The sequence below is a fragment of the Narcine bancroftii genome, chromosome 13 (genome assembly GCF_036971445.1).
Source record: "Narcine bancroftii isolate sNarBan1 chromosome 13, sNarBan1.hap1, whole genome shotgun sequence".
NCBI lineage: Eukaryota > Metazoa > Chordata > Chondrichthyes > Torpediniformes > Narcinidae > Narcine > Narcine bancroftii.
In genome coordinates this window covers 25,237,112-25,525,469 of record NC_091481.1, presented here as the reverse complement: position 1 = coordinate 25,525,469, position 288,358 = coordinate 25,237,112, and the positions used below count along the sequence as shown (strand labels likewise).

The following is a 288,358-nucleotide window of genomic DNA, read 5'->3' as shown; positions in this document are numbered from 1 at the left end:
AACTGATATCAGAGTGGAAGATGGCATCTTCCTGCTCAAATAGATGTTTCCTGTTTTCGTCTCCCTACATCATATTCCAAAAATTAACAAATCTCCACATGCATTCATTTTCAAACATATACACGTGAAATACAATGTTGTTTCCTCCAAAACCATTGTGACAGTTTGCACTTTGGAAGCTCATCATTTCCAAATAACACATAGAAAATGGGGAGATGACAGTGTTACAGACAGAGGATACAACTCCTGATATTTCCTACTATAACCTGATTCTGGATGCAAAATATTTTAATTCGCATGGTTCAAATTCGACTTTTGCATTGATCATCATTTCTGTCCCATTTTCATTTGCTCCACATTTCATTGCATTGAAAGCAGCATGGAGTGGTTGTTAACACTTACTTTCTCTTTCATAAGAAATAACTGGAACGAGCACCACGCCGACAACAGCCACTTCCACCACAGGTGGGTGAGAATGTCTTTCAATGGCCTTAGTCGAGATTTTCAAAATCACGTCTAATTTAGTTTCATGTCCATCACAATTCTGTAAAGAGGGATGCTTTAATTTTCTCCTGTAACAAGTCCAAATGCAATGGCTCCTTGTTAAATTCAAATTAAGTCGATAATGATCTTCATCAAGGAAGGCATGGTGTGCGTAGCATTTAGTGCAACGTAGTGATGGCGTCAGCGACCAGTGTTAGAGTGGGGCACTCCTTGTAAGGGGTTTATAACATGTGCCCAATTCTGTGTAGTTTCCATCTGGATGCTCCATTTCCATCTCACTCTTACAATCATTCTAGTTCAATTGGGTGTAATTCAGCTGCACGGACCCATGGCCCGAAATGTCCTGTCCCCATGCCGTTCCTCTAACGTTCTCCTTTCTTTCATGACTAGTAACCAGCTCAGCAAAGAGCATTGCTGAATCACATATCTAATCATGATTGGCAGGTTTCAGTCCAGCAATCAAAAATTAATTTAGGAGTCAGATTCTTTGACAATGGAAGACCCATTCTTTCATTTCACCAGCTCTTGAAAGAAATAACCTTGTGATCTATGTACAATTACTACCATTTCAGTTACACATTTGATAGTTTTTCTTCTATGTTTACATCACACTGATGGAATTTGGGACACTTTTCTGAACAGAGGCAATGAATTATGGATCCGATGAGCTGACTTTTATCAAGATCAGCATGAGGCTTGTCATCTTTCACATAACGTGGATTTCAATGCATTCAACTAGTGCTTTTTAGGAAATTCACTGAACTTTATCGTCCAGACCCTTTCACCTAATCTATTGCTGATTGGTACTTTCTGTAATGTTAATCCTTCAGTCTACCTAAACCCAATTGCATTTGTATCTGTAACAAAAAAAGTGAACACAGCAGATTTGGACAAAAACGTACCCTGAAAAATTGAGTAATATCATGCATAATATGATTTGTCAACCATATGTCAATGTTGAGCTGAAGTAGAAATCCAGCAAATTCTAAATATGCTCTGGTTTGCATGATGTTCAATTATTTGAAACATTTCCTTAAAATTCATGTTGCATTTTCCCACTAATAATGTATTTGCCTTCTCTCTCTCTCTCTCTCTCTCCCGCTCTGCCCACAAATAGAAACAACATCCTTGACAACTCCTTCAACCACAAGTTCCACAACAGGTGAGTGCATATACATTTCAATGTTCCTTTACTGCACATTTCATAATTTTGTTTGTCCAACAACATGCTCCTTTCCTGTGGCCATGTAAATCTAAACAAATTCACATTTGAACACTAGTTAAATCTTCACTCACCTCAATATAAATGCCAGAGAAATAAATATCACTGAATAACAGTCTGATCACCCACTTAAGAAAATTTAATAACATTGGGAGTTGCATCAAATCATTCTCTCAGCACATAGGATTCAATCACGTCCAGGATACTGATACTGACACGTCAAAACTGATATCAGAGTGGAAGATGGCATCTTCCTGCTCAAATAGATGTTTCCTGTTTTCGTCTCACTACATCATATTCCAAAAATTAACAAATCTCCACATGCATTCATTTTCAAACATATACACGTGAAATACAATGTTGTTTCCTCCAAAACCATTCTGACATTTTGCACGATGGAAGCTCATCATTTCCAAATAACATGGAGAAGATGGGGAGATGACAGTATTACAAACAGAGGATACAACTCCTGACATTTCCAAATGCAACCAGATTCTGTATTCCAAACACTTTTAATTAGCATGAATCAAAATCTATTTTTCCAATGATCATAATTTCTGTTCCAATTTCACTGGCTCTCAGTTGAATAGCATTGAAAGGAGCATGGGGTGGTTTTTAAAACATTTTCTTTTTCTTTCACAAGAAACTACTGGAACGAGCACAGCTAGCACCACCTACACAACAACCAGTTCCACGACAGGTATGTGATCACGTCTTTGAATGGCTGTAGACGAGATATACAAAAACTCCTCTATTGCAGTTTCCTGTACGTTTCATTTCTGTCAAAAAGGGTTGCATTAATTTTCACCTCGAACAAGTCCGCATGCAATTGCTCCTTGTTAAATTCAAAATATGTTCATGATGATCTTCGACAAGGAGTCATGGCTTGCAGAGCAGTTACTGTAACGTTGTTATGTGCCAGGGAACCGTGATCGATTAAGACAACTCTGCAAGGAGTTAGAACCATTTTCCCACATCTGTTTGGTTTTCATTTCCTTCTCACTCTTACAATCATTCCGGCGTTCTAGGTCTATTGGCTGTCATTCAGCTTGACTGATTCGTGAGCCGAATTGTCCTGTTACCATACTGCATGTCTAAATTTAAATTTAGAAGTTTAAAATTTATGCAAAGTGAGAGGTTGTCCTCTGATCTTCACTGTTCTCCTTACTTTCATGAGGAGTAATCTCAGCAGAGAGCATTGTTCAATCACACATCTAATCAGGATCGGCTGATTTCAATCCAGCAATCAAACATTAATTTAGAAGTCAGTTTTTTTTGCCAAGGGAAGACCCATTCTTTCATTTCACCAGCTCATGAAAAAAGTAACCTTTTGACAAATGTTCAGTTACTACCCTCTTCAGTGGCATAGTTGATTGTTTGACTCAAAAATTTACATCACACTCTCGGAAAGTCGGACACTTACTGAATAGAGGCAATGAATTAGCGATCCGATTGTGCCGAATTTTATCAAAATCGGCATGAGGCTTGTCATCTTTCACATCACATGGATTTCAAAGCATTAAACTAGTGCTTTTTAGGAAATGCTCTGAACTTTAACGTCCCGACCCTTTCACCTAATCTGTTGCTGATTGGTACTTTCTGTAATGTTAATCCTTCAGTCTACCTATTCTCCTTCGCAATTGCATCTGTAAAATAAAAAGTGATCACTGCAGATTCAGACAAAAATGTATCCTGAAAATTTGAAAAGTATCATGCAAAATATACTTTCCAATGATATGCAGGTGATTAAAAAGTCAAAGTTTTTGCTGATTCACAACAAATTTGATTACCAAGTCATGCTATTCAAGTTGCATTTTCCCACTAATAATGCATTGCTTTCTCTCTCTCTCTCTCACTCGCGCTCTCTCTCCACAAATAGAAACAACATCTTTGACAACTCCCTCAACCACAAGTTCCACAACAGGTGAGTGCATATCCCTTCAATATGTTGACACAAATATTGCTTTACTTCAAAAACATATTACATTCACAGTTCATCCTTTTTTTCTCCAACAAAATGCTCCTTTACTGTAGCTCGGCAACACCAATCAAATTCACATTTGAACATCAATTAAAACTTCTCTCACCCCAATATATATGCCAGACAAATCAATTTTCATTGAATAACAGCCTGATAACCAGTTTAATAAAATAAAATAAAATGGGGAGCTGGATTCAATCATTCTGCCAACACCCAGGATTCACACAAGTCCAGGTCAAGAGTCAGAATTCATTTGATACAGGAAGATGTCATCTTTCACCTGCTCAGTAACAGATTGCAGGTACAGGAGGACACTTGCTTCTTTTCGTTTGTCTCCATTGAATTCTAAAAAATTCTCAATTCTCCACATGCATTTATTTTCACACACAAACGTGAATTTCAATTTTAAATTCGATTAAACCATTGTGACAGTTTGCACTTTGGAAGCTCATCATTCCCAAATAACACATAGAAAATGGGGAGATGACAGTGTTACAGACAGAGGATACAACTCCTGATATTTCCTACAATAACCTGATTCTGGATGCCAAATATTTTTAATTCGCATGGTTCAAATTCGACTTTTGCATTGATCATCATTTCTGTCCCATTTTCATTTGCTCCACATTTCATTGCATTGAAAGCAGCATGGAGTGGTTGTTAACACTTACTTTCTCTTTCATAAGAAATAACTGGAACGAGCACCACGCCGACAACAGCCACTTCCACCACAGGTGGGTGAGAATGTCTTTCAATGGCCTTAGTCGAGATTTTCAAAATCACGTCTAATTTAGTTTCATGTCCATCACAATTCTGTAAAGAGGGATGCTTTAATTTTCTCCTGTAACAAGTCCAAATGCAATTGCTCCTTGTTAAATTCAAATTAAGTTGATAATGATCTTCATCAAGGAAGGCATGGTGTGCGTAGCATTTAGTGCAACGTAGTGATGGCGTCAGCGACCAGTGTTAGAGTGGGGCACTCCTTGTAAGGGGTTTATAACATGTGCCCAATTCTGTGTAGTTTCCATCTGGATGCTCCATTTCCATCTCACTCTTACAATCATTCTAGTTCAATTGGGTGTAATTCAGCTGCACGGATCCATGGCCCGAAATGTCCTGTCCCCATGCCGTTCCTCTAACGTTCTCACTTCTTTCATGACTCGTAACCAGCTCAGCAAAGAGCATTGCTGAATCACATATCTAATCATGATTGGCAGGTTTCAGTCCAGCAATCAAAAATTAATTTAGGAGTCAGATTCTTTGACAATGGAAGACCCATTCTTTCATTTCACCAGCTCTTGAAAGAAATAACCTTGTGATCTATGTACAATTACTACCATTTCAGTTACACATTTGATAGTTTTTCTTCTATGTTTACATCACACTGATGGAATTTGGGACACTTTTCTGAACAGAGGCAATGAATTATGGATCCGATGAGCTGACTTTTATCAAGATCAGCATGAGGCTTGTCATCTTTCACATAACGTGGATTTCAATGCATTCAACTAGTGCTTTTTAGGAAATTCACTGAACTTTATCGTCCAGACCCTTTCACCTAATCTATTGCTGATTGGTACTTTCTGTAATGTTAATCCTTCAGTCTACCTAAACCCAATTGCATTTATATCTGTAACAAAAAAAGTGAACACAGCAGATTTGGACAAAAACGTACCCTGAAAAATTGAGTAATATCATGCATAATATGATTTGTCAACCATATGTCAATGTTGAGCTGAAGTAGAAATCCAGCAAATTCTAAATATGCTCTGGTTTGCATGATGTTCAATTATTTGAAACATTTCCTTAAAATTCATGTTGCATTTTCCCACTAATAATGTATTTGCCTCTCTCTCTCTCTCTCTCTCTCTCTCTCTCTCTCCCGCTCTGCCCACAAATAGAAACAACATCCTTGACAACTCCTTCAACCACAAGTTCCACAACAGGTGAGTGCATATACATTTCAATGTTCCTTTACTGCACATTTCATAATTTTGTTTGTCCAACAACATGCTCCTTTCCTGTGGCCATGTAAATCTAAACAAATTCACATTTGAACACTAGTTAAATCTTCACTCACCTCAATATAAATGCCAGAGAAATAAATATCACTGAATAACAGTCTGATCACCCACTTAAGAAAATTTAATAACATTGGGAGTTGCATCAAATCATTCTCTCAGCACATAGGATTCAATCACGTCCAGGATACTGATACTGACACGTCAAAACTGATATCAGAGTGGAAGATGGCATCTTCCTGCTCAAATAGATGTTTCCTGTTTTCGTCTCCCTACATCATATTCCAAAAATTAACAAATCTCCACATGCATTCATTTTCAAACATATACACGTGAAATACAATGTTGTTTCCTCCAAAACCATTGTGACAGTTTGCACTTTGGAAGCTCATCATTTCCAAATAACACATAGAAAATGGGGAGATGACAGTGTTACAGACAGAGGATACAACTCCTGATATTTCCTACTATAACCTGATTCTGGATGCAAAATATTTTAATTCGCATGGTTCAAATTCGACTTTTGCATTGATCATCATTTCTGTCCCATTTTCATTTGCTCCACATTTCATTGCATTGAAAGCAGCATGGAGTGGTTGTTAACACTTACTTTCTCTTTCATAAGAAATAACTGGAACGAGCACCACGCCGACAACAGCCACTTCCACCACAGGTGGGTGAGAATGTCTTTCAATGGCCTTAGTCGAGATTTTCAAAATCACGTCTAATTTAGTTTCATGTCCATCACAATTCTGTAAAGAGGGATGCTTTAATTTTCTCCTGTAACAAGTCCAAATGCAATGGCTCCTTGTTAAATTCAAATTAAGTCGATAATGATCTTCATCAAGGAAGGCATGGTGTGCGTAGCATTTAGTGCAACGTAGTGATGGCGTCAGCGACCAGTGTTAGAGTGGGGCACTCCTTGTAAGGGGTTTATAACATGTGCCCAATTCTGTGTAGTTTCCATCTGGATGCTCCATTTCCATCTCACTCTTACAATCATTCTAGTTCAATTGGGTGTAATTCAGCTGCACGGACCCATGGCCCGAAATGTCCTGTCCCCATGCCGTTCCTCTAACGTTCTCCTTTCTTTCATGACTAGTAACCAGCTCAGCAAAGAGCATTGCTGAATCACATATCTAATCATGATTGGCAGGTTTCAGTCCAGCAATCAAAAATTAATTTAGGAGTCAGATTCTTTGACAATGGAAGACCCATTCTTTCATTTCACCAGCTCTTGAAAGAAATAACCTTGTGATCTATGTACAATTACTACCATTTCAGTTACACATTTGATAGTTTTTCTTCTATGTTTACATCACACTGATGGAATTTGGGACACTTTTCTGAACAGAGGCAATGAATTATGGATCCGATGAGCTGACTTTTATCAAGATCAGCATGAGGCTTGTCATCTTTCACATAACGTGGATTTCAATGCATTCAACTAGTGCTTTTTAGGAAATTCACTGAACTTTATCGTCCAGACCCTTTCACCTAATCTATTGCTGATTGGTACTTTCTGTAATGTTAATCCTTCAGTCTACCTAAACCCAATTGCATTTGTATCTGTAACAAAAAAAGTGAACACAGCAGATTTGGACAAAAACGTACCCTGAAAAATTGAGTAATATCATGCATAATATGATTTGTCAACCATATGTCAATGTTGAGCTGAAGTAGAAATCCAGCAAATTCTAAATATGCTCTGGTTTGCATGATGTTCAATTATTTGAAACATTTCCTTAAAATTCATGTTGCATTTTCCCACTAATAATGTATTTGCCTTCTCTCTCTCTCTCTCTCTCTCCCGCTCTGCCCACAAATAGAAACAACATCCTTGACAACTCCTTCAACCACAAGTTCCACAACAGGTGAGTGCATATACATTTCAATGTTCCTTTACTGCACATTTCATAATTTTGTTTGTCCAACAACATGCTCCTTTCCTGTGGCCATGTAAATCTAAACAAATTCACATTTGAACACTAGTTAAATCTTCACTCACCTCAATATAAATGCCAGAGAAATAAATATCACTGAATAACAGTCTGATCACCCACTTAAGAAAATTTAATAACATTGGGAGTTGCATCAAATCATTCTCTCAGCACATAGGATTCAATCACGTCCAGGATACTGATACTGACACGTCAAAACTGATATCAGAGTGGAAGATGGCATCTTCCTGCTCAAATAGATGTTTCCTGTTTTCGTCTCACTACATCATATTCCAAAAATTAACAAATCTCCACATGCATTCATTTTCAAACATATACACGTGAAATACAATGTTGTTTCCTCCAAAACCATTCTGACATTTTGCACGATGGAAGCTCATCATTTCCAAATAACATGGAGAAGATGGGGAGATGACAGTATTACAAACAGAGGATACAACTCCTGACATTTCCAAATGCAACCAGATTCTGTATTCCAAACACTTTTAATTAGCATGAATCAAAATCTATTTTTCCAATGATCATAATTTCTGTTCCAATTTCACTGGCTCTCAGTTGAATAGCATTGAAAGGAGCATGGGGTGGTTTTTAAAACATTTTCTTTTTCTTTCACAAGAAACTACTGGAACGAGCACAGCTAGCACCACCTACACAACAACCAGTTCCACGACAGGTATGTGATCACGTCTTTGAATGGCTGTAGACGAGATATACAAAAACTCCTCTATTGCAGTTTCCTGTACGTTTCATTTCTGTCAAAAAGGGTTGCATTAATTTTCACCTCGAACAAGTCCGCATGCAATTGCTCCTTGTTAAATTCAAAATATGTTCATGATGATCTTCGACAAGGAGTCATGGCTTGCAGAGCAGTTACTGTAACGTTGTTATGTGCCAGGGAACCGTGATCGATTAAGACAACTCTGCAAGGAGTTAGAACCATTTTCCCACATCTGTTTGGTTTTCATTTCCTTCTCACTCTTACAATCATTCCGGCGTTCTAGGTCTATTGGCTGTCATTCAGCTTGACTGATTCGTGAGCCGAATTGTCCTGTTACCATACTGCATGTCTAAATTTAAATTTAGAAGTTTAAAATTTATGCAAAGTGAGAGGTTGTCCTCTGATCTTCACTGTTCTCCTTACTTTCATGAGGAGTAATCTCAGCAGAGAGCATTGTTCAATCACACATCTAATCAGGATCGGCTGATTTCAATCCAGCAATCAAACATTAATTTAGAAGTCAGTTTTTTTTGCCAAGGGAAGACCCATTCTTTCATTTCACCAGCTCATGAAAAAAGTAACCTTTTGACAAATGTTCAGTTACTACCCTCTTCAGTGGCATAGTTGATTGTTTGACTCAAAAATTTACATCACACTCTCGGAAAGTGGGACACTTACTGAATAGAGGCAATGAATTAGCGATCCGATTGTGCCGAATTTTATCAAAATCAGCATGAGGCTTGTCATCTTTCACATCACATGGATTTCAAAGCATTAAACTAGTGCTTTTTAGGAAATGCTCTGAACTTTAACGTCCCGACCCTTTCACCTAATCTGTTGCTGATTGGTACTTTCTGTAATGTTAATCCTTCAGTCTACCTATTCTCCTTCGCAATTGCATCTGTAAAATAAAAAGTGATCACTGCAGATTCAGACAAAAATGTATCCTGAAAATTTGAAAAGTATCATGCAAAATATACTTTCCAATGATATGCAGGTGATTAAAAAGTCAAAGTTTTTGCTGATTCACAACAAATTTGATTACCAAGTCATGCTATTCAAGTTGCATTTTCCCACTAATAATGCATTGCTTTCTCTCTCTCTCTCTCACTCGCGCTCTCTCTCCACAAATAGAAACAACATCTTTGACAACTCCCTCAACCACAAGTTCCACAACAGGTGAGTGCATATCCCTTCAATATGTTGACACAAATATTGCTTTACTTCAAAAACATATTACATTCACAGTTCATCCTTTTTTTCTCCAACAAAATGCTCCTTTACTGTAGCTCGGCAACACCAATCAAATTCACATTTGAACATCAATTAAAACTTCTCTCACCCCAATATATATGCCAGACAAATCAATTTTCATTGAATAACAGCCTGATAACCAGTTTAATAAAATAAAATAAAATGGGGAGCTGGATTCAATCATTCTGCCAACACCCAGGATTCACACAAGTCCAGGTCAAGAGTCAGAATTCATTTGATACAGGAAGATGTCATCTTTCACCTGCTCAGTAACAGATTGCAGGTACAGGAGGACACTTGCTTCTTTTCGTTTGTCTCCATTGAATTCTAAAAAATTCTCAATTCTCCACATGCATTTATTTTCACACACAAACGTGAATTTCAATTTTAAATTCGATTAAACCATTGTGACAGTTTGCACTTTGGAAGCTCATCATTCCCAAATAACACATAGAAAATGGGGAGATGACAGTGTTACAGACAGAGGATACAACTCCTGATATTTCCTACAATAACCTGATTCTGGATGCCAAATATTTTTAATTCGCATGGTTCAAATTCGACTTTTGCATTGATCATCATTTCTGTCCCATTATCATTTGCTCCACATTTCATTGCATTGAAAGCAGCATGGAGTGGTTGTTAACACTTACTTTCTCTTTCATAAGAAATAACTGGAACGAGCACCACGCCGACAACAGCCACTTCCACCACAGGTGGGTGAGAATGTCTTTCAATGGCCTTAGTCGAGATTTTCAAAATCACGTCTAATTTAGTTTCATGTCCATCACAATTCTGTGAAGAGGGATGCTTTAATTTTCTCCTGTAACAAGTCCAAATGCAATTGCTCCTTGTTAAATTCAAATTAAGTTGATAATGATCTTCATCAAGGAAGGCATGGTGTGCGTAGCATTTAGTGCAACGTAGTGATGGCGTCAGCGACCAGTGTTAGAGTGGGGCACTCCTTGTAAGGGGTTTATAACATGTGCCCAATTCTGTGTAGTTTCCATCTGGATGCTCCATTTCCATCTCACTCTTACAATCATTCTAGTTCAATTGGGTGTAATTCAGCTGCACGGACCCATGGCCCGAAATGTCCTGTCCCCATGCCGTTCCTCTAACGTTCTCCTTTCTTTCATGACTAGTAACCAGCTCAGCAAAGAGCATTGCTGAATCACATATCTAATCATGATTGGCAGGTTTCAGTCCAGCAATCAAAAATTAATTTAGGAGTCAGATTCTTTGACAATGGAAGACCCATTCTTTCATTTCACCAGCTCTTGAAAGAAATAACCTTGTGATCTATGTACAATTACTACCATTTCAGTTACACATTTGATAGTTTTTCTTCTATGTTTACATCACACTGATGGAATTTGGGACACTTTTCTGAACAGAGGCAATGAATTATGGATCCGATGAGCTGACTTTTATCAAGATCAGCATGAGGCTTGTCATCTTTCACATAACGTGGATTTCAATGCATTCAACTAGTGCTTTTTAGGAAATTCACTGAACTTTATCGTCCAGACCCTTTCACCTAATCTATTGCTGATTGGTACTTTCTGTAATGTTAATCCTTCAGTCTACCTAAACCCAATTGCATTTGTATCTGTAACAAAAAAAGTGAACACAGCAGATTTGGACAAAAACGTACCCTGAAAAATTGAGTAATATCATGCATAATATGATTTGTCAACCATATGTCAATGTTGAGCTGAAGTAGAAATCCAGCAAATTCTAAATATGCTCTGGTTTGCATGATGTTCAATTATTTGAAACATTTCCTTAAAATTCATGTTGCATTTTCCCACTAATAATGTATTTGCCTCTCTCTCTCTCTCTCTCTCTCTCCCGCTCTGCCCACAAATAGAAACAACATCCTTGACAACTCCTTCAACCACAAGTTCCACAACAGGTGAGTGCATATACATTTCAATGTTCCTTTACTGCACATTTCATAATTTTGTTTGTCCAACAACATGCTCCTTTCCTGTGGCCATGTAAATCTAAACAAATTCACATTTGAACACTAGTTAAATCTTCACTCACCTCAATATAAATGCCAGAGAAATAAATATCACTGAATAACAGTCTGATCACCCACTTAAGAAAATTTAATAACATTGGGAGTTGCATCAAATCATTCTCTCAGCACATAGGATTCAATCACGTCCAGGATACTGATACTGACACGTCAAAACTGATATCAGAGTGGAAGATGGCATCTTCCTGCTCAAATAGATGTTTCCTGTTTTCGTCTCCCTACATCATATTCCAAAAATTAACAAATCTCCACATGCATTCATTTTCAAACATATACACGTGAAATACAATGTTGTTTCCTCCAAAACCATTGTGACAGTTTGCACTTTGGAAGCTCATCATTTCCAAATAACACATAGAAAATGGGGAGATGACAGTGTTACAGACAGAGGATACAACTCCTGATATTTCCTACTATAACCTGATTCTGGATGCAAAATATTTTAATTCGCATGGTTCAAATTCGACTTTTGCATTGATCATCATTTCTGTCCCATTTTCATTTGCTCCACATTTCATTGCATTGAAAGCAGCATGGAGTGGTTGTTAACACTTACTTTCTCTTTCATAAGAAATAACTGGAACGAGCACCACGCCGACAACAGCCACTTCCACCACAGGTGGGTGAGAATGTCTTTCAATGACCTTAGTCGAGATTTTCAAAATCACATCTAATTTAGTTTCATGTCCATCACAATTCTGTAAAGAGGGATGATTTAATTTTCTCCTGTAACAAGTCCAAATGCAATGGCTCCTTGTTAAATTCAAATTAAGTCGATAATGATCTTCATCAAGGAAGGCATGGTGTGCGTAGTATTTAGTGCAACGTAGTGATGGCGTCAGCGACCAGTGTTAGAGTGGGGCACTCCTTGTAAGGGGTTTATAACATGTGCCCAATTCTGTGTAGTTTCCATCTGGATGCTCCATTTCCATCTCACTCTTACAATCATTCTAGTTCAATTGGGTGTAATTCAGCTGCACGGACCCATGGCCCGAAATGTCCTGTCCCCATGCCGTTCCTCTAACGTTCTCCTTTCTTTCATGACTAGTAACCAGCTCAGCAAAGAGCATTGCTGAATCACATATCTAATCATGATTGGCAGGTTTCAGTCCAGCAATCAAAAATTAATTTAGGAGTCAGATTCTTTGACAATGGAAGACCCATTCTTTCATTTCACCAGCTCTTGAAAGAAATAACCTTGTGATCTATGTACAATTACTACCATTTCAGTTACACATTTGATAGTTTTTCTTCTATGTTTACATCACACTGATGGAATTTGGGACACTTTTCTGAACAGAGGCAATGAATTATGGATCCGATGAGCTGACTTTTATCAAGATCAGCATGAGGCTTGTCATCTTTCACATAACGTGGATTTCAATGCATTCAACTAGTGCTTTTTAGGAAATTCACTGAACTTTATCGTCAAGACCCTTTCACCTAATCTATTGCTGATTGGTACTTTCTGTAATGTTAATCCTTCAGTCTACCTAAACCCAATTGCATTTGTATCTGTAACAAAAAAAGTGAACACAGCAGATTTGGACAAAAACATACCCTGAAAAATTGAGTAATATCATGCATAATATGATTTGTCAACCATATGTCAATGTTGAGCTGAAGGAGAAATCCAGCAAATTCTAAATATGCTCTGGTTTGCATGATGTTCAATTATTTGAAGCATTTCCTTAAAATTCATGTTGCATTTTCCCACTAATAATGTATTTGCCTTCTCTCTCTCTCTCTCTCTCTCCCGCTCTGCCCACAAATAGAAACAACATCCTTGACAACTCCTTCAACCACAAGTTCCACAACAGGTGAGTGCATATACATTTCAATGTTCCTTTACTGCACATTTCATAATTTTGTTTGTCCAACAACATGCTCCTTTCCTGTGGCCATGTAAATCTAAACAAATTCACATTTGAACACTAGTTAAATCTTCACTCACCTCAATATAAATGCCAGAGAAATAAATATCACTGAATAACAGTCTGATCACCCACTTAAGAAAATTTAATAACATTGGGAGTTGCATCAAATCATTCTCTCAGCACATAGGATTCAATCACGTCCAGGATACTGATACTGACACGTCAAAACTGATATCAGAGTGGAAGATGGCATCTTCCTGCTCAAATAGATGTTTCCTGTTTTCGTCTCCCTACATCATATTCCAAAAATTAACAAATCTCCACATGCATTCATTTTCAAACATATACACGTGAAATACAATGTTGTTTCCTCCAAAACCATTCTGACATTTTGCACGATGGAAGCTCATCATTTCCAAATAACATGGAGAAGATGGGGAGATGACAGTATTACAAACAGAGGATACAACTCCTGACATTTCCAAATGCAACCAGATTCTGTATTCCAAACACTTTTAATTGGCATGAATCAAAATCTATTTTTCCAATGATCATAATTTCTGTTCCAATTTCACTGGCTCTCAGTTGAATAGCATTGAAAGGAGCATGGGGTGGTTTTTAAAACATTTTCTTTTTCTTTCACAAGAAACTACTGGAACGAGCACAGCTAGCACCACCTACACAACAACCAGTTCCACGACAGGTATGTGATCACGTCTTTGAATGGCTGTAGACGAGATATACAAAAACTCCTCTATTGCAGTTTCCTGTACGTTTCATTTCCGTAAAAAAGGGTTGCATTAATTTTCACCTCGAACAAGTCCGCATGCAATTGCTCCTTGTTAAATTCAAAATATGTTCATGATGATCTTCGACAAGGATTCATGGCTTGCAGAGCAGTTACTGTAACGTTGTTATGTGCCAGGGAACCGTGATCGATTAAGACAACTCTGCAAGGAGTTAGAACCATTTTCCCACATCTGTTTGGTTTTCATTTCCTTCTCACTCTTACAATCATTCCGGCGTTCTAGGTCTATTGGCTGTCATTCAGCTTGACTGATTCGTGAGCCGAATTGCCCTGTTACCATACTGCATGTCTAAATTTAAATTTAGAAGTTTAAAATTTATGCAAAGTGAGAGGTTGTCCTCTGATCTTCACTGTTCTCCTTACTTTCATGAGGAGTAATCTCAGCAGAGAGCATTGTTCAATCACACATCTAATCAGGATCGGCTGATTTCAATCCAGCAATCAAACATTAATTTAGAAGTCAGTTTTTTTTGCCAAGGGAAGACCCATTCTTTCATTTCACCAGCTCATGAAAAAAGTAACCTTTTGACAAATGTTCAGTTACTACCCTCTTCAGTGGCATAGTTGATTGTTTGACTCAAAAATTTACATCACACTCTCGGAAAGTGGGACACTTACTGAATAGAGGCAATGAATTAGCGATCCGATTGTGCCGAATTTTATCAAAATCAGCATGAGGCTTGTCATCTTTCACATCACATGGATTTCAAAGCATTAAACTAGTGCTTTTTAGGAAATGCTCTGAACTTTAACGTCCCGACCCTTTCACCTAATCTGTTGCTGATTGGTACTTTCTGTAATGTTAATCCTTCAGTCTACCTATTCTCCTTCGCAATTGCATCTGTAAAATAAAAAGTGATCACTGCAGATTCAGACAAAAATGTATCCTGAAAATTTGAAAAGTATCATGCAAAATATACTTTCCAATGATATGCAGGTGATTAAAAAGTCAAAGTTTTTGCTGATTCACAACAAATTTGATTACCAAGTCATGCTATTCAAGTTGCATTTTCCCACTAATAATGCATTGCTTTCTCTCTCTCTCTCTCACTCGCGCTCTCTCTCCACAAATAGAAACAACATCTTTGACAACTCCCTCAACCACAAGTTCCACAACAGGTGAGTGCATATCCCTTCAATATGTTGACACAAATATTGCTTTACTTCAAAAACATATTACATTAACAGTTCATCCTTTTTTTCTCCAACAAAATGCTCCTTTACTGTAGCTAGGCAACACCAATCAAATTCACATTTGAACATCAATTAAAACTTCTCTCACCCCAGTATATATGCCAGACAAATCAATTTTCATTGAATAACAGCCTGATAACCAGTTTAATAAAATAAAATAAAATGGGGAGCTGGATTCAATCATTCTGCCAACACCCAGGATTCACACAAGTCCAGGTCAAGAGTCAGAATTCATTTGATACAGGAAGATGTCATCTTTCACCTGCTCAGTAACAGATTGCAGGTACAGGAGCACACTTGCTTCTTTTCGTTTGTCTCCATTGAATTCTAAAAAATTCTCAATTCTCCACATGCATTTATTTTCACACACAAACGTGAATTTCAATTTTAAATTCGATTAAACCATTGTGACAGTTTGCACTTTGGAAGCTCATCATTCCCAAATAACACATAGAAAATGGGGAGATGACAGTGTTACAGACAGAGGATACAACTCCTGATATTTCCTACTATAACCTGATTCTGGATGCCAAATATTTTTAATTCGCATGGTTCAAATTCGACTTTTGCATTGATCATCATTTCTGTCCCATTTTCATTTGCTCCACATTTCATTGCATTGAAAGCAGCATGGAGTGGTTGTTAACACTTACTTTCTCTTTCATAAGAAATAACTGGAACGAGCACCACGCCGACAACAGCCACTTCCACCACAGGTGTGTGAGAATGTCTTTCAATGGCCTTAGTCGAGATTTTCAAAATCACGTCTAATTTAGTTTCATGTCCATCACAATTCTGTAAAGAGGGATGCTTTAATTTTCTCCTGTAACAAGTCCAAATGCAATTGCTCCTTGTTAAATTCAAATTAAGTCGATAATGATCTTCATCAAGGAAGGCATGGTGTGCGTAGCATTTAGTGCAACGTAGTGATGGCGTCAGCGACCAGTGTTAGAGTGGGGCACTCCTTGTAAGGGGTTTATAACATGTGCCCAATTCTGTGTAGTTTCCATCTGGATGCTCCATTTCCATCTCACTCTTACAATCATTCTAGTTCAATTGGGTGTAATTCAGCTGCACGGATCCATGGCCCGAAATGTCCTGTCCCCATGCCGTTCCTCTAACGTTCTCCTTTCTTTCATGACTAGTAACAAGCTCAGCAAAGAGCATTGCTGAATCACATATCTAATCATGATTGGCAGGTTTCAGTCCAGCAATCAAAAATTAATTTAGGAGTCAGATTCTTTGACAATGGAAGACCCATTCTTTCATTTCACCAGCTCTTGAAAGAAATAACCTTGTGATCTATGTACAATTACTACCATTTCAGTTACACATTTGATAGTTTTTCTTCTATGTTTACATCACACTGATGGAATTTGGGACACGTTTCTGAACAGAGGCAATGAATTATGGATCCGATGAGCTGACTTTTATCAAGATCAGCATGAGGCTTGTCATCTTTCACATAACGTGGATTTCAATGCATTCAACTAGTGCTTTTTAGGAAATTCACTGAACTTTATCGTCCAGACCCTTTCACCTAATCTATTGCTGATTGGTACTTTCTGTAATGTTAATCCTTCAGTCTACCTAAACCCAATTGCATTTATATCTGTAACAAAAAAAGTGAACACAGCAGATTTGGACAAAAACGTACCCTGAAAAATTGAGTAATATCATGCATAATATGATTTGTCAACCATATGTCAATGTTGAGCTGAAGTAGAAATCCAGCAAATTCTAAATATGCTCTGGTTTGCATGATGTTCAATTATTTGAAACATTTCCTTAAAATTCATGTTGCATTTTCCCACTAATAATGTATTTGCCTCTCTCTCTCTCTCTCTCTCTCTCCCGCTCTGCCCACAAATAGAAACAACATCCTTGACAACTCCTTCAACCACAAGTTCCACGACAGGTGAGTGCATATACATTTCAATGTTCCTTTACTGCACATTTCATAATTTTGTTTGTCCAACAACATGCTCCTTTCCTGTGGCCATGTAAATCTAAACAAATTCACATTTGAACACTAGTTAAATCTTCACTCACCTCAATATAAATGCCAGAGAAATAAATATCACTGAATAACAGTCTGATCACCCACTTAAGAAAATTTAATAACATTGGGAGTTGCATCAAATCATTCTCTCAGCACATAGGATTCAATCACGTCCAGGATACTGATACTGACACGTCAAAACTGATATCAGAGTGGAAGATGGCATCTTCCTGCTCAAATAGATGTTTCCTGTTTTCGTCTCCCTACATCATATTCCAAAAATTAACAAATCTCCACATGCATTCATTTTCAAACATATACACGTGAAATACAATGTTGTTTCCTCCAAAACCATTCTGACATTTTGCACGATGGAAGCTCATCATTTCCAAATAACATGGAGAAGATGGGGAGATGACAGTATTACAAACAGAGGATACAACTCCTGACATTTCCAAATGCAACCAGATTCTGTATTCCAAACACTTTTAATTAGCATGAATCAAAATCTATTTTTCCAATGATCATAATTTCTGTTCCAATTTCACTGGCTCTCAGTTGAATAGCATTGAAAGGAGCATGGGGTGGTTTTTAAAACATTTTCTTTTTCTTTCACAAGAAACTACTGGAACGAGCACAGCTAGCACCACCTACACAACAACCAGTTCCACGACAGGTATGTGATCACGTCTTTGAATGGCTGTAGACGAGATATACAAAAACTCCTCTATTGCAGTTTCGTGTACGTTTCATTTCCGTAAAAAAGGGTTGCATTAATTTTCACCTCGAACAAGTCCGCATGCAATTGCTCCTTGTTAAATTCAAAATATGTTCATGATGATCTTCGACAAGGAGTCATGGCTTGCAGAGCAGTTACTGTAACGTTGTTATGTGCCAGGGAACCGTGATCGATTAAGACAACTCTGCAAGGAGTTAGAACCATTTTCCCACATCTGTTTGGTTTTCATTTCCTTCTCACTCTTACAATCATTCCGGCGTTCTAGGTCTATTGGCTGTTATTCAGCTTGACTGATTCGTGAGCCGAATTGCCCTGTTACCATACTGCATGTCTAAATTTAAATTTAGAAGTTTAAAATTTATGCAAAGTGAGAGGTTGTCCTCTGATCTTCACTGTTCTCCTTACTTTCATGAGGAGTAATCTCAGCAGAGAGCATTGTTCAATCACACATCTAATCAGGATCGGCTGATTTCAATCCAGCAATCAAACATTAATTTAGAAGTCAGTTTTTTTTGCCAAGGGAAGACCCATTCTTTCATTTCACCAGCTCATGAAAAAAGTAACCTTTTGACAAATGTTCAGTTACTACCCTCTTCAGTGGCACAGTTGATTGTTTGACTCAAAAATTTACATCACACTCTCGGAAAGTGGGACACTTACTGAATAGAGGCAATGAATTAGCGATCCGATTGTGCCGAATTTTATCAAAATCAGCATGAGGCTTGTCATCTTTCACATAACGTGGATTTCAATGCATTCAACTAGTGCTTTTTAGGAAATTCACTGAACTTTATCGTCCAGATCCTTTCACCTAATCTATTGCTGATTGGTACTTTCTGTAATGTTAATCCTTCAGTCTACCTAAACACAATTGCATTTATATCTGTAACAAAAAAAGTGAACACAGCAGATTTGGACAAAAACGTACCCTGAAAAATTGAGTAATATCATGCATAATATGATTTGTCAACCATATGTCAATGTTGAGCTGAAGTAGAAATCCAGCAAATTCTAAATATGCTCTGGTTTGCATGATGTTCAATTATTTGAAACATTTCCTTAAAATTCATGTTGCATTTTCCCACTAATAATGTATTTGCCTCTCTCTCTCTCTCTCTCTCCCGCTCTGCCCACAAATAGAAACAACATCCTTGACAACTCCTTCAACCACAAGTTCCACAACAGGTGAGTGCATATACATTTCAATGTTCCTTTACTGCACATTTCATAATTTTGTTTGTCCAACAACATGCTCCTTTCCTGTGGCCATGTAAATCTAAACAAATTCACATTTGAACACTAGTTAAATCTTCACTCACCTCAATATAAATGCCAGAGAAATAAATATCACTGAATAACAGTCTGATCACCCACTTAAGAAAATTTAATAACATTGGGAGTTGCATCAAATCATTCTCTCAGCACATAGGATTCAATCACGTCCAGAATACTGATACTGACACGTCAAAACTGATATCAGAGTGGAAGATGGCATCTTCCTGCTCAAATAGATGTTTCCTGTTTTCGTCTCCCTACATCATATTCCAAAAATTAACAAATCTCCACATGCATTCATTTTCAAACATATACACGTGAAATACAATGTTGTTTCCTCCAAAACCATTCTGACATTTTGCACGATGGAAGCTCATCATTTCCAAATAACATGGAGAAGATGGGGAGATGACAGTATTACAAACAGAGGATACAACTCCTGACATTTCCAAATGCAACCAGATTCTGTATTCCAAACACTTTTAATTAGCATGAATCAAAATCTATTTTTCCAATGATCATAATTTCTGTTCCAATTTCACTGGCTCTCAGTTGAATAGCATTGAAAGGAGCATGGGGTGGTTTTTAAAACATTTTCTTTTTCTTTCACAAGAAACTACTGGAACGAGCACAGCTAGCACCACCTACACAACAACCAGTTCCACGACAGGTATGTGATCACGTCTTTGAATGGCTGTAGACGAGATATACAAAAACTCCTCTATTGCAGTTTCGTATACGTTTCATTTCCGTAAAAAAGGGTTGCATTAATTTTCACCTCGAACAAGTCCGCATGCAATTGCTCCTTGTTAAATTCAAAATATGTTCATGATGATCTTCGACAAGGAGTCATGGCTTGCAGAGCAGTTACTGTAACGTTGATATGTGCCAGGGAACCATGATCGATTAAGACAACTCTGCAAGGAGTTAGAACCATTTTCCCACATCTGTTTGGTTTTCATTTCCTTCTCACTCTTACAATCATTCCGGCGTTCTAGGTCTATTGGCTGTCATTCAGCTTGACTGATTCGTGAGCCGAATTGTCCTCTTACCATACTGCATGTCTAAATTTAAATTTAGAAGTTTAAAATTTATGCAAAGTGAGAGGTTGTCCTCTGATCTTCACTGTTCTCCTTACTTTCATGAGGACTAATCTCAGCAGAGAGCATTGTTCAATCACACATCTAATCAGGATCGGCTGATTTCAATCCAGCAATCAAACATTAATTTAGAAGTCAGTTTTTTTTGCCAAGGGAAGACCCATTCTTTCATTTCACCAGCTCATGAAACAAGTAACCTTTTGACAAATGTTCAGTTACTACCCTCTTCAGTTGCATAGTTGATTGTTTGACTCAAAAATTTACATCACACTCTCGGAAAGTGGGACACTTACTGAATAGAAGCAATGAATTAGCGATCCGATTGTGCCAAATTTTATCAAAATCAGCATGAGGCTTGTCATCTTTCACATCACATGGATTTCAAAGCATTAAACTAGTGCTTTTTAGGAAATGCTCTGAACTTTAACGTCCCGACCCTTTCACCTAATCTGTTGCTGATTGGTACTTTCTGTAATGTTAATCCTTCAGTCTACCTATTCTCCTTCGCAATTGCATCTGTAAAATAAAAAGTGATCACTGCAGATTCAGACAAAAATGTATCCTGAAAATTTGAAAAGTATCATGCAAAATATTTTTTCCAATGATATGCAGGTGATTAAAAAGTCAAAGTTTTTTCTGATTCACAACAAATTTGATTACCAAGTCATGCTATTCAAGTTGCATTTTCCCACTAATAATGCATGGTTTTCTCTCTCTCTCTCTCTCTCTCTCTCTCTCTCGCGCTCTCGCGCTCTCTCTCCACAAATAGAAACAACATCTTTGACAACTCCCTCAACCACAAGTTCCACAACAGGTGAGTGCATATCCCTTCAATATGTTGACACAAATATTGCTTTACTTCAAAAACATATTACATTCACAGTTCATCCTTTTTTTCTCCAACAAAATGCTCCTTTACTGTAGCTAGGCAACCCCAATCAAATTCACATTTGAACATCAATTAAATCTTCTCTCACCCCAATATATATGCCAGACAAATCAATTTTCATTGAATAACAGCCTGATAACCAGTTTAATAAAATAAAATAAAATGGGGAGCTGGATTCAATCATTCTGCCAACACCCAGGATTCACACAAGTCCAGGTCAAGAGTCAGAATTCATTTGATACAGGAAGATGTCATCTTTCACCTGCTCAGTAACAGATTGCAGGTACAGGAGCACACTTGCTTCTTTTCGTTTGTCTCCATTGAATTCCAAAAAATTCTCAATTCTCCACATGCATTTATTTTCACACACAAACGTGAATTTCAATTTTAAATTCGATTAAACCATTGTGACAGTTTGCACTTTGGAAGCTCATCATTCCCAAATAACACATAGAAAATGGGGAGATGACAGTGTTACAGACAGAGGATACAACTCCTGATATTTCCTACAATAACCTGATTCTGGATGCAAAATATGTTTAATTCGCATGGTTCAAATTCGACTTTTGGATTGATCATCATTTCTGTCCCATTTTCATTTGCTCCACATTTCATTGCATTGAAAGCAGCATGGAGTGGTTGTTAACACTTACTTTCTCTTTCATAAGAAATAACTGGAACGAGCACCACGCCGACAACAGCCACTTCCACCACAGGTGGGTGAGAATGTCTTTCAATGGCCTTAGTCGAGATTTTCAAAATCACGTCTAATTTAGTTTCATGTCCATCACAATTCTGTAAAGAGGGATGCTTTAATTTTCTCCTGTAACAAGTCCAAATGCAATTGCTCCTTGTTAAATTCAAATTAAGTCGATAATGATCTTCATCAAGGAAGGCATGGTGTGCGTAGCATTTAGTGCAACGTAGTGATGGCGTCAGCGACCAGTGTTAGAGTGGGGCACTCCTTGTAAGGGGTTTATAACATGTGCCCAATTCTGTGTAGTTTCCATCTGGATGCTCCATTTCCATCTCACTCTTACAATCATTCTAGTTCAATTGGGTGTAATTCAGCTGCACGGACCCATGGCCCGAAATGTCCTGTCCCCATGCCGTTCCTCTAACGTTCTCCTTTCTTTCATGACTAGTAACCAGCTCAGCAAAGAGCATTGCTGAATCACATATCTAATCATGATTGGCAGGTTTCAGTCCAGCAATCAAAAATTAATTTAGGAGTCAGATTCTTTGACAATGGAAGACCCATTCTTTCATTTCACCAGCTCTTGAAAGAAATAACCTTGTGATCTATGTACAATTACTACCATTTCAGTTACACATTTGATAGTTTTTCTTCTATGTTTACATCACACTGATGGAATTTGGGACACTTTTCTGAACAGAGGCAATGAATTATGGATCCGATGAGCTGACTTTTATTAAGATCAGCATGAGGCTTGTCATCTTTCACATAACGTGGATTTCAATGCATTCAACTAGTGCTTTTTAGGAAATTCACTGAACTTTATCGTCCAGACCCTTTCACCTCATCTATTGCTGATTGGTACTTTCTGTAATGTTAATCCTTCAGTCTACCTAAACCCAATTGCATTTGTATCTGTAACAAAAAAAGTGAACACAGCAGATTTGGACAAAAACGTACCCTGAAAAATTGAGTAATATCATGCATAATATGATTTGTCAACCATATGTCAATGTTGAGCTGAAGTAGAAATCCAGCAAATTCTAAATATGCTCTGGTTTGCATGATGTTCAATTATTTGAAACATTTCCTTAAAATTCATGTTGCATTTTCCCACTAATATTGTATTTGCCTTCTCTCTCTCTCTCTCTCCCGCTCTGCCCACAAATAGAAACAACATCCTTGACAACTCCTTCAACCACAAGTTCCACAACAGGTGAGTGCATATCATTTCAATGTTCCTTTACTGCACATTTCATAATTTTGTTTGTCCAACAACATGCTCCTTTCCTGTGGCCATGTAAATCTAAACAAATTCACATTTGAACACTAGTTAAATCTTCACTCACCTCAATATAAATGCCAGAGAAATAAATATCACTGAATAACAGTCTGATCACCCACTTAAGAAAATTTAATAACATTGGGAGTTGCATCAAATCATTCTCTCAGCACATAGGATTCAATCACGTCCAGGATACTGATACTGACACGTCAAAACTGATATCAGAGTGGAAGATGGCATCTTCCTGCTCAAATAGATGTTTCCTGTTTTCGTCTCCCTACATCATATTCCAAAAATTAACAAATCTCCACATGCATTCATTTTCAAACATATACACGTGAAATACAATGTTGTTTCCTCCAAAACCATTCTGACATTTTGCACGATGGAAGCTCATCATTTCCAAATAACATGGAGAAGATGGGGAGATGACAGTATTACAAACAGAGGATACAACTCCTGACATTTCCAAATGCAACCAGATTCTGTATTCCAAACACTTTTAATTAGCATGAATCAAAATCTATTTTTCCAATGATCATAATTTCTGTTCCAATTTCACTGGCTCTCAGTTGAATAGCATTGAAAGGAGCATGGAGTGGTTTTTAAAACATTTTCTTTTTCTTTCACAAGAAACTACTGGAACGAGCACAGCTAGCACCACCTACACAACAACCAGTTCCACGACAGGTATGTGATCACGTCTTTGAATGGCTGTAGACGAGATATACAAAAACTTCTCTATTGCAGTTTCGTGTACGTTTCATTTCCGTAAAAAAGGGTTGCATTAATTTTCACCTCGAACAAGTCCGCATGCAATTGCTCCTTGTTAAATTCAAAATATGTTCATGATGATCTTCGACAAGGAGTCATGGCTTGCAGAGCAGTTACTGTAACGTTGGTATGTGCCAGGGAACCGTGATCGATTAAGACAACTCTGCAAGGAGTTAGAACCATTTTCCCACATCTGTTTGGTTTTCATTTCCTTCTCACTCTTACAATCATTCCGACGTTCTAGGTCTATTGGCTGTCATTCAGCTTGACTGATTCGTGAGCCGAATTGTCCTGTTACCATACTGCATGTCTAAATTTAAATTTAGAAGTTTAAAATTTATGCAAAATGAGAGGTTGTCCTCTGATCTTCACTGTTCTCCTTACTTTCATGAGGAGTAATCTCAGCAGAGAGCATTGTTCAATCACACATCTAATCAGGATCGGCTGATTTCAATCCAGCAATCAAACATTAATTTAGAAGTCAGTTTTTTTTGCCAAGGGAAGACCCATTCTTTCATTTCACCAGCTCATGAAACAAGTAACCTTTTGACAAATGTTCAGTTACTACCCTCTTCAGTTGCATAGTTGATTGTTTGACTCAAAGATTTACATCACACTCTCGGAAAGTCGGACACTTACTGAATAGAGGCAATGAATTAGCGATCCGATTGTGCCGAATTTTATCAAAATCAGCATGAGGCTTGTCATCTTTCACATCACATGGATTTCAAAGCATTAAACTAGTGCTTTTTAGGAAATGCTCTGAACTTTAACGTCCCGACCCTTTCACCTAATCTGTTGCTGATTGGTACTTTCTGTAATGTTAATCCTTCAGTCTACCTATTCTCCTTCGCAATTGCATCTGTAAAATAAAAAGTGATCACTGCAGATTCAGACAAGAATGTATCCTGAAAATTTGAAAAGTATCATGCAAAATATACTTTCCAATGATATGCAGGTGATTAAAAAGTCAAAGTTTTTGCTGATTAACAACAAATTTGATTACCAAGTCATGCTATTCAAGTTGCATTTTCCCACTAATAATGCATTGCTTTCTCTCTCTCTCTCGCGCTCTCTCTCCACAAATAGAAACAACATCTTTGACAAGTCCCTCAACCACAAGTTCCACAACAGGTGAGTGCATATCCCTTCAATATGTTGACACAAATATTGCTTTACTTCAAAAACATATTACATTCACAGTTCATCCTTTTTTTCTCCAACAAAATGCTCCTTTACTGTAGCTAGGCAACACCAATCAAATTCACATTTGAACATCAATTAAATCTTCTCTCACCCCAATATATATGCCAGACAAATCAATTTTCATTGAATAACAGCCTGATAACCAGTTTAATAAAATAAAATAAAATGGGGAGCTGGATTCAATCATTCTGCCAACACCCAGGATTCACACAAGTCCAGGTCAAGAGTCAGAATTCATTTGATACAGGAAGATGTCATCTTTCACCTGCTCAGTAACAGATTGCAGGTACAGGAGCACACTTGCTTCTTTTCGTTTGTCTCCATTGAATTCCAAAAAATTCTCAATTCTCCACATGCATTTATTTTCACACACAAACGTGAATTTCAATTTTAAATTCGATTAAACCATTGTGACAGTTTGCACTTTGGAAGCTCATTATTTCCAAATAACACATAGAAAATGGGGAGATGACAGTGTTACAGACAGAGGATACAACTCTTGATATTTCCTACTATAACCTGATTCTGGATGCCAAATATGTTTAATTCGCATGGTTCAAATTCGACTTTTGCATTGATCATCATTTCTGTCCCATTTTCATTTGCTCCACATTTCATTGCATTGAAAGCAGCATGGAGTGGTTGTTAACACTTACTTTCTCTTTCATAAGAAATAACTGGAACGAGCACCACGCCGACAACAGCCACTTCCACCACAGGTGGGTGAGAATGTCTTTCAATGGCCTTAGTTGAGATTTTCAAAATCACGTCTAATTTAGTTTCATGTCCATCACAATTCTGTAAAGAGGGATGCTTTAATTTTCTCCTGTAACAAGTCCAAATGCAATTGCTCCTTGTTAAATTCAAATTAATCGATAATGATCTTCATCAAGGAAGGCATGGTGTGCGTAGCATTTAGTGCAACGTAGTGATGGCGTCAGCGACCAGTGTTAGAGTGGGGCACTCCTTGTAAGGGGTTTATAACATGTGCCCAATTCTGTGTAGTTTCCATCTGGATGCTCCATTTCCATCTCACTCTTACAATCATTCTAGTTCAATTGGGTGTAATTCAGCTGCACGGACCCATGGCCCGAAATGTCCTGTCCCCATGCCGTTCCTCTAACGTTCTCCTTTCTTTCATGACTAGTAACCAGCTCAGCAAAGAGCATTGCTGAATCACATATCTAATCATGATTGGCAGGTTTCAGTCCAGCAATCAAAAATTAATTTAGGAGTCAGATTCTTTGACAATTGAAGACCCATTCTTTCATTTCACCAGCTCTTGAAAGAAATAACCTTGTGATCTATGTACAATTACTACCATTTCAGTTACACATTTGATAGTTTTTCTTCTATGTTTATATCACACTGATGGAATTTGGGACACTTTTCTGAACAGAGGCAATGAATTATGGATCCGATGAGCTGACTTTTATCAAGATCAGCATGAGGCTTGTCATCTTTCACATAACGTGGATTTCAATGCATTCAACTAGTGCTTTTTAGGAAATTCACTGAACTTTATCGTCAAGACCCTTTCACCTCATCTATTGCTGATTGGTACTTTCTGTAATGTTAATCCTTCAGTCTACCTAAACCCAATTGCATTTGTATCTGTAACAAAAAAAGTGAACACAGCAGATTTGGACAAAAACGTACCCTGAAAAATTGAGTAATATCATGCATAATATGATTTGTCAACCATATGTCAATGTTGAGCTGAAGTAGAAATCCAGCAAATTCTAAATATGCTCTGGTGTGCATGATGTTCAATTATTTGAAACATTTCCTTAAAATTCATGTTGCATTTTTCCACTAATAATGTATTTGCCTTCTCTCTCTCTCTCTCCCGCTCTGCCCACAAATAGAAACAACATCCTTGACAACTCCTTCAACCACAAGTTCCACAACAGGTGAGTGCATATACATTTCAATGTTCCTTTACTGCACATTTCATAATTTTGTTTGTCCAACAACATGCTCCTTTCCTGTGGCCATGTAAATCTAAACAAATTCACATTTGAACACTAGTTAAATCTTCACTTACCTCAATATAAATGCCAGAGAAATAAATATCACTGAATAACAGTCTCATCACGCACTTAAGAAAATTTAATAACATTGGGAGTTGCATCAAATCATTCTCTCAGCACATAGGATTCAATCACGTCCAGGATACTGATACTGACACGTCAAAACTGATATCAGAGTGGAAGATGGCATCTTCCTGCTCAAATAGATGTTTCCTGTTTTCGTCTCACTACATCATACACCAAAAATTAACAAATCTCCACATGCATTCATTTTCAAACATATACACGTGAAATACAATGTTGTTTCCTCCAAAACCATTCTGACATTTTGCACGATGGAAGCTCATCATTTCCAAATAACATGGAGAAGATGGGGAGATGACAGTATTACAAACAGAGGATACAACTCCTGACATTTCCAAATGCAACCAGATTCTGTATTCCAAACACTTTTAATTAGCATGAATCAAAATCTATTTTTCCAATGATCATAATTTCTGTTCCAATTTCACTGGCTCTCAGTTGAATAGCATTGAAAGGAGCATGGGGTGGTTTTTAAAACATTTTCTTTTTCTTTCACAAGAAACTACTGGAACGAGCACAGCTAGCACCACCTACACAACAACCAGTTCCACGACAGGTATGTGATCACGTCTTTGAATGGCTGTAGACGAGATATACAAAAACTCCTCTATTGCAGTTTTGTGTACGTTTCATTTCCGTAAAAAAGGGTTGCATTAATTTTCACCTCGAACAAGTCCGCATGCAATTGCTCCTTGTTAAATTCAAAATACGTTCATGATGATCTTCGACAAGGAGTCATGGCTTGCAGAGCAGTTACTGTAACGTTGGTATGTGCCAGGGAACCGTGATCGATTAAGACAACTCTGCAAGGAGTTAGAACCATTTTCCCACATCTGTTTGGTTTTCATTTCCTTCTCACTCTTACAATCATTCCGGCGTTCTAGGTCTATTGGCTGTCATTCAGCTTGACTGATTCGTGAGCCGAATTGTCCTGTTACCATACTGCATGTCTAAATTTAAATTTAGAAGTTTAAAATTTATGCAAAGTGAGAGTTTGTCCTCTCATCTTCACTGTTCTCCTTACTTTCATGAGGAGTAATCTCAGCAGAGAGCATTGTTCAATCACACATCTAATCAGGATCGGCTGATTTCAATCCAGCAATCAAACATTAATTTAGAAGTCAGTTTTTTTTGCCAAGGGAAGACCCATTCTTTCATTTCACCAGCTCATGAAACAAGTAACCTTTTGACAAATGTTCAGTTACTACCCTCTTCAGTTGCATAGTTGATTGTTTGACTCAAAAATTTACATCACACTCTCGGAAAGTGGGACACTTACTGAATAGAGGCAATGAATTAGCGATCCGATTGTGCCGAATTTTATCAAAATCAGCATGAGGCTTGTCATCTTTCACATCACATGGATTTCAAAGCATTAAACTAGTGCTTTTTAGGAAATGCTCTGAACTTTAACGTCCCGACCCTTTCACCTAATCTGTTGCTGATTGGTACTTTCTGTAATGTTAATCCTTCAGTCTACCTATTCTCCTTCGCAATTGCATCTGTAAAATAAAAAGTGATCACTGCAGATTCAGACAAAAATGTATCCTGAAAATTTGAAAAGTATCATGCAAAATATACTTTCCAATGATATGCAGGTGATTAAAAAGTCAAAGTTTTTGCTGATTCACAACAAATTTGATTACCAAGTCATGCTATTCAAGTTGCATTTTCCCACTAATAATGCATGGTTTTCTCTCTCTCTCTCTCTCTCTCTCTCTCTCTCTCGCGCTCTCTCTCCACAAATAGAAACAACATCTTTGACAACTCCCTCAACCACAAGTTCCACAACAGGTGAGTGCATATCCATTCAATATGTTGACACAAATATTGCTTTACTTCAAAAACATATTACATTCACAGTTCATCCTTTTTTTCTCCAACAAAATGCTCCTTTAGTGTAGCTAGGCAACCCCAATCAAATTCACATTTGAACATCAATTAAATCTTCTCTCACCCCAATATATATGCCAGACAAATCAATTTTCATTGAATAACAGCCTGATAACCAGTTTAATAAAATAAAATAAAATGGGGAGCTGGATTCAATCATTCTGCCAACACCCAGGATTCACACAAGTCCAGGTCAAGAGTCAGAATTCATTTGATACAGGAAGATGTCATCTTTCACCTGCTCAGTAACAGATTGCAGGTACAGGAGCACACTTGCTTCTTTTCGTTTGTCTCCATTGAATTCCAAAAAATTCTCAATTCTCCACATGCATTTATTTTCACACACAAACGTGAATTTCAATTTTAAATTCGATTAAACCATTGTGACAGTTTGCACTTTGGAAGCTCATCATTCCCAAATAACACATAGAAAATGGGGAGATGACAGTGTTACAGACAGAGGATACAACTCCTGATATTTCCTACTATAACCTGATTCTGGATGCCAAATATGTTTAATTCGCATGGTTCAAATTCGACTTTTGCATTGATCATCATTTCTGTCCCATTTTCATTTGCTCCACATTTCATTGCATTGAAAGCAGCATGGAGTGGTTGTTAACACTTACTTTCTCTTTCATAAGAAATAACTGGAACGAGCACCACGCCGACAACAGCCACTTCCACCACAGGTGGGTGAGAATGTCTTTCAATGGCCTTAGTCGAGATTTTCAAAATCACGTCTAATTTAGTTTCATGTCCATCACAATTCTGTAAAGAGGGATGCTTTAATTTTCTCCTGTAACAAGTCCAAATGCAATTGCTCCTTCTTAAATTCAAATTAAGTCGATAATGATCTTCATCAAGGAAGGCATGGTGTGCGTAGCATTTAGTGCAACGTAGTGATGGCGTCAGCGACCAGTGTTAGAGTGGGGCACTCCTTGTAAGGGGTTGAAAACATGTGCCCAATTCTGTGTAGTTTCCATCTGGATGCTCCATTTCCATCTCACTCTTACAATCATTCTAGTTCAATTGGGTGTAATTCAGCTGCACGGACCCATGGCCCGAAATGTCCTGTCCCCATGCCGTTCCTCTAACGTTCTCCTTTCTTTCATGACTAGTAACCAGCTCAGCAAAGAGCATTGCTGAATCACATATCTAATCATGATTGGCAGGTTTCAGTCCAGCAATCAAAAATTAATTTAGGAGTCAGATTCTTTGACAATGGAAGACCCATTCTTTCATTTCACCAGCTCTTGAAAGAAATAACCTTGTGATCTATGTACAATTACTACCATTTCAGTTACACATTTGATAGTTTTTCTTCTATGTTTACATCACACTGATGGAATTTGGGACACTTTTCTGAACAGAGGCAATGAATTATGGATCCGATGAGCTGACTTTTATCAAGATCAGCATGAGGCTTGTCATCTTTCACATAACGTGGATTTCAATGCATTCAACTAGTGCTTTTTAGGAAATTCACTGAACTTTATCGTCCAGACCCTTTCACCTAATCTATTGCTGATTGGTACTTTCTGTAATGTTAATCCTTCAGTCTACCTAAACCCAATTGCATTTGTATCTGTAACAAAAAAAGTGAACACAGCAGATTTGGACAAAAACGTACCCTGAAAAATTGAGTAATATCATGCATAATATGATTTGTCAACCATATGTCAATGTTGAGCTGAAGTAGAAATCCAGCAAATTCTAAATATGCTCTGGTTTGCATGATGTTCAATTATTTGAAACATTTCCTTAAAATTCATGTTGCATTTTCCCACTAATAATGTATTTGCCTTCTCTCTCTCTCTCTCTCCCGCTCTGCCCACAAATAGAAACAACATCCTTGACAACTCCTTCAACCACAAGTTCCACAACAGGTGAGTGCATATACATTTCAATGTTCCTTTACTGCACATTTCATAATTTTGTTTGTCCAACAACATGCTCCTTTCCTGTGGCCATGTAAATCTAAACAAATTCACATTTGAACACTAGTTAAATCTTCACTCACCTCAATATAAATGCCAGAGAAATAAATATCACTGAATAACAGTCTGATCACCCACTTAAGAAAATTTAATAACATTGGGAGTTGCATCAAATCATTCTCTCAGCACATAGGATTCAATCACGTCCAGGATACTGATACTGACACGTCAAAACTGATATCAGAGTGGAAGATGGCATCTTCCTGCTCAAATAGATGTTTCCTGTTTTCGTCTCCCTACATCATATTCCAAAAATTAACAAATCTCCACATGCATTCATTTTCAAACATATACACGTGAAATACAATGTTGTTTCCTCCAAAACCATTCTGACATTTTGCACGATGGAAGCTCATCATTTCCAAATAACATGGAGAAGATGGGGAGATGACAGTATTACAAACAGAGGATACAACTCCTGACATTTCCAAATGCAACCAGATTCTGTATTCCAAACACTTTTAATTAGCATGAATCAAAATCTATTTTTCCAATGATCATAATTTCTGTTCCAATTTCACTGGCTCTCAGTTGAATAGCATTGAAAGGAGCATGGGGTGGTTTTTAAAACATTTTCTTTTTCTTTCACAAGAAACTACTGGAACGAGCACAGCTAGCACCACCTACACAACAACCAGTTCCACGACAGGTATGTGATCACGTCTTTGAATGGCTGTAGACGAGATATACAAAAACTCCTCTATTGCAGTTTCGTGTACGTTTCATTTCCGTAAAAAAGGGTTGCATTAATTTTCACCTCGAACAACTCCGCATGCAATTGCTCCTTGTTAAATTCAAAATATGTTCATGATGATCTTCGACAAGGAGTCATGGCTTGCAGAGCAGTTACTGTAACGTTGTTATGTGCCAGGGAACCGTGATCGATTAAGACAACTCTGCAAGGAGTTAGAACCATTTTCCCACATCTGTTTGGTTTTCATTTCCTTCTCACTCTTACAATCATTCCGGCGTTCTAGGTCTATTGGCTGTCATTCAGCTTGACTGATTCGTGAGCCGAATTGTCCTGTTACCATACTGCATGTCTAAATTTAAATTTAGAAGTTTAAAATTTATGCAAAGTGAGAGTTTGTCCTCTGATCTTCACTGTTCTCCTTACTTTCATGAGGAGTAATCTCAGCAGAGAGCATTGTTCAATCACACATCTAATCAGGATCGGCTGATTTCAATCCAGCAATCAAACATTAATTTGGAAGTCAGTTTATTTTGCCAAGGGAAGACCCATTCTTTCATTTCACCAGCTCATGAAAAAAGTAACCTTTTGACAAATGTTCAGTTACTACCCTCTTCAGTGGCATAGTTGATTGTTTGACTCAAAAATTTACATCACACTCTCGGAAAGTGGGACACTTACTGAATAGAGGCAATGAATTAGCGATCCGATTGTGCCGAATTTTATCAAAATCAGCATGAGGCTTGTCATCTTTAACATCACATGGATTTCAAAGCATTAAACTAGTGCTTTTTAGGAAATGCTCTGAACTTTAACGTCCCGACCCTTTCACCTAATCTGTTGCTGATTGGTACTTTCTGTAATGTTAATCCTTCAGTCTACCTATTCTCCTTCGCAATTGCATCTGTAAAATAAAAAGTGATCACTGCAGATTCAGACAAAAATGTATCCTGAAAATTTGAAAAGTATCATGCAAAATATACTTTCCAATGATATGCAGGTGATTAAAAAGTCAAAGTTTTTGCTGATTAACAACAAATTTGATTACCAAGTCATGCTATTCAAGTTGCATTTTCCCACTAATAATGCATTGCTTTCTCTCTCTCTCTCCCTCTCGCGCTCTCTCTCCACAAATAGAAACAACATCTTTGACAAGTCCCTCAACCACAAGTTCCACAACAGGTGAGTGCATATCCCTTCAATATGTTGACACAAATATTGCTTTACTTCAAAAACATATTACATTCACAGTTCATCCTTTTTTTCTCCAACAAAATGTTCCTTTACTGTAGCTAGGCAACACCAATCAAATTCACATTTGAACATCAATTAAATCTTCTCTCACCCCAATATATATGCCAGACAAATCAATTTTCATTGAATAACAGCCTGATAACCAGTTTAATAAAATAAAATAAAATGGGGAGCTGGATTCAATCATTCTGCCAACACCCAGGATTCACACAAGTCCAGGTCAAGAGTCAGAATTCATTTGATACAGGAAGATGTCATCTTTCACCTGCTCAGTAACAGATTGCAGGTACAGGAGCACACTTGCTTCTTTTCGTTTGTCTCCATTGAATTCCAAAAAATTCTCAATTCTCCACATGCATTTATTTTCACACACAAACGTGAATTTCAATTTTAAATTCGATTAAACCATTGTGACAGTTTGCACTTTGGAAGCTCATCATTTCCAAATAACACATAGAAAATGGGGAGATGACAGTGTTACAGACAGAGGATACAACTCCTGATATTTCCTACTATAACCTGATTCTGGATGCCAAATATTTTTAATTCGCATGGTTCAAATTCGACTTTTGCTTTGATCATCATTTCTGTCCCATTTTCATTTGCTCCACATTTCATTGCATTGAAAGCAGCGTGGAGTGGTTGTTAACACTTACTTTCTCTTTCATAAAAAATAACTGGAACGAGCACCACGCCGACAACAGCCACTTCCACCACAGGTGGGTGAGAATGTCTTTCAATGGCCTTAGTCGAGATTTTCAAAATCACGTCTAATTTAGTTTCATGTCCATCACAATTCTGTAAAGAGGGATGCTTTAATTTTCTCCTGTAACAAGTCCAAATGCAATGGCTCCTTGTTAAATTCAAATTAAGTCGATAATGATCTTCATCAAGGAAGGCATGGTGTGCGTAGCATTTAGTGCAACGTAGTGATGGCGTCAGCGACCAGTGTTAGAGTGGGGCACTCCTTGTAAGGGGTTTATAACATGTGCCCAATTCTGTGTAGTTTCCATCTGGATGCTCCATTTCCATCTCACTCTTACAATCATTCTAGTTCAATTGGGTGTAATTCAGCTGCACGGACCCATGGCCCGAAATGTCCTGTCCCCATGCCGTTCCTCTAACGTTCTCCTTTCTTTCATGACTAGTAACCAGCTCAGCAAAGAGCATTGCTGAATCACATATCTAATCATGATTGGCAGGTTTCAGTCCAGCAATCAAAAATTAATTTAGGAGTCAGATTCTTTGACAATGGAAGACCCATTCTTTCATTTCACCAGCTCTTGAAAGAAATAACCTTGTGATCTATGTACAATTACTACCATTTCAGTTACACATTTGATAGTTTTTCTTCTATGTTTACATCACACTGATGGAATTTGGGACACTTTTCTGAACAGAGGCAATGAATTATGGATCCGATGAGCTGACTTTTATCAAGATCAGCATGAGGCTTGTCATCTTTCACATAACGTGGATTTCAATGCATTCAACTAGTGCTTTTTAGGAAATTCACTGAACTTTATCGTCCAGACCCTTTCACCTAATCTATTGCTGATTGGTACTTTCTGTAATGTTAATCCTTCAGTCTACCTAAACCCAATTGCATTTGTATCTGTAACAAAAAAAGTGAACACAGCAGATTTGGACAAAAACGTACCCTGAAAAATTGAGTAATATCATGCATAATATGATTTGTCAACCATATGTCAATGTTGAGCTGAAGTAGAAATCCAGCAAATTCTAAATATGCTCTGGTTTGCATGATGTTCAATTATTTGAAACATTTCCTTAAAATTCATGTTGCATTTTCCCACTAATAATGTATTTGCCTTCTCTCTCTCTCTCTCTCCCGCTCTGCCCACAAATAGAAACAACATCCTTGACAACTCCTTCAACCACAAGTTCCACAACAGGTGAGTGCATATACATTTCAATGTTCCTTTACTGCACATTTCATAATTTTGTTTGTCCAACAACATGCTCCTTTCCTGTGGCCATGTAAATCTAAACAAATTCACATTTGAACACAAGTTAAATCTTCACTCACCTCAATATAAATGCCAGAGAAATAAATATCACTGAATAACAGTCTGATCACCCACTTAAGAAAATTTAATAACATTGGGAGTTGCATCAAATCATTCTCTCAGCACATAGGATTCAATCACGTCCAGGATACTGATACTGACACGTCAAAACTGATATCAGAGTGGAAGATGGCATCTTCCTGCTCAAATAGATGTTTCCTGTTTTCGTCTCACTACATCATATTCCAAAAATTAACAAATCTCCACATGCATTCATTTTCAAACATATACACGTGAAATACAATGTTGTTTCCTCCAAAACCATTCTGACATTTTGCACGATGGAAGCTCATCATTTCCAAATAACATGGAGAAGATGGGGAGATGACAGTATTACAAACAGAGGATACAACTCCTGACATTTCCAAATGCAACCAGATTCTGTATTCCAAACACTTTTAATTAGCATGAATCAAAATCTATTTTTCCAATGATCATAATTTCTGTTCCAATTTCACTGGCTCTCAGTTGAATAGCATTGAAAGGAGCATGGGGTGGTTTTTAAAACATTTTCTTTTTCTTTCACAAGAAACTACTGGAACGAGCACAGCTAGCACCACCTACACAACAACCAGTTCCACGACAGGTATGTGATCACGTCTTTGAATGGCTGTAGACGAGATATACAAAAACTCCTCTATTGCAGTTTTGTGTACGTTTCATTTCCGTAAAAAAGGGTTGCATTAATTTTCACCTCGAACAAGTCCGCATGCAATTGCTCCTTGTTAAATTCAAAATATGTTCATGATGATCTTCGACAAGGAGTCATGGCTTACAGAGCAGTTACTGTAACGTTGTTATGTGCCAGAGAACCGTGATCGATTAAGACAACTCTGCAAGGAGTTAGAACCATTTTCCCACATCTGTTTGGTTTTCATTTCCTTCTCACTCTTACAATCATTCCGGCGTTCTAGGTCTATTGGCTGTCATTCAGCTTGACTGATTCGTGAGCCGAATTGTCCTGTTACCATACTGCATGTCTAAATTTAAATTTAGAAGTTTAAAATTTATGCAAAGTGAGAGGTTGTCCTCTGATCTTCACTGTTCTCCTTACTTTCATGAGGAGTAATCTCAGCAGAGAGCATTGTTCAATCACACATCTAATCAGGATCGGCTGATTTCAATCCAGCAATCAAACATTAATTTAGAAGTCAGTTTTTTTTGCCAAGGGAAGACCCATTCTTTCATTTCACCAGCTCATGAAAAAAGTAACCTTTTGACAAATGTTCAGTTACTACCCTCTTCAGTGGCATAGTTGATTGTTTGACTCAAAAATTTACATCACACTCTCGGAAAGTGGGACACTTACTGAATAGAGGCAATGAATTAGCGATCCGATTGTGCCGAATTTTATCAAAATCAGCATGAGGCTTGTCATCTTTCACATCACATGGATTTCAAAGCATTAAACTAGTGCTTTTTAGGAAATGCTCTGAACTTTAACGTCCCGACCCTTTCACCTAATCTGTTGCTGATTGGTACTTTCTGTAATGTTAATCCTTCAGTCTACCTATTCTCCTTCGCAATTGCATCTGTAAAATAAAAAGTGATCACTGCAGATTCAGACAAAAATGTATCCTGAAAATTTGAAAAGTATCATGCAAAATATACTTTCCAATGATATGCAGGTGATTAAAAAGTCAAAGTTTTTGCTGATTAACAACAAATTTGATTACCAAGTCATGCTATTCAAGTTGCATTTTCCCACTAATAATGCATTGCTTTCTCTCTCTCTCTCTCTCTCGCGCTCTCTCTCCACAAATAGAAACAACATCTTTGACAAGTCCCTCAACCACAAGTTCCACAACAGGTGAGTGCATATCCCTTCAATATGTTGACACAAATATTGCTTTACTTCAAAAACATATTACATTCACAGTTCATCCTTTTTTTCTCCAACAAAATGTTCCTTTACTGTAGCTAGGCAACACCAATCAAATTCACATTTGAACATCAATTAAATCTTCTCTCACCCCAATATATATGCTTGACAAATCAATTTTCATTGAATAACAGCCTGATAACCAGTTTAATAAAATAAAATAAAATGGGGAGCTGGATTCAATCATTCTGCCAACACCCAGGATTCACACAAGTCCAGGTCAAGAGTCAGAATTCATTTGATACAGGAAGATGTCATCTTTCACCTGCTCAGTAACAGATTGCAGGTACAGGAGCACACTTGCTTCTTTTCGTTTGTCTCCATTGAATTCCAAAAAATTCTCAATTCTCCACATGCATTTATTTTCACACACAAACGTGAATTTCAATTTTAAATTCGATTAAACCATTGTGACAGTTTGCACTTTGGAAGCTCATCATTTCCAAATAACACATAGAAAATGGGGAGATGACAGTGTTACAGACAGAGGATACAACTCCTGATATTTCCTACTATAACCTGATTCTGGATGCCAAATATTTTTAATTCGCATGGTTCAAATTCGACTTTTGCTTTGATCATCATTTCTGTCCCATTTTCATTTGCTCCAAATTTCATTGCATTGAAAGCAGCATGGAGCGGTTGTTAACACTTACTTTCTCTTTCATAAGAAATAACTGGAACGAGCACCACGCCGACAACAGCCACTTCCACCACAGGTGGGTGAGAATGTCTTTCAATGGCCTTAGTCGAGATTTTCAAAATCACGTCTAATTTAGTTTCATGTCCATCACAATTCTGTAAAGAGGGATGCTTTAATTTTCTCCTGTAACAAGTCCAAATGCAATTGCTCCTTGTTAAATTCAAATTAAGTCGATAATGATCTTCATCAAGGAAGGCATGGTGTGCGTAGCATTTAGTGCAACGTAGTGATGGCGTCAGCGACCAGTGTTAGAGTGGGGCACTCCTTGTAAGGGGTTTATAACATGTGCCCAATTCTGTGTAGTTTCCATCTGGATGCTCCATTTCCATCTCACTCTTACAATCATTCTAGTTCAATTGGGTGTAATTCAGCTGCACGGACCCATGGCCCGAAATGTCCTGTCCCCATGCCGTTCCTCTAACGTTCTCCTTTCTTTCATGACTAGTAACCAGCTCAGCAAAGAGCATTGCTGAATCACATATCTAATCATGATTGGCAGGTTTCAGTCCAGCAATCAAAAATTAATTTAGGAGTCAGATTCTTTGACAATGGAAGACCCATTCTTTCATTTCACCAGCTCTTGAAAGAAATAACCTTGTGATCTATGTACAATTACTACCATTTCAGTTACACATTTGATAGTTTTTCTTCTATGTTTACATCACACTGATGGAATTTGGGACACTTTTCTGAACAGAGGCAATGAATTATGGATCCGATGAGCTGACTTTTATTAAGATCAGCATGAGGCTTGTCATCTTTCACATAACGTGGATTTCAATGCATTCAACTAGTGCTTTTTAGGAAATTCACTGAACTTTATCGTCCAGACCCTTTCACCTCATCTATTGCTGATTGGTACTTTCTGTAATGTTAATCCTTCAGTCTACCTAAACCCAATTGCATTTGTATCTGTAACAAAAAAAGTGAACACAGCAGATTTGGACAAAAACGTACCCTGAAAAATTGAGTAATATCATGCATAATATGATTTGTCAACCATATGTCAATGTTGAGCTGAAGTAGAAATCCAGCAAATTCTAAATATGCTCTGGTTTGCATGATGTTCAATTATTTGAAACATTTCCTTAAAATTCATGTTGCATTTTCCCACTAATATTGTATTTGCCTTCTCTCTCTCTATCTCTCCCGCTCTGCCCACAAATAGAAACAACATCCTTGACAACTCCTTCAACCACAAGTTCCACAACAGGTGAGTGCATATCATTTCAATGTTCCTTTACTGCACATTTCATAATTTTGTTTGTCCAACAACATGCTCCTTTCCTGTGGCCATGTAAATCTAAACAAATTCACATTTGAACACTAGTTAAATCTTCACTCACCTCAATATAAATGCCAGAGAAATAAATATCACTGAATAACAGTCTGATCACCCACTTAAGAAAATTTAATAACATTGGGAGTTGCATCAAATCATTCTCTCAGCACATAGGATTCAATCACGTCCAGGATACTGATACTGACACGTCAAAACTGATATCAGAGTGGAAGATGGCATCTTCCTGCTCAAATAGATGTTTCCTGTTTTCGTCTCCCTACATCATATTCCAAAAATTAACAAATCTCCACATGCATTCATTTTCAAACATATACACGTGAAATACAATGTTGTTTCCTCCAAAACCATTCTGACATTTTGCACGATGGAAGCTCATCATTTCCAAATAACATGGAGAAGATGGGGAGATGACAGTATTACAAACAGAGGATACAACTCCTGACATTTCCAAATGCAACCAGATTCTGTATTCCAAACACTTTTAATTAGCATGAATCAAAATCTATTTTTCCAATGATCATAATTTCTGTTCCAATTTCACTGGCTCTCAGTTGAATAGCATTGAAAGGAGCATGGAGTGGTTTTTAAAACATTTTCTTTTTCTTTCACAAGAAACTACTGGAACGAGCACAGCTAGCACCACCTACACAACAACCAGTTCCACGACAGGTATGTGATCACGTCTTTGAATGGCTGTAGACGAGATATACAAAAACTTCTCTATTGCAGTTTCGTGTACGTTTCATTTCCGTAAAAAAGGGTTGCATTAATTTTCACCTCGAACAAGTCCGCATGCAATTGCTCCTTGTTAAATTCAAAATATGTTCATGATGATCTTCGACAAGGAGTCATGGCTTGCAGAGCAGTTACTGTAACGTTGGTATGTGCCAGGGAACCGTGATCGATTAAGACAACTCTGCAAGGAGTTAGAACCATTTTCCCACATCTGTTTGGTTTTCATTTCCTTCTCACTCTTACAATCATTCCGACGTTCTAGGTCTATTGGCTGTCATTCAGCTTGACTGATTCGTGAGCCGAATTGTCCTGTTACCATACTGCATGTCTAAATTTAAATTTAGAAGTTTAAAATTTATGCAAAATGAGAGGTTGTCCTCTGATCTTCACTGTTCTCCTTACTTTCATGAGGAGTAATCTCAGCAGAGAGCATTGTTCAATCACACATCTAATCAGGATCGGCTGATTTCAATCCAGCAATCAAACATTAATTTAGAAGTCAGTTTTTTTTGCCAAGGGAAGACCCATTCTTTCATTTCACCAGCTCATGAAACAAGTAACCTTTTGACAAATGTTCAGTTACTACCCTCTTCAGTTGCATAGTTGATTGTTTGACTCAAAGATTTACATCACACTCTCGGAAAGTCGGACACTTACTGAATAGAGGCAATGAATTAGCGATCCGATTGTGCCGAATTTTATCAAAATCAGCATGAGGCTTGTCATCTTTCACATCACATGGATTTCAAAGCATTAAACTAGTGCTTTTTAGGAAATGCTCTGAACTTTAACGTCCCGACCCTTTCACCTAATCTGTTGCTGATTGGTACTTTCTGTAATGTTAATCCTTCAGTCTACCTATTCTCCTTCGCAATTGCATCTGTAAAATAAAAAGTGATCACTGCAGATTCAGACAAGAATGTATCCTGAAAATTTGAAAAGTATCATGCAAAATATACTTTCCAATGATATGCAGGTGATTAAAAAGTCAAAGTTTTTGCTGATTAACAACAAATTTGATTACCAAGTCATGCTATTCAAGTTGCATTTTCCCACTAATAATGCATTGCTTTCTCTCTCTCTCTCGCGCTCTCTCTCCACAAATAGAAACAACATCTTTGACAAGTCCCTCAACCACAAGTTCCACAACAGGTGAGTGCATATCCCTTCAATATGTTGACACAAATATTGCTTTACTTCAAAAACATATTACATTCACAGTTCATCCTTTTTTTCTCCAACAAAATGCTCCTTTACTGTAGCTAGGCAACACCAATCAAATTCACATTTGAACATCAATTAAATCTTCTCTCACCCCAATATATATGCCAGACAAATCAATTTTCATTGAATAACAGCCTGATAACCAGTTTAATAAAATAAAATAAAATGGGGAGCTGGATTCAATCATTCTGCCAACACCCTGGATTCACACAAGTCCAGGTCAAGAGTCAGAATTCATTTGATACAGGAAGATGTCATCTTTCACCTGCTCAGTAACAGATTGCAGGTACAGGAGCACACTTGCTTCTTTTCGTTTGTCTCCATTGAATTCCAAAAAATTCTCAATTCTCCACATGCATTTATTTTCACACACAAACGTGAATTTCAATTTTAAATTCGATTAAACCATTGTGACAGTTTGCACTTTGGAAGCTCATTATTTCCAAATAACACATAGAAAATGGGGAGATGACAGTGTTACAGACAGAGGATACAACTCTTGATATTTCCTACTATAACCTGATTCTGGATGCCAAATATGTTTAATTCGCATGGTTCAAATTCGACTTTTGCATTGATCATCATTTCTGTCCCATTTTCATTTGCTCCACATTTCATTGCATTGAAAGCAGCATGGAGTGGTTGTTAACACTTACTTTCTCTTTCATAAGAAATAACTGGAACGAGCACCACGCCGACAACAGCCACTTCCACCACAGGTGGGTGAGAATGTCTTTCAATGGCCTTAGTTGAGATTTTCAAAATCACGTCTAATTTAGTTTCATGTCCATCACAATTCTGTAAAGAGGGATGCTTTAATTTTCTCCTGTAACAAGTCCAAATGCAATTGCTCCTTGTTAAATTCAAATTAATCGATAATGATCTTCATCAAGGAAGGCATGGTGTGCGTAGCATTTAGTGCAACGTAGTGATGGCGTCAGCGACCAGTGTTAGAGTGGGGCACTCCTTGTAAGGGGTTTATAACATGTGCCCAATTCTGTGTAGTTTCCATCTGGATGCTCCATTTCCATCTCACTCTTACAATCATTCTAGTTCAATTGGGTGTAATTCAGCTGCACGGACCCATGGCCCGAAATGTCCTGTCCCCATGCCGTTCCTCTAACGTTCTCCTTTCTTTCATGACTAGTAACCAGCTCAGCAAAGAGCATTGCTGAATCACATATCTAATCATGATTGGCAGGTTTCAGTCCAGCAATCAAAAATTAATTTAGGAGTCAGATTCTTTGACAATTGAAGACCCATTCTTTCATTTCACCAGCTCTTGAAAGAAATAACCTTGTGATCTATGTACAATTACTACCATTTCAGTTACACATTTGATAGTTTTTCTTCTATGTTTATATCACACTGATGGAATTTGGGACACTTTTCTGAACAGAGGCAATGAATTATGGATCCGATGAGCTGACTTTTATCAAGATCAGCATGAGGCTTGTCATCTTTCACATAACGTGGATTTCAATGCATTCAACTAGTGCTTTTTAGGAAATTCACTGAACTTTATCGTCAAGACCCTTTCACCTCATCTATTGCTGATTGGTACTTTCTGTAATGTTAATCCTTCAGTCTACCTAAACCCAATTGCATTTGTATCTGTAACAAAAAAAGTGAACACAGCAGATTTGGACAAAAACGTACCCTGAAAAATTGAGTAATATCATGCATAATATGATTTGTCAACCATATGTCAATGTTGAGCTGAAGTAGAAATCCAGCAAATTCTAAATATGCTCTGGTGTGCATGATGTTCAATTATTTGAAACATTTCCTTAAAATTCATGTTGCATTTTCCCACTAATAATGTATTTGCCTTCTCTCTCTCTCTCTCCCGCTCTGCCCACAAATAGAAACAACATCCTTGACAACTCCTTCAACCACAAGTTCCACAACAGGTGAGTGCATATACATTTCAATGTTCCTTTACTGCACATTTCATAATTTTGTTTGTCCAACAACATGCTCCTTTCCTGTGGCCATGTAAATCTAAACAAATTCACATTTGAACACTAGTTAAATCTTCACTTACCTCAATATAAATGCCAGAGAAATAAATATCACTGAATAACAGTCTCATCACGCACTTAAGAAAATTTAATAACATTGGGAGTTGCATCAAATCATTCTCTCAGCACATAGGATTCAATCACGTCCAGGATACTGATACTGACACGTCAAAACTGATATCAGAGTGGAAGATGGCATCTTCCTGCTCAAATAGATGTTTCCTGTTTTCGTCTCACTACATCATACACCAAAAATTAACAAATCTCCACATGCATTCATTTTCAAACATATACACGTGAAATACAATGTTGTTTCCTCCAAAACCATTCTGACATTTTGCACGATGGAAGCTCATCATTTCCAAATAACATGGAGAAGATGGGGAGATGACAGTATTACAAACAGAGGATACAACTCCTGACATTTCCAAATGCAACCAGATTCTGTATTCCAAACACTTTTAATTAGCATGAATCAAAATCTATTTTTCCAATGATCATAATTTCTGTTCCAATTTCACTGGCTCTCAGTTGAATAGCATTGAAAGGAGCATGGGGTGGTTTTTAAAACATTTTCTTTTTCTTTCACAAGAAACTACTGGAACGAGCACAGCTAGCACCACCTACACAACAACCAGTTCCACGACAGGTATGTGATCACGTCTTTGAATGGCTGTAGACGAGATATACAAAAACTCCTCTATTGCAGTTTTGTGTACGTTTCATTTCCGTAAAAAAGGGTTGCATTAATTTTCACCTCGAACAAGTCCGCATGCAATTGCTCCTTGTTAAATTCAAAATACGTTCATGATGATCTTCGACAAGGAGTCATGGCTTGCAGAGCAGTTACTGTAACGTTGGTATGTGCCAGGGAACCGTGATCGATTAAGACAACTCTGCAAGGAGTTAGAACCATTTTCCCACATCTGTTTGGTTTTCATTTCCTTCTCACTCTTACAATCATTCCGGCGTTCTAGGTCTATTGGCTGTCATTCAGCTTGACTGATTCGTGAGCCGAATTGTCCTGTTACCATACTGCATGTCTAAATTTAAATTTAGAAGTTTAAAATTTATGCAAAGTGAGAGTTTGTCCTCTCATCTTCACTGTTCTCCTTACTTTCATGAGGAGTAATCTCAGCAGAGAGCATTGTTCAATCACACATCTAATCAGGATCGGCTGATTTCAATCCAGCAATCAAACATTAATTTAGAAGTCAGTTTTTTTTTGCCAAGGGAAGACCCATTCTTTCATTTCACCAGCTCATGAAACAAGTAACCTTTTGACAAATGTTCAGTTACTACCCTCTTCAGTTGCATAGTTGATTGTTTGACTCAAAAATTTACATCACACTCTCGGAAAGTGGGACACTTACTGAATAGAGGCAATGAATTAGCGATCCGATTGTGCCGAATTTTATCAAAATCAGCATGAGGCTTGTCATCTTTCACATCACATGGATTTCAAAGCATTAAACTAGTGCTTTTTAGGAAATGCTCTGAACTTTAACGTCCCGACCCTTTCACCTAATCTGTTGCTGATTGGTACTTTCTGTAATGTTAATCCTTCAGTCTACCTATTCTCCTTCGCAATTGCATCTGTAAAATAAAAAGTGATCACTGCAGATTCAGACAAAAATGTATCCTGAAAATTTGAAAAGTATCATGCAAAATATACTTTCCAATGATATGCAGGTGATTAAAAAGTCAAAGTTTTTGCTGATTCACAACAAATTTGATTACCAAGTCATGCTATTCAAGTTGCATTTTCCCACTAATAATGCATGGTTTTCTCTCTCTCTCTCTCTCTCTCTCTCTCTCTCTCTCGCGCTCTCTCTCCACAAATAGAAACAACATCTTTGACAACTCCCTCAACCACAAGTTCCACAACAGGTGAGTGCATATCCATTCAATATGTTGACACAAATATTGCTTTACTTCAAAAACATATTACATTCACAGTTCATCCTTTTTTTCTCCAACAAAATGCTCCTTTAGTGTAGCTAGGCAACCCCAATCAAATTCACATTTGAACATCAATTAAATCTTCTCTCACCCCAATATATATGCCAGACAAATCAATTTTCATTGAATAACAGCCTGATAACCAGTTTAATAAAATAAAATAAAATGGGGAGCTGGATTCAATCATTCTGCCAACACCCAGGATTCACACAAGTCCAGGTCAAGAGTCAGAATTCATTTGATACAGGAAGATGTCATCTTTCACCTGCTCAGTAACAGATTGCAGGTACAGGAGCACACTTGCTTCTTTTCGTTTGTCTCCATTGAATTCCAAAAAATTCTCAATTCTCCACATGCATTTATTTTCACACACAAACGTGAATTTCAATTTTAAATTCGATTAAACCATTGTGACAGTTTGCACTTTGGAAGCTCATCATTCCCAAATAACACATAGAAAATGGGGAGATGACAGTGTTACAGACAGAGGATACAACTCCTGATATTTCCTACTATAACCTGATTCTGGATGCCAAATATGTTTAATTCGCATGGTTCAAATTCGACTTTTGCATTGATCATCATTTCTGTCCCATTTTCATTTGCTCCACATTTCATTGCATTGAAAGCAGCATGGAGTGGTTGTTAACACTTACTTTCTCTTTCATAAGAAATAACTGGAACGAGCACCACGCCGACAACAGCCACTTCCACCACAGGTGGGTGAGAATGTCTTTCAATGGCCTTAGTCGAGATTTTCAAAATCACGTCTAATTTAGTTTCATGTCCATCACAATTCTGTAAAGAGGGATGCTTTAATTTTCTCCTGTAACAAGTCCAAATGCAATTGCTCCTTCTTAAATTCAAATTAAGTCGATAATGATCTTCATCAAGGAAGGCATGGTGTGCGTAGCATTTAGTGCAACGTAGTGATGGCGTCAGCGACCAGTGTTAGAGTGGGGCACTCCTTGTAAGGGGTTGAAAACATGTGCCCAATTCTGTGTAGTTTCCATCTGGATGCTCCATTTCCATCTCACTCTTACAATCATTCTAGTTCAATTGGGTGTAATTCAGCTGCACGGACCCATGGCCCGAAATGTCCTGTCCCCATGCCGTTCCTCTAACGTTCTCCTTTCTTTCATGACTAGTAACCAGCTCAGCAAAGAGCATTGCTGAATCACATATCTAATCATGATTGGCAGGTTTCAGTCCAGCAATCAAAAATTAATTTAGGAGTCAGATTCTTTGACAATGGAAGACCCATTCTTTCATTTCACCAGCTCTTGAAAGAAATAACCTTGTGATCTATGTACAATTACTACCATTTCAGTTACACATTTGATAGTTTTTCTTCTATGTTTACATCACACTGATGGAATTTGGGACACTTTTCTGAACAGAGGCAATGAATTATGGATCCGATGAGCTGACTTTTATCAAGATCAGCATGAGGCTTGTCATCTTTCACATAACGTGGATTTCAATGCATTCAACTAGTGCTTTTTAGGAAATTCACTGAACTTTATCGTCCAGACCCTTTCACCTAATCTATTGCTGATTGGTACTTTCTGTAATGTTAATCCTTCAGTCTACCTAAACCCAATTGCATTTGTATCTGTAACAAAAAAAGTGAACACAGCAGATTTGGACAAAAACGTACCCTGAAAAATTGAGTAATATCATGCATAATATGATTTGTCAACCATATGTCAATGTTGAGCTGAAGTAGAAATCCAGCAAATTCTAAATATGCTCTGGTTTGCATGATGTTCAATTATTTGAAACATTTCCTTAAAATTCATGTTGCATTTTCCCACTAATAATGTATTTGCCTTCTCTCTCTCTCTCTCTCCCGCTTTGCCCACAAATAGAAACAACATCCTTGACAACTCCTTCAACCACAAGTTCCACAACAGGTGAGTGCATATACATTTCAATGTTCCTTTACTGCACATTTCATAATTTTGTTTGTCCAACAACATGCTCCTTTCCTGTGGCCATGTAAATCTAAACAAATTCACATTTGAACACTAGTTAAATCTTCACTCACCTCAATATAAATGCCAGAGAAATAAATATCACTGAATAACAGTCTGATCACCCACTTAAGAAAATTTAATAACATTGGGAGTTGCATCAAATCATTCTCTCAGCACATAGGATTCAATCACGTCCAGGATACTGATACTGACACGTCAAAACTGATATCAGAGTGGAAGATGGCATCTTCCTGCTCAAATAGATGTTTCCTGTTTTCGTCTCCCTACATCATATTCCAAAAATTAACAAATCTCCACATGCATTCATTTTCAAACATATACACGTGAAATACAATGTTGTTTCCTCCAAAACCATTCTGACATTTTGCACGATGGAAGCTCATCATTTCCAAATAACATGGAGAAGATGGGGAGATGACAGTATTACAAACAGAGGATACAACTCCTGACATTTCCAAATGCAACCAGATTCTGTATTCCAAACACTTTTAATTAGCATGAATCAAAATCTATTTTTCCAATGATCATAATTTCTGTTCCAATTTCACTGGCTCTCAGTTGAATAGCATTGAAAGGAGCATGGGGTGGTTTTTAAAACATTTTCTTTTTCTTTCACAAGAAACTACTGGAACGAGCACAGCTAGCACCACCTACACAACAACCAGTTCCACGACAGGTATGTGATCACGTCTTTGAATGGCTGTAGACGAGATATACAAAAACTCCTCTATTGCAGTTTCGTGTACGTTTCATTTCCGTAAAAAAGGGTTGCATTAATTTTCACCTCGAACAACTCCGCATGCAATTGCTCCTTGTTAAATTCAAAATATGTTCATGATGATCTTCGACAAGGAGTCATGGCTTGCAGAGCAGTTACTGTAACGTTGTTATGTGCCAGGGAACCGTGATCGATTAAGACAACTCTGCAAGGAGTTAGAACCATTTTCCCACATCTGTTTGGTTTTCATTTCCTTCTCACTCTTACAATCATTCCGGCGTTCTAGGTCTATTGGCTGTCATTCAGCTTGACTGATTCGTGAGCCGAATTGTCCTGTTACCATACTGCATGTCTAAATTTAAATTTAGAAGATTAAAATTTATGCAAAGTGAGAGTTTGTCCTCTGATCTTCACTGTTCTCCTTACTTTCATGAGGAGTAATCTCAGCAGAGAGCATTGTTCAATCACACATCTAATCAGGATCGGCTGATTTCAATCCAGCAATCAAACATTAATTTAGAAGTCAGTTTATTTTGCCAAGGGAAGACCCATTCTTTCATTTCACCAGCTCATGAAAAAAGTAACCTTTTGACAAATGTTCAGTTACTACCCTCTTCAGTGGCATAGTTGATTGTTTGACTCAAAAATTTACATCACACTCTCGGAAAGTGGGACACTTACTGAATAGAGGCAATGAATTAGCGATCCGATTGTGCCGAATTTTATCAAAATCAGCATGAGGCTTGTCATCTTTCACATCACATGGATTTCAAAGCATTAAACTAGTGCTTTTTAGGAAATGCTCTGAACTTTAACGTCCCGACCCTTTCACCTAATCTGTTGCTGATTGGTACTTTCTGTAATGTTAATCCTTCAGTCTACCTATTCTCCTTCGCAATTGCATCTGTAAAATAAAAAGTGATCACTGCAGATTCAGACAAAAATGTATCCTGAAAATTTGAAAAGTATCATGCAAAATATACTTTCCAATGATATGCAGGTGATTAAAAAGTCAAAGTTTTTGCTGATTAACAACAAATTTGATTACCAAGTCATGCTATTCAAGTTGCATTTTCCCACTAATAATGCATTGCTTTCTCTCTCTCTCTCCCTCTCGCGCTCTCTCTCCACAAATAGAAACAACATCTTTGACAAGTCCCTCAACCACAAGTTCCACAACAGGTGAGTGCATATCCCTTCAATATGTTGACACAAATATTGCTTTACTTCAAAAACATATTACATTCACAGTTCATCCTTTTTTTCTCCAACAAAATGTTCCTTTACTGTAGCTAGGCAACACCAATCAAATTCACATTTGAACATCAATTAAATCTTCTCTCACCCCAATATATATGCCAGACAAATCAATTTTCATTGAATAACAGCCTGATAACCAGTTTAATAAAATAAAATAAAATGGGGAGCTGGATTCAATCATTCTGCCAACACCCAGGATTCACACAAGTCCAGGTCAAGAGTCAGAATTCATTTGATACAGGAAGATGTCATCTTTCACCTGCTCAGTAACAGATTGCAGGTACAGGAGCACACTTGCTTCTTTTCGTTTGTCTCCATTGAATTCCAAAAAATTCTCAATTCTCCACATGCATTTATTTTCACACACAAACGTGAATTTCAATTTTAAATTCGATTAAACCATTGTGACAGTTTGCACTTTGGAAGCTCATCATTTCCAAATAACACATAGAAAATGGGGAGATGACAGTGTTACAGACAGAGGATACAACTCCTGATATTTCCTACTATAACCTGATTCTGGATGCCAAATATTTTTAATTCGCATGGTTCAAATTCGACTTTTGCTTTGATCATCATTTCTGTCCCATTTTCATTTGCTCCACATTTCATTGCATTGAAAGCAGCGTGGAGTGGTTGTTAACACTTACTTTCTCTTTCATAAAAAATAACTGGAACGAGCACCACGCCGACAACAGCCACTTCCACCACAGGTGGGTGAGAATGTCTTTCAATGGCCTTAGTCGAGATTTTCAAAATCACGTCTAATTTAGTTTCATGTCCATCACAATTCTGTAAAGAGGGATGCTTTAATTTTCTCCTGTAACAAGTCCAAATGCAATGGCTCCTTGTTAAATTCAAATTAAGTCGATAATGATCTTCATCAAGGAAGGCATGGTGTGCGTAGCATTTAGTGCAACGTAGTGATGGCGTCAGCGACCAGTGTTAGAGTGGGGCACTCCTTGTAAGGGGTTTATAACATGTGCCCAATTCTGTGTAGTTTCCATCTGGATGCTCCATTTCCATCTCACTCTTACAATCATTCTAGTTCAATTGGGTGTAATTCAGCTGCACGGACCCATGGCCCGAAATGTCCTGTCCCCATGCCGTTCCTCTAACGTTCTCCTTTCTTTCATGACTAGTAACCAGCTCAGCAAAGAGCATTGCTGAATCACATATCTAATCATGATTGGCAGGTTTCAGTCCAGCAATCAAAAATTAATTTAGGAGTCAGATTCTTTGACAATGGAAGACCCATTCTTTCATTTCACCAGCTCTTGAAAGAAATAACCTTGTGATCTATGTACAATTACTACCATTTCAGTTACACATTTGATAGTTTTTCTTCTATGTTTACATCACACTGATGGAATTTGGGACACTTTTCTGAACAGAGGCAATGAATTATGGATCCGATGAGCTGACTTTTATCAAGATCAGCATGAGGCTTGTCATCTTTCACATAACGTGGATTTCAATGCATTCAACTAGTGCTTTTTAGGAAATTCACTGAACTTTATCGTCCAGACCCTTTCACCTAATCTATTGCTGATTGGTACTTTCTGTAATGTTAATCCTTCAGTCTACCTAAACCCAATTGCATTTGTATCTGTAACAAAAAAAGTGAACACCGCAGATTTGGACAAAAACGTACCCTGAAAAATTGAGTAATATCATGCATAATATGATTTGTCAACCATATGTCAATGTTGAGCTGAAGTAGAAATCCAGCAAATTCTAAATATGCTCTGGTTTGCATGATGTTCAATTATTTGAAACATTTCCTTAAAATTCATGTTGCATTTTCCCACTAATAATGTATTTGCCTTCTCTCTCTCTCTCTCTCCCGCTCTGCCCACAAATAGAAACAACATCCTTGACAACTCCTTCAACCACAAGTTCCACAACAGGTGAGTGCATATACATTTCAATGTTCCTTTACTGCACATTTCATAATTTTGTTTGTCCAACAACATGCTCCTTTCCTGTGGCCATGTAAATCTAAACAAATTCACATTTGAACACTAGTTAAATCTTCACTCACCTCAATATAAATGCCAGAGAAATAAATATCACTGAATAACAGTCTGATCACCCACTTAAGAAAATTTAATAACATTGGGAGTTGCATCAAATCATTCTCTCAGCACATAGGATTCAATCACGTCCAGGATACTGATACTGACACGTCAAAACTGATATCAGAGTGGAAGATGGCATCTTCCTGCTCAAATAGATGTTTCCTGTTTTCGTCTCACTACATCATATTCCAAAAATTAACAAATCTCCACATGCATTCATTTTCAAACATATACACGTGAAATACAATGTTGTTTCCTCCAAAACCATTCTGACATTTTGCACGATGGAAGCTCATCATTTCCAAATAACATGGAGAAGATGGGGAGATGACAGTATTACAAACAGAGGATACAACTCCTGACATTTCCAAATGCAACCAGATTCTGTATTCCAAACACTTTTAATTAGCATGAATCAAAATCTATTTTTCCAATGATCATAATTTCTGTTCCAATTTCACTGGCTCTCAGTTGAATAGCATTGAAAGGAGCATGGGGTGGTTTTTAAAACATTTTCTTTTTCTTTCACAAGAAACTACTGGAACGAGCACAGCTAGCACCACCTACACAACAACCAGTTCCACGACAGGTATGTGATCACGTCTTTGAATGGCTGTAGACGAGATATACAAAAACTCCTCTATTGCAGTTTCCTGTACGTTTCATTTCCGTCAAAAAGGGTTGCATTAATTTTCACCTCGAACAAGTCCGCATGCAATTGCTCCTTGTTAAATTCAAAATATGTTCATGATGATCTTCGACAAGGAGTCATGGCTTGCAGAGCAGTTACTGTAACGTTGTTATGTGCCAGGGAACCGTGATCGATTAAGACAACTCTGCAAGGAGTTAGAACCATTTTCCCACATCTGTTTGGTTTTCATTTCCTTCTCACTCTTACAATCATTCCGGCGTTCTAGGTCTATTGGCTGTCATTCAGCTTGACTGATTCGTGAGCCGAATTGTCCTGTTACCATACTGCATGTCTAAATTTAAATTTAGAAGTTTAAAATTTATGCAAAGTGAGAGGTTGTCCTCTGATCTTCACTGTTCTCCTTACTTTCATGAGGAGTAATCTCAGCAGAGAGCATTGTTCAATCACACATCTAATCAGGATCGGCTGATTTCAATCCAGCAATCAAACATTAATTTAGAAGTCAGTTTTTTTTGCCAAGGGAAGACCCATTCTTTCATTTCACCAGCTCATGAAAAAAGTAACCTTTTGACAAATGTTCAGTTACTACCCTCTTCAGTGGCATAGTTGATTGTTTGACTCAAAAATTTACATCACACTCTCGGAAAGTGGGACACTTACTGAATAGAGGCAATGAATTAGCGATCCGATTGTGCCGAATTTTATCAAAATCAGCATGAGGCTTGTCATCTTTCACATCACATGGATTTCAAAGCATTAAACTAGTGCTTTTTAGGAAATGCTCTGAACTTTAACGTCCCGACCCTTTCACCTAATCTGTTGCTGATTGGTACTTTCTGTAATGTTAATCCTTCAGTCTACCTATTCTCCTTCGCAATTGCATCTGTAAAATAAAAAGTGATCACTGCAGATTCAGACAAAAATGTATCCTGAAAATTTGAAAAGTATCATGCAAAATATACTTTCCAATGATATGCAGGTGATTAAAAAGTCAAAGTTTTTGCTGATTAACAACAAATTTGATTACCAAGTCATGCTATTCAAGTTGCATTTTCCCACTAATAATGCATTGCTTTCTCTCTCTCTCTCTCTCTCGCGCTCTCTCTCCACAAATAGAAACAACATCTTTGACAAGTCCCTCAACCACAAGTTCCACAACAGGTGAGTGCATATCCCTTCAATATGTTGACACAAATATTGCTTTACTTCAAAAACATATTACATTCACAGTTCATCCTTTTTTTCTCCAACAAAATGTTCCTTTACTGTAGCTAGGCAACACCAATCAAATTCACATTTGAACATCAATTAAATCTTCTCTCACCCCAATATATATGCTTGACAAATCAATTTTCATTGAATAACAGCCTGATAACCAGTTTAATAAAATAAAATAAAATGGGGAGCTGGATTCAATCATTCTGCCAACACCCAGGATTCACACAAGTCCAGGTCAAGAGTCAGAATTCATTTGATACAGGAAGATGTCATCTTTCACCTGCTCAGTAACAGATTGCAGGTACAGGAGCACACTTGCTTCTTTTCGTTTGTCTCCATTGAATTCCAAAAAATTCTCAATTCTCCACATGCATTTATTTTCACACACAAACGTGAATTTCAATTTTAAATTCGATTAAACCATTGTGACAGTTTGCACTTTGGAAGCTCATCATTTCCAAATAACACATAGAAAATGGGGAGATGACAGTGTTACAGACAGAGGATACAACTCCTGATATTTCCTACTATAACCTGATTCTGGATGCCAAATATTTTTAATTCGCATGGTTCAAATTCGACTTTTGCTTTGATCATCATTTCTGTCCCATTTTCATTTGCTCCAAATTTCATTGCATTGAAAGCAGCATGGAGTGGTTGTTAACACTTACTTTCTCTTTCATAAGAAATAACTGGAACGAGCACCACGCCGACAACAGCCACTTCCACCACAGGTGGGTGAGAATGTCTTTCAATGGCCTTAGTCGAGATTTTCAAAATCACGTCTAATTTAGTTTCATGTCCATCACAATTCTGTAAAGAGGGATGCTTTAATTTTCTCCTGTAACAAGTCCAAATGCAATTGCTCCTTGTTAAATTCAAATTAAGTCGATAATGATCTTCATCAAGGAAGGCATGGTGTGCGTAGCATTTAGTGCAACGTAGTGATGGCGTCAGCGACCAGTGTTAGAGTGGGGCACTCCTTGTAAGGGGTTTATAACATGTGCCCAATTCTGTGTAGTTTCCATCTGGATGCTCCATTTCCATCTCACTCTTACAATCATTCTAGTTCAATTGGGTGTAATTCAGCTGCACGGACCCATGGCCCGAAATGTCCTGTCCCCATGCCGTTCCTCTAACGTTCTCCTTTCTTTCATGACTAGTAACCAGCTCAGCAAAGAGCATTGCTGAATCACATATCTAATCATGATTGGCAGGTTTCAGTCCAGCAATCAAAAATTAATTTAGGAGTCAGATTCTTTGACAATGGAAGACCCATTCTTTCATTTCACCAGCTCTTGAAAGAAATAACCTTGTGATCTATGTACAATTACTACCATTTCAGTTACACATTTGATAGTTTTTCTTCTATGTTTACATCACACTGATGGAATTTGGGACACTTTTCTGAACAGAGGCAATGAATTATGGATCCGATGAGCTGACTTTTATCAAGATCAGCATGAGGCTTGTCATCTTTCACATAACGTGGATTTCAATGCATTCAACTAGTGCTTTTTAGGAAATTCACTGAACTTTATCGTCAAGACCCTTTCACCTCATCTATTGCTGATTGGTACTTTCTGTAATGTTAATCCTTCAGTCTACCTAAACCCAATTGCATTTGTATCTGTAACAAAAAAAGTGAACACAGCAGATTTGGACAAAAACGTACCCTGAAAAATTGAGTAATATCATGCATAATATGATTTGTCAACCATATGTCAATGTTGAGCTGAAGTAGAAATCCAGCAAATTCTAAATATGCTCTGGTTTGCATGATGTTCAATTATTTGAAACATTTCCTTAAAATTCATGTTGCATTTTCCCACTAATAATGTATTTGCCTTCTCTCTCTCTCTCTCCCGCTCTGCCCACAAATAGAAACAACATCCTTGACAACTCCTTCAACCACAAGTTCCACAACAGGTGAGTGCATATACATTTCAATGTTCCTTTACTGCACATTTCATAATTTTGTTTGTCCAACAACATGCTCCTTTCCTGTGGCCATGTAAATCTAAACAAATTCACATTTGAACACTAGTTAAATCTTCACTCACCTCAATATAAATGCCAGAGAAATAAATATCACTGAATAACAGTATGATCACCCACTTAAGAAAATTTAATAACATTGGGAGTTGCATCAAATCATTCTCTCAGCACATAGGATTCAATCACGTCCAGGATACTGATACTGACACGTCAAAACTGATATCAGAGTGGAAGATGGCATCTTCCTGCTCAAATAGATGTTTCCTGTTTTCGTCTCCCTACATCATATTCCAAAAATTAACAAATCTCCACATGCATTCATTTTCAAACATATACCCGTGAAATACAATGTTGTTTCCTCCAAAACCATTGTGACAGTTTGCACTTTGGAAGCTCATCATTTCCAAATAACACATAGAAAATGGGGAGATGACAGTGTTACAGACAGAGGATACAACTCCTGATATTTCCTACTATAACCTGATTCTGGATGCCAAATATGTTTAATTCGCATGGTTCAAATTCGACTTTTGCATTGATCATCATTTCTGTCCCATTTTCATTTGCTCCACATTTCATTGCATTGAAAGCAGCGTGGAGTGGTTGTTAACACTTACTTTCTCTTTCATAAGAAATAACTGGAACGAGCACCACGCCGACAACAGCCACTTCCACCACAGGTGGGTGAGAATGTCTTTCAATGGCCTTAGTCGAGATTTTCAAAATCACGTCTAATTTAGTTTCATGTCCATCACAATTCTGTAAAGAGGGATGCTTTAATTTTCTCCTGTAATAAGTCCAAATGCAATGGCTCCTTGTTAAATTCAAATTAAGTCGATAATGATCTTCATCAAGGAAGGCATGGTGTGCGTAGCATTTAGTGCAACGTAGTGATGGCGTCAGCGACCAGTGTTAGAGTGGGGCACTCCTTGTAAGGGGTTTATAACATGTGCCCAATTCTGTGTAGTTTCCATCTGGATGCTCCATTTCCATCTCACTCTTACAATCATTCTAGTTCAATTGGGTGTAATTCAGCTGCACGGACCCATGGCCCGAAATGTCCTGTCCCCATGCCGTTCCTCTAACGTTCTCCTTTCTTTCATGACTAGTAACCAGCTCAGCAAAGAGCATTGCTGAATCACATATCTAATCATGATTGGCAGGTTTCAGTCCAGCAATCAAAAATTAATTTAGGAGTCAGATTCTTTGACAATGGAAGACCCATTCTTTCATTTCACCAGCTCTTGAAAGAAATAACCTTGTGATCTATGTACAATTACTACCATTTCAGTTACACATTTGATAGTTTTTCTTCTATGTTTACATCACACTGATGGAATTTAGGACACTTTTCTGAACAGAGGCAATGAATTATGGATCCGATGAGCTGACTTTTATCAAGATCAGCATGAGGCTTGTCATCTTTCACATAACGTGGATTTCAATGCATTCAACTAGTGCTTTTTAGGAAATTCACTGAACTTTATCGTCCAGACCCTTTCACCTAATCTATTGCTGATTGGTACTTTCTGTAATGTTAATCCTTCAGTCTACCTAAACCCAATTGCATTTGTATCTGTAACAAAAAAAGTGAACACAGCAGATTTGGACAAAAACGTACCCTGAAAAATTGAGTAATATCATGCATAATATGATTTGTCAACCATATGTCAATGTTGAGCTGAAGTAGAAATCCAGCAAATTCTAAATATGCTCTGGTTTGCATGATGTTCAATTATTTGAAACATTTCCTTAAAATTCATGTTGCATTTTCCCACTAATAATGTATTTGCCTTCTCTCTCTCTCTCTCTCCCGCTCTGCCCACAAATAGAAACAACATCCTTGACAACTCCTTCAACCACAAGTTCCACAACAGGTGAGTGCATATACATTTCAATGTTCCTTTACTGCACATTTCATAATTTTGTTTGTCCAACAACATGCTCCTTTCCTGTGGCCATGTAAATCTAAACAAATTCACATTTGAACACTAGTTAAATCTTCACTCACCTCAATATAAATGCCAGAGAAATAAATATCACTGAATAACAGTCTGATCACCCACTTAAGAAAATTTAATAACATTGGGAGTTGCATCAAATCATTCTCTCAGCACATAGGATTCAATCACGTCCAGGATACTGATACTGACACGTCAAAACTGATATCAGAGTGGAAGATGGCATCTTCCTGCTCAAATAGATGTTTCCTGTTTTCGTCTCACTACATCATATTCCAAAAATTAACAAATCTCCACATGCATTCATTTTCAAACATATACACGTGAAATACAATGTTGTTTCCTCCAAAACCATTCTGACATTTTGCACGATGGAAGCTCATCATTTCCAAATAACATGGAGAAGATGGGGAGATGACAGTATTACAAACAGAGGATACAACTCCTGACATTTCCAAATGCAACCAGATTCTGTATTCCAAACACTTTTAATTAGCATGAATCAAAATCTATTTTTCCAATGATCATAATTTCTGTTCCAATTTCACTGGCTCTCAGTTGAATAGCATTGAAAGGAGCATGGGGTGGTTTTTAAAACATTTTCTTTTTCTTTCACAAGAAACTACTGGAACGAGCACAGCTAGCACCACCTACACAACAACCAGTTCCACGACAGGTATGTGATCACGTCTTTGAATGGCTGTAGACGAGATATACAAAAACTCCTCTATTGCAGTTTCCTGTACGTTTCATTTCTGTCAAAAAGGGTTGCATTAATTTTCACCTCGAACAAGTCCGCATGCAATTGCTCCTTGTTAAATTCAAAATATGTTCATGATGATCTTCGACAAGGAGTCATGGCTTGCAGAGCAGTTACTGTAACGTTGTTATGTGCCAGGGAACCGTGATCGATTAAGACAACTCTGCAAGGAGTTAGAACCATTTTCCCACATCTGTTTGGTTTTCATTTCCTTCTCACTCTTACAATCATTCCGGCGTTCTAGGTCTATTGGCTGTCATTCAGCTTGACTGATTCGTGAGCCGAATTGTCCTGTTACCATACTGCATGTCTAAATTTAAATTTAGAAGTTTAAAATTTATGCAAAGTGAGAGGTTGTCCTCTGATCTTCACTGTTCTCCTTACTTTCATGAGGAGTAATCTCAGCAGAGAGCATTGTTCAATCACACATCTAATCAGGATCGGCTGATTTCAATCCAGCAATCAAACATTAATTTAGAAGTCAGTTTTTTTTGCCAAGGGAAGACCCATTCTTTCATTTCACCAGCTCATGAAAAAAGTAACCTTTTGACAAATGTTCAGTTACTACCCTCTTCAGTGGCATAGTTGATTGTTTGACTCAAAAATTTACATCACACTCTCGGAAAGTGGGACACTTACTGAATAGAGGCAATGAATTAGCGATCCGATTGTGCCGAATTTTATCAAAATCAGCATGAGGCTTGTCATCTTTCACATCACATGGATTTCAAAGCATTAAACTAGTGCTTTTTAGGAAATGCTCTGAACTTTAACGTCCCGACCCTTTCACCTAATCTGTTGCTGATTGGTACTTTCTGTAATGTTAATCCTTCAGTCTACCTATTCTCCTTCGCAATTGCATCTGTAAAATAAAAAGTGATCACTGCAGATTCAGACAAAAATGTATCCTGAAAATTTGAAAAGTATCATGCAAAATATACTTTCCAATGATATGCAGGTGATTAAAAAGTCAAAGTTTTTGCTGATTAACAACAAATTTGATTACCAAGTCATGCTATTCAAGTTGCATTTTCCCACTAATAATGCATTGCTTTCTCTCTCTCTCTCTCTCTCGCGCTCTCTCTCCACAAATAGAAACAACATCTTTGACAAGTCCCTCAACCACAAGTTCCACAACAGGTGAGTGCATATCCCTTCAATATGTTGACACAAATATTGCTTTACTTCAAAAACATATTACATTCACAGTTCATCCTTTTTTTCTCCAACAAAATGTTCCTTTACTGTAGCTAGGCAACACCAATCAAATTCACATTTGAACATCAATTAAATCTTCTCTCACCCCAATATATATGCTTGACAAATCAATTTTCATTGAATAACAGCCTGATAACCAGTTTAATAAAATAAAATAAAATGGGGAGCTGGATTCAATCATTCTGCCAACACCCAGGATTCACACAAGTCCAGGTCAAGAGTCAGAATTCATTTGATACAGGAAGATGTCATCTTTCACCTGCTCAGTAACAGATTGCAGGTACAGGAGCACACTTGCTTCTTTTCGTTTGTCTCCATTGAATTCCAAAAAATTCTCAATTCTCCACATGCATTTATTTTCACACACAAACGTGAATTTCAATTTTAAATTCGATTAAACCATTGTGACAGTTTGCACTTTGGAAGCTCATCATTTCCAAATAACACATAGAAAATGGGGAGATGACAGTGTTACAGACAGAGGATACAACTCCTGATATTTCCTACTATAACCTGATTCTGGATGCCAAATATTTTTAATTCGCATGGTTCAAATTCGACTTTTGCTTTGATCATCATTTCTGTCCCATTTTCATTTGCTCCAAATTTCATTGCATTGAAAGCAGCATGGAGTGGTTGTTAACACTTACTTTCTCTTTCATAAGAAATAACTGGAACGAGCACCACGCCGACAACAGCCACTTCCACCACAGGTGGGTGAGAATGTCTTTCAATGGCCTTAGTCGAGATTTTCAAAATCACGTCTAATTTAGTTTCATGTCCATCACAATTCTGTAAAGAGGGATGCTTTAATTTTCTCCTGTAACAAGTCCAAATGCAATGGCTCCTTGTTAAATTCAAATTAAGTCGATAATGATCTTCATCAAGGAAGGCATGGTGTGCGTAGCATTTAGTGCAACGTAGTGATGGCGTCAGCGACCAGTGTTAGAGTGGGGCACTCCTTGTAAGGGGTTTATAACATGTGCCCAATTCTGTGTAGTTTCCATCTGGATGCTCCATTTCCATCTCACTCTTACAATCATTCTAGTTCAATTGGGTGTAATTCAGCTGCACGGACCCATGGCCCGAAATGTCCTGTCCCCATGCCGTTCCTCTAACGTTCTCCTTTCTTTCATGACTAGTAACCAGCTCAGCAAAGAGCATTGCTGAATCACATATCTAATCATGATTGGCAGGTTTCAGTCCAGCAATCAAAAATTAATTTAGGAGTCAGATTCTTTGACAATGGAAGACCCATTCTTTCATTTCACCAGCTCTTGAAAGAAATAACCTTGTGATCTATGTACAATTACTACCATTTCAGTTACACATTTGATAGTTTTTCTTCTATGTTTACATCACACTGATGGAATTTGGGACACTTTTCTGAACAGAGGCAATGAATTATGGATCCGATGAGCTGACTTTTATCAAGATCAGCATGAGGCTTGTCATCTTTCACATAACGTGGATTTCAATGCATTCAACTAGTGCTTTTTAGGAAATTCACTGAACTTTATCGTCAAGACCCTTTCACCTCATCTATTGCTGATTGGTACTTTCTGTAATGTTAATCCTTCAGTCTACCTAAACCCAATTGCATTTGTATCTGTAACAAAAAAAGTGAACACAGCAGATTTGGACAAAAACGTACCCTGAAAAATTGAGTAATATCATGCATAATATGATTTGTCAACCATATGTCAATGTTGAGCTGAAGTAGAAATCCAGCAAATTCTAAATATGCTCTGGTTTGCATGATGTTCAATTATTTGAAACATTTCCTTAAAATTCATGTTGCATTTTCCCACTAATAATGTATTTGCCTTCTCTCTCTCTCTCTCCCGCTCTGCCCACAAATAGAAACAACATCCTTGACAACTCCTTCAACCACAAGTTCCACAACAGGTGAGTGCATATACATTTCAATGTTCCTTTACTGCACATTTCATAATTTTGTTTGTCCAACAACATGCTCCTTTCCTGTGGCCATGTAAATCTAAACAAATTCACATTTGAACACTAGTTAAATCTTCACTCACCTCAATATAAATGCCAGAGAAATAAATATCACTGAATAACAGTATGATCACCCACTTAAGAAAATTTAATAACATTGGGAGTTGCATCAAATCATTCTCTCAGCACATAGGATTCAATCACGTCCAGGATACTGATACTGACACGTCAAAACTGATATCAGAGTGGAAGATGGCATCTTCCTGCTCAAATAGATGTTTCCTGTTTTCGTCTCCCTACATCATATTCCAAAAATTAACAAATCTCCACATGCATTCATTTTCAAACATATACCCGTGAAATACAATGTTGTTTCCTCCAAAACCATTGTGACAGTTTGCACTTTGGAAGCTCATCATTTCCAAATAACACATAGAAAATGGGGAGATGACAGTGTTACAGACAGAGGATACAACTCCTGATATTTCCTACTATAACCTGATTCTGGATGCCAAATATGTTTAATTCGCATGGTTCAAATTCGACTTTTGCATTGATCATCATTTCTGTCCCATTTTCATTTGCTCCACATTTCATTGCATTGAAAGCAGCGTGGAGTGGTTGTTAACACTTACTTTCTCTTTCATAAGAAATAACTGGAACGAGCACCACGCCGACAACAGCCACTTCCACCACAGGTGGGTGAGAATGTCTTTCAATGGCCTTAGTCGAGATTTTCAAAATCACGTCTAATTTAGTTTCATGTCCATCACAATTCTGTAAAGAGGGATGCTTTAATTTTCTCCTGTAATAAGTCCAAATGCAATGGCTCCTTGTTAAATTCAAATTAAGTCGATAATGATCTTCATCAAGGAAGGCATGGTGTGCGTAGCATTTAGTGCAACGTAGTGATGGCGTCAGCGACCAGTGTTAGAGTGGGGCACTCCTTGTAAGGGGTTTATAACATGTGCCCAATTCTGTGTAGTTTCCATCTGGATGCTCCATTTCCATCTCACTCTTACAATCATTCTAGTTCAATTGGGTGTAATTCAGCTGCACGGACCCATGGCCCGAAATGTCCTGTCCCCATGCCGTTCCTCTAACGTTCTCCTTTCTTTCATGACTAGTAACCAGCTCAGCAAAGAGCATTGCTGAATCACATATCTAATCATGATTGGCAGGTTTCAGTCCAGCAATCAAAAATTAATTTAGGAGTCAGATTCTTTGACAATGGAAGACCCATTCTTTCATTTCACCAGCTCTTGAAAGAAATAACCTTGTGATCTATGTACAATTACTACCATTTCAGTTACACATTTGATAGTTTTTCTTCTATGTTTACATCACACTGATGGAATTTAGGACACTTTTCTGAACAGAGGCAATGAATTATGGATCCGATGAGCTGACTTTTATCAAGATCAGCATGAGGCTTGTCATCTTTCACATAACGTGGATTTCAATGCATTCAACTAGTGCTTTTTAGGAAATTCACTGAACTTTATCGTCCAGACCCTTTCACCTAATCTATTGCTGATTGGTACTTTCTGTAATGTTAATCCTTCAGTCTACCTAAACCCAATTGCATTTGTATCTGTAACAAAAAAAGTGAACACCACAGATTTGGACAAAAACGTACCCTGAAAAATTGAGTAATATCATGGATAATATGATTTGTCAACCATATGTCAATGTTGAGCTGAAGTAGAAATCCAGCAAATTCTAAATATGCTCTGGTTTGCATGATGTTCAATTATTTGAAACATTTCCTTAAAATTCATGTTGCATTTTCCCACTAATAATGTATTTGCCTTCTCTCTCTCTCTCTCTCTCCCGCTCTGCCCACAAATAGAAACAACATCCTTGACAACTCCTTCAACCACAAGTTCCACAACAGGTGAGTGCATATACATTTCAATGTTCCTTTACTGCACATTTCATAATTTTGTTTGTCCAACAACATGCTCCTTTCCTGTGGCCATGTAAATCTAAACAAATTCACATTTGAACACTAGTTAAATCTTCACTCACCTCAATATAAATGCCAGAGAAATAAATATCACTGAATAACAGTCTGATCACCCACTTAAGAAAATTTAATAACATTGGGAGTTGCATCAAATCATTCTCTCAGCACATAGGATTCAATCACGTCCAGGATACTGATACTGACACGTCAAAACTGATATCAGAGTGGAAGATGGCATCTTCCTGCTCAAATAGATGTTTCCTGTTTTCGTCTCACTACATCATATTCCAAAAATTAACAAATCTCCACATGCATTCATTTTCAAACATATACACGTGAAATACAATGTTGTTTCCTCCAAAACCATTCTGACATTTTGCACGATGGAAGCTCATCATTTCCAAATAACATGGAGAAGATGGGGAGATGACAGTATTACAAACAGAGGATACAACTCCTGACATTTCCAAATGCAACCAGATTCTGTATTCCAAACACTTTTAATTAGCATGAATCAAAATCTATTTTTCCAATGATCATAATTTCTGTTCCAATTTCACTGGCTCTCAGTTGAATAGCATTGAAAGGAGCATGGGGTGGTTTTTAAAACATTTTCTTTTTCTTTCACAAGAAACTACTGGAACGAGCACAGCTAGCACCACCTACACAACAACCAGTTCCACGACAGGTATGTGATCACGTCTTTGAATGGCTGTAGACGAGATATACAAAAACTCCTCTATTGCAGTTTCCTGTACGTTTCATTTCCGTCAAAAAGGGTTGCATTAATTTTCACCTCGAACAAGTCCGCATGCAATTGCTCCTTGTTAAATTCAAAATATGTTCATGATGATCTTCGACAAGGAGTCATGGCTTGCAGAGCAGTTACTGTAACGTTGTTATGTGCCAGGGAACCGTGATCGATTAAGACAACTCTGCAAGGAGTTAGAACCATTTTCCCACATCTGTTTGGTTTTCATTTCCTTCTCACTCTTACAATCATTCCGGCGTTCTAGGTCTATTGGCTGTCATTCAGCTTGACTGATTCGTGAGCCGAATTGTCCTGTTACCATACTGCATGTCTAAATTTAAATTTAGAAGTTTAAAATTTATGCAAAGTGAGAGGTTGTCCTCTGATCTTCACTGTTCTCCTTACTTTCATGAGGAGTAATCTCAGCAGAGAGCATTGTTCAATCACACATCTAATCAGGATCGGCTGATTTCAATCCAGCAATCAAACATTAATTTAGAAGTCAGTTTTTTTTGCCAAGGGAAGACCCATTCTTTCATTTCACCAGCTCATGAAAAAAGTAACCTTTTGACAAATGTTCAGTTACTACCCTCTTCAGTGGCATAGTTGATTGTTTGACTCAAAAATTTACATCACACTCTCGGAAAGTGGGACACTTACTGAATAGAGGCAATGAATTAGCGATCCGATTGTGCCGAATTTTATCAAAATCAGCATGAGGCTTGTCATCTTTCACATCACATGGATTTCAAAGCATTAAACTAGTGCTTTTTAGGAAATGCTCTGAACTTTAACGTCCCGACCCTTTCACCTAATCTGTTGCTGATTGGTACTTTCTGTAATGTTAATCCTTCAGTCTACCTATTCTCCTTCGCAATTGCATCTGTAAAATAAAAAGTGATCACTGCAGATTCAGACAAAAATGTATCCTGAAAATTTGAAAAGTATCATGCAAAATATACTTTCCAATGATATGCAGGTGATTAAAAAGTCAAAGTTTTTGCTGATTAACAACAAATTTGATTACCAAGTCATGCTATTCAAGTTGCATTTTCCCACTAATAATGCATTGCTTTCTCTCTCTCTCTCTCTCTCGCGCTCTCTCTCCACAAATAGAAACAACATCTTTGACAAGTCCCTCAACCACAAGTTCCACAACAGGTGAGTGCATATCCCTTCAATATGTTGACACAAATATTGCTTTACTTCAAAAACATATTACATTCACAGTTCATCCTTTTTTTCTCCAACAAAATGTTCCTTTACTGTAGCTAGGCAACACCAATCAAATTCACATTTGAACATCAATTAAATCTTCTCTCACCCCAATATATATGCTTGACAAATCAATTTTCATTGAATAACAGCCTGATAACCAGTTTAATAAAATAAAATAAAATGGGGAGCTGGATTCAATCATTCTGCCAACACCCAGGATTCACACAAGTCCAGGTCAAGAGTCAGAATTCATTTGATACAGGAAGATGTCATCTTTCACCTGATCAGTAACAGATTGCAGGTACAGGAGCACACTTGCTTCTTTTCGTTTGTCTCCATTGAATTCCAAAAAATTCTCAATTCTCCACATGCATTTATTTTCACACACAAACGTGAATTTCAATTTTAAATTCGATTAAACCATTGTGACAGTTTGCACTTTGGAAGCTCATCATTTCCAAATAACACATAGAAAATGGGGAGATGACAGTGTTACAGACAGAGGATACAACTCCTGATATTTCCTACTATAACCTGATTCTGGATGCCAAATATTTTTAATTCGCATGGTTCAAATTCGACTTTTGCTTTGATCATCATTTCTGTCCCATTTTCATTTGCTCCAAATTTCATTGCATTGAAAGCAGCATGGAGTGGTTGTTAACACTTACTTTCTCTTTCATAAGAAATAACTGGAACGAGCACCACGCCGACAACAGCCACTTCCACCACAGGTGGGTGAGAATGTCTTTCAATGGCCTTAGTCGAGATTTTCAAAATCACGTCTAATTTAGTTTCATGTCCATCACAATTCTGTAAAGAGGGATGCTTTAATTTTCTCCTGTAACAAGTCCAAATGCAATTGCTCCTTGTTAAATTCAAATTAAGTCGATAATGATCTTCATCAAGGAAGGCATGGTGTGCGTAGCATTTAGTGCAACGTAGTGATGGCGTCAGCGACCAGTGTTAGAGTGGGGCACTCCTTGTAAGGGGTTTATAACATGTGCCCAATTCTGTGTAGTTTCCATCTGGATGCTCCATTTCCATCTCACTCTTACAATCATTCTAGTTCAATTGGGTGTAATTCAGCTGCACGGACCCATGGCCCGAAATGTCCTGTCCCCATGCCGTTCCTCTAACGTTCTCCTTTCTTTCATGACTAGTAACCAGCTCAGCAAAGAGCATTGCTGAATCACATATCTAATCATGATTGGCAGGTTTCAGTCCAGCAATCAAAAATTAATTTAGGAGTCAGATTCTTTGACAATGGAAGACCCATTCTTTCATTTCACCAGCTCTTGAAAGAAATAACCTTGTGATCTATGTACAATTACTACCATTTCAGTTACACATTTGATAGTTTTTCTTCTATGTTTACATCACACTGATGGAATTTGGGACACTTTTCTGAACAGAGGCAATGAATTATGGATCCGATGAGCTGACTTTTATCAAGATCAGCATGAGGCTTGTCATCTTTCACATAACGTGGATTTCAATGCATTCAACTAGTGCTTTTTAGGAAATTCACTGAACTTTATCGTCAAGACCCTTTCACCTCATCTATTGCTGATTGGTACTTTCTGTAATGTTAATCCTTCAGTCTACCTAAACCCAATTGCATTTGTATCTGTAACAAAAAAAGTGAACACAGCAGATTTGGACAAAAACGTACCCTGAAAAATTGAGTAATATCATGCATAATATGATTTGTCAACCATATGTCAATGTTGAGCTGAAGTAGAAATCCAGCAAATTCTAAATATGCTCTGGTTTGCATGATGTTCAATTATTTGAAACATTTCCTTAAAATTCATGTTGCATTTTCCCACTAATAATGTATTTGCCTTCTCTCTCTCTCTCTCCCGCTCTGCCCACAAATAGAAACAACATCCTTGACAACTCCTTCAACCACAAGTTCCACAACAGGTGAGTGCATATACATTTCAATGTTCCTTTACTGCACATTTCATAATTTTGTTTGTCCAACAACATGCTCCTTTCCTGTGGCCATGTAAATCTAAACAAATTCACATTTGAACACTAGTTAAATCTTCACTCACCTCAATATAAATGCCAGAGAAATAAATATCACTGAATAACAGTATGATCACCCACTTAAGAAAATTTAATAACATTGGGAGTTGCATCAAATCATTCTCTCAGCACATAGGATTCAATCACGTCCAGGATACTGATACTGACACGTCAAAACTGATATCAGAGTGGAAGATGGCATCTTCCTGCTCAAATAGATGTTTCCTGTTTTCGTCTCCCTACATCATATTCCAAAAATTAACAAATCTCCACATGCATTCATTTTCAAACATATACCCGTGAAATACAATGTTGTTTCCTCCAAAACCATTGTGACAGTTTGCACTTTGGAAGCTCATCATTTCCAAATAACACATAGAAAATGGGGAGATGACAGTGTTACAGACAGAGGATACAACTCCTGATATTTCCTACTATAACCTGATTCTGGATGCCAAATATGTTTAATTCGCATGGTTCAAATTCGACTTTTGCATTGATCATCATTTCTGTCCCATTTTCATTTGCTCCACATTTCATTGCATTGAAAGCAGCGTGGAGTGGTTGTTAACACTTACTTTCTCTTTCATAAGAAATAACTGGAACGAGCACCACGCCGACAACAGCCACTTCCACCACAGGTGGGTGAGAATGTCTTTCAATGGCCTTAGTCGAGATTTTCAAAATCACGTCTAATTTAGTTTCATGTCCATCACAATTCTGTAAAGAGGGATGCTTTAATTTTCTCCTGTAATAAGTCCAAATGCAATGGCTCCTTGTTAAATTCAAATTAAGTCGATAATGATCTTCATCAAGGAAGGCATGGTGTGCGTAGCATTTAGTGCAACGTAGTGATGGCGTCAGCGACCAGTGTTAGAGTGGGGCACTCCTTGTAAGGGGTTTATAACATGTGCCCAATTCTGTGTAGTTTCCATCTGGATGCTCCATTTCCATCTCACTCTTACAATCATTCTAGTTCAATTGGGTGTAATTCAGCTGCACGGACCCATGGCCCGAAATGTCCTGTCCCCATGCCGTTCCTCTTACGTTCTCCTTTCTTTCATGACTAGTAACCAGCTCAGCAAAGAGCATTGCTGAATCACATATCTAATCATGATTGGCAGGTTTCAGTCCAGCAATCAAAAATTAATTTAGGAGTCAGATTCTTTGACAATGGAAGACCCATTCTTTCATTTCACCAGCTCTTGAAAGAAATAACCTTGTGATCTATGTACAATTACTACCATTTCAGTTACACATTTGATAGTTTTTCTTCTATGTTTACATCACACTGATGGAATTTAGGACACTTTTCTGAACAGAGGCAATGAATTATGGATCCGATGAGCTGACTTTTATCAAGATCAGCATGAGGCTTGTCATCTTTCACATAACGTGGATTTCAATGCATTCAACTAGTGCTTTTTAGGAAATTCACTGAACTTTATCGTCCAGACCCTTTCACCTAATCTATTGCTGATTGGTACTTTCTGTAATGTTAATCCTTCAGTCTACCTAAACCCAATTGCATTTGTATCTGTAACAAAAAAAGTGAACACAGCAGATTTGGACAAAAACGTACCCTGAAAAATTGAGTAATATCATGCATAATATGATTTGTCAACCATATGTCAATGTTGAGCTGAAGTAGAAATCCAGCAAATTCTAAATATGCTCTGGTTTGCATGATGTTCAATTATTTGAAACATTTCCTTAAAATTCATGTTGCATTTTCCCACTAATAATGTATTTGCCTTCTCTCTCTCTCTCTCTCCCGCTCTGCCCACAAATAGAAACAACATCCTTGACAACTCCTTCAACCACAAGTTCCACAACAGGTGAGTGCATATACATTTCAATGTTCCTTTACTGCACATTTCATAATTTTGTTTGTCCAACAACATGCTCCTTTCCTGTGGCCATGTAAATCTAAACAAATTCACATTTGAACACTAGTTAAATCTTCACTCACCTCAATATAAATGCCAGAGAAATAAATATCACTGAATAACAGTCTGATCACCCACTTAAGAAAATTTAATAACATTGGGAGTTGCATCAAATCATTCTCTCAGCACATAGGATTCAATCACGTCCAGGATACTGATACTGACACGTCAAAACTGATATCAGAGTGGAAGATGGCATCTTCCTGCTCAAATAGATGTTTCCTGTTTTCGTCTCACTACATCATATTCCAAAAATTAACAAATCTCCACATGCATTCATTTTCAAACATATACACGTGAAATACAATGTTGTTTCCTCCAAAACCATTCTGACATTTTGCACGATGGAAGCTCATCATTTCCAAATAACATGGAGAAGATGGGGAGATGACAGTATTACAAACAGAGGATACAACTCCTGACATTTCCAAATGCAACCAGATTCTGTATTCCAAACACTTTTAATTAGCATGAATCAAAATCTATTTTTCCAATGATCATAATTTCTGTTCCAATTTCACTGGCTCTCAGTTGAATAGCATTGAAAGGAGCATGGGGTGGTTTTTAAAACATTTTCTTTTTCTTTCACAAGAAACTACTGGAACGAGCACAGCTAGCACCACCTACACAACAACCAGTTCCACGACAGGTATGTGATCACGTCTTTGAATGGCTGTAGACGAGATATACAAAAACTCCTCTATTGCAGTTTCCTGTACGTTTCATTTCTGTCAAAAAGGGTTGCATTAATTTTCACCTCGAACAAGTCCGCATGCAATTGCTCCTTGTTAAATTCAAAATATGTTCATGATGATCTTCGACAAGGAGTCATGGCTTGCAGAGCAGTTACTGTAACGTTGTTATGTGCCAGGGAACCGTGATCGATTAAGACAACTCTGCAAGGAGTTAGAACCATTTTCCCACATCTGTTTGGTTTTCATTTCCTTCTCACTCTTACAATCATTCCGGCGTTCTAGGTCTATTGGCTGTCATTCAGCTTGACTGATTCGTGAGCCGAATTGTCCTGTTACCATACTGCATGTCTAAATTTAAATTTAGAAGTTTAAAATTTATGCAAAGTGAGAGGTTGTCCTCTGATCTTCACTGTTCTCCTTACTTTCATGAGGAGTAATCTCAGCAGAGAGCATTGTTCAATCACACATCTAATCAGGATCGGCTGATTTCAATCCAGCAATCAAACATTAATTTAGAAGTCAGTTTTTTTTGCCAAGGGAAGACCCATTCTTTCATTTCACCAGCTCATGAAAAAAGTAACCTTTTGACAAATGTTCAGTTACTACCCTCTTCAGTGGCATAGTTGATTGTTTGACTCAAAAATTTACATCACACTCTCGGAAAGTGGGACACTTACTGAATAGAGGCAATGAATTAGCGATCCGATTGTGCCGAATTTTATCAAAATCAGCATGAGGCTTGTCATCTTTCACATCACATGGATTTCAAAGCATTAAACTAGTGCTTTTTAGGAAATGCTCTGAACTTTAACGTCCCGACCCTTTCACCTAATCTGTTGCTGATTGGTACTTTCTGTAATGTTAATCCTTCAGTCTACCTATTCTCCTTCGCAATTGCATCTGTAAAATAAAAAGTGATCACTGCAGATTCAGACAAAAATGTATCCTGAAAATTTGAAAAGTATCATGCAAAATATACTTTCCAATGATATGCAGGTGATTAAAAAGTCAAAGTTTTTGCTGATTAACAACAAATTTGATTACCAAGTCATGCTATTCAAGTTGCATTTTCCCACTAATAATGCATTGCTTTCTCTCTCTCTCTCTCTCTCGCGCTCTCTCTCCACAAATAGAAACAACATCTTTGACAAGTCCCTCAACCACAAGTTCCACAACAGGTGAGTGCATATCCCTTTAATATGTTGACACAAATATTGCTTTACTTCAAAAACATATTACATTCACAGTTCATCCTTTTTTTCTCCAACAAAATGTTCCTTTACTGTAGCTAGGCAACACCAATCAAATTCACATTTGAACATCAATTAAATCTTCTCTCACCCCAATATATATGCCAGACAAATCAATTTTCATTGAATAACAGCCTGATAACCAGTTTAATAAAATAAAATAAAATGGGGAGCTGGATTCAATCATTCTGCCAACACCCAGGATTCACACAAGTCCAGGTCAAGAGTCAGAATTCATTTGATACAGGAAGATGTCATCTTTCACCTGATCAGTAACAGATTGCAGGTACAGGAGCACACTTGCTTCTTTTCGTTTGTCTCCATTGAATTCCAAAAAATTCTCAATTCTCCACATGCATTTATTTTCACACACAAACGTGAATTTCAATTTTAAATTCGATTAAACCATTGTGACAGTTTGCACTTTGGAAGCTCATCATTTCCAAATAACACATAGAAAATGGGGAGATGACAGTGTTACAGACAGAGGATACAACTCCTGATATTTCCTACTATAACCTGATTCTGGATGCCAAATATGTTTAATTCGCATGGTTCAAATTCGACTTTTGCATTGATCATCATTTCTGTCCCATTTTCATTTGCTCCACATTTCATTGCATTGAAAGCAGCGTGGAGTGGTTGTTAACACTTACTTTCTCTTTCATAAGAAATAACTGGAACGAGCACCACGCCGACAACAGCCACTTCCACCACAGGTGGGTGAGAATGTCTTTCAATGGCCTTAGTCAAGATTTTCAAAATCACGTCTAATTTAGTTTCATGTCCATCACAATTCTGTAAAGAGGGATGCTTTAATTTTCTCCTGTAACAAGTCCAAATGCAATGGCTCCTTGTTAAATTCAAATTAAGTCGATAATGATCTTCATCAAGGAAGGCATGGTGTGCGTAGCATTTAGTGCAACGTAGTGATGGCGTCAGCGACCAGTGTTAGAGTGGGGCACTCCTTGTAAGGGGTTTATAACATGTGCCCAATTCTGTGTAGTTTCCATCTGGATGCTCCATTTCCATCTCACTCTTACAATCATTCTAGTTCAATTGGGTGTAATTCAGCTGCACGGACCCATGGCCCGAAATGTCCTGTCCCCATGCCGTTCCTCTAACGTTCTCCTTTCTTTCATGACTAGTAACCAGCTCAGCAAAGAGCATTGCTGAATCACATATCTAATCATGATTGGCAGGTTTCAGTCCAGCAATCAAAAATTAATTTAGGAGTCAGATTCTTTGACAATGGAAGACCCATTCTTTCATTTCACCGGCTCTTGAAAGAAATAACCTTGTGATCTATGTACAATTACTACCATTTCAGTTACACATTTGATAGTTTTTCTTCTATGTTTACATCACACTGATGGAATTTGGGACACTTTTCTGAACAGAGGCAATGAATTATGGATCCGATGAGCTGACTTTTATCAAGATCAGCATGAGGCTTGTCATCTTTCACATAACGTGGATTTCAATGCATTCAACTAGTGCTTTTTAGGAAATTCACTGAACTTTATCGTCAAGACCCTTTCACCTCATCTATTGCTGATTGGTACTTTCTGTAATGTTAATCCTTCAGTCTACCTAAACCCAATTGCATTTGTATCTGTAACAAAAAAAGTGAACACAGCAGATTTGGACAAAAACGTACCCTGAAAAATTGAGTAATATCATGCATAATATGATTTGTCAACCATATGTCAATGTTGAGCTGAAGTAGAAATCCAGCAAATTCTAAATATGCTCTGGTTTGCATGATGTTCAATTATTTGAAACATTTCCTTAAAATTCATGTTGCATTTTCCCACTAATAATGTATTTGCCTTCTCTCTCTCTCTCTCCCGCTCTGCCCACAAATAGAAACAACATCCTTGACAACTCCTTCAACCACAAGTTCCACAACAGGTGAGTGCATATACATTTCAATGTTCATTTACTGCACATTTCATAATTTTGTTTGTCCAACAACATGCTCCTTTCCTGTGGCCATGTAAATCTAAACAAATTCACATTTGAACACTAGTTAAATCTTCACTCACCTCAATATAAATGCCAGAGAAATAAATATCACTGAATAACAGTATGATCACCCACTTAAGAAAATTTAATAACATTGGGAGTTGCATCAAATCATTCTCTCAGCACATAGGATTCAATCACGTCCAGGATACTGATACTGACACGTCAAAACTGATATCAGAGTGGAAGATGGCATCTTCCTGCTCAAATAGATGTTTCCTGTTTTCGTCTCCCTACATCATATTCCAAAAATTAACAAATCTCCACATGCATTCATTTTCAAACATATACCCGTGAAATACAATGTTGTTTCCTCCAAAACCATTGTGACAGTTTGCACTTTGGAAGCTCATCATTTCCAAATAACACATAGAAAATGGGGAGATGACAGTGTTACAGACAGAGGATACAACTCCTGATATTTCCTACTATAACCTGATTCTGGATGCCAAATATGTTTAATTCGCATGGTTCAAATTCGACTTTTGCATTGATCATCATTTCTGTCCCATTTTCATTTGCTCCACATTTCATTGCATTGAAAGCAGCGTGGAGTGGTTGTTAACACTTACTTTCTCTTTCATAAGAAATAACTGGAACGAGCACCACGCCGACAACAGCCACTTCCACCACAGGTGGGTGAGAATGTCTTTCAATGGCCTTAGTCGAGATTTTCAAAATCACGTCTAATTTAGTTTCATGTCCATCACAATTCTGTAAAGAGGGATGCTTTAATTTTCTCCTGTAATAAGTCCAAATGCAATGGCTCCTTGTTAAATTCAAATTAAGTCGATAATGATCTTCATCAAGGAAGGCATGGTGTGCGTAGCATTTAGTGCAACGTAGTGATGGCGTCAGCGACCAGTGTTAGAGTGGGGCACTCCTTGTAAGGGGTTTATAACATGTGCCCAATTCTGTGTAGTTTCCATCTGGATGCTCCATTTCCATCTCACTCTTACAATCATTCTAGTTCAATTGGGTGTAATTCAGCTGCACGGACCCATGGCCCGAAATGTCCTGTCCCCATGCCGTTCCTCTAACGTTCTCCTTTCTTTCATGACTAGTAACCAGCTCAGCAAAGAGCATTGCTGAATCACATATCTAATCATGATTGGCAGGTTTCAGTCCAGCAATCAAAAATTAATTTAGGAGTCAGATTCTTTGACAATGGAAGACCCATTCTTTCATTTCACCAGCTCTTGAAAGAAATAACCTTGTGATCTATGTACAATTACTACCATTTCAGTTACACATTTGATAGTTTTTCTTCTATGTTTACATCACACTGATGGAATTTAGGACACTTTTCTGAACAGAGGCAATGAATTATGGATCCGATGAGCTGACTTTTATCAAGATCAGCATGAGGCTTGTCATCTTTCACATAACGTGGATTTCAATGCATTCAACTAGTGCTTTTTAGGAAATTCACTGAACTTTATCGTCCAGACCCTTTCACCTAATCTATTGCTGATTGGTACTTTCTGTAATGTTAATCCTTCAGTCTACCTAAACCCAATTGCATTTGTATCTGTAACAAAAAAAGTGAACACCACAGATTTGGACAAAAACGTACCCTGAAAAATTGAGTAATATCATGGATAATATGATTTGTCAACCATATGTCAATGTTGAGCTGAAGTAGAAATCCAGCAAATTCTAAATATGCTCTGGTTTGCATGATGTTCAATTATTTGAAACATTTCCTTAAAATTCATGTTGCATTTTCCCACTAATAATGTATTTGCCTTCTCTCTCTCTCTCTCTCCCGCTCTGCCCACAAATAGAAACAACATCCTTGACAACTCCTTCAACCACAAGTTCCACAACAGGTGAGTGCATATACATTTCAATGTTCCTTTACTGCACATTTCATAATTTTGTTTGTCCAACAACATGCTCCTTTCCTGTGGCCATGTAAATCTAAACAAATTCACATTTGAACACTAGTTAAATCTTCACTCACCTCAATATAAATGCCAGAGAAATAAATATCACTGAATAACAGTCTGATCACCCACTTAAGAAAATTTAATAACATTGGGAGTTGCATCAAATCATTCTCTCAGCACATAGGATTCAATCACGTCCAGGATACTGATACTGACACGTCAAAACTGATATCAGAGTGGAAGATGGCATCTTCCTGCTCAAATAGATGTTTCCTGTTTTCGTCTCACTACATCATATTCCAAAAATTAACAAATCTCCACATGCATTCATTTTCAAACATATACACGTGAAATACAATGTTGTTTCCTCCAAAACCATTCTGACATTTTGCACGATGGAAGCTCATCATTTCCAAATAACATGGAGAAGATGGGGAGATGACAGTATTACAAACAGAGGATACAACTCCTGACATTTCCAAATGCAACCAGATTCTGTATTCCAAACACTTTTAATTAGCATGAATCAAAATCTATTTTTCCAATGATCATAATTTCTGTTCCAATTTCACTGGCTCTCAGTTGAATAGCATTGAAAGGAGCATGGGGTGGTTTTTAAAACATTTTCTTTTTCTTTCACAAGAAACTACTGGAACGAGCACAGCTAGCACCACCTACACAACAACCAGTTCCACGACAGGTATGTGATCACGTCTTTGAATGGCTGTAGACGAGATATACAAAAACTCCTCTATTGCAGTTTCCTGTACGTTTCATTTCTGTCAAAAAGGGTTGCATTAATTTTCACCTCGAACAAGTCCGCATGCAATTGCTCCTTGTTAAATTCAAAATATGTTCATGATGATCTTCGACAAGGAGTCATGGCTTGCAGAGCAGTTACTGTAACGTTGTTATGTGCCAGGGAACCGTGATCGATTAAGACAACTCTGCAAGGAGTTAGAACCATTTTCCCACATCTGTTTGGTTTTCATTTCCTTCTCACTCTTACAATCATTCCGGCATTCTAGGTCTATTGGCTGTCATTCAGCTTGACTGATTCGTGAGCCGAATTGTCCTGTTACCATACTGCATGTCTAAATTTAAATTTAGAAGTTTAAAATTTATGCAAAGTGAGAGGTTGTCCTCTGATCTTCACTGTTCTCCTTACTTTCATGAGGAGTAATCTCAGCAGAGAGCATTGTTCAATCACACATCTAATCAGGATCGGCTGATTTCAATCCAGCAATCAAACATTAATTTAGAAGTCAGTTTTTTTTGCCAAGGGAAGACCCATTCTTTCATTTCACCAGCTCATGAAAAAAGTAACCTTTTGACAAATGTTCAGTTACTACCCTCTTCAGTGGCATAGTTGATTGTTTGACTCAAAAATTTACATCACACTCTCGGAAAGTGGGACACTTACTGAATAGAGGCAATGAATTAGCGATCCGATTGTGCCGAATTTTATCAAAATCAGCATGAGGCTTGTCATCTTTCACATCACATGGATTTCAAAGCATTAAACTAGTGCTTTTTAGGAAATGCTCTGAACTTTAACGTCCCGACCCTTTCACCTAATCTGTTGCTGATTGGTACTTTCTGTAATGTTAATCCTTCAGTCTACCTATTCTCCTTCGCAATTGCATCTGTAAAATAAAAAGTGATCACTGCAGATTCAGACAAAAATGTATCCTGAAAATTTGAAAAGTATCATGCAAAATATACTTTCCAATGATATGCAGGTGATTAAAAAGTCAAAGTTTTTGCTGATTAACAACAAATTTGATTACCAAGTCATGCTATTCAAGTTGCATTTTCCCACTAATAATGCATTGCTTTCTCTCTCTCTCTCTCTCTCGCGCTCTCTCTCCACAAATAGAAACAACATCTTTGACAAGTCCCTCAACCACAAGTTCCACAACAGGTGAGTGCATATCCCTTCAATATGTTGACACAAATATTGCTTTACTTCAAAAACATATTACATTCACAGTTCATCCTTTTTTTCTCCAACAAAATGTTCCTTTACTGTAGCTAGGCAACACCAATCAAATTCACATTTGAACATCAATTAAATCTTCTCTCACCCCAATATATATGCTTGACAAATCAATTTTCATTGAATAACAGCCTGATAACCAGTTTAATAAAATAAAATAAAATGGGGAGCTGGATTCAATCATTCTGCCAACACCCAGGATTCACACAAGTCCAGGTCAAGAGTCAGAATTCATTTGATACAGGAAGATGTCATCTTTCACCTGCTCAGTAACAGATTGCAGGTACAGGAGCACACTTGCTTCTTTTCGTTTGTCTCCATTGAATTCCAAAAAATTCTCAATTCTCCACATGCATTTATTTTCACACACAAACGTGAATTTCAATTTTAAATTCGATTAAACCATTGTGACAGTTTGCACTTTGGAAGCTCATCATTTCCAAATAACACATAGAAAATGGGGAGATGACAGTGTTACAGACAGAGGATACAACTCCTGATATTTCCTACTATAACCTGATTCTGGATGCCAAATATTTTTAATTCGCATGGTTCAAATTCGACTTTTGCTTTGATCATCATTTCTGTCCCATTTTCATTTGCTCCAAATTTCATTGCATTGAAAGCAGCATGGAGTGGTTGTTAACACTTACTTTCTCTTTCATAAGAAATAACTGGAACGAGCACCACGCCGACAACAGCCACTTCCACCACAGGTGGGTGAGAATGTCTTTCAATGGCCTTAGTCGAGATTTTCAAAATCACGTCTAATTTAGTTTCATGTCCATCACAATTCTGTAAAGAGGGATGCTTTAATTTTCTCCTGTAACAAGTCCAAATGCAATTGCTCCTTGTTAAATTCAAATTAAGTCGATAATGATCTTCATCAAGGAAGGCATGGTGTGCGTAGCATTTAGTGCAACGTAGTGATGGCGTCAGCGACCAGTGTTAGAGTGGGGCACTCCTTGTAAGGGGTTTATAACATGTGCCCAATTCTGTGTAGTTTCCATCTGGATGCTCCATTTCCATCTCACTCTTACAATCATTCTAGTTCAATTGGGTGTAATTCAGCTGCACGGACCCATGGCCCGAAATGTCCTGTCCCCATGCCGTTCCTCTAACGTTCTCCTTTCTTTCATGACTAGTAACCAGCTCAGCAAAGAGCATTGCTGAATCACATATCTAATCATGATTGGCAGGTTTCAGTCCAGCAATCAAAAATTAATTTAGGAGTCAGATTCTTTGACAATGGAAGACCCATTCTTTCATTTCACCAGCTCTTGAAAGAAATAACCTTGTGATCTATGTACAATTACTACCATTTCAGTTACACATTTGATAGTTTTTCTTCTATGTTTACATCACACTGATGGAATTTGGGACACTTTTCTGAACAGAGGCAATGAATTATGGATCCGATGAGCTGACTTTTATCAAGATCAGCATGAGGCTTGTCATCTTTCACATAACGTGGATTTCAATGCATTCAACTAGTGCTTTTTAGGAAATTCACTGAACTTTATCGTCAAGACCCTTTCACCTCATCTATTGCTGATTGGTACTTTCTGTAATGTTAATCCTTCAGTCTACCTAAACCCAATTGCATTTGTATCTGTAACAAAAAAAGTGAACACAGCAGATTTGGACAAAAACGTACCCTGAAAAATTGAGTAATATCATGCATAATATGATTTGTCAACCATATGTCAATGTTGAGCTGAAGTAGAAATCCAGCAAATTCTAAATATGCTCTGGTTTGCATGATGTTCAATTATTTGAAACATTTCCTTAAAATTCATGTTGCATTTTCCCACTAATAATGTATTTGCCTTCTCTCTCTCTCTCTCCCGCTCTGCCCACAAATAGAAACAACATCCTTGACAACTCCTTCAACCACAAGTTCCACAACAGGTGAGTGCATATACATTTCAATGTTCCTTTACTGCACATTTCATAATTTTGTTTGTCCAACAACATGCTCCTTTCCTGTGGCCATGTAAATCTAAACAAATTCACATTTGAACACTAGTTAAATCTTCACTCACCTCAATATAAATGCCAGAGAAATAAATATCACTGAATAACAGTATGATCACCCACTTAAGAAAATTTAATAACATTGGGAGTTGCATCAAATCATTCTCTCAGCACATAGGATTCAATCACGTCCAGGATACTGATACTGACACGTCAAAACTGATATCAGAGTGGAAGATGGCATCTTCCTGCTCAAATAGATGTTTCCTGTTTTCGTCTCCCTACATCATATTCCAAAAATTAACAAATCTCCACATGCATTCATTTTCAAACATATACCCGTGAAATACAATGTTGTTTCCTCCAAAACCATTGTGACAGTTTGCACTTTGGAAGCTCATCATTTCCAAATAACACATAGAAAATGGGGAGATGACAGTGTTACAGACAGAGGATACAACTCCTGATATTTCCTACTATAACCTGATTCTGGATGCCAAATATGTTTAATTCGCATGGTTCAAATTCGACTTTTGCATTGATCATCATTTCTGTCCCATTTTCATTTGCTCCACATTTCATTGCATTGAAAGCAGCGTGGAGTGGTTGTTAACACTTACTTTCTCTTTCATAAGAAATAACTGGAACGAGCACCACGCCGACAACAGCCACTTCCACCACAGGTGGGTGAGAATGTCTTTCAATGGCCTTAGTCGAGATTTTCAAAATCACGTCTAATTTAGTTTCATGTCCATCACAATTCTGTAAAGAGGGATGCTTTAATTTTCTCCTGTAATAAGTCCAAATGCAATGGCTCCTTGTTAAATTCAAATTAAGTCGATAATGATCTTCATCAAGGAAGGCATGGTGTGCGTAGCATTTAGTGCAACGTAGTGATGGCGTCAGCGACCAGTGTTAGAGTGGGGCACTCCTTGTAAGGGGTTTATAACATGTGCCCAATTCTGTGTAGTTTCCATCTGGATGCTCCATTTCCATCTCACTCTTACAATCATTCTAGTTCAATTGGGTGTAATTCAGCTGCACGGACCCATGGCCCGAAATGTCCTGTCCCCATGCCGTTCCTCTAACGTTCTCCTTTCTTTCATGACTAGTAACCAGCTCAGCAAAGAGCATTGCTGAATCACATATCTAATCATGATTGGCAGGTTTCAGTCCAGCAATCAAAAATTAATTTAGGAGTCAGATTCTTTGACAATGGAAGACCCATTCTTTCATTTCACCAGCTCTTGAAAGAAATAACCTTGTGATCTATGTACAATTACTACCATTTCAGTTACACATTTGATAGTTTTTCTTCTATGTTTACATCACACTGATGGAATTTAGGACACTTTTCTGAACAGAGGCAATGAATTATGGATCCGATGAGCTGACTTTTATCAAGATCAGCATGAGGCTTGTCATCTTTCACATAACGTGGATTTCAATGCATTCAACTAGTGCTTTTTAGGAAATTCACTGAACTTTATCGTCCAGACCCTTTCACCTAATCTATTGCTGATTGGTACTTTCTGTAATGTTAATCCTTCAGTCTACCTAAACCCAATTGCATTTGTATCTGTAACAAAAAAAGTGAACACCACAGATTTGGACAAAAACGTACCCTGAAAAATTGAGTAATATCATGGATAATATGATTTGTCAACCATATGTCAATGTTGAGCTGAAGTAGAAATCCAGCAAATTCTAAATATGCTCTGGTTTGCATGATGTTCAATTATTTGAAACATTTCCTTAAAATTCATGTTGCATTTTCCCACTAATAATGTATTTGCCTTCTCTCTCTCTCTCTCTCCCGCTCTGCCCACAAATAGAAACAACATCCTTGACAACTCCTTCAACCACAAGTTCCACAACAGGTGAGTGCATATACATTTCAATGTTCCTTTACTGCACATTTCATAATTTTGTTTGTCCAACAACATGCTCCTTTCCTGTGGCCATGTAAATCTAAACAAATTCACATTTGAACACTAGTTAAATCTTCACTCACCTCAATATAAATGCCAGAGAAATAAATATCACTGAATAACAGTCTGATCACCCACTTAAGAAAATTTAATAACATTGGGAGTTGCATCAAATCATTCTCTCAGCACATAGGATTCAATCACGTCCAGGATACTGATACTGACACGTCAAAACTGATATCAGAGTGGAAGATGGCATCTTCCTGCTCAAATAGATGTTTCCTGTTTTCGTCTCACTACATCATATTCCAAAAATTAACAAATCTCCACATGCATTCATTTTCAAACATATACACGTGAAATACAATGTTGTTTCCTCCAAAACCATTCTGACATTTTGCACGATGGAAGCTCATCATTTCCAAATAACATGGAGAAGATGGGGAGATGACAGTATTACAAACAGAGGATACAACTCCTGACATTTCCAAATGCAACCAGATTCTGTATTCCAAACACTTTTAATTAGCATGAATCAAAATCTATTTTTCCAATGATCATAATTTCTGTTCCAATTTCACTGGCTCTCAGTTGAATAGCATTGAAAGGAGCATGGGGTGGTTTTTAAAACATTTTCTTTTTCTTTCACAAGAAACTACTGGAACGAGCACAGCTAGCACCACCTACACAACAACCAGTTCCACGACAGGTATGTGATCACGTCTTTGAATGGCTGTAGACGAGATATACAAAAACTCCTCTATTGCAGTTTCCTGTACGTTTCATTTCTGTCAAAAAGGGTTGCATTAATTTTCACCTCGAACAAGTCCGCATGCAATTGCTCCTTGTTAAATTCAAAATATGTTCATGATGATCTTCGACAAGGAGTCATGGCTTGCAGAGCAGTTACTGTAACGTTGTTATGTGCCAGGGAACCGTGATCGATTAAGACAACTCTGCAAGGAGTTAGAACCATTTTCCCACATCTGTTTGGTTTTCATTTCCTTCTCACTCTTACAATCATTCCGGCGTTCTAGGTCTATTGGCTGTCATTCAGCTTGACTGATTCGTGAGCCGAATTGTCCTGTTACCATACTGCATGTCTAAATTTAAATTTAGAAGTTTAAAATTTATGCAAAGTGAGAGGTTGTCCTCTGATCTTCACTGTTCTCCTTACTTTCATGAGGAGTAATCTCAGCAGAGAGCATTGTTCAATCACACATCTAATCAGGATCGGCTGATTTCAATCCAGCAATCAAACATTAATTTAGAAGTCAGTTTTTTTTGCCAAGGGAAGACCCATTCTTTCATTTCACCAGCTCATGAAAAAAGTAACCTTTTGACAAATGTTCAGTTACTACCCTCTTCAGTGGCATAGTTGATTGTTTGACTCAAAAATTTACATCACACTCTCGGAAAGTGGGACACTTACTGAATAGAGGCAATGAATTAGCGATCCGATTGTGCCGAATTTTATCAAAATCAGCATGAGGCTTGTCATCTTTCACATCACATGGATTTCAAAGCATTAAACTAGTGCTTTTTAGGAAATGCTCTGAACTTTAACGTCCCGACCCTTTCACCTAATCTGTTGCTGATTGGTACTTTCTGTAATGTTAATCCTTCAGTCTACCTATTCTCCTTCGCAATTGCATCTGTAAAATAAAAAGTGATCACTGCAGATTCAGACAAAAATGTATCCTGAAAATTTGAAAAGTATCATGCAAAATATACTTTCCAATGATATGCAGGTGATTAAAAAGTCAAAGTTTTTGCTGATTAACAACAAATTTGATTACCAAGTCATGCTATTCAAGTTGCATTTTCCCACTAATAATGCATTGCTTTCTCTCTCTCTCTCTCTCTCGCGCTCTCTCTCCACAAATAGAAACAACATCTTTGACAAGTCCCTCAACCACAAGTTCCACAACAGGTGAGTGCATATCCCTTCAATATGTTGACACAAATATTGCTTTACTTCAAAAACATATTACATTCACAGTTCATCCTTTTTTTCTCCAACAAAATGTTCCTTTACTGTAGCTAGGCAACACCAATCAAATTCACATTTGAACATCAATTAAATCTTCTCTCACCCCAATATATATGCTTGACAAATCAATTTTCATTGAATAACAGCCTGATAACCAGTTTAATAAAATAAAATAAAATGGGGAGCTGGATTCAATCATTCTGCCAACACCCAGGATTCACACAAGTCCAGGTCAAGAGTCAGAATTCATTTGATACAGGAAGATGTCATCTTTCACCTGCTCAGTAACAGATTGCAGGTACAGGAGCACACTTGCTTCTTTTCGTTTGTCTCCATTGAATTCCAAAAAATTCTCAATTCTCCACATGCATTTATTTTCACACACAAACGTGAATTTCAATTTTAAATTCGATTAAACCATTGTGACAGTTTGCACTTTGGAAGCTCATCATTTCCAAATAACACATAGAAAATGGGGAGATGACAGTGTTACAGACAGAGGATACAACTCCTGATATTTCCTACTATAACCTGATTCTGGATGCCAAATATTTTTAATTCGCATGGTTCAAATTCGACTTTTGCTTTGATCATCATTTCTGTCCCATTTTCATTTGCTCCAAATTTCATTGCATTGAAAGCAGCATGGAGTGGTTGTTAACACTTACTTTCTCTTTCATAAGAAATAACTGGAACGAGCACCACGCCGACAACAGCCACTTCCACCACAGGTGGGTGAGAATGTCTTTCAATGGCCTTAGTCGAGATTTTCAAAATCACGTCTAATTTAGTTTCATGTCCATCACAATTCTGTAAAGAGGGATGCTTTAATTTTCTCCTGTAACAAGTCCAAATGCAATTGCTCCTTGTTAAATTCAAATTAAGTCGATAATGATCTTCATCAAGGAAGGCATGGTGTGCGTAGCATTTAGTGCAACGTAGTGATGGCGTCAGCGACCAGTGTTAGAGTGGGGCACTCCTTGTAAGGGGTTTATAACATGTGCCCAATTCTGTGTAGTTTCCATCTGGATGCTCCATTTCCATCTCACTCTTACAATCATTCTAGTTCAATTGGGTGTAATTCAGCTGCACGGACCCATGGCCCGAAATGTCCTGTCCCCATGCCGTTCCTCTAACGTTCTCCTTTCTTTCATGACTAGTAACCAGCTCAGCAAAGAGCATTGCTGAATCACATATCTAATCATGATTGGCAGGTTTCAGTCCAGCAATCAAAAATTAATTTAGGAGTCAGATTCTTTGACAATGGAAGACCCATTCTTTCATTTCACCAGCTCTTGAAAGAAATAACCTTGTGATCTATGTACAATTACTACCATTTCAGTTACACATTTGATAGTTTTTCTTCTATGTTTACATCACACTGATGGAATTTGGGACACTTTTCTGAACAGAGGCAATGAATTATGGATCCGATGAGCTGACTTTTATCAAGATCAGCATGAGGCTTGTCATCTTTCACATAACGTGGATTTCAATGCATTCAACTAGTGCTTTTTAGGAAATTCACTGAACTTTATCGTCAAGACCCTTTCACCTCATCTATTGCTGATTGGTACTTTCTGTAATGTTAATCCTTCAGTCTACCTAAACCCAATTGCATTTGTATCTGTAACAAAAAAAGTGAACACAGCAGATTTGGACAAAAACGTACCCTGAAAAATTGAGTAATATCATGCATAATATGATTTGTCAACCATATGTCAATGTTGAGCTGAAGTAGAAATCCAGCAAATTCTAAATATGCTCTGGTTTGCATGATGTTCAATTATTTGAAACATTTCCTTAAAATTCATGTTGCATTTTCCCACTAATAATGTATTTGCCTTCTCTCTCTCTCTCTCCCGCTCTGCCCACAAATAGAAACAACATCCTTGACAACTCCTTCAACCACAAGTTCCACAACAGGTGAGTGCATATACATTTCAATGTTCCTTTACTGCACATTTCATAATTTTGTTTGTCCAACAACATGCTCCTTTCCTGTGGCCATGTAAATCTAAACAAATTCACATTTGAACACTAGTTAAATCTTCACTCACCTCAATATAAATGCCAGAGAAATAAATATCACTGAATAACAGTATGATCACCCACTTAAGAAAATTTAATAACATTGGGAGTTGCATCAAATCATTCTCTCAGCACATAGGATTCAATCACGTCCAGGATACTGATACTGACACGTCAAAACTGATATCAGAGTGGAAGATGGCATCTTCCTGCTCAAATAGATGTTTCCTGTTTTCGTCTCCCTACATCATATTCCAAAAATTAACAAATCTCCACATGCATTCATTTTCAAACATATACCCGTGAAATACAATGTTGTTTCCTCCAAAACCATTGTGACAGTTTGCACTTTGGAAGCTCATCATTTCCAAATAACACATAGAAAATGGGGAGATGACAGTGTTACAGACAGAGGATACAACTCCTGATATTTCCTACTATAACCTGATTCTGGATGCCAAATATGTTTAATTCGCATGGTTCAAATTCGACTTTTGCATTGATCATCATTTCTGTCCCATTTTCATTTGCTCCACATTTCATTGCATTGAAAGCAGCGTGGAGTGGTTGTTAACACTTACTTTCTCTTTCATAAGAAATAACTGGAACGAGCACCACGCCGACAACAGCCACTTCCACCACAGGTGGGTGAGAATGTCTTTCAATGGCCTTAGTCGAGATTTTCAAAATCACGTCTAATTTAGTTTCATGTCCATCACAATTCTGTAAAGAGGGATGCTTTAATTTTCTCCTGTAATAAGTCCAAATGCAATGGCTCCTTGTTAAATTCAAATTAAGTCGATAATGATCTTCATCAAGGAAGGCATGGTGTGCGTAGCATTTAGTGCAACGTAGTGATGGCGTCAGCGACCAGTGTTAGAGTGGGGCACTCCTTGTAAGGGGTTTATAACATGTGCCCAATTCTGTGTAGTTTCCATCTGGATGCTCCATTTCCATCTCACTCTTACAATCATTCTAGTTCAATTGGGTGTAATTCAGCTGCACGGACCCATGGCCCGAAATGTCCTGTCCCCATGCCGTTCCTCTAACGTTCTCCTTTCTTTCATGACTAGTAACCAGCTCAGCAAAGAGCATTGCTGAATCACATATCTAATCATGATTGGCAGGTTTCAGTCCAGCAATCAAAAATTAATTTAGGAGTCAGATTCTTTGACAATGGAAGACCCATTCTTTCATTTCACCAGCTCTTGAAAGAAATAACCTTGTGATCTATGTACAATTACTACCATTTCAGTTACACATTTGATAGTTTTTCTTCTATGTTTACATCACACTGATGGAATTTAGGACACTTTTCTGAACAGAGGCAATGAATTATGGATCCGATGAGCTGACTTTTATCAAGATCAGCATGAGGCTTGTCATCTTTCACATAACGTGGATTTCAATGCATTCAACTAGTGCTTTTTAGGAAATTCACTGAACTTTATCGTCCAGACCCTTTCACCTAATCTATTGCTGATTGGTACTTTCTGTAATGTTAATCCTTCAGTCTACCTAAACCCAATTGCATTTGTATCTGTAACAAAAAAAGTGAACACAGCAGATTTGGACAAAAACGTACCCTGAAAAATTGAGTAATATCATGCATAATATGATTTGTCAACCATATGTCAATGTTGAGCTGAAGTAGAAATCCAGCAAATTCTAAATATGCTCTGGTTTGCATGATGTTCAATTATTTGAAACATTTCCTTAAAATTCATGTTGCATTTTCCCACTAATAATGTATTTGCCTTCTCTCTCTCTCTCTCTCCCGCTCTGCCCACAAATAGAAACAACATCCTTGACAACTCCTTCAACCACAAGTTCCACAACAGGTGAGTGCATATACATTTCAATGTTCCTTTACTGCACATTTCATAATTTTGTTTGTCCAACAACATGCTCCTTTCCTGTGGCCATGTAAATCTAAACAAATTCACATTTGAACACTAGTTAAATCTTCACTCACCTCAATATAAATGCCAGAGAAATAAATATCACTGAATAACAGTCTGATCACCCACTTAAGAAAATTTAATAACATTGGGAGTTGCATCAAATCATTCTCTCAGCACATAGGATTCAATCACGTCCAGGATACTGATACTGACACGTCAAAACTGATATCAGAGTGGAAGATGGCATCTTCCTGCTCAAATAGATGTTTCCTGTTTTCGTCTCACTACATCATATTCCAAAAATTAACAAATCTCCACATGCATTCATTTTCAAACATATACACGTGAAATACAATGTTGTTTCCTCCAAAACCATTCTGACATTTTGCACGATGGAAGCTCATCATTTCCAAATAACATGGAGAAGATGGGGAGATGACAGTATTACAAACAGAGGATACAACTCCTGACATTTCCAAATGCAACCAGATTCTGTATTCCAAACACTTTTAATTAGCATGAATCAAAATCTATTTTTCCAATGATCATAATTTCTGTTCCAATTTCACTGGCTCTCAGTTGAATAGCATTGAAAGGAGCATGGGGTGGTTTTTAAAACATTTTCTTTTTCTTTCACAAGAAACTACTGGAACGAGCACAGCTAGCACCACCTACACAACAACCAGTTCCACGACAGGTATGTGATCACGTCTTTGAATGGCTGTAGACGAGATATACAAAAACTCCTCTATTGCAGTTTCCTGTACGTTTCATTTCTGTCAAAAAGGGTTGCATTAATTTTCACCTCGAACAAGTCCGCATGCAATTGCTCCTTGTTAAATTCAAAATATGTTCATGATGATCTTCGACAAGGAGTCATGGCTTGCAGAGCAGTTACTGTAACGTTGTTATGTGCCAGGGAACCGTGATCGATTAAGACAACTCTGCAAGGAGTTAGAACCATTTTCCCACATCTGTTTGGTTTTCATTTCCTTCTCACTCTTACAATCATTCCGGCGTTCTAGGTCTATTGGCTGTCATTCAGCTTGACTGATTCGTGAGCCGAATTGTCCTGTTACCATACTGCATGTCTAAATTTAAATTTAGAAGTTTAAAATTTATGCAAAGTGAGAGGTTGTCCTCTGATCTTCACTGTTCTCCTTACTTTCATGAGGAGTAATCTCAGCAGAGAGCATTGTTCAATCACACATCTAATCAGGATCGGCTGATTTCAATCCAGCAATCAAACATTAATTTAGAAGTCAGTTTTTTTTGCCAAGGGAAGACCCATTCTTTCATTTCACCAGCTCATGAAAAAAGTAACCTTTTGACAAATGTTCAGTTACTACCCTCTTCAGTGGCATAGTTGATTGTTTGACTCAAAAATTTACATCACACTCTCGGAAAGTGGGACACTTACTGAATAGAGGCAATGAATTAGCGATCCGATTGTGCCGAATTTTATCAAAATCAGCATGAGGCTTGTCATCTTTCACATCACATGGATTTCAAAGCATTAAACTAGTGCTTTTTAGGAAATGCTCTGAACTTTAACGTCCCGACCCTTTCACCTAATCTGTTGCTGATTGGTACTTTCTGTAATGTTAATCCTTCAGTCTACCTATTCTCCTTCGCAATTGCATCTGTAAAATAAAAAGTGATCACTGCAGATTCAGACAAAAATGTATCCTGAAAATTTGAAAAGTATCATGCAAAATATACTTTCCAATGATATGCAGGTGATTAAAAAGTCAAAGTTTTTGCTGATTAACAACAAATTTGATTACCAAGTCATGCTATTCAAGTTGCATTTTCCCACTAATAATGCATTGCTTTCTCTCTCTCTCTCTCTCTCGCGCTCTCTCTCCACAAATAGAAACAACATCTTTGACAAGTCCCTCAACCACAAGTTCCACAACAGGTGAGTGCATATCCCTTTAATATGTTGACACAAATATTGCTTTACTTCAAAAACATATTACATTCACAGTTCATCCTTTTTTTCTCCAACAAAATGTTCCTTTACTGTAGCTAGGCAACACCAATCAAATTCACATTTGAACATCAATTAAATCTTCTCTCACCCCAATATATATGCCAGACAAATCAATTTTCATTGAATAACAGCCTGATAACCAGTTTAATAAAATAAAATAAAATGGGGAGCTGGATTCAATCATTCTGCCAACACCCAGGATTCACACAAGTCCAGGTCAAGAGTCAGAATTCATTTGATACAGGAAGATGTCATCTTTCACCTGATCAGTAACAGATTGCAGGTACAGGAGCACACTTGCTTCTTTTCGTTTGTCTCCATTGAATTCCAAAAAATTCTCAATTCTCCACATGCATTTATTTTCACACACAAACGTGAATTTCAATTTTAAATTCGATTAAACCATTGTGACAGTTTGCACTTTGGAAGCTCATCATTTCCAAATAACACATAGAAAATGGGGAGATGACAGTGTTACAGACAGAGGATACAACTCCTGATATTTCCTACTATAACCTGATTCTGGATGCCAAATATGTTTAATTCGCATGGTTCAAATTCGACTTTTGCATTGATCATCATTTCTGTCCCATTTTCATTTGCTCCACATTTCATTGCATTGAAAGCAGCGTGGAGTGGTTGTTAACACTTACTTTCTCTTTCATAAGAAATAACTGGAACGAGCACCACGCCGACAACAGCCACTTCCACCACAGGTGGGTGAGAATGTCTTTCAATGGCCTTAGTCAAGATTTTCAAAATCACGTCTAATTTAGTTTCATGTCCATCACAATTCTGTAAAGAGGGATGCTTTAATTTTCTCCTGTAACAAGTCCAAATGCAATGGCTCCTTGTTAAATTCAAATTAAGTCGATAATGATCTTCATCAAGGAAGGCATGGTGTGCGTAGCATTTAGTGCAACGTAGTGATGGCGTCAGCGACCAGTGTTAGAGTGGGGCACTCCTTGTAAGGGGTTTATAACATGTGCCCAATTCTGTGTAGTTTCCATCTGGATGCTCCATTTCCATCTCACTCTTACAATCATTCTAGTTCAATTGGGTGTAATTCAGCTGCACGGACCCATGGCCCGAAATGTCCTGTCCCCATGCCGTTCCTCTAACGTTCTCCTTTCTTTCATGACTAGTAACCAGCTCAGCAAAGAGCATTGCTGAATCACATATCTAATCATGATTGGCAGGTTTCAGTCCAGCAATCAAAAATTAATTTAGGAGTCAGATTCTTTGACAATGGAAGACCCATTCTTTCATTTCACCAGCTCTTGAAAGAAATAACCTTGTGATCTATGTACAATTACTACCATTTCAGTTACACATTTGATAGTTTTTCTTCTATGTTTACATCACACTGATGGAATTTGGGACACTTTTCTGAACAGAGGCAATGAATTATGGATCCGATGAGCTGACTTTTATCAAGATCAGCATGAGGCTTGTCATCTTTCACATAACGTGGATTTCAATGCATTCAACTAGTGCTTTTTAGGAAATTCACTGAACTTTATCGTCCAGACCCTTTCACCTAATCTATTGCTGATTGGTACTTTCTGTAATGTTAATCCTTCAGTCTACCTAAACCCAATTGCATTTGTATCTGTAACAAAAAAAGTGAACACAGCAGATTTGGACAAAAACGTACCCTGAAAAATTGAGTAATATCATGCATAATATGATTTGTCAACCATATGTCAATGTTGAGCTGAAGTAGAAATCCAGCAAATTCTAAATATGCTCTGGTTTGCATGATGTTCAATTATTTGAAACATTTCCTTAAAATTCATGTTGCATTTTCCCACTAATAATGTATTTGCCTTCTCTCTCTCTCTCTCTCTCCCGCTCTGCCCACAAATAGAAACAACACCCTTGACAACTCCTTCAACCACAAGTTCCACAACAGGTGAGTGCATATACATTTCAATGTTCCTTTACTGCACATTTCATAATTTTGTTTGTCCAACAACATGCTCCTTTCCTGTGGCCATGTAAATCTAAACAAATTCACATTTGAACACTAGTTAAATCTTCACTCACCTCAATATAAATGCCAGAGAAATAAATATCACTGAATAACAGTCTGATCACCCACTTAAGAAAATTTAATAACATTGGGAGTTGCATCAAATCATTCTCTCAGCACATAGGATTCAATCACGTCCAGGATACTGATACTGACACGTCAAAACTGATATCAGAGTGGAAGATGGCATCTTCCTGCTCAAATAGATGTTTCCTGTTTTCGTCTCACTACATCATATTCCAAAAATTAACAAATCTCCACATGCATTCATTTTCAAACATATACACGTGAAATACAATGTTGTTTCCTCCAAAACCATTCTGACATTTTGCACGATGGAAGCTCATCATTTCCAAATAACATGGAGAAGATGGGGAGATGACAGTATTACAAACAGAGGATACAACTCCTGACATTTCCAAATGCAACCAGATTCTGTATTCCAAACACTTTTAATTAGCATGAATCAAAATCTATTTTTCCAATGATCATAATTTCTGTTCCAATTTCACTGGCTCTCAGTTGAATAGCATTGAAAGGAGCATGGGGTGGTTTTTAAAACATTTTCTTTTTCTTTCACAAGAAACTACTGGAACGAGCACAGCTAGCACCACCTACACAACAACCAGTTCCACGACAGGTATGTGATCACGTCTTTGAATGGCTGTAGACGAGATATACAAAAACTCCTCTATTGCAGTTTTGTGTACGTTTCATTTCCGTAAAAAAGGGTTGCATTAATTTTCACCTCGAACAAGTCCGCATGCAATTGCTCCTTGTTAAATTCAAAATACGTTCATGATGATCTTCGACAAGGAGTCATGGCTTGCAGAGCAGTTACTGTAACGTTGTTATGTGCCAGGGAACCGTGATCGATTAAGACAACTCTGCAAGGAGTTAGAACCATTTTCCCACATCTGTTTGGTTTTCATTTCCTTCTCACTCTTACAATCATTCCGGCGTTCTAGGTCTATTGGCTGTCATTCAGCTTGACTGATTCGTGAGCCGAATTGTCCTGTTACCATACTGCATGTCTAAATTTAAATTTAGAAGTTTAAAATTTATGCAAAGTGAGAGTTTGTCCTCTGATCTTCACTGTTCTTCTTACTTTCATGAGGAGTAATCTCAGCAGAGAGCGTTGTTCAATCACACATCTAATCAGGATCGGCTGATTTCAATCCAGCAATCAAACATTAATTTAGAAGTCAGTTTTTTTTGCCAAGGGAAGACCCATTCTTTCATTTCACCAGCTCATGAAACAAGTAACCTTTTGACAAATGTTCAGTTACTACCCTCTTCAGTTGCATAGTTGATTGTTTGACTCAAAAATTTACATCACACTCTCGGAAAGTGGGACACTTACTGAATAGAGGCAATGAATTAGCGATCCGATTGTGCCGAATTTTATCAAAATCAGCATGAGGCTTGTCATCTTTCACATCACATGGATTTCAAAGCATTAAACTAGTGCTTTTTAGGAAATGCTCTGAACTTTAACGTCCCGACCCTTTCACCTAATCTGTTGCTGATTGGTACTTTCTGTAATGTTAATCCTTCAGTCTACCTATTCTCCTTCGCAATTGCATCTGTAAAATAAAAAGTGATCACTGCAGATTCAGACAAAAATGTATCCTGAAAATTTGAAAAGTATCATGCAAAATATACTTTCCAATGATATGCAGGTGATTAAAAAGTCAAAGTTTTTGCTGATTCACAACAAATTTGATTACCAAGTCATGCTATTCAAGTTGCATTTTCCCACTAATAATGCATGGCTTTCTCTCTCTCTCTCTCTCTCGTGCTCTCTCTCCACAAATAGAAACAACATCTTTGACAACTCCCTCAACCACAAGTTCCACAACAGGTGAGTGCATATCCCTTCAATATGTTGACACAAATGTTGCTTTACTTCAAAAACATATTACATTCACAGTTCATCCTTTTTTCTCCAACAAAATGCTCCTTTACTGTAGCTAGGCAACACCAATCAAATTCACATTTGAACATCAATTAAATCTTCTCTCACCCCAATATATATGCCAGACAAATCAATTTTCATTGAATAACAGCCTGATAACCAGTTTAATAAAATAAAATAAAATGGGGAGCTGGATTCAATCATTCTGCCAACACCCAGGATTCACACAAGTCCAGGTCAAGAGTCAGAATTCATTTGATACAGGAAGATGTCATCTTTCACCTGCTCAGTAACAGATTGCAGGTACAGGAGCACACTTGCTTCTTTTCGTTTGTCTCCATTGAATTCCAAAAAATTCTCAATTCTCCACATGCATTTATTTTCACACACAAACGTGAATTTCAATTTTAAATTCGATTAAACCATTGTGACAGTTTGCACTTTGGAAGCTCATCATTCCCAAATAACACATAGAAAATGGGGAGATGACAGTGTTACAGACAGAGGATACAACTCCTGATATTTCCTACTATAACCTGATTCTGGATGCCAAATATGTTTAATTCGCATGGTTCAAATTCGACTTTTGCATTGATCATCATTTCTGTCCCATTTTCATTTGCTCCACATTTCATTGCATTGAAAGCAGCATGGAGTGGTTGTTAACACTTACTTTCTCTTTCATAAGAAATAACTGGAACGAGCACCACGCCGACAACAGCCACTTCCACCACAGGTGGGTGAGAATGTCTTTCAATGGCCTTAGTCGAGATTTTCAAAATCACGTCTAATTTAGTTTCATGTCCATCACAATTCTGTAAAGAGGGATGCTTTAATTTTCTCCTGTAACAAGTCCAAATGCAATTGCTCCTTCTTAAATTCAAATTAAGTCGATAATGATCTTCATCAAGGAAGGCATGGTGTGCGTAGCATTTAGTGCAACGTAGTGATGGCGTCAGCGACCAGTGTTAGAGTGGGGCACTCCTTGTAAGGGGTTGAAAACATGTGCCCAATTCTGTGTAGTTTCCATCTGGATGCTCCATTTCCATCTCACTCTTACAATCATTCTAGTTCAATTGGGTGTAATTCAGCTGCACGGACCCATGGCCCGAAATGTCCTGTCCCCATGCCGTTCCTCTAACGTTCTCCTTTCTTTCATGACTAGTAACCAGCTCAGCAAAGAGCATTGCTGAATCACATATCTAATCATGATTGGCAGGTTTCAGTCCAGCAATCAAAAATTAATTTAGGAGTCAGATTCTTTGACAATGGAAGACCCATTCTTTCATTTCACCAGCTCTTGAAAGAAATAACCTTGTGATCTATGTACAATTACTACCATTTCAGTTACACATTTGATAGTTTTTCTTCTATGTTTACATCACACTGATGGAATTTGGGACACTTTTCTGAACAGAGGCAATGAATTATGGATCCGATGAGCTGACTTTTATCAAGATCAGCATGAGGCTTGTCATCTTTCACATAACGTGGATTTCAATGCATTCAACTAGTGCTTTTTAGGAAATTCACTGAACTTTATCGTCCAGACCCTTTCACCTAATCTATTGCTGATTGGTACTTTCTGTAATGTTAATCCTTCAGTCTACCTAAACCCAATTGCATTTGTATCTGTAACAAAAAAAGTGAACACAGCAGATTTGGACAAAAACGTACCCTGAAAAATTGAGTAATATCATGCATAATATGATTTGTCAACCATATGTCAATGTTGAGCTGAAGTAGAAATCCAGCAAATTCTAAATATGCTCTGGTTTGCATGATGTTCAATTATTTGAAACATTTCCTTAAAATTCATGTTGCATTTTCCCACTAATAATGTATTTGCCTTCTCTCTCTCTCTCTCTCCCGCTCTGCCCACAAATAGAAACAACATCCTTGACAACTCCTTCAACCACAAGTTCCACAACAGGTGAGTGCATATACATTTCAATGTTCCTTTACTGCACATTTCATAATTTTGTTTGTCCAACAACATGCTCCTTTCCTGTGGCCATGTAAATCTAAACAAATTCACATTTGAACACTAGTTAAATCTTCACTCACCTCAATATAAATGCCAGAGAAATAAATATCACTGAATAACAGTCTGATCACCCACTTAAGAAAATTTAATAACATTGGGAGTTGCATCAAATCATTCTCTCAGCACATAGGATTCAATCACGTCCAGGATACTGATACTGACACGTCAAAACTGATATCAGAGTGGAAGATGGCATCTTCCTGCTCAAATAGATGTTTCCTGTTTTCGTCTCACTACATCATATTCCAAAAATTAACAAATCTCCACATGCATTCATTTTCAAACATATACACGTGAAATACAATGTTGTTTCCTCCAAAACCATTCTGACATTTTGCACGATGGAAGCTCATCATTTCCAAATAACATGGAGAAGATGGGGAGATGACAGTATTACAAACAGAGGATACAACTCCTGACATTTCCAAATGCAACCAGATTCTGTATTCCAAACACTTTTAATTAGCATGAATCAAAATCTATTTTTCCAATGATCATAATTTCTGTTCCAATTTCACTGGCTCTCAGTTGAATAGCATTGAAAGGAGCATGGGGTGGTTTTTAAAACATTTTCTTTTTCTTTCACAAGAAACTACTGGAACGAGCACAGCTAGCACCACCTACACAACAACCAGTTCCACGACAGGTATGTGATCACGTCTTTGAATGGCTGTAGACGAGATATACAAAAACTCCTCTATTGCAGTTTCGTGTACGTTTCATTTCCGTAAAAAAGGGTTGCATTAATTTTCACCTCGAACAAGTCCGCATGCAATTGCTCCTTGTTAAATTCAAAATATGTTCATGATGATCTTCGACAAGGAGTCATGGCTTGCAGAGCAGTTACTGTAACGTTGTTATGTGCCAGGGAACCGTGATCGATTAAGACAACTCTGCAAGGAGTTAGAACCATTTTCCCACATCTGTTTGGTTTTCATTTCCTTCTCACTCTTACAATCATTCCGGCGTTCTAGGTCTATTGGCTGTCATTCAGCTTGACTGATTCGTGAGCCGAATTGTCCTGTTACCATACTGCATGTCTAAATTTAAATTTAGAAGTTTAAAATTTATGCAAAGTGAGAGGTTGTCCTCTGATCTTCACTGTTCTCCTTACTTTCATGAGGAGTAATCTCAGCAGAGAGCATTGTTCAATCACACATCTAATCAGGATCGGCTGATTTCAATCCAGCAATCAAACATTAATTTAGAAGTCAGTTTATTTTGCCAAGGGAAGACTCATTCTTTCATTTCACCAGCTCATGAAAAAAGTAACCTTTTGACAAATGTTCAGTTACTACCCTCTTCAGTGGCATAGTTGATTGTTTGACTCAAAAATTTACATCACACTCTCGGAAAGTGGGACACTTACTGAATAGAGGCAATGAATTAGCGATCAGATTGTGCCGAATTTTATCAAAATCAGCATGAGGCTTGTCATCTTTCACATCACATGGATTTCAAAGCATTAAACTAGTGCTTTTTAGGAAATGCTCTGAACTTTAACGTCCCGACCCTTTCACCTAATCTGTTGCTGATTGGTACTTTCTGTAATGTTAATCCTTCAGTCTACCTATTCTCCTTCGCAATTGCATCTGTAAAATAAAAAGTGATCACTGCAGATTCAGACAAAAATGTATCCTGAAAATTTGAAAAGTATCATGCAAAATATATTTTCCAATGATATGCAGGTGATTAAAAAGTCAAAGTTTTTGCTGATTCACAACAAATTTGATTACCAAGTCATGCTATTCAAGATGCATTTATCCACTAATAATGCATGGTTTTCTCTCTCTCTCTCTCTCTCTCTCTCTCTCTCTCTCGCGCTCTCTCTCCACAAATAGAAACAACATCTTTGACAACTCCCTCAACCACAAGTTCCACAACAGGTGAGTGCATATCCCTTCAATATGTTGACACAAATATTGCTTTACTTCAAAAACATATTACATTCACAGTTCATCCTTTTTTTCTCCAACAAAATGCTCCTTTACTGTACCTAGGCAACCCCAATCAAATTCACATTTGAACATCAATTAAATCTTCTCTCACCCCAATATATATGCCAGACAAATCAATTTTCATTGAATAACAGCCTGATAACCAGTTTAATAAAATAAAATAAAATGGGGAGCTGGATTCAATCATTCTGCCAACACCCAGGATTCACACAAGTCCAGGTCAAGAGTCAGAATTCATTTGATACAGGAAGATGTCATCTTTCACCTGCTCAGTAACAGATTGCAGGTACAGGAGCACACTTGCTTCTTTTCGTTTGTCTCCATTGAATTCCAAAAAATTCTCAATTCTCCACATGCATTTATTTTCACACACAAACGTGAATTTCAATTTTAAATTCGATTAAACCATTGTGACAGTTTGCACTTTGGAAGCTCATCATTCCCAAATAACACATAGAAAATGGGGAGATGACAGTGTTACAGACAGAGGATACAACTCCTGATATTTCCTACTATAACCTGATTCTGGATGCCAAATATGTTTAATTCGCATGGTTCAAATTCGACTTTTGCATTGATCATCATTTCTGTCCCATTTTCATTTGCTCCACATTTCATTGCATTGAAAGCAGCATGGAGTGGTTGTTAACACTTACTTTCTCTTTCATAAGAAATAACTGGAACGAGCACCACGCCGACAACAGCCACTTCCACCACAGGTGGGTGAGAATGTCTTTCAATGGCCTTAGTCGAGATTTTCAAAATCACGTCTAATTTAGTTTCATGTCCATCACAATTCTGTAAAGAGGGATGCTTTAATTTTCTCCTGTAACAAGTCCAAATGCAATTGCTCCTTGTTAAATTCAAATTAAGTCGATAATGATCTTCATCAAGGAAGGCATGGTGTGCGTAGCATTTAGTGCAACGTAGTGATGGCGTCAGCGACCAGTGTTAGAGTGGGGCACTCCTTGTAAGGGGTTGAAAACATGTGCCCAATTCTGTGTAGTTTCCATCTGGATGCTCCATTTCCATCTCACTCTTACAATCATTCTAGTTCAATTGGGTGTAATTCAGCTGCACGGACCCATGGCCCGAAATGTCCTGTCCCCATGCCGTTCCTCTAACGTTCTCCTTTCTTTCATGACTAGTAACCAGCTCAGCAAAGAGCATTGCTGAATCACATATCTAATCATGATTGGCAGGTTTCAGTCCAGCAATCAAAAATTAATTTAGGAGTCAGATTCTTTGACAATGGAAGACCCATTCTTTCATTTCACCAGCTCTTGAAAGAAATAACCTTGTGATCTATGTACAATTACTACCATTTCAGTTACACATTTGATAGTTTTTCTTCTATGTTTACATCACACTGATGGAATTTGGGACACTTTTCTGAACAGAGGCAATGAATTATGGATCCGATGAGCTGACTTTTATCAAGATCAGCATGAGGCTTGTCATCTTTCACATAACGTGGATTTCAATGCATTCAACTAGTGCTTTTTAGGAAATTCACTGAACTTTATCGTCCAGACCCTTTCACCTAATCTATTGCTGATTGGTACTTTCTGTAATGTTAATCCTTCAGTCTACCTAAACCCAATTGCATTTGTATCTGTAACAAAAAAAGTGAACACAGCAGATTTGGACAAAAACGTACCCTGAAAAATTGAGTAATATCATGCATAATATGATTTGTCAACCATATGTCAATGTTGAGCTGAAGTAGAAATCCAGCAAATTCTTAATATGCTCTGGTTTGCATGATGTTCAATTATTTGAAACATTTCCTTAAAATTCATGTTGCATTTTCCCACTAATAATGTATTTGCCTTCTCTCTCTCTCTCTCTCTCTCCCGCTCTGCCCACAAATAGAAACAACACCCTTGACAACTCCTTCAACCACAAGTTCCACAACAGGTGAGTGCATATACATTTCAATGTTCCTTTACTGCACATTTCATAATTTTGTTTGTCCAACAACATGCTCCTTTCCTGTGGCCATGTAAATCTAAACAAATTCACATTTGAACACTAGTTAAATCTTCACTCACCTCAATATAAATGCCAGAGAAATAAATATCACTGAATAACAGTCTGATCACCCACTTAAGAAAATTTAATAACATTGGGAGTTGCATCAAATCATTCTCTCAGCACATAGGATTCAATCACGTCCAGGATACTGATACTGACACGTCAAAACTGATATCAGAGTGGAAGATGGCATCTTCCTGCTCAAATAGATGTTTCCTGTTTTCGTCTCACTACATCATATTCCAAAAATTAACAAATCTCCACATGCATTCATTTTCAAACATATACACGTGAAATACAATGTTGTTTCCTCCAAAACCATTCTGACATTTTGCACGATGGAAGCTCATCATTTCCAAATAACATGGAGAAGATGGGGAGATGACAGTATTACAAACAGAGGATACAACTCCTGACATTTCCAAATGCAACCAGATTCTGTATTCCAAACACTTTTAATTAGCATGAATCAAAATCTATTTTTCCAATGATCATAATTTCTGTTCCAATTTCACTGGCTCTCAGTTGAATAGCATTGAAAGGAGCATGGGGTGGTTTTTAAAACATTTTCTTTTTCTTTCACAAGAAACTACTGGAACGAGCACAGCTAGCACCACCTACACAACAACCAGTTCCACGACAGGTATGTGATCACGTCTTTGAATGGCTGTAGACGAGATATACAAAAACTCCTCTATTGCAGTTTTGTGTACGTTTCATTTCCGTAAAAAAGGGTTGCATTAATTTTCACCTCGAACAAGTCCGCATGCAATTGCTCCTTGTTAAATTCAAAATACGTTCATGATGATCTTCGACAAGGAGTCATGGCTTGCAGAGCAGTTACTGTAACGTTGTTATGTGCCAGGGAACCGTGATCGATTAAGACAACTCTGCAAGGAGTTAGAACCATTTTCCCACATCTGTTTGGTTTTCATTTCCTTCTCACTCTTACAATCATTCCGGCGTTCTAGGTCTATTGGCTGTCATTCAGCTTGACTGATTCGTGAGCCGAATTGTCCTGTTACCATACTGCATGTCTAAATTTAAATTTAGAAGTTTAAAATTTATGCAAAGTGAGAGTTTGTCCTCTGATCTTCACTGTTCTTCTTACTTTCATGAGGAGTAATCTCAGCAGAGAGCATTGTTCAATCACACATCTAATCAGGATCGGCTGATTTCAATCCAGCAATCAAACATTAATTTAGAAGTCAGTTTTTTTTGCCAAGGGAAGACCCATTCTTTCATTTCACCAGCTCATGAAACAAGTAACCTTTTGACAAATGTTCAGTTACTACCCTCTTCAGTTGCATAGTTGATTGTTTGACTCAAAAATTTACATCACACTCTCGGAAAGTGGGACACTTACTGAATAGAGGCAATGAATTAGCGATCCGATTGTGCCGAATTTTATCAAAATCAGCATGAGGCTTGTCATCTTTCACATCACATGGATTTCAAAGCATTAAACTAGTGCTTTTTAGGAAATGCTCTGAACTTTAACGTCCCGACCCTTTCACCTAATCTGTTGCTGATTGGTACTTTCTGTAATGTTAATCCTTCAGTCTACCTATTCTCCTTCGCAATTGCATCTGTAAAATAAAAAGTGATCACTGCAGATTCAGACAAAAATGTATCCTGAAAATTTGAAAAGTATCATGCAAAATATACTTTCCAATGATATGCAGGTGATTAAAAAGTCAAAGTTTTTGCTGATTCACAACAAATTTGATTACCAAGTCATGCTATTCAAGTTGCATTTTCCCACTAATAATGCATGGCTTTCTCTCTCTCTCTCTCTCTCTCTCTCGCGCTCTCTCTCCACAAATAGAAACAACATCTTTGACAACTCCCTCAACCACAAGTTCCACAACAGGTGAGTGCATATCCCTTCAATATGTTGACACAAATGTTGCTTTACTTCAAAAACATATTACATTCACAGTTCATCCTTTTTTCTCCAACAAAATGCTCCTTTACTGTAGCTAGGCAACACCAATCAAATTCACATTTGAACATCAATTAAATCTTCTCTCACCCCAATATATATGCCAGACAAATCAATTTTCATTGAATAACAGCCTGATAACCAGTTTAATAAAATAAAATAAAATGGGGAGCTGGATTCAATCATTCTGCCAACACCCAGGATTCACACAAGTCCAGGTCAAGAGTCAGAATTCATTTGATACAGGAAGATGTCATCTTTCACCTGCTCAGTAACAGATTGCAGGTACAGGAGCACACTTGCTTCTTTTCGTTTGTCTCCATTGAATTCCAAAAAATTCTCAATTCTCCACATGCATTTATTTTCACACACAAACGTGAATTTCAATTTTAAATTCGATTAAACCATTGTGACAGTTTGCACTTTGGAAGCTCATCATTCCCAAATAACACATAGAAAATGGGGAGATGACAGTGTTACAGACAGAGGATACAACTCCTGATATTTCCTACTATAACCTGATTCTGGATGCCAAATATGTTTAATTCGCATGGTTCAAATTCGACTTTTGCATTGATCATCATTTCTGTCCCATTTTCATTTGCTCCACATTTCATTGCATTGAAAGCAGCATGGAGTGGTTGTTAACACTTACTTTCTCTTTCATAAGAAATAACTGGAACGAGCACCACGCCGACAACAGCCACTTCCACCACAGGTGGGTGAGAATGTCTTTCAATGGCCTTAGTCGAGATTTACAAAATCACGTCTAATTTAGTTTCATGTCCATCACAATTCTGTAAAGAGGGATGCTTTAATTTTCTCCTGTAACAAGTCCAAATGCAATTGCTCCTTGTTAAATTCAAATTAAGTCGATAATGATCTTCATCAAGGAAGGCATGGTGTGCGTAGCATTTAGTGCAACGTAGTGATGGCGTCAGCGACCAGTGTTAGAGTGGGGCACTCCTTGTAAGGGGTTTATAACATGTGCCCAATTCTGTGTAGTTTCCATCTGGATGCTCCATTTCCATCTCACTCTTACAATCATTCTAGTTCAATTGGGTGTAATTCAGCTGCACGGACCCATGGCCCGAAATGTCCTGTCCCCATGCCGTTCCTCTAACGTTCTCCTTTCTTTCATGACTAGTAACCAGCTCAGCAAAGAGCATTGCTGAATCACATATCTAATCATGATTGGCAGGTTTCAGTCCAGCAATCAAAAATTAATTTAGGAGTCAGATTCTTTGACAATGGAAGACCCATTCTTTCATTTCACCAGCTCTTGAAAGAAATAACCTTGTGATCTATGTACAATTACTACCATTTCAGTTACACATTTGATAGTTTTTCTTCTATGTTTACATCACACTGATGGAATTTGGGACACTTTTCTGAACAGAGGCAATGAATTATGGATCCGATGAGCTGACTTTTATCAAGATCAGCATGAGGCTTGTCATCTTTCACATAACATGGATTTCAATGCATTCAACTAGTGCTTTTTAGGAAATTCACTGAACTTTATCGTCCAGACCCTTTCACCTAATCTATTGCTGATTGGTACTTTCTGTAATGTTAATCCTTCAGTCTACCTAAACCCAATTGCATTTGTATCTGTAACAAAAAAAGTGAACACAGCAGATTTGGACAAAAACGTACCCTGAAAAATTGAGTAATATCATGCATAATATGATTTGTCAACCATATGTCAATGTTGAGCTGAAGTAGAAATCCAGCAAATTCTAAATATGCTCTGGTTTGCATGATGTTCAATTATTTGAAACATTTCCTTAAAATTCATGTTGCATTTTCCCACTAATAATGTATTTGCCTTCTCTCTCTCTCTCTCTCCCGCTCTGCCCACAAATAGAAACAACATCCTTGACAACTCCTTCAACCACAAGTTCCACAACAGGTGAGTGCATATACATTTCAATGTTCCTTTACTGCACATTTCATAATTTTGTTTGTCCAACAACATGCTCCTTTCCTGTGGCCATGTAAATCTAAACAAATTCACATTTGAACACTAGTTAAATCTTCACTCACCTCAATATAAATGCCAGAGAAATAAATATCACTGAATAACAGTCTGATCACCCACTTAAGAAAATTTAATAACATTGGGAGTTGCATCAAATCATTCTCTCAGCATATAGGATTCAATCACGTCCAGGATACTGATACTGACACGTCAAAACTGATATCAGAGTGGAAGAAGGCATCTTCCTGCTCAAATAGATGTTTCCTGTTTTCGTCTCCCTACATCATATTCCAAAAATTAACAAATCTCCACATGCATTCATTTTCAAACATATACACGTGAAATACAATGTTGTTTCCTCCAAAACCATTCTGACATTTTGCACGATGGAAGCTCATCATTTCCAAATAACATGGAGAAGATGGGGAGATGACAGTATTACAAACAGAGGATACAACTCCTGACATTTCCAAATGCAACCAGATTCTGTATTCCAAACACTTTTAATTAGCATGAATCAAAATCTATTTTTCCAATGATCATAATTTCTGTTCCAATTTCACTGGCTCTCAGTTGAATAGCATTGAAAGGAGCATGGGGTGGTTTTTAAAACATTTTCTTTTTCTTTCACAAGAAACTACTGGAACGAGCACAGCTAGCACCACCTACACAACAACCAGTTCCACGACAGGTATGTGATCACGTCTTTGAATGGCTGTAGACGAGATATACAAAAACTCCTCTATTGCAGTTTCCTGTACGTTTCATTTCCGTAAAAAAGGGTTGCATTAATTTTCACCTCGAACAAGTCCGCATGCAATTGCTCCTTGTTAAATTCAAAATATGTTCATGATGATCTTCGACAAGGAGTCATGGCTTGCAGAGCAGTTACTGTAACGTTGTTATGTGCCAGGGAACCGTGATCGATTAAGACAACTCTGCAAGGAGTTAGAACCATTTTCCCACATCTGTTTGGTTTTCATTTCCTTCTCACTCTTACAATCATTCCGGCGTTCTAGGTCTATTGGCTGTCATTCAGCTTGACTGATTCGTGAGCCGAATTGTCCTGTTACCATACTGCATGTCTAAATTTAGATTTAGAAGTTTAAAATTTATGCAAAGTGAGAGGTTGTCCTCTGATCTTCACTGTTCTCCTTACTTTCATGAGGAGTAATCTCAGCAGAGAGCATTGTTCAATCACACATCTAATCAGGATCGGCTGATTTCAATCCAGCAATCAAACATTAATTTAGAAGTCAGTTTATTTTGCCAAGGGAAGACCCATTCTTTCATTTCATCAGCTCATGAAAAAAGTAACCTTTTGACAAATGTTCAGTTACTACCCTCTTCAGTGGCATAGTTGATTGTTTGACTCAAAAATTTACATCACACTCTCGGAAAGTGGGACACTTACTGAATAGAGGCAATGAATTAGCGATCCGATTTTGCCGAATTTTATCAAAATCAGCATGAGGCTTGTCATCTTTCACATCACATGGATTTCAAAGCATTAAACTAGTGCTTTTTAGGAAATGCTCTGAACTTTAACGTCCCGACCCTTTCACCTAATCTGTTGCTGATTGGTACTTTCTGTAATGTTAATCCTTCAGTCTACCTATTCTCCTTCGCAATTGCATCTGTAAAATAAAAAGTGATCACTGCAGATTCAGACAAAAATGTATCCTGAAAATTTGAAAAGTATCATGCAAAATATACTTTCCAATGATATGCAGGTGATTAAAAAGTCAAAGTTTTTGCTGATTAACAACAAATTTGATTACCAAGTCATGCTATTCAAGTTGCATTTTCCCACTAATAATGCATTGCTTTCTCTCTCTCTCTCTCTCTCGCGCTCTCTCTCCACAAATAGAAACAACATCTTTGACAAGTCCCTCAACCACAAGTTCCACAACAGGTGAGTGCATATCCCTTTAATATGTTGACACAAATATTGCTTTACTTCAAAAACATATTACATTCACAGTTCATCCTTTTTTTCTCCAACAAAATGTTCCTTTACTGTAGCTAGGCAACACCAATCAAATTCACATTTGAACATCAATTAAATCTTCTCTCACCCCAATATATATGCCAGACAAATCAATTTTCATTGAATAACAGCCTGATAACCAGTTTAATAAAATAAAATAAAATGGGGAGCTGGATTCAATCATTCTGCCAACACCCAGGATTCACACAAGTCCAGGTCAAGAGTCAGAATTCATTTGATACAGGAAGATGTCATCTTTCACCTGATCAGTAACAGATTGCAGGTACAGGAGCACACTTGCTTCTTTTCGTTTGTCTCCATTGAATTCCAAAAAATTCTCAATTCTCCACATGCATTTATTTTCACACACAAACGTGAATTTCAATTTTAAATTCGATTAAACCATTGTGACAGTTTGCACTTTGGAAGCTCATCATTTCCAAATAACACATAGAAAATGGGGAGATGACAGTGTTACAGACAGAGGATACAACTCCTGATATTTCCTACTATAACCTGATTCTGGATGCCAAATATTTTTAATTCGCATGGTTCAAATTCGACTTTTGCTTTGATCATCATTTCTGTCCCATTTTCATTTGCTCCACATTTCATTGCATTGAAAGCAGCATGGAGTGGTTGTTAACACTTACTTTCTCTTTCATAAGAAATAACTGGAACGAGCACCACGCCGACAACAGCCACTTCCACCACAGGTGGGTGAGAATGTCTTTCAATGGCCTTAGTCGAGATTTTCAAAATCACGTCTAATTTAGTTTCATGTCCATCACAATTCTGTAAAGAGGGATGCTTTAATTTTCTCCTGTAACAAGTCCAAATGCAATTGCTCCTTGTTAAATTCAAATTAAGTCGATAATGATCTTCATCAAGGAAGGCATGGTGTGCGTAGCATTTAGTGCAACGTAGTGATGGCGTCAGCGACCAGTGTTAGAGTGGGGCACTCCTTGTAAGGGGTTTATAACATGTGCCCAATTCTGTGTAGTTTCCATCTGGATGCTCCATTTCCATCTCACTCTTACAATCATTCTAGTTCAATTGGGTGTAATTCAGCTGCACGGACCCATGGCCCGAAATGTCCTGTCCCCATGCCGTTCCTCTAACGTTCTCCTTTCTTTCATGACTAGTAACCAGCTCAGCAAAGAGCATTGCTGAATCACATATCTAATCATGATTGGCAGGTTTCAGTCCAGCAATCAAAAATTAATTTAGGAGTCAGATTCTTTGACAATGGAAGACCCATTCTTTCATTTCACCAGCTCTTGAAAGAAATAACCTTGTGATCTATGTACAATTACTACCATTTCAGTTACACATTTGATAGTTTTTCTTCTATGTTTACATCACACTGATGGAATTTGGGACACTTTTCTGAACAGAGGCAATGAATTATGGATCCGATGAGCTGACTTTTATCAAGATCAGCATGAGGCTTGTCATCTTTCACATAACGTGGATTTCAATGCATTCAACTAGTGCTTTTTAGGAAATTCACTGAACTTTATCGTCAAGACCCTTTCACCTCATCTATTGCTGATTGGTACTTTCTGTAATGTTAATCCTTCAGTCTACCTAAACCCAATTGCATTTGTATCTGTAACAAAAAAAGTGAACACAGCAGATTTGGACAAAAACGTACCCTGAAAAATTGAGTAATATCATGCATAATATGATTTGTCAACCATATGTCAATGTTGAGCTGAAGTAGAAATCCAGCAAATTCTAAATATGCTCTGGTTTGCATGATGTTCAATTATTTGAAACATTTCCTTAAAATTCATGTTGCATTTTCCCACTAATAATGTATTTGCCTTCTCTCTCTCTCTCTCTCCCGCTCTGCCCACAAATAGAAACAACATCCTTGACAACTCCTTCAACCACAAGTTCCACAACAGGTGAGTGCATATACATTTCAATGTTCCTTTACTGCACATTTCATAATTTTGTTTGTCCAACAACATGCTCCTTTCCTGTGGCCATGTAAATCTAAACAAATTCACATTTGAACACTAGTTAAATCTTCACTCACCTCAATATAAATGCCAGAGAAATAAATATCACTGAATAACAGTCTGATCACCCACTTAAGAAAATTTAATAACATTGGGAGTTGCATCAAATCATTCTCTCAGCATATAGGATTCAATCACGTCCAGGATACTGATACTGACACGTCAAAACTGATATCAGAGTGGAAGAAGGCATCTTCCTGCTCAAATAGATGTTTCCTGTTTTCGTCTCCCTACATCATGTTCCAAAAATTAACAAATCTCCACATGCATTCATTTTCAAACATATACACGTGAAATACAATGTTGTTTCCTCCAAAACCATTCTGACATTTTGCACGATGGAAGCTCATCATTTCCAAATAACATGGAGAAGATGGGGAGATGACAGTATTACAAACAGAGGATACAACTCCTGACATTTCCAAATGCAACCAGATTCTGTATTCCAAACACTTTTAATTAGCATGAATCAAAATCTATTTTTCCAATGATCATAATTTCTGTTCCAATTTCACTGGCTCTCAGTTGAATAGCATTGAAAGGAGCATGGGGTGGTTTTTAAAACATTTTCTTTTTCTTTCACAAGAAACTACTGGAACGAGCACAGCTAGCACCACCTACACAACAACCAGTTCCACGACAGGTATGTGATCACGTCTTTGAATGGCTGTAGACGAGATATACAAAAACTCCTCTATTGCAGTTTCCTGTACGTTTCATTTCCGTAAAAAAGGGTTGCATTAATTTTCACCTCGAACAAGTCCGCATGCAATTGCTCCTTGTTAAATTCAAAATATGTTCATGATGATCTTCGACAAGGAGTCATGGCTTGCAGAGCAGTTACTGTAACGTTGTTATGTGCCAGGGAACCGTGATCGATTAAGACAACTCTGCAAGGAGTTAGAACCATTTTCCCACATCTGTTTGGTTTTCATTTCCTTCTCACTCTTACAATCATTCCGGCGTTCTAGGTCTATTGGCTGTCATTCAGCTTGACTGATTCGTGAGCCGAATTGTCCTGTTACCATACTGCATGTCTAAATTTAGATTTAGAAGTTTAAAATTTATGCAAAGTGAGAGGTTGTCCTCTGATCTTCACTGTTCTCCTTACTTTCATGAGGAGTAATCTCAGCAGAGAGCATTGTTCAATCACACATCTAATCAGGATCGGCTGATTTCAATCCAGCAATCAAACATTAATTTAGAAGTCAGTTTATTTTGCCAAGGGAAGACCCATTCTTTCATTTCATCAGCTCATGAAAAAAGTAACCTTTTGACAAATGTTCAGTTACTACCCTCTTCAGTGGCATAGTTGATTGTTTGACTCAAAAATTTACATCACACTCTCGGAAAGTGGGACACTTACTGAATAGAGGCAATGAATTAGCGATCCGATTGTGCCGAATTTTATCAAAATCAGCATGAGGCTTGTCATCTTTCACATCACATGGATTTCAAAGCATTAAACTAGTGCTTTTTAGGAAATGCTCTGAACTTTAACGTCCCGACCCTTTCACCTAATCTGTTGCTGATTGGTACTTTCTGTAATGTTAATCCTTCAGTCTACCTATTCTCCTTCGCAATTGCATCTGTAAAATAAAAAGTGATCACTGCAGATTCAGACAAAAATGTATCCTGAAAATTTGAAAAGTATCATGCAAAATATACTTTCCAATGATATGCAGGTGATTAAAAAGTCAAAGTTTTTGCTGATTAACAACAAATTTGATTACCAAGTCATGCTATTCAAGTTGCATTTTCCCACTAATAATGCATTGCTTTCTCTCTCTCTCTCTCTCTCGCGCTCTCTCTCCACAAATAGAAACAACATCTTTGACAAGTCCCTCAACCACAAGTTCCACAACAGGTGAGTGCATATCCCTTTAATATGTTGACACAAATATTGCTTTACTTCAAAAACATATTACATTCACAGTTCATCCTTTTTTTCTCCAACAAAATGTTCCTTTACTGTAGCTAGGCAACACCAATCAAATTCACATTTGAACATCAATTAAATCTTCTCTCACCCCAATATATATGCCAGACAAATCAATTTTCATTGAATAACAGCCTGATAACCAGTTTAATAAAATAAAATAAAATGGGGAGCTGGATTCAATCATTCTGCCAACACCCAGGATTCACACAAGTCCAGGTCAAGAGTCAGAATTCATTTGATACAGGAAGATGTCATCTTTCACCTGATCAGTAACAGATTGCAGGTACAGGAGCACACTTGCTTCTTTTCGTTTGTCTCCATTGAATTCCAAAAAATTCTCAATTCTCCACATGCATTTATTTTCACACACAAACGTGAATTTCAATTTTAAATTCGATTAAACCATTGTGACAGTTTGCACTTTGGAAGCTCATCATTTCCAAATAACACATAGAAAATGGGGAGATGACAGTGTTACAGACAGAGGATACAACTCCTGATATTTCCTACTATAACCTGATTCTGGATGCCAAATATTTTTAATTCGCATGGTTCAAATTCGACTTTTGCTTTGATCATCATTTCTGTCCCATTTTCATTTGCTCCACATTTCATTGCATTGAAAGCAGCATGGAGTGGTTGTTAACACTTACTTTCTCTTTCATAAGAAATAACTGGAACGAGCACCACGCCGACAACAGCCACTTCCACCACAGGTGGGTGAGAATGTCTTTCAATGGCCTTAGTCGAGATTTTCAAAATCACGTCTAATTTAGTTTCATGTCCATCACAATTCTGTAAAGAGGGATGCTTTAATTTTCTCCTGTAACAAGTCCAAATGCAATTGCTCCTTGTTAAATTCAAATTAAGTCGATAATGATCTTCATCAAGGAAGGCATGGTGTGCGTAGCATTTAGTGCAACGTAGTGATGGCGTCAGCGACCAGTGTTAGAGTGGGGCACTCCTTGTAAGGGGTTTATAACATGTGCCCAATTCTGTGTAGTTTCCATCTGGATGCTCCATTTCCATCTCACTCTTACAATCATTCTAGTTCAATTGGGTGTAATTCAGCTGCACGGACCCATGGCCCGAAATGTCCTGTCCCCATGCCGTTCCTCTAACGTTCTCCTTTCTTTCATGACTAGTAACCAGCTCAGCAAAGAGCATTGCTGAATCACATATCTAATCATGATTGGCAGGTTTCAGTCCAGCAATCAAAAATTAATTTAGGAGTCAGATTCTTTGACAATGGAAGACCCATTCTTTCATTTCACCAGCTCTTGAAAGAAATAACCTTGTGATCTATGTACAATTACTACCATTTCAGTTACACATTTGATAGTTTTTCTTCTATGTTTACATCACACTGATGGAATTTGGGACACTTTTCTGAACAGAGGCAATGAATTATGGATCCGATGAGCTGACTTTTATCAAGATCAGCATGAGGCTTGTCATCTTTCACATAACGTGGATTTCAATGCATTCAACTAGTGCTTTTTAGGAAATTCACTGAACTTTATCGTCAAGACCCTTTCACCTCATCTATTGCTGATTGGTACTTTCTGTAATGTTAATCCTTCAGTCTACCTAAACCCAATTGCATTTGTATCTGTAACAAAAAAAGTGAACACAGCAGATTTGGACAAAAACGTACCCTGAAAAATTGAGTAATATCATGCATAATATGATTTGTCAACCATATGTCAATGTTGAGCTGAAGTAGAAATCCAGCAAATTCTAAATATGCTCTGGTTTGCATGATGTTCAATTATTTGAAACATTTCCTTAAAATTCATGTTGCATTTTCCCACTAATAATGTATTTGCCTTCTCTCTCTCTCTCTCTCTCTCTCTCCCGCTCTGCCCACAAATAGAAACAACATCCTTGACAACTCCTTCAACCACAAGTTCCACAACAGGTGAGTGCATATACATTTCAATGTTCCTTTACTGCACATTTCATAATTTTGTTTGTCCAACAACATGCTCCTTTCCTGTGGCCATGTAAATCTAAACAAATTCACATTTGAACACTAGTTAAATCTTCACTCACCTCAATATAAATGCCAGAGAAATAAATATCACTGAATAACAGTCTGATCACCCACTTAAGAAAATTTAATAACATTGGGAGTTGCATCAAATCATTCTCTCAGCACATAGGATTCAATCACGTCCAGGATACTGATACTGACACGTCAAAACTGATATCAGAGTGGAAGATGGCATCTTCCTGCTCAAATAGATGTTTCCTGTTTTCGTCTCCCTACATCATATTCCAAAAATTAACAAATCTCCACATGCATTCATTTTCAAACATATACACGTGAAATACAATGTTGTTTCCTCCAAAACCATTCTGACATTTTGCACGATGGAAGCTCATCATTTCCAAATAACATGGAGAAGATGGGGAGATGACAGTATTACAAACAGAGGATACAACTCCTGACATTTCCAAATGCAACCAGATTCTGTATTCCAAACACTTTTAATTAGCATGAATCAAAATCTATTTTTCCAATGATCATAATTTCTGTTCCAATTTCACTGGCTCTCAGTTGAATAGCATTGAAAGGAGCATGGAGTGGTTTTTAAAACATTTTCTTTTTCTTTCACAAGAAACTACTGGAACGAGCACAGCTAGCACCACCTACACAACAACCAGTTCCACGACAGGTATGTGATCACGTCTTTGAATGGCTGTAGACGAGATATACAAAAACTTCTCTATTGCAGTTTCGTGTACGTTTCATTTCCGTAAAAAAGGGTTGCATTAATTTTCACCTCGAACAAGTCCGCATGCAATTGCTCCTTGTTAAATTCAAAATATGTTCATGATGATCTTCGACAAGGAGTCATGGCTTGCAGAGCAGTTACTGTAACGTTGGTATGTGCCAGGGAACCGTGATCGATTAAGACAACTCTGCAAGGAGTTAGAACCATTTTCCCACATCTGTTTGGTTTTCATTTCCTTCTCACTCTTACAATCATTCCGACGTTCTAGGTCTATTGGCTGTCATTCAGCTTGACTGATTCGTGAGCCGAATTGTCCTGTTACCATACTGCATGTCTAAATTTAAATTTAGAAGTTTAAAATTTATGCAAAATGACAGGTTGTCCTCTGATCTTCACTGTTCTCCTTACTTTCATGAGGAGTAATCTCAGCAGAGAGCATTGTTCAATCACACATCTAATCAGGATCGGCTGATTTCAATCCAGCAATCAAACATTAATTTAGAAGTCAGTTTTTTTTGCCAAGGGAAGACCCATTCTTTCATTTCACCAGCTCATGAAACAAGTAACCTTTTGACAAATGTTCAGTTACTACCCTCTTCAGTTGCATAGTTGATTGTTTGACTCAAAGATTTACATCAGACTCTCGGAAAGTGGGACACTTACTGAATAGAGGCAATGAATTAGCGATCCGATTGTGCCGAATTTTATCAAAATCAGCATGAGGCTTGTCATCTTTCACATCACATGGATTTCAAAGCATTAAACTAGTGCTTTTTAGGAAATGCTCTGAACTTTAACGTCCCGACCCTTTCACCTAATCTGTTGCTGATTGGTACTTTCTGTAATGTTAATCCTTCAGTCTACCTATTCTCCTTCGCAATTGCATCTGTAAAATAAAAAGTGATCACTGCAGATTCAGACAAGAATGTATCCTGAAAATTTGAAAAGTATCATGCAAAATATACTTTCCAATGATATGCAGGTGATTAAAAAGTCAAAATTTTTGCTGATTCACAACAAATTTGATTACCAAGTCATGCTATTCAAGTTGCATTTTCCCACTAATAATGCATTGCTTTCTCTCTCTCTCTCGCGCTCTCTCTCCACAAATAGAAACAACATCTTTGACAAGTCCCTCAACCACAAGTTCCACAACAGGTGAGTGCATATCCCTTCAATATGTTGACACAAATATTGCTTTACTTCAAAAACATATTACATTCACAGTTCATCCTTTTTTTCTCCAACAAAATGCTCCTTTACTGTAGCTAGGCAACACCAATCAAATTCACATTTGAACATCAATTAAATCTTCTCTCACCCCAATATATATGCCAGACAAATCAATTTTCATTGAATAACAGCCTGATAACCAGTTTAATAAAATAAAATAAAATGGGGAGCTGGATTCAATCATTCTGCCAACACCCAGGATTCACACAAGTCCAGGTCAAGAGTCAGAATTCATTTGATACAGGAAGATGTCATCTTTCACCTGCTCAGTAACAGATTGCAGGTACAGGAGCACACTTGCTTCTTTTCGTTTGTCTCCATTGAATTCCAAAAAATTCTCAATTCTCCACATGCATTTATTTTCACACACAAACGTGAATTTCAATTTTAAATTCGATTAAACCATTGTGACAGTTTGCACTTTGGAAGCTCATTATTTCCAAATAACACATAGAAAATGGGGAGATGACAGTGTTACAGACAGAGGATACAACTCTTGATATTTCCTACTATAACCTGATTCTGGATGCCAAATATGTTTAATTCGCATGGTTCAAATTCGACTTTTGCATTGATCATCATTTCTGTCCCATTTTCATTTGCTCCACATTTCATTGCATTGAAAGCAGCATGGAGTGGTTGTTAACACTTACTTTCTCTTTCATAAGAAATAACTGGAACGAGCACCACGCCGACAACAGCCACTTCCACCACAGGTGGGTGAGAATGTCTTTCAATGGCCTTAGTTGAGATTTTCAAAATCTCGTCTAATTTAGTTTCATGTCCATCACAATTCTGTAAAGAGGGATGCTTTAATTTTCTCCTGTAACAAGTCCAAATGCAATTGCTCCTTGTTAAATTCAAATTAATCGATAATGATCTTCATCAAGGAAGGCATGGTGTGCGTAGCATTTAGTGCAACGTAGTGATGGCGTCAGCGACCAGTGTTAGAGTGGGGCACTCCTTGTAAGGGGTTTATAACATGTGCCCAATTCTGTGTAGTTTCCATCTGGATGCTCCATTTCCATCTCACTCTTACAATCATTCTAGTTCAATTGGGTGTAATTCAGCTGCACGGACCCATGGCCCGAAATGTCCTGTCCCCATGCCGTTCCTCTAACGTTCTCCTTTCTTTCATGACTAGTAACCAGCTCAGCAAAGAGCATTGCTGAATCACATATCTAATCATGATTGGCAGGTTTCAGTCCAGCAATCAAAAATTAATTTAGGAGTCAGATTCTTTGACAATTGAAGACCCATTCTTTCATTTCACCAGCTCTTGAAAGAAATAACCTTGTGATCTATGTACAATTACTACCATTTCAGTTACACATTTGATAGTTTTTCTTCTATGTTTACATCACACTGATGGAATTTGGGACACTTTTCTGAACAGAGGCAATGAATTATGGATCCGATGAGCTGACTTTTATCAAGATCAGCATGAGGCTTGTCATCTTTCACATAACGTGGATTTCAATGCATTCAACTAGTGCTTTTTAGGAAATTCACTGAACTTTATCGTCAAGACCCTTTCACCTCATCTATTGCTGATTGGTACTTTCTGTAATGTTAATCCTTCAGTCTACCTAAACCCAATTGCATTTGTATCTGTAACAAAAAAAGTGAACACAGCAGATTTGGACAAAAACGTACCCTGAAAAATTGAGTAATATCATGCATAATATGATTTGTCAACCATATGTCAATGTTGAGCTGAAGTAGAAATCCAGCAAATTCTAAATATGCTCTGGTTTGCATGATGTTCAATTATTTGAAACATTTCCTTAAAATTCATGTTGCATTTTCCCACTAATAATGTATTTGCCTTCTCTCTCTCTCTGTCCCGCTCTGCCCACAAATAGAAACAACATCCTTGACAACTCCTTCAACCACAAGTTCCACAACAGGTGAGTGCATATACATTTCAATGTTCCTTTACTGCACATTTCATAATTTTGTTTGTCCAACAACATGCTCCTTTCCTGTGGCCATGTAAATCTAAACAAATTCACATTTGAACACTAGTTAAATCTTCACTTACCTCAATATAAATGCCAGAGAAATAAATATCACTGAATAACAGTCTGATCACCCACTTAAGAAAATTTAATAACATTGGGAGTTGCATCAAATCATTCTCTCAGCACATAGGATTCAATCACGTCCAGGATACTGATACTGACACGTCAAAACTGATATCAGAGTGGAAGATGGCATCTTCCTGCTCAAATAGATGTTTCCTGTTTTCGTCTCACTACATCATACACCAAAAATTAACAAATCTCCACATGCATTCATTTTCAAACATATACACGTGAAATACAATGTTGTGTCCACCAAAACCATTCTGACATTTTGCACGATGGAAGCTCATCATTTCCAAATAACATGGAGAAGATGGGGAGATGACAGTATTACAAACAGAGGATACAACTCCTGACATTTCCAAATGCAACCAGATTCTGTATTCCAAACACTTTTAATTAGCATGAATCAAAATCTATTTTTCCAATGATCATAATTTCTGTTCCAATTTCACTGGCTCTCAGTTGAATAGCATTGAAAGGAGCATGGGGTGGTTTTTAAAACATTTTCTTTTTCTTTCACAAGAAACTACTGGAACGAGCACAGCTAGCACCACCTACACAACAACCAGTTCCACGACAGGTATGTGATCACGTCTTTGAATGGCTGTAGACGAGATATACAAAAACTCCTCTATTGCAGTTTTGTGTACGTTTCATTTCCGTAAAAAAGGGTTGCATTAATTTTCACCTCGAACAAGTCCGCATGCAATTGCTCCTTGTTAAATTCAAAATACGTTCATGATGATCTTCGACAAGGAGTCATGGCTTGCAGAGCAGTTACTGTAACGTTGTTATGTGCCAGGGAACCGTGATCGATTAAGACAACTCTGCAAGGAGTTAGAACCATTTTCCCACATCTGTTTGGTTTTCATTTCCTTCTCACTCTTACAATCATTCCGGCGTTCTAGGTCTATTGGCTGTCATTCAGCTTGACTGATTCGTGAGCCGAATTGTCCTGTTACCATACTGCATGTCTAAATTTAAATTTAGAAGTTTAAAATTTATGCAAAGTGAGAGTTTGTCCTCTGATCTTCACTGTTCTTCTTACTTTCATGAGGAGTAATCTCAGCAGAGAGCATTGTTCAATCACACATCTAATCAGGATCGGCTGATTTCAATCCAGCAATCAAACATTAATTTAGAAGTCAGTTTTTTTTGCCAAGGGAAGACCCATTCTTTCATTTCACCAGCTCATGAAACAAGTAACCTTTTGACAAATGTTCAGTTACTACCCTCTTCAGTTGCATAGTTGATTGTTTGACTCAAAAATTTACATCACACTCTCGGAAAGTGGGACACTTACTGAATAGAGGCAATGAATTAGCGATCCGATTGTGCCGAATTTTATCAAAATCAGCATGAGGCTTGTCATCTTTCACATCACATGGATTTCAAAGCATTAAACTAGTGCTTTTTAGGAAATGCTCTGAACTTTAACGTCCCGACCCTTTCACCTAATCTGTTGCTGATTGGTACTTTCTGTAATGTTAATCCTTCAGTCTACCTATTCTCCTTCGCAATTGCATCTGTAAAATAAAAAGTGATCACTGCAGATTCAGACAAGAATGTATCCTGAAAATTTGAAAAGTATCATGCAAAATATACTTTCCAATGATATGCAGGTGATTAAAAAGTCAAAGTTTTTGCTGATTCACAACAAATTTGATTACCAAGTCATGCTATTCAAGATGCATTTTCCCACTAATAATGCATGGTTTTCTCTCTCTCTCTCTCTCTCTCTCGCGCTCTCTCTCCACAAATAGAAACAACATCTTTGACAACTCCCTCAACCACAAGTTCCACAACAGGTGAGTGCATATCCCTTCAATATGTTGACACAAATATTGCTTTACTTCAAAAACATATTACATTCACAGTTCATCCTTTTTTTCTCCAACAAAATGCTCCTTTACTGTACCTAGGCAACCCCAATCAAATTCACATTTGAACATCAATTAAATCTTCTCTCACCCCAATATATATGCCAGACAAATCAATTTTCATTGAATAACAGCCTGATAACCAGTTTAATAAAATAAAATAAAATGGGGAGCTGGATTCAATCATTCTGCCAACACCCAGGATTCACACAAGTCCAGGTCAAGAGTCAGAATTCATTTGATACAGGAAGATGTCATCTTTCACCTGCTCAGTAACAGATTGCAGGTACAGGAGCACACTTGCTTCTTTTCGTTTGTCTCCATTGAATTCCAAAAAATTCTCAATTCTCCACATGCATTTATTTTCACACACAAACGTGAATTTCAATTTTAAATTCGATTAAACCATTGTGACAGTTTGCACTTTGGAAGCTCATCATTCCCAAATAACACATAGAAAATGGGGAGATGACAGTGTTACAGACAGAGGATACAACTCCTGATATTTCCTACTATAACCTGATTCTGGATGCCAAATATGTTTAATTCGCATGGTTCAAATTCGACTTTTGCATTGATCATCATTTCTGTCCCATTTTCATTTGCTCCACATTTCATTGCATTGAAAGCAGCATGGAGTGGTTGTTAACACTTACTTTCTCTTTCATAAGGAATAACTGGAACGAGCACCACGCCGACAACAGCCACTTCCACCACAGGTGGGTGAGAATGTCTTTCAATGGCCTTAGTCGAGATTTTCAAAATCACGTCTAATTTAGTTTCATGTCCATCACAATTCTGTAAAGAGGGATGCTTTAATTTTCTCCTGTAACAAGTCCAAATGCAATTGCTCCTTCTTAAATTCAAATTAAGTCGATAATGATCTTCATCAAGGAAGGCATGGTGTGCGTAGCATTTAGTGCAACGTAGTGATGGCGTCAGCGACCAGTGTTAGAGTGGGGCACTCCTTGTAAGGGGTTGAAAACATGTGCCCAATTCTGTGTAGTTTCCATCTGGATGCTCCATTTCCATCTCACTCTTACAATCATTCTAGTTCAATTGGGTGTAATTCAGCTGCACGGACCCATGGCCCGAAATGTCCTGTCCCCATGCCGTTCCTCTAACGTTCTCCTTTCTTTCATGACTAGTAACCAGCTCAGCAAAGAGCATTGCTGAATCACATATCTAATCATGATTGGCAGGTTTCAGTCCAGCAATCAAAAATTAATTTAGGAGTCAGATTCTTTGACAATGGAAGACCCATTCTTTCATTTCACCAGCTCTTGAAAGAAATAACCTTGTGATCTATGTACAATTACTACCATTTCAGTTACACATTTGATAGTTTTTCTTCTATGTTTACATCACACTGATGGAATTTGGGACACTTTTCTGAACAGAGGCAATGAATTATGGATCCGATGAGCTGACTTTTATCAAGATCAGCATGAGGCTTGTCATCTTTCACATAACGTGGATTTCAATGCATTCAACTAGTGCTTTTTAGGAAATTCACTGAACTTTATCGTCCAGACCCTTTCACCTCATCTATTGCTGATTGGTACTCTCTGTAATGTTAATCCTTCAGTCTACCTAAACCCAATTGCATTTGTATCTGTAACAAAAGAAGTGAACACAGCAGATTTGGACAAAAACGTACCCTGAAAAATTGAGTAATATCATGCATAATATGATTTGTCAACCATATGTCAATGTTGAGCTGAAGTAGAAATCCAGCAAATTCTAAATATGCTCTGGTTTGCATGATGTTCAATTATTTGAAACATTTACTTAAAATTCATGTTGCATTTTCCCACTAATAATGTATTTGCCTTCTCTCTCTCTCTCTCTCTCTCTCCCGCTCTGCCCACAAATAGAAACAACATCCTTGACAACTCCTTCAACCACAAGTTCCACAACAGGTGAGTGCATATACATTTCAATGTTCCTTTACTGCACATTTCATAATTTTGTTTGTCCAACAACATGCTCCTTTCCTGTGGCCATGTAAATCTAAACAAATTCACATTTGAACACTAGTTAAATCTTCACTCACCTCAATATAAATGCCAGAGAAATAAATATCACTGAATAACAGTCTGATCACCCACTTAAGAAAATTTAATAACATTGGGAGTTGCATCAAATCATTCTCTCAGCACATAGGATTCAATCACGTCCAGGATACTGATACTGACACGTCAAAACTGATATCAGAGTGGAAGATGGCATCTTCCTGCTCAAACAGATGTTTCCTGTTTTCGTCTCCCTACATCATATTCCAAAAATTAACAAATCTCCACATGCATTCATTTTCAAACATATACACGTGAAATACAATGTTGTTTCCTCCAAAACCATTGTGACAGTTTGCACTTTGGAAGCTCATCATTTCCAAATAACACATAGAAAATGGGGAGATGACAGTGTTACAGACAGAGGATACAACTCCTGATATTTCCTACTATAACCTGATTCTGGATGCAAAATATTTTAATTCGCATGGTTCAAATTCGACTTTTGCATTGATCATCATTTCTGTCCCATTTTCATTTGCTCCACATTTCATTGCATTGAAAGCAGCATGGAGTGGTTGTTAACACTTACTTTCTCTTTCATAAGAAATAACTGGAACGAGCACCACGCCGACAACAGCCACTTCCACCACAGGTGGGTGAGAATGTCTTTCAATGGCCTTAGTCGAGATTTTCAAAATCACGTCTAATTTAGTTTCATGTCCATCACAATTCTGTAAAGAGGGATGCTTTAATTTTCTCCTGTAACAAGTCCAAATGCAATGGCTCCTTGTTAAATTCAAATTAAGTCGATAATGATCTTCATCAAGGAAGGCATGGTGTGCGCAGTATTTAGTGCAACGTAGTGATGGCGTCAGCGACCAGTGTTAGAGTGGGGCACTCCTTGTAAGGGGTTTATAACATGTGCCCAATTCTGTGTAGTTTCCATCTGGATGCTCCATTTCCATCTCACTCTTACAATCATTCTAGTTCAATTGGGTGTAATTCAGCTGCATGGATCCATGGCCCGAAATGTCCTGTCCCCATGCCGTTCCTCTAACGTTCTCCTTTCTTTCATGACTAGTAACCAGCTCAGCAAAGAGCATTGCTGAATCACATATCTAATCATGATTGGCAGGTTTCAGTCCAGCAATCAAAAATTAATTTAGGAGTCAGATTCTTTGACAATGGAAGACCCATTCTTTCATTTCACCAGCTCTTGAAAGAAATAACCTTGTGATCTATGTACAATTACTACCATTTCAGTTACACATTTGATAGTTTTTCTTCTATGTTTACATCACACTGATGGAATTTGGGACGTTTTTCTGAACAGAGGCAATGAATTATGGATCCGATGAGCTGACTTTTATCAAGATCAGCATGAGGCTTGTCATCTTTCACATAACGTGGATTTCAATGCATTCAACTAGTGCTTTTTAGGAAATTCACTGAACTTTATCGTCCAGACCCTTTCACCTAATCTATTGCTGATTGGTACTTTCTGTAATGTTAATCCTTCAGTCTACCTAAACCCAATTGCATTTGTATCTGTAACAAAAAAAGTGAACACAGCAGATTTGGACAAAAACGTACCCTGAAAAATTGAGTAATATCATGCATAATATGATTTGTCAACCATATGTCAATGTTGAGCTGAAGTAGAAATCCAGCAAATTCTAAATATGCTCTGGTTTGCATGATGTTCAATTATTTGAAACATTTCCTTAAAATTCATGTTGCATTTTCCCACTAATAATGTATTTGCCTTCTCTCTCTCTCTCTCTCCCGCTCTGCCCACAAATAGAAACAACATCCTTGACAACTCCTTCAACCACAAGTTCCACAACAGGTGAGTGCATATACATTTCAATGTTCCTTTACTGCACATTTCATAATTTTGTTTGTCCAACAACATGCTCCTTTCCTGTGGCCATGTAAATCTAAACAAATTCACATTTGAACACTAGTTAAATCTTCACTCACCTCAATATAAATGCCAGAGAAATAAATATCACTGAATAACAGTCTGATCACCCACTTAAGAAAATTTAATAACATTGGGAGTTGCATCAAATCATTCTCTCAGCACATAGGATTCAATCACGTCCAGGATACTGATACTGACACGTCAAAACTGATATCAGAGTGGAAGATGGCATCTTCCTGCTCAAACAGATGTTTCCTGTTTTCGTCTCACTACATCATATTCCAAAAATTAACAAATCTCCACATGCATTCATTTTCAAACATATACACGTGAAATACAATGTTGTTTCCTCCAAAACCATTCTGACATTTTGCACGATGGAAGCTCATCATTTCCAAATAACATGGAGAAGATGGGGAGATGACAGTATTACAAACAGAGGATACAACTCCTGACATTTCCAAATGCAACCAGATTCTGTATTCCAAACACTTTTAATTAGCATGAATCAAAATCTATTTTTCCAATGATCATAATTTCTGTTCCAATTTCACTGGCTCTCAGTTGAATAGCATTGAAAGGAGCATGGGGTGGTTTTTAAAACATTTTCTTTTTCTTTCACAAGAAACTACTGGAACGAGCACAGCTAGCACCACCTACACAACAACCAGTTCCACGACAGGTATGTGATCACGTCTTTGAATGGCTGTAGACGAGATATACAAAAACTCCTCTATTGCAGTTTTGTGTACGTTTCATTTCCGTAAAAAAGGGTTGCATTAATTTTCACCTCGAACAAGTCCGCATGCAATTGCTCCTTGTTAAATTCAAAATATGTTCATGATGATCTTCGACAAGGAGTCATGGCTTGCAGTGCAGTTACTGTAACGTTGGTATGTGCCAGGGAACCGTGATCGATTAAGACAACTCTGCAAGGAGTTAGAACCATTTTCCCACATCTGTTTGGTTTTCATTTCCTTCTCACTCTTACAATCATTCCGGCGTTCTAGGTCTATTGGCTGTCATTCAGCTTGACTGATTCGTGAGCCGAATTGTCCTGTTACCATACTGCATGTCTAAATTTAAATTTAGAAGTTTAAAATTTATGCAAAGTGAGAGGTTGTCCTCTGATCTTCACTGTTCTCCTTACTTTCATGAGGAGTAATCTCAGCAGAGAGCATTGTTCAATCACACATCTAATCAGGATCGGCTGATTTCAATCCAGCAATCAAACATTAATTTAGAAGTCAGTTTTTTTGCCAAGTGAAGACCCATTCTTTCATTTCACCAGCTCATGAAACAAGTAACCTTTTGACAAATGTTCAGTTACTACCCTCTTCAGTTGCATAGTTGATTGTTTGACTCAAAAATTTACATCAGACTCTCGGAAAGTGGGACACTTACTGAATAGAGGCAATGAATTAGCGATCCGATTGTGCCAAATTTTATCAAAATCAGCATGAGGCTTGTCATCTTTCACATCACATGGATTTCAAAGCATTAAACTAGTGCTTTTTAGGAAATGCTCTGAACTTTAACGTCCCGACCCTTTCACCTAATCTGTTGCTGATTGGTACTTTCTGTAATGTTAATCCTTCAGTCTACCTATTCTCCTTCGCAATTGCATCTGTAAAATAAAAAGTGATCACTGCAGATTCAGACAAAAATGTATCCTGAAAATTTGAAAAGTATCATGCAAAATATAATTTCCAATGATATGCAGGTGATTAAAAAGTCAAAGTTTTTGCTGATTCACAACAAATTTGATTACCAAGTCATGCTATTCAAGTTGCATTTTCCCACTAATAATGCATTGCTTTCTCTCTCTCTCTCGCGCTCTCTCTCCACAAATAGAAACAACATCTTTGACAACTCCCTCAACCACAAGTTCCACAACAGGTGAGTGCATATCCCTTCAATATGTTGACACAAATATTGCTTTACTTCAAAAACATATTACATTCACAGTTCATCCTTTTTTTCTCCAACAAAATGCTCCTTTACTGTAGCTAGGCAACACCAATCAAATTCACATTTGAACATCAATTAAATCTTCTCTCACCCCAATATATATGCCAGACAAATCAATTTTCATTGAATAACAGCCTGATAACCAGTTTAATAAAATAAAATAAAATGGGGAGCTGGATTCAATCATTCTGCCAACACCCAGGATTCACACAAGTCCAGGTCAAGAGTCAGAATTCATTTGATACAGGAAGATGTCATCTTTCACCTGCTCAGTAACAGATTGCAGGTACAGGAGCACACTTGCTTCTTTTCGTTTGTCTCCATTGAATTCCAAAAAATTCTCAATTCTCCACATGCATTTATTTTCACACACAAACGTGAATTTCAATTTTAAATTCGATTAAACCATTGTGACAGTTTGCACTTTGGAAGCTCATCATTTCCAAATAACATAGAAAATGGGGAGATGACAGTGTTACAGACAGAGGATACAACTCCTGATATTTCCTACTTTCACCTGATTCTGGATGCCAAATATTTTTAATTCGCATGGTTCAAATTCGACTTTTGCATTGATCATCATTTCTGTCCCATTTTCATTTGCTCCACATTTCATTGCATTGAAAGCAGCATGGAGTGGTTGTTAATACTTACTTTCTCTTTCATAAGAAACAACTGGAACGAGCACCACGCCGACAACAGCCACTTCCACCACAGGTGGGTGAGAATGTCTTTCAATGGCCTTAGTCGAGATTTTCAAAATCACGTCTAATTTAGTTTCATGTCCATCACAATTCTGTAAAGAGGGATGCTTTAATTTTCTCTTGTAACAAGTCCAAATGCAATTGCTCCTTGTTAAATTCAAATTAAGTCGATAATGATCTTCATCAAGGAAGGCATGGTGTGCGTAGCATTTAGTGCAACGTAGTGATGGCGTCAGCGACCAGTGTTAGAGTGGGGCACTCCTTGTAAGGGGTTTATAACATGTGCCCAATTCTGTGTAGTTTCCATCTGGATGCTCCATTTCCATCTCACTCTTACAATCATTCTAGTTCAATTGGGTGTAATTCAGCTGCACGGACCCATGGCCCGAAATGTCCTGTCCCCATGCCGTTCCTCTAACGTTCTCCTTTCTTTCATGACTAGTAACCAGCTCAGCAAAGAGCATTGCTGAATCACATATCTAATCATGATTGGCAGGTTTCAGTCCAGCAATCAAAAATTAATTTAGGAGTCAGATTCTTTGACAATGGAAGACCCATTCTTTCATTTCACCAGCTCTTGAAAGAAATAACCTTGTGATCTATGTACAATTACTACCATTTCAGTTACACATTTGATAGTTTTTCTTCTATATTTACATCACACTGATGGAATTTGGGACGCTTTTCTGAACAGAGGCAATGAATTATGGATCCGATGAGCTGACTTTTATCAAGATCAGCATGAGGCTTGTCATCTTTCACATAACGTGGATTTCAATGCATTCAACTAGTGCTTTTTAGGAAATTCACTGAACTTTATCGTCCAGACCCTTTCACCTCATCTATTGCTGATTGGTACTTTCTGTTCTGTTAATCCTTCAGTCTACCTAAACCCAATTGCATTTGTATCTGTAACAAAAAAAGTGAACACAGCAGATTTGGACAAAAACGTACCCTGAAAAATTGAGTAATATCATGCATAATATGATTTGTCAACCATATGTCAATGTTGAGCTGAAGTAGAAATCCAGCAAATTCTAAATATGCTCTGGTTTGCATGATGTTCAATTATTTGAAACATTTCCTTAAAATTCATGTTGCATTTTCCCACTAATAATGTATTTGCCTTCTCTCTCTCTCTCTCTCTCCCGCTCTGCCCACAAATAGAAACAACATCCTTGACAACTCCTTCAACCACAAGTTCCACAACAGGTGAGTGCATATACATTTCAATGTTCCTTTACTGCACATTTCATAATTTTGTTTGTCCAACAACATGCTCCTTTCCTGTGGCCATGTAAATCTAAACAAATTCACATTTGAACACTAGTTAAATCTTCACTCACCTCAATATAAATGCCAGAGAAATAAATATCACTGAATAACAGTCTGATCACCCACTTAAGAAAATTTAATAACATTGGGAGTTGCATCAAATCATTCTCTCAGCACATAGGATTCAATCACGTCCAGGATACTGATACTGACACGTCAAAACTGATATCAGAGTGGAAGATGGCATCTTCCTGCTTAAATAGATGTTTCCTGTTTTCGTCTCCCTACATCATATTCCAAAAATTAACAAATCTCCACATGCATTCATTTTCAAACATATACACGTGAAATACAATGTTGTTTCCTCCAAAACCATTCTGACAATTTTGCACGATGGAAGCTCATCATTTCCAAATAACATGGAGAAGATGGGGAGATGACAGTATTACAGACAGAGGATACAACTCCTGACATTTCCAAATGCAACCAGATTCTGTATTCCAAACACTTTTAACTAGCATGAATTAAAATCTATTTTTCCAATGTTCATAATTTCTGTTCCAATTTCACTGGCTCTCAGTTGAATAGCATTGAAAGGAGCATGGGGTGCTTTTTAAAACATTTTCTTTTTCTTTCACAAGAAACTACCGGAACGAGCACAGCTAGCACCACCTACACAACAACCAGTTCCACGACAGGTATGTGATCACGTCTTTGAATGGCTGTAGTCGAAATATACAAAAACTTGTCTACTGCAGTTTCATGTACGTTTCATTTCCGTAAAAAAGGGTTGCTTTAATTTTCTTCTCGAACAAGTCCGCATGCAATTGCTCCTTGTTAAATTCAAAATATGTTCATGACGATGTTCGACAAGGGGTCATGGCTTGCAGAGCAGTTACTGTAACGTTGTTATGTGCCAGTGAACCGTGATCGATTAAGACAACTCTGCAAGGACTTAGAACCATTTTCCCACATCTGTTTGGTTTTCATTTCCTTCTCACTCTTACAATCATTCCAGCGTTCTAGGTCTATTGGCTGTCATTCAGTTTGACTGATTCGTGAGCCGAATTGTCCTGTTACCATACTGCATGTCTAAATTTAAATTTAGAAGTTTAAAATTTATGCAAAATGAGAGGTTGTCCTCTGATCTTCACTGTTCTCCTTACTTTCATGGGGAGTAATCTCAGCAGAGAGCATTGTTCAATCACACATCTAATCAGGATCGGCTGATTTCAATCCAGCAATCAAACATTAATTTAGAAGTCAGTTTTTTTTGCCAAGGGAAGACCCATTCTTTCATTTCACCAGCTCATGAAAAAAGTAACCTTTTGACAAATGTTCAGTTACTACCCTCTTCAGTTGCATAGATGATTGTTTGACTCAAAAATTTACATCACACTCTTGGAAAGTGGGACACTTACTGAATAGAGGCAATGAATTAGCGATCCGATTGTGCCGAATTTTATCAAAATCAGCATGAGGCTTGTCATCTTTCACATCACATGGATTTCAAAGCATTAAACTAGTGCTTTTTAGGAAATGCTCTGAACTTTAACGTCCCGACCCTTTCACCTAATCTGTTGCTGATTGGTACTTTCTGTAATGTTAATCCTTCAATCTACCTATTCTCCTTCGCAATTGCATCTGTAAAATAAAAAGTGATTGTCACATTTGTGGCCCGAAATGTGAAGTTAATAAAACATAAAACACAAGTTTTATCAGGTAAACTTCTCAGGGTCTTTATTCTCCCGTTTCCTTTGTTCTCCTGCTTGTGCTCTTATCTCTCTCTCATACCACGTGATTTCCGGTACATCTCATACATATTCATTCTCATGACATCCCTCCTTTAATCAGAAATAAAGTTTACCTTCACTTACGAATATCCCTCGGAAACTTACAAACATCGTAACTAATAGTAATACTATAACTCAACTACATAAAATTTACTTCCTACAGCACTCATACATGCACTTTATGATATAAGATTAAAATACTGTCCCAAAGTTCTTTTTAAAACTATGGCACAAAGTCTTCGTATCATTTGGGCGCTCTAGTCACTTCATCAGGGGTGCTGGTAACTGCCTCTGGAACATCATCAGGTCTCTCAGTTTCAGCATCTCGTATTGGCCTTTCAACCTCTTTGCTCGATGTATCTCTGGACTGGTACCTTTTTACACTTGATACATTTCTCTTATACAGGACTCCAGTCGGAGACTTGACTGTCACCATACTGCCACTTCTGGATACAACAGTATAGGGTTGATGGTAATAAGGTGTGTCTAGCTTACCACTAGTTTCATGCCTTGTGAGTACACTTGTCCCATTGTCCACTCTGTATGCATTCTCTTACTTCCATGAGTTCTGGATCACGTTCGGATTCTCTCTCGACTTCCTTCGTAGTCACAGCTTTCGGTGTCGACTGAATAGCTACGAAGCGTACAAAGCTCTCTGTTTCTGTTCCCAATTCTGACTTGGATTGTGGACCTCCTTCCTTCCCCAATCTGGACAGCGGATCTGCAATGTTTGCTTTCCCTGCAATGTGGATTACTTTATATTTGTAGGGTTGTAGTCTGAGTACCCATCTCTCTATTCTGGCACATGGTTTGGATTGAGGTGCATAGATCACCTCTAATGGCTTATGATCTGTAATGAGTTCAAATTCAAATGCCGTATAAATATGCATGGAACCTCTCACAGGCCCATACAAGTCCGAGTGCTTCTTTCTCTGTCTGAGAGTATCTTCTTTCCACATCTGATAACGATCTGCTGGCATAGGCAATGATTCTTGGTCCTCCATCATGCATCTGGACCAACACGGCTCCTAAACCAACCGGGCTGGCATCCGCTATGACTTTGGTTGATGCCACCGGATCGTAATATCCAAGAGTTTTTGCATCTGTCAGGCTTTGCTTCAGCGCTGTGAACGCTTTCTTCTGCTCAGATCCAAAATGAAATGGTACACCTTTCCTGGTTAGTTTCCTTAGTGGTTCTGCCACTGTAGCGAAATTAGGAATGAACTTGGCACAAAAATTGACCAATCCCAGGAAACTCCTCACCTCTGTTGCGTTCTGAGGTGCACGTGCCTCTGTAATAGCTTTCACCTTGGCCTCTGCAGGGTTTAATCCTTCCCGTGTAAGTCTGTGTCCCATGAAGTCCATTTCTGACACACCGAACTGGCACTTGTTTCCATTCACGGTAAGGCCTGCCTCCTGTAGTCTAGATAGTACACGCCTCAACCGTTTGTCATGCTCTTCCTTCATTGGTGCATGGACTATGATGTCGTCAGAAATGTTGGCAACTCCAGGAATGCCTTGAATCACTCGATGGATTTCATACTGGTAGATCTCCGAAGCTGCATTAATTCCAAATGATAGTCTCTTGTATCGATACAATCCACAGTGAGTCACAAATGTAGTTACATCTCGGGAACTTGGATCCAGCTCTAATTGATGATAGCCCCATTTCAGATCAATTTTTGAGAATACCTTGCTGGTAGTTAGTTCTTGAGGTATTTCCTCCACTGTTGGTATAGGGTGTCGTTCTCTAATTATAGCTTCATTGGCCATTCTCATGTCAACACATAGTCTTATGTCACCCTTTGGTTTGGGCACAATCACTAAGAGACTGACCCATTGTGTCAAATGTTCCACCGGTTCAATAATGTCTTGTTCGATCAATTCTTTAATTTTGGCTTCGACTTTCCCACGAAGTCCAAACGGAGTTCGGCGCATTGGTTGTGCCTTGGATTTGATCGTTTCATCTACCGCTAGCTTCAATTGTCGACCTTTCAGCTTTCCTACTCCTTGGAAGACTGCGGGGAATTCTTGCTTCATATCCTCGTATGACTGAATTGAATTGACACAAGCTCAAATATGAAGTATTGCCAGGTCTTGCGCTGTGCTTCTACTCAGCAATGGTTCTCTCCTCTCTTCTATGACCATAAACTCTGCTTCGGTGTACTTTTCTCCAGCTTCAACAGTTGCAGTAAAACATCCAATGGTCTGCAATGGCTTGGTTGCTGTGTATGGATACAGTTTCTTGGAACACTTCTTTGAGGTACAGATGATCTTTTTCCTTTTCAACTTCTCCCATAAATGTCGATCAATCACATTACTGTCACTGCCTGAGTCTACAATGACCTGCACTGTCACTCCACCAATGATCACTGGGACCTTCTCATGACGTACTTCATTCAATGTAAATTGGTAACAACTCTGTTCCTCCTGGGTATCATCATCGTCACCGTCTATCTGGCGAATGGTATCTTTCTTTCTGGGATACTTTCCTTTCCCCCAGGCTTTGCCTTTGGAAGTTGTACTCTTCCTCTTCTGGTCTGCTTTGGACTTGCTTTTGCACTTCTTTGCAAAGTGGTCCTTACCTCCACACTTTCTGCAAACTTTACCTTTGGCCGGGCAATATGGGTCTTTTCCAAAGTGACCTCGGTATCCACATCGATAACACTCCACGTCCTGTGTCGACGTATATCTTGGCTGGTTATGGCGATGTGAGAGCCTCTTAATTTGCTGGCTTGAGTTGTCTTTCAGGGTCATGGTATGAAATTGCCCTTCAACAGCCTCTAATGCAGCAGCAATAGTTAAAGCATCGGTGAGTTCCAACTCACTCCCTCTTTCCAGTAGACGTCTTCTGAGTTTATCTGATCTGCAATGCTGTACAACTTGATCCAGTAATTGGTTGTCCAAATCAGCTGGCATGTAATTGCATCCAACAGCAAGCTGGCATAGTCTCATCACGTACTGAGCAATTGTCTGGCCATCTTCTTGTCTCGTTCTCCGAAACAAATGGCGTTGAAATGTAGCATTCGGTGTCACTACATAGTGTGCATTTAATGCATCTACCGCTTTCTTCCAGTATTCAAAAGTGTCTTAAATGTTTCCCGAACTGTGGGTCCTGCGGTGAAAAGAAGTAACGCCCTTCTCTGCGCTTTTTGTTCAACTGTACCGGTATCTAGAAATAGGCCACGACTGTCGGCGTAGGATTCAAATTCTTCCAGCCATGCCTTCCACTTCACACTTACAGTGCTTGCATCACCCGTTGGGTCAAAATGAGCAATTCCACTATGTGTTAGAAAGTCACCGTCTGCCCCAGCCATGAGGAAATATTCCAGCCCCAAAAGTACTGAGCAAAGAGAAAATTCTTATCACCTTGAAGTTGTCTGTAAACCTCTGTAATCTTGTTTAGTCTTTAATTTTCTTCAAGCTTATCCCATCCTCATCGCCAATGTCACATTTGGAGCCCGAAATGTGAAGTTAATAAAACATTAAACACAAGTTTTATCAGGTAAACTTCTCAGGGTCTTTATTCTCCCGTTTCCTTTGTTCTCCTGCTTGTGCTATTATCTCTCTCTCATACCACGTGACATCCGGTACATCTCATACATATTCATTATCATGACAGTGATCACTGCAGATTTAGACAAAAACGTATCCTGAAAATTTGAAAAGTATCATGCAAAATATACTTTCCAATGATATGCAGGTGATTAAAAAGTCAAAGTTTTTGCTGATTCACAACAAATTTGATTACCAAGTCATGCTATTCAAGTTGCATTATCCCACTAATAATGCATTGCTTTCTCTCTCTCTCTCTCTCTCACGCTCTCTCTCCACGAATAGAAACAACATCTTTGACAACTCCCTCAACCACAAGTTCCACAACAGGTGAGTGCATATCCCTTCAATATGTTGACACAAATATTGCTTTACTTCAAAAACATATTACATTCACAGTTCATCCTCTTTTTCTCCAACAAAATGCTCCTTTACTATAGTGAGGCAACACCAATCAAATTCACATTTGAACATCAATTAAATCTTCTCTCACCCCAATATATATGCCAGACAAATCAATTTTCATTGAATAACAGCCTGATAACCAGTTTAATAAAATAAAATAAAATGGGGAGCTGGATTCAATCATTCTGCCAACACCCAGGATTCACATAAGTCCAGGTCAAGAGTCAGAATTCATTTGATACATGAAGATGTCATCTTTCACCTGCTCAGTAACAGATTGCAGGTACAGGAGCACACTTGCCTCTTTTCGTTTGTCTCCATGGAATTCCAAAAATTCTCAATTCTCCACATGCATTTATTTTCACACACAAACGTGAATTTCAATTTTAATTTCGATTAAACCATTGTGACAGTTTGCACTTTGGAAGCTCATCATTTCCAAATAACATGTAAAAATAGGGAGATGACAGTGTTACAGACAGAGGATATAATGCTTGATATTTCCTACTATAACCTGATTCTGGATGCCAAATATTTTTAATTCGCATGGTTCAAATTCGACTTTTGCATTGATCATCATTTCTGTCCCATTTTCATTTGCTCCACATTTCATTGCATTGAAAGCAGCATGGAGTGGTTGTTAATACTTACTTTCTCTTTCATAAGAAACAACTGGAACGAGCACCACGCCGACAACAGCCACTTCCACCACAGGTGGGTGAGAATGTCTTTCAATGGCCTTAATCGAGATTTTCAAAATCACGTCTAATTTAGTTTCATGTCCATCACAATTCTGTAAAGAGGGATGCTTTAATTTTCTCCTGTAACAAGTCCAAATGCAATTGCTCCTTGTTAAATTCAAATTAAGTCGATAATGATCTTCATCAAGGAAGGCATGGTGTGCGTAGCATTTAGTGCAACGTAGTGATGGCGTCAGCGACCAGTGTTAGAGTGGGGCACTCCTTGTAAGGGGTTTATAACATGTGCCCAATTCTGTGTAGTTTCCATCTGGATGCTCCATTTCCATCTCACTCTTACAATCATTCTAGTTCAATTGGGTGTAATTCAGCTGCACGGATCCATGGGCCGAAATGTCCTGTCCCCATGCCGTTCCTCTAACGTTCTCCTTTCTTTCATGACTAGTAACCAGCTCAGCAAAGAGCATTGCTGAATCACATATCTAATCATGATTGGCAGGTTTCAGTCCAGCAATCAAAAATTAATTTAGGAGTCAGATCCTTTGACAACGGAAGACCCATACTTTCATTTCACCAGCTCTTGAAAGAAATAACCTTGTGATCTATGTACAATTACTACCATTTCAGTTAAAAATTTGATAGTTTTTCTTCTAAGTTTACATCACACTTATGGAATTTGGGACACTTTCTGAACAGAGGCAATGAATTATGGATCCGATGAGCTGACTTTTACCAAAATCAGCATGAGGCTTGTCATCTTTCACCTAACATGGATTTCAATGCATTAAACTAGTGCTTTTTAGGAAATTCACTGAACTTTATCGTCCAGACCCCTTCACCTAATCTATTGTTGATTGGTACTTTCTGTAATGTTAATCCTTCAGTCTACCTAAACCCAATTGCATTTGTGTCTATAATAAAAAAAGTGAACACAGCAGATTTGGACAAAAACGTACCCTGAAAAATTGAGTAATATCATGCATAATATGATTTGTCAACCATATGTCAATGTTGAGCTGAAGTAGAAATCCAGCAAATTCTAAATATGAATGATGGTTTGCATGATGTTCAATTATTTGAAACATTTCCATAAAATTCATGTTGCATTTTCCCACTAATAATGTATTTGCCTTCTCTCTCTCTCTCTCTCTCCCGCTCTGCCCACAAATAGAAACAACATCCTTGACAACTCCTTCAACCACAAGTTCCACAACAGGTGAGTGCATATACATTTCAATGTTCCTTTACTGCACATTTCATAATTTTGTTTGTCCAACAACATGCTCCTTTCCTGTGGCCATGTAAATCTAAACAAATTCACATTTGAACACCAGTTAAATCTTCACTCACCCCAATTTAATGCCAGAGAAATAAATATCACTGAATAACAGTCTCATCACCCACAAGAAAATTTAATAACATTGGGAGTTGCAACAAATCATTCTCTCAGCACACAGGATTCAAACACGTCCAGGATACTGATACTGACATGTCAAAACTGATTTCAGAGTAGAAGATGGCATCTTCCTGCTCAAATAGAGGTTTCCTGTTTTCTTCTCTCTACATCATATTCCAAAAATTAACAAATCTACACATGCATTCATTTTCAGACATATACACATGAAATACAATGTTTTTTCTTCCAAAACCATTCTGACATTTTGCACGATGGAAGCTCATCATTTCCAAATAACATGGAGAAGATGGGGAGATGACAGTATTACAGACAGAGGATACAACTCCTGACATTTCCAAATGCAACCAGATTCTGTATTCCAGACACTTTTAATTAGCATGGATCAAAATCTATTTTTCCAATGATCATAATTTCTGATCCAATTTCACTGGCTCTCAGTTGAATAACATTGAAAGGAGCATGGGGTGCTTTTTAAAACATTTTCTTTTTCTTTCACAAGAAACTACTGGAACGAGCACAGCTAGCACCACCTACACAACAACCAGTTCCACGACAGGTATGTGATCACGTCTTTGAATGGCTGTAGTCGAGATATACAAAAACTCGTCTACTGCAGTTTCGCGTACGTTTCATTTCCGTAAAAAAGGGTTGCTTTAATTTTCTTCTCGAACAAGTCCGCATGCAATTGCTCCTTGTTAAATTCAAAATATGTTCATGACGATGTTCGACAAGGGGTCATGGCTTGCAGAGCAGTTACTGTAACGTTGTTATGTGCCAGTGAATCGTGATCTATTAACACAACTCTGAAAGGACTTAGAACCATTTTCCCACATCTGTTTGGTTTTCATCTGTTTGCTTCATTTCCTTCTCACTCTTACAATCATTCCGGCATTCTAGGTCTATTGGCTGTCATTCAGCTTGACTGATTCGTGAGCCGAATTGTCCTGTTACCATACTGCTTGTCTAAATTTAAATTTAGAAGTTTAAAATTTATGCAAAGTGAGAGGTTGTCCTCTGATCTTCACTGTTCTCCTTACTTTCATGAGGAGTAATCTCAGCAGAGAGCATTGTTCAATCACACATCTAATCAGGATTGGCTGATTTCAATCCAGCAATCAAACATTAATTTAGAAGTCAGTTTTTTTTGCCAAGGGAAGACCCATTCTTTCATTTCACCAGCTCATGAAACAAGTAACCTTTTGACAAATGTTCAGTTACTACCCTCTTCAGTTGCATAGTTGATTGTTTGACTCAAAAATTTACATCAGACTCTCGGAAAGTGGGACACTTACTGAATAGAGGCAATGAATTAGCGATCCGATTGTGCCGAATTTTAACAAAATCAGCATGAGGCTTGTCATCTTTCACATCACATGGATTTGAATGCATTGTTGCTGATTGGTACTTTCTGTCATGTTAATCCTTCAGTCTACCTATTCTCCTTCATAATTGCATCTGTAAAATAAAAAGTGATCACTGCAGATTCAGACAAAAATGTATCCTGAAAATTTGAAAAGTATCATGCAAAATATACCTTCCAATGATATGCAGGTGATTAAGAAGTCAAAGTTTGTGCTGAACCACAAATCCAGCAAATTCGAAATATGCTCTGGTCTGCATTATGTTCAATGATTTCAAACTTACCTTAAAGTTCTTGACTCATAACAAATTTGATTACCAAGTCATGGTATTCAAGTTGCATTTTTCCACTCATAATGCATTGCTTTCTCTCTCTCTCTCGCGCTCTCTCTCTACGAATAGAAACAACATCTTTGACAACTCCCTCAACCACAAGTTCCACAACAGGTGAGTGCATATCCCTTCAATATGTTGACACATATATTGTTTTACTTCAAAAACATATTACATTCACAGTTCATCCTTTTTTTCTCCAACAAAATTTTCTACTGTTGCCAGGCAACACTAATCAAATTCACATTTGAACATCAATTAAATCTTCTCTCACCCCAATATATATCCCAGACAAATCAATTTTCATTGAATAACAGCCTGATAACAAGTTTAATAAAATGAAATAAAATTGGGAGTTGGTTTAAATCATTCTTTCAACACACAGGATTCACAGAAGTTCAGGTTAAGTGTCAGAATTGATTTCATGCACGAATTTGTCATCTTTCACCTGCTCAGTAACAGTTTACAGGTACAGGAGCACACTGGTCTGCTTAGACTGTCTCCATGAAATTCCAAAAATTCACAATTCTCCATATGCATTTATTTTCACGCACACACGTGAATTTCAATGTTGAATTCGATAAAACTATTCTGACATTTTGCACTTTGGAAGCATATAATTTCCAAATAACACAGAGAAGATTGGGTGATGACAGTGTTACAGAGGATACAACTGCTGATATTTCCAAGTATAACCATGGTTCAAAATCAATTTTTATATTGATCATCATTTCTGCCCCATTTTCATTGGTTCCACGTTTTGTTCCATTGGTGGTTCTTAGTACTTCCTTTATTTTCATAAGAAACAACTGGAACGAGCACCACTCCGACAACAGCCAGTTCCACCACAGGTGGGTGATAATGTCTTTCCATGGCCTTAGTCGAGATTCTGAACAACTCATCTCCTTCAGTTTCACATCTGTCACATTTCTGTAAAATATGTTGCTTTAATTTTCTCCTGTCACAAGTCCAAATGCAATCACTCCTTTAAATTCAAAATAAGTTAATCATCATCTTCAGCAAGAAGGCGTGGTGGGCGTAGCATTTAGCACCATTGTTATTACGGCTTCAGCGACCAGCCTTAGAATGGGGCACTCTCTGTGAGGGGTTTATAACATGTCCCCACTTCTGTGTGGTTTCCATCTGGATGCTTCATTTCCATTTTACTCTTCCAATCTTTCTCGTTCAATTGGGTGTAATTCAGCTACATTGATACATGGGCCGAATTGTCCTGTCACCATGCTGTATGTCTAAATTTAAATTTAGAAGTTATGCAAACTGAGAAGTCGTCTTCTGATCTTCACTGTTCTCCTTACTTTCAAGAGGTGTAACCACCTCAGCAGAGAGCATTGCTAAACCACACATCTCATCGTGAGTGACTGATTTTAATCCATCAAGTAAAATTTAACATTGGATTCACTTTCTTTTGCCAAGGGAAGGCCTAATCTTTTATATCTCCAGCTCCTGAAAGAAATAACATTGCGACAAATGTTCAATTACTACTCTCTTCAGGTGCTTAATTGATAGTCTTGCTCAAAAATTTACAACAGCACACTAAGGGAATCTAGGACACTTTCTGAATATAGGAGATAAATTATGGAACTGATTGAACTGACTTTTATCAAAATCAGCATGAGGCTTATCATCTTAAACTTAACCTGGATTTGAATGCATTAAACCAGTGCTTTTTTTAGAAATTCTCTGAACTTTATCATCCGGACTCTTCTACTTACTCTATTGCAGATTGGTACAGTCTGTAATATTAATTCTCTTGTAAACCTAATCTCATTCACACTCGCATATGTAAAAAAAAAAGTGATCACAGCAGATTTGGACAATAAAAAGTGTCCTGAAAATGTGAATAATCTCATTTAGAATAAGCTTTGCCAATGACATGCAGGTGATCAAAATGTCAATGTTTGAGTTGAAGCAGAAATGCAGCAAATTCTAAATATGCTCTGGTTTGTATGATTTTCAATGATTTGAAGCATTTCCCTAAAATTATTGACTTGTAACCAATTTGATCACTAAGTCATGCTATTCAAGTTGCATTTTCCCACTAACATGCATTTGCTTTCTCTCTCTCTCTCTCTCTCTCTCTCCATGAATAGAAACAACATCCTTGACATCTCCCTCAACTATAAGTTCCACAACAGGTGAGTACATATCCTTTCAATTTATTGACACAAATGTTCCTTTACTTCAAAAACATATGACATGCACAGCTCATTCTTTTGTTTGTCCAACAAAATGGTTCTTTACTGTTTCCAGGAAACACCAAACAAATTCACATTTGAACAGCAGTTAAATCTTCCCTTACCCCAATATACATGTCAGACAAATAAATATCAATGACTAACAGCCAGATAACCCATTTGAGAAAAATGAAACAACATGGGGAATTGGATTAAATTATTCTCTCAAGATACACAGGATTCACACATGTCCAGGTCAAGAGTCAAAATTGATTTGATACAGGAAGATGGCATCTTTCATCTGGTCACTAAGAGTTTGCAGGTACAGGAGAACATTAGCCTGTTTTCATCTTTCTACATGGAATTACAAAAAAATCACAATTCTCCACATGCATTAATTTTCACACATACATGTAAATTTTAATGTTGAATTCTACAAAATCGATTCTGATATTTTGCACGTTTGAAACTCATGATTTCCAAATAACATGGAGATGATGGGGAGATGACATTATTACAGACAGAGGATGGAACTTAAGTTATTTCCAACTACGATAGATTCTGGATACCAAATTATTTTAATTAGCATGGTTCAAAATCACTTTTTGCATTGTTGATCATTTATGTACTATTTTCATTGTCTCCACGTTTAATTGCATTGAAAGGAGCATGGAGTGGTTGTTAACATTTTCTTTGTCTTTCATTAGAAACAACTGGAACGAGCACCACACCGACAACAGCGAGTTCCACAACAGGTGGGTGAGCACGTCTTTCAATGGCCTTAGTCGAGATTTTCAAAATCACGTCTATTTCAATTTTACGTCCATCACATTTCTGTAAAGAAGGATGCTTTAATTTTCTTCTGTAACAAGTGCAAATGCTCCTTGTTAAATTCAAAATAAGTCGATGATGATCTTCCACAAGTGCAACATGGTTCGCGAAGTAGTGATCACGACGCTGTTACAGTGTCAGCGACCTGTGATGAAATATGGCACTCTCTGAAAGGAGTTTATATCATCTCTCCATGTCTGGTTTCCTTCTGGGTGCTTCGTTTCCTTCTCACTCTTAAAATCATTCCAGCATTCTACTTACTGATTAATGGGCTGAATTGTCCTGTTACCATGCTCTATGTCTAAATTTAAATTTAGAAGTTATGCAAACTGAGAAATCATCTCTGATCTTCACTGTTCTTACTTTCATGAGGAGTAATCACTTCAGCAGAGAGCATTGTTAAATGCTCATCTAATCGTGGTCAGCTGATTTCAATCCAGCAATGAAAAATAAGTTTAGGAGTCAGTTTTTTTGTCAAGGGTAGATCCATTCTTTCATTTCTCCAGCTCATGAAATAAATAACCTTGCAACCAATGTTCAATTATTACCCTCTTCAGGTACATAGTTGATGGTTTTGCTCAAAAATTTACATTACACTGAGGGCAACTAGGCCACTTTCTGAATATAGGAGAGGAATTATCGATCCGATTGCACTGACTGTATCAAAATTAGTATGAGGCTCGTCATCTTTCACAACATGGATTTGAATTCTTTAAACCAGTGCTTTTTCAGGAAAACTCTGTGAACTTAATCGTCTGGACACTTCCACCTCCTCTATGCTGATTGCTATAGGACAGATTTTTGAACATTCAACAGTCCTAAAAGCATATTTATTGGGAAAGGGTATATTAAAAATGAAATCTCTGGCGTTTGAACTTCTGCACCTCAATATGTCAACCTCAATCAGGGCAGCAGTCTGTAAGTTTAACCCTCTTCTGTACCTTTTGACCTTCAGATTTTCACATGTGAAAACAATTATCACAGCACATTTGGACAAAAAAAATGTCCTTGAAAATGACACGAGATGCATTAGGTGCTGAATGCAAATTAAAATCTGGAGCAAAACATTTTTAGCTCAGTTGAACTCATGCAATGTTTCATCATCATTATGCAATTAAATATGCTGAATTCAATTAAAGTTAATTTAATCATTCTCTAACCTCCCATTTGATGCAGTAAATCTGAAATTATCTTTGTGTTCAACTTTAAGTTATCTATCACAACCCCCATTTTTTTTGCAGGAAGCAAAACTTTTGAAAAAAAATTGTTGTTCAGTGTTATTGAACATGTTCTAAGATATTCACTGGTTCACTCAAGGGTGGTAAGATTCAATGTACAATGCTTTACCTACTGCACTTTGATATTATAATTGTCAGTGCAGAAGATTAAAATATTCTTCCCCAAGGCAACTTCTCTTTCTCACTTCTGTTGAAATAATATCACAGCAAAAAAAAAAGAAAATGTTTCTTTTTTAATTGCTGATCTCATGGATCACTTGAATGTGATCACAGTCTTTTATTTCTTTTTTTTATATCTTTCACTGTGATAACTGAATATTTATTATCTATCCATGTTTTGTTTTTATTTAAGTTTTTAAAATTTAATTTAATGTAAACTATTCTTATTTTTCAAAGTATTTGATCAGCTGCATCAAGGAAGTATGTTCGTGTGTATATACATTGTATAATGTATATGACAGTAAAAATTACCATTATCTTCATTATTCTCTTAAATACCTCTGTGCTTTGTTAACCCAAGCTCATTACTTCCTTCTTCAGAAACATTTAGTTATATTTCAGTGTATCTCAATACAAAATTTATTCATAGTTTTGTCCCAAACATTACAATTCCTTCCATGTTAATATATGGGAAAATTTTATGGATTGAGAGATAAAAACATAAACTACACATGCTGTAATCTTGAGGAAACAATGAAATGCTGTGGCATTCAGCAAGTTTAAACGCATCCATGGATAAAAATTATCTGTATCGGATCAGAAACATTTTTCTTGATGAAGGGTCCTGATGTTCACTCACCATTTCTACCCAATGAGTTTCTCCAGCATTTCGTTATTTGCTTATAAATTGAGTGGTATTGTGCTTCTGTTTGTCCTCAATATTTTCAAAATAAGCAACATAGCAGCCTTCAACAGACTGACATAGATGCTAAATTTTAGCACTAAATTTCTTCAGTAAAAATCCCTTGACTTCCTCATCAACCTTTATGCAAATTTAGTAACTAAATTATTGAATATGATATGACCTCGGGTACATTCTGGTTTGTAAAAGATTATGTGAATCATAAAAACATCATTAATACCTTGTGTTTTATCGGTAAGATTACCCGAATTTGCTTTTACAGCTACTATTGTTCTCGATAATTGTTCAGTCTTCAATTGCCATGCTAAAACCTTATGTGCTCTATCTCCCAACTCAATATTTTTGTCGGGTTCATCTTGTATCCCTCTCTACTCTATATGCTTGTATTGTATTAAGTTTCAATTTTAAAAAATCCATTATTTTCCTTTTCTCATTATTTGCTTGATTTTGCAATTCTTTTTCCATCTTTATTGTTTCATTTTCCAAATACTTCACTTCAAACATATATTATTTTTTAACCTTAGCCGTATAACTTATTATTTGTCCTCTAAATAAGCCTTTGAAAAATCCCAAACCACAAACTTATTAGCCTCAGAATGTTCATTCAGGTTCATAAAAATTTTATCTGTTGCCTTATAAATTCACCAAAATCTTCCCTTTTTAGCAATGCTGCATTAAACCTCCATCTATAACCTATATTTTGCTCCTCCTCCATTAAAATTGACATATCTAAAGGTGAATGATCAGACAATATCCTAGCTTGATATTCAATATTATGAACTCTTGCCTGCAGTTGAGAGGACATTAAAAACATATCTATATAGGAATATGTCTTGTGCTTAAAAGAATAAAATGAATAATCTCTAGTACCTGAATACATCCTCCTCCAGCTATCAAGAGTTTCATTTCATTCATAAAATTGTTTACATCTTTTAGTACCTTATTTTTAACAATAATTCCACCTGATCTATCCAACTTTGGATCAAAAGTAAAATTAAAATCTCCTCCCATAATTATTTTCCCCTTTTCATTAGCTAACTGCATAAAAACATCTTGTATAAATTTTCCATCATCTACATTCATTGCATATATGTTCATCAAGGTCCAATATTCAGAATATATTTTGCAATTTATCATCACATATCTTGCCACTTTATCAATCATTACATCCAATATTTCAATTGGTAAGCTTTTTTTAATTAATATTGCCATTCTTCTAGCTTTAGAATTAAATAAAGAAGAGAATACCCTTCCTACCGAATCTCTCTTTAATTTCATTTGTTCTATTTCCATTAAATAAATTTCTTGTATAAAAGCCACATCTACTTTAATTTTTTTTCATATAGCTCAATAATTTTTTTCTTTTTATCGGATTCTGAATTCCATTAATATTAATACTAATAAATGACAATTTCCCTGCCATTATACATCAGAATTAAAATCTATATCCATCCAGCATCCTGCTTCATCTCCCCTTCCATCCCAACCCTCCTTATATAATATATTACGTATTTAAACAGTCCTGGCTAAAAACCAAAAAAAAAAGGAAAGATAAGAAAAGAAAAAAAGATAAAGAAAACCCCCCAGAGGCGTGTGATGTTAAAGCATCTTTATTCCTCTGATCTATATGGGATGCAAAACATGTCGCATTAATGCCCATGACTCTGCAGTGGTCAGCATCAGATTCCCCACTAACTCACTTGAAACTCCATACCATCCCTTGTTATAATCTTATCAATAAACCTTTTAATCCATTAATCTTACCCAATATAATAGATCACACACAATATAGGTTAAAACCTTCCTCCCCCTTTAAACTCTCTCTCGAAGCTCAATATATTTTCAGTTACAGCAAAACCTCTCAGTTATGTATTTAATTCAGGGATCAACAATCATCTGCTGATCTTTAACAGGCAATGAATTGGCATCTATCTTTGCTTCATTTGGCTCTGTAAAAAAATCTATTCCTCCCTCCCAGGATGAATACTTTCAAAGTAGCTGTGTATCTCAAAACAAATGCATAGCCTTTTTTCCATAATACATCTTTAACCAGATTAAACTCTTTTCTCTTTTTCAACAAATCAAAACTTGTATCTGGATAAAAGAAAATCTTATTTCCATTATAAATCAAAGTTGATTGTCTTTCTTTGGCTTGTTTTGTTGCCAGTTCCAATATCTTCTTTCTTACTTTGTATCGAAGGAATCTGACATGTATTAGATGGGACAATTGGTCAGGCTGAGGTTTAGGTTTCAAGGACTTGTGGGGCCAAATTGACCAGTTACTGTGCTGTATGTCTAATTTTTAAAAATTAATTTGATGTGGGAATGGGACACAGAGGATGTAACCAGAACTGAAGAAGAGGCAAGGAAAAAGGAAACTGCAGAAGGAGAAGAAAAACAGGTGTAGAAGAGATTCACTGTTGAGGGGTTAGCCAAATTCTTTGCAGACCTTAACAGCTTGTTGAAAAGTCCTGAAGAGATGGACCCAAACACTGAACACTTTTAACTGATCGAGAGGAATGCTCATGCAGTGTGTGCAGCATGTAAAGAAATTTATGAAGAAAATAAAAAGCAAACTAGGCAAACAACACCGGATGCCAAAACCTCCCCAAGAAGAGCCTCAGCCAGGTCCTTCAGGTATTACAGAGTGACAATTCATCAATGGACATTATTCGATGAAAGGGTTTAGGTCTGAAAAGTTGGTTATATATCTTTATTTTTGCTACATAAAGAATGCTGTGTGACTTGCTGAGTTTCTCCAGCATTTGTATGTTAACTATAATCACAGCATCTGCAGACTTTCTAGTTTAGCCCTACTATAGACATAAATCTGAATTAGCTATCGCTCTACAGAACTAATCCCTCTCTCTTTGACCATTGTTATAAATCAACATTGATAATTTTCTTCTCACATTTGTTTTGCTTGCAATGAATCATTCATTCTACAGTGAACAATTGGATTGTTAATATCCCAGTATTCTTTTGTCCAGTATTTTGGAAGCCTTATTTTACAGCATGAATAAATGTCATAATTATAGTTAACCATATTTATGTTTATCATTCCTCTCTTCTAGTTGATCAATGTGATCCTAATACTGTGTCCTCTTTTTCTATTGCAGAATTCGATTGTCCTGGTGTATGGTCTTCATGGTTTAATGACAATACACCATCTGTGCTGAGCCCAGATGATACAGAGTTGTTGACATCAAATCGTTTTAAGCTGTGTCCCTTATTATCTGACGATATTAGTAGCATTCAATGTAGACGTTCAAATGAAACTTATTTGTCATCAGATTTATTATCAGAGGAAGTGACATGCAATAAAGATATAGGGCTGGTTTGTACAGTCTTATCAGAGGGGAAGATCTGTAATGACTACGAGATTAGAGTTTGTTGTGTGCCAACTGTGACTACAACTGTCCCCACTACTACTCCATCAGGATGTTTCTGTGATTCAGTTCCAGCAAGAAAGGTAAAAATATTTTAGTCACTTGTGCGTTTGATATTTTAGTAAGCTCATACTGCAAATATTATTCTTAATAGTGATTCTAATGAATTTTTCACAATCTAAAGCAAAAATAACTTTACAGTATGTTGCCTATTTCTGATTGATTCCTCCCCATTGTCTCAAGCTGAGACTTCTGTATTTTCAGCATCCTACTTGCTACTGAACTAAGCTTCTAACCACATTTCTCCCCTATTTTTAAAACTAATAGCTTCAAACTTGCTCTATTATTTCTGATCTCACTCATCTGTGCCTGTTTCAGTTTGATTGCTGCCAAAACCTTCTTTCATACTTTAAACTACCATGTCAAATGTAGTCTTTCAGTTTTGGCTGGGGCCAGCAAAAAGTTTTAATTAACCAACATATTTTAACACCTGCTGATGCAAGCAATCTTCTAAAATGTCGTATGAAGAAAATAATTGTCCATTATCTCTACATATGCAATCCATGACTCTGTTGAAATAAAGAAATTCAAGTGATTGTTTTGATCTGACAATGCAAAAAAATAGCACCTACAATCCCAAGCTAATTTTTTTTTAACTGCATTTTGGACAATGATGCTCCTTCACAGCTGCAAAGACTGAACTCCCAAAAACTCACCATAGGCAATCACATTTCTTCCTGAAACCACCTTATTAATTTTTAATCAATCTTGTCATTAATTATCTTAACAATGTCATTCAATTTGTTTAATTCAACAATTAAAACAAATGTTCCACTCATCCACTCGAGGACACTAATAATAAGTTAAATATATGCATTCCAAAATTTACTCTCTAAAATCCAAATGTCAATTAAGGAAACACAATGCTGAGTTTCAGAAATAACATTGCAACATGGGCCCCATATTGTAATGACATTCATAAATGACGTAATGATTTAGCTTCTTTGAATTGTTTTCATCAAGGAATTTAGCTAATCCAGCCAAAAGCATATTTTTCTTCATACAGAATAACATGAATACTGTTTCAAATCAACCAAACTAATTTGAAAATTTACTGTTGCATTACTGATGCATTTATTTGTTTTACACCACTTTCTAGTGCAATGAAACATGGAAGGAGGAATGTAAAACTGTTACTTGTATTGAAGGACAAAAATACATAATTGAGTATGAATCCTGTACATCAGTCCAAAAGCCAGTGTGTTCCAATGGGCGACACCCTGTCTCTGTTCCAACTGAAGATGGCTGCTGTTCAGAATGGGACTGTGACTGTAACTATCATCTTTTTTTGTAATTAAATTTAAATAGTAAAAATAAATCATGTTACATTTTCAATCTGAATCTAAAAATTTTTTTTTTCAATTTTAGATATATGTTATATATGGGGAGATCAACATTTTTTAACCTTTGATAATATATACTACAATTTCATTCAAAACTGTTCATATGTTCTTCTGGAAGAATTGGTTCCAACATACAATTTTTCAGTGATCCTTGATAATTATTACTGCATATCATCAATGCCTAATTTCTGTGGGAAAACGATAATTATTCATTACAATGGAAATATCATACATGTCATGGCTAAACAACCTGTTAAAGTAAGTATCATAATCTGTTTTTTCGTACATATTAAGGTAGCAAGAATATTCTTTGGGTTGTTTTCGTAGTACATCACATCTTCCCTGTGCTTGTACTTGACATCTTGTACTTTTGAATCCCAGCATCCCAAAAATAATTCTTTTAACATACCTGCCATTTTAAGGTTTTATGCAGGTCTCTCCATTGCTGCGCACATCATTGAACTGAGCCACTTAGTCTATAATCAGTGGTTCTCAATCTTTTTCTTTCCACTCACATACCACTTTAAGTGTTCCCTATGCCATAGATGCTCTGTGATTACTAAGGGATTGCTTAAGGTGGTATGTTTTAATCGTACCTAATTAACTCATTACGTGCACAGTTTCATAACTCCAAAGGAAATGGGCCAGTGAGAATTTTTCTCCAGCAAAATATTTCAGTAACAAAGGGTCTGGAGCAGTAATTATCAACCTTCCCTTCTCACTCACATACCACCTTAAACAATCCCTTACTAATCACAGAGCACTGATGGCAATAGGGATCACTTAAAGTGGTGTTTGAGTGGAAAGAAAAAGGTTGAGAACCACTGGTCTACATTATCTCCTTTTTCTTCCTGCCACTTTGCATCATTTTGTGCTTTTATTTATCAAATATTTCCTGCCATTTGTCTGCCTATTTAGAGAGCCCATCAATGTCTTTCTGGAATCAATTATTATCCTCTTCGCTGTTTGCTATCTATCCAAACACTGTGTCATAAAGAGTTAATTTATTCTAAAACCAACCATTTACTATTTCTACCACTATGCTTTCCGGTTTGATCCTTGCTAGTTGTGACTTTCACTTCATAGATTTTAATTTTGCTAAGCAGACCTTTGTATAGGGCTTCATCAAATTCTTTTTGAAAATCTACTGAAGATTAGACCTACTGCATTCCTTTGTTAAATTTCTCCATTGGGCTATCAAACAATTTAATCATATAGTCATACTTGATTTGCTTTCACAATCAGTGCTGACTTCACTTTGGGTGACACCGTTAGTGCAATGCTGTAAAAGCACCAGTAACCTGAGTTTGAATCTATTGCTGCCAGTAAGGAGCTTGTGTGTTCACTCCGTGCCCATGTCAGTTTCCTCCAGGTACTTTGGTTTCCTTCCACATTCCAAAGATGTACGAGGTTAGCAGGTTAATTGGTCAGCTAAGTGTAATTTGGTGGCAGAGTTGGTCTGCTTTCTTGTTCCATCTCTAAACCAAACTCAACAACTCAAACTTCTTCAACTCTGTCTGATGTTTTCATTGATTACTGTTATTAAAATTTACCTACAACTGATAGGTCTGTTTCTTGGCACTGAGAGAACCTTAATAGCATTAATTCATCCTCCTTGTGTATATGCTAAGTCTTGCAAAAGAAGCAGCAGCAGGAAGGGGAAAATGAATACTATTCCACACAGCACATTAGGGAGCTCAGTGATGGAATGGGAGGTTAGATCTGCTGGCACCTGACCTTTAGCTGGATATGCACTCGTACTTTTAACCAAGGATCCACGGAGGTTTGGGACAAGCTGACTCAAAAATGGTTGATAGTCACCAATTCTTTTTTTTTTCAAATAAATAGGTGAGGTTCTGACAGAGTTAAACTTTCCAGACCTTTATTTTTGCTGCAGCAAATGTGTTGTGAACTCTCTCCAACATTTACTCAACAAAAGCCAGCCCCATTTACAATTGAGGCTATCTCATTTTCTTCCAAAATGCTGTAGCACACTGACCATAAAGTTCTAATGACTATTTTGCTGACATAATTTGGTAATAATGTTCTCATACAAAATAACTTTCTCATCTCAAAATAACTTTCAATGTATTAATTTGTTTTCATCTAGGTCATATTCAATGGAGAACCTGTGAGCTTACCATATAATGCAGAAGGAGCTGAGATTTTTGGAAACATTTACTTTGCCTACGTTAAAATTCCTTCCATTCGATCTTCCATTTTAACAACCAAATACATGTTCTTTATTAAAGTATCAGAAAAATTTTTCCAAAGTAACACACAAGGACAATGCGGTATGATATAGGATTATATAAATTAAGTCAAGTGTTATTTTAATTGGTTAAGCATGGAAGGAGTACATTAATATTGCTCTAGCCCTTTTGTGGCATGATGCTCCTTGAGTTGATAGATTTGTTGAACATTATGCTGTGATTTTTATGACACAAGGTAACACAAATATCGTGCACTTTGTGTTTTGATATTGTTTTCCTAATATTCCTCCCCATAGCTATATAAACCTTTATATTTTAGAACATTTACTCTTTATGGTAATTGTAAAAGAAAACTGAGATTTAAAATTTGGGCTAATATTTTACTAAGTGTGATCCAACACTCACATTTTCCTCAAACATATACTAAATAAGTTTGAATCTTTTAAGGCATTCAAAAACATTCTGGCCTTATCAGTGAAACCAAAAGAAATTCCATGGCATTGAACAATGTCAAAATGTCTCATGGGTGGTTCAGAACAAAGCTCATTCATGAAATTTCTGAAGAAACGTTTTACAGATATCATTGCCATACCTTTGTTTTAGTATCTAAAAATGCTTTTAAAAATGAAAAAAAGTATCAAGGTTGAATTTTTAAATGTTCTGGAAGTACAAAATCATTTATAAACACTATGAAATCATTAAAATCTTTACATAGATAATTTATGATTGGTAGCAAACTTTCCTTACCTTCTTCACAACAGCAAATCATGAATTGAAATCAATGCTTATGTAGATCCTATACCAGCTTTAATCCGCTGCTGGAGGCAAAAACAAATCCACTTGCATATAAGTGCTGTTTATTTCCCTGGCCCCAATGAGTAAGCTTGTGCATGCTAATAGATTTCCTGTCAAAAATGTGTCAGGAAGTTCTACTTTTGGATATAAAGCACCAGAGTTTCATGCTTTTTCAAATTTAGAAAAATAAGTATCATCAGTTCGCTAACTTTACTCACAAATTCATTGCTTAACATTTTAATAAGTAATAGAATTTGATCGTTGACAAAAACTATTTCCATTTCATAGGTTCTCCTAAAAACAAACATGATGAATGTAAGAGAAAGAATGGAAAGGTGGAGCCAACTAATTGTTGTTCTGAAACGGCATTTGAATGGAAAGTGGATGACCCAAATAAACAACACTGCAGTACAATACCTAAAGTTGTGCCTTGCAAAGAGAAACCTACTAAACCACCGTGTAAATATTCAACAACCGTGTGTGATGCTATACTGGGAGAGTATGTAACATTTTACGTCACTTCTTGAAAACAAATATCAAGTCTGTGTTTTTAATCCGCATAATGTTAAATAATTTTCACAATTTAAAATATATAATAAATATTTTAACTAGCACTCCATCAAATTCAATTATGATGAATCTTTTTTAATTTTTTTACTTTTCCCTGGTTTCTGATTGGACGCAAAAATAATCATCTATTGATTTTAACTGTCCTGCTTGGATGATGTCAAATGTGCCAGCCACCCAAAATTCCATTGGCAAGGTTACCTAATCAGAAAAACATCTAGAGTTGATCAGTGTTCCTCAAAAATTGAAAAAAAAACCTTTAATATTATCACCGACATATAGATCAGTACAGAGTTAATTTGTGAATCATCAACAAAATGAAACATCTATGTCCTGTTGTGGTATGATCATATTTAATCAATAAAACTAACACTGGCCAAAATGCATTCGAAAGAAAAGAATCATCTTATCTTCCCAAAGAAAATGGCAGTTCTGCCGCTCGTGTGGACCCATGAAGAGTGAGAAGAAACACAGCACTCCTCCACAGGGTTTTAACAGTCAGTCAATCTACTAACGGCTCCACATAGGCTTTAAACAGCCTGTTAAAGGAACCACTGCAGGGTCTTGTCCCAAAATGACAGCGCCTGCATTCGGCAACAGCCTTGTGAGGTGGCTGAATGTGGAGAAGCAGAGAACTGATGTAGTGCTCCTGAAAACAGGGAGCCACCCCTCATTTGAGAAGAAAAAGCAGTGGAGATGAGACTATGGGACGGTGACCACAGCGGCGGACCAGTGTGGGGCTCTATGGCTGAAGAACACACAGGCAGCAGACTGTTGGTGACTCAAAATGAGGAACCAAAGCAGGCTGCGGGAGGCTGCCTTGAGATGTACCAGGTATCGGAACTGGGATGCCAAGGGCACCGAAGGTTTGGACCTGGAACTCAGTTTTCTAACAGTTTAGAATGAAGTCTTTGTGGCTGTGAAGGCTGTGGGAACACTGAAGGTGAATCAACAGACACTCAGTGACTCCAGGGGCTCTCTTTTGACTCCCTTTCTCTGACTGTAAAAGGCACCCAGCAATTTCTGCTGTTGGCAATTCTGTCTGCCTTACGGCAAACTAAAGCAAATTTCATGTCATATTAAACTTGTTTTATTTCATGACATTAAAGGAACCTTAAATCTAAATCTGCAAGTAATCTTCAATTTAGTTTGGTGGCAGTCATTAAAAGATGAAGATCCTAGAATGTATTTGACAAACAGAAAACAAATGATTTTATATCCCGTGTATTCAGGGATTTTCAAATATTGTTTGTAATTGTTAAAACTCAGGAAATACCTATAAAGTTATTTAAGCAGTAGTGTTGATGAAAGGTTGCAAGTTTAAAAACTCTATCAGCTAATACACAAAATTCTCATAAACAATGATAGAACCATAGACAATTACAGCACAAAAACAGGCCCCTTTGGCTTTTCTGTGCCGAAATCTCATAAAATTTTTTCCTTTGTGATCATGCCTGGGAGGAAAATATGGACTTGGGGAGTAATTTCCTTCAAAGAGGTGACATACCATAATTTGAAAGATCAAGTGAAACATAATTTTACCACCTCATAGAAGAAGTCCCACCTACAACAGCCCAGTATTCCTCAGTAATGAGCTACATTTCAATCTTATATTTTTGCGCTAGAGTTTCTTGGGTTGGATTTGAGCATTCTGTTTTCTGGCTTTGAAGAAAGAATGAACTATGTTGAAATTTGTGAAACAATGCTTGTGATTTTATATCATATGACAATTGTTCAGAATTAATCCTTTGAATTATAGTTTAATGCTTGCAAAAACAGCAGAGGAAGTGTTCTTCTACACTTCATAATATAGTTTTGAACTCTCCAGACTTTAGAAGATTTATTTGATAGAATATGATTTTAGTTTTATGTAACTGTAATACAATTTGCTTTTATGTCTGTATTTTTCAGTTCGTTCAGCATTTGCAGAAGCAACATTGATCTTTCTAACTATATTAAAGCATGTGCTTATGACAATTGTGAAACAAATGAAACACACTGTTGCAGTTTAGAAGCAGCTGCCTTGAAATGTAAGGAAAACGGATTCTGTGTGGACTGGCGGCAATCTACAAATGGATTATGCAGTAAGTATTGTGAAACTGTAGAGCTAAAATTAAGAATTAAATTACAAATGCAAAAATAATTTTAAACTAAATAAATAAAACTCAGAAATGGTGAGTTTGAATAACATCAGAAATATTTCAATAGCCAAAAAGTAAGCACAGAAGCAACATAACAATCTGATTTTCATTCAACCCCTTCCTCAGTTTGTGTTCAACTTAGTCTGAACACCTCTAAAATGTGCTTTGACTGATGGGTTCTGAATTTGATAAATGTATGAATTCTATTCAATGCTTAAATCATGAATTTGGTCCACACCACCTGTGGAGTCTGATCAGATCTTATGGCATTAACCAAAAACAGACAATGGGGGACATCAAGCTCCTAGCAATCTCCTGATGGACTTATCAACAAGAAAAGAAGTCAAAAGATTCAAGAAAGTTGGCAGATCCTTCAGTCACAAGTTGAAAGCAGGAAAATGCAGTCGTGAATTTGCACTGTTCCTCCCTCCTTACTCACAGTTTTTTTTAAATCTTTCACCTTCCATATACTTTGCAAGTATGGAATCACTTCCTTTTTTTGGAAATTTTATTTATTTCAAACTAGCTTACATTATCATTACACAATAGATACTAAATAATTTTCAATTTCCCCCGCCCCCACCTTCCCTAATCCTTACAGATAGAAAAAGAAAGAACACATTCATCGTAATACTTGTAATTACATTAATAATAATGTATATTTTTTAATGTAAATAACATATTTTCAAGGGGAGAGTTGGATTAGAAGGTCTGGATTAATCTATATCCATAAATCTCAAAGAAAGCTCCCAAATTTGACAAAATGTGTCATATTCATCTCTCATATTATGTATTTTTCTCTAATAGGAGACAATGTTTTATTTCTACATTACTTCCCATTTTTGACATTATAGCTACACACTTTCTCGTTACTGCTGTTGCTAAACTCAAAAATCTTTTTTCATATTTGCCTAACTCCAACTTAATATCTTTATCATATATATTATCCAACAAAAAGATTCTTGATTCTATTTTAATCTTTACTTTTAATATCTTCTCTAACACAGCACAAAATTCTTTCCAAAAATCTTTTACCTTTTCACACAACCATACTAAGTGCAAGAAATTACCAACCTCTTTTTTACAAATAAAACATTGAGTAGAGAAATTTGGGTTAGTTTTATTCAACTTATACTGTGTATAGTACAACTGATTTTTTTTTTAATTCAACCATTCGATATCTGACATTAATTGTATTAGTTACACTATCTCAACATAGCTTCAAGAGGAAATATTTCCTCTTGAATTTGTATATTTAAGTCCTATTCCCATTTTAATTTAGATTTATACAGATCTTTTTTTCCTTGTTTCTTGTAGTTTATTATACATGATAGTTTATAAACCTTCTAATAATAAGGTATCTGTTATGACATATTCAAATTGACTATGCTTCAGAAGTCTCAAATCTGTTCCTATTTTCCTCTTCAAATATGATCTTAATTGATAATATGCAAATACTGTATTTTGTGGTATCCCATATTTCTCCTTTAATTAATCAGATGTATACTTTTTTCATACCAAATGTCAAATAATTATTCATTGTAAATGGAAGAAGCTGATTTTGTCTTAAAGTTAATTGAGCCTACTGATAATTTCTTATACCTCTTTCTAAATGTATCCGATTCCATATTCAAAACAAATGTTTTAAAATTGATATTTCTTTCTTACCATTAAAAATTTGATAATTCCATTTATACAGTATTTGCTCTGGAATTTCTTCACCTATATTTTCATCTCAATATATACCCAGGGTACTTTTTCCTCTCTTTGATACCAGGAGAACAAAAATCCCAATTGGGCTGCCTTATAATATATTTTTTTAATTTGGTAGTTTCAAACCTCTGATATTTTTTCCATATTAACTTTTCCATACTTATCCTTGCTGATTTTCCTCTCCATAAAAACTCTCTAATACTCTTATTTAATTGTCTCAAAAACATTTCAGGCTCCCAAATTGGTAATGTTTAAAATAAGTATTGAATTCTAGGAAAAATATTCATTTTAACACAATTCATACACCCTATTAACGTTAATGGTAATTCCTTACATCTTTTTAAATCTTCCTCTAATCTTTTTAAAACTGATAAATATTTCAATTTATACAAATTATTCAATTGTTTGCTTACCATTATCCCTAAATATCTAACCACATCATTTTGCCATTTAAATTTTACTAACTTTTTACATTGTAAATAGTTCACATTAACCATATCTTTTATCCGTATTAACCTTGTATCCTGATACTAATCCATATTCTATTCATCTTTCATTTAATTTATTCAATGAGATTTCTGGTTTTGTCAAATATACTATAACATCATCTGCAAAAAGACTAATTATATGATCTTTGCCTCCTATCTCAAAACCTATAATTTCCTCATCTCTTTGAATCACTTTAGTTAACGGTCTATTGCCAATGCAAATAGGATGGTGAGTGTGGGCAACCCTGCCAAGAAGACCTTTCTAATCTAATCAAACTCGACTTTTTACCATTTACCACTACCTTCACCTTTGGTTCATTATACAATGCTTTTATTCCTTTTATAAATATCTCAGGAAATCCAAACTTACATAACACCTTAAATAAAAAGTCCCATTCTAATCTATCAAATGCTTTTTCTGCAACTAAAGTAACTGCTACCACTGGAACTTTCCTTTTATAAGCTACATTTATCAAACTTTAAAAATCTCACTATATTATCAGCCATCTTTCTTTTTGTAATAAACCCCATCTGGTCCATATTGAATAACTTTGGAAGTATTTTAACCAAACGATTAGCCCACAATTTGAATACAATTGTATAAAATGTAGACATTTAACAAAGATATTGGTCTATGTAAAGCTGCTTGTAATCGATCTTTCTCTTTTTTTTGGTTTTACCATTATCAATGCCATATTGAAAGATTCTGGTACATCATTTACTTCTCTCATTTGATCTAATATCTCTTTAAAAATTGGCACCAACAATTCCTTAAATTCCTAATAAAATTCCACTGGAAAACCATCTTCTCCTGGCACTTTATTATTTTCCAATGTTTGAAAAACATATATCTCATCTTCTGAAAAAGAATTAGATAATTCTTTCTTCTCCTCTTCACACAAATTTGGTAATTGGATTTGTTGCAAATATTGCTCAATTTTAATTTCATCTTGTTTTAACTCAGACATATAATTTCTCATAAAACTATCTAAACTTTTCATTTTTTCCTTCGATTTATATACCATCTGACCATTTTTGTCTATTATAGTCTTAGATACCTGTTATTTATTTAACTGCAATGCCAACACCTTAAGAGCTCTTTCTCCTAGCTCATAATATCTTTGTTTAGTTTGCATAATATCTTTCTCAACTCTAAATGTTTATATCATATTAAGCTTGACTTTTTTTTTGTTTCCATTAATTTCCTCTTTTCCTCATTTGGACTAATTCGTATTGTTTTCTCTAAATAAGTTATTTCTTTATCCACTTCTTTTAAATAGTCCTTTTTTAATTTTTCCATATAACTAATCATTTGTCCTCTTAAATATAAATTTGTCCCATATAACAAATTTATTCTTTACTGAAGCTTTATTATTTTCCATTAAAAACTTGATTTGTTTTCTTACAAAATCACAAAAATCTTCACTTTTCAAAAATACTTTATTTAATCTCCACCTATATCCACTATCCTTTTCTTCTTCACATACTATTAACAATAGTAAAAGAGAATGGTCTAAGATAGTACATGCCAGATATTCCACATGTTGAACTCTGGGTTGAACTTTAGCGGGCAGTAAAAGCATGTCAATTCATGAATATGTCTTATGGCAAAAGGAGTAAAATGAATAATCCATGTTATTCATGTATATTTTTCTCCATATATCTATCATTCCCATATTTACCATTATTTTTTTTACTTCCTTAGACACTTTACTATCACCTGTATATCTTCCTGATCTATTTTCAAATTTAATGTCAAATTAAAATCTCTCCCATCAAAATCTTACCATTGACATTTGACAATTTCATAAACACATCTTGCATAAATTTACTATCTTCTACATTTGGGGCATGTAGATTCAACAAGGTCCAATTTTCTGAATATATTTGACATTCTACCAAAACATACCTTCCTGCTGGGTCTTTTTCTACATTTTAAGTTTTTATTGGTAGATTTTTATTTATCAATATTGCTACTCCTTGAGCCTTTGAAATAAATGAAGATGTCAATACCTTACCTCCCCAGTTTCTTTGTAATTTATCCAATTCCTTCTCCTCTAGATGTGTTTCCTGGAAAAAAGCTATATCTATATTCTTTTTTTTCCAGAAATATCAATTTCTTTTTACATTTTAGTTGATTTTTGTTTTCCATTGACATTAAAACTCAAAGTTAATCTTCCCAATCATTTTTAATCAAATAATCTCCTACTCATCCAGCCTTCATCTTACAAATACCTCTCTAACATAACAAAGGTATTATAGTTAATTAGATCTATTATACAAATAAATGTGTAGAAATCAGAAAATTTAGAAAATAAGACAGAATTCCCCCAAAAGGACGCACATTATTAACATACCCTTTTTACTTCCCTTATTTGTTGGAGTTGTAGCCAATCCTCCATCCCCACACATGATTCAGTGGCAGCCAGCAAACATTCTCTTTGCCCCCCTCCCCCCGAATATTATGCTAACTAGTCCCGACATATATCATTTACTTAACTACCTATTATGATCTTGTCTTAACTCCCTACCCTTATAGTCTTAAGAAAAGTTATCTTTCAGCTTTATCATCAGACCAATCAGTAAACCTCTTTACCCCTTACTTCCCACTTTACCAGCCAAAGATTCAGCAAAATCTTTAGCTTCATTGTGATCTGAAAAAAACGTGCTTATCATCATACGGTAGGGTATCTCAAAACAAATGCATAACCCTTCTTCCACAATATATTTTTAATTACATTAAGTTCCTTTCTCTTTTTCAACAGTTCAAAACTTATGTCTGGATAGAAAAAAATCTTGTTTCCATTGTAAATCATTGGAGTTTGTTTCGCTTGCTTTCCTGCTAATTCCGACACTTTCTCTCTCACCTCATAGTGAAGGAAATTGACCAATATTGGATGAGGATTTTGACCTTCTTGCGGTTGTGGTCTTAAAGTTCTATGTGCTCTCTCGATTTCAATGTCTCCTTTAAATTCTTCCACTCCAAATACTTATGGTATCCAACCTTGTAGAAATTTCTTCATATCTTGACCTTCATCACCTTCTCTCAACCCCACGATTTTAATGTTATTTCTTCTACTGTAATTTTTTTAAGTATCCATCTTTTGACTAAATTCTTCCTTCATTGCTTTTGACTCTACTTGCAATTTTTTTTACTTGATTGCTGTACTTCAAATTCATTTCCTTTTATTCTTTCTTCCATAACTTCCAATTTCTTTTCCATTTGCTTTAAAGTACTCTGTACTTGACCAGATACATCTCTAGACTCTGTCACTTTATCAGATATAGCTTTAAGAGTCTGCTGCAGTGATTCTTCCAAAGTCCATTGCAAATCGCCCATATACATTTTGACCTCCAAAGCCAGTAATGAAGTTTCCTTACCAACTTCTCTGTATCCTTGTTCTGAGACCTATTCAGCTTCTACCTCTATCAATTCTTCACTAAGTTCACCCCCAGAGCTGTCAGCTTCTGGATATTTTTTTAAAAGTGCCTCCATTTTTTTTCTTCTCTGCGTAGCTGCGATGAGTCGCGCCTGTGCAGTAAGTGTTCTTTCTCTGTGAGCTGCGGCCATTGTCAGGGAGACCTTAGGCAAAAGTGCTCAAGGTCTCCCAAGCTCCCTGGCATTCGCTACAAAGAACCAGCTTCTAGAGAGCTCCAGGCTCCTTCTTTAAGGTAGGCCTTATTTCTCTCTCTTTGTCCTTTTCTTTTTCCAGTTCCAACGCTGTAGTGACAGGCTCTTTCTTCTTTGATGGCATCCTGTTCTTTTCTTCAGCTCTTCCGACGGCTTCTTTCATTATCCTTTAGAACTTTTCTATACTCTTTTTTAAACTTTTTTGGGGAGAGTAGGGATTCCATCACTAACCCCATGTCATCACGTGGCACGTCCCCTAGGATCACTTTCTTGCAGTGGAGGAAAAAAATAGCCCTAATAAATCTATCCAATTAAGAATAAAGAATATTGTTACATGTGAATAGTTATATTAATTTTTGAATTAAAAATGTTGGTGTTCATGAAATGACTCCTATAATGAGATCTGTGACAAACAGCAATGAATAACAAGCTGTAAATGAATTAACTGTATGAATAAAAGAAACATGTATTTTAATGGATATTTTTTATGACTTGAACACGATAAAAACTGTGCTCAGCTTTGAATCCAGTGACTGGAGGAATATATATCTTTGATCACCAATGATAAATGTGGATCCAGCCACCACCCATCGTCCTTACCTATATCTGGAGCTGTAGGTGTAGAAATGAGGACATGCTTCATACTTGTGCATTCATTGGCAATTAAACCCCAAATTTCACACATTGTCTTTTTAGTTGTAACATTAATATTCAGTGGAAATAGTAAACTTATTTCAGAAGTAACTTTGTATCAAATCATCCTTACTGGCTTTAAAGGTGTGTGGGTATTTTACATGTCTCTGTGCCTAACATTATTCCTTTCTTCTAAGAAATGACCTGTTCAAGTAATTTCATCTATAAACCCTGTGCCATAAAGAATCACAATTATTGTAAGAACAAGTAAGTATTTTATAATTCATTTTATGTTTCATAGTAATTGCCTGAAAATTTTGAAATAAACTATTTGTCTCAAAGTATTAGCATGTTCCTTTTTGCTGTAGTACTGAATATCACAAAAGATAACCATATTTATTTTCAGTAAGATAATAACTGGAGAGACTTTTGACGAGGCTACGGAAGGTTGTTTCTGTCCAAGTGGAATGATGCTATCTGAAGATCGTACCAAATGTGTTAATTCATGTTTGAGTGAGTTACTTTTTCACAAAAAAAATTAAAAAACATAAATTTTAAGTGTCATAAATAGCACAGATTGAATAATATGCCTTTCATTCCTACAGCATGTAGAGACAACTCAGGAAACAAAAGACAGGTGAGTGGATGAAAAATCTTTCATATTTTACTCGTATCTTTATGTAAAAGTATTTAAGGCAAAATTTTCACATTCTTGTTTGGATAGGTAAAACTCATAAAACATCTATACATTTTAATTATTTTCTTCTGACTTTGTTCTTAGCCCCTTGTATACTTTGAATTCTGATATTATGTAGTAAAAGTAAAATTGGACGAGTCATAGAGTTTTACAACATTGAAACAGGTGATTTATCCCAACTTGTCCAAGCCAACCAAGATGTCTGATTAGCCAAGTCTCATTTGCCCTTGTTTGGCCCACATCCTTTTCAAAGATTTGAAAAATCTATAATTCACTTTTCATGTGTTTTTTTTTTGGACTTTCCGACAGAATTACAAAGTCATACAGCACACAGTTGGCCTTTCCGCCCAACTCATCTATGCCTTTAAACTAAATTATACTCTTCCTAAATAATGAAGGGTGATCAGAACTGCATGCATACTCTGTGTGATCACTAATATCTTGTGCAACTGTATCATAAGGTCCTAACTTTTGTACTCATTGAATTCAATGTGATCTAAGCTTCCAGACTAGCCAGCCATATGGGACCTTGTCAAAGGCTTTGCTAAAATCTATACATGCACAATGTCCACTGCGCTGCCCTCATTGATCATTTTGGTCACCACTTCCAAGACTTTAACAGATTTGTAAGGTACATATTCCACAAAACCTATGCTGACTACCTTTTATGTGTACCTGCCTATCCAAATATTGATGGATCTTGTACCTCAGAATCCCTTTCAGCAACTTTCCCATTACTGATGTTAGGCCCATTTCATTGCTACCCTTAAATAACACCATTAGCCACCCTCTAGTCTTCAAGCAATCTCCTTAAGCCAAAGATGATGTAAATATCTCTGCAAGGGCCTCTACAATTTTTTCCCCTTGGTCTGAGGATGCACTTGATTAAACCTGGGGTATTCATCCAACTTAACACACTCCAAAGCTGCCAATACCATCTCTCTGGCATTTGGTCCAGGATTTCGCAAATTATTTGCTTCAATTCCTTAATCCTTTACACAGTAAGGACTAATAAGAAGGATCCTCACAAAATGTGCATGTTGATCTTAATGGGACTACTTCTCTCTCTAATTATCTTTTCACTTTTAATACTCCTGAACAATATATTGGGATATTCCTGTAAGCAGCCTGCCAAATATACCTTATGTCCACTTTTTGCCCCTCTGATTCCTTTCTAATGGGTAGTCAATATGCCCTTTATCCTCATTGAAGGAGTCACCGAATCGAGGCTGCTTAATTTTTATGTATGCCTCCTTTCTCCTAACTGAGAAGTAATATCCCTCATCAACCATGGATCCTTTAATTTCCCAGCCTTACCCTTCTCTTTAACGGGAGCATGCTGCCCCTGAGGTCTTCCTATCTCACTTTAAAAAGCATCCCACTTTCCAGCCTTTCCCTTACCTCTAAACATCCACTCCCTTCAAGTTCCCACCAAATTCCTCCAAAATTGGCCTTGCCCCAATTAAGACCTTAATTTGTGGGTTAATCCTACCTTTTCCAACAAGCAATAAAGTTATGGTCACTGGTTCCAAAGTGCTTTCCCATTGTAACTTCAATTATTTGCCTTATCTCATACCCGAAAAGGAGTTCCAGTGTTGTGTCCTCCCTAATAGACCACTCAATATATTGATTTAGGAAAGTTCCTTGGAGACACTGAAAAATTCTACCTCATCCAAACCCTTTGCACTATGGCTGACCCAGTCAATATTAAAGAAGTTAAAATCTCCTAGCAATACCACTAAATTATTACTACAGTTATTTACAATCTCCCTGCACATCTGATTCTTCAATTAACTAATGAAGGGCTTATAATACAGTTCAAGGTAACTATTCCCTTCTAAGTTTCTAAATTCTACTCATGCAGTCTCACTGTATAAATGTGCAACATCGTATTCTTTCACACAAAAATGTCCATTTGGTTCATTGTGCTTTTATTGAGTTTTTCAAGTAACTATATCCTCATTTTCATTACCTCTAAAAATTATGAACTGGTGTCAGTAAAGCAGATGTTCTTGTATTTTCTCACACGTGATCACATGATCTAATAGGTACTAGTAACTGGGTCCATGATATTACCATGAGGTCTTGTGCTTGTATCTTTATCAATATGAGGTTATGATGGCAAGTCCGTGCTTCAAGAATTTTATTAGAACGCAGGCAGAGTTAGCTTTTCATACTCCCTTACCAACCAAGCTGTACCAAATGATTAGTTGTTTGCTTCGTCATCATGGCACTTAAGGATTCAGACCAGGTTTTCTTCAAGGTCAAGAGTAAAATTTCTCCATGGATATTCACAGATTTTGAGATTGGGATATTTGAAGTCTGTTATATAGCCAGGATAATGTGAACTATTTTGTAACTGTGTAAGAATACACCCTTCTCACTGTAGTGCACCACTGTGGGGCATATCTGTATATATAGGAGTGTGTGTGAACAGTTTCCTGAGATGGTGGAAGGCATCAGTAAGTAAAGTCTCTTTTGTTATTTGAATCTTGCATCTCTAAGTTATTTAAGAAGTCTCCCAAGTAATTCAGTGACATAGCATAGTGCCAGCAGTAGAAGAGAACAGGAATAAAGCCATTGTAAGTCACTGAAATATGAAGGGGAAGAAGTGAAAAAACGTTACTGAAAAAAATGGCTGGAGCAACAGTGATGTACCGGGAGGCTGAAGACATTGTTGAATCGCTTAAAAAGTTTCAGCAGAAGTGCAATTTAGCATTCAAAAACTATTTTTAAAATGCAAAAGCAGAGAAGGTCAGTTATATACTTCTCTGGATAGGGGAGCAAGGAATTGACTTAGCAGATATTTGCAAAGTTTGCTTCTCACCTTGAACGCAGGTCTAATCATAGAATTAAGCGCTATGAATTTCAATGCTTTTTTTTAATTTTTTTTATTTTTCACACTATAAACCATATTGATCAAGATACATACATTTTCCTTTTCAAATATATACAGTGTCGTTTTCTCCCCCCCTTCCCTCCTCCCCTCCCTCCCTCCCTCACCTCCCCTCCCACTTATTTAAAGTTCAGAATCTAAGATACATTAAACCCGTTAAACAATGTTGTCACTCAATAAAAATAAACAAGAATGAATTTCAATGCATAATGCAAGAGACTGATGAAACTGTTGATAACTTCCTCACTAGACTAAAAATTGTTGCTGCAAAATGCAGATTTAAGGATATAAGGGGGAATGCCCATCCCAAAGTGCAATAGACTCTTATAGGGAAGGATAGTTTTAAGCTGGCCGAAGCTATAGACATAGCAAGAGCCTTCGAAGCCGAGGATGCAAATGAATCCCTATCTATGCAGACCCACCCACAGCAAAGAGAAGTGTTGATGCTATAAAGAACACAATGAAAAAAGTGTAAACCCCCAAGATCTGCAGGAAGTGAAGCAGACAACACCCCTTCAATGACCGAAACAAATGCCCCGCATACAGTTCTGAATGTTGAGCCTGTATCAAAGCAAACCACTGGGTGAGGATGTGCAAGTCTGGTATGAAGAAAACAGTAATACCAGTGAAGAAAAAAGACAAGAAGAAGATCCACCACAAAAGGAAACAACAATGAAGACTCCGACACCCAGATACTAGACATAGAATCCATCCATCTTCATAAGATGTTGGTTGTGATGAAGGAAAGAAGTGAGTTGCACACAAGGATCCAAATACAGAGGACAATCCAGAATAAGCTTACAATATTTAACCTAAAGGTGAAGCTGGATACTGGATCACAAAGCAATGTCCTTCCTTCCACTCAGACTCGATTGCCAAATGTTCCTCGGGAACACAATAAGAGGGTATCCAAAAGATGGTGCATTGGAAAAAGCAAGTGTCACATTAACAGCCTATGGTGGATCCATGATCAAGCAGCAAGGCAGAGCTAAGATCAATGGCTGCCATAAGGAAAAGAACATCCTCTGTTCGTTCTACATGGTAGATGCAGACAGAACAGCAATTCTAGGTCTGGATAGCTGCCGGGAGTTGCAATTAATCTCTGTCAATTATGAGATCCAGATGAAGAAGATATCCAAAAGGACCAACAGAGACACTCCATTGGAGAACCGACCTTCAGTCACAAACAAGGCAGGGCTCATGAGCATGTGCCCGGAATCCTTTGATGATTCAGTTGGATGCTTTGGAGACTTTGAAAATCACATTGTCATAGATCCATACTGCAAGCCACTAGTCCATGCTCCAAGGAAAGTACCCTTAGATCTTAAGAAGAAGATGGAGCAAGAACTAAATAATATGGAAAGGATGCAAGTCATAGCCAATGTGACTGAGCTGATAAGTTCCATAGTGGTCAAAGAAAAACCAAATCGCCGCTTGAGAATATGTCTAGATTATTGAATCAACCAATAAAAAGGGGTCACTACCCAACATCAACACTACAAGACATCACAGCAGAACTTACAGGATCCAAAATCTTTAGCAAGCTAGATGTTAAGAATGGATACTGGAATATGAAACTAGATGAGGAATCAACACTACTAACAATGTTCAATGCTTCATTTAGTCATTACAAGTTCCTGTGATTACCTTTTGGCCTAAAGGAGAGCCAGGACGTGTTCCAACAGAAGATTGATGAGATCTACAGAGAGCGTAAAGGTGCTGTTGACATCACAGATGACATCCAGGTTTTTGGCAGAGATGGAAAAGCTCATAATCTTCATCTACATGAGGCCATAGAGAGAACAAGAGGAGCTGGAATTAAACTTAATGCAGACAAATGCATTATAAAAGAGAAGGAATGCCAATTCTTTGGAATGGTGTAAACACCTGATGGGGTAAAGCCAGGTCCAGAGAAGGTTAAAGCCATTGCCGAGATGGAGTACCCAAAGGACAAAAAAGAACTCAGAAGGTTCCTTGGGTTGGTCCAATACATAAGTTCCTTCATACCACATATGTCAGACTACACAGCAATTATTAGAGAGTTGCTGAAGGAAGATGTGGAATTTCAGAGGTTATCATCACATCAAAGAAGTTTTGACCAGCTCAAAAAAATAATATGCAGAGAAGTGGAGTTGAGATACTATAATAGAGAAAAAGCCCCCACTCTGTTTGTTTATGACAAACATAAACAAACATAAACAAACATTGCCAGAACTCTTCACAGGGCAGCATGGGCATATTCAAGAGCCAATGTTGAAAACATGGACTCCAGCAAAAGTCATCAGAGAAGCTAAGACACCAAGATCATACATTGTCGAGACAGACTCTGGCAATCAGCTGTGGAGGAACAGAATTCACATCCGGCCGACACAAGATGTGATGAAGCAGAAAGCTTTACTACCAGCAAACCCTGCAACACCAATATCAGTGAGGTATCAAGCGGACAGACCACAACCACCAATGACGAAACATTAACTGATCAGTTCATTTGCCATTATGGCTGCCTTTTAAACTGTGGCTTCCTTCAGTTATATTGTCCCCAAAGTCAAAGGATCTCTTTCTCCTGCCCTCCTCTTAAATCAAGGAGTGCATGTCATCAGCACTATCTTAGAACTCGACATCACACTCAATACCATTTTGCCTTTGGTATCTCATTTTTAACTTTCTTCTGTTTTCATTTTCTAGTTAGATTTGTACAGACAGGATCCTGTCATGATATAACATTTACCAGCATAATCTTTTAAAGATTGACTTGGTAATGCTGTCATTCTCTCAAGAACCATCCATACTAGCTTATTCCCATACCATTCTAATTAATGGCTGCTTTCAAGAAAGAAATTATTTTCAGAGCATTGTTTCAATGTTCAGCTAAAATTGAAAGCTTTATTTCATTTTTCACAAAATTTTCTTGGGTACTGAATGTATTTTCCAGTTATTTTCAATAGTTATCTTGGAGTTGTTCACAAAGATCTTGTTTATGCAGGAGTATGGCCTGTAACCATCCTGAAATATACCATGAGAAAGACTAAGATTCATGCATAAAATTTGAGAGTGATGATTGCAAGATGTGGAGAATTACATCTTACAACAATATCAAACGTCATCAACATTCACACAAACTGATCAGAAAGATCAAATGTAGCTGGTTTTGCCATTCTAACCAAGGACAATTAATTGTATTGATCTAATAGGTCAGCTGAGATTGGTTACCTTGGAAAACAGAAGAACTGCCTGTATCACGTGCATATTTTCAGCCATAATTCACAGAACTTCATTGGAAGAAATTCCTAAATACTTAGAATAACAATTACTTTTATAATGCTATTTCTGTTTTTCTTTTCCAGAATGGAGAAGAATGGCATCATCCCAATAATACATGTATTTCCTACCAATGTTTAGAAGGCAATTTGATAAAGACAGAAATAGTATGCTCTTCCTATCCAATCTGCAAAGAGGTTTGTACAAAATGTTATTGTTGCAGGCTTCCTAAGTCATGATGTCCATTCACCAAAAACCAGATTTACTTCTTCCATGGTTCTTCATGTAAACTTAATTGACCAACAGATAACCAGCTTTTAAAAAATCATTCTGAGTATTAAGAATTGGATGCTGGGAGGATTAATACGATTACTTCAAAATTAGAAGATCCCTGATGTATTCTTTTGCACTACCCAATCCAATTCCATTGAAAAATAAATCCAATGAATTTCTGCAACTTTCATTCAATTTTCCTCCATGCCTCCGGGGGTGTATCCCATAAGTTTATGCCAATAGAAGCAAGTTTTCATCAAACATGTGAAGCTTGCCTGCCTTAAAAAAAAAGATGGCTCAGGGAACCCCATTTAATTTGTTTACCTATCTTGTCTTTCAGGAACACAACTTCCCCATCAACCCCACACATGACCACTCCAAAATTATACTAACTTCAACTGTCTTAACTCTTTAAGCAAACTGAAAAAAAAACTATTTCATTTTACAAAAGAAGAATCTACTTAAATTTATTGAGCATGTAATACATTACAGGCTTTACAAATGAAAAAAAAACTAAAATAGAATTCTAAAACATAAGGAGACTGATAAAGACATACAGCATAATCCTGAATCCAACTGGACGAAGCACAGAATGAAATGCTGTTAAAAGTCTGGAGGTTGTGACATAAAAATAGGCCTATTTGACCAAACCAGTTTGTATCACGATTCACCCAAGTGAAATTGTTCCAATAAAATTTCCCCACCCTTTTTCTGTATCCCTGTTATTTATAGAAAAAAATAAATATTCGTAGAGCTATCTTTTTCAGGAAAAATTTGAAAAAATGCTAAAAGAAAACAAGAATTTATTCTTAACCACTGACTACATTAGTATATACTATGTAATTTCCACACAGAATTACAATTTAACAATGAAATACTGTAATATATTACAACCAATATTTAATAACACCCTGTATGTATAAAGCAGTAATTATTCAATATTTCCTATGTTTAGACTGAGAAAATTTGGGATGAATATCACTGCTGCTATAAATGTCCTGTGAAAGGTAAGAAGTTTAATTTTGAACACCATAATTTATCTGAAAAGTATATTCTCACTGCCAAATTTAGAGTTTCTTGCTCCAAATGTCATCATTATATTTTAAAATTTCAAGATCACACCAGACACTACATCTCAAAAGTACTTACTTTAGCTGTGAAATGTTTAGACTTTTTTGCCTACTAGGATGTCAGATGATGAAGATAACACTACATAAATATTCAAATGAAGCAGTGTTGTTCAAATTTTTGCTAAGGCTACCAATTTTAACCAAATGGTTTACCTAAATGATCCAATAGTCAGAGTACATACATGACATCACATACAACCCTGAGATCCTTTTCCCTGGAGACAAACAGATTTACCACTTATTGGTTGTGCAAAGAAAAACTGTGAATAAAGAAATGTAAACAAACTGTGCAATACAGAGAGAAAATAATCAATAAAGTGCAAACGTAAGAGTCCTTAAATGAGTCCCTGATTAAGTTTGTTGTTGAGGAGCCTGATGGTGGAGGGGTAGCAGCTTTCCTGAATCTGTTGGTGCAAATCTTGTGGCACCTATACTCTTTCATGAGGGTATCTCACCTATCCTCAGTGGAAAAAGCCTATCTACATTTATTCTGTCTATCTGCCTCATAATTTTAAATACCTCTATCTTATCTCCCCTCATCCTTCTACACTCCAGGTAATAAAATCCTAACCTGTTTAACCTTTCCCTGTAATTCTGTTCCTGAAGTCCAGGCAACAGCCTAGTAAATCTTCTCTGCACTCTTTCTCGGATATTGATATCTTTCCTGTAGTTAGGTAACACAAATTAGGCCTCATCAACTTTAACGTAACATCCCAACTCCTATAGTCAATACTTTGATTTATGAAGGCCAATATGCCGAAAGCTCTCTTTACAATACGATCAATCTGTAATGCCACTTTCAGGGAATTATGTATCTATATTCCCAGATCCCTCTGTTCTACCACACTCCTAAGAGCCCTATCATTCACCGTGTATGTCCTTTCTTGGTTTGCCCTTCCAAAATGCAACATCTCACACTTGGCCCATCTGCCATTTTTCAGCCATTTTTCCAGCTGGTCCAGATCCTTCTGCAAGCATTGAAAACCTTCTTCACTGTCCACAACACCTCCAATAGTAATGTCAACTGCAAACTTGTTGATCCTATTTACCACATTATCATTTAGATCATTGATATTGATGACAAACAATAATGGTCACTGAGGCACACTATGAGTCACAGACCTCCAGTATGAGGAGCAATCATCCACCAATATTCTTTGGCTTCTCCTGTCCAGCCATTGTTGAATCTAGTTCACTTCATCATCATGAATACATAGTGTCTGAACTTTCCAGAATAACTTCTGTGCGGGACCTTGTCAAAGGCCTTACTAAAGTTCATGCAGACAATATCCACAGCCTTTTCTTTGTCAACTTACCTGGTAACCTCCTCGAAAAACTCCATAAGATTGGTTAAACAGTACCTACCATGCACAAAGCCATGTTGACTATCCCTTATCAATTCATGGGTATCCAAATGTATATCCAATCTCTCAGAACAGCTTCCAATAATTTACTTACTACTAAGTCAGGCTCACCAGCCTATAATTTCCATGGTTACTTTTGGAGCTTTTTTTAAACAATGGAACATGAACTACCCTCCAATCCTTTCACACCATATTATGGCTAAGGACATTTTAAATATTTCTGCCAGAGCCCCTGCAATTTCTACACTATCCTCCCTCAAGATTTGAAGGAATACCTTGTCAGGCCCTGGGTATTTATCCACCTTTATTTGCTTTAAGACAGCAAGCACTTCCTCCTCTTTCATATGACCTCACTGCTCATTTTCCTTACTTCTCACAACTTATGGAAATAATTTCAGCATTTTATTTTTAAAATGGAAAACCTGTGCAACTTTCAACTCTTCTATCCATTTATCCATATATCTATTTATAATATTTTCTTAACATAAAATGATGGTGAAGTTCTCCAATTTCACTTAATTTTTTTTTCAAACAGAGGACAATTGTAAACTTCAGGCCAAACCGCTTAAAATCATTAAGGATAATTGTACAGCAACAGTTGAAGTGCATTCATGTGAAGGAACCTGCAGTTCATATTCAATGTAAGTACATTTAATATTCTTTGATGATTTAAATAATTATGTTTTTGTAATAATGTATCAAACAACAAAAAATTACTGAGATAAAATGTTGTCAGAGAGAAAACTCTGGATTGGTGTTTACAACAAGTTATAATTTCCCCTTTCTATATTGTTCCACTTTCCCATATCCAAGGACACATAGCCAATATATCCCTGATTTGGATGGGGAGTTGGGGGGGTGCAAGATTGGATAAACTCATCAATCTGGTCTCATATACTACTTATGCAGTGACCAGCAAGTCAAACAGCGAGCAGTGGTATCTGCTGCTTTGATGGTGTAAAGACTATGAAAATCTTTTCAATGAATTATGAGCCCAGTAATACCTATTCAGTGTGATGCCAATGCAAACAATTTGATGAATGGATAGGATGATAATCTTTATTCAGATTGAAAAATTCTCATTCTTTGAGAGTCTAGATGTTTTACTTATGCAAATCATTTGTCAGTTAAAATTACTTTCTTCTTACATAGATGTTAAGTTCCTTAACATCATGATGTTATTAATTTGCTGTATTTTGTCTTGTAATTAAAATGGATAATTAGTAAGTTGATATATTACATTGATTGAATAATAACTTCGTGATCTTGTCACATTTTAGATTTGATTACACAAAAGATAAGATGATGCACAATTGTAACTGCTGCCAAGAATTTACAACTGAAACAAAAGAAGTAACGCTGAACTGTAAAAATTCATTAACGATGCAGTACTCCTATATTTCTGCACTGGAATGCAAGTGTACTCGTTGTTTAAATAGTGCAAAATGAAATGGAATTTTAAACTCTTTGCCCATATTACCTTCTAACCTGTTTATTTTCAAAAAAAATGCCTAATTATGTTAGAAAAATGTTACTAAGTATCATTTTATACCTAACCACTTGTATCTTCACAACTTCTGTACCTTTTCCTCCAAATAATTTGTTGTTTATTCAATGGAAACTGAGATAAATAAAATACTTCTTGCATATTATTCATTGTTTCTCTCATGTATTTCTATATCAATTCAAACCTACAAAGACAAAAAAAATGTAGTCAATTTATATTTATCAATTCCATTCCCAATCACAGTTCCAAATCTTCAGGTTACTTCATTTGATTGGGGAAACCCATTAAATTTAAGATGACAATGTTTACTCAAGATTCTAAAATAGTGTACGTCAGATTCCCTTCAGCTGAAGGATGTTTCTATCAATAGCAGGAAAGACATTTCTGAGAAAATGGGTACATTGTAAAAGCTCCAAATATGCACATCAGCTGCACCATACCTGCAGTGTTTTCATCAGTAGGTCTTAGACACTTTCTCAGACAGGTTCCAAAATCATGTACTTCTCCTGATGACTCAAAGACTATTTTTCTGCACTGCAATATGGGACAAATTCTAACCTACCATCCTACCAGCCTCCACAATTTGCACTATATACAACGTGATACCACCATCAGACATCATCCCAGCTCTTCCTCTCTTCACTTCGTAGGGACCACTCTACATAACTCCCTCGTCCACTCATCCCTTTCCATGAGTCACCTCCTTAGCACCCTCCCCTGCAGCCACAGGAAGAGCCACTCTGCACCCACACCTCCACCTCACCACCATTCGGGATCCCAAACAGTTCTTTCAAGTGAAGCAACACTTCACTTGTGTATCTGTGGAAGTCATTTACTACATTGGGTGCTCCTGTGTAGCTTTCTCTACATTGGAAAAACTGGACGCAGACTGGGAGATCACTTCACTGAGGACCTTCGCTCTGTTTGCATCAGTGACAGGGATCTCGCAGTGGCCAACCATTTCAAACTAGGTCCCACTCCTATGCTGGCATGTCTGTCCATGGCCTCATGTATTGTCCAAGCAAGACCACCTGTAAATTGGAGGAGTAACACAATTTTTCATCTGGGCACTCTCAAACTGAATGGCATTAACATCGACTTCTCTGATTTCTGGTTAGCCTACTCTCCAATCTCCCTCCCTTCCCATTCCTCCAGCTCTCCTCCAGCTCTCCACCCCTTTCCCTCTCCATTCACAGAGCATTCCCCTCTTCCCCTTGCTTGTTTGTGTGCTCTCCCTCCCATATCCACCTATTACCTCCTGATCTTGGGACTGTTCTCCTCCCCCTGCCGCTCCCCCTCCATTTTGTTCAGATACCTGTCTACATTTTGTCATACCTTGATGAAGGGCTCAAGCCTGAAATGTTGGTTATGTATCTTTATCTTTGCTATATAGTACACCACACATGTCAAACTCAGGCCTGTGGGCCAAATTTTGGCCTGTGATATAATTATATTTGGCCCGCAAGATCATATCAAATATGTATTAGAGCTGGCCTGCTGACCGCCATGCCAATATAGTGCATGCACAGCTAATACTACAAATCCCAGAATGCTTTGCAAGCGTGTTGGCGCCAGCCCGTCAGCCCGCTAATCGCCCCCACCTCCTCTCTTTCCTTTCATTAGCACCTGCGACCTGTCGCCTAACTCACATGTAATAAACCCCTTACGAAAAATGGCCAAACAAAAGACAGAAAACAGGACTTTTCAAGACAGGTGGGAGGCAGACTATATGTTCATCATTTTAAAAGACAAACCTGTTTGTCATTGAAGCAAGTTGTTACTTTTTTCACTTGTTGGCTTGTGAAAAAAAATGCATTTAAAAGGAGCTTAAAGGCTAGAGAAATATTATTTATTTCTCATTTGTTAATGCTTCTTCTGGAAAGAGTTTAACATTACATATGTTGAAAGAAGAGAAAACATGTAGATGTTGTTGAAAATTTTCAATAAATATTTAGTTTGGCCCACGACTTAGTCCAAGTTTTTAATTTTGGCCCTCTGTGAATTTGAGTTTGACACCCCTGCTCTATGGCAAGCATGTATTTGTGAAAATACAGTTGAGCCTTCTGATGTCGCAAAGACGGCAGTAATTCCTCCTTTCGGCACGTTTGAGATTCTGTGAATGAACTTTGGTCTGCAGAATGCAGCTCTGACATTCCATTGGTTTATGGACCATGTACTTGCCGGCTCAACTTTGTGTTTGTTTACATCAATGATATTCTTGTTGCGAGTATGGATGAAGAGGAGCACAAGCACCACCTTATCTTATTGTTTCAGAGGCTTGATGAATTTGGCATTATGATCAATAGCAGTAAATGAGTTTTAAGTGCTGCTGATCTTATATTTTTGGGTCATAGAGTTACACAATATGATATTTTGCTTGATTAATCGAAAGTGAGAGAACTTGGAGAATTTTCCTCACCTGCAACTATTTTTAGGCATTTTTCTGCCAAATACTGCAACATTACTATTACCCCTTACTGAACAATGAGATCTGTATTGGTGTTTATATGAGACCTACACTTAAAAAAAACCTGCCACACTTTATCTTCCAAAATCATATTTATATACAATATAAAACAACATATTCTGTAACAGTAACAATCAAAGCCTTGCAGTCTGCAAAGGAAGAAATATTAACAATCATTCATGTGTTAAGAGTTGCAACAAAATAACATTAATCAGCTATTGGGGGATAAATTGGCATATGTCTGCTCTTTTGATCTCAACTTTGTCATATGCTTCACCAATAATCTTATGTTATCTCAATGACAGGAGAATCATGGTAAATAATGAGAATGAGAGAAATATTTAATACATTTCCAATATTAAATTATTAATCAAAACTCATTTTTTTTGTTGGAGAAATTGTGAAAATCAAAGACATTACCTCTCAAATTCAGGGGAGATGGTGAGTGGCATTAATGAATATTAATGGAAGAATTTACATTGAACCTTTTGTGGTTGTCATAAAATGTGAGAAACAAAATGAAAAAAGTATCAGAATCTAAGGAAGTATTGGAGAGGTTCAGAATTTATTTAAAACAAAGATGATTTAAAGGAAATAAAATGAAGGTTCTAAAGACAATGTGGACAATATGTCATCTGGATTTGATGAACAAAGAGAAACACTGATGGAAAATTTGTTACTTGGGGACTTAAGTCAAGGATAATCGGGAAAGGATCAAAGGAGGAAGTTTTTTGAATGTTATGTCTGGAATGTAATACCTCACAGAGTAGTATTGTGAAAAATATTGGCAGCATTCAAAAAAGCATAGGATTTGTGATTGAATTAAAGCAGGGGTGTCAAACTCAAATTCACGGAGGGCCAAAATTAAAAACTTGGACTAAGTCGAAGGCCGAACTAAATATTTATTGAAAATTTTCAACAACATCTGCATGTTTTCTCTTCTTTCAACATATGTAATGTTAAACTTTAGGATATAACTTTAGGAGGATAATGTTACAGGTCAGGAGTAGGTAGCTCAAGTTCACCCTTTGCTTGACCTGAGGGAAACATATTTGGTCCCTGTGGAGATGTAGTCAGCATTCACAGGCTGTGTCCATTTTGGCCTGCATCAGGACTCAGCATTTCCTGCTCACTCCTCAGGCTCTAGGCCTCTATTCACCATCCCTCTACCTGACCAGTCCTTTACCCAACCTCTACTCACCCCTCACTCCACTCGCTCTGCCTCTACCCACCCCATCCTATATACGCCCCTCTACTGCCTCTCCCCTCAACCTGTTCCTCCCTCTACCTGTCTCTCACCCTCTAATCACCCCTCCCCTACTCGCCCTGCCCCTCCCCTTTTACCTCTTCCCTATCCACCCCTTCTTCTACTCATCCCTCCCTCTAACTGCCTCTCGCACCACCATAACTTCCCCTGCCCATTACTCCTCACCTACACCCTCTGCCCAACCCTGCTTACCCACCCACTCAGGCCCAGCGCGCTGCCGATCAGCCTTTGCAGAACAGCGGGGGCCGTGAGCAGCCTGCCATGTCCGTCGCGCCGACAGGAAATCACAGGCGCTCGCCAATCCGCCGCACCGCTCAACAGGTGGGAGAAGTAACTGGTTGTGCGGGGAGCCTTCCAACTGGCTTGCCGGCTGATGACATCGACAGACTTCTCGTGTTACAATTTTGTTTTCCCCGTTCTCAAAGTTTGCACGGTCAACCTGCAACACTCTTGCTCCCTCCGCGTCCCGTGGATCTGATGCCCGGGTGTTAGGATTCCCAGCAGAAGGTTTGTGGAACTTTACCATTCTGGATTCCTTTTTGAGAATATTCTGGCCATCTTTTAAGGGGGGTGGTTTTAGGGGGGAGGGGATAGTTAAGGGGTGGGGAAGGATGTACAATGAAGGGGGAGGATGGTGGGGGTGACATTACCAAAAAATAGCATCGGCTCTCACTGCAGGGCGGGCCACCTCTAATACATTTTTGAAATGATCTTGCGGGCCAAATATAATTATATCGGCCCGCGGGCCAGAGTTTGACATGTGTGCCATAGAGGTTTGCTGAGAAGTCTTGTAAAATGGGAATGTTGCTTTGGTCAGGCACAGTAGAATTGTTCAGGGCACAATAATCACAAGGCTGCCAATCTCCATGAAATTTTTCCTGAAACATATACAACAGTGAAGCCCAGCAGCTGTCAGATCTGCGGACTATGCCCAACTAGAATTCCAATTTTTGCAATTTAAGACTATCTGGAGGTAATGTAGCCACCCGCACAACAACCGAAGGATCCCGAGTATCTATATGGTGAGTTACCATATGTTTAATATCTGTATGATGACAGGATGGTGTCACTAGGAAGGGAAACACTTGAGCAAGGCTCAGAAAGAGCTGGATCCAGGTTGAAGGTTCATCATGAGACTGACAATGTTGGAGGAATGACAAATGCAGCTCATTTGCCTACAAGAGCTGCGGCCCACAACACAGCAATATTTTCAAATCCAACAACAATGAAAAATGTGACAAGAAATCCCCTCCCAAAATGGAATTTGCCACATAATGGAGTCAACTTTCTTTTATTCATAAAAAATAACGTTCATGTTTAGGGTTAATTGTTGTATATGTTATGTACTAATTGTTTTTCGAACAACATAAATAAAGTTATAAAAAAACTTTATTTTATTCTCCCCAGTCAGAGCATTGCATTCTTCAACTCCCAAAACACCACCCAGTCAAACCCTTCTGAACTTCTCATTGCCTCACCACCACATGGGTGATCCTGATGCTCTTACTCACCTCCTGCGTCTGAGATCCATCACCCATATACTGACGCTTAACACACCTATGTGCACTATTACTCCCGCACATCGCTTTGGTTACATCCTCAGTGGCACCACTGGTCCCGAGACAGTTAAGTCTACGACACCGACAGCACCACCCTCCCTCCTCTCCTCCCGCCCCCCCCCCCCCCGCTTGCCACCTCGTCTGTCCATGGCCTTGAGCGCTGCCAAACCGAGGCCATCTATAAATTGGAGGAACACTCCAACCGATGACATTTACGTCAGCCTCCAGTTTCTATAAGGCCACTCCCCTGTTTCCCCCCATCCTTCTGTCTCCTTTTCTCCAGCTCTCCCCTTTCCCAGCTTTGTTTTTCTTGTGCCCGCCCACCCATGTCCACCTATCACTTCTTACCTGTGACACTGTGATCCTCCCCCTGCCCTTCTCTCTACCCCCCATTCTATTCAGGCACCTGCCCACTTTATGCTCATAGTTCATTGAGGGGCTCAGGTCCAAAACACTGGTTATGTCTCTTTATCTTTGCTACATAAATAATGTTGCGTGACTTGCTGCAAACTTGTGCAAATTACAATCACAGCCTCAGCAGATTTTCTTTTTTAAAGGCAACTGAAGTTTCTTCTGTCCCTAATTATGCTGTGCAAACAGAGGAACTACTGACATGGTCTTTGCCCTCAGACAGCTCCAAGAAAAGTGCAGAGAACAAAACAAAGGACTCTACATCACCTTTGTTGACCTCACCAAAGCCTTCGACACCATGAGCAGGAAAGGGCTTTGGCAAATACTACAGCGCATCGGATGTCCCCCAAAGTTCCTCAACATGATTATCCAACTGCACGAAAACCAACAAGGTCGGGTCAAATACAGCAATGAGCTCTCTGAACCCTTCTCCATTAACAATGGCGTGAAGCAAGGCTGCGTTCTCGCACCAACTCTCTTTTCAATCTTCTTCAGCATGATGCTGAACCAAGCCATGAAAGACCTCAACAGTGAAGACGCTGTTTACATCCGGTACCGCACGGATGGCAGTCTCTTCAATCTGAGGCGCCTGCAAGCTCACACCAAGACACAAGAGAAACTTGTCCGTGAACTACTCTTTGCAGACGATGCCGCTTTAGTTGCCCATTCAGAGCCAGCTCTTCAGCGCTTGACGTCCTGCTTTGCGGAAACTGCCAAAATGTTTGGCCTGGAAGTCAGCCTGAAGAAAACTGAGGTCCTCCATCAGCCAGCTCCCCACCATGACTACCAGCCCCCCCACATCTCCATCGGGCACACAAAACTCAAAACGGTCAACCAGTTTACCTATCTCGGCTGCACCATTTCATCAGATGCAAGGATCGACAATGAGATAGACAACAGACTCGCCAAGGCAAATAGCGCCTTTGGAAGACTACACAAAAGAGTCTGGAAAAACAACCAACTGAAAAACCTCACAAAGATAAGCGTATACAGAGCCGTTGTCATACCCACACTCCTGTTCAGCTCCGAATCATGGGTCCTCTACCGGCATCACCTACGGCTCCTAGAACGCTTCCACCAGCGTTGTCTCCGCTCCATCCTCAACATCCATTGGAGCGCTTTCATCCCTAACGTTGAAGTACTCGAGATGGCAGAGGTCGACAGCATCGAGTCCACGCTGCTGAAGATCCAGCTGCCCTGGGTGGGTCACGTCTCCAGAATGGAGGACCATCGCCTTCCCAAGATCGTGTCATATGGCGAGCTCTCCACTGGCCACCGTGACAGAGGTGCACCAAAGAAAAGGTACAAGGACTGCCTAAAGAAATCTCTTGGTGCCTGCCACATTGACCACCGCCAGTGGGCTGATAACGCCTCAAACCGTGCATCTTGGCGCCTCACAGTTTGGCGGGCAGCAACCTCCTTTGAAGAAGACCGCAGAGCCCACCTCACTGACAAAAGACAAAGGAGGAAAAACCCAACACCCAACCCCAACCAACCAATTTTCCCCTGCAACCGTGTCTGCCTGTCCCGCATCGGACTTGTCAGCCACCAACGAGCCTGCAGCTGACGTGGACTTTTACCCCCTCCATAAATCTTCGTCCGCGAAGCCAAGCCAAAGAAAGAATTATGCTGTGAACCTCACTGCTGTCAAAAGTCTTTGAACTGCTGTTAAATGTTCCTGAGGAATAGAAAATTCAAAAGTACTTCAATAGCAAATGACAACAAAAACGAGCAAAATAATTTACCTAAATGCGTTTAAGGGATAGAGATTAAAACGTCATCAATTGAAATTAGGGGAAACTCTTGCCTGAACAAACTTTTCAGTTAAGATGGGGGCGACGACGGTACAATGAACCTTTCCCACTGAAGAGTCTTTGGCTTGGCTTCGCGGAATCAGCCAGACCTTTGGCGCTCGAGCAAGAAAGCAAAGTGCGCGTGCGCAGCTGAGCCAGCCCCTTAGCGCTCGAGCAAGAAAGCAAAGTGCGCGTGCGCAGCTGAGCCAGCCCCTTAACGCTCGAGCAAGTAAGCAAAGTGCGCGTGCGCAGCTGAGCCAGCCCCTTGGCGCTCGAGCAGGAAAGCAAAGTGTCGCGCCGCACGGGCTTATCGGATTGCTCGGTGAGGGCAGAGCGCGTTATCTCTATAGTTGGGCTGTGACCAGCTTTGAATGCGGCGTGTGAAAAGTAGGAAAAGAAAAATTGTGACTGGAATAATCTTAACCAAAAAACAAAATGCTCCGTTAAATAGCATTTAACACGGGCAACAACAACAAAAATACATGAAACCGTTTTTGAATCTGATCCCAAGTTCTCCTTTCTGGGTCAAGGTGGAAATATGCTGTGAAGTTCATCCAACAAGTGGGGAGGAAAGTAATTCATGTGAAATGTCCCATCGAACTTTGTCGTCCCATTAACTTAGCATTGAGCAACGTGAAATTTAGCCTGTTTGGTTTGGCATTTTAAATCCACAACAAACAATTCCCTTTACAGCTGCATTTTTTTTGTTTCATAGACCATTTGAAGGATACAAAAATAAAATTCCACAGGAGGTGATACTTGCAACACAAAAGTTGGCTGTTCCAATTCAGAAGCTTGTGGTCTGGCTTGTCAAATGTGTTCATGTGTCAACTGGAGAATATTTACAAATGGTTACTGCAGTAAGTATGAAATAATTGTAATGTATATGATGCAAACGCTGGTGGAAGCGTTCTAGGAGCCGTAGGTGGTGCCGGTAGAGGACCCATGATTCGGAGCCGAACAGGAGTGTGGGTATGACAACGGCTCTGTATACGCTTATCTTTGTGAGGTTTTTCAGTTGGTTGTTTTTCCACACTCTTTTGTATAGACTTCCAAAGGCACTATTTGCCTTGGCGAGTCTGTTGTCTATCTCATTGTCGATCCTTGCATCTGATGAAATGGTGCAGCCGAGATAGGTAAACTGGTTGACCGTTTTGAGTTTTGTGTGCCCGATGGAGATGTGGGGGGGCTGGTAGTCATGGTGGGGAGCTGGCTGATGGAGGACCTCAGTTTTCTTCAGGCTGACTTCCAGGCCAAACATTTTGGCAGTTTCCGCAAAGCAGGACGTCAAGCGCTGAAGAGCTGGCTCTGAATGGGCAACTAAAGCGGCATCGTCTGCAAAGATCCCTAACGTCGAAGTACTCGAGATGGCAGAGGTCGACAGCATCGAGTCCACGCTGCTGAAGATCCAGCTGCGTTGGATGGGTCACGTCTCCAGAATGGAGGACCATCGCCTTCCCAAGATCGTGTTATATGGCGAGCTCTCCACTGTCCACCGTGACAGAGGTGCACCAAAGAAAAGGTACAAGGACTGCCTAAAGAAATCTCTTGGTGCCTGCCACATTGACCACCGCCAGTGGGCTGATAACGCCTCAAACCGTGCATCTTGGCGCCTCACAGTTTGGCGGGCAGCAACCTCCTTTGAAGAAGACCGCAGAGCCCACCTCACTGACAAAAGGCAAAGGAGGAAAAACCCAACACCCAACCCCAACCAACCAATTTTCCCCTGCAAGCGCTGCAACCGTGTCTGCCTGTCCCGCATCGGACTTGTCAGCCACAAACGAGCCTGCAGCTGACGTGGGCTTTTTTACCCTCTCCATAAATCTTCATCCGCGAAGCCAAGCCAAAGAAAATATGATGCAAAAGTGATAGATAATAGATTGATCAATAAATAATCAGAAATCTTGGGCTTTTTTTTAATCTCGAGGGGTTTAATAAGTTGATATTGGAGATACTTTAGCAAGATGAAATCAAAATCAACCAAAAATATGGGATCTCTGCATTCTTTAAACTGTGGAACATTAACCTACTTTAATGATAATACTGTTTACATTGCAAATTACATTACAGAGCATCTTTTTAATTACCAAAGTAGCTTGGCCTGTTCCCTTTAAGGATTTTCAGACAAATATTCAAACATCCCCTTGTTCTCCTGAACCACTTGATATCCTTCCATTTTGTAGTGATATGTAATTACACCACTAGGTCACCAGGGGTCATCCTGGTGACCTTGTATATAAAGCAGTCCAGAGCTACAGTCTAGCCTTCCAGGTTTGTCTTGCAGAGACACAAGACCTCTTAGTGTACATATTAGTTTATTAGAGCTGTCTTGCACTCGCACTGCTGGTGTGGTTATTGTTAGTACAATTTAATAAACTAATATAGCTACTAGGATGGAAGCTGCTTCGGCTCCAACGTGCGTTCCTGACCACCTGGAGACTCTTCCTGAGGAATGGAATCCGGGGACAACCAGCACACATGTGCATCCGAGGACAGAGATGGCGAGGCACCGCTGTACTGGAATCGTGGTGGAATGCGGGGAAGAACTCAGAAGTACGAAAGGGCAGGTAATAAACGGCCAAGAGCCTTGGCTGCCCGGGGGTTCACCGGTACAGACGCCGCTGACCCTAAACCCTGGTCTGATTAAAAAGGGGCCACTACAAGCACGGGTGGAAGAATATCTACAAGTCATGCTTCCGATCGCCAGATTTGTGCAAAATTCCCGACCACTCCAGAGCCAGGAAAAGCAGACACTGCTACTGACACTCCCCCAGCAGCAGTTTCCCCAGTACCATGGCGACCTGACGCTACCGCTGGGATCCCCCCCTAAGCCCGCTGCAAACATCTCAAAGCCAGAGACTCAGCCAACAGCCCCAAGCATCCAGGTTACTCCTCCAGCAGACACAAGTCCCACAGAGGCTCTACCAGCAGCTCCCAGTACCCCAGGGTCTGCCCTTGCTACACCTAGACCCAGAGACCACATGGAGACTGGGAACGAACCCCGGGGTTCCCCCACATTGCCTAAGGGACCAGAGACTGTGGCTTCGCCATGTGCTGCGACCAGACAGACTGGAGCTCGACCCCAGAAATCCCAGAGCCGGCACGAACTTCAGCTGCTGGCAGAGATGCTTTCTGAATTATGTGGAGGGTGCTGAGGCAACAGATAAAGAGCTATTAATGCTGCTGTTAGCGCAGCTGGGAGACCACCCTTACTCCCTTATACAGGATCCCAAGTCCTACCAAGAGACAATGAGCACTTTACAGAGGCATTACATTAAGGAGCATAGCGAACTCCACTCCCGGTACAGGCTTATGATCAGGACACAACAAGTAGGGGAGTCTGCCAGAGACTTTATACTCTCTCTGAAAGACCTGGCGAGAGGCTGCAACTTTAAAGCAGTATCAGCCCAGGAGTATGCGGAGGACCTTATTAGGGACAGAATTGTTGCAGGCATACAATCCACTGAGATGAGACATCAATTGCTGGAGAAAGGAATGGTAGGGCTAGATGAGGCAGAGACTATTGCAGAAGCTTTAAAAAGCACCAGGAAAGAGTTGGAGGAGTATTCACAGGACCCTGGGGCTGGGGCAAATGTCACACTGCTGGACTCTAGCCCCACGAAAAGAAAAGTATGCTGCTTCACAGGAATTCACAGCAGCAGCAGTACACCTTGAGGGTCCCATGTTTTTTCTTCTTTGGACAAAAAAAGCACCCCAGAGCCCTCTGCCCTGCCAGAGAAAATGTCTGTTCCAACTGTGGAAAACATGGGCATTATGCAAAAGTCTGCAGAAGCCCCAAGGCCACATCTAAGGCCCATTCTCATGCTAATGAGAGGCGGAAAAGCTCCTCTTTCTCCACAGACAAACAGAAGAAGAAGAATGCCATGTGCAGCTGACAAATGCTACAGAGCAGAGGACACAGTCTTCAGGAGACGAATATGACGCCGAGTACTATCGGATGGAAGGACTCGCCAGACTTGCTTCCCTACGCATGAATCAGGCAAGTCCACACAATTTATTTGATGACACTGTGTGCATCAAAATTAATGATGTGATGGTAAATTGCTTAATAGATAGTGGAAGCACTGAAAGTTTTATTGACCAGGGGTTAGTCAACCGCCTTGCCCTCCCCACACACCCGAGTGAGCACCGGATTCTGTAAGCAGCCAGCAGCCTTGCGGCTGAGGTAAAATAGTTTTGCAGGGTTACTCTAAAATCCAGGGCATAAAATACGAAGGGTTCAAATTACTAGTACTCCCTCACCTCTGTGCCCTGGTACTATTGGGGTTAGATTTTCAGTGCCAGTTATAAACCATTACAATAGTGGACAACAGGCCTCATTTCCCCCCCCTCCCCCCAACTACGCCTTACGAAGAAACAACACTGCAGCCTGTCTGTCCTGAACATAGAACCCCTTCCGCAGTTCACACACCTGACCCCAGAATGAATTCACACGAATAGCCACAAAGAGCAGGAGGTACAGCCCGAGGGACAGAACCTTCATTAGGACAGAGGTCCACAGGCTACTACAGGAGGGCATCATAGAGCAGAGCACCAGCCCCTGGAAAGCCCAGATGGTTGTAGTAAAGTCATGAGAAAAACTGCGCATGGTAGTGGATTACAGCCAGACGTTCAACAAATTTGCATAACTACATGTCTACCCCTTGCCAAGCATAGCAGACATGGTCAACGACATTGCTCAGTATAAGGTGTTCTCCACCCAGCATACCACCAACTGCCCATTAGAAACAGCGATCGCATTTACACGGCATTTGAGGCAGATGGCAAGCTGTGTCAATTTCTGCGACTCCCTTTTGGTGTCACCAATGGAGTGTCCCTGTTTCAGAGAGAAATGGACCGAATAGTAGATGAGTTCCAACTGAAAGCGGTGTTCCCCTACTTAGACAATGTGACAATCTGTGGCCACACTCAGGAGGTTCATGACACGAATTTAAAACGCTTCTTCCAGGCAGTCGAGGAAAGAAACCTAACATACAACAGGGACAAATGCGTCTTTAGTGCCAGGAAGTTGCCAATCCTGGGCTACGTAGTGCAGAACAATGAAATCAGCTCAGACCCTGTCGGTATGCACCCTCTCCTAGACCTCCCAGTGCCACACACACTGAAAGCACTAAAAAGGTATTTGGGACTGTTCGCTTACTACGCCCAATGGGTCCCCAACTACGCCGACAGGGTCCGCCCACTTATAAAAGCCTCAGTTTTCCCACTGTGCCCAGCAGCCACCAGAGCATTCAGGGACATTAGAGACCATATTGCTAAAGCTACCATGCGGTCCATAGATGAGTCGATCCCGTTTCAAGTAGAAACGGATGTATCCTTTGTGGCTCTGGCAACCAAGACGGACGACCGGTGGCCTTTTTCTCGCGAGCCCTACAGGGGTCAGAGGTAAGTCACTCAGTAGTAGAGGAGGCCATAGCCATTGTGGAAGCAGTAAGGCATTGGCGTACAAACACTTCATCCTCGTCACGGACCAATGGTCTGTGGCTTTTATGTTCGATAACCAAAACAGGGGGAGAATTAAGAATGACAAAATCCTGCACTGGCGGATAGAATTGTCTACATTTAACTATGACATTCTATACCACCCCGGGAGACTCAATGAGCACTTGTGACATCCTTAACCACACGTCTCAGTTGCAGAGCTTACACAATGAGCTGGGGCACCCGGGGATCACTAGACTGTTTCATTTCATTAAAACCCAAAACCTCCCATTTTCGGTAGAGGAAGTGGTCGGTGAACAAGAGCTGCCTCATCTGTGCGGAATGCAAACCGCAATTTTACTGGCCAGACAAAGCCACCCTGATAAAAGCTACCAAACCTTTCAAGCGCCTCAGCCTCGATTTAAAGGCCCGCTCCCGTCCAATAATAGAAATGTCTATTTCCTAAACGTAATAAATGAATATTCCCGTTTCCCCTTCGCAATCCCGTGTTCTGATGGATCAGCAGCCATTGTTATAAAATGCCTCCAACCCATCTTCAGCTATTTGGGTACCCGAACTACATACACACAGACAGGGGTGCTGCATTCATGAACACAGAAGTACAGCAGTACCTGCATGAGAGAGGGATTGCTACCAGCTGCACTACATCTTACAATCCCAGGGGGAATGGACAAGTCGAAATGGAAAATGCCACTATCTGGAAAATGGTCCTCTTGACCTTAAAAGCAAAAGACCTGCCTGTTTCTAGATTGTAAGAAGTATTGCCAGAAGCCCTACACGCTATACGTTCTTTGTTGTGTACTGCCACTAACATGACCCCACATGACCGTATCTTTTCTTTCACAAGGAAAGCCTCGACGGGCACTGTGAGAGACCAGTAACACTGAGATCAGTAACACTGATCATTGCGTGAGATCAGTATTACTGATCTAAAAGAAAAGTGAGGATTGTGAGAGATGAGAAAAACTGACATTGCAATATAAACATGAAGAAATGAAGAAAATAAAATTGATACATAAGTAAATGAATGGAGCCAGTGCAAACAACATGAGACATGGATATTAGAAGGCAGGAAGCTGACACTGTCTGAGTAAGATAAGAATCTCCTACACCAGCAAGTTCACTGAATGAAGGAGAGAAGGACAGACAATTGAGAATAGAAGTAGAGTTAGTCTGAATGAGATAAGGGTCGCCAAGCCCCAGATAGAATTAGCAAGGCTTGCATAAACAATTAGAAGACCTTAGATAGTATTAGCAAGTTATACATATATAATTAGTAAGCCATACAACAGATTTTTCAAGTATGCATATTTAACTAGTAAACCCTAGACAAGATTAACGAACCCTGCAGATGAAGGGACTGTAGCCCTGAGAGTCGGGAAGGTGTGAATGGGGACAAGGGCTAGGATGTGAATAAGGACAATGGGAATAATGGCATAAGAAGACACCGACAGGATACCCCCTGTTCCTCCAAGTATACTGAAACTGCACGTAGGCAGGAAGGATTGCCTCTGCTAAACCCATCCAGGGGGCAGAAGAATGTAAGGGGGAGGGTATTCTGATGCTGAAATTTACTGTATAAACGTTGGGTGAGCCCCAGTGTATGTGTGTATTCCCAGGGTAAGGGGAAGCACCCAACTTTGCATTGTTGCTGTAATAAATGTTCTTTGTTCTCAATTTTTGTCTCGAGCAATTTCTTTAAAGGTACATCTATTTCTAACAGCACAGTGCTGCCTAAATGGATGATGACACCGGGACCTGTTCTCCAGAAGCACTGCAGACCCCACAATGCGGACCCACTGGTGGATCAAGTGGAGTTGAGGCATTTGAACCCTCAGTGTGCTTGCGTCCCAGATGGAAGAGAAGACTCGGTGGCCACCAGGGATCTCGCGCCAGCCGGATGCGTGAGCAACGCGGAGGAAACACAGATGTCTACAGATCAACAAGAAGCGCAGCAGCAGTCACTAGAACAGTCGTCCATCAAGTCACCCCAGAGGACTATAGCACCCTCCTGGGACCCTGGATACGCCCGCCCCACAAAATATCACCACCCTACACTCGGTGGCGGGACCTAATCCCATACAAGAGAATTCCCAGCCCACACAGCCACATGACCAACCAGTACTTCTCACTCCCACACCTTCACCAAGAAAGGCCGAAAGGCAGACTGCACTCCCCACCCCTATACCACTACTGAGGAGGTCCAGAAGGCAACAGAAGCCACGAAAAATTTTGGTCATGAACACAAACAAGGGAAGGAGGACGGGGGTGGGGGGAAGAAATATTTTTTTAAAATAGTAGTTACACTACAAAGTCACCAGGGGTCATCCAAGTAACCTTGTACATAAAGCAGTTCAGAGCTACAGTCTAGCCTTCCAGGTTTGTCTTGCAAAGAGACAAGAACTCTTAGTGTACATATTAGTTTATTAAAACTGTCTTATACTTGCGTTGCTGGTGTGGTTATTGTCAGTACACAGGTCACTCACAAACACTTCAAAACAGAATTTTGGCAAGAATGCTCAGACTCATGATGGACTGTCATTTGAAAAAAGCAACAAATGTAACAACAGGCAGTAGCAACTTTGTCTGGAAGGCATGTGATCTTTGCAGACAGAGAGCGGAGAAAAAAAAGAGGCTTTACTCTCAGAGTTGGAAGGGGAAGAGAGAGAGGAGAGACACAGATATCGGTTCTCGAGGGACAAGCTGGCAAGCTTTGAAAGTCGGCCTGGTCAAAGGAGTGAACTGGCTGTCTGGTGTTTCCCTTGGAAAAGGAGAAACAGAAAGGAACTCTGTGGTGACCTGAAAGAAAAAGGTTATCATCTGGACCATCCTGAAGTGGATGTCCTGGAATAAGAAAAACTCTCTCTCTCAGAACCAACAAGAATCCTTCTGAGTGATAACCATTTATCTGTTAAGCACCAAAGCCTGGTGAACTTTATTAATGTTAACTCCTGTGCACAGTACAACTTCTGTGCCTGCAACCAGTGAGATTGGACTGTGAACCAAAGAACTTTGCTGAACTTGCACACACATCTGTGCTTAGAATTAGAAGGAGGTTAAGTGAGTCAATGGAGAAAAGTTGATTCTATTTTCATGTTCAAAGACAATTAAAAGCAACTTTTGTTTTAATAACCCTTTGTCATGGTGCATATCATTGCTGCTGGGTTTTGGGATCCTCTGGACTCGTAACAGTGTGGTTATACAACTACTACACTGACCGTACTCCTACAAGCCTACTGCAAGGGGCAACCACTGTACCTGCAGGTAGGCAAACTGGGAGGCTTGCCCCACCTGCCTGGTGTCAATCATGGGCCTATATCAGGGGTGTCAAACTCAAATTCACGGAGGGCCAAAATTAAAAACTTGGACTAAGTCGAGGGCTCAACTAAATATTTATTGAAAATTTTCAACATCATCTGCATGTTTTCTCTTCTTTCAGCATATGTAATGTTAAACTTTTTCTTATTAAAATAAATGTTTATTAATAGTTTTGGATAAACTCTTTCCAGAAGCATTAACAAATGAGAAATAAAATATTCAATAAATAATATTTCTCTATAGAAGATTTGTCAAATGTTGCTAGTGTGCTGTCGAATAGTAAAATCTGAGGGCTATTGAGAATGTGGGAGAATAACATGATTCCTGAAACAATCAAATGGGTGACTGATTGTGGGCATGAACTCTAGCAGAGTTATTTGCCATGCCCTTTTTCCATTGGTACAGATATCCTTTGATTTACACACTTTTCAAGTTTTATGCCTAATCAGCTTGTATCCAGGTGCAGGACCATTTTTAACCAGGAATATATTTATCACTGTGACATGAAACTATTGGAAGATCGTTTTATCCTGAGATTAAAGTTCATAATACATACTCAGGCCTGTGTGCGGGAGGGCGGGGTTGGCGGGCGATCGGGTTGGACAACGACAGTGCGGGGGCATCAGCTCTCGCTGCAGGGCGGCATCTCGGTGGATCAGCGGCTCCGTCACCGTGAGTCGCGGATCGGCCTGCGGCAGGGAGGGGGAGTGGGCAACGGTCCTGGCGAGGTCAGGCCCGAGGCCTCCTGTTCCGGGCGCTGGGAAGCGGCCTTGGCTTCCCCTGACACCGGCCAGGCCCCAAAACCAGAGTCCACGGTGAGACCCTGCAACATAAACAGAGGAGGTGGGGGCGATTAGCAGGCTGACGCCAATGCATTCTGGGATTTGTTGTATTACTGTGCATGCGCTATACTGGCGCGGCGACCAGCGGGCCACCTCTAAAACATTTTTGAAATGATCTTGTGGGCCAAATATAATTGGCCCGCAGGCCAGAGTTTGACATGTGTGGCCTATATAAAGACTCGAGCCAACCCCTTTGGGAGCAGGAATGTACTGAGACCTGATATGTACAAGTTTAAGCTGATTAAAGCCTGTTGTAGTCTGTGGACTTTGCGTCAGAATTATTCGCACAGCAGTGCTCACAAACAGCACCTTTTCTGGTTACTGTATCTTCAATCCTGTCCTCCACAGGTTAGTCAACTTTCTTCTGCCCAAAATGCCTGATTCCAGTAATATCTTTCTCTGAATATTCTCATCACATGACATCATTTCTGTTTTATTTCTCCAAAAGTATGAATCATGCTAGATGGCCCTTTTGAAGTACTTTCAAATTTAATTTACATCTATATGCTAACAGCATCTCTTCCAGAAGTTTAAGTGAATCAGACTCCAGACTGTCTATTAGTCAGGCAGCAGCTGCTCCTGAGCAAACAACTTTTGTTTTGAGTTCTTAATGGAGAACAGTCACAAGGCTTTTGTAACTGTTTGCCGTTCTGAATTAGCAGACCTCTCAAGCAAACAAGCTTTCAGCAGAACAATGGCTTAACAGACTTTTTGTATTTAACATATAACAGTTTATGGCATGGAAACAGGCCATCTCAGCCCTTCAAGTCACTCAAACAACTCCGCGAGATCCCCTCGCCTATTCTCGGTCCATAATCCTCCAACCCCCTTTTATCTATGTATATATCCAGCCTCCTCTTCAAAATGGTTTCTGTGTTTAAAGGTCTGTGGTGTCTGTAAATGTGCCCCTGTCCACCCAAAAACCTTTAATAAAAATAAGATTTTAACTTAATTTTAAAGATTAATATTAACACAAATGCTTTAGTGACTACTATTTATTTATTAAAATATTTATCTTAACATATGTACAGAGTTATGTTTTGCAATGTTCTGCATCTTGGACCAGAATACACTGTTTCATCAAGTTGTACTGGTACAATTGGGTGACAAATAAACTTGAACTTGAAATCTGTCACTAACTGTAAGGAGTTTGTCCATTCTCTAGGTGACCACATAGGCTTTCTCCAGGTACTCAGGTTTTCTCTCTCAATCCAAAGAGATTTGGGTTAACTAATCATGGTTGTAATTGAATGGTGTGGTTCTGGAGAACCAGTTACCATGCTGTATCTCAAAACATTTAAAAACTTCAGTGCTTCAATTTTTCTTGTGTGATTCTATCCAATCCTCTGACTACTGTATGATATTTATCCCTTTATATGAAGACAGTCATAATTATTAAGATCTGCATGGACTTTCTCTCCTCCACCCAAAGGTTACTTTGTTGTTCCCAATGACCCCACTCTAGAAGAATAATGAAATATTTTATTTGTAAATAATTAAGGGAGAATGTCTTCTGCTGATATTTATTGATTCTCATTGCTGATCAAATACATCGTAAAGGTACATATCAGAACTGATAATATCCATCACCTCCTTTCCCCAACCCCCATCAAATAGGAGCCTTCATCAAAAGCAACATATTAATCATTTATTTCATTTGATTGAAGATGATCAATTATTATTAGTATAATTCCCAAAACACTATTTTTTATATTTTGAAAGCTTTTCGTTCAAGTTTCTGAAACTGAAACCTTGGTTCAGTAAATGTACATGAAAGCAGGTATTTTTAATTTATTTCACAATTTTGGCACTTGCAGGACTTGATTGCAACATATTTAACCCTCTTTGTGTGTCCATTTTCACAATACAGTTTCACATTCATTTCTTCAGTTAAGTCTCCTTTGCAGCACTGGCAAAGATGGTCCATATGATTTTGTTTGTAGTTGTATCTTGAAAAAATTACAAAGATGCAAGACATTTATTAACTCATGAGTACATCTACCTCCTTTATACAGCATCTTTTATGCCTGCTTCTTAGACGATGTTTAAGCCTTTACCTCTATATTGCATTCTGAGCTGGCAATACCTTCATTTAAGTTATCTTTAATTTCATAACCCTGCATATTTACTCTTTGTTCTCTTCTCCAGCCCTACAAGTCCTGGGTCTTTGGCCTCCTCCATTTGTGCGTGGCCTCTTGCATAATCTTAATTTTCATTATTTTCTAAAAGCTGTAATTTAACCTGAGCCTTAAAGATGCCACACAAGTGATATAAATCTTTGTTGTTGCACAATCATTAAGGAATAGATTAAATTATAGATTTCAGTATTCCTGATTTTTATATTAAGATGAAAGTTATTTCCATTACCTTTGAGCTGCACTACAGAGTTTGAACCAATTGGTAAGTCTGAGGCAGTGGGAAATTGCAATAGGAGTGAAGAAAAGTCAAGGCTGGGGTGGGGGGGGGGGGGGTGGGAGAGAATGTTGGAATGACAGAGGAACATCACTGTTCCCAGAAATTAATGGGGCAATATTGTGGTCAGCAGTGAGTTGCCTGCACTTGCCTCTATTCTCTAGAAAGCATTCACACTTCATCCATCACTATTCTCTATTAATTATCCAGAAGCAGAAGAATTTAAATATGTCCTCCTGCATGGCAATAGGTACCAAATATGGCCCAACAAAAAATGTGCCAAACAGGTTTGCTTTCAACTGAGCTAAAGCTGTGGTTCCCAAACTTTCATGGGCTGCTGGCCCATTGGCTCCCAGGCCACATCCTGAGTGCCCCCAATACAATCTCTCTGAGCAGGGTTGGGAGAGTTGGGCACAGCGGTGCTGAGGTGGAGGGGGCAGCGGCAGCCTTGAGCGGGAGGGGTGGTAGTGCTGTGTGAGCTGGGGTTGGCAGTGGCATTGAGTGGGGGGGGAAGTGGTGGTGGCGCTGAGCAGGGGTAGTGGTGGCCATTTTACTGAGCAGGTGGGGGTGGCAGCAGCATTGAGTGGGGGGAGTGGTGGTGGTGCTGAACAGGGGTAATGGTGGTGGCCATTTTACTGAGCAGGTGGGGGTGGAAGCAGCATTGAGTGGGGGGAGTGGTGGTGACACTGAGCAGGGGTAGTGGTGGCCATTTTACTGAGCAGGTGGGGGTGGCAGCAGCATTGAGTGGGGGGGGAGTGGTGGTGGTGCTGAACAGGGGTAATGGTGGTGGCCATTTTACTGAGCAGGTGGGGGTGGCAGCAGCATTGAATGGGGGGGGGAGTGGTGGTGCTGAGCAAAGGAAGTGGTGGTGGAGGAGCTGAGAGGGGAGGAATGGTGGCAACAGCGCTGAGCGGGGGAGAAATCGTGGTGGCACTGAGCAGAGGGGTGTGGTGGCAGCAGTGATGAGCAAGGGCAGTGCTGGTGGCACTGAGCAGAGCAGAGTGACGGCAGTGGCACTGAGTTGGGGAGGAGTGATGCTGGTGGCGCTAAGCAGGGGGAGTGGCAGCACTGAGCCAGGGCAGTAGTGATAACGCTGAGCGGAGGAGAGTGGCAGTGGCGGCACCGAGTGGGGAGATAGTGGTGGCAGCACTGAGTGGAAGGGAGTGGAGGTGGCAGGGCTAAGGGGGTGGTGATGGTGGCACTGAGGGGTAGGTAGTGGTGGCAGTGCAGAGTTGGGATAGTGATGCCAGTGTAACATGGCAGCCACAGAGATCAGCTCTCACGAGAACACCTTGTCACCATTTATTTTGCTCACTACTGCCACCCCGAGTCTGGCCATAGCAACTGACAGCCTTTCCAGCAACTGTGACTTCAGAAAATTACTGCTTCATTAAACTTTGCATCAGAGTGAATAACAACAAGATTGAAGGTTTGGACCACCCTTTTTTTCCTCACCACCCCCGTGGATCTTTTTGCTGCCCACAGCAGGGGGCAGCAGCACCCACTTTGGGAATTACTAAATTAAAGTGTCAAAATCTTGATGTTTCTTAATATACAAGGAAATGTTACCAGTTTTCCACATCGCTACTAGATTTCCCCCCCCCCCCCCCCATTTAACTACTTTCAAGTGCCTTGGAGTGCAGTAACAGTGATTAAATATTGGTCATGTTTAAACCCTGGTCCTCAGCAATGCACCTGCAGCTAAAATGAAAGGAAGATCAGTGGAAAGGAAGAAAAAATTTGTCCAAATTATATTCTGGTGTAAAGGCCAAGGATATGGAGAATGGGAGGAGGGGCTCCTCAAGATGATTTGAGATCATACAGAGGATAGGTGGATCAAGGGACCAACTAGAGATATGCAGTCTTAACTCATCAAAATGTTTATGTAAATTCAAATAGCAGCTGCAGTCAGAACACAATAAAATGAGCAAATTCAGTAGGTTCATGATCAGACAATTATCAAAGAAAGATTTTAAAATTTCATTGAGAAAGAATTGTACCTCAAGTTACATTTGAACTCAGATGTAGCTTTGTAACGTTTCAAACCACTCTGTGTATCATAAATCACTTACCGAGATCCCGATGAACAATATCCTTGACATTGTTTTGCGACAATAGTTGCTTTACAATTTTTTTTAATGATCGTTTCATTATATGAATTGATTTTGCATGAGCCTTAGGAAAAATGTAAATGAGAAGTTAGAAATGTAGATTTGGGGATCTTGATACATTTTTATGTCTTTGAGAAATAATGTATTTCTTATTCAAAAGTGACGTGCATTAAGCTAGAAAAAATATACTACATATTGACTCATAGATGTATGATATTGCATTTTGTGCAATAAGGTGGGTCTGAACAAAAAATCAAAAGCATCTATATCTCAAAAGCCTTAAATGAAATCATAATTTTATGATTGTCAAATTAGTAAGATGACAGCAGAGATATATTGCTACTTTCAACAGTCATTCATTGTTCATGGTAGATGATAGATGTTCAAATGTTGCTGTGTCATGTTCCCTATGGGCATTTGGAGCAACTAAATTGTTGACCAATAACCACAAGAAAAGTGTCATTAGGATTCAAGGAAGAAATACTTCCATTTAAAAATGTTAGAAAAGGGAGATCCAATCAGCTCAGACCCATAAAGTTGCTATCAAGGAATTAGGTTCACAGAGAATAGACCCAAACGCATGACTCAAAGACAGTTCAGTTCGGCACTTATCAGAATCTACTAGAAATCACAAGTTCAGTACACAGGTAGTCAATCCATTAAGACAAACAAATCCACAGGGCAAGGCAGAAGTTGGGTCAAAAAAACAGTCCAAAGATCAAAAAATATTTATGAGTAGGCCAAAAAACACAAGGGATCACTTGCAATAAAGGACTAAGACAAACTGGCAAAGAGAGCACACAACTCATAGACACAAGGGGGAAGGGGAGTATAATGAGACACAGGTGGATAATCAGATACAAGTGAAACACATTAGGGCAGGATAGGTAATCACATGGGAGGGAAACTTGACAGGATGTGGGAACCTGGAATGAGACATTAACAAAATAAAAGAGGAAATGATGAACAAAGAGAGTGAAAAACATAAGCTCAACAAACAAGACAGTTGGTGAAATATCATGAGTGAAATTTAAACTGATAAAATATTACTATTTAATTTTTTTTTTTAAAGTGGGACTAGGATTAATCCAGATCAGAAAGAAAAAAATGGAACTTCTTGACAAAAAAAAAGGAAAATCATGCACCAGGTGGTTATCATGTGTTTTTAACAAGTGGATATATAACTTGTGTGAAGATTTTTCCAAATTATACTTGTAATATGTCTGAGAATATCCTTCAAATCAACACAGAGTAGCCCTTGTTTAGGAGTTTGTGCTTGTCTAGAGGAATTTTAATTATTTCACTTTTATATGATAGCTTTGATTTTTTTAAAATCAAACACTGCACAGAATATCAAAGGTATTAAAAGCATACCTGCTTCTTCAATGCATATAAAACAGCAACGATTAATATGGATTCTAAGAGACTAAAAATAATAAAATATTAATTAGTCAATGGAGTAAATATTGATCTTTATACATCAACAGCTTTTACTGAAAATGTCTTATTTTAAAGAATAACTTATTTCAATTGGTCTAGTGATAATGTTACCATATATGTTAAAATAAGCTTTGTTCAATAAAGATCTAATCTTTCACCATCCAAACAGGCTTAAATTGTATTTTACTGCAGGTCTAATAACACCAAGGAATTAGGTTCACAGAGAATAGACCCAAACACATGACTCAAAGAGAGTTCAGCACTTATCAGAATCTACTAGAAATCACAAGTTCAGTACACAGGTAGTCAATCCATTAAGACAAACAATTCCACAGGGCAAGGCAGAAGTTGGGTCAAAAAACAGTCCAAAGATCAAAAAATATTAATGAATAGGCCAAAAAAAACACAAGGGAACACTTGCAATAAAGGGCTAAGACAAACTGGCAAAGAGAGCACACAACTTATAGACACAAGGGGGAAGGGGAGTATAACGAGACACAGGTGGATAATCAGATACAGGTGAAACACATTAGGGCAGGATAGGTAATCACATGGGAGGGAAACTTGACAGGATGTGGGAACCTGGAATGAGACATTAACAAAATGAAAGAGGAAACGATGAACAAAGGGAGTGAAAAACATAAGCTCAACAGACAAGACAGTTGGTGAAATATCATGAGTGAAATTTAAACTGGTAAAATATTACTATTTAAATTTTTTTTAATGGGAATAGGATTAATCCGGTGGTGGCGCTGAACAGGGGTAGTGGTGGCCATTTTACTGAGCAGGTGGGGGTGGCAGCGGCATTGAGTGGGGGGAGAGTGGTGGTGGCGCTGAACAGGGGGAGAAGTCGTGGTGGTACTGAGCAGAGGGTGTGGTGGCGGCCGTGCTGAGCAAGGGCAGTGCTGGTGGCACTGAGCAGAGCAGAGTGACGGCAGTGGGGCTGAGTTGGGGAGGAGTGGTGCTGGTGGTGCTAAGCAGGGGAGTGGCAGCACTGAGCCGGGGCAGTAGTGATGGCACTGAGCGGAGGAGAGTGGCAGTGGCGGCACTGAGTGGGGGAATAGTGGTGGCAGCACTGAGTGGGAGGGAGTGGAGGTGACAGGGCTAAGGGGGTGGTGATGGTGGCACTGAGGGGTAGGTAGTGGTGGCAGTGCAGAGTGGGGGGTAGTTGTCCCACATCGGAGTTGTCAGTCACCAACAAGCCTGCAGCAGCCGTGGACATACCCCTCCATAAATCTTCGTCTGCGAAGCCAAGCCAAAGAAAGAAAGAAGAATAACAGCTTTGGAATTAATACATTATTGAATTGAATCAAGGACCCTCAGCCTGATTTATTTAAATATATTCAGAATGCCCTGGATTTTGTGGTCTGCACCAAAAAAAAATGGGCTCACTGTTGGTCAGAAGGAAAGTTGTAGCTCTCTCGTCAACCCTATGATGCAAATTTAAACAACTTTGTTGTCAGGCATCAGCTGAGTGGGATTTCTTGCCCCAAGAACAATGAGATCATCAGAGACTAAGCAGCTATTCAGATCAAAGAATTCTTAACTAGGACATTAGGAAAGGGAAGGGATAATATTTAGGTAACAGTTTAAATATTTTAAAGTGCAAAATAAAGTTTGAAACAGATACAACATGTTTTACAACATATAGACTTGCTGGACTACTCGTGAAATAACCCTTCTCATTGTACCAGGTGGAATGTAATAATCAACTTGAACTTGAAGATCATGGTTGAAGCTGGTGTATCATGACCAGTTTTCAATTTTAAATATTTTAATTCTATTCTGAAATATTTATTTTGGGAAAACCTCTCCATGTGCACAAAATCATTTTCTTAAGCCAATAGTTTACTAAACGCCAATTATGGCAAAAACAACATTCGCAACTTATTTACCACTTCTATTATGAACTGTGTTCATAAATAATAAAAATATATTTTGAGTATTCTTATAAAAGCTGCAAAATAGTTCAACCTTCAGGAGAACAAACAATCACTGACAGCAACTGAATTCCTCATTTTGATCACAATTTTCCAGGGACACCAGTCAATGACTTCCTTACATTTAAATAGCTACAAAATAAGACTATTGATTCACATAGGATATGCAATTTAAATTAAATAATGAATAAACAATTATAGTCTTCATAACTGAAAAAAATAAACCATTTTTTTCTACATTTTGATCATGAGTTATATAAAGAGTCTTTAAACTGACAAAAGGCAAAGGAGGAAAAACCCAACACCCAACCCCAACCAACCAATTTTCCCCTGCAACCGCTGCAACCGTGTCTGCCTGTCCCGCATCGGACTTGTCAGCCACAAACGAGCCTGCAGCTGACGTGGACTTTTTACCCCCTCCATAAATCTTCGTCCGCGAAGCCAAGCCAAAGAAACAATAAACAGAATGAATCCCATTAGATGTGAAAAAGATTTTTATGAAATTGTGAAAATATGAAATGGCATCTGCTCATGTAAATTAATAGGTTTATGAATAAAATAATTAAATTTAAAATGCAGAATGTTCAGGTTGTTATTAAACAGCATATCCATTTTTGCATTACAGAAGGATTTATTTGTTTGTTTTGATGAGATAGACATGTATATAACCAACACCAATTCTTACATACCTCAGGGCAGCTTTTGTTCTGAATGCAAGAAATATTTCTGATTAAAACACCATACTTTGTACACAAATATGAAATACATGAATCTGCAGGATCGTCCCATATATCACCATTCTGTGAAAATAACCAAGTAACTAAAATTACGTTACAATTAAAACTACATTGGGTACTGCACATTATGAGACTCATTTGTGTCAACATTGATGAAAAAAAAATTAGCTTTCATGGATTCATAACTACCAAAATGCAAGAACACGACATTTTTTTTAAACAACAAAATTATTGAGTAAGTTTCTTTTATGCTTGTCGGAAAATAAAAATATAATGGCCCTGATCTGAGCACAAGCAGAATACTTTTTTTGAGACATACAGCATGGTAACAGGCTCTTCCAGCCCACGAGCCCATGGCACCCAAATACTGTAGGTCCAAAAATCTGGATGCCTGAAATCAAGAATCCAGACTTTTCGAAAACTGAAACTTTTTAAAATTTAGCAGACTTTTGTGTGCATGCATTAGAGCCACAGATGCACAGCACCATTTTTAATTTTTCTTTAAAACTGCTTGTTTTGACAAAAGAAACATGCTGTATTTGCTCATGAATAAACTATCAACATTTACCTGTTCATCTCATCTTTATTCCTCCTTAAAAATTTGAATTTTCTGCCTGAGAATCTGGAAAATCCAGTCCAACCCAATCCCCAAGCAGACCGGATTTTCGGACTTCTACTGTACCCCAATTAACCAATACCTCTGGTACATTTTGAAAGGTTGAGGAAAACCATGCAGGCGGGGAGAACGTACAAACTCTTACAGGCAGTGCCAGATTTGAGCCCAGGTTACTGGTGCTGTAATACCATCACGCTCATTGCTACACTAATCCTGCTGCCCAAGTTACTGCATCGTTAACTATCTGCACCAGAGCTATCTAAGTGCTAACTTTCAATTCACAGCTATTTGTTTATTTGTCCAGATTGGACATCTAGTCATTAGATTTCTTGGTCCAAGGAAATGTCTGAGTGGAGTCAATCACCAACTTTAAAATTTTACTGCAAGTCATGCCCTTCTGTTATTGTGGGAAGGAGGCTGGAGTAACCTCAGACTGAACTTGTACAAAGTATAATCGTGTAGAAATTCATCCCTAATTCATCCCTGTGAACAGAGAAATCACTACATCAAGAACCAATAGCTGAGGTTGTACATACATAAAAACTGCTTTTTAAAGCATTTCATCCATGTAACTGAGAACTTAAGAATCAGATTTTCTAATTATTTAACCAATTGCAGTGTGTTTTTTGGCCCATAAAGCACCAAAGGGATAACAAAGAGATTTAAATTGTTTCTATGTTTTTACGTGTTTTAATAACCTAAACTTTTCAATATTTTTGTCTGTTTAAACATCAAAGATAATATGGTAATACATACTCATCTCTTCCACATAAACATGCAAAAAAATGCTCCTAATTGAGTATTAAAATTTGATTTCTATGTAGAAATGAATAATTGACAAAGAGACAAGAAGGCGGAGCCATCCATGGTGTTATCAATCCTGATTTTAAACCGGCAGGAAAACAAAATGTAGTGGTTAATTGAAGAGTAGAAGATCTATCGTTCACTAACAATGCATTCAAATTTTTAATTGTGATTTTTTTTATTACTACACAGTGATTTTACAGAACAACCCTCAGAGGATGGCTATTAAAAAATCTGAACTAAATTTATAGATCTTTTTCTAAAATTAGTTTTAGCACTTTTGAATACTTACCTTTCTTGGTTTTCCTAAATAGTCGTGGCAACCTGCAATAAAGCCAGAGGAGTCTTTGTAAACATGTATGAAACATAATGTTCTCTTTTTGATATCTTTGCAGAAAATGTAATTTACTATTACCTTCCAGTAAACAACTAATCATTAGGAACAGGTTCCAAAATACTCTTTCTGAATTTGAATTTCAAAGAGAAAATACAAAGCATTAGCATAACAATGTAGTGCATGTGGAGCTACTCCCCTTACTACATTTCTTATGCATATTTTAACAGAACCCACTCTAGAGGAGCTAATTTATTATTTCTTGCACTTGTAATTCTGATTTATTGTTTCTTGCACTGTAGTCTGTGATACCAAATTGGGAATCTCTTACTAATTCATTGAAGATATGGGCATTTAAATAATTATCTACTCACTGCAGAAGTCAAGATATTTTCTTTTTTTTTTCTAATTGTAATAATGAGCTATTTTTTTCTGGGCCACTGACTTGCCTGATTTCTGAACCACGTATCCAATATGAATTGTGGTAAAGAACATTGGGCCAATGAGCAGACCAAGTTTGTTGGTTACCAGCCCTTGAACATATTACAATACTTTCAAAATGGCATTCGGTCGCATTGTCCCCAAAGATGTCCCAGCATAGTTCAGGGGGCTCTTTGACATTTAGTGGCTAATAATGTCTCCATAATGGCTTTGGAAGTCCTAACTCAATGCTCTCTGACTGTAAAAGGTCATTATGATTGAACATTTATCGATATATCTGACATTTATAAATATAACAAAGTACTTATCCTTATTCAGTGCACTATTAAAATATTTTACACTGTTTAAATTTTTTTTTTCAGTCCCAAAGTGACTGCTTAATTAAATATGTTTAAATTTAATGAATTAAATCATAGATCTAATTATTATTTCTTTCCATTTCAGTGTGAGTCATGTACATTTTCTTGGGTTGAACTGGCACAAACCCTTGGCAAGATTTATCAGTCAGATGTAGGGATATCTGAGGATTGAACTGCTTCACTGGGTTCCACCTGTGCTACACGAATGACCCAGACATTTAACTGGAGTAAAAAGTTGACATCACCCTGTCCACTGGTGACCTTCCCAATTAACCATGCAAATACTACCTGGTATGTACTAACTTACTGTGATTACGGGAATAGAACTGCCCCTTTGTTCATTACATTCGAATATTCATTTTTGTGATCTCAGGTTTGACAATTTCCTCTTTCTACCACTTATGACATCTGCTAAATATCTCAAACTAACTAAACGTGTCAGGCTCTGCTATAATTCAAATTTCAAGACCTTAGCATCTTGCAGATATAGTGGTGCATTGGAGTTGAGAACATGTCATGTGGGAAGGAAAATATTTGCGCTGTCTCAGGCTTTAAATATTTGCTAAAGAGATTCCTAGCAGTAGCCTCAACAGGTGTGCTTATTTTGAGAATAAATCACATGAAGTGGCTTCACTAAATAGCAGCACTATGAAAGATGAAGAACTGCAGAAACTGGCTGCTTCTTGCTTCTTTTTTATCCATTTCAATTCATATTTGCCCTAATAAATTATATTTCTTATATAATTTATTAGTGTAATGTGCAAACATAGCCCCAAAGTATAGGGTCACACTTAAGGATGAGGAAGAAAAATTGCTGTGGCACTGGCCCTCCTTAATAATCAAATGCAATAGATGCACAAATTCTCATTCCTTAACTTAAAGGACATATGTGTCCTTATGAAAATTTCACAGTTCTAATTCCTATACATTCTACATGAACACAATACCAACTTGGACTTTAAAAACTGAACGTTAAAATTAAATTAACCTACTTTCACAAAAAGGAACACATTCAGATCTGTCTTCAGAAAAAATCAGTCCATCTGGACAAAAGCAGCCTTCCTCAGTTGGGGTGAATGTCTCTCCAGCTTTCACCACACTACAAACAGAGGGTTTGATTTAATTTTGTAATCATTGACCAATTATTTCATTAAAAAGTATCATTATTATGTCTGAAATGTTACAGTTCTTAAATAGACAAATGAAAATAATGCCTTGTATTTGAATTTTAGATCAGAATACTCTCGTGACATACTTACTTATTTTCACATTGGTCACTGTTTTTGTTTGCACATGGCTTGTACACTAAACCTTCTGCACAGGTATAATCTTCAGTATGAAAACAAAGTGCATTAGTACAACTATTGAACAAAATGTCTAAGCACAAACATAATAAATTTAAATAGATGTTATCAAACTAAATCCTGTCTTGTTGGAAAAGTCTATCAAAAATAAATCTTCAACTGGAATTACATTCTCACCACTTTGGTGCCAGATAGAACAAAACGTCAGATGAATGATTTTTAAATATACCAGGCAAGGCTACAACATAAGAGTTTCACACAATCTGAATGCTGAACTAAGTATAGATAAGTAGTCTCTCTGAGAAACATTGGTCCAATAAAACATTCACATTCGTTATGCTCTTTCTTTTTAAATAGTTTTCCCTCTTGAAGGATTAACCAAGAAAAGACGCTTTGAAAAGAACCAAACTGACAGCATTGAAGTTGCTAAATAAGCACAAGGGTTAAAATCAAGCTATGCTACCTTATAATTTCAGGAACCAGGGTTCAATCCTGACCTCAGCTCTTGCCTGCAAAAAGTGTGCATGTTTTCCCTGTGATTGCATAAGTTTCACCTGGATGTGTTGGTTTCCTGCCACATCCATAATGCCAAAGGATCAAAATGAAATTGAGGAGTAACTGAGTGAGAATAAGTTGCAGGGCTAGAGGGAATTTAAAAAAGGAATAAATGAGACAGATGTGATTGCACTGTTGAAAACTGACAAGGATCTGACAGACTGAATGGCCTCCTTCTTTCTCATGATAAAAGTAAGCATTACTGCAACTGTATGAGTGTTTAACAAGGCACATTGCATGAATTCACTTTTGAAGATGTCATTTGACAAGAAACCAACAGTAACAAGTTCAGAGGAAATCGACTGGGTCATTATTGATCAAGACACAAGCTAAAAAGCTGCCTTCCTCACATAGTGCCATGACAAAATTTAAAACATACAATGCCTAGTGGCCAATTATTGATAGTCAGATTGAATCATTCTCATTTAAGATCTGTTCCTTATATATTTGAATGATTGCATAAGGGAATCATTTAGTTGATTTCCCAGAGCGCTTAGCCAGAATAGAGTTGCAGATCACAAAAAAATAGCTTATTTTGGCAGAACGTTGCAGGTCATCACATAATGTAACCTTGTTAAAAGGGGCAGTCAGGGAGCAATGCACTTAAGTACTTTGGAGAAAAGACAAATTAAGTGGGTCACTCTGCTGTTTTGTTACAGAAACTTGGTATTGAGTGCTTTATTATATTACTGTTACAGTTTATTACTGTCTTTTTCTCATGACCATTCAGGAGCCACAAAATAATGCTTGCAAAAAGTGTATTTGATCTCAAATGAAGCTGACTGACAAAGAGCTATCCACCATTTGAGATTATCCATACAACTTATCATGTAATCATTTATCTGAAAGTACTGATGGAAATTGTAGCCACACTATTTGTCTCCTCTTAGCAATGTTATTCGCAGTAGTAGTTTTTTAATGACCTTTGTATGGAAATCAATGCAAGATAATTCCTGACCACATGTGTCTAAAAAGACTTAATAATAGCCACATCACATTTTCATTACAGCTCAATTGGTTTCTCTATCTTTCAGAGTATGGTTGGAATCAGGAAGTAAAGACTTCCTGTTATTCTGAAGTACCTTATCATCATCCAAATTTGAGGTACTTACTGCACATTCCATTTGTGGAATCCCTCCAGTCCACGCACACACCCACACTTGCACAGGCCCAAGCAGCCGCTTCCAGGCTACTACAGTCAGTTGTAGAATTGGTGGCACAATGGTCAAAGATACAAGACTTCACAAATTTATCAAGGTTGATTTTCCTTCTGCATTTTTCAAATGGCCTGAGTGATGAAAAAAATATTAAAAATTCAATAAAAGCAATTTGACACAGTCATTTCAAATCTCAGTACATACAGACCAAATAGCTGAGACAATTTTAATTATGTACTCCTTCGATCATGCTTTCACAACAAGTTACTGGCCTTGAGTTTGCTCAGCCTTCAAATTAAACTTCTATTATTAATTTGTTTCACAGTTGACTTTCTAGCATATTTTTCAAGACAGCCTAAAATTTGTCTTACTTTCCCCATCAGGAGCGGCTTCATGTGTCTGACGAAGCCCATAGTAGGCCTGTGGGAATCTGGCCCAGCAGTCTTATTTACTTTTTATCTGTGAGTTTAGGGCTCAACTAAAACCCCAGTGACGATTCACAAATTCCATGTGATTGTGAAATTGGAGGCAACAGGCAGACTGTTTGAGGTGGGTATCCAGTTGCCTGGAGTTGAGCACGTGCTAGTAGCTTGAACTTCTTTCAAAGAGGTGACCAAGAAGATTATCGATGGCAGGGCACTAGATATTGTCTACATCAGCCATTCTCAACATTATTTTGGCCATAGTCCCCTTAGGACACTGTTCAAGGTTTATAGGCCCCCTCCCCTATGAAGCAGTCATTTAGTTAGTTTCTGCCATACTTCCCTCCCACTGACCATTAAAAAATTTAAAAAATATTTGCAGAAGACAGAAAAAGAGAAAATAAATATGAAAGGATAGATAAATAAATATTTACAATTGCATTTAGCACTAGAAAAAAAAGTGGCATTTCAGTAGTTCAGGTGGAGCTTTTGGTCATCCTGGAGTAGTTTATAGTGAGAATTAGGGTCATATGGGAAGGTTCAAGACCTGATAGCTGTTGCAAAAAACACTGCAGGTGCTGGACTTCTGGCTTCTGTATTTTCTGCCTGAAGGGAGTAGCAGAAGAGATTGTGATCAGGGTGATGTTGATAGTGTCACATAGAGATGTTTTCAGTGGATCGGAGGCCAGTGCCAGTGATGGACTTGGCTAGGTTTGCCATTTACTGCAGCCTTCTTAATTTCTGGGCACATGAATTTCCAAACCAGTCCATGATGCAATCAGTCAGTACACTTTCCACAGTACACCTGAAGAAGTTTGACAAAATATTCAACATTATGCCAGATCTCTTTAGACCTCTTGGAAAGTAGAAGCCTTGCTGAACCTTCTTCAGCTTCTCCGATGTGCTGGTTCTATGAATCCTATATGTGGATTCTCAGAAACTTGAAGGAACTAACCCTCTCCACCATTGTCCTATCAATGAAGACAATGTGGATGAATGGAACCAAAGGGAGAAGGGGTGTGTGGAAAAGGAATAGCTCCACCAACCTTACCAGTTGCATTCACTGTAGCTGATGTGGCATCCTCTACATCAGTGAGATCAAATGCAGACTCAGGTATTGTTTTACAGAGCATCTGCACTCTATCTGCAAAGGACATGCTGAGCTCCCAGTTGAACTCCCCATCACAATCCCATACCAACTTGTCCATTCTTGACTTTTTCCACTGTCAGAGTATGGCCAAACATAAACTAGAAAAATAATATTTCATGTTCTGCCCATGCAGTCTTACATGCCAATGGTATAAATGTTTAATTTTGCATTTTCATATAACAAGTCATCTCTCTCCTCATCAGATCTAATTCTGATCTTCCCTTTCTCCCCATTGACTTTTGTTTTTTTTTTAATGCCCATTATCAAATCCCTCAGCCCTCTGGTTCTAGCCTCTTTCACCCACATTTCACCAATAGGATTCTTCCATCCCCACTTTGATTTCATCTGGTCCAATTAGCCATTAACCTTTCCACTAATAGCTCCCATTCTTTCACCATTGTCACTTGCTCTATTTACTAGATTCCAGCATTAATAGCATTTGAATCCACATGACCCCCCCAACCATCTCCAGCTTCACCCGAGTATGTTACGTTCTCGCACTTTTCCCCCTTTTGTCTTCTGCCTCTCTCTTTGCTTGCCACCTGCCAATCATCTGCATCTCCCTCCCAATCTGCTTGTCATCCTCCAACCCTGCCTAGTTTGCCAGTCTCCTCATGATCCCTGTCCTTCACTTCCACTGTCCTACACCTCTAATGTCCTTCGCCTCCACTGTCCTTGCAATCCCCCCTCTGCACTTTGTCTGGATGAAGGGTTCTGTCCTGAAACATTGAGTTTTCTTTTTCTCCCAAGGTGCTGCTCAACCTTCTGAGTTTCTTCAGAAGATTGTTTTTGGCTCCAAATTTCATCATCTATAGTCTCTAGAGTTCTCCAATATATTAGAGTGTCAGCTACGAGAAGAAGTTGTTCAATCTTGGATAATTTTATCTGGATCGTCAGAGGCTGAGAGAACTCTTGATAGAAGTTAATAAGATTTTGAAAAGGTATAGAAAGGTTAGATAGAATATTTTACTCCCAAAGTGAAAGTCATATCGTACAGGATAAAGATTTAATGTGAAAAGGTGAACTTTTTAAAACACAGAATGGTAGATGCCTAGAAACTACTGCCAAGCGGGTGATGAGGGTAGAGATGTCAGTAGATATGAAAGTGACATCTTCGAGGCATTTAGACATGCATGGGAACATGTGGGGAATGGAGGGATATGGATCATGTGCAGTTGGATCGGATTAGTTTAATTTGACATCATGGTCAGCACAGACATCATGGGTCAAAGGCCTGTTCCTGTCCTGTAATGTTCTACGGTTATTCTGCCCTTTCCTGACTCAGAGGTGGAGTTATTCTCAATGAGTGTGAGGTAGATAGTGAGAGGAACAGAGAGTCAATGCAGAACGATATGCAATTCATCACAAACATGGATTTTGAAAGAAACTAAAAGACGAGAATGATGTCACTTACTCTTCTTGAATGATGGCACAGATTGTTCTCTCACTTTTGCATGTCGGTGGAGGGGAAATTGGAGCACAGGGCACATTAGTCGGAGCTGATCGACAATAAGGTTTCCTGGGATCATCAACTTTCCAATCATAAGCGGTTTTGTCACAACAATCAGAAGGCTCAACGTTGCCATTTTTTCTAATGCATTGATCTGAGGCACAGGATCCTAAGATAGGAAAACGTATTGCATGATATCCTAATCAAATCAGTAGCAGAATTAGTACTGCAATGCATAATTTTATGCAACTGTAAGCAATCTCAGAACTCATACCACATTGGCCTTGAGTGTTATTGGAGAAGTATTTTTCAGGCAGTTGGATTTTAAAGCTATAACGGACTGCAGTAATTACTGTGTGTATTTCAGGAATAGAAATATGTGTGCTGGAGCCTAGTTTAGTTATATTAAATCCTTTTGAATTGAAGGGAAGTCTCACATTTCTTCCATTGACTGTTAACTGTGAAAACAAAAATATAAGAACAATGAAAAATCTTCCAAGGTAGAAAGGCCATATTATGTATATTGCAGGGTGTTTTATACATTATGCATCTACCACAAAGTAGCTTCCACCAATAAAGTACTTGTAATTAAAATTGTCCACGATAAGAAATTTGTAAAACAGCTGTCGAGTAGACATGGTCAAGAATTAAATGGTTCAGAATATAATTCTGAAGAGTTGTTTAATTGTATCATGCAAGACAAAATCTTTGCCATATTCTCACACAAAGTGAAATGATGGAAGAAAATGTCAGTGAATGGAGATCAGCCTTGGAGTTTCTGGGTGCTGATCAAATAGTTTAGTCCTAAATGCATGTTTTACAGTATCTCAAACAACTCACCATATATTCTTCGTCAATTGAAATATGGACAACAGTGCCATTGTAAGAGATAATTAGACCCTTTGGACAAGACTTCTTTATGAAGGAGAAACAAAAATAATTATCCACCAGAATCGAAAAATTGTACTTTGGAACTTTTTCTTCCACAAGCGTATATGTACAATTATCGAAGAAGTCAAATGACACATCACCAAATGTGTTATAATGAGGGTCTCCCCATATTTCACATTCACCTAAAATTATAAAAGAATAAAATGTCAAAAAGTTATCGGTGCCATTGGGTTGGAATGTAAAACAGACAGGGTTGGATCTGCTGATCTTTAAATAACAACAAATTGCAAATTCTAATAAAAGGAAAATTGAGCAGTATAGGTGACCAACCCATTACTATCTGTTTTATGTCCCAACCAAACCTGAAAACTCTATCACTTAGAGTAACTTCAATTCAGTAATAATTCCAACAAATCAATGATACTAACAGGCACATTCCCAACGCACACAACATCCATTTTCTGTGTGAACTTTCACAGGGTTCATACTATTACCACATCTCGGTTTCCCCAGCACTGGACAGACAATTGGATCTATTTTAAATATATTTCCTTTCAGACAAGTAATTGTTGTGCAGTTTTCCTTCCATGACTCCATGCACTAGAAAGAATATTATAAACAAAATAAGTTAAGCTTGGCATTATTTAGGAAAGCAGCAGTAAAGCAATGCTGGAAGCTTAAAATCAATATTGAGGAATAACTTTCCCGAATCTGCAAACTAAAAAAATGTTACAATTGCAGGACTGACAGCTGGATTAAATTATAGACCATTTCCCTCTTTCAATCATGAATGCAGCTTTACAGGAGCAATGAGTTACTGAACAAAGACAATGCCAGAATAACAATCCAAAAATATAGCTTGGTAATATTCACATAGTGTCTTAAGAGTGGTAATCTGGATGTCGCTAGGCTCTAAATTTAAAGAGACCCTCATGACTGTTTTCTTGTCAGGCACTGGCAGGTAGAGGAACAAGTCCCTGTGTGGCCTGTAATTTCCTCATGGTAGAGTACCCTATACCAATGAATACACTACATTTTTATAGGCACTTCATATCAATTCAGCCTGATTGTGAATATAATTAATAAAGAGTTGGTTGTTTATGAAGCAAATTATGGAACTTTTATCTTAGTGTCACTTTCCCTCACTAGCCCCATAGTCCTTCATCCTGTCAACATCTAAATGGAATCAAATGTCCTCAATGCCCACCTTTTGCATATCTGTAGATGGGGAGCACTCTACCTGTACATTCCAATTGACATGAAAACACAAAATACAACAAAGGGGTTGATAATTGTGCAGCTCGCTTATAATAATCAATATCAAATGGTGGAATAGAACATATATTAATGCATAAATTGATCTCTTGATGATTCACTTGAACCCACTGAACTTCTTGCAATATTTCAGTTAGATTCCAAGGCTTCATCCTTAGCAGTGACTGTTACCACTATTAGTGGTGTTTTCTGAGATGGGAACACTGTAAACCTTCAGAAATACCTTTCTAACTCTTCCACCAATATCCACAAACTTCAGAGCTTTTCTCTTAGCATGTTGCACCTATCTTCAGCTCTTCCTGGGTTGGTTTACATTATAGAGCACTGGCCAAGATTGCATGTTAGTTTCTAACCGCATAGACCAAGATCGATTTTTCCATAATATGTCATGTTCTCTACGTACTAATAGCAGGTTTCATTTTAAATTCTGCTGTGATCTGAAATGCCTGCAGGATAGTTGCAGTTCCACATGAATTCAGAAGTTTGAACTTACACAAAGCTGCAGGGATTTCGTGTCTGTGCTCCAGAATGGAATTCCATTGGATTCCACAGATTTCCCAGAACTTACATTGGGAAATTTATCTCTGGACTTTTTTCAGGTTAAACCTGGCACAAGTTTTGTAGGCTCCTTCCCTTGAAAGGGAAGTTATGGTTGCCAGACTAAGAATAAGACTATTAAATTAATTTTTGAAAACAATCCGGATGTCAGAAATCCAGACCAGCCAAGAATCTGGCCCTTGAAAACTCTCAAACTTTTTAAATTTAGTGGGTTTTGCCCGTCGAAGGCAAAAATGGATTTTGTGGCTGGTAATCCATGAGCAGCTATGGCTACACAGTCAGCAAAAGATCTGAGCCATGATAACAAATTTTCCTCTTGGTGAAGAACATTGATTATCTGGCACACATTCAACTTTGTGTTTGCTCCTCCCTTCATTTAAATTTCAGAAATAATGAAGAATATAAATTAACTTAATTGGAAATCTGAGTGGGTATACTGTATATTTAGACATGTAGAGGGACTAGGGTTAGGGAAGTTTAAGGGTCTGCCTATCTATTTATTTGTTTGTTCATTCTTTTTATTTATTTATTTACCTCGGTGTGTAAGGGACTAAGGTTGGGGAGAAAGCCTTGTGCGCATCCATGTGGTGTCAGTCGGGCAGCAGGTTTAAGAAAGGCAGGACAGGTTACCTTGGTGAGGAGCCAAGAGAGTCACCGCAGTAACTGTGAGTAGCTGTGATTGAAACCTCTATCTATTTATATATTTAGAGGGCTAAGGGGACGTATTATTTATTTATTTATTTAGCCATGTAGTGGCACCCGGTGGGAGGAGCAAGTGCTTATAAAAAGAGAGACAGCTGTGAGTTGATTTGTAGGAGATAGTAATTAGGTTAATTGGTAGAGGACAAATAAAAGGAGGGAGAGGTAAAGGAGTGGGGGCATTGAGGCTTTGATGAGCAATGGTAAGGTAAGGGTTTTTTCAAAAGTTTATCTTAATTACTCTAATATAAATTGAAGAGCAGATGATGGAGGCAATTGGGGTAGTTGAGTGCTCTGATTGCAGAATGTGAGAGGTCAGGGACAACAATGATGTTCCTGATGACTACACCTGCAAAAGGTGCATCTAGTTGCAACTTGTGGAAGACTGGGTTAGGGAACTGGAGTTGCAGCTGGATAAACTGTGGATGATAAAGGAGGCAGTCAGCCCCAACAGTCAGGAGTCAAGGAAATGGGTGATGGGGGAGAAAGGCAGTGAAGAGTACCCTTGTGGCCATTCCCCTCAACAAGTATGCTGCTTTGGATCCTTAGGGGACAAGGACAAATTACAGAGGTTGGGTCTCTGGCACAGTGGCTGGACTCTTGGCTCAGGAAGGGGGAGAAGAGTAGGGCTCCTGTAGTTGGTGACTTGCTGGTTAGGGGAGCAGTAGGTTTGCTGGATGAGATTGGGGCTCCTGGTTGGTATGTTGCCTCCTAGGTGCTAGGGTCAAGGATGTCTCAGATTGAGTCCACCACATTCTGGAAGGGGAGGGGGAGGGTGAGCAGCCAGAAGTTGTGGACAGTGTGAGACCAATGACATAAAAGTGGGTTTGAGATCCTGAAGAGGGATTACACAGAGTTAGGGAAGAAGTTGAAAAGCAGGACTCAAGGGTGGCAATCTTAGGATTGCTGCCTGTGCCATGAGGTAGTGGGGGTAGAAATAGGAAGTTGTGGAGGATGAATGTGTGGCTCAGGACCTGGGGCAGGGGTATAGATTTCTGGATCATTGGGATCGCTTCTGGGGTAAGCCTGACCTGTACAAAAGAAGGGATGGGCTGCACTTGAACTGGAGGGGAACCAATGATCTGGCAGGCAGATTTGCTAGAACTGTTGGGGAGGGTTTAAACTAGTGTGGTGTGGGGGGTGGGGGTGGGGGGGGGGGGGGGGTGGGAATCAGAATGAGAGTACAGATTAGGGAGGAAGAGCACCAAAATTGGAAAGGAGGGAATGGAATGCAAAATTAAATGGAGGGAAGAGGTAAAAGTAGCTGATAATAAGAGGTATATCTGGAGGACATTCTCTTAAGTGCATATAATTTAATGCAAGGATCCTTGTAAATAAAGAAGATGACCTTAAGGAATGGATGGCCACATTGAAATATGATATTGTGGCCATCAGTGACATTTAGTTGCAGGAAGGGAATGTTTGGCAGTTAAATATTCTGTTGTTTTAGGCATTATAGACACTGGGAATAAAAGGTGGAGGTGTTGCATTGCTTATTTGAGAGAACATTACAGCAGTGGTGTGGTAGGATATTTGGTGGGATCATCCAGTGAGGCTATTCAAGTAGAATTGAGGAATGGCAGAGGCATGAATACATTAATGGAAGTGTATTATAAACCACCAAATGGGCTGAGGGAATTAGAGGAGCAAATTTGTAAGGAGATTGCATATGTGTAATAAACATAAGGTGGTTGTTATAGATTTCAAATTTCTGAACATTAACTGGGATGCCATTACTGTAAGAGGGCTGGATGGGGTAGAGTTTAAATGTGTTCAGGAAAATTTTCTTCAATAGAAGAACTGACTTGAGAGGAGGCAGTATTGGATCCCCTATTAGGAAATGAGATGGGTCAGGTGAGAGGTTTGTGTTGGGGAAAACTTTGGGGTTAGTTATCACAATACTATTAGTTTTAGGCTAGTAATGGAAAAGAAGAGCTTGGCCAAAGGCTGAGATTCTTGATTGGAAGAAATAAAATTTCAAGGGTATGAGAAGATTTGGAAGGTATGGATTGGGATAAGATATTTTCAGGGAAGAATATAGCAGATAAATGGAGGATATTCAAATAAGTTCTGAGAGCACAGAGTTGGTCTGTACCCGTGATGATTAAAGACAAGGTTAGAAACTGTAGGGAGCCTTGGTTTCCAAAATATATTGGGAACTTGGTTCTGAGGAAAAGGAATGTGTACAAGAGGTATAAACAGCAGGGAATGGATGAACTGCTTGAGGAATTAAAGAGTGTATTTATTTTAAAAAACAAAGGCAATTGGACTAAAAGGAGAAATGAAACTGCTTTGGCAGGCAAAGTAAAAATAAATTCAAAGGGTTTCTATAGGTACATTAAAAGTAAAAGAATAGTGAGGAATAAAATTGGGGCCCCTCGAAGATCAGGGGAGGAAGATCCGTGAGAAGCCAGAGTAGATGGGTGAAATTTTAAATGATTTTTTTTCTTCAGTATTCACTAAGGAAAAGAATATTGAGCCAGATGAGTGAAGAAATATGGAAGGACGGTCATGGATAATATAAGGGTTAATGAGGAGGTAGTGTTGGATATCTTGAAAAAGATCAAGCTGGATAAATCTCCAGGACCTGATAAAATATTCTCTTGGAACCTGAGGGAAGTTGGTGAACAAATAGTGGGGACATTGACAGAAATATTTAAAATATCACAGGCCATGGGGGGAGGTGCCGGAGGACTTGGAGGGTGGCTCATGATGTTCTGCTGTTCAAAAAAAAGGTCCAAAAAGTAAACCTGGTAATTGTAGGCCTTTAAGTCTGATGTCAGTGGTGGGTAAATTAATGGAAAGTGTTCTTCAAGATGGTGTATATACAGCTATTTGGAAAGACTGATCGATTTGGAGTAGTCAGCATGGTTTTGTATGGGGTAGATCATGTCTAACAAGTCTTGTAGAGTTTTTCGAGGTTACTAAAAAGGTTGAGGGGAAGGCAGTGAATGTTGTCTATTTGGACTTTGGGGCTTTTGACCAGGTTCCCCATAAGAGGTGAGTAAGGAAGGTGGAAGCATTGGGTATTAATGATGTAGTGAAATGGATTCAGCAATGGTTGGATGGGAGATGAGAGTAGTGGTGTAAATTTTTGTCAAATTGGAGGCCGGTGATGAGTGAAGTGCCTCAGGGATTGGTACCAAGTCCACTGGTGTTTGTCATATTGGATTAGTAAATTTGCAGATGATAAAGGTTGGCAGGGTTGTGGACACATTGTGGATAATGTTGTGGATTATCAAAGATTACAGGGTGATATAGGATAGAAGAATGGGCTGAAAGATGGCAGATGGAGTTTAATACTGATAAATGTGATGAGCTACATTTTAGTAGGACTAATCAAAATAGGACAAGCACATTAAATGGTAGACAATTGAGGAGGGCAGTGGAACAAAGAGATTTAAGGGGTCATGGTACTTAATTCTCTGAAAGTTGAATCGCATGGGGTTAGGGTGGCGAAGGCGGCCTTTAGGGTGGCGAAGGCGGCCTTTAGGGTGGCGAAGGCGGCCTTTAGGGTGGCGAAGGCGGCCTTTAGGGTGGCGAAGGCGGCCTTTAGGGTGGCGAAGGCGGCCTTTAGGGTGGCGAAGGCGGCCTTTAGGGTGGCGAAGGCGGCCTTTAGGGTGGCGAAGGCGGCCTTTAGGGTGGCGAAGGCGGCCTTTAGGGATCAGAGTATAGAATACAGGAGTTGGGATGTTGAAATTGTATAAGGCATTGTTAAGGTATAACTTTTTGTCTTTCTGAAATTAAAACTTTCGCTGGTTGAACATGGTTAATATTCTGTTTCGAAGAACTGATTACATCTTTCTGATGCTGTTCCTGACATACTACTTGGTTAACTTCAGCTGAAGATGACTGGTAAAACCTATCAAAATACCCACAACATGTTAACACTGAGTGAGTATAATGATCAATTTTTTGCAGTCTTCAAAAATGCTAAAATAATAACAATGTAACAATTTTAAATAAGAAAATTTAACAATATTTGAGAAACTTCCAAACTAAAGTATGTCAGTTGATTATCAAAATGACTAATTTTCCTCAATTATGCACAGTGACTCCACATATTAATGCTCTAAGAATTGAGTCAGACTTCCTTACCTTCCTCGGAGGGTTAGAGTTGCACAAACATGATTCTGGAGTTATTGATGTGGACTCAAAGGTTGTGGGAATTGTGGATGTACCATTTGTGGACTGATTTTGTGTTTGCTCACAGCACACTCTAATTCTATAGTCCAAACACATAATGCGATCCCTGGAAGTCTGTTCAGTATAATTGCATACCAGTCCTTTCTTTATATCACATGTAACAATGTCACCTGTTTCACTTATTGGTCGCTGTGGGAACTTGACAGCTTCACAAATGATGTTACTTATTTTATAGGGAAAGAAAGGACACAGTGTTTGCTGTAATTCTTCTAATAGTTCAAAATCACCATTGTTCTGAATAGATGGTGTATTTCCATTATACCAGGGTGACCATTCTCCATTGCAAAACAGTTCTGTGAAATAAACAATGAGCTGATCAACTTTGTCATTGACATAAACTCAAATGAATGTCAGGCAAAACAGTGAAATGGAATCCTGGGTCAGAACTTCTAAAATCGGACTCTGACAGAGATGGTTTGTTTCTCTCTGGCTGCAAGGAAGATGCATAAATGAGTTTACAATCTGAACACAATTTTTAAAGTGCCTGAATTCACAGAACAAAATTGCACATGACAGGAAAGCCATTGCCATTCCTACTCAGCAATATAAAGAGAATGTTGGATGGAAACAGCAGAAATTTCAAATTTGTTTTGAAGTTCATCTTCTCAAGCCTGCAGAAATGGGATGTTGCTGGGTTGGAATAGAGCATTATCACCTGTGAGAAAGAAAGGTGCAAAAAAAAAAACTACAGGTTTTAAATGGATGAATAATGAAATGAGTTTGAAAACTGAATGGATGCTCTTGAACCAAAGCCTAGGTTATTTTAATTGCCAGGCCTTGATAGCATGTTTTGTTCACTTCCTGAAAAGCAATGATCCGAGAATTTGACCATCCTTCAGAATGGACTGATTTACCTGGACATCTGTGTTCACGTCAACGGTCAACTCATTTGCATATTTGCTTGCAGCATTTTCTGAAACTTTAGTTTTGGCCAAAGTGAGCAGAGATCAACTGGAAAATTTTAAAATGAACGGCAATCAAAGCACATTGTGACTTAATAATTAGGTACCAGATGGAAGAAAGGCCAGTCATTGACTTTATCAGCCATCAGTGCAATGGCAATGAAGTTGACTTAATATTCATTGACCCAAGTACTTAAATTACAGTGAAAGACTTTGCTTATTCTTTAAATATTGGTGTTACCTGTAATGGTGTTTGGTTGACTTGCAGTTATCATGCCTAAATAAAAACATAATTAATAGTCAGAAAGTAAAGCCAAATATTTCATTGGAGCTTTCAGTAAAAACTGAATAAGCAGCTTATTTTATAGATGCTCATGGATTTGCTATGCACCTGTTTCCTCTTTCACTGTAGATTCTAAAAATCATTCGTAAAATTCAGAGGTGATAATGCTTTCTTTACTTCTGTTCTTCTCAATAAAGATATTACTGCAGGGACTAAACCAGTGATTTAAATTAAATACAATTAATTGCAGAATTGTATAAAGAAAGGAAAACTAACAATGAACAGTATAAAGAGACAAATAATTAGTGAACAATCTGCAATTCAGATTAAATTCTAATGGAATGAGAGAATCTCCTTGTTAAATTCAACTGTGTCAGAGTTCATTGTGTCAATGCAAAATTATTTCACCTAATTGTTTAACTCCAATTTCTTTTTTTTTAACTGGATAGGCAAGTACAACAACATCCCACACTTGCATGGATTTATCAGCAAAATAGCAGGGTAGAGAAAGATTTGGAGACTGGACAAATTGGACCCTAACTTCAATATTTTCATGTTTCTGTACTATTTACATAATCTCAGCACAAAATTTTCATTGAATAATGAACATTTTAGGGGCAGTGTCATGATGTAAAGGTAGATTTTTCTCTTCTCAATGAGGTGCAATCCAGAATGGGGAGGAATTGGTGGAATGTTGGCTCCTGAGGTAAATATACAGTTGGTTCAGTTCTGTTATATTTCTTAATGTGGACTCCAGAACAGCAAACCTGTGCCTTCACAATGATCGAAAGGACACTTCGAAAAATTACCGTTTCATAGCAATTTCAACAATATACTTCCTCAAGATTTTACTGAGGACTGGAGAATGTCTCTTCAAAAAAAATTTCTCTTTTTATTAAAAAAAAATATTGTGTCACTAAAAAGGCAGTGCTCTGAAAGGTTCAACTCCCCAGTCCTTATGCCAGTGGCTATGTACAGGTGTTAAACAGCCTGCTAAAGGATAATCTGAGAGAGGGGGGGGGAAAAAACTTTGTCCCATTTCTGTCTTGTCCCTTCATTTTGTTTAAAAAGTGATTCCTTGTTCTAGATTCTGTCCCTTTATAATATTTACCAATGCAACATCTCAGTGTTTTCTGGCTCATTGAAAACAATACAGACCAGACCAAACAAGAACATCAACCTTTGATGGCACCATCACATCTAGAGATGCATCCTCCCTCATGACCACAAATTCAGTAGGTGAGGAAGTGTTTGGATCCATTGCCTTTGCCAGCTGAACTGATGATTGAAATGTATAACATCTGGTATGGCCTCAACAACAATTCAACACTCACAAACATTTAGTCAGGCACAAACAAAGCATCACAATCATAAATATTGTTCATGTAACAGATTTAATGGAGGGCCATCTAATTATCAGACCTCTGGCATCGTGTTGTTCCACATGCTTTATCACTTTTAAACATGTAGGAGTGATGAAATGTGACAAAGACAGCTAAATGTATCCTGAGTTGTGCATTGATCAGTAATAGCAAGAGTCTGACCTGTTTTCAACTGTGGTGCAGTGTGGTCAATGGCAGTGTTTTGCTTAATTTCTTTAGTTATGACCTTTCTCAATTCTCCTTGAACAGCACCTGCCACTCAACCATTTGAGGCTGGGTAATGTGGAGTTGGACACATGTGTTCGATTCTACCCTTGATGAGGTACAGTACAACTCCAATTATACAAAATGGTCAGGACTGGGCCTATGTCAGATAAACTGTTTTTTCAGTTTGAGGATTTGATTTGTTTCAGATATCCTCATTTATCTGAAATTTTTAAACATTTTTGGGTAAGAGGATTTTGGAGAATTGGAGTTGTTCTGTATAATGTCAAATTCAACTCCAGTGAAGATGCTTCCATTGTCCACCGCAAGTCGGTCTGGATGGCCATATGTAGAAAATATCATTCTTAAATTTGAAGTATTCAGAGTAACTCTTTCTATGCACTACAATCATAATTTTACCATTAGTGGATTTGTACAATTCATTGTATCCATGCTTTATTCAACCAGGGCAATGGATGAAGAAGAGTAGTTGAGGAATTCTTGCAATGTTCTTAAAGTTTCATTCCTACAATTTTCTCCAGTTCTTTATCAATTCTGAACTATCACACAATGTATTGGTGCTTATTTGATACAGGATATCTCTGGCCATTCATCTACTTCAGAAAGCTGATCTTGTGATGAAATAACTCTGGATCCCCAAGAAATGCATTACCATGGATGCTTGGATTTTATTTTGGACGGCATTGGAGGTCAGGATTGAATCCAGGCTGCTGAAGCTGTGATGCAGCAGGCTCAACTGTCTACACCCAAGCCGTTGCTTCATTTAAAATCACATGCTCCAACAATCACTGCCAATTAGGATTTATCACCAACATCAATTGGCCTCACCTTACCCAAACCATTTTAATAATGTTGCAAGCCTCATCAGTCACACTACATCCACAAAGCTATGCAGTGATGGCGCTGCTTGCTTCGAGCTTCCTTCAACCAGAATGTGGGTGTTGAAGTTGTGCACATTGCAAACAACCTGCCTCTTGGATTTAAAAACATCATGTCCAAATTCAAAGCATTTACAAAACAAAATTTGTGGTGGAACCATGAAAGCCATATTTTGTTACCTGCTCATTTCAGATGGAACAGATTTGTAAAAGAAATAAATCTGTGGAGACTGAAAAACCTACTGTCACTTTCATTGAAATTGTGGATGGACAACAGAAAATTTTCCTTCCAATGGAGGAAAATATTATTACTGTAATGTAAATAATTCAAAAAATATTTGGAACAAAAAACTGCATTTTATTATCACATTAAGAAAGGAAAATTTGGCCATCTGGAGATATAGATGGGGCAAAGTATACCCAACTGTCATGCACCATTTGTGTAGCTACCAGTTAATGTGGTTGTAGGCAGTATCTCTGTTGGTGAGGTTGTTCCTATACAATAGAAAAATTGACTCTGGATATAATGCATCTGTAGAAATGTCGATTCTGTATAAATGCTGATTACTTTTAAAAATAATTTACAGGATGTGGGATTAGCAATGCCAGAATTTATTTCAATCCCCAAATGTTCCAGTGTTAGAGACAGGGAACAATCAATCATGGTCCATACGGGCCACAAAATAGGTGGCAGAGAAAATACAATCTGAAAATCAATGTCCAGTTGGTTGTTCCATGGACTCTGCAACCAAGAGCCAACAGTCAAACTAGGCTGCATCAGCCCAAGATGGCTTGTTCTGCTTTAAGTCTTTCCTATGGAAAGACCACCCAAAGATTTACATGCTGCATGAACTTGCACTGATTCCACACAGATTGCATTCAGAGAGTGTGGACGCTGTCTTATAAAAGCTCACAGACTTGTAATAACTTTGAAAATTTTTTTAAAAATTTAGACATGCAGCATGGTGACAGGCCATTTCTGCCCACAAGCCTATGTGCCTAATTACACCAAATTAGCCTACACCCTCCCTTGTGTTTTGAATGGTGGGAGGTAACCAGAGCCCCTGGAAGAAACCCAGACAAAGGGAGAACGAATAAACAGGATTCTAACCCCAACCATGATTGCTGGCGCTATAACAGCGTTGCTAACTGTGCCACCCTTGACCGATCCATGACAGATCATGTGGAGTTTGAATCCAATGAGTATGTGAAGAAATGCAATGGTACAAATAATACCTGATACGTAGCTGGTGGTTGATGTTGGTATTCCTGTGAGTAATGTTGTTTCTAGAGAACAGAAAAAGATTGTCTGGTTAAGATGGCTACACAATCTGTATCCGGTTTAAGGACTTCTCAATCTGTTGCCTGCAGTCATTTACAATAATTAATGTGAGCAAATGTTGGAAATATTTTCATTATTTAGTTTCTCTTTATTCTAAACATATTCTCAAATCTAAAAGTACATATTTTTGTTAGTTTCAATTATTTTTAAAAAGATTTTTATTTTTCAAATGTTTCTAGGTATTGTATACATTAAAATGTGATACTTTTGACATTTTGGGCAAAATGTAAAACTGACAGATCGATTGACATTAGCAGTTAGCACAATATAAGTCAACACAACAAGAACAAGGGCTGAAGGGCTCATACTGTGTTGTACATAAAGCTTAATTATGTTATTGACCATAATTAATTTTCAAATATAAGATCATAATATTTAGGACAGGTCCACCATCACTCGATGCATTGTGACGTCACCAGCAGAAGGTAGAACAGTCCTAACCCCAGGAATGGCTCCTTGCAAGTGTGAAAGCATTCAGTGTCCCAGTTAGGAGTGGTCAAGTGTGAAAAGCCAAATTCCCATTCCTATCCCAGGACATTTTAGTGCAAGTGTGAAAGGGGCTAGAACAAAATATAAATCCTATCAAAATTCCTCATAATTTTCAACAGAAATTCCACAGCTACAATCTTTTTAAAAGCAAACAATCGGATCGGCAATCTGAGAAAATTTACTTTGTTGCTTTCTGAATGGCACATCCAGAGTCTTTGAGCAAACAATCTTGGTGCAAAGATAAATTGCTGTCAATCGCTTACCTGTTGGGTAGCTGGTGGTCAAAGTTGTTGCCGATACCTCTGTTGATGTTGTTTCTAATAGAGCAGAAAATAGGTCTGTAATGCGCAGGGAAAGAACCAAAGATTTGTTGATCCAAACCAAGGCTTTTATTAACTAAAAGACTGGAGCGTATCACAAGTAGGTCGACCAGTCCAGAATGACCTGGTCTGGCTAAGAGCAATCCTTGAAGACCTGCCAGTAGGTGTGGCTACGCTCTCAGCCAATCACAGTCATCCTACACTACAATCTGTACATATACACATTGGTGATAGAATCTGTACTATCACAAGGACACAGCAGATTATAATGACATTATGATATTGTATTGAGCTTAACTTCTAACTTTTCGTATTCAGCTTGTTGGTGTCACAAGCAATGTTGGTATTTGTGGTTATTCCCCCAAATGTCCTTTCATTAAAGAGACAAGGGCTAAATCTTCCAGGCCTAACACTTGACACCAATGACATGCTACCTTTTAATCACAAAAACCACAGTATTAAGAATACTTCTGCTCTCATCTGAATTTTGTAACAGAGGCCAATATTAAGAGTCAGCTGCAGTACCCCAACCTATGCAGCTCTGCTTAAAGTAGGACAACATTTAGGCTGTGACATTGGAGGGTGGGTCTGCAGAAATGACACTGATTTAAGAAATTAGAGCCTTTCACTGGTGGCAGAAAGGTTTTGTTCCTCACAAAACATCTATATTGTGATTTATGACACCAAATCCAAATTTCCATTATATCCCATGTTATAAATGGAGATGCGTTCCTACAAATTGTTTCTTATTGCCTTATCGGTTTCTAAAGCAATGAGAGAATAAAACCCTGGTTGAGACTGCCATCCATATTGCCCAGAATAAATGCATATGCATAATACCAGCCTCAGTCATTGCTCAATTAACCACATCTCTGACACACGCTCTCAATCAGAATCAACAGCTGTATTGGTGCCACAAACTTCACGTCTCACAGTTTCCTCACACAGTTTGTCATTCTAGGAGTATGTACATTTAAAGGTTTATGATTGGACCAACATGTGAAACTTTACTGTTAAATTTTAAGGACATTTCTAATGATGATTGTGATATTTCTTTTATTGTAATAAATAAACTTGGCTTCTTTTAAAATAGCTACACTTTTATTAGCTATAGAAATCATTCACGATCGTGTGGAGGCATCCAACTGAAGCTACAACAAACTAGTCTCTGACTCCCTCTAATGGTCAAGAGGATCACTAGCACTCAATTACTACATCCCATTTCCTTGAGATGTTTAACAACTTTACATGCCAATACAGTATTCATTTCAATTTAAAGTTCAACACAAATGTAAACATAACATCAGCAGCACAAACATTTTAAGTGTGCAGTTTTTCTTTTAGAGATTCAGTCTGTCAGGTGATTTGATAACACGTATGGATCTTAACACATGTTCTTGTGTCAGCGCTGCTGGTCCATAACTCTCTAACACTGGTGGTGTTTCCTCTGTTGCTGTGCAGGCTTGATCTGCATTTTTGCGTTCCTACAGTGCCTTGCATTTTCAGCAGGCTCTTTCAATTCCTTTTCAGAGGACTCCAAAACTTAGCAGCAATAGAAATTCACCAAGACAATGGTTACTTAAACAAAGTTGCTTTTAATTTTCTTTAAACATAATAAGATCAAACCTTATTACTATTAACTTAACATAATCTAACTTAACTCCTGTAGAGCGCATCAAAAGAATCAAAGGCTTGTTGATCGAATCCAAGGCTTTTATTAACTAGAAGACTGGAGCGTATCATATGTAGGTTGACCAGTCCAGAATGACCTGGTCTGGCAAGGAGCAACCCTTTAGGCGTGGCTACACTCTCAGCCAATCACAGTCATCCTACACTACAATCTGTACATATACACATTAGTGATAGAAGGGAGTTGTGATAGTACAAATTCTAATTCTAAATGCACATGTATGTAATGTGTATATGTTCAGGAAAGTTCTTTGTTTCTCCAAGTTCACCGGTATCAGGCAATTCTTGTACTGTGTACAGAATTTAACATTTATGAATCATCACCAGGCTTTGGTGAATGTTAAATGGTTACCACTCGGGAAGGCTCTTGTTGGTTTGAGAGAAATTTGTTGCTCGTTGGACACATACAAACTGATTTCCTCCAATCAGTCACTTCACCGTCTTGCCGAAGAAACTTGCCCCATCATGGGTTTTCCAAAAGATAACCTCTTCCACGTTACCACAGAGTTTCTTTTGTTTCCCTTATTTCAGGAGAAAGATTCTAGTCAGCCATTTCCTCTTGTAAGGACTATAAGGTTTCGAACAGATCAACTCGGAACTCACAACCAGTCTTCAAAATGGGGTCTTTCAACAAGCCTGCCAACTTGCTATTTTGTCGCCTCAACTGCTACTGTAGAACTGACTTCCCTCTCCCCAAGAAAAGAATCCTGTTTCTTTTTTCCTCTCTCTGCTTGTAAAAACCAAATGATCTCTCCCAAGGCTCCAAACCCAATCTTTGAATGATCTTATCAGTACTTGAGCCTGGATTCTGTTCCATTTGTACCTCCTTTAGAAGTTCTTTCTAAAGCAGTTCCATTGTCTCTGCAAAATCAACCGGAGTCTCAACGTCTAGCTTCAGCAAAGTTCTTGCATTTTAAATAAGATGTCTTTTTTGAAGTGTTACTCTGTGAAGTGACCCACTAAACCATTACAATCTATCTCTTTTCAAGACCTATTTATCCATAGCCATGCTAATATAACCTGTAACAATTCTCTGTTCTGACAGTGTATGATCTTGGATTTACTTCCTCCTTTTTGTTCCAAGTGTTGGAATTACTGAGTCTCACTGTGTCATGTTGTGCCAGACTCTAAGCTTCTTGCTGACTTGTCATAGTTTGCTCTTTGCCTCCATTGCAGACACCTTTGTATCTGTTCAACTGCAGGGCCTCTAAACCTTCATCGTGCAGCATTGGAATGGGACACAACTAAGCTATTTATCATTACCCCTAAGATGACAACTCCTCCCTCAACACAATCCTCAGGTGGAATCTTTGGCTGGGAACTGACACTCAAAATCTCACAGTGACTCTGACTTGACACACACTACTGACATTGCTAGCCTAGTGAAGACTCTTGATCCTTGTTTCCTCAAACCTGTTCATAATGAGGGTTAAACCCCTCATCCATTTGAATAGCACGTACCATCAATCACCCATAATCAGTCTCCATGTCAGTATCTGCTCTCTAACTGCAGTACACTTGGGCTTTGTCTTGGGTGATGATCATTATTAGTGTGCCCATTCATGAAATAGCTAATAACACAACATTGACCTGTGACAGAGTATTTAGAGGTGGTTTGGGAGGAATTGATAGAGTAGGTTGCACACAAACATTTTAAAACAGAATCTTTGCAGAATGCTTCTTGCAGAATGCTTCTTGCAGAAAGCAACTAGGCTGCAGAACACAGTTTGCCTAGGAGAGCATATGAACTTTGCAGGCAGGCAGAGAACAGTTTTGCCCTCAGAGAGGGAGGGTGTGAAAGAGAGAGGAGAGACACATAAATCAGTTCTGGGGGTCACGCTGGCAAACTTTGGAAGGCTGTCTGGTCAAAGGAGAAGACTGGCAGCGTGAAAGGTGACCTGAAAGAAAGAAGTTCATCTGGAGAACTCTGAAGGGGTCAAGTTTCACCAGCAAGACTGGTTGAGAAGGAATCAGTTGTGGATGTCCTGGAAAAGGAATCTCTCCGAAAATCAGCAAGTACCCTCCTGAGTAGTAACCATTTGCCTGTTAAACACCAAAGAACTTAGTTAATACTAACTTCTGTGCACAGTACAAGAATTGCCTGCTACCAATGAGATTGGACTGTGATCCAAAGAAATTTTCTAATCTTAAATATACATGACACACACCTGGGCTTAGTATTAAAAGGGGGATTAAGTAGGTTAAGTAATAAGATAAAGTTTAATTCTGTTTTCTCATTCAATTATAGTTAAAAACTACTTTTGTTTAAGTAACTCTGTATGTGGTGCTTGTTTTTGGAGTCCTCTGGACTCCGTAACAGACCAGATTAAACAGCTCACTATTTGAGGTCTTGACTATCAATTAGCTTGATATGTAAAAACTTTGTTCAAAAAAAGTTAATAGAAGCAAACCCCTTCCTATTTGGAGGCACATATCATTTATGTGTTTGTAAGTGTTCACATGATTCATGATGTAATTTACCAACTTTTGTCAAACTTTTGTGAAACATATTATTGAAATATAATTCTCAAAGTTCCCCATGATTTATAAAACAAAATCCAGGTATTTTTCTGAAATGTACTTTACAAAGGAATGTCTGAGACCGATAAGTAACCGTGAGCATCAACTGCCCTTTCAAAATGGCACAATTTCAGAGATAGAAGACAAAATCCTCAAGCAAATAAACTTGCTGCAAGGTTTAAACTGATGTCACCTACCTGCTGGGTAGCTGCTGGTTGATGTAGGTGTGGTGATTATCTCTGTCACTGAAGTTATTTCTGTAGATCGGGTATAAAATTAATCAGTCTCCTATTCAGCATATTAAGCTTCTGAGAGACTTATTGAGATTAAAGTCCTTGGATTGTTCAGATGTCCCCACCCCTTATCAAGAGGAACAGGGAGAAAGAGATTCAACCTGAAATGTTCATTTCTCTCCAAGGATGCTACCTCACCTCATGTGTCCATCCAGCTGAAAGCACAAAATTTATTCTCAAAGGGTGGTGATGGCAGGAGTTCTCTACGTAAAGCGAGTTCTGGAAACTACTGAAGACTAGCACAATATGGCGACAAATGAACTCCAAGGTATTTGGATGTTGTGCTGAGGTTTCAATGAGAAGAAATGCCTTCTCTTCTCAGGTGAGGAAGGATTGCATATCATAGGAGAGCTGGAGGTAAACCCGAACAGCAATGCCAGCCACGTCAACAAAGTATTTAAGTGTGGCTGCACTTAACGTGATTACACACAAAGGGCATTTTCTTTAGTACCCATAGACATTCGCATTGACAAATAAATGACAGATCATGTAGAGTTTGAATCTAATGTTTACACTGAGACATTCACAGTATAAGGTTCTACTTACCTGTTATGTAGCTGGTAGTTGATGAAGTTGTTGTTGGTAACTCTGGAGATGATGTAGTTTCTAGAAAAGAGAAACAAATATTAGTTAAGTTGATATACAAACTGTATCAGGCTTCAGCTCTCATCATTCCATTGCCTGGTCAATAAACAACAAATGACACCAAGATTTTGTGGAGAATTGTCAGAAACAAATTGTTATTTAATACACAAACTAATAAAAAATCAGCAGGTCATGCAACAGTAATTCTAGCAAAGATATATAACCAACATTTCGGGTCTGATCTCTTTGTAAAGGGAAAAATATAATAAGATTTTTGCAATTTAAGTTTAAATTTTAATATATTCTATATTTATTAATCTATTATAATAAAAAAGAATCATTCTTTTAACAGTTGAATAAAAGTGTGTGGGTGACTGATGGCTGTTTTGAAGTTATTTCAGTAGTTTACTTGCGCTGTCCAACCAACACACACACACACTCACGCAGACATGTGGAGATCCATAAAGATAAGCACACACATGACCAGAAACGGACAGACAAGTACACACGCACGAACAAAGGCAGTCGCACACACTGAGTTCAGCTCATTCCAGTTACGACTAAACTGAAATACAAAATGCTTGAATGATCATCAAGGGGAGGGCTACATGGCTGGAGTTCTCCAAGGTAAGGCAGTCCTGGAAATTAGTGAAGAGGGGCACAATAAGGGACAAACGTGGTTCAAATTATTTAAATCTTAGGATGAGTTCAATTGAGAACGTTTATCCTCATGAGTCAGGAGGGCATGTATATCATTGGAAGGCTGCAGGTAAACATGATGGACAATGTGAGTCCTGTGGCTCCAAGGATTTATCTTCAGAAGAACTTGCATGGATTTCACATGTGCTGCATTCAGTGGGTTGTTCACACAATCTTGAGCGAACTCATGGCGGTTGTTCACAAAGCAAAATGAATGGCAGACGATTGGAGTGATAATTTAATTCATATGAGAAGTTATACGACTTGCAAAATGTTAATTACCTGGTATGTAGTTGGTGGTTGATAAAGTAGTAGGTATCTCCGTCGGTAATGTTGGTTCTAGAAAACAGAAAAATGGTTAAACTGGATGCAGAATCTAAAGAAGGTTTAAGGATCTATCATTCTGTTGCCTATGGTCAATTACAATAATTAATGGCCAATAATTTAGGGGGAAATGTTGGGAAAGCTTTTGTTACTTTGATTCCCTTTTTTCCTAACAACGCTTTTAAAACTAAAAACATTATTTGAAAATGTTTGGTAGTTCCAATTATTTTAAGACAGAATTTGTTTTTCCAAGTGATTCTGCCATATGATGGACATAAAATCATTCTGTTCAAGTAAAGTGTGAAGCTGGCTGGCAAGACCTTTTTGAATTTATTCTGAATGCTTTCATTTCCCTATCCCAGTTGAAAACACCGACACACCCACACACCCCCACACCCACACCCACACACCCCCACAAAAGATTGTTAACTAAACAACTAGAGAAAATAATTTGTGATGGAATCAAAGTTCTATTTTGTGACTTGTTCAATGACAGAGTGTGCAGAATTTAAAACCAGTACATTTGTGGAGATCGTGTCTGTGCTCGGTATATAAAGCTGGCAATGATTAGTGCTTGTTGACAGAATCGCTGCTGGAAATATCAATTGTCTATAGCATAAGCACATTTAACACCATGACACAGCTCCCTGGTTAGAAACCAAAGTCTTGTGTTTGTAAACTTGATGCAGTGTATAAAGTGATGTGATATATCAGTTGTGTAGTTGTTGGTTGATGTAGGTGCAGTCAGTATGACCGTCACTGATGTTGTTTCTAAAAAGCAGGAATAAAATAAGTACATTGAGGACCTCTGAGTCGGTGTTGAGTTTAAGGACCATAGAGTTGTATCAGATGTCTTCTCCCACTATCGAAATGCACGGGGAGAATGAAATGCAATCATCTCAAGCCGATCAGTATAAAGGGTCCCGACTTGAGACAGGGAATGTTCATTTCTCACCTTGAATGCTGATTACCTTCTGAATCCCTCCAGCTAAAAGCACAAACATTCTCCTCAAAGGGAACGTGCACTATGGCTGGACTTCTCAACGCGAGGGCATTCTTGCAAATCAGTATCGTTGTGCACACCATCTTATGGCAACCCACATGTTTTGACATTGACGAATCATGACGGATCATATTAGAGTTGATTCTAATGTTTAAGTGGAGGCATTTTCAGTGCAAGCTTCTACTTACCTGTTATGTAGCTGGTGGTGGATGAAGTTGTTGTTGGTATCTCTGGAGATGGTGTAGTTTCTAGAAAAGAGAAACAAATATTAGTTAAGTTGATATACAATCTGTATCAGGCTTAAGCTCTCATCATTCCATTGCCTGAAGTCATTTACAACAAATGATACCAAGATTTTAAGGAGAAATGTCAGAAGCAATTTGTTTTTTTAATGCACAAACTCAGCAGGTCATTCAACAGTATTGCTGGCAAAGATACTTAAACGACATTTTCGGTCTCATCGCTTTGTAAAGGCAAAAGTGAAATATTTAGTTTTATTTTCTTTCACAATTTAAGTTTTAAATTTTAAAAGTTTCTTCTAAATTTATTAGTCTATATAATTGTCAGATTTACATAATTTTTTGTAATATTGTTGAAATTTTTCATTATCTTTTTGATTTTGTAATTGTGTCATTTTTCCTTTTTATCGTATTTATTTCTCTCACTGATTCTTCAATCTTCAGTTGCCCTCATTATAATTTATGCACTCTTTCTCTCAATTCACAGTATTTCTGTTTTGTACTTAACATAGTCTTTTCTATTCTATATGTTTGTAAGGTGTTGTATTGGATTTTCTTATTTTCCAGTGATCTATATTTGCCTTTATTCCTATCCTTTGATATTCTTTTTATAATTTCTCTATTTCCATCTCCAATTTATTTATTTCTACATCAAATTGTCTTTCAATCTTTTCTGTATATGAAATAATTTGTCCTCTCAAATATGCCTTTAACGTATCCCATATTAAAAAGCTATTGTACGTTGATCCGAAATTAGTTTCACAAAGAAGTTCAACCTTTGTCATATAAATTATTTAAAATCCTTCCTTTTTGATAACATCATATTTAATCATCATCTGTATTTATTTTCCTGCTTCTCCACTAATTGTATTACCAAGATTAGCAGCGAGAGATCTGAGTGCAGCCTAGGAAGTATTCAGTTTTTACTACTCAATCTTTCAGACTCAATGATAGCAAAAATAGATATATTCTGCTACATTAGTCATAATATTTTGAATATAATTAATAATCTCTCTCCTCAGATTTAGACTGCCTCCATACATCCATCGTTTAAATATTTCATATATCAGAGAGTTAATGTAGCTGACTTGGCTCGTTGCCGTTTTTGCCAAATTATCTAGGATTGGATCCAAACAAAACTCAATCAATATATTTTTCCTTCCCTCTAGTTTTTTTAAATATGTCCTTCATAAAGACCTCGTCATCATAATTTGGGGAATAAATATTCATTAACGTCCATGATTCTGAGTAAAGTTTGCCATTTACCATTACATATCTACCCATTTGATCCATGGAGACATTTTCTACAGAGATTGGGACATAGTTATTAATCAAAATTTCCACGCCCGCTGCTTTCGAATTGAATGAGGAAGAGAAGACCTGCCCCCACCCCATCACCATCGCTTCAATTTGTCGTGTTCCACTTGAGGGATCCAAGTCTCGAAGAATTTCACAGCATCTCTGCCTTCTGCACCTTCTCTCAGGCCAACAATTTGCACATTTTTCCTCTGATTGAAGTTCTCCATATAATCCAATTTGTCCAAAAGAAGCTGCTTATCTATCACCCATTGTTCAGTTTGTTTCTTTAGTTCTTCGATTTGTTTATTGTGTTTGCCAAGATCTTTCTTGGCTCTGCCCACTCTTTCATTTAGATCATTAATAGCTTCACCCACATCTCTTACTGTAGTGGTAAGCTCTTTAATGGCATTCTCCACACTTGTAACATGTTTACTCAGACCTCCAAACTCTTGCAGCAGAGTTTCAAAGTCTGGTGTTTGTTGAGAGAAGGAGGCATCTCCACCCGCACTCTGTCAAGGCGACTGGCGAGGCTTCAGTTTTTTCCAATCACGAATTTTGGCTTCTTCCCGTGGGATCATCTAGTCATTCTTCAATATTAATCTTTAAAAGATGTATCCACACTTTTTTAGTTCAAAATGTTTCGTTAAAACCACTTTTAGGTTGTCTTTTAGAGAATTTTCTCAGAGAGCTCAGAGATACACGTCTGCTCAGCCACCCAGCATGGCCTTCCTTCCATGAATTTTGACAAAATTTCCTCTCATCAAGTATATGATGTTAAATAAACAAAATGACAATTTAAAATCAATATACAAAGGAGAAAATAGGAGAAGGACATCACATGCTGCATTGTGGGCTTGGAAAGGGAAAACCATTGCTTCTCTTCCTGCTGCTTGCCCATAGAGCTAACTTCTCACACTAATTCTGAAGTTGGGTACATCCTTAATTTCTTTGCTGTCTTCCTTCATAATTCCTAGAGATGATCCTATCATCCTTCAAGAATAACAAAACGTAGTATTATTTTCACATTTGATGGCATGTCTATGCATGTCGGAGATGTTTCATATAATCATGAAAACACAGCTTTCATGAGTACACAGTAGATATGAAGCTAGTTTGACATTACTGTAACGGATTTGAATTGGGCTTCTCCTTTGAGAGGACAGGGTACATCTGTCCCCGTCCGCAATGCAGTGATCAAAGAGAGGGGCAAAGCCTGTGGTTGTGGGTCAGGATAAAATTTTAAGCCTTGAAACTTCCTGTCATTATTTAGAAGGTACGTCCAAGACAGTTTGCATCAGCTGTCTATGAAGCCGAAACAAAATCCTCTTGCCAGTAAACTTGCTGCAAAGTATTTGCTGTTACTTACCAGTAGTGTAGCTGCTGGTTGATATAGGTGCAGTTAGTATCTCTGTCACTGATGTTGTTTCTGTAGATCCAGGATAAAATCAGTCAGTCAGCTTTACTTCTCATTAACTTTCTCAGAGTCAGTATTGAGTTATAATACCTTGAAATTGAATCAGATGTTCACCACCCACTATCAAAATTCTTTGGGCAAGGGTGATGCAAACAGCCAAAGCATATCATTAAAAAGGATCCCAACCTGAAACCTTAACATAACAATTACAGCACGGAAACAGGCCATTAGGCCCTTCTAGTCCGCACCGAACCAAACACCCCTTTCTAATCCCACCTCCCTGCACAATGCCCATAACCCTCCATCTTCCTCTCATCCATATACCTGTCCAACCTTTTCTTAAATAATACAATTGACTCCGCCGCCACTATTTCTCCCGTAAGATCACACAGCTACCACTCTCTGAGTAAAGAAGTTCCCCCTCATGTTAACTATCCATTTCTCCATGGATGATGCCTCACCTCCTGAAACCCTCCTTCTAAAATCACAAATGTTCTTCTCAAAGGGGAGGTGTAGTATGCAGGCAGTCTTGGAAATTCGTGAAACTGACTCCACATGTATTCCAAGGTCTTGTGATGCTGCACTGAGGTTTAAATGAGAAGAAATATATTGTCTTCTCAGGCCAGGAAGGCTTGCATATTATTGGAGAGCTGGAGTTATGTTGTTCTAAGAATTTATGTTTGCTTGCTCCTTCACTGATTCCACACACCCTGCATTTAGTAAGTTTTGCAAACCATCTTATGAGAACCCACAGACATGACAGATCATGCAGAGTTTGAATCTAAAGTGTACATTGCGTCAAAGTATCTACTTACCTGTCGTGTATCTGGCAGTCGATGAAGTTGTTTGTATCTCTGAAGATGATGTTGTTTCTAGAAAAAAAACAAATTAAGAGGTTAAACTATTTTATCATCTGTATCAGGCTTAAGGTCTCATGATCCTATGGTCTTTTAAAATAATTGATTCCCAGGTGTTGTGGGGAAATGACAGAAAAACTTATTTCATGCACAAAATTGCTGTAGAACCTCAGCAAGTCACGCAGTGGTGTTTATAACAAAAGTGCAAAACCAAAATTTTGGGTCTAAGCCCTTTGTCAAAGTAAAAAATAAAATTAGTTTTATTTTTTCTCACAAATTTTTCAATTTAAAAATAATATTCAAAATGTATTAATACTCAGAATCATTCTTTAGAAAATTTATGCAAAGTGAGTTGGCTGACAGTGGTTTTCAAGTTAGTTTGGGTACTTTGGTTGTCCTGTCCCAACATAGGCACGGACACGCACTTACATACACAGACAAATTCACCTCATTCCACTTGCGGCTAAACTACAATGAGTAATGCTTGAATGCTCTTCAAGGGGAAGGGTGCAATGGATGGAGTTCTCAAAGTGAAGGTCGTCTTGGAAATTAGTGAAGAGTGGCAGAACAATGGATAAATATGCTCCAAGTTATTTGGAAATTGGGGTAAGGTTCACTTAAGAAGAGATAATATAGTTTCCCAGGTCAGGAGGGCTTGCATATTAGTGGAAGGCTGGAGGTAACTATGGCAGGTAATGCCATCATGTGGCTCCAAGGATTTATCTGCAGCACACACTTTAATGGATTCCATACGTACTGCATTCAGTGGGTGGTGCACACCATCTTGTGAGAAATCTGTGTCTATTTGAACATTGAAAAATCCATGACAGATCCTTGGAGTTAGAACCAATGTCTATGTGGAGATAGACATGGTGCAAATTGATAATTACCTGGTATGAAGTTGATGGTTGATGAAGTTGTTGGCATCTCTGTGGGTAATGTTGTTTCTGCAGAACAGAAAATGGTTAAACTGGATATGCAATCTGTATCAGGTTTAAGAACTTGTAATCTATTGCCTACTATCAATTACAATTAATAATAAATAACATGGGGATAAATGTACTCCAAGCTATTTGGATGTTGTGCTAAGGTTTAAATGAGAAGAGATAATGTTGTCTTCTCAGGCCAGGAAGGCTTGCATATCATTGGAGAGCAGGAGGTAATCCTGGAGGGAAATGACAGTCATGTCACTCCAAGGATTTATGTGCTGCCTGCTCTTTCATTAATTCCATACACCTTGCATTCAGTAAGTAGTGCACACCATCTTATAAGAACCCACAAGTATTGATGTTGACAAATTCATGACAGATCTTATAGCATTCTAATCCAAAGTTTACGTGGCAGACTTTCGCAGTACAAGATATCGACTTACCTGTTATGTAGCTAGTAGTTGATGAAGTTGTTGTTGGTATCTCTGGAGATGTTGTTGTTTCTGGAGAAGAGAAACAAATGACTGTGTTTACATTGGTTAAACTGATGTACAATCTCTATCAGGGCTTGAGGTCTCATCATTCCATTGCCTGCAGTCATTTACAAAAATTCATACCCATATTTTGTGGTGAAATATGAGGAAAAAAAATTGTTATAAATACACAAAATTGCTCGGGAACCTCAGCTGATCATGTAGCAAAGGCACATAACCAACGTTTCAGGTCTGAGCCCTTCTTTGAGGTTAAAAAAAAATTTCATTTTTTTCCTCACAAGGTTCTCAATTTAAAAATAATTTCCCAAATGTATTAATGCTTTATGATGATACTCACAAAGATTCGTCCTTTTGACAATTCAGGCAAAGTGCTTAGCTGGTTGACAGGGGTTTTCAAGTTATTTTAGGTCATTTGGTTGGCCTGTCCAAACACATGCACAGACACTCACTGAATTAAGATCATCCCAGTTTTAGCTAAACTACACTGCTTAATGCATGAATGCTATTAAGTGCAGAGGCACAATGGCTGGGGTTGTCCAAGTGAAGGCAGTCCTGGAAATTAGTGAAGAGTAGCACAACAGGGGAATAAATGTAGTCCAAATTATTTGGATTTTGTGATGATTTTTCAAATGAGATAGTTTATTCTCACGTCAGAAAAGCTTGCATATTATTGGAAGGCTGGAGGTAGCCATCTTGGGAAATGCTACTCTTGTGGCTCCAAGGATTTACCTGCCGAATGTCCTTATATGGATTTCGAACACACTGCATTCTATGGGTTTTGCACGCCAATTTGTGAGAACACATAGACTTGCTATAGCATTTAAAAAGGAATGACAGATCATTGGAGTGCCTATGTGGAGATACACGTGGCGCAAGATGATATTTACCTGCTATGTAGGTAGTGGTTGATAAAGTTGTGGACATCTCTGGGGGTAATGTTTCTACAGAACAGAAAATGGTTAAACTGGCTCTACAAACTGTATGAGGTTAAAGGACATATTATAACCTACAATCAATTACAAGAATTAATATTCAAAGCAGGTAGGTGCCTGAATAAAACGGTGGGGGGGGGGGGAAGAGAGTAGAGGAGATGAGAGAGGAAGGGGCAGGGGGGAGGATTACAAGCCAACAAGTAAGAAGCTATAGGTGAATATACTGTGAGTGGAAAGGTAGAAGTGAAAAAAAACTGAATAAAGGGAGGGGTCAACTCTTCGAATGGAGAGGGAAGGGGTGGGAAAGCTGGAGGAAAGGTAACAGAGGGGTAGGGAAAGAGAGAGATGTTTAATGGAAATTGATGTTAATGCCATCTGTTTGGAAAATGGCCAGACAGAATATTAAGTGATTTGCGGGTGGCCTTGGTTTAGCAGCGCATAAGGCCCTGATTAAACATGTCGGTATGGGAGTAGGGAATGCAATTAAAATGTTTGGCCCCTGGAAGTTCCCGGTTATTGCCACAGACAGAGCAGATGTGCTCAATGAAGCGATCTCACAGTCTGTGACCAGTCTCTCCACTCTAGAGGAGGCCACAATGGGAGCACCAGATGCAGTAGATGACCCCTGCAGATTCACAAGTGAAGTGTTGCTTCACTCAGAAGAATGGTTTGGGGCCCTGAATGGTGATGAGGGAAGAAATGCATGTGCAGCATTTCTTGTGGACATGGGTAGATACCGAGGGGTCAATTGGTGGGAAGGAATGAGCAGACAAGGGAGTCCCAGAGGGAGCTATCCCTGTAGAAAACAGAGGGGAGAAGAGAGGAAGATGTGTCTGGTGGTGGAATCATGTTGTAGATGGCGGAAATTGCGAAAGATAATATGTTGGATTCAGAGGCTGGTTGGGGTAATAGGTGAGGATAAAGGGAATCCTGTACTTGTTGCTTTTTGGGGCAGAGGAGGCCAGGGCAGATGTGGAGAAAATAGAGAAGATGTGGTTGAGGACTGAGTTGATGGCAGTAGAGGGGAAGAGACAATTTTTGAAGGGGATATTTCAGATGTTTTGGCATGGAAGAACTTATTCTGAGAGCAGATGTGAAGGAGACAGAGGAATTGAAAAAAAGAATAGAATCCTTACAAGGGACAGTGTGAAAAGGTGTGGTCAAGGTAACTGAAAGTTGGTAGATTTACAGAGTGCATCTGCAAAGAGATAGTCTTCTGAGATGGAAAAAGCAAAATAATGAAAGGGGAGAATGTTGCCAAAAATATTCCAAGTGAATTTGAGATTGGGATGAAAATTAGTAGTCAAGTGGATAAATTTGACTAGATCATCATGGGTGCAGGAGCCTGCACCAATGAGGTCGTCACTGTTGTGGAGGAAGAGTTGTGGAGCCTTGGCTGTGTTGGCTTATAGCATGGATTGCTCCACATAGCCAAAAAAAAATGCAGTCATAATTGGGATCCATGTGGGCACCATGGCAACCCCTTTGGCTTGGAGAATCTGGGATAAGCTAAAGGAGAAGTTATTGAGGGTGACAAAATATTCTGTCAGGAGCAGGAGGATAAGTGGTGGGGGATTGATTGGGTCTGTAAATGAGAAAGAAACAAAGGGCTATGAGACCTTCACTATTTGGGAGGGGGGTGTAGAGGTGTATAGATATTGGATATCTATGGTGAAAATGAAGTGGTAGTGTCCAGGAAAGTGATGCAGTGCATGTGAGGTATCAAAGATGTAGGTAGGAAAGGAATGGACCAGGTGGAAACCAATTGGAGTTGATATAAATTGAGACCAGTTCAGTAGGGCAGGAGCACATGGGAAACAATGGGTCTTCTGGGACAAATGGGTTTGTAGATCTTAGGTTGGAGATAGAACTGGACAGTGCAGGATTGGGAAACAATGAGGTTAGAGGCTGGGGGAGGGAGATGACCAGAAGTGATGAGTTCAGTGATGGTGCATGAAAGGGTTGCTAGTTGTTTTGAGAGATTTTAGTTTTAAGCACAAATAATGAGGCTTGTATTCAATACTAGAGATGATCCATATCCTTACTTAAGGAGCAATTTGGGCTTCAATAGGAGCTTGTGACATGAAGTTTTTTTAATATCAGAAAGATGAGCCATGCCACTAATGATGTGACAGATGTATTGTCCCAATTCACCTCTGGAATATCAGAGTTACACCCATCTGCTATCAATGGAGGAACTTCAGATCCTCATGGGACTGGAGATTGATACAAATAATGCTTTCTATTCTTTGCTGGGAACATTAATCAGTTTGATGAAACTGTGACTTCAGGGACAAAAAAAAAGCTGAAAAGTACTATCAAAAAGCATCTGTGGAACGATAAACTGGTTCAGAGCAAAGGGAAAATGCCTTCCTCAGAAATGTTACATCAGAAACATTAACTTCTGAATGTATCAATCTCCAGTCCCATGAGGATCTGAAGTTCCTCCATTGATAGCAGATGGGTGTAACTCTGATATTCCAGAGGTGAATTGGGACAATACATCTGTCACATCATTTAGTGGCATGGCTCATCTTTCTGATATTCAAAAAACTTCATGTCACAAGCTCCTATTGAAGCCCAAATGCAAGATGGAAGGATTGCTCCTTTGTACTTCTGTCCCAGCAGATTTTATGGGTCAGGCTATCCAAAGTAGCTGGAACCCCTTGTCTGTGATAATTTGCATGTTGACACAGCAACACATTTGATCAAACAAAATGTGTTGATTCTCCTTGTTAGAATTGCATTTCCCAAACATTTGATTCTCATTATAAGCTCTTTCTTGTCTCTTACTGACAAGCCTCAGACTTGATTGTAAATGAAATTCAGTCATGTGTAAGAATGGACATAAATTTCAAAGAGTAAAGGAATTTTTGTATTAAAAAAAATGTTTGATAAAGAGCACATGTATAGGTCACGCCAATTATAAGGGCACTGTCTCACTGCACTACTGGAAAAGAGAGCAATGCTGTTAATAGTGGGGGAATCTCAGATTATCATGGGACTGGAGAATGAAAGAGTACCATAAGTATCATAAAACATGACATGAGTCTATTCAAACCATTTTGTTTATCTTTTAAAACTGCACAAGATGAAACTATTTAAAACTGCACAAGATGAAACTATTTAAAACTGCACAATATGAAACTATTACCTCTATTGGTTGTACTTGATGTTTCCTGAATGGCTTCAGTAGTTGTAGTTAATGCTGATTGGGGAAAAAAATGTATGATAAAGAAATTACAATACTCAGCTTTCAATCATTATGATATAAAATGAATAGTATTTTTGAAGATAACTTTCACTATTTACATTAATAGCCATGTGAAAGTCAAAAAATTCATCATCTTTTGAAAGCAGATCCCCATAACACTCCCCACAAGACACTGTGGTGACGGTGTCTTTGACTCTATTTCAACAGAACAAAGAAGGGATGTGGACAGATGGTGTGTCTGTTATAATTTTAAGGGGATTAATCCAAGATTTTCATTGTTTATTCCTGAGCCTTGTTATTCAGAATATCTTCTGGACACATTTTTTTGGATTTTACAGAATTGGTGTGGATCTGCTGTCCTGGCATTAACTCCAGGTACAGTATATCCTAGATTGGGCCTGAATGTGGTGAGCTCATCCTGGTGGCGTGTGCTTCTGTGGTGACTTGGAATGAGATTGAGATTCCTGCTCCTTCAAGCTCTATCTGAAGGGAATTTTATAATAGAGACTGATATCAACCTTAAAGTTACGTTGGAACCTTTAGTTAGGTAGTGTGACAATTCAAAAGGCCTAGAGTGCCATGGAAATGGCTTATTCCACCCCTAATTTGATTTATGTTAGAATTTGTAGATGACTGATAAACAGTCAAATGGGTCAATTTTATCTTTTTCAATTTTTACTAGACAGTAAATTAGGCCTGGATCCTAAAAAAAAAATGCTACGGAGACCTTTCACGCAACACAAGCAGGTATTGGTAACTGCCTGATGAAATCATCATGTATTTATCTCCCTGACCATCCCAACTTTGGGCAGTCTTCCAGGCCCAGATCCCTGATATTATCACATAAACACAGCGATATAATAATTCTGTTACAGCATCTACTGTTAACTGGTTAAAACAATGTTTACAAACCTCTGCAAATGACTTTTCCATTTTTGCATTCACTGCAAAAGATTGAAATTAATTGAAGTTATTGAAAAGAATTGAATAATGTGGTTCTTGCTTTTATAGCATACTTATTTCCCCCGGAAAATTTGCTTAGGCTCTTTGTTACTTGGTGATGGCTGTTGTCCTAAAAGCAAAATTTAATACTGCTAAGTGAGAGATTATTTTTAAATTATTCTGTCAGATTCTCAAACAATAAATGAATCAGTCTGTCATTTCTTAATAACTCTGGATGGACGTTATCCATGCAGAAATGAAACACCTGCAGTATACCAACTTAGAGAGTCATTTGCAGGTTCACAAGAACACTCACCAACCACCATCCCACATCACTCCTGCAATATTCTCATCACCATCATACTTTCTTGCTAAGTGCCAGACAGTGTTGACCCTTTCAACAAATTACCAAAGCATCATATTTTAACCCTATGAGAGAACTATGACCTCAGAAAATTCACTTCCCTCCTTTTTCTTAAAGAAACTGACTCTCTATGTTGCAGATCATTCCTGTGGCTTAGAGCATTGGAGACTGTGTTTCACAAAGCCACAAGGTCTTGTATAGCAGGTTAGATCACATGGGATTTAAGGCGAGCTGGCCAATTGGATTCAAAACTAGCTTAGTAGAAGGAGACGTCTCGTGGTAGTGGAGGGTTGCTTTTCAGATTAGAGGTTTGTGTTCACTGGTGTGATGTAAGGATGGGGTGTTGAGTCAACTGGTGTTTGTTATCTACGTTAATATTTGGATGGCAGTGTAGTTTGTGGTGGTATGTAATTATCCACATAGTTAACAAGATCAGTAAAATTGCAGATGAAACCAAGATTATTGGTATAGAGGTCAGTGAGGTAGGAAATCTAAGTGTACAACCGTTTCCAGACCATTTAGGATGGAAAGCTAAGGAGTGGCAAATGGAATTTAACTCTGACAAGTGTGAGATGCTGCACTTTGATCAGTCATAAATGGCGAAGCCCTGGAGAGTGTTGTAGAACAAAGGCATACAGGTGCATAGTTCTTGGAAAATGTCAACTCAGCCGGGCACAGTGGTGAAGAAGGCATTTCACATGCTTCCTTTACTGGGTGAGGTATTGAGTACAAATGTTGCGACCTCATGATTCAGCTGTGCAAGGTATTAGTGGGACCACACTTAAAGCATTGTGTGCATTCTGGTTGCTCCGTTGTTGGAAGAATATCAGTAAATCAGAGAGTTGTAAAAATAATTTGCCAGGTTATCAATGGAACTGGAGGGCTTGAGTTATTGAGAGAGGTTGGAACAGCTGTAGTATCTTTATTCCAAGAGTTCATGATGCTGAGGGGTGATCCTATGGAGGTTTATGAAATCATGAGGGGTATGGATAAAGCGAATGGTCAGTTTTTACCTCAGGGTAGACAAAACTAAAACAGGATAATTTATGTCAAAGATGAAAGTGAAGCAATTTTTAAAAAGGGCCTGAGGAGCAAAACTTCACTCAGGGTAGTCCATACCTGGAAAAAGCTGCTTGAGAAAACTGTAGAAGCAGGTACAATTGCAATGTTCAGAAGTTATTCAAACATATATGGATAGGAAGAGATTAGAAGGATATGGACTAAATCCAATACAGGACGATGAGGGCTAAGCACATAGAGGTATAATACATAATGATAGAAATTGATTGGGTGAAAGCAGAGTCTTTTGCCCAGAGTAGAGGAATTGCTAACCAGAGGAGGTAACAATTTAACAAGGAACCTGAGGAGTATTTTGTTTACACAGAAGGTTGTGAGTGTATGGAATGTGCTGCAAGAGGAGGTGGTTGAGGCAGGACCTATTGCAATGTTTAAGAAAAAAATTGATGGAAACATGGATAGGTTGAGAAGGAAATGGGCAGGTGGCCCCAGTGTGGGTGGGACATTTTGAATGGCACATTGAGGAGAAGGGCCTGTTTCCATGCTGTATGACTTCTGCGATTATAAATGGGAGCAGCTCAGAATCCCAACTTGGATGGCATCGCAAGTTGGGCTCTGTTGTAAGGACCAATGACTTTCTATGTCTCTAATGAAGGAATACAAAGCTTGAAGAGGATTTCTGGTATCTCATCCTATGAGATCTTTTACAATGCCAATAATTCCAAATTTAAAAATGTTCTTCAAATAGCTTTTTACAGATCAATATTTTTGTTAAAAAATTAATAAATTTAATTCATCGCTAATATGAACTTAAAAAATTGGAAGGTGCTTTTATAAGTACCATTCTTCACAATCATTCATTGTTCTGTTGCCTGGCTGCAAAATTTTCCCATTATAATAACAAGTACAGTCCGTTAAGATGACACATTTCATTTTGTTTTCATCCAGATAAGGGGCATTCTCAGGGCATCTTGCATAACAACCTGCGGTGAACAGAAAATGATAATGAGAGCAATGCAACAAGCTGCAATGCAATCTGCTGCATAATACTTTTGTAAATTTCACTGATTTTTAAATGGTTGGAGCATATTATTTTATCTTGCTATTTTTTAAAACTATACCTATCCCTCTTTTTAATTTGCTGCCACGTAAATGGAACATTACATGTTTTGTAAAAACGGCATAAATACCAGTCAGTGTTATTACAATTTCCAAAATGGAAAAAAGAACTGGAAAAATGTATTCAATCATAACCTTCAAGAACTGCAGAATATTTCTTTCCAATGAAATGGTCAGAGCATGTTTGTGTTCTTATCGTTCCACATGCCTGATAGTGCCAGCTGCATTCACCAGGAGTGTTGTAATAGTCACAGTACACAGCTACAATGTAAAGCAGGGATATTTTCCCATTAGCACCTCAAAATTGCTTCAGGTTTTATAAATCCATGTTATTTGTTATTGGCGACTTTCCTCTTCTGTTGTGAATGATCAGTAAAATGTCTTATTAGCTATAATTATGTAATTCGAACAATGATATAGACATCAATAACAGCTCGTTGTTATTAAAATGTAATCAGGTAGTAAGTAACAACATTCAGGTCTTCACGATAGGTCAGAGTGAGACTGGAAAGAAGAATTAAAGTGGCAGGCAACAAGATGCTGAGAGCCATCCTGTAGATTGAATGCAGGTACCCAAGTGATTAAAAACTACATGTAAAGACTTCTAATTGGTTTGTGGCCTCTTGTACTGTGAAATGAACCCCATGTAATCTTATGGAACAACACCTCAAATTCCATCTGGGTGCATTGCATCTCCTGTATTCAACATTGAATTTTACAACTTCAAGTAATTTGATTTTCCTGCCTGTATTAAGCATCCATGACATTAGCTCCATGTGTTGTTTTCTTTTTTCTCTCTCTGGGAATAGAGGACATGCTCAGTCTGATCAGCTGGGCACGTCTTCCAGCTCTATATTTCACACTCCTACATTCTTTTGTTTCTGATCTCACCCTCTAACTGTTCCATTCACTCGTAATTTAGTTTATAGCTTATCACCATGGTCAGCATGGTTTTGTCTTTTCAGTGATATCTCCCCTTTCCCACTCATCCTGTGTGATAGTACAGATCTATCACCAATGTACATAGTGTATATAGTTACTGTATCTAGACTGTGCTTACAGTGATTGGCTGAGAGCTAAGCCACGCCTACTGTCTGGGCCTTAAAGGGTTGCGTCCCTAGCCAGGTCGGATCATTCCGGCCACCTGTGAAGAGCTCCTGTCTTTTGCTAATAAAAGCCTTGGTTTGGATCAACAAGTCTTTGATTCTTTCGACGAGCTCTACGTCCTGCATGGGTGCCAGAGTTAGTGTAGCTAATACAGACCAGCGACCTTCGTTGCAAATCCGACTTTTGATTTTGTACATACAGGGTTGGAAGGTTAATTGGGTATGATTGAGCGGGATGGGTTTCATTGCTGAAAGGCTTTCTAACCTGCTGTATTGTTTTTAAAAAAAAACTTAACAAGCTTCTCTGGTATCCTTCCGAGTTCTGACAAAGGGTCTTTGATCTGAACTTTAACCATTTATCTTACCAGGTGTGAGGTTGTTGTTTGCCTATGAGACAGCCACTGGACAACAGAAACTAGGCTTATGCATTGATGGGAAGCACTGGAAATTAATTGTTGATTGGAATTCCACTTCCCAGGTTTTAATTCCAGTGGAGATTGAAAAGTGATTCTGATTTTTGAACTTGGTTTTGTTCATTTGGCCTTTGATTTCTGTGCAGGATTTTACATTGAACGAGATGTTTTATCCTTTGCTTTCTGGTTTTGATTCTGTCATCCTTGGGAATTCTTTGGCCCGATTGTTTGAAATGTCTCAGCATATTTTTTGTCTGTTCACACAGATCCCAGAGAACCTTTAAACCTTCAAATCACAATCAGTCTCATTGCAAAAACCCCAGCTAAAGATCCAGGACAACTGTAGGGCTCCTGATGCTCTTTCTTTCCTGCTGAGTACAAACTTCAATAGACAATAGGAGCTGGAGCTTCGGCTCGGTCAGGTGGGGGATGGATCAGTTCGAGCCAGCACCGCCATTTTAGATCATGGCTGATCATTACCATCAGTTCCCCTTTCCAGCCTTATCCCCATACCCCTTAACTCCTTTGCCCACTAGAGTCTTATCTAACTCTCTTTTGAACATAATCAGCGAATCTGCCTCTACCACCCTCTGTGGCAGAGCATTCCACAGATTCACACTTCTCTGGGTAAAAAAATGTTTTCTCATCTCCGTCCTAAAGGGCCTACCCTGTATTCTTAAACTATGCCCTCTAGTCCTCGTCTCCCCCATCATTGGGAACAAGTAATCCGACTTCACCCTGTCTGTCCCCCTGATGATTTTATATACCTCAATCATGTCCTCCCCTCATCCTTCTAAACTCCAATGGATACAAGTCCAGTTTTTCTAGCCTCTCAGCATATGTCAACCCCGCCATCCCTGGAACTAACCTTGTAAATCTGTGCTGCACACCCTCTATAGCTAGTATGTGGGAATGCTGAAAGACTTGAACAGAATAAATGTGGCAAGGTTATCTCCCATGGTAGGGGGAGCCTAGGACAAGAGGGTATCAATTATAGAAGAGATGTGGAAAAATGTATTTAAGCAGAGGGTCATGATTCTGTGGAATTTGTTGCAAAGTCGTTGGGTGTATTTAAGGCAGAAATTGATAGGTATTTAATTTGGGCATCAAGGGCTATGGGGAAAAGGTCAGGTGGGGGATGGATCAGTTCATGATAGAATGGAGGAACAGACTCAATGGTCCAATACCTTGTAATTTTGTGATATGAAGGCAGCCTGTGGGGCAGTGGTTGATGTTCTGGTGGTATCAGAAGGAATATTTCTTTTCCTCTATGACTCCCACTTACATCCTACAATGCTCAATTCCTGCCTTCTAACAGTGAGTCTTTAAAGAGTGCAAGCTACATCATTGATAGGAAAGAGGGAAAAAGGTTTCTGAAGTAAAATGACATGCAATAGTAAACAAATTCATTTATTATTTTTCATATTATTATCATCTCTTAAAAGAATTCCATAATATAATTTGGATTGAATAATAAATGTGTTGCTTGCATTGATCCAATAAATCTAATAATTACTTCTCAGCTATTACAGCAGTACCTAATACTTACGGCACAAGTCTGGTGTTCTCCATTGAATACAAACCCCTGCTCTATTACAAGCTTCAGCATACACAGCTACAGCAGTGCAGAATCCAAGATATTTGCCTTCCATGTCACAGGCACAAGCTTCTTGAACACAAGCATTGTAGTACGAGATTGGGTCCACCTAATAAAGTGCATCATCATGTTATTAGAAAGCACGTTTTTCAAACAACTTCATAATGATTCAAATGTATTTATTTCTTAATAATCTACTTCACCTTTTTATGGCATTTCTGAAACACAGTGGCCTTCATTATGCTGCATCTTCTTTGAGCCCATGCTAAACAGTATGGGTTTCTGTCACAAGGGAACGTTTGGTTCAATGTATCTGAACAAGACAATGAGGATTTCCAACTGTTTCCAAACTTTGCTGCATTGGTCACTAAAGAGTTTCCTTTTGTTATTAGATCATCTGAAACATCATCATTGAAATTTCCACACAGTCCACATACTTTGTTCTGTAAGTGAAAGTACATCACTAAAATTCTATACAACAATTCTAAACTACAATTGTAATTTGGGATTTACCACCATCAAAACCAAAGGACCCACTGAGTATAGAGCTGGAGGTCAGAAGAACTCACGTAAAATGTTAGTGGCTTAACATTGGTGATTTTTTTTTTTCAATCTCATTTCATGAAACAAATCCTTATCCCAGCACTGGTGGACTTGTTATCACTGAAGTTTCGCAACTCCTCCACCTTCATTACAAGCAACTTTTTGCTCCAACCAGTTTTTTAAATTTAAATTTAGATATACAGCAAACAGGCTCTTTTAGCTCACAAGCCCCTACCACTCAATTACACTGAATTGACCCACAACCCTGATACACTTTGAACAGTGGGAGGAAACCTGAAGCCCCAGGGAAAACCTATACAGAAACGGGGAGAATGTACAACTCCTTACAGACAGTCTGGGATTCAAACCCCAGTCCCAATCACTGTCGCTGTAACAGGCTTCCGCTAACCACTACACTAACTGTGCTATTTACTAACTTCCTAAAAACTTTGGCTGCATAAACAAAAAAAAAGCTATTCACCAGAATGATTTTTGTATTAAATTGGCTTTAAAGTTTAAAGTCTGTTGACCCTACAAAATTAAAAATATAAAATGCCTGAAATATTGTACTCGGAAGTCAAGCAGTATTTGAGAAGGGGAAAGATGGTAATATTTCACCTGATGGACTTCCATCAACACTATTCCAGCAACAAAATGTTATGCTTTGACATCTGTAAAAGATTTTTGATACAATTTTCAACAAATATTGATATATTCCACAAGTTATGACATGATCTTTAAGGGAGATCAGAAACAAATGTACAATAATATGAAGAACCTACATTAGGGAATGAGATAGGACAGATGACAGAAGTGTGTGTAGGGGAACACATTGGTTCCATAATGCCATTAGTTTCAAGATAATTATTGGAAAGAATAGGTATAGTTCTCAGGTTTAGAATCTCAATTGGAGAAAGGCCAACATTAATGAAATGAGAATGGGTCTGGAAAGCATGGCTTGTAAGGTTTTTTTTTCTGGCAAGGAAGGGCTTAGTAAGTGGGAAGACTTTAAAAGTGAAATTTTGAGAGTGCAGAACACATATGTTCCTGTCAGGATTAAATGCAAAGTTAACAGGCATAGGGAACCTTGGTTTTTGAGGGATATTAGGGATTTGGTACAGATGAAGAGAAAGATATATAACAGGTATGGGCAACAAGGAGCAAATGAGGTACTTTAGGAGTTTAAAATTGCAAGAAAAAAACAAGTAAGAAATCACGAGGGCTAAAGGAAGACATTTGGCAAAAATGGTGAGGGAAAATTCTAAGGGCATCTACATTAAGAGCAAAAGGAGAGTAAGAGATAAAATTTATCCTCTTGAAGATCAGAGTGGTCAGCAATGTTTGGAACCAAAAGAGATGGGAGATGTTAAATGTTTTTTTTTGCATTTATATTTACTCAGGAAACTGGAACAAAGTCAATGAAAGTGAGGCAAGTAAATAGTGAAGGAGATGGAATGTAGACATTAACGAGGAGGAGGTGCTTGCTATCTTAAGGCAAATAAAGATCGATAAATCCCCAGTGCCTGACAAGCTATTCCCTCAGACCTTAATGGAGGCTAGAGTAGAAATTGGAGGAACCCTGACAGATATATTTAACATGTCCTGAGCCATAGATAAGGTTATGAAGGATAGGAGGGTAGCTCATGTTGTTCCATTGTTTAAAAAAGGTTCAAAAAATAATCCAGGAAATTATAGGATGGTGAGTCTGGCATCAGTAATGGGTAAGTTATTGCAAGGTGTTTTAAGAGATCTGATTGGATAGACAGGGACTGATTAGGCATAATCAACATGACTTTATGCATGGTAGGTCATGTTTAATTAACATTGAGTTTTTTGAGGCAGTAACCAGAAAAGTTGTTGAAGGAAAAGCCATAGAGGTTGTCTACATGGACTTTAAATTTCAAATTAGACATACAGCACAGAAACAGGCCATTTCAGCCCACAAGCCTGTGCATCCCAATTACACCCAATTGACCAACACCTGTAGTATGTTTTGAATGGTGACAAGTGTGAGGTGTCAAGTTAGTAAATGGAAGGGCACTGAGGAGTGTGGTAGAACAGAGGGATCTGGGAATACAGATACATAATTCCTTGAAAGTGGTATCACAGGAAATGGGGGTCATAAAAGGAGTTTTTGGCACATAATAATTAAGTATAGGAGTTGGGATGTTATGGTGAAGTTGTATAAGACATTCGTAAGGCCAAATTTGGAGCATCATGTACATTTTGTCATCTTACTACAGGAAGGATATCAACAAGATTGAAAGAGTGCAGAGATGTCCAAGGATGTTGCCAGGACTTTGAAGAACTGAGTTACAGGGAAAAGTTAAACAGTTTACAACTTTATTTCCTGGAGTATAGAAGAATGAGGGGAGATTTGAGAGAGGTATACAAAATTATGATGGATGCAGATAGATAGAGTAAATGTAACCAGGCTTTTTCCACTTAGGTTAGATGAGGTAAAAGCTAAAGGCCATGAATTAAAAGTTAAAAGGGAAAAAGTTTAAAGGGAACATTAGAGGGAACTTCTTCACACAAGAGAGTGGTGGGAGTATGGCATGAACCCCCAGCTGAATTGGTAAATGCAAGCTCAATTTTGACATTTAAGAAAAATTTGGACAGGATGGGAGGGATATGGAGAGATATGGTCTGGGAACAGATCAGTGGGACTAAGCAGAAAAATAGACTAGAAGGGCAGGGGCCCTGTTTCTGTGCTGTTGTGTTCTGTGGTTCTATGGTTCTATTAAATCAGAATGCTTTAATATATTTATAGGCTATGTAATGTTCATGTAAGTAATTATGTTGAATGCTATAATAACTACAATATCTAACACATTTTTTGGAAGAAGTAGGGTTCTTAATGCATTGACTTACTATTAACCACATTAAAACAAACTGAAAATACTTGTATCTGATTTACAAGCTGCACGTACCTTCCATCTGGGATGCAGAGTTATTGAAAACATTGTGTGTCTATCCCATATCGCAGTAATCCCATTTGAAAATGAAAGAATTAAATAGAGTCCAACGGTGTGAAATGTATAAGAATTATCTTGACACTGGTCTTGGCGAGATTTATCACTCCTTACCACCCTTCCATCCGAAAGAAGAAATTCTACATCCTAAAGACAAATCACAAGGGGATCTTCACATGTTCATCATGATATTCAAATCCTAAAGTTTCGTTTAACACAATTTACAACGAATGCAGATCCCCCTCCTGCATTCCCAATGGAATGCTACCCTTCCCAATCCATTTCATTTGCACTCACCTTGAAAGCTTTCAATGCACTTGCAACTGCTTCTCTCCTCCATTTCATTTTATCTTTTTTCCCCTTCATTATGTTTTATTTTTAAAGTTGCACCCTCCAATTTTCTCTCAGCTTTTTAAGTACATTGAAATTGTAGCTTTTATCTTTTTTCAAATTCTCAGCATTTTAAACATGTAGATCATACAGCCACCAAGAGAGACGGAATTGTTATTGAACTAATGTGAAGCGCATGAATGGGTAAGGGCAAGACATGTTGGACCCAACAGGAAGGGGAGGGCAGGACTGCAGTCTGCGGACGGAGGAGGATATTCCATGGAAGTTCCTTCATTCAATAGCAGTGCACGGATTACAAATGATTGAGAAGCATTTTGCAAATGGGTAATATTGCTATCAATAGTATAAAATACTTTTTAAATGTGTTGCTTTAAGTGGTATACACAGATGTTCATAATTCAAATTCGTGATATTTTGAAATTGACAGCTCTCTGGAACCATTGTTTGGAACCTTGGTGTGAAATTGGATTCAGGGACTTCTAATTCAAATTTCACAGTATTGAGAAGCACTCCTGAACTTGATGCTATCTGGAAAATAAAATAGAAGCCATTCGAATACAAGGTATGTGGAGTCAGGGAATTTTATAGGGTGGAAAAAGCCCTTTGGTGCAACCAAATTGCCTCTATGAGCCAGTCCCATTTGCCTGCTTTGGTCCATATCCCTCAAAACCTTCCTCATCCATGTGCCTGTCCAAATGTCTTTAAATGTCATAATTTCACCTGCCTTGTACCTTCTTCTGGCAGCTCATTTCCATTCATGCACCATCATTTGTTTGAAAATTTTATTTTTCATTTGCATCAATTAATAAATATAACAATACAATACAAAATAATGCAAACCAATAAAAATGATACAAAATGATATTTTTTTAATTTTTATCCCCTCCCCAAAATAAAAAAGAGAGAAAAAAGAAAAAAAAACTTGAATTTATTTATCATTCACTATTCATATATTCCTACCATATTATTCTATCCTGTACATATTAATTGGGAGGAGCGGGTGTTATGGTCGATGTGGATGGACTCTTACTGATGAAATCCATATATGGCTTCCAAATCCGATAAAGATTCTCAGGTTGATTCCTTAAATTCTAAGTAATCTTTTGAATTTCTGTATGCCATCTATCCAACATTATAAAATTATCCGACTTCCATGTTACTGCCATACATTTTTGTGCCACTATTCATGCACCATCCTGAGTAGTTTATGCTTTTCATCGGTTTATCATATTATTATGTGGCAAATGTGACTCCTGGGGTTTTGAGTGATTGAAGAGCTGATTGATTAGGTTATGAAGCAACATGCTGCTAAATCAATTTTTGGGTGAATATGTTATTGAGTGATATGATAGCCATTGTTTTTTTTTCTCCACAGAGTGCAACTATTTGATCTTTTAAAATTGAGATTCTACTTAGTTTAAATCAGTGACTAGATTTTGACCAAGTTGAACACATGTAATGTGATGAAGTAGCAAATGTGGTAAATTAGTAAAGACCCTCTGTAATATTTGCATCCAACTTGAAAACTTAAAACCCCACAAATATAGTAATATCCATTAATAGTAATAGTTCCATTTCAAAATTAAAGATACAGACCGCAAACAAAATTTTGATGTTTCTTGAGCAGGTCACACCATTTTCACAACATGGAACACTTTCTGATAATATTTGAAATGTCCCTTCTTCTTGATTGCAGTAGTCCTAAACAGAATAAAAATACAAATAAAAATGCAAGGGGAAAGGCTTTTGCATCTGCTTGTATGGGCTCATGAGAATGAACATACTCATTTTGAAGTTGATAGCTTTTTCATTGAAGAATCAACTTCCGAATATTTTCACAAACAAAAGAGTCAGAGTTGAGTTGCTCAGGACCAATCCGTTTGTTTGGAATGGGTGCAGAAGGCTAACGGAGAGAATGTATACCCTCCCTGTAAATTTCTCAAAACCTTTTTAAAAATTTTTATTTTTCACACTGTGAACCTTATCAATCAAAATATATACAAACATTTCCCTCTTAAATATACACAGTGGCATTTTCTCCCTTTTTTTCCCCTTCCCTTCCCTCCCCCCTTCCCACCCCCCTCCAAACCCATTTAACGTTCAACATATACAATACAATAAAACCATTAAACAATGTCATCACACAATGAAAATAAACAAGAAAATTGTGTCATCTACTTTTACTCTAAATCGAGTCATTTTGTCGTCTTCTCCTTTTATCATTTTAGGGGGTGGAGGACCGAGGCAAGCCCTCTCTGTTGTGTTCCATGTACGGCTCCCAAATTTGTTCAAATAATGTGACTTTATTTTTTTAATTATATGTCATTTTTTTCCAATGGAATACATTTATTCATTTCCATGTACCATTGCTGTACTCTCAGGCTCTCTTCTGATTTCCAAGTTGACATTATATATTTCTTTGCTACAGCTAAGGCTATCATAATAAATCTTTTTTGCGCTTCATCCAGTTTGAGGCCTAATTCTTTACTTCTTATATTACTTAGAAGAAAGATCTCTGGATTTTTTGGTATATTGCTTTTTGTGATTTTATTTAATACCTGATTTAGATCTTCCCCAAACTTTTTCACTTTCTCACATACCCAAATTGCATGTACTGTTGTTCCCATTTCCTTTTTACAGAGCATAACTTTTCCCACATTTCATTTTTTATCTTTATGTTTAAATCTTTTTCCCACTTTTGTTTGGGTTTGAGGCAGAGTTGATGGATTCTAAAGATCACAGGTGATATTATTCTAATTTTTTGGAATTGGAGTAAATTTATAAATAACACATTAATTTTTACCATTCAAATGCAAAAAGATTTATGCATTGGTTTTACATTTCTTTATCTTGTTATTCTAACTAATGGCATTTACTTATCCATCTGAGCCCACATGGCTACCACTACTTTCTTATTTAACTTCCTCTCCAATTTTGCTAAGATGGCTAGGAATTTCTGAAGTAACTTAAAAAAAATACAAAGAAAAAAATGCCAAAAAATCATCATAATCTCTGCAAGTTTTATCTATTTTTTCATTATAGGGCAAACAACAGCAAAGATTAGTCCAAAACATAATTCTTTACTCTCTACCCTGCTCAGAGGATGATGCTTTAAAAGTACCTCTCCTCGTCTCTGCACATTCACTTCTTCAAACTCTCTACCAGCTAATATGAAGGCTCTAGCCTTCAACCTCTATCTTTAAGAAGGGAAATCTTACAAAAATGTATGTTTTCACCAAGTACCGTGAGAGATAATTCCAGCCAATAGTACTGGAATCACATAAAAAATGGAAGCATTGGCCAGCAGTGTAAAGTAAGCAGAAAAGGGAGAATGGATTGCAGATCAAAGAACAAATACCAGGGAATCGAAACAAAAATGCAAATGGCGAAGAGATAAAAGGATTACATAAAAAAGGTGAACGAAGGAATGAAAAATAATAACATTGCGATAACATTGATACCAAAATGAGAAATGGGTAGTGTTGGGAGGAAAAAAATAGATGGTAGTGGAGGAGGAGAAAAGAAGTTGAAGGTGGAAAAGGAAATAAATGTCAATGAAAGGATATAAATGGATGGGTGTGTTTATATAAAAAAATAAAAAAAATGAAATGAGTGAGATCAAGGCAGATGTCGAGAATAATACATTGTTGAGAAGTACAGGAAGAGCCGAGCCCTATATGGAGCAAATAAATAATCCTTCCATTCAGTGTAATTTAATGTAGTTCCCGCCAGTATAACAGTGTGACCACTTTCAGATTGCTCTTGCATAGAGACAGTATAGTCTGCCTTAATCCCATGTAGACATTGATTTCTATCTTTATGCCCCAAATTTAAAAATAAAAAGAGAGAATTGATTTCCACGTAGTCGGAGTTGAGAAAATGTTACCAAATATTTAAATATTTTTGAAAACAAAGTATTAAGATTTTGTTGCCACTGGGTTTAGAAACAGGGCAATATGGTACTATGAGCATATTAATAAGTAAAAATGCATATCAACCAATGTCCAAAATATATTTCAATAGTTCATTTGAAGTACATAGTCTTATTTACCTCAACAAAAATATATTCACAGTTGCCATCAAACATGTATCTTTTTCTGTCAAAAGTTATATATTGACCATCTCCATAAACCTGGCAAATCTTTGGACATGGGTTTGTAGTGCAATTCCATATTCCAGCTTTACACAAGCTGTGATAGAATAAATACAACAAAAAAATTATTGTAATCTTGGCTGGTGTAAACACTGAAAATATTCCTGAGAGCTCACGTCTTTCTTCTGGAGACTATTGCATAAATCTATCCATTTTGCTATCCCTTTCAGATGAAGCATTGCTCTAACCAAATGGAACAGATTTTCAATATTTTGAAACATCTTTTTTGAGTTATAAGTTATAAACCCAGCAGATAACATGTAATATAATTCTATGCTGTGATTTCATTTTCAAAGAATGCATTACAAATGATGACAGAAATAACAAAGAAAAATAAGAAAGTTCAACCAAGTTTCAGTTCAAATTCAATGACTCTATGTTAACATAATGAATAATTGAATATTTATTTTAGTGTTGATCATTCACAGTCGATGACATTTCTGATGTACTTAGATTTCAGTCCAATCTCATTTCCAACACTTCCCACCTCCCACACCCACTCCATCCCCACCCTCCAAGCCCCAATATCAGATCTATCCTTCACCCTGTTGTGTGTCCCTTTGCCTAATACAGTAAGATCCATGGAATCCAGCACCTAAGGGGATCGCTGATGTTAGATATGCAAATTTTCTGTTTGACAGACACATTCTTACAATGCCTAACTAATACACCTGCATTAAGAATAACCTATTTAAAAGACAAAAGGCAGTGCAAACTGTAATTTGAAAAAAAAATCAGTATTGTAGTCCTTAATTATGTAAAGTTCATTTTAATCAGGTAATCCATGTAGCTTACAAAATTAAAATTTCAATTTAAACCCTGGTTGCTGGGGTTGTAACAGTGTTGTGTAACCATGCTACCATTATAATGAACCTCCCTCCCCTAAATTTACAGATATCGCCTTACTAATATACTTAATAATGATAAATACACATACAAGGTAGGGATAGAGAGACACTTTGGAAGAGTTGTCCCAGCAGTGAGTGGCATTGACCGGCTCTTCATCCTGGGCGATGCCATTTTATTCAAACACAACTTTATTGAAACTTTATTCAAACAGCTGCTGTGGGCAGAGCATGATCAGGGTGCTCTGCTGTCTGAATATTTTCTCCTATTTTCATCATGGGGTTGTATGTGGCTTTGGAAAACATTTACTTTTACAATGTTAAACTTGTATTTAAATTTTTATTATTATAAATTCATTAATTTATTTATTTTCCCTTTTTTTGAAGGTTGTTTTGGTTGCCAGTTACTTGAATTCTGGATACATATATATTTGTGTGTGTGTGTGTGTGTGTGTGTGTGTGTGTGTGTGTGTGTGTGTGTGTGTGTGTGTGTGTGTGTGTGTGTGTGTGTGTGTGTGTGTGTGTGTGTGTGTGTGTGTGTGTGTGTGTGTGTGTGTGTGTGTGTGTGTGTGTGTGTGTATAAAAAAACTGTGTGAAACGTGCGCGCACACACACACACTCACACTGTTTGCATTTTTTTGTTTTTGCAACATGGTTTACATTTTATTAAAAAAAAAAATTTTTTGAAACACACTGTATGTGTGTATGTAACCTATGACCATGTCCTCCTCCTTGAACATTTGGAAGTGGCTACCCTACTTGGCATAGAGACTTTTGTGTTTCATCAGACCCAGGACAGCTCCAGCCTCCTAACCCAAAGCAACTTACTCCCTCCGGTTCTCTTGACTGATTGTCATCCCCCAGTCTGTGGCCTATCTGATTCTGAGCATCTTCCATGGTTGCTGTGAGTAAGTCTTGCACAAAATTTTCTTGGACCTATCTCGTTTTCACATTGAGGAAATTCCTGGCTGGACTATTTCTGCCATTCATAGAAATTCTTCTGCAGGAAAATGGGATCAGGAAAATGGGTGGAAACCTTGCTCCTTGGACAATCTCAAAATAGCTATGTAACTTTCACTTTAAATTTTGAATAATATTGTCTCACCATTTATTGCAGTCCTTCTTCATTATTTTTCCATTGGGATGCTTTTCTCCTCCATACAAACAAGGGCACTGTTCAGGACAAATGCACCTTTCAGCATCACCTTCCACAAGATCATCAGGACAGACACAGCCAGGAATACACCCACTATCATCCTTTAAAGTAAAACACCAGCATCAAGTTTCCAAACAGTTAAGTGCATTGAAAAGCAAACAGTGCAGATTTCCATAGCTTCAATGCAAGCTTCCTGGCAAGATCATATTTTTCTTATGTTCAAGATATAATTTGCATATCGGGCAAAGTTAATAATATCCAATGGTGAATTTCTTTGAATTTATGTTACAAAATAAAAAAAGTTATGAGCTAAATTGATTATCTTAGCCATTGCAGGGTCAGATACAGAAGTCTGCCCTGACGCATAGAAGTTGCTGCTCATCTTTTGGAGAATTGAGCAACAAAATTTATGTTCCTTGAACCTAGGAGTTCACTATAGTTCCCAAGAACACTATAAAAATAATTTTCAAAAATCACTTTCACACCTTTATCAAAGCTCAACTCATGCAAGACCATGAGCCGAGATGACAGTCTTATTCAGTCATAGAATGAAACCACATATTACATCAATCTTGCATGATGTGTATGCAAAATAGCATCTTGTCTGGATAGTCTGGAACATCCAAGTTTACAATATCTTTCTTTTGCAATCTTTTTATTGATTTTAAGTCAAAAATTATTCATAAAGTCTGAAAAACCTCCGTCCAGTATCTTCTAAGCCTCAAACAAGTCCAGAACACATAGATTAAAGACTCATATTCAAAAACATTTATCTTTACACATGTGAACTCTATGGACTACTTTAAATTGTAAGAGAGAATGACAAGCATGTAATGATGAGGTTTTAATCAATTAAAAGATCAAATTCTAACTCTCTTCAGATTTGAAAAATCTAAGGTCTGTACCCATGTTTTTACAATTTTATCTAATGGAGCTTGATGCAATTTCAACATCATTTCATAAAGGTTATGGAGAGAAGGCGGGGACGGGGTACTGAACTTTAAGATCAGCCATGATCTCGTTGAATGGCGGAGCAGGCTCAAACGGTCGAATGACCTACTCCTGCTCCTATCTTCTATGTTTTTATGTTTCTATAAAAAGGTTGTAAATTAAAAATTGCATCAATAATATTTGGGTCAGGAGCATTAGGAAACTCTTAATTGGGATAGGAGAAAGTTTCTAATCTGCAAACATCATGTTTACAATATCAAATAAATAATTTACAGCAATTTTCCAGTCCCATTTAGTGGAAAGACCACAAAACAACAGTAGAGTAAATATAGGAGGATCACTCACAGAAAGTATATTCCGACCTCCGCATGACCTTTGAATGCCTTGTTTCTTTAAAGTAATGTTGGAGCAATCATTATATACTTTTCCATTTGGACATTCTGTGAAAGAAAATATTGTTTAAAAAATAAATGATTTTAATTGTTCATCCTGGAGCCACAGGAATAAAATGAAGCAGCTGCTCACCCCTACTGATTGTTGTAGGAACTGTGGGACAGTCAAGTTTCCCATCTTCGCATTTGCTGAATAGAGAAACACTGTTATATTTTTGCACGTATTTAATTGTTCAGTCAATATTTTGGGAATATGCAAAAGGACACTTACCAGTTTGCACCATTCATTGTAATACTTTGCCCTTTATTGACAACTGTTTCACCAATGTAACAAGGGCAGTCTGACTTATCAATACAAACTCCAAACCTATCCATGTACTTTCCCTCAGGGCAACCACAGCCAAACACAGGAACATCCTCGACTCCACAAGTGTAATCATCCTCTGCTAGTGATCTACAGGTACGGTTACAGGCTCTCATGTCATTTTCAAAGACCTGAGTTTCGGTGCATGGCTTATCTGGAAAGAAAACCCAAACTTTCATTAGTATTGCATGTTGTGATAAAATTCCAACAGATCAGTCTCTATTTCCCACTGAGAGTTGGAGAGACTTCCGGAAAAAAATGGAGAGTTGATGGCTAATCAACTGAGAGAAGTTGTATTCTATTTGCCACAGTTTGCCAATGCACATGAGGAGTAATGGAATAGTTCCGAGTTTGCAAATCAGAAGGTGAGATTGATTGGATTAGGGATAGAAAGGACAAATGACTGAATAGATTAAAGGAATAATGTGAATGAACTAAGTTTGAGGAAATAAAAATCTCTAAAAATCCACAAAATGGGAGATTCTTAAGACATCTTAATGTTAAATCTCAACAAATGTGTATTGATGAATACACATTGGAAATTAGATGAAAAGAAGCTGTCCTTATCTAATAATACTTGATTCTTAGTGATTTTATTTCACGACAAACAATCTGCATTGAAGCAAATGAAATGCACCCTAATCTGATCGTTTAATAGGGCAAGCGATTTAAATGTTAAAATCAGACATCCTTAAACTTAGCTAAATAATCTTAATTTCACAATAACAGCTACTAGTATTATAGTCAAGGAAGAATTTGTAGGACTTCAAACAGTTAATTCTGTGTAACTGGGAATGAGGTAATACATTGGAAATAATTTTGTGATATTCTCCATCAAATCTGTCTTGACATGTTCCAAAAATGATATTTCATCTATTTACTTTTCATTGTGGTCAATTTACACTCTACATGCAGTGAAATCTTTTTAAAATATTTGAAGAAAAATCCTTATTTGAGCAGCCAGATGGACTAATAAACAAAGGAAAACACTCTTTACTCATCTTTCATATATTTATTATATATCAAATGGATTAATCGGCTACCGGTGGGTGCAGTGGGATGGACATACAAAGGGATGGGAGGCAAATTAATTCATATCCAGCTTTAACCAGACTCTCCATTAAATGGCCAGAAGTAATGTTGTTCCATAAACTGGAGAGGATCAGGGACATAAAGACTGAAATATACAAGAATAGGGATGGTCTGGATATCAGGAAGTTATTTCTCCCTTGCTAAACTTGTGATCCTCTTGGATAAGAAGCAATTGAGGCTAACACCACCAGAACTTTAGTCTGGAAACACAAGGGACTGCAGTATTGGAGGAGATCAGCAGGACAAAGAGCATCTTTGGAGGCAAAGGTCAAGACCCTGCATCAGGACTGGACATTTAATCTACACTGATTCTTGATTGTAGCTGAGGCTGCTTTCAGTGCAAGGAAAGTGACACATTGTCCATGTAACTTGGGTTAACATTGACCAGTTGACAGCATCAGAGAGCAACTATTCCAATGGATAGGTAGATAGATAGGTAGACACAAACAAGATGGTGGTCTTGGCACACTTTGCATGTCATTCAGTTCCACTGATTACAGGAGTATTATAATGAATCCAAAAGAAAGAACTGTTCCATATTCTCAATTTATTTTTCTTAAAAACAACGGATAAAAACCTACTGCAAATGCCTTTTCTCCAGTTTCTCACGATGATACCATTAGCAGCACACTCACGGACGTACGCTCCTAATGCCGCACACAAGCAATTGTTGATGTTCTCACAGGTACAGGTAGCAGCCAAACACATCTAAATAAATGTCCAGTTATAAGAGTTAGGTTTCTTTGAAAAGGTAATGTGCAATATAATTATTTTAGATCCATAATCCAAATTTATTTCATCTAAATTTAAAATTTACAAAACCACACCTATAAATTTTAAAAAGAGAAATGATCATACTGCAAGTTTAAGCTATAGTTTGATTTCTTTCATAGCAACGTATTCATTATTCAATTCTCAGCAGAATAGTTTTAATATACTGTGCACCAAATTTGATCTCAATTAAATGGCGGTTCTAGCAAGTGAATTTTCCAACACTAATAAAGGCTACAACAACAAGAGGCAATGTTATCATTCAGAGTTTGAAGTCTTGCAATCTTTGCCTCAAGACATTCCAGATCACTTTTACTCCTCTTCAGTAGACCTATGGTGTTGCAATATAGGAAACGTGCCAGCCAAATTTTCACAATCAGCTTTCACGAGGACTATTATTGATGGCTAGGGTATTTGTTTTACAATGCATTGGTGTGGTGGACTGTTAGACAGAATCAGACACACACAAGGTAAAGACTGTACAACAGGCTTTAAACCACAAAGACTTCCACAGAGCCAGGCTGGCTATGGCTGCAGCAACTCTGTGTGAGGCCTCGGGAGGCTGGCATAGGCTTATATCCCCGAGGGTGATTGACACCCGACGGACATTTAATCTACACTGATTCAGCCCCGGTGGGGCTTGATCCATTCAGGCTGACTGATTGACAGCTGGCCAGGTGTTGTCCTGTCCCCTTACACTCCCGCAGGTACAGAGGTTGCCCTTTGCAGTAGGCTGGTGGAGTGCCACCACAATTGGCCAACAAAACAAGGATTCTTTTGTCTTCATCAGGAAGCTAGGTGGAGCCTTTAGCTAAAGGATGACACCTTTAGCACTGCAATACCCTTGGGCCCAACTTCTTGAGCTGTTCAAATTCACATCTTTCAAACTCTGGTGAAAGTGCAACAAGATTATGGACAGACAATTCATAATATTTTCTCTGATTTCTTACTTGATAATATTTAAAATAATCCACTGTGGAATGACAAATGGAGAAAGCACTTGCTGAATCTTTTAATGAAGAACAATGCAGCTTGGCATAGTTTTCTGTAATCAAATTTTAAGAATTGATCAGCTGAATCAAAACTACACTTACACAGCATTGTAACAGATTTTTAGAATAAAATTATGGCAATTGAGATTTATCAGCAAAACAGATAAACTTACTAGTTATCAATAAACATAAATTAATCAACAATAGTTGTTGCCTAGAATTATTTCTAAAAAGTTTCAGCACTAGATTCACAGTCAGATTAAGTATTGATTTTATCCAATGATCTCTACAATAGCCAAATAGTTTCACAAGAGAAATAACCAAAGCAGTGAAACACATTACAACCAATATATAGTAAAACACATTTAGGAGATCAGGTAACTACACTGTAAAGACATTGATAAACTTTGCACATAAAAACGACCAATTTTTCTATCCCAGCAGCCATAGAGAAGCAGAGACACAAGGGAGACTACCCAAGGATACAGTTTACTATTGGTTAGGTTTCTGCAATGCACTGTATACAGAATTTTTAAGTCAATGGTTAAATCTTATACTTCCAGTATTGATGAAAAGGTGTTGATAAACTCACTTCATCATTAAAACACATTTATTATGAAATTTGATTAAAATTATTACTGTAATTAGAAATCAGACAATTTATGCACGTTAGTGGATTATTTGTACACCTTTAGGACCAGGTCAATGGGACTAGCAAAATAATGGTTGACACAGACTAGAAGGGCCAAATAGCCTGTTTTCTGTGTTGTAGCATTCTATGTTCTATGGCTTTTGCCAAAAAGGAGGCATTTATGTCATTCAATAGTCATTGTGTGATGTTTGTGCTCTAATAGAATGAATGTTTGTGCTAAATCTTTGCCAACTTGTAAGGAAACTGAATGAGGTGAAACATGAAAGTCTGCAGATGCTGTGGTTATCGTAAAAACATCAACGCTTGAGGTATTAACCAAGCCTTGCAATGTCCATACGAGATGAAGATATATAACTGACAATTCAAGCCTGAGCACTTCTTCAAGAGTAAAATTCAGCCAGGCATCTGAATTAAAATGCTAGGGAGAAGGAAGGAAAAAGCAGGGAGAGGAGCACAGACCTATAGACAAAAGGTGATCATTGGACATAGGAGGACAGGAGAGAAAAGGTGAGAATTGATAAAGGGAGGGGGTGTCTCTGTGAATACAGAGCTGGAGGAAAGGAGATGGAGGGAAAATAAAAGAGAGAGAGCTAGGGGACAGGTAGCAAATGGATACTGGAGATCATTGTTAATGCTTCCAGTTGGAGGGTGCCCAGACAGAATACGAGTTGTTCCTCCAATTTGCAGATGGTCTCAGTCTGGCAGTGCACCAGACAATGGACAAGGAGGTCAGCATGGGAATGGGGTGGGGAATTAAAATGGGTTGCCATTGGGAAATCCCCATTATTGCAGTGGATACTTTCAAGGACTGTTTGGAGCCCCAAATAGTGACTTTGGCACTTATGTCTGTGACCACAGGAAGTGCTACATACCTCCCATACCTCCTCCCTCACTACCATTTGGGACCCAAAAAATCCTTCCAAGTGAAGCGTTGTTGAGAACCTCAGCTCTGTCTGCCACAATAGCGTGGATTTCCCAGTGACAACCCTTTTCAATTCCCTGCCCCGTTCCCATGACAACATGTCTATCCTTGGTCTCATGCACTACCGGACTGAGGAATAACACCATATTCCATCTGGGCACTCTTCAACCTGATGGCCTTAAAATTGACTTTCCAGTTTCCATTAGCGTTTCCCACCTTTCCCCTATCCCTATTTCTCCTTTCCTCTGGCTCTCTCTTTTTCCCTTTCCCTCCAGCTCTGCATTCAGAGCCATCCCCTCCCCTGATCAATTCTCACTGTTCCTCTCCCCCTCCCCTCCCCCTATCTCTCTCAGTCTTTCTATCTATCTCTCTCTCTTAAACCTGCTGAGTTCCTCCAGCATTTCTTGGTTTTTAACTAGGAAACTAATTCCTAGTTCCCCTGTACAGATGGGATTAAGTTCCTTTCAGAGATTACTGGAGTGAACAGGGAATTAAAAAGTATATGTGAGTTGAAGTTGTAATTACAGTTGAGTTAAAATTGCTGTGTTATACTAGTAATGATAACACAGGAAGATGATGACATCTTTAACAGACACATTCCATCAACTCCATTTTTCTACTGTTTCTCAACCACCCACCAGTTTACTCACTATATTTCAACAGAGGTTGAAGCACATTTACAATAGCTTTAAAATAAAAGGTGTCAAAAGAGTGTAACAGTGTGTGCAAGTGATGAATAAGTGGAGATGCTTATTAATATTTGAATTCACTTTCTAGAAAATTATGAATCATTTTAAGCCCAGGAGGAACTAATGCTTATTCAAGGTCTAAATTGGTTTAGCCTGAGGATCTGGAGTTAGTGCAGTCTTTCTTTCTTTCTTTGGCTTGGCTTCGCGGACGAAGATTTATGGAGGGATAAATGGCCACGTCAGCTGCAGGCTCGTTTGTGGCTGACAAGTCCGATGCGGGACAGGCAGACACGGTTGCAGGGGAAAATTGGAGGGTTGGGGTTGGTTTTTCCTCCTTTGTCTTTTGTCAGTGAGGTGCAGTCTACACTCAAATAAACCACACCTTTGGAACAAATGGTAGCAAGAAGAACAGGTTTTAAAGTAAATAAAATGACCAAATAAGAGTTTGGTCATCAGTGCAGATTGCTAAAAGGAAAAGCCATGATTTGTTTGAAATATCTTGTTGTACTCCCATATTTGTTATCTACCAAATATGTACTCTTATCAGGAAGCTCATAGTGTATTCATCTGAACCTGCTCTTCCCAACACAATATGTAAAAGGATCATCCCCACTAATTACCACAGTTTATAAAAGTCCCTAACCACTCAATTCCCTGCCCCTGCCTACTCCCACCATGTATGCTCAACCTTCAGTCTAGAAACTTTTTCTTTCCACTCACAAACCACCTTAAGCAATCCCTTACTAATCACAGAGCACCTATAGTATAGGGAATATTTAAAGTGGTATGTGAGTGGAAAGAAAAAGGAAAAGCACCACTGTGTTAGGGAATGGTTTAATTTGGTTTGCTATTTATCCAAAACTATCTCAATAAAAATGCTTTGCTGCATTCATGTGTTAAAATATTTCTTAACTTATCTATGAAACATCCCAAATAAAACTTCCACTAAGTGCAGCTAAAAATATTCAAAAGTTCATGCTACTGACAACTTATGACAGCTCTACTTTCTCCTGGCAATGCCCCTTCACTTCAGTTTCAGAGCTCTCCCAATAGAGCACGAATGTGAACAAATTAGCCACTCCTCTGCTGATAAAATGAGACAGAAAATAGAGAAAAAAATATCTTCAGGCAGTTTTCCATTATGCATCTCACAAGTACTGCAAAAACTTAAAATTAGAGAACAGGTAGCCAGAAGAAAGATGCTTATGGCATTAATTTTCATTGATCTTCAATGGCAACGTTAAAAGGTCAGATTTGAAGAATAATGTATGAGTTTTTCACCTCAGATTTCACAAGGATTTGTTTAAATTGCTTGAAAATAATAGGATGCCAAAATAAAACCTGTGGCATTTGGAAGAAATATCACTGTGGGCTTTACCATTTTCTGAGCTGACACAAAGGGATGGTATTGCTGTTTCAGAACACTTGGCATCAGTTTTCCAGGAGTCAGCAAAAGTAACAGGTGTGCTCTCTACAATGCCTTGTTGAGATAGGAAGTCGTCTTCTGCTTCACCATTGAAAGTTCCACATAAGCCTGAGTGGAAAGAACACAGGAGAGAAGATAACGCAATTAGCTGAAGAAATTAGAATTGAATAACACTTAATTGTAATGTGCCTTTTGTCAAGGAACATGCTGTTCTCTCCGAATACACAAGTGTGCGTGATATGATCCTATTTGACAGAAGGGTCATGTGGTGTACCTGCTTCTCAATAACAGACTATCCAGCACATTCATTTTTAACCAGCAGCTCAGATTCAACAGGTAGTTAGTTCACACATGGTCTAATAAATGAACATCTCTATTCATGTACAGGTATACCCCACTTTACGGAACTAGAGCGAGCGTTCCTATGAAAACTTTTGTAAGCCAAAATAGCGTAAAGTGCAGACCCATTCACTACTTTAATTTTCATTAAAGCGAAAACCTATTCAAATCCTTTCATAAAAGTGAACACAGGTTTCTTTGTAAAAGCAAATTTTCATAAAGCAAGTATTCATAAAACAGGGTATACTGTGTTTCACTGTGTTTATGAAATCAATCTTGTAAGTGTTTGAAATAATGGTGCATGAAATGTTAATGATACACTTTTGCCACATTTATGAGGGAAATTATTGGTTATTAATGTTTCAAAATAACTATTTTATATACTCCATCAATAACTTTTGAAATTTAATACAAGTAAATAGGGAAACTGGGCAAATAGATTTCATCACAGGCAAATGTGACTAATATAAGAATACTTTTGAAGTGGAAAGCTAGAGCAAATGGACATCTAAAGAGACTTGGAGTCCATGAACATAGATCATTAAAGGGTATGAGACAAACACAAAACCAATAAAATAGGCTACTGAAAGCTGCCCTTCTATCCTGATAATTGGATTGAAGTTGGAAGACAGTTTTATACAATTCCTTGATTATAGAGCACTTGGAGTACTGATAATTATTCTGGGCACCATATCTTAGAAAGGAAAAACTTGCATTGAATGGGCACTCACGGATTTAACAGCATATGATATCTAATTACAAGGCTGCTTTTTTTTTTAAATTTAGGTTATCTGGTGATTTGGTCAAAGCTTTCATGAGGGGAAGTGATAGCAATGATGAAATGTAACTGGGAAATCGAGGATCAGAAGCAAGGGCTCAAAAGTGGAGCCAGGTCTTCAAGTAAAATAAACCAACAACTTTGGAAATGCTCAGCTGGTTGTCTGCTGTGAAAAGCTGCCACCTCAAATGTAAATTCTGTTTCTTGCACAGATGTTGCCTGTCCTGCTGAGTAGTTCCAAAAATTTTTGTTTTACCTCAGTTTTCCAGCATCTGCAGGTTTTGCTTTGGGAAGTAAATTTACAAATATTTTCAACGTGCAGAGTATGGAGAGAATTCTGAAATCCCTTCTGTATATACCAATTCATATCAATTTGAGGTTGTCACTTTAGAACAAATTATTGATGAATATGGGGAATACTTATCCTAATTGAAATGGTTTTGTCATGATGAATGTGGAAGCAGGAGAGAAGAAGCTGAGGCAACAAAATGGACGCACAAGCTAAAAGAAGGATTTTTAATTAGGTACCACTAACAGAAACCTGCAGCTTGGGAATGAGATGCAGTTTGCAACCAGAGATTTCCAAATGTGTCCAAAGATCCACATATGTGCCATCAGCCTGGAGGATGTGAAACTTCCTTTTATAGCCTTGAGTTTAGAGCTGGGCAAGGAAATCAACAGGAGCAGAATGAATGTTCTCACTTCATAAGTGGGGTCCAACTCTCATGCAGAGCAGACAAAAAGACTAAACTTTAAACACAATGGAATCACTTCAAGTTCAAAAGGTGACGTGGAAAAATAGTTTTGGCCATTTACCTCTGTTTTAGCCATACCTTGTGTGCTTCTTTTTGCATCCATGGGCAGTGAGATATAAAGCTGCATCACAGGCTCTATCTGCACCTGCATCTTCAGCCCAAATAGTGTTGCAACTTGAATGTACATAGAGGACTGTTGAAATATTATTATTTCACCTGCAAAAAGAAAAGTCAATGCTTTGGATCAATTTATTACAAAACATTTGGCCACCTTATAGAACAGAACAATGTTCTTTACCTGTTTTCATTGGAATTCCAATTGCCTGCCCATTCAAGTACACATTGCCATCATTGCTGAATACATAAGTCATCTATAGGAAAATTTTGCAAGGATATCATTGAAGAGAATTGTGGAAATCACTGAAGTACAACGAAACAAAATTGTCTGGTAAATTTTCACCTGATTTTTAGTTAGGGTAACACACTGCAAACAAGTCTGCTTAAAAGCTGATTGACACTGCCGAATCTCTACCTTGATGGTCCAGTTATCTGTCTGTTTCAGGTGGAGAACAAGGTTAATTAGCTAGAATTTCAAAACTGAGGAATTTTAACAGAGATGTGACTATATTTGGCATTATAAGGTTACAAACTCATTCCAAGATAATTAAGAGTCATCGGGTCAAAGAGCATTAAGCACCATCGGCCCATCTGACTCACCTGCCTCCCCAAGCTGGTCCCATTTGCCCCGTATTTGCTCCATATCTCTCTAAATCGGGTGGAAAACTTGCATCCCACGGGCCGAATAAATTTATCTGGCCTGCAGGCAAAAGGACTAGATATGCAGCCCATGATCTAAATTAATCATACAGTGCTTCCGCCCAGTCCCCCCCCCCCCCCCCCACCGCCCCAGTTCCGAGGGCAATGCCACCCTCCCACCCAGTCCAACACTGACACACCACCCACCGGGTCTAATCCTTGCTGAAAAATCAGTGAGGCCCATGCATGGTAAAGGGTTGCCCCTCCCTGCTCTAAACCTTTCCTATCAATGTATCTGTCTGAAAGTCTTTTAAGTACCCACCTCCACCACTTGTTTCATGCACCTGTGTGAAAAAGAATCCCTTCTAAATTATTCTCCTGTTGCCTTAAAACTCCAGTTTTAGATTCCTCTATGATGGGAAAAATCCTGTGACTATTTACCTGATCCATGCCCCACATGACTTCATAAATTTTCATTAGGTCCCCCCTCAGCCTTGTACACTCCAGGTGGAAAAGTTCCAGGTCATCAAACCCCCATCCCTTTATAATTCAAGCCTATCCCATAACATTCTTGTGATAGGGGATAGAATTTTACTTACAACCACAGCATAATATGAACAATCTCCAATTATACGATAGTAACTGTTGTCAAATGTTGTAAAATAAGTGGCTTCTTCAATTGTACATGTGCCTGGACAGCTATGATGTGAACATGACCAACTTCCACTTTTGCAAATGCTGTAAAGAGACAAAGAATCAACAATAAAATAACAATAAAATTACAGTAGAAAGAAAATCTACAATAATAAAATCATACCATGACTGGCAAGATGTGTTTCTGATGTCTCCTGATTGATAAAAATGCCCACCATATTCACAAGGACATTCACTCTTGCTAATGCATCTGTTAGTGCCTCTTATGTTATCAAGAAGTTCTCCTTAATTTAAAAAAAACTAATAGCATTAAATGGCAACAAAATAAAGTCAAGTTCAAAATTAAGATTAATACACAAAAGTCTTTTTGCTTTATTTGCCCTGACAAGGAACACAAAGATCCATTACTTGTCCAGTGCATTGAGCAAGACCAGAAAGAAGCAAAAGAGAGTGCCAATCGACTCCATTGCCTACTCCGATGCTGCCACCTGCTGAGTCTCTGTAACCTCTGTAGCTGCACAACCTCCTGTCTGGTCCAGCAGTGAATCTGAGCACAAGGCATCCAAGTCACACCTCCTCAAACCCTGGATCTGAACCCCCAAAGTATGTGGTTTTTACTTACACTAACAGAATATTGTTAGGCTCCTCTTCTGATCTTGTTTCAACCAAGACAATTTTTAACATCAATCATAATTTAGAGAACAGAAACATAATGTTAGCCTTTCTCTGCCTGACAGCCAAGTTAGTTCATGGTGTCAACCTTCATTGAGATAGATTTTGAAGTACAATTAGCAAAGTGGTTGAAAATAATGTTTATTTTATCATCTGTTTGTTATGTTTGATGTCTGATACTTTCAATCTGACTCACGAGGTAAGTGTACCATAATGCACTTTTTGAAAGCCAAATTCTAATAGGATATATAGAATAAATGGTAGATGTATAGAGAAGCCTTGGTGTGCAAAGCCATAGTTCCTTGAAAAAGTTGACATAGGTGGATATAGTAGTGAAAAAGGCATTTGGAATGCATGTTGGTATCGGCAGAGGCATTGAATATAGGAGTTAGGACATTAATGCAATACAATTACTCCCCGACACGGCCATAATTGGGACCGAAGGATCAGTCATATCTCCAGATAGACACAAGTCGGAATTTTGCATGCGCGAGAGTTAAACACCCTGACAAAAATCGAATTCACGCCCTTAACTCTTGTGCATGTGCCAACTGAACTCCAATATGCGAACCCACCGCATGAGCCAACCAAAGACTCGCGCATGCGCACAGAAATCAAGATGGCCACGCCCAGCCTATGGACCCTGTAAGCAAGCACATTTTGGTTCTTGTATGCCCTGTATCCTTGTTATAGTTTGTCAAATATAACATAAAAAGCATAAATTTACATTTTTTCTTGTTTTTTTTTAATTCCGTCATATACGGATGGATGAAAATCACATAAGTCGCAAGTCGGGGAGTACCTGTAGTACAAAACATTGCTTAGAGTATACATATTATGTACAATAATGGATGCCATACTGCAGAAAGGATGTAGAAGCAAAAGAGAAAGTGCTGAAGAGATTCACGAAGATGTTGCCTGGATTGAAGGGCTATAGTCATAGATTGGATCCAACTCCAATTGAAAAAAAAAACTCCAGGTTGAGTTGGTGGAGAAAATTCAATGTTGCCATTCATTTCTAGAGGAATAGCATACAAGAGCAGGGATGTAATGCTGAGTCTCTATAAAGCACTGGTGAGACCTCACCTGGTGTACAATTTTAGGTGCCTTATTTGAGAAAAGACTTCCTGGCTTTGGAGAGGGTTCAGAGAAGATTTACTAGAATGAAAGGGTTAGCATACGAGGTACGATTGTCATCTCTTGGACTGTACTCGTTTAAGTACAGAAGGATAAGGTGGGGGGGGGATCTCATAGAGGCATTTCGAATGTTGAAAGGCATGGACAGAGTAGATGTGGCAAGGATATTTCCCATGGTAGTGGATTCCAAGTCAAGAGGGCACAACTTCACGATAAAATGGCATCAATTTAAAACAGAAATGTGGAAATATTTCTTTAGTCAGAGGGTCGTCAGTCTATGGGACTTGTTGCCACAGGCGACTGTGGAAGAGAGGTCATTGGGTATATTTAAGACAGAGATTAACAGGTATTTGATTCATCAGGGTATCAAGGGTTATGGGAAGAAAGCGGGGGTGTGGAACTGAGTGGGAGGATGGATCAGCACATGATTAGAATGGCAGAGCAGACTTAATGGGCCTACTTCTGGTCCTATATCTTGTGACCTGCTGTGCTTATTCTCATGGTCACATGGGAGACAGAAGCTTATGAAATATAGATAAGAAAGACTCGAACTAGAGGGTACATGCTGAGGTAAGAGGGGATAAATTTAAAGGATACCTAGAGGAAGTCTTTCATGCAGAGGGTGGTGCTTATCTTGAGTGGAAGTGATGGAAGCAGGTACAATAACAATGTATAAAAATAAATACTTGGATAAGAAAGGCATGGAGGAATATGAGCCTAATGTCGGTGAATGGGGTTAGCATAGATAAGCATTCTAGTTGGCCTTGGCAACTTGAGCAGAAAGGATCCATTTTGTGCTGTACGAGTTTCTAATTGTGCAGCCCTTGAGTTTCACAAGGGCAAGTTTGTTGATTTTCAGAGATCTTTGCCTCAAAATTCCAAATTTACTCATTAGTCATTGTAATGGCAAGCTGGTTGGAAAGTTGCACTTGCTGAGCTTGTAACAATAATCACTATGGAACCAATGCTAGAAGGACAGGAAGTCCTTGAGTACCAGAAAATGTGTTACTGCAAGAAGTATCCAGATTTACATCCCAAATCCCATCTAATTGTTTTTCTTCTGGTCAGATCAATATTCTCAACTCAGCATGCAAATTACTAAGTCACCAATAGTGAATTTTCAGACAAGTTTTCAGCAAGTGAAGGTTAATGTCAGTGCAAAAATTTTAAAGGTATATGTTGTGATTTCAACAGAACCTTAGGTCTCCATTCACAAGCGTTTGATCTTTCTTTATATAGAATGCACCATTGAAATAGGAAGATTCAGGAATGATAGGATATTATTTGATGAGATGACCAATTGTATCCCTAACAGAGATTAAATAAAGTTCCTGTGGAAGGACTGCTCTCATGTGAGCAGAGTCAGATAGACAAGAGATAACGGAACACATGTGACCTATTTTTAACAGATTTTCACAAAATGGCCATGACTGGCCAGTCCAGCATTTGGGACAATCACTGTATGGTTTTTGCCTGACATTTAAAGGCAGTGCATTTATGGTTCTACTTTGGCCATATCAGGTAGGGGCAGAATATTATCTTCCCTGAAGAACACAAGTCAACCAACTGGAATTTTATGGCAACATGTCCATTTTATAGTCACCATTGTGAATAGTTATATCCAAGATTTTTATATTGAATTTAATTTTCCCAATTGCAATGGTGAAATTTCTTCTCTAGATCAATAACCTCCGGCCTCTAAATAAAAGTCCAGTAGCTAAGCCACTGTGCCTCTTTATATTCTTTCTTACTGTACCCTGACAATGTTGCACCATTTCACTAAATCTGCAAACATTGTTTGAGAAATTGTTTGGTTTTATCTCATCACAAATATCCAAAGAACTTCACTTTGAATAACAGTGACTTTTCTGTCATTCATTGTCCGTTTGGATTTAATATTCTTGCTTTGAAGTAAAGATATTTATATGCACACCATGCACTAGATATATTTGTCTCTTCTAAATAAAAAGTAAAATCAAACAAATGTAATACCAGAAAATATCATGGAATTGCCAACATCTTACCTTCTGGGCAGACACATGTACTCACACATTGATCATAATGCTGTTGAGGATTTGGATCAGTACAGGTTGGAATAAAGGCAGGTCCACATTCTTTATAAATCTGTGTGTCTGGACAGGTGGGCAGTGCTGAGAAGGAGAAGTTGCTACTTTACTCCCTTTCACCATGTAAAACACAATTAAATGACAAAATATAACCCCATTCACTAAAATTACTGGATGAAAATTGCTTACCGCAGTTTGTCACCTTCCTCCAGATTTGCCAGCTCTCAGTCTTTCCTTCACTACATTGCCGTGCCAATTCTTCAAAAAAAGCACATTCACACCTTGCTCTTTTACAGCTGCAGATACCTGCCTTACACATCTTCCAATAATCATCAATCAATACATTGTCAAGACATGAAAAGAACAGTGATGAAATTGCTTGACATTTCTGAGGATGAAAAATCAGAATGAGAGAAATGTGTTAATAAAATAAAATCACATTAATTTCCAACAGCTCTGAATGTTAAATAATGTGAAGTAGATCTTTCATTTACACAGTATTATCACAAGATGTAGAGCAGAAGTAGGCTCTTTGGCCCTTTGTGTCTGCTCTGCCATTCTAATTATGAGTTGATATATCCTCCCACTCGGGCCCACTCCCCTGCTTTCTCCCCATAACCCTTAATGCCCTGACTAATAAAATATGTCAACTCTGCCTTAAATACACCCAATGACTTCGCTTCCACAGCCACCTGAGGAAACAAGTTCCACAGATTCACGACCCTCTGACTAAAGAAATTTTTCCATCTCTCTGTTTTAAATTGATGCCCTTTTATCCTAAAGTTATGTCCTCTTGTCCTAGAATCCCCTACCATGGGAAACATCCTTGCCACATTGTCTTTGTCCAGGCCTTTCAGCATTTGAAAAGCCTCTATGAGTCCCCCCTCATCCTTCTTTACTCCAACATCTACAGTCCAAGAGCAGACAATCATTCTTCATATGCTAACCCTTTCATTCCTGGTATCTTCTCTGAACCCTCTCCAATGCCAGCAAGTTTTTCTCAAATAAGGCACCCAAAACTGGACACAGTACTCCAAATGAGGTCTCACCGATGGTTTATAGAATCTCAACATTACATCCCTATTCTTAAATACCAGTCCTCTAGTAATGAATGCAAACATTGCATTTGCCTTCTTCACTACCAACTCAACCTATTGTGTAGTCAATAACCTAGAAAGGGCTTAGGTCACAATAGTTTCATCTGATTTTTGAGGTGAAAATGTGAAAAGTAACTCAGCACCACTGAGTTCTTGGAACCATAATTGCACCAGGCAGAGAATTGGTTGACTTAGGCACCAAGTGCCACAGTGAAGAGGGAACTTGGAAACTCTGTCAAATAAGAGGGCAGAGAAGACATACCCCAAGTTCCTGTAGCACCCTTCACACTCATGAAATAAGGTCTTTCTGAATAATAATTCAAACTCTGAAAGGGAGTATTTGGGTCTTACGATTTCAGTTTGATTTAAATATTGTCTTGCAACATTTTCTTGGCGCAAGTGTTTACAAAATTACAAATTAATTAAGAATATGACTGCAAGCTCAAACAGTTAACATTTAGCACAAATTATAGCAAACTACAATAACATAAATTTTAAGTTACACTGGTCCAACTGTCCGCCTAAATAACAGAGGTAGCAGAAGACTCTCTCTGAATGAGAGAACATCTTAGGAAAGTCCCTGGCAGATAAAGCTTGTAAAATCACCTGATAGGGTGGAATTAACATTTATTTTCCTGTTTATTTTGCTTCTCCTTAAAAAAAAATTAACATTATTTGTCTCTTGCAGCAATGGTGTAGAACTTGTGCAGAAATGGTCAAATAGAACCTGGCATTAATGAGCAAGTTCTAGATTTGCTGCCCATTCTTCGGAGATAGTATTCCACACTGGGCTTGCAGGGATTTTAGCAAAGGAGCTAGGATTGCAATAATTCAAGACTCTGCTTGGTGAGACCGTGCAAGCCTCGATCTGGGAATGGCAATGGGTGCTTGATTCATTTCAGTGGATATGGCCCACTAAACATAAATTAATTCTTACTTTTTGAATGAATTTTAATTTTCAGATAAATGAAAAAGAATTTGTAATCACTTGACGTAGAGCTCGTCGAAAGAATCAAAGACTTGTTGATCCAAACCAAGGCTTTCATTAGCAAAAGACAGGAGCTCTTCACAGGTGGCCGACCAGTCCGGAATGATCCGACCTGGCTAGGGACACAACCCTTTAAGGCCCAGACAGTAGGTGTGGCTTAGCTCTCAGCCAATCGCTGTAAGCACAGTCTAGATACTGTAACTATATACACTATATACATTGGTGATAGATCTGTACTATCACACTTGGTATATTTTAATAGTTTAGGTTTATTCATTTAGTGTATTTTGGAGCATTCAAAAGAATTTGAAAATATAAAAGCAAGTGAATGCCGATGTCATGCTGCTACATTAAGACTATCTCAGAAGGTTCTTAAGGACGGTCTTAATTAAAAGTTACAGAACAACATTACTAATTTCCCCCCATTTTCACTCTATTATAACTGTGACTGCGCATGAAAAACTGAAGACCATTTTGCATACAACAAACAAGTCTATTTCCCAGATATACATTTCTAAAATGTGGAGATGTGTATAGGTTGGATCCTACCAGTACGCGTCAATGGGTGTGACATGGCAAACTGATACCTCAATTTTGATAAACCACCTGCTACATAATAAAGATAGTCAGAGTGGGCTAACAGAAAATTGAGAGATTTATGCTGACGTCAGCAACAGTAAAAACGTCTACATCTGACCGGCAGATCTGATTTACTTGTTAAAATTTACTTGTTAAAAACTTACAGTCATTGCTTCACATGTTGACTCTGAAGATGGTTTACTGTTGCACGTGTGTCTCAGAACATCCAGTTTATTTGCATCAAAAAACATTGAATCTATTTTTAAAAAAACATGGAGTCATAAGCTTAAAACCTGAATAGCAATCCATATGTCACCAATTGCACTGGAGAATTGTGTCAGTAAAAGGTTTTCTTGCAAAAAGTGTAGCCAGTTTTACAGCTTTACCATGTGCAGTGTTACTGTTTTTGTCATATTCCCCACAAAGACCGCACAATTGTCCTTCATATTTATCATCAAGATTTACCTACAAATAAAAGTAATTTAAACTGTTAGACAGCTATTTGATGGAGCAGAGAGCTTCACATTTCTGAATTGTACAATTAATTGACTATAAATCTCTGAAGTCCTTGATTCTTGGAGGTTGACAATCTCAGTCAAAGATATGGCAAGTGTAAAACATGATAAACTGGCAGATGTCCTAATTTAATTGAGACAGTAATAGGCCTCATCTCCAGCTTGCCTATCTTAGTTCTGATCAAGAAAAACTTAATGATCACTGTCAATACACAAAATGGAATTTTGCTTTGCTTCCCAGAAACAAAAGTATTTTAACAGAGGTATGAAGATACATTAATCTGTAGAATTCTCTGGCCAAGGAAGCAATATATTTAAGAGAGAGAGTTAGATAGACTTTTGCATCAAAGGTTATGGGGAAAAGGCAGGTAGATGGAGTTGAGTCCATGGCTGTATCAGCCATGACCTTATTGAAGGGTGATGCAGGCTTGATGGGTCAGATGTCCTATTTCTTATGTTCTGAGCCTTCGCTCTTTAAAATGAGAATAGTCTTTTCAAAGGAGGGACCAGCCTACACTTGCCATTACTCTCCTGTTGCAGGAAATCACAATTACAATGTTTACATCACTGGATAAATAAATAGGTAAAGAATGGGAATGAAAGTATCAAATAATGCTTACTTACCCACAAAGCATCATTGCCATTCCAGTTCACTGAAATAGTATTCTTTCTGTTTGAAAGTCTAGTATTAACTCCATATTTATAGATGCCAAGTACCTTGTTGTTATGTGGCAGACTTGCACTATAAAATAAAGATAATGCTGTGACAGAGTATTTAGAGATGGTTTGGGAAGAATTGTTAGAGCAGGTTGCACACACACATTTTAAAACACAGAATATTTGCAGGACTTTTGCAGTATGCTTTTTGCAAGAAAGCAACAAAGTTGCAGAATACAGTTTGCCTGGGAGAGCATGTGATCTTTGCAGGCAGAAGAGAACTGTTTTGCTCTCAGAGAGAGAGGGAGGGTATGAAACAGAGAGAGAGGGGTTCTCACCCGCCCGACTCCCGCTGCCGGTCTCCCATCCACCTGATTCCTGCTGCCAGTCTCCCTCAACCGCCCGACTCCCGCTGCCAGTCTCCCTCAACCGCCCGACTCCCGCTGCCAGTCTCCTTTTGGATGAAGGAGAGAACCTCGAAGCAGGAATAAAAGATGGCCTGACTAATCATTAATGGTGAGTAAGAATGCTCGCTGTCGTGTTTGTTTCAAGGCAGTAGGTTTTGGAATAAAGGCACCTAGAATCTGCAGTATTAAAGTATAAACGCGACGCTGGAGAATCTCACAGGTCAGTGAATATCCCTGGGAGAAAAGGGATGAAGAGAGGGGAGGACAAAAATCAAGGAAGACTGGGACATCGAGGGAGACAGCGAGACATTCCCACGGGGATAAATAAAGACATTGGAAAGCTATTGGCTGCCACAAGGTAAAGCCTATTGACTGCCAACGCATTGCCCCTGACACATTCTCACATCCAACCCAGGCACTATCTGCCCCCTCCAGTCCTGACTTCCAGGCACCTGCACCATATCCACTCTCCTCTCTCCCCAACTTCCTGGCACTTCACCTGCACCATTCACCTCCCTCCCCAGCCCTGGACACCTCACCTACTTCCAGGCAAATCGCTGCCAGTCGCAGGAGTCGATGGCTGACGACGTCACCATGATGTCATCAGCTCGCCGCCTGGCAGCCTGGTCCACTTTCAGCTGCCGCAGACCGAGACTCGAAGCAGGATATTATACCTCCTGGAGGAGGGTTAGGTAAGTAGACCTCCTGGCCGGCTTTTCCGGTTTCAGGTGGCCACCCGACAGATGCACAAGAGTATAATGTGTGGCTTTACAGTCGGGTATGTGGCCATCTGAAAGCGGCTACAGAGAGAGGAGATAGAAATCATTTCCAGAAGGACAAAGCTGGCAAATTGTGGAAGGTTACCTGGTCAAAGATGAAGGCTGGCGGTGTGAAAGGTGACCTGAAAGAAAGAGGTTCATCTGGAGAACCCTGAAGGGGTCAAGTTTCACCAGCAAGACTGAGAAGGAATCAGTTGTGGATGTCCTGGAAAAGGAATCTCTGAAAACCAGCAGGAACCCTCCTGAGTGGTAACCATTTGCCTGTTAAGCACCAAAGTTTGGTGAACTTTGTTAAAGCTAACTTTTGTGCACAGAACAAGAATTGGCTGCAATTAGTGAGATTGGACTGTGATCCAAAGAACTTTTCTAATCTTAAATTTACATTATACACACCTGTGCTTAGTGTTAGAGGGGGGATTGAGTAGTTAGGTAGATTAGATAAGTAAGTTAAATAATAAGTTTAATTCTGTTTTCTTGTTCAATTATAATTAAAAACAACTTTTGTTTAAGTGACCCTGTGTTGTGAATATCCATTGCTGCTGGTTTTGGGGGTCCTCCGGACTCTGCAACAATGCATAATGAAATTGTTATTCTAAGCTAAAATATGATGGACATCTCAAATTTCAATTTTAAATGAAGAAATGTTTTTAAATTGCTTGACGTTGGAGCAGTTCATCAGAACATAGCACTTTTTCATTGTATGTGAGGATGTCTTGCTGGTTCTCTGCAGAGGGCAGTTAAAATCATCCAGGATTTCATGACATCAAATTTAAATCTGACAAGATAAAGAGCAGCAGATCTCCTTCCCTAAAAACACCAGCCCATGAGACAATCTGGTGGTCCAATGTAAAATATTTATCCGAACCAGATGTGTGCAATTAAGTGTCTTAAGTTTCCGTGCATCAATAATCAAGCTAGTTTCAATTTAACCATGTCTTCTGGTTTATCAGCTAGAAACATAATCACCAATTATTATGCAGAGCTTGGTTGACATCTGTAATGCTGAAGGAGGTGATCGAATCAAATACAATTACTACTGTGTTGTTTCACAAAGTACAACTTTTTTAAAGGCTTTCAATGAGAAATTAATGATGTTTAAGAGGCATTTAGACAGACACATAAATGGGAAAGATAGAGAAGGGTACTGTCCTAATGAAGACGAATGTGATTGTCATTGGTTGGCAAAAAGATCCGCATGACATGGTTTTGTGCAGTGTCTCTCCCTGAGTTTTACCTACTCTTCTCACTGAATAAAGCCTTTTCAAGAGAATCAAAGCAATATATCCTCACATACAATGTCAAATGTTACAACCCCATTAATACTACAGTTGGATCTCTGAAGTATGATTAACTGAAGTTTGATGCAGTGAGGAAATAGGCCTTGCTTCCTTTCCTTTTTATCAAGAAGAAAATTTCTGTTTTCTAAAGCGTGTTTTCTCCTCGGTTGTCTCTCTGCAGTGCACACCATCATCAACTGAATTACTTCAATGAGAATATCTCCTCTGAAAAATAATTCCTGGATTCAGAGAGAAACCCTTTATTTCAGGTGTATCCAATCAGCATCCTCCTTCCAGTAATTGTGATGAGAAACCACAAAACAGAACAATTTAAAAACAGATGCAAATAAACTTACATTACACCCTGTACAGTGACTGTCCCATTCCCGATAACAACTTTGACACCTTCTATCTGGACGTATACGTGATCCAAATAACCATCTGACCGTCGGCGGATTTGGATGTTAAAATCTTCCGTTCCACCTTTACATTGGCGACTCAGAACATAGTTGCAGTTTGATGTAAAATGGTAAAATTTATTATCAAATGTCCTGAATGCTCCATTTCCCCAAGTGCTGCAAAACCCTGAGAAAAAGTTAAAACATCAAGAGATAATGGTACAGAGAAGCAGCCTTTCTTGTTCCGTCCAGTACCCCATCACTTGTTCACCATTCCAAATGTAGATATATATGTTGCTTCCTTGTTGAATGATCCAAGTCCTAGGAGAGCATGGTACTTGAGCACTACACTGGAGGAATGAGTTGTCCATTAGGGATTTTGTCCATTTTATTTCAGATAACAGGTGATATCTCTGACAAATCGCCCAAATGTCTTTGTTGTTTTTAGTGTGATGCCACCACCAGAGAAATCTTCCCCTCTCCTCTAAGTATTCCAAAGATACTGTTCCCTCTGCAACTCCTGTCTCACTCTTATAGTCTCCACTCCCTTTCCCATGACCCCTTTCTATTCTGTCTGTAAAAATACTGCAGGGGGCAACCACTGTACCTGTAGGAGGCAATTGGGGAGGCTGGCCCCAACTGGCTGGCTGTCAATCAACAACATGTATATAGACTCGAGCTGGCCCCTCCGGGATCTGTCGGACATGTGGAGCCAGCAAAGATATAAAGAGTTTGAAATGATTAAAGCCTATCATACAGTCTTCTCATGTTTTGTGTTTGCTTGCTGCACCTCAGTGCATCACAATTTAATCAGCTCAAAATTTTAAAGAACCATGAAAAAGTTCCTCACTATCGTGGGGCTGGATATTGACCCTCAACACCGAGATGCCCCAGCACACTGCGAGATCTGGAAGCAAGTGACTGAAGTGATCATTCAGACACAAGCTGAGGTCATCAACACTAACCAGAAGAGACTCGTGGTACTTTGCACCAAACTGGGTCCCTGCACTTTCCAGGCTATCTGAGGCTGGACAATGGCCGTCCTAAGGGCATGTGCTCTACACCCGGTACCTGCTCAATATCAGGGTACAGCAGTCAGGTGAGACAGCAGATGCTTACCTGGGGACACCGCGGGAGCTAGCACGCCCATGCATGATCAAAGCTGGGGTGACTGAAGGGGAGATGGAGCGACTCGTCCAAGATGCCTATGTGCGAGGGTTGCAGTCAAGGGCGAATCGACAGAGACTGTTGGAGGAGAATAATGCTTCCCTTACCAAAATCATGAAGGCAGTACGCTCCCTAGAAGCTGCAGCTCACCTTCGATGCTCGACTCCCTCAATCTCCAGACTGGTTGATGCCAACGACAGCAGTCACTAAGGGTCCTCATATAGAAGAGACAATCACCGCCGATGCAGTCCATCACTAAGAACTGCAGGTTCCGGTGTGGGTTGGACAGGTACTCCTGAAAGAGATGCCTGGCGAGGAGCTCACATTGCTCCTGATGTGGAAAGAAAGGCCACTTCACTAAAGTGTGCCTCTCCAGACCTACTGAGAGTGCTACGGCCCTCTATGACCAACTGGGAGCCCCTTAGACACCACCATCTGCGAGTGCCGGGCAGCACCATTACTCTGCCCGCCACTTCCACCTGCACTGTTGACATCACTTCTGGCCTGGCCGTCCACCCACACCGCCACAGTGTACTCAAGTGGGTGCCACCATCTTTCATTATCCGACTTCTGCCCGCACCGAAGACATCACGTTCACCTGCACCGATGACGTCACCTCTGGCCTCCCTTCCGGTCAGGTCGCCCAACCGCACCAATGCTACGTGCATCCCCTGGGCACTGCCATCATAGGCCAGCCGGCCCCTGACTGCCCCTACTCGCTTGACTTACCGACCGGACGACGTGGTCAACATGCGCATATGAAGAACCATGCACCCACCACACCCCAAACTCCAAAGGTCACCCGCTGGCCACTATTCACCACAACTGTCACGGAGCAACAACTCAGACCCCAAGTGGTCCTAACATCCACCACACTAATGGAGGACATTCTCCATGGACTTAGGCACTCGATGGACATCGCTGTCAACAGGAAGGTAGCAAAATGATTGTGGTAGTACTGAGAGCTTTGTGCACCCGAATGAGGTCTGTACACTGAAACTAAAGGTATACCCAGCGAACTTATCTATCACCTTTGTGGCACTCGAGTGCTGCTCAGTGGACTTAACAGTGGGTGGGGGGAACTTATCAAGGGTTCAGGCTCCTGGTCATGCCCAAGCTCAGTGCCCCCGTCATCCTGGGACTAGACTTCGTGCCACCTCCACAGCCTCACCCTTGTCTTCGGTGGTCCAGTCCCCCCATTCACCATCTAGAGCACGAAGCCCAGCAATAGTCCCTAGTCCATCTATGTAATCTCCACCCTACGGGTTCCCCCACCATCCTTTTTTAACTACCTGATGCTCTTAGCACATGCCAAGAGCATGTGCTACTGTGCGGCTGACAGGACCTTTATCAAGGCAGAGATAAGACGGCTTCTGATGGAAGGAGTTATGGAGCCCAGCACCAGCCCCCAGAGAGCCCAGGTCCTTGTAAAAGGGGGCAGCAAACCGAGGATGGTCATCAACTATAGCCAGACCAACAACTGGTACACCCAGCTGGATGCCTACCTTCTGCCACACATCACCAACATGGTCAACATGATAGCTCACGACAGGGTCTTCTCCAGGATTGACCTGAAGTCAGCCTACCACCAGCTCCCCATCCATGTCCGGGATAAATCTTGTATCACCTTTGAGGTAGATGGGTCCCTCGACCAGTTCCACCGAGTTCCTTTTGGGGTCATAAATGGGGTCTCCATGTTCCAGCAGGAGATGGACCACATGGTAGACCAGCACAATCTAAGAGCGATTTTCCTATACCTAGACAATATCACCATTTTCAGCCATGACCTGCAGGACCATGACACCATTCTGGAGAGAGGCACGGAAACTCACTTTCAACAGGGAGAAGTGTGTGTTTAGCACCACTTGCCTCACCATCGTGGAACATGGTCCCAACCCCGATTGCATGCACCCCTAATGGAATTGCCCCTCCCCCACATGCTCAAGGCCCTCCCCAAGTGCCTAGGGCTCTTCTCTTACTACTCCCAGTGGGTCCCCCACTTCTCGGACAAAGTCCGTCCACTGGCCCAAACCACCACCTTTCCACACCTGCCCCCCCCCCCCCCACCCCGAGGCGCAAGTGGCCTTCGCCCACATCAGACAGGACATCGCCAATGCCACGATGCATGTTATGGACAAGACCACCCCATTCCAGGTGGAGTGTGATACCTCTGATGTCACCTTTACTGCCACCCTCAACCAAGGGAGCAAACCTGTGGCCTTTTTCTCCAGGACCCTCCACGGTTCAGAGCCATCAAAAAGGAGGCCCAGATGATCAAGGAAGCAGTCCACCACTGGTGCCACATCCTTCTCATTGACCAGCGTGCAGTGACATTCATATTCAGCACCATCCACAGAGGAAAGATCACAAACGACAAGATCTTGCACTAGAGAGTTGAGCTAGCCACCTTCCATATAGGCCAGGGTCGTTCAATGACTCCCCTGATGCCCTGACCTGGACCTATGCCAGTGCGCAGTCTGTACAACTGCAGGTCTTGCACAACACCCTCTGCCACCCGGGTGTCATGTGCCTGTACCATTTCATTAAGTCCCGGAACCTCCCCTTCACCATCCAAGAATTCTGGACCATGACTGAGTCCTGCAGAGTCTGTGCAGAGTGAAAACAGCACTTCTTCCACCCACCACTCGGTTCTTCGAGCGACTCAGCATCGACTTCAAGGGACCACTGCCTTCCACAAATAAGAATGCCTATTTCCTCTTGGTCATAGACAAATACTCCTGTTTTCCCTTCACCGTCCCTTGCCCTGATACCTCCACCGCCTCCTTTATCAGGGCCCTGCCACAGATCTTCACAATGTTCAGATACCTGGCCTTCTTCATCCACATTGACTGGGGGTCCAGATTCATGAGTGAGGAGCTGCACCAGTACCAGAGCAAGGCATCATGGCTAGTCGCATGACTAGCTACAACCCCAGGGCAATGGGCAGGTGGAGCGCGAAAACGGGGTAATCTGGAAGGCAGGCCTCCTGGAATTGAGGTCAAAAGGTTGGCCATACGGTTGCTCTTGTGCACGGCTACTGATCAGACCCTTCATGAATGCCTTTTCTCCTTTCCTAGGAAATCAGCAATTGGCATCTCCCTGCCAATGTGGCTGACATCTCCAGGACCAGTACTCCTCCACAAGCATGTATGGACCCACAAGTTTGACCCCCTGGTTGAGCAGGTGCTCCTTCTCCATTCAAACCTGAACTACGACTACGTCAGGTACCCCAATGGACGCGAGGACACCATCTCGATGAGGAATCTGACACCAGCAGGGGCCTAACCTTCCCACCCCGGGCACCCCTGGCTCACACAGGATTCCCCAGGAGCCAACCCCCTCCCTCCACCTCTCTAGATGGTCCCACTTCTCGTGAAACTGCCCCACACCATCCTGTCAACACCACCGGCCACCCTGGACCCAGCCAACCCTCGGGCAGCCCTGTCCCTACTGACCATTGACCAGAAGCTGGCCCTGCAACTCTGTCACGATGCTGGGCAATGGCAATATCACGCAAGAGTATTGTACAGCATACTCTCTCGTTCTGATGTTAACTCAACCATGCTTGAACTGGAAGGTTTTTTTTACTATTTGATTTTTGGGTTTTTTTCCCATAAAGAGACATCAAAATTTTCCACATATAAAGTTTTATACATATATATATACATACAGACACACATTTTTTTCTTTCAAAACAAAACACATCATCTCCTTCCTTCCCAACCCCCTTCATAGAATAAAACCGTACACTGTCAGGGCTTACAGTTGGATTTTAAAAAAAGAAAATCTTTTTATAATATTTTTATAATAGTAACACCTTTTTATTGTTATAGTTTGGCTCCTATAAAGTCCATATATGGTTGGCATATTTTTATAAATACAGTACATCATATTCGTTCTTTAGATTATATGTAATTTTTTTTTCCATAGGTATACAACTGTTCATCTCTGTCTTCCATCGTGCTATCTGTAGAGGTGTGTCAGATTACCAAGTAATCGCTATACATTTCTTAGCCACAGCTAAAGCTATTTTAACAAATGAAATTTGGAATTTAGTTAGTTTATTATTTATTTCAATAAAATTGTCCAAAAGATAAAACTCCAGGTCACCCGTGAAGGCTACCCCCATTATCCTTGTTAGTATTCCAGTAATATCCTGCCAGAAACGTCTCACCTTCACACATATAGCATATACAAACATTCCTATTTCAATTCCACATCTCCAATACTTCTGATTTTGATTTATGTAGTGTGAGGTATAACTAGTGTAGAAAATCATATTATATTAATCCGTATCTTGCATTTATAATTGACGTCATGTTATCCAAACACCAATCAGACCAGCATCTTTCCATTATTGCAACTCCTAAATCTAACTCTCATCTCTCTCAATCTCTGTAAACCTGGTTTTACACTTTCATTTTGGAGAGCAAAGTAGATTTTAGAAGTGATCCCCAGCCAAATCATTCATTCCATCTCGCTAATTTCAGGTGGGGCTAAGTTTGGTCCCCAGCTTTCTCTTAGGAATGATCTTAACCGGACAAAGCAAAAGAATCTCTCATTAGCTACACCAGACTTATTTCTTAATTGTTCAAAGGACACAAGACATCCTTCCATACAGCAATCATCAACATATCTTATTCCTTTGTTCTTGAACTGGAAGTTGACGGCATTCTACTTCCAGCCGGCTTGTTGGATCGTAATAATGACTTGTTTGTATATCTGAAGTTTTTAAACCAAGGGACTGCCTGTACTTTCTCCTTACATGAGGCCTCGCAAAGTTACCTCACCATTGAACCTCACACTTGTCTGAATTAAACTCGATCTTCCATTCCTCTGCCCATATTTGCAACTAATCGAAATTCTGTGAATTTTTGTTAACCCTCTACAATCTTTGGATCAAAATGCAAAAGCTGGTTGTCCAGTGAGAGAAAACCATACTATTTCCCAACAATAACAAACATCTCTCTCATATATTTCTTTTAAAAATACACAGATTTTAAAAAGTTCATACATTTCTAAGATGACAAATATGTACTTACCTCTACCTCTGGCTTTTGATGTTTCCTCCAAAGAGGGAAGAGCTGATTCTAAATCTGGTTCAGAAATTAAAAACACATAAGACAAATTAAGAGACATGTATTTATATAGCACAGAAACAAGTTCTTTGGTCCATATCCATGTCAATCTTTTTGCCCTTTTACACCAATCCCATGCTCATTTGGGCTTTAGTGTCTTCCTAAATGCTTCTTAAACCTAGTCATTGTAGCAGATTCTCCCAGTATGTTCCAGATATCAACCATTCTATGTGAAGATCTCGCATCTTCTTTAAAATTCCTCCACTTCACACCTTTTTTTTGATACTTGACCACCCTGTCTAGGCCTCTCATAATTTTATATATTTCTGTCAGTTCAACCCTCATTTTTCTTTGCTCCAGGGAAAACAAGCTCAGTCTATTGTTACGAGGACCCCAAAACCAAGCAGCAATAGATGTTCACCAAGACAAATGGTTACTTAAACAAAAGTTGCTTTTAATGATCTTTAAACATGAAAACAGAATCACACTTTAACTTATCACTATTAATTTAACTAACCTAACTTAACCCCCTTCTAATTCTAAGCGGATGTGTTTGTAACGTGTGTGGTGTGTAAGTTTAGAAAAGTTCTTTGATTCACGGTCCAATCTCACTTCTCATTCCTCCAAGTTTACTGGTTGCAGGCAATTCTTATACTGTCCACAGAATTTAACATTTACAAAGTTCACCAGGCTTTGGAGCTTCAAAGATAAATGTTTACTGCTCAGGAAGGTTCTTGTCAGTTTTCAGAGAGAGATTTGTTGTTCCAGGACATCCACAACTGATGTACTTCCATCATCACCTTAGTGTCTTGCCGAAGAAACCTGCCCCCTTAGGGTTCTCCAGATGATAACCTCTTTCTTTCAGGTCACCACAGAGTTCCTTTTTGTTTCTCTTATTTCAAGTGAAACATTAGGCAGCTAGTCCTCTCCTCTTGCATGAACCACAAGAGCTTTGACCAGGCTGAACTCACAACCCACCTTCCAATTTGGATTTTTCCACAAGCTTTCCAGCTTGTCCTGTTCCAGACCGAGCTATTGCTGCTGACTGTAAAGCTGCAGAACTGAATTCCCTCTCTCTCTCTCTCACACACACACACACACACACACACACACACACACACACACACACACACACACACACACACACACACACAGAGAGAAAGCCTGTTTATTCTCTCTGCTTGCAAAACCACATGACCCTCTTAGAACAGCAAGTTCCCCTCCAGACAGCCTGCGACTCTGAGAGTTCTTTCATCTGTTGTCTTTTTGTAAACAACAATCCATTAGTGATGTCTCTTGGGCACTCTCCAAAGCTTTTGCAAAGGCTCTTGGCACTGACCTGTCTGTCTAGCATGAGCAGAGTTCCAGTATTTTAAATAAGATCTGTTTTAAAGTGTTTGTTTGTGACCTACACTAAAAAAAAACCTGCCCCAATTTATCTCCCAAAAACATATCTGTATATAATACAAACACAACATAATCTGTCACACTATCCAAATTCTTCCTACAATTGAAGTCTTCACTGCAATCAAGATCCTGGTACATATCCTCGGAACTCTCTCCAGCATAATCACATCTTTCTTGTATTGTGATAAATATCATGATTTATAGCTCACTGCAGAGCTCCAGCAGATGTTCCACATAGGTCACAGGACAACATAACCTTAGGATCAGCTAAAAACATTTTCAGGCAATAATTATGTTTTAGGAAAAAAAAGGAAAAAGAACCCTGTATTGCATGTGTAACTGAAAGCTAATATTATAGAAAGTTGTTCTGACGAAGGGACTGGACCTGTTTCTCTCTCCATGCCTGATCTGCTGAATGTTTCCAGCATTTCCTGGATTTTTCAGTTAATGCCTTTGCTTCAAACATTCTCTCTCCGCAGATACTGCCTGACCTGCTGAGTATTCTGGTAATTTTCAGTTTTATTTCAGAATATTTGCTTAGTTTGTATTTGGCTTTAAGAATATTAATTCAACTACAGGTACTGTTATTTAATTTTCCAGGAATTCCCTTCTTTCTTTTAGCTCTTCTCTCGCATAATTATTTTGAACAGAGCTATCTGAGGGAAAATAAATAAATATAAGGGCCCTCAAAATGAGTTGCGAAATCCCATTAGTCTAATTTTCATGTTTTATTTTTCTTTTTAGACTAGTGGTTCTCAACTTTTTTCTTTCCATTCACATACCACTTTAAGTATTCCCTATGCCATAGGTGCTCTGTGATTAGTAAGGGATTGCTTAAGGTGATATGTGAGTGGAAAGAAAAAGTTTGAAAACTACTGTTCTAATTGACTCGGTTTCATAATTCCAAAGGAAATGGGCCGACGACAATTTTTCTCAAAGCAAAATATTTCAATAACAATTGGGTTTAGAGCAGTGATTCTCAACCTTCCCTTCTCACTCACATCCCACCTTAAGCAATCCCTTACTAACCACAGAACTTGTATGGCATTGGGATTACTTAAAAATGGGAAGCATACATCTTTAAGATGAGCTGACTGCCGGATCCCCACTTTCTTACATTCAAACAATAGACTAGCTGATGTGAAATAAGAATAATCATGCTCTTGAAGAAAAATGGGATGTGAGTGGAAAGAAAAAGGTTGAAAACCGTGTAATGTGAGAATGTCCCACAGCCAAAAAGAAAATCCAAGGAAATTTCCATGCAACAGTGCAAATGTTCACAGAATTTTGTCAATGGTTAAATATACACTGCAATAATGATGAAAAGGTGCTAATAAACTCATTTTAAAACAGATTTTATTGTGTAATTTGATGAAAATAATTATTAGAAGCCAATTTATGAACTTTAGTAGTCTTATTTGGACACCTGTGGCCCTGTCAAACGGGAGGCATTTATGTCATTCAATAGTCATGGTGTGATTTTGTGCTTTAAAAAGAATGGATGTTCATGCTAAATTTTTGCCAACTTGCAAGGAAACTGATTATGGTGAAATATGAAGTCTGCAGATGCCATGGCTGCAGTAAAAATACAGAGAAGCTAGAGGAACTCAGCAGGTCTCGTGGCGTCAGTAGGAGTTCAAGATATATAACCGATGTTTCAGACCTGAGCCTTTCTTCAAGGTGTGAATAAAAGTCAGGCAGGTGCCTAAGTTCATAGAAAGGGAAAGGGGAGGAGGTAGGTGGAATTAGGTCATAAATTAGATCAGCCATGATCTTATTGAATGGCAGAGCAGGCTCGATGGGCCTCCTGTTCCTACTTCCTATGTTTCTATGAGTACAGACAAAAGGTGTTAATTGGATATGATGAACACAGGAGAAAGGAAAGGTGAAATTGACTGGGGGGTTGGAGGGGGGGTTTGAGGAAGCAAACAGAGCCAGAGCAAAGGAAACTGAGGAATATATGGGGGGAGGGGGGCTAATGGAAAGTGGAGAATTATGTTAATGCCATCTAATTGTAGATGGAATATGAGCTGTTGTTCCCCCAATTTGTGGGTGGTCTCAGTCTGGCAGTTCATGAGACCATGGAGAGATGTGTCAGAAAGAGAATGGGATTGGGAATTGAAATGGGTGGCCACTGAGATATGTCCAATATTGCGGTGGATAGAGCTGAAGTGCTCAATGAAGCGATCTCCCAGTCTGCATCCAGTCTCTCCAATGTGGTGGAAACCACAATGGGAGCACCGTATGCAGTAGGTAATCCCTGCAGATTCACTTGGAAAGACTGTCTCAGGCCCTGAATGGTGATGAGGGAGGAGGTGTGGGAGTGTGTGGCGTCTCCTGTGGTCACAGGAGTAGGTGCCAAGGGAGTGATTGGTGGGAAGAGAAGAGTAGACAAGGGAGTCATGGAAAGAGCGGTCCCTGCAGAAGGCAGAGAGGGGAGGAATAGGGAAGATGTGTCTGGTGGTGGAAACATGTAGTAGGTGGCAGAAATTGCAGAGGATGATATGTTGGATGCGGAGGCTAGAGAGCTGGTAAGTGGGGACAAGCAGAATCCTGTCCTTATTGTGCATGGAGGCAGAGGGGGCCAGGGCAGAGGTGTGGGTAATGGAGATGATGGTGGAACCACTGCTTCAGCTATTAGGCTTCAAGGGGATAGGCTGTGATGAAAGAGGCCATCAATTAGGCTCAACAGCATAGTTTCTGACTGGCATCCACTGAACACAAAGAGAGTTCTATCCTCAAGAAATTTAAGTGACTTATGCTCTCAAAACAAATTTACAAAGATAAAACATTCACGAAAAGGAAGCTTCAGTGAATGGTAAAAACTGCAGTCCTCAACATTTTTCTGATAATTAAATGTAGAATTACAGTTGAAATCTGTTTCTAGTTAAAACTCCATTCTAAAAATAAATGTAGCAAATGATTTCTAAATGACATTCCTTCAAGTGTGTTCAGTGAGGTGCTAAACTGGAAATGCAGCTTTTAGTGAAAGAAAGCTTACGATAAATCCACTTTTCAAACAGAAGAACCAATGCATACATCTTTAAGATGAGCTGACTGCCGGATCCCCACTTTCTTACATTCAAACAATAGACTAGCTGATGTGAAATAAGAATAATCATGCTCTTGAAGTTAACATTGAACAGTGTAGGCTAAGTTCAGCCTTTCAAGTCATTTGCCTTGGAGAACTTACAAATTTTCTTTATTAGAGATTGTCCAGGTTAAATTTTCACAACTTTATTGATTCTCTACTTAAGTAAGAACATGAGAGTGGTGGAGGAAATGAGGAGAAATGTGCATATGTGGAGGAAAGTTGGATTGTTTTCCAAGCGGATTGGAGGAGTCAAAATCCTTTCATATTTCAAGGTAACATATAAATATTTATACTTTTTACAGAAAATCAGCTAGTAGAAATATTCTGGGATTATTCTAGCGAAGAAGAAGCAAAGTTATAATGTACGTAAAAGGTATCCATGTAAAACATTCATGCTGCATTTTGTTAACTTTGAGAAATTAGATTATTTCCATTGTTTTTAACTTTTCTCTAATATAAAGTGACAAGGTTGTTTTTTAAACATTTTAAGAATTCAATATATACATATTGAATAAAAGAATACATAGAAAGAATGCATGTGGTGTGTGTGTGTGTGTGTGTGTGTGTGTGTAAAAACCCTCATCCCTCCTACCCTCCCCACTGCCATCCAGTAATCCTAAACTAATAAAAGGAAAATAAAAGAAACAAGGAGAATGTCAGTAACAATTATTAATTCAGTGCATATCATAATGGAGTTAAGGGTTACTAGCAGGACAGGTCCCCAATAGTTTCTTATACCTTCAAACCAACATGTTGTAAATATGGGCTCCATACTTTCAAGAAAAAATGGTATTTATTACATAGATAATAAGTTATTTTCTCAAGTGGAATACATTAATGTAATTCGGCATGCCACTTCTCCATCCTTAAATCCATATCTGATTTCCAAGTAATGGCTATGAATTTCCTAGAAATAGCTAAAGCCAATCATAAAAATTCAATTTGATACATAGGTAATCGGAATTTAACACTAACTACATTAATAATACCCAACAAAAGGAACATTGGATCCTGTGGGAGTTTGACTTTTAGTATTTTTTCTTGCACTTTTTTAATTTATTTTATACGGTTAATATAAATGTTTTCACTGTGATGCTGTAAAACAATGAATTTCTGCCCTAAATCTACTCCTTTAAATCTTGAGGTTACATCCCCAGTTCTCCTCTGACCTATCAGTAGAAACAACTTTTTTACCTCTATCTTATATATCCCTTACATAATTTTAATGTTTCTATATTACCCTCACTCATTCTTCCCTCACTTCCTATGGGAGTCAACTCTGGCCCCTTGTAGATTGTGGAGATAGGATTTGGCGAAGTTTGAAATCCTTTCCTAAAATCCTCAAATGTCTTACCCTCTGTCTATGCATTCTCATCATTTCAAATGATAGTGTTAAAGTATTTTATTTTAGAAATACTCTTCTATTTCCTATCACACGTTAAAGGCTAACAAAATCTAAAATGGCACATACAATGCTCAACCTGTTAAATAGCTCATTGTGTGAAATGCACTTACCTCTGAAGAAGAATAGAGCCCAGAGGACAACTAACACAAACTTTCCCATAATATTAGTTGGGGACTGGCATGAACACTGATCGAGGCATGAATTGATCTGACAAGTGGAGAGTATCTTTTTTACGTCAATTTATATACTTGTCTCCTTTGCCTTATTTGAATAAAATAAGGAAGTTAGAATCAGTTGCTTCTTGTGCATTTTCACTTCCACGGTAAATTTAACTGTTTGTGTTCCAACCTCTTGAAATGTACAAATATTTATTGCAAAGAAAATGCCTTGAAAAGCACTAATTGTATAAATTTAATCACCTTTTCACATGTCTACATAGAATTATTGAATCATTTTTGATCCAAGGTACATTCATCGTTCAATGCTGCTACTTACAAGTAGATTTCTGAACCCTGGCAATCTGCACTCATGGTCACATCCATTTGATCACTACTCAAGAAATAAATATCAGAGACAGGGGCAGAATGAAGACATTTAAAAAATCATTAGTTAGATGTATGCAATTGGAGGAAAAATTAACCAGTAACAACTAGACAGTAAATTCTACTTCCACTCAGAATAGATCAAATCCGTCTATTCGTTCCTTATTGCTAGACAAAGTGTCATGAGCTCCTTATCTAGATCACAGACAACACATAGAGTATCAATTCAGGAAAACAGAACAATTAGTAGTGGCAATTAAAGTTACAGTGATAGTAGTTATATTTCACTGTGGATCAGCAAGATGTCTGTTGGGACAACATACCCACTTACAGTTACAGGGATAACACACTTTTCTACCATTGGTATTAAATGGGCTCCAGTGACAAGAGTAGATGCAAAGATTTCATTAGGTCCACGATTTTCTTCCTACTCTTCCTTCCAGAAAGTCTAAACTTTCTAACAACGGTTAAAGTTCTGCTGCAAAATGGCATTTTATCTTTTTGGATGTATTCCAATCCAGAGGTGTACAATCCAGTGATTGTTGTGGGGTTAGAGGTGGTGAAGGTGAGCAAATATGAATTCCTGGCAGTCCCTATCTTGGGACAATGCGCATTTCCTGGATCCAACATACTAATGACATTGTGAGGAAAGCACATCAGCACCTTTACTTCCTCAGGAGTTTGCGGAGATTCTGAAACCTTGCCAAACTTCTACAGGTTTGTAGTGGAAAGTGTGCTGACCTGCTGTATCATTGCCTTGTATGAGGGCACCAATACCTCTGAGCAGAAAGCCCTGAAAAGTAAGTGGACACAGACTAGTACATCACAGGCAAAACATCCCACCATCAAGAACATCTACAGGAAATGCTGTCATCAGATAATAGCTGCAATCATCAAAGATCCACACTCCGTTCTCGTTGCTGCCAGGACTTGTTCAGGAAAAGCTGCTACTCCTCCACCACCATCAGACTCCTAAACAACAGATTCAATCAGAGACTCATTTAGGGAGGGTTGCATATTATTTATTACAGAATATTTTTTTTTCTGTATTTGCACAGTCAGTTTGTTTATATTTCTTTTTTTTTCAATTTCTCTCTTTGTATATGTATCATTCTCTTCAGTACAATTTGCACTAATGATAAGTAGAAATTCTGCCTGGTGTGCAGAAAAAATCTTAGGATATTCCTGTTGGGTACAGTGCCCTCCATAATGTTTGGGACAAACATTATTTGCCCCTGTGCTCCACAATTTTTAATTTGTAATCAAACAATTCACATGATAAGTTTGGGATATTTGGCTTCACAGGGGCTTGTGATTACTTAGGTGGTTCAGGTATAAATGAGCTAGGATTGCTTCTAAGCTTTTGATCATTTTTGGAGTCTGTAGTTGCCATTTCTAAACGCGAGGACCAGAGTTGTACAAGTGAAAGTCAAAGAAGCCATTATTAGCCTGTAAAACAAGAATAAAACCGTAAGAGTTTAAATCCTTAGGATTACCAAAATCAATAGTCTGGAACATCATTATGAAGAAAAAGTGTACTGATGAGCTCAGTAATCTCAAAGGGACTGGTTGCCAAGGAAGACTGCCACATCTGATGACAGAAGAATTCTCATAATGAAGAAAAATCCCCAAATGCTTGTCAGAAACATTCTTCAGGAAAAAGGGCACTTACATAGTGGGAAGTGTTTAAAGCAGAACTGAGGCCATGTCTGGGCTTATTTTGGGAAGAGGACTAATGACCACAGCCCAGTCTGAGTCTAGGGTTGATGTGATCAGTTACATGGTTTTGTGTGTGTATTGGGGAAATGAGGAGAAAATTTCAAGCGAAACTAAGGCAGGAAGGGAAGAGAATAAATTTAGATTTATCTGGACGTGGATGGAGATGGTATACTGTATGTTGATAAATAGTTGGGTAAGGAGAAGAGTGAACCATGCAGTGTTCCCTTTAATTTTTAGTAGTCAATGTGTGCAAAAATCTTGTGTTGTGCAAATGTTTTTCCTGTGACAAAAGTATGTGGGCACTGAATGCTTGTGCAAATGTAAACTTGAAATTGTTTCAAGATCATTTTGGCACAGCCTATCTTTCATGACTAATAAAACTGTATTGGCATGCTTTAACATAATACAAGTATGATTAACTACTTGTTTAGCTAACTAACTAGTTAAGGGGAGGCAAGCCTCTTCAGCCCGGTTAAGCAACCTGCATAGGAGAAGGACACTCCGATATAAAACCTACGACCCAAGGACCTCGCTGCCACGTCCCAGCTTGCTTGGCCACGGCACACGAACCATGGGTGTAAAGGGTGGGGCCAGTACTGCGCACACTGCACTCCACCTAAAAGCTCCTTTGCGCAGGTCCAAGGACATGTCCACGTCCTCCCCCTCAAAATGCAACTGTGCCTGCCTGTCCCACATCGGACTTGTCAGTCACCAACGAGCCTGCAGCAGATGTGGACATACCCCTCCATAAATCTTCATCCGCGAAGCCAAGCCAAAGAAAGAAAGTTAAGAGAAATCATTAGCTAAGAGATTCTTTTCAATAAGTAAAATTATTAATTACTACATTATATTTGGTAGCTAACCTTTAATGCGCACATTAATTACTTTTTGCACCCATTAATTTCATTTGTGCACTGGTTGCAAAATGTGTGCACATGAGCACAGCTTGGAGGGAATAGTGGAACTATGGTGGGTCAGGATTGAGGTCGATGGGCAGTGGGTGCCCTATGTTGGGGTGGGAGGTTGCCAAAAGATCAAAATAGGTATGGAATTTAGAGAATTCCCAATCTAGGACTGTCCTGTGAAGATCCAGTGAGCCAAAAGTATATGGATGCTCTTGGGATTATAAGGGTGTTGCCACAACAGGGAGCCTGAGCTAAAGGGAAAGGTTGAGCAGGCTAGGGCATTATTTTTTGAGTGATGAAATCATCAAGGTAGACAAAATCATGAGGGGATGAGATTGGGTGAACATAGAGTCATTTGCTCAGAATAGGGGAATTGGCAACCAGAAGATACAGATTTAAGGTGAGGGGTGAAAGATTTAACAGGAACCTGAGAGGCAACATTTTTTACAGAGAGGGTGGTGGGTGACTGCTGGAGGAGGTACAATTGCAATGTTTAAGAAAAAAATGCACAAAAACGTGGATGTGATGGGTTTAGATGGATATGGGCAAAACCTAGGTAAATGGGATGAGTATGTCAGACCTTTTGGTCTATCGTGACAAGTTGGGCTGAAGGGCCTGTTTCTATATAGTGTGATCCCATGACTCTATGGCTAATTTCTCCTGCAATGCTGCAAAACTGCAGAAATTGCACAGGTACACAAGGATGAAATACTCAACAAGTCAACTAGCATCTATGGAGGAAGAAACAGAGTTAACCTTTGAGATCAATGATCTTTCCTTGGAATATTTACCTGTTTTTCCTCTCTGTCTGACTTTGTCCATTTCTGCATTTCTGTCTCTACCTAATGGAATTTAACTCAAGGAAGTGTGAAGTGATGCAGGTATATTTTGGCAGGTCAAACCAGTAAGTGCTGGATCCCTGTACCAAAATATAAAACAGTAAGATTTATTTATTAATTGGTTACTTTTATTATTTTGAATCCTAATCCCATCAATTTGTTCTCATGTCTGTTTTTAATTCTGAATTGTTATTAAATATGAATTGGGTATCATGTACTTTCACTGGTATCTATCTGAGGCTTCAATCTGCCACTCACACTTTTGCTGGGTGCCATCATTCCTCGAGAAATGGTAGCACATTTCAAATCCTTGTCAAAATAAAAGAAGTACAGTTTTCAGGGCCTGCTGAATTCATTTGGGCAATGAGCAAATTGAAAATCACAAAATAGGAGCCTGATTCGGCCACTCGACCCCTCAAGTGTAATCCACCATTCAATATGACTGATCTATCCAGGCCCTGTCACCTCTTCTCTGCCAGCACTATAGATGATTCCCTTATCATTCAAATATTTATCTGTTTCTTTTAATACCCCCAATGATCCAACCTGCAAACCTCCAAGACAGAGAATTCTAGAGGTTAGTAGCTTTCTCTGAGAAACTCCAACACTCTTCTGTTTAACTTTACAGGCATTGCCCATTCTCTTCAAAGTCTGTGATCTAGCTTCCCATTCTTCACTGGAAGAGGCAAGCCTTCCATTCCACCATAACTCTCTGGTGCCAGAGGAAAGGTTGCAATGCTGCCAAAGCTGGAATCAGTTGGGAAGCAGGAGACTTACTGGAATTGTGCTTGGTTTAAATCTAACACTGGGGGCTACAAAACAGTAACGATAGAGATCAGATCAGTGATGGTTTACGCTTTGGAATAGAGCAAGGGTAATATTGAAAATAGAAAAAGAATATGTTCCTAACTAAGTTAAAACCCTTCACATTTCCTCTGGCAGTGCAAGGAAAGATGTTTTTCTTTTGGGAGTTATCAATTGCACTAACCATTCCAGTGGTAGCCTGTTCTGTTACTGCTATTTTCCTCAATTACAAATGAACAAAAAATATATAAACCTCTGAAAAGATGCTGTTAATCTCTGATATTTGAATTTTTGTGCAACAAATGTTAGAAATACTGAAAATACACTACTCGACACTGAAACCAAAAATTAGACTGGTCAAATGAGGCCATTTTGTTTTCATACTAAAGGCAGTAAACAAGGTTTTATTTCTCTTGCCAATTAAACAAGTTTCCTTGTTTAGCCTCTCACATAATTTGCCAAATGGCCTTTTGTCTGTGATTCTGAATCTTACGAAAGAAATAATTTTTTTGGCACTGAGCAAAATTTCAAAAACAAAAAGGTATTCAGCCACTGAAAGGAATGTTTTTGTTAGCAATATACATTCCCGACATTTATAAATGAGTCATTTAACATCAAAGTACCTTTGGGCACACACTTTTTTCCAAAAATAGACTTTATTCACAATTATTTACAAAAAGAAAACTGTTCAAAGTCTTTATACACCCATAATATCAATCCTATCTATACATTCCAATCCATGTACATTGTTACATTTGTTTTCTATATTTACCATTACCATGCCATGACACCTTGTTACTCCTCCCCCTTTGCTGTTTGAGAGACTTCCCCTCGGTCTCAGCCCAAAAATTGCCCAATAATATAAGGACTCTAGACTGTGGTCCTCCCCCACAGTGTCCTTGGATTGGCTGCACCAACCCTCTATGCATCCCTCAGCACATACTCCTACAACCTGAAATGTGCCAGTCAGCAGCATTCCCTCACCAACATTTCCATGTGCTGAAAGACCAAGTGGTTTTGGGTATCCAGCACT

The 288,358-nt window shown here is 38.3% G+C and overlaps 2 protein-coding genes and 2 long non-coding RNA genes across 8 annotated transcripts; 3 read left to right on the top strand and 1 right to left on the bottom strand.

The window, feature by feature from the left end:
• The first annotated feature begins 134,235 nt into the window (after nucleotides 1-134,235).
• LOC138748176 (intestinal mucin-like protein) lies at nucleotides 134,236-167,523 on the top strand. Its single transcript, XM_069907951.1, has 16 exons — nucleotides 134,236-134,276; nucleotides 136,274-136,318; nucleotides 137,065-137,112; nucleotides 142,408-142,760; nucleotides 143,837-144,008; nucleotides 144,106-144,338; nucleotides 146,191-146,374; nucleotides 147,377-147,587; nucleotides 149,567-149,739; nucleotides 156,459-156,528; nucleotides 156,668-156,774; nucleotides 156,867-156,898; nucleotides 163,199-163,309; nucleotides 164,341-164,392; nucleotides 166,415-166,520; nucleotides 167,160-167,523. Exons 6-16 carry the CDS (start codon nucleotides 144,258-144,260, stop codon nucleotides 167,326-167,328), a joined length of 1,296 nt encoding a protein of 431 aa, XP_069764052.1. The 5' UTR covers nucleotides 134,236-134,276; nucleotides 136,274-136,318; nucleotides 137,065-137,112; nucleotides 142,408-142,760; nucleotides 143,837-144,008; nucleotides 144,106-144,257; the 3' UTR covers nucleotides 167,329-167,523.
• A 7,365-nt stretch (nucleotides 167,524-174,888) lies between these two features.
• Nucleotides 174,889-183,478, top strand: LOC138748177 (uncharacterized). Of its 3 annotated transcripts, none has more exons than XR_011347845.1 (4): nucleotides 174,889-175,112; nucleotides 175,599-175,743; nucleotides 177,168-178,883; nucleotides 182,070-183,478. It is a non-coding gene; the product is annotated as an uncharacterized lncRNA (long non-coding RNA). The 3 variants fall into 3 exon arrangements; XR_011347844.1 differs by lacking the exon at nucleotides 174,889-175,112 and adding an exon at nucleotides 175,119-175,205; XR_011347846.1 differs by lacking the exon at nucleotides 174,889-175,112 and adding an exon at nucleotides 175,186-175,270.
• Nucleotides 183,479-186,015: 2,537 nt separating this feature from the next.
• On the bottom strand, nucleotides 186,016-282,718 carry LOC138748174 (mucin-2-like). Of its 3 annotated transcripts, XM_069907948.1 has the most exons (54): nucleotides 282,627-282,718; nucleotides 276,575-276,628; nucleotides 270,324-270,552; nucleotides 267,472-267,589; nucleotides 266,719-266,797; nucleotides 266,497-266,588; nucleotides 263,858-264,056; nucleotides 263,627-263,752; nucleotides 259,957-260,077; nucleotides 259,739-259,877; nucleotides 258,844-258,936; nucleotides 258,682-258,754; nucleotides 258,462-258,599; nucleotides 256,464-256,619; nucleotides 252,781-252,875; nucleotides 251,641-251,767; nucleotides 249,875-250,121; nucleotides 249,737-249,792; nucleotides 249,557-249,651; nucleotides 248,210-248,361; nucleotides 246,158-246,296; nucleotides 243,703-243,807; nucleotides 241,714-241,902; nucleotides 238,441-238,680; nucleotides 238,190-238,346; nucleotides 235,257-235,382; nucleotides 234,844-234,985; nucleotides 232,592-232,623; nucleotides 231,620-231,673; nucleotides 228,421-228,474; nucleotides 227,483-227,542; nucleotides 227,001-227,057; nucleotides 226,069-226,125; nucleotides 225,206-225,265; nucleotides 222,490-222,549; nucleotides 221,257-221,313; nucleotides 220,237-220,296; nucleotides 219,595-219,654; nucleotides 215,132-215,185; nucleotides 214,274-214,324; nucleotides 210,511-210,546; nucleotides 209,260-209,660; nucleotides 203,058-203,229; nucleotides 202,579-202,811; nucleotides 202,013-202,196; nucleotides 201,703-201,907; nucleotides 198,672-198,847; nucleotides 196,960-197,029; nucleotides 196,693-196,799; nucleotides 194,859-194,890; nucleotides 193,099-193,209; nucleotides 190,404-190,455; nucleotides 188,991-189,093; nucleotides 186,016-186,455 (listed from the first exon to the last, which is right to left on the bottom strand). In XM_069907948.1, the coding sequence occupies exons 1-54, from the start codon at nucleotides 282,673-282,675 to the stop codon at nucleotides 186,293-186,295; spliced, it is 6,297 nt and encodes a 2,098-aa protein (XP_069764049.1). In that variant the 5' UTR covers nucleotides 282,676-282,718; the 3' UTR covers nucleotides 186,016-186,292. The 3 variants fall into 3 exon arrangements, with proteins under 3 accessions (XP_069764049.1, XP_069764051.1, XP_069764050.1); XM_069907950.1 differs by lacking the exon at nucleotides 219,595-219,654; XM_069907949.1 differs by lacking the exon at nucleotides 228,421-228,474.
• Nucleotides 190,101-197,659, top strand: LOC138748179 (uncharacterized). The gene is made up of 3 exons (XR_011347852.1): nucleotides 190,101-190,177; nucleotides 195,786-195,991; nucleotides 197,362-197,659. It is a non-coding gene; the product is annotated as an uncharacterized lncRNA (long non-coding RNA).
• Nucleotides 282,719-288,358: the final 5,640 nt, after the last annotated feature.

Excerpts from the sequence above, each read along its gene's own strand:
- LOC138748176 (XM_069907951.1), top strand. The coding sequence starts at position 144,258 with ATGCCTAATTTCTGTGGGAAAACGATAATTATTCATTACAATGGAAAT. Across the intron at positions 146,375-147,376 it reads TAACACACAAGGACAATGCG|GTTCTCCTAAAAACAAACAT; the intron begins GTATGATATAGG and ends TCCATTTCATAG. Across the intron at positions 166,521-167,159 it reads ACCTGCAGTTCATATTCAAT|ATTTGATTACACAAAAGATA; the intron begins GTAAGTACATTT and ends GTCACATTTTAG.
- LOC138748174 (XM_069907948.1), bottom strand. The coding sequence starts at position 282,675 with ATGGGAAAGTTTGTGTTAGTTGTCCTCTGGGCTCTATTCTTCTTCAGA. Across the intron at positions 250,122-251,640 it reads CTGGAGAAAAGGCATTTGCA|ATAAGCCATGCACCGAAACT; the intron begins GTAGGTTTTTAT and ends TTTTCTTTCCAG. Across the intron at positions 209,661-210,510 it reads TCAACCAAACACCATTACAG|AACTGTTTTGCAATGGAGAA; the intron begins GTAACACCAATA and ends TTTATTTCACAG.